Source organism: Macaca mulatta, chromosome 6 (assembly GCF_049350105.2).
Source record: "Macaca mulatta isolate MMU2019108-1 chromosome 6, T2T-MMU8v2.0, whole genome shotgun sequence".
Lineage (NCBI taxonomy): Eukaryota > Metazoa > Chordata > Mammalia > Primates > Cercopithecidae > Macaca > Macaca mulatta.
This window is the reverse complement of record NC_133411.1, coordinates 42,986,273-43,274,630: the sequence shown is the minus strand read 5'-3', so window position 1 is coordinate 43,274,630 and position 288,358 is coordinate 42,986,273. Positions and strand designations below refer to the sequence as shown.

The 288,358-nt window shown below is 37.3% G+C and overlaps 2 protein-coding genes and 2 pseudogenes across 4 annotated transcripts; 2 read left to right on the top strand and 2 right to left on the bottom strand.

Annotated features, from left to right (window-relative positions):
- The first annotated feature begins 93,721 nt into the window (after positions 1-93,721).
- On the top strand, positions 93,722-213,122 carry LOC100428054 (bifunctional methylenetetrahydrofolate dehydrogenase/cyclohydrolase, mitochondrial-like; annotated as a pseudogene).
- A 26,973-nt stretch (positions 213,123-240,095) lies between these two features.
- Positions 240,096-241,241, top strand: LOC144341397 (small ribosomal subunit protein uS2 pseudogene; annotated as a pseudogene).
- An 8,744-nt stretch (positions 241,242-249,985) lies between these two features.
- On the bottom strand, positions 249,986-265,923 carry FBXO4 (F-box protein 4). Of its 2 annotated transcripts, XM_001088308.5 has the most exons (7): positions 265,705-265,923; positions 263,964-264,199; positions 261,587-261,807; positions 257,490-257,565; positions 257,202-257,377; positions 251,934-252,109; positions 249,986-250,364 (listed from the first exon to the last, which is right to left on the bottom strand). In XM_001088308.5, the coding sequence occupies exons 1-7, from the start codon at positions 265,891-265,893 to the stop codon at positions 250,275-250,277; spliced, it is 1,164 nt and encodes a 387-aa protein (XP_001088308.2). In that variant the 5' UTR covers positions 265,894-265,923; the 3' UTR covers positions 249,986-250,274. The 2 variants fall into 2 exon arrangements, with proteins under 2 accessions (XP_001088308.2, XP_014995442.2); XM_015139956.3 differs by lacking the exon at positions 251,934-252,109.
- A 3,697-nt stretch (positions 265,924-269,620) lies between these two features.
- Positions 269,621-287,244, bottom strand: RIMOC1 (RAB7A interacting MON1-CCZ1 complex subunit 1). Of its 2 annotated transcripts, NM_001193823.2 has the most exons (7): positions 287,121-287,233; positions 283,694-283,800; positions 281,647-281,793; positions 280,354-280,485; positions 279,471-279,494; positions 279,033-279,123; positions 273,931-274,226 (listed from the first exon to the last, which is right to left on the bottom strand). In NM_001193823.2, the coding sequence occupies exons 1-7, from the start codon at positions 287,218-287,220 to the stop codon at positions 273,943-273,945; spliced, it is 885 nt and encodes a 294-aa protein (NP_001180752.2). In that variant the 5' UTR covers positions 287,221-287,233; the 3' UTR covers positions 273,931-273,942. The 2 variants fall into 2 exon arrangements, with proteins under 2 accessions (XP_028704934.1, NP_001180752.2); XM_028849101.2 differs by lacking the exon at positions 279,471-279,494 and having other exon boundaries at positions 269,621-274,226; positions 279,033-279,147; positions 287,121-287,244.
- Positions 287,245-288,358: the final 1,114 nt, after the last annotated feature.

Genomic DNA, 288,358 nt, shown 5'->3' with positions numbered 1-288,358 from the left:
AACTGTGGAGAAAGTTCTAAAATGTTCAGAATTTGAAAAATAAAATTCTTTCAGAATGTTTCATGAACCTCTATGATATCTTCTTAAATTCAAGTTGCATCGATAGGGACTCTCAGATAAGTCCTATAGAAAGCAAAGTGGAATTAAACTCCACAAATTTCTGACTTAAATATGTCGTGAGCCTGTTCCCCTAAAGCATATTACATTCATTACAAAAAAGTGCCCGACGCCTCCTGGTTTTGATTAATATGTTGTAATGGGTACTGGACTAGCCCTTCTACACTATACACATGTAAAACTAGACAACAGGCTATACACGACTTAAGTCTTTGAAAGAATGGAAACTACCAAAGGGAATCTCACATTTGTCCCATCTCCCTGCCTAGGTCTATCTATACTGAAACCCAGCAAGCTGGAATCAGCGAAACAAAATGGTCTTGCTAACTTGAGGAAGCTAGTGATCCAGAAGTGCTGAGAACATTGAAGTCCTGGCCCAGGTAGACTAGAAAGACAGGTTCAACCCCTTAGTTATATGTGGGGAAAAGAAAGAGAGGTCAGACTGTTACTGTGTCTATATAGAAAGAAGTAGACATAAGAGACTCTGTTTTGTTCTGTATTTGAGAGGCTGTTAATCTGTGACCCTACCCCCAACCTTGTCCTTGTAAGAGACATGTGCTGCGGTGACTCAAGGTTTAATGGATTTTGGGCTGTGCAGGATGTGTCTCTGTTAAACAAGTGCCTGAAGGCAGCTTGCTGGTTAAAAGTCATCACCATTCTCTTAATTTCAACTACCCAGGGACACGTACACGGCCAAAGGTCACAGGGACCTCTGCCTAGGAAAGCTAGGTATTGTCCAAGGTTTCTGCCCATGTGATAGGCTGAAACAATGCTGCTAAAAGGTTTATGGAGATGTTTGCATATGCATCTCAAGGCACAGCACTTTCCTTTAAACTTATTCATGTCACAGAGGTTTTTGTTCATATGTCTTACTGCCGATTTCCTCCCTACAATGATCCTATTGTCCTGCCACTCCCTTATCTTTAAGATGGTAAAGATAATTATCAATAAATACTAAGGGAACTCAGAGACCGGTGCCCGTGTGGGTCCTCTGTAAGCTGAGCGCCGGTCCCCTGGGCCCACTTTTTCTTTCTCTATACTTTGTCTCTGTGTCTCATTTCTTTTCTCAAGTCTCTCATTCCACCTAACGAGAAACACCCACAGGTGTGGAGGGGCAGGCCACCCCTTCATCTGGTGCCCAATGTGGAAGGTTTTCTCTAAAGTGAAGGTACGCCAGAGCGTGGTCATTGAGGACAAGTCGACGAGAGACTCCCGAGTACGTCTACAGTCAGCCTTGCGGTAAGCTTGTGCGCTCGGAAGAACCTAGGGTAACAATGGGGCAAACTAAAAGTAAATATGCCTCTTATCGCAGCTTTATTAAAATTCTCTTAAAAAGAGGGGGAGTTAAAGTCTCTACCAAAAATCTAATTACGCTATTTCAAACAATAGAACAGTTTTGTCCATGGTTTCCAGAACAGGGAACTTTAGATCTAAAAGACTGGGAAAAAATTGGCAAAGAATTAAAACAAGCAAGCAGGGAAGGTAAAATCATTCCACTTACAGTATGGAATGATTGGGTCATTATTAAAGTAGCATCAGAACCATTTCAAACAGAAGAAGATAGCATTCCAGTTTCTGATGTCCCTAAAAGCTGTGCAGTAGATTGTGAAAAAGAGGCAGGGATAGAAGCCCAGAAAGGAAAGGAAAGTTCACACTGTAAATGTGTAGCAGAGCCGGTAATGGCTCAGTCAACGCAAAATGTTGACGATAATCAATTACAGGAGGTAGTATATCCTGAAACGTTAAAATTAGAAGAAAAAGGTCCAGAATTATCAGAGCCATCAGAATCTAAACCACGATGGCCAACTCCTCTTCCAGCAGCTCAGATGCCTGTAACTTTACAACCTCAAATGCAGGTTAAACAAGTACAAACTCCAAAAGAAGATCAAATAGAAAAAGAGAGAGTCTCTGTCATGGCAATGCCAATCCAAATACAGTGTCCACAATATCAGCCGGTAGAAAATAAGACCCAGCCGCCAGTAGCCTATCAATACTGGCCGCCAGCCGAACTGCAGTATCGGCAGCCCCCAGAAAATCCGTATGGACAGCCAGGAACATTTCCAGTGCCACAGGGCAGGGTGCCATATCCTCAGCCGCCCACCATGAGACTTAATCCTACAGCACCGCCTAGTACACAGGGTAGTGCGTTACATAAAATTATTGATGAGGCAAGAAAACAAGGAGATATTGAGGCGTGGCAATTCCCAGTAATATTAGAAGCAAGACCACCTGGAGAAGGGGCCCAAGAGGGAGAGCCTCCTGTAGCTGAAGCCAGATATAAGTCTTTTTCTATAAAAATGCTAAAAGAAATGAAAGAGGGAGTAAAACAGTATAGACCCAACTCTCCTTACATGAGAATATTATTAGATTCCATTGCTCATGGACATAGACTCATTCCTTATGATTGGGAAATTCTGGCAAAATCATCACTCTCACCCTCTCAATTTTTACAATTTAAGACTTGGTGGATTGATGGGCCACAAGTACAGGTCCAAAGAAATAGGACTGCCAATCCTCCTATTAACATAGATGCAGATCAACTATTAGGAATAGGTCAAAATTGGAGCACTGTTGACCAACAAGTAATAATGCCAAATGAGGCCATTGAGCAAATCAGGGCTATCTGCCTTAGGGCCTGGGAGAAAATCCAAGACCCAGGAACCACCTGCCCCTCCTTTAATACAATAAGACAAGGCTCTAAAGAGCCCTACCCTGATTTTGTAGCAAGACTTCAAGATGCTGCTCAAAAGTCAGTTACCGATGAAAATGCCCGTAAGGTCATAGTGAAATTGATGGCATATGAAAATGCCAATCCTGATTGTCAATCAGCCATTAAGCCATTAAAAGGAAGGGTTCCCGCAGGATCAGATGTAATCTCAGAGTACGTTAAAGCCTGTGATGGAATTGGAGGAGCTATGCATAAAGCTATGCTTATGGCTCAAGCAATCACAGGAGTTGCTTTAGGAGGACAAGTTAGAACATTTGGGGGAAGATGTTATAATTGTGGTCAAATTGGTCATCTAAAAAAGAATTGTCTAGTCTCAAATAAACAAAATGTAACAACTCAAACTCCTACAACAACAGATAAAGAGCCACCTGGCCTATGTCCAAGATGTAAAAAGGGAAAACATTGGGGTAATCAATGTCGTTCTAAATTTGATAAAAATGGGCAACCACTGTCGGGAAACGAGAGGAGAGGCCAGCCTCAGGCCCCGCAACAAACTGGGGCATTCCAAATTCAGCCCTTTGTTCCTCAGGGTTTTCAGGAACAACAACCCCCACTGTCACAAGTGTCTCAGGGAATAAGCCAGTTATCACAACACAGCAGTTATCCCCCACCACAAGCGGCAGTGCAGCAGTAGATTTATGCACCATACAAGCAGTCTCTCTGCTTCCAGGGGAGCCTCCATGAAAAATCCCCACAGGGGTATATGGCCCATTGCCTGAGGGGACTGTAGGACTAATCTTAGGAAGATCAAGTTTAAATCTAAAAGGAGTTCAAATTCATACTGGTGTGGTTGATTCAGACTATAAAGGTGAAATTCAATTGGTTATTAGTTCCTCAATTCCTTGGAGTGCCAGTCCAGGAGACAGGATCGCTCAATTATTACTCCTACCTTATATTAAAGTTGGAAACAGGGAGATAAAAAGAACAGGAGGGTTCAGAAGCACTGATCTGGCAGGAAAGGCTGCGTATTGGTCAAGCCTGGTCTCTAAGAGCAGACCTGTGTATAAGGCCATTATTCAAGGAAAACAGTTTGAAGGGTTAGTAGACACTGGAGCAGATATCTCTGTCATTGCTTTAAATCAGTGGCCAAAAAATTGGCCTAAACAAAAGGCTGTTACAAGACTTGTCGGCGTAGGCACAGCTTCAGAAGTGTATGAAAGTACAATGATTTTACATTGTTTAGGACCAGATAATCAAGAAAGTACTGTTCAGCCAATGATTACTTCAATTCCTGTTAATCTATGGGGTTGAGATTTATTACAACAATGGGGTGCAGAAATCATTATGCCCGCTCCATTATACAGCCCCATGAGTCAAAAAATCATGACTAAGATGGGATATATACCAGGAAAAGGATTAGGAAAAAATAAAAATGGCATTAAAGTCCCAATTGAGACTGAGAAAAATCAAGAAAGAAAAGGAATAGGGTATCCTTTTTAGGGGCGGCCACTGTAGAGCCTCCTAAACCCATTCAATTAACTTGGAAAACAGAAAAACCGGTATGGGTAAATCAATGACCGCTACCGAAGCAAAAACTGGAGGCTTTACATTTATTAGCAAAGGAACAATTAGAAAAGGGACACATTGAGCCTTCATTCTCACCCTGGAATTCTGTATTTGTAATACTTTTATAATTTCTTATGTCTGTCTTTACTTTAATCTCTTAATCCCATCATCTTCTTTGTAAACTGAGGAGGATATATGTCACCTCAGGACCCTGTGATGATTGCCTTAACTGCACAAATTGTGGAACATGTGTGTTTGAACAATATGAAATCTGGGCATCTTGAAAAAAGAATAAGATAACAGCATGTTCAGGGAACAAGGGAGGCAACCTTGAACTGGCCGCTGGTGAGCCGGACGGAACAGAGCCATATTTCTTCTTTTTTCTTATGCAAATAGGAGAAATATCGCTGAATTCTTTTTCTCAGCAAGGAACATCCCTGAGAAAGAGAATGTGCTCTGAGGGTAGGCCTATAAACGACCCCCTTGGAGGTGTGCCGCCTTTTACGGTTGAAGCCGAATGAATGAAATAAGCCCCGGCCTCCTGTAGTGCTCCCAGGCTTATTAGGACGAGGAAATTCCCACCTAATAAATTTTGGTCAGACAGGTTGTCTGCTCTCAAAACCCTGTTTCCTGATAAAATGTTATCAATGACAATGCGTGCCCAAAATTTCATTTTAATTTTAACACCATCCTGTGATCTCATCCTGCCTCCACTTGCTTTGTGATATTCTATTACTTTGTGAAGTATGTAATCTCGGTGTCATGATGACAATGGTGGTTTTGTTGAAAAGAAAAGGGGGAAATGTGGGGAAAAGAAAGAGAGATCAGCCTGTTACTGTGTCTATATAGAAAGAAGTAGACATAAGAGACTCCATTTTGTTCTGTATTTGAGATGCTGTTAATGGCCACCCCTTCAGTTATATGTCAGGCATTCAACTGAAACACCAGTAAAACCATGGTGGAGTATTGTAAGGTTATTTCATGTCTGAACTGGAAAGTGTGAAGTGTAAAATGGCACAATATTCACTGTTAGTAGACTTGAATAAGTTAAGAAATATGTTATGAACCCTAGAGAGACCACTAAAAATAATAAAAATATGTATAGATAATAATTTAACAAAAAATAAAATAAAAAACTGATAAAAACAAAAGAAGACAGAAAAGGAACAAGAGAGAGACAGACATACAAATAGGACAAATTGAAAACAAGTAGCTAGATGGTGCATATAAACCAAATCATATCGGTAACTATAGAAAATATTAGTGGCCTAAGCCCTCCAATACAAAGGCAGAGGTTGTCAGACTGGGTGAAAAAGTAAAACCAAACTACATTCTGCCTAAAAGAGACACGCTCAAAATTTAAAGACAAGAATATATTGAAAACACAAGGAAGTTGGGCAATTATATTAATATCAGACAAACTAAACATCAGGACCAAAAGTTTTGAAAATGATAAAGGGTCATTTAATAATGTAAAATAAAATCATCAGGAAGATTCAACAATCTTAAATATGGATGTCCCAATCAACAAAGTTTTAAAATTTATGAATAAATAATTTACAGATCTTGAGAGAGAAATATAAAAATCTGTCATAATTGGGAATTTTAATAAGCCCCTCTCAATAATTGATAAAATGACTAGACCAAAGACATCATTATGGATACAGGAGATCTGAATAACACTATGAGACAATTTCACTTAATTGATGTTTATAGAACATATACCTAACAGCTCCAGAATACATCATCTTTTAAAGTACACATAGAATGTTAACCAAGAAAGACAATATCTTAGATCAAAAACATATCTCAATAAATTTTAAAAGATTGATATTCTCTGACCACATCATAATTAAATAAGAAATAAAGTCTAATTAAATATCTTTAAATCCCCAAATATTTTCAAATAAAATGACATACATCTATGGGTCAAAGAAAAAGTCATAAGGAATTATGATTTCTAACTGAATGATTATGAAAATACAGTATGTCAAAATTTGTAAGATGCAGCTAAAGCTCCAGTACAATCTGGAGTCCATCAAGAGAAATCAGAAGCCACACCTATCTCTGCCTATAAGCTCGTTGACACTGATGACCTGCCGAGGAAGTTGACAGGCTTCTTCATGAAGCTGCACAGGCATGTGACTCAAGAGTCAGAGAAACTACCTAATCAAGAAAATAAGAGAAGATCCAAATATAGGAAATTAGAAATGAAAAGAGCAACATGACAACTGATATCACAGAAATAAAAAAGATCAGCAGATACCTTTATGAACAATTATATGACAACATAAATACCTGGAAACATACAACCTGCCAAGATTGAATCAGGAAGTAATAGAAAACCTGAATAGATCTATCACAAACAGTAAGAATGAATTGGCAATTAAAAGTCTCCAACAAAGAAAAACCCAGGAGCAGATGGATTCACTAGTAAATTCTACCAAACTTATGAAAAACGAATACTAGTCGTCCCCAAATTATTCCAAAAAGTTAAAGAGGAGGAAATTCTCCTTATTTTATGAGGTCAGCATTACCCTGTTTCCAAAATCAGACAACGATGCAAGAGAAAAAAAAACCTATGGGCTAATATCCCTAATGAACATAAATGCAAAAATTTCTCAACAAAATAGTAGTGAACCAAATCCAACAGCACATCAGAAGAATAATACACCACAATGTAGTAGGGTTTATCCCAGGAATGCAAGGATAATTCAACATGTACAAATCCAAAATGTCTCAACAAGTAGGCATATAAGGAACATACTTCAACATAATAAAGGCCATATATGATAAGCCCACAGCCAGCATTTTACTGAATGGGGAAAAGATGAAAGCCATTTCCCTAAGAATTGGAACAAGACAAGGATCCCTGATTCACCACTCCTGTTCAACCTAGTACTGGAAGTCCTAGCCAGAGAAATCAGGCAAGAAAAATAAAAGGCATCCAAATTGCAAAAGAAGCCAAACTGTCCCTCTTTGCTATTGATATGATGTCGTATCTAGAAAAAACAAAAGACTCCACCAAAAAACTCTATGTCTAATACATAAATGTAGTAAACTCTTATATCTAATAAATAAATTTAGTAAAGTTGCAAGGTAAAAAATCAACATACAAAAATGAGTGGTGTTTCAATGTGCAAATGATGAAGTAGCTGGGAAGGAAGTCAAGAGGGCAATCTTATCCATAATTAATTTATAATAGATAAATAAAATAAAATAGGTAGGAATAAATTTAACAAAGGAAGTGAAAGACCTATACAAGGAAAACTGCAAAACACTGAAGAAAGAAATGGACTAGTACACAAACAAGTGAAAAGACAACTTATGCTCATTAATCAGAAAAATTAGAATCATTAAAATGATTATATTACTCAAAGCAATGTACATATTCAGTGCAATTGCTATCAAAATACCAATGTTACATTTTTTACAGAAATTAAAAAAAAATCCTAAAATGTGTATGAAACCAAAAGAGCTCAACTATCTAAAGCAGAAAGAATAAAGGTGGAGGCATCACACTACCTGACTTCAAGATATATTACAAGGCTATAGTAACTGGATATCTATATGCAGAAGAAAGAAACTAGACCCCTACCTTTCACCAAGTATAAAAGCAACCAAAGATAGATAAAGACTTAAACAAAAAACTCAAAACCATTAAACTACTGGAAGAAAACATAGAGAAACACTTTAGTACATTGGTCTAGGCAAAAATATTATGATTAAGTCCTCAAAAACACAGGCCATGAAAACAAATGTAGACAAATTGGACTATATTAAACTAAAAAGCTTCTTCACAATGGAAACAGTTAATGGAATGGAGAGACAACCTGTTGTTGAATGGGAGAAAATACTTGCAAAGTATTCATCTGACAAGGGACTAATAAAAAGAATATACAAAAAACTCAACAGTAAACAAACAAACAAACAAACAAAAAAACTCTATTAAAAAGTGGGCAAAGAACATGAATAGACATTTCTCAAAAGAAGAGATACAAATGGCTCACAGGTATATGTAAAAATGATCAACATCACTAGTCATCATGAGAATGCAAATCAAAACCACAAAAAGATATTATCTTATTCCAGTTAGAATAACTATCATCAAAAAGATTTTTAAAAACATACTGGTGATGATGTGATGAAAAGGGAACTCATACACTTTGGTGGGAATGTAAATTAGTACATCCAGAATACAACAATACAGATTTTTCTTAACATACTAAAAATAGAACTATCATATGATCCAGCAATCCCTCTATTGGCTACTTATCCAAAGGAAAATAGTACATCGAAGGGATACCTGCATACTCATGATTTCTGCAGCACTATTGACAAAAGCAAAAATGTGGAATCAAGCAAAATATTCATCAATAGATGAATGGATAAAGGAAATCGGGCATATATACACAATAGAATACTATGTTATCATTAAAAAGAATAATATGAGTAATGAAATCATGCCATAGAAAAGAATGAAATTATGTCCAGCAACTGAGAGGAGTGTCACTAGGAGACAGAATGTTAAGAGACATTGGTTCATGGGTACAAACAGAGTTGAATAGAAGAAATAAGTTCTAATGTTTGAACTTTAGATAGCAGAGTAAGGTGACTTTAATTAACAACAATGTGTTGTATATTTCAAAATAGCTGGAAGAGAGGACTTGAAATATTCCCAATACATAGATACAATAAATATTCAAGGTGAAGGGTATTTCAAATACCCTGACTTGATCATTCTACATTTTATGCCTGTAATAAAATGTCACAGGTACCCCATAAATAAGTGTAATATTATGTACCAAGAAAAGAGTGTACCAGAATCACATGAAATCTATAAAATATTACTGAATTATTGAACATCTAGATAAACGAAATGATATATCTTGTTGATAGAATAGATCCCTTAATATGGTTAAGATATACATTTCCCCAAATTGATTTTTAGATTTCTATAATACCAATCAAAATTTAAGAGACTTTTGAAGTAGAAACTGACATGCTTATCCTAAAATGTGTGTGAAAATGCAAAAGACCTTAAATAGTCAAAACAATATTGAAAAAAAAAAGAAAAACTTTGAAGAATTTATCCAATCGGATTTCAATAATTAACTATAAAGCTTAAAAGAACAGTATGGTATTGGACTATATTAAACTAAAAAGCTTCTGTTCAGAGTAGAAATATAATTCAGGGGAATAGAATATAGTTTAGAAATAGACAAACCCACATATCATCGTTTTGTTTTTGACAAAGGCGCACACAATACAATAAATAGCACTAGAAAAACTGAATGTGCATATGGAAATAATAAATCTTTACTCTCAGCTGGGTGCAGTGTTTCACGCCTGTAATCCCAGCACTTTGGGAGACCAAGACGGTTGGATCATCTGAGTTCAAGAGTTTGACACCAGCCCGGCCAACATGGTGAAACCCCATTTCTACTTTAAAAAAAAAAATTATTTAGGCATCGTGGTGGGCTCCTATAATCCCAGCTACTTGGGAGGCTGAGGCTGGAGAATTGCGTGAACCTGGGAGGTGGAGATGGTAGTGAGCCGAGTTCGTGCCATTGAACTCCAGCCTGGGCAACAAGAGTGAAACTCCATCTCAAAAAAAAAAATAAAATAAAAATAAATAAATCTTTACTCTTTTCTCATGCCACACATAAAAGTAATTTGATAGATATCATATATCTTAAAATGAAAGCTAGAATTATGAAAATTCTGAAAAAAATTCCAGAGAAAAGATTTCTAACCTTTGAGTAGAAAAACAGTCTTAGGACACACAAAAAATGAACCTTTTTTAAAAAAGCATTGATAAATTGGACTTACTTAAAATTAAAACCTTATCCTCCTCCAGACACCGTAAAAAAAAAAAATGAAGAATGAAAAGGTAAATCTTCAACTGAGGAAAAACATTTAAGAAACTCTCAACTCAATAATTAGACAAAAAACAATCTCAAAATGTGCAAAAGCATGAATAGATGTTTCACAAATTAAGATACTTGGATTGGTAATAAGCTCATAAAAACATGCTCAGCATCATTAATAATCTGGGCCAGGTGCAGTGGCTCAGTCCTGTAATCCCAGCCCTTTGGGAGGTCGAGGCGAGTGGATCACGAGGTCAGGAGATCGAGGCCATCCTGGCTAACATGGTGAAACCCCGTTTCTACTAAAAATACAAAAAATTTAGCTGGGCATGGTGGCACACACTTGTAGTCCCAGCTACCTGGGAGGGTGAGGCAGGAAAATCACTTAAACCTGGGAGACAGAGGTTGCAGTGAGCCGAGATCAAGCCACTGCACTCCAGCCTGGCAACAGAGCAGGACTCTGTCTCAAATAATAATAATAATTATCATCTGAGAATTGAAAATTAAAGCCATAATGAGATACCATTTCATGCCCATTAGGATACATAAAATTTAAAAGACTGAAAATATCAAATGTTTGTGAGGATGTGGAGTATTTAGAAATCAAAAAAATGAAAATACATCCTTACAAAACAACTTGTATATAAATGTTCTTAGCAGCTTTATTCATAATAGCTAAAATTTGGAAACCACTCAAATGTTCATCAGTAGGAGAATGGAAAACAAGACATGCCATGTCCATTCAAGAGAATGTTATTCAGCAATTAAAAGGAGCAAACTAGTGGTACATGCACAACATGGGTGACTCTCAAAAATTTTATTCTGTGTGAAAAAATATATATAAGAGTACACTCCCTGTTTTCCACCTATATTATATTCAAGAATGCAAAATCAATCTCTACTGATAAAAGTACTATCAGTGGTTACCAAAGTGGGGGCAAGAAGGGTGAATTTATTACAGAGAAGCATAAGGGAATTATCTGTAGTGATAGACATGCTCTGGACAGACAGATAGATGATAGATAGATCTAGTTATATATATTAGAGACAAAGTCTTGCTCTGTCACCCAGGCTGGAGCACAGTGGTGCTATCATAGCTCACTGCAGCCTCAAACTCTTGGGCTTAAGGAATCCTCCCTCCTCAGCCTCCTGAGTATTTGGAATTACAGGTGCACAGAACCACACCTAGGTAATTTTCTTAAAAAGTGTCTGTAGAGATGGGGTCTAACTACGTTGCCCAGACTGGTCTTGAACTCCTGGCCTCAAGCTATACCTCCCATCTCAGCCTCCCAAAGTTCTGGGATTACAGGCATAAGTCACCATGCCCAGCCCTGAGTCTATATATTTTTAAACATTCATTGAACTGCACACATAAAATGTGCATTGTTGTATAAATTGTACTTTGTTAATGTTATCTTAAAATGTGACTTTGGGCCATTATTCATGCAAAATCTCCAGGCATTGTTCATTTACTTATTTATTCCCATAATTATTTAGCATTTGTTATAAACAAGACAGATATAGGCCCTTTCCAAAGATTTCAGTCCAGCAAAGAAAATAGTTGAAGTTCTCTGATCACAAATAAAAGTGACGAGTATTTAATAAGGAAATTCAGAGTGCTTTGGTAATATACTTCAGGAGCACCTAACTCAGTCTAGAATCAGAAAATGATGCCCACGTGAGGTGAAGTTTTAGCTGAGACTGAAAGGCTGATTAAGATGTAGCTTAAGACAAACAAGGGCAAGTCAAATCCTGGATGTGAGAGAGTGCGTGGTGTGATAAAGGAATATGAAGAGCACAGTACGTGTGTGCAGATAGTGGCCATATAGGACCACAGATGTGGATATAGGAGAGAATCATTAGAGATGCTGAGGCATTTTAGAGTTCATTCACTGAATGATTGGAAGTATTAAAAGATTTTAAAAGAGAAATGTGATCATACTTTGTTTTAGAGACATCATTCTGGCTGCATTGTGAACAGATAGTGTGGAGGAGGAATGTGAATAACTAAACAAGAATGAGAGTAGAAAGAAACTGCTCTTAAGACTATTGCAGTATTCAGGTAAGCCATGATGGTGGCTTCCATAAGGGATATAGCAAAGAACGATGAAGAGCAGGGAATGAATCAGAGATTCTAAGCAAGTCAATTAATTGAGATTATACATCAGGGAGAGAAGGAAGTGATGGTGCCCAGGTTCTGGCTTAAACCAACTGGGCAAATGATAGTGCTGTTTCTCCAGCTAGGAACCTGGGAGGTGGAAAAGGTCATATGGCAAAAATGATGAGTTTGGTTTGGAGATTATAGAGTTTGAAGTGTCATGTTTCTTTTTATTTTCCTTACTGTTATTTCAGGACCAAGGAATTAATGGTAAGTTCTATCTATTTCATTTAACTGACTGCAAGCTATTCAAGAAATATGCTCATTATTAAATGATTTATCAGATTATACCCCCAAATTAATTGACAAAAGTCAATTAATTTTCTAATTAGCCCACATATTCCCACTGGGAAGACCTAATTTTCTTTCTTCCCGTTTTACTGTTAAGACTGAGTCTATAAAGCAAAGCACTGACTTCCCCATTGATTGCAATGGTCTTCACACAAATGCAAGAGCAGATGGCTTGTAAAAGTAAAATATAAAATTGTCAAGTTCATTCCATGCTCCCAAGGAGCCCTCTCAGACTGGGAGAATGTGGCCAGGCGTGGCGGAAACTAACAGTCTAGACAACTGTTTTTAGAACATGGAAAAAATAATTAGAGGATGAAAGACAATCTCATTCTCACACATCACCAGTTCCTTAGGAAGGCCAGCAAAGAGCAACACTCAGCAGAAAGACAGTCTGCACTGCTCAGGAAAACTTCTCTTTCAATAACTATTTACGGCTAGGGCAGAACAATGAGTCTGTGGCCTTACTATACTCACTGGGAAAACTATTGGGGCCTAGACCATGCCTTTCATTGTTGCAGTTCTTCAATCAATTGATTGGGCGCTTTAGTTTCCTTTTTACTTCAAAATCCCAGAGTAACTCCATGGTATCAGAGTTGGAAACCCTACCAGCAAAAGGGCCTTCTAACCCACCATGCACATTGTCAGATTCACTTGGTACAGACACCAAGTCTTGCAAAATTGGAAGATATGTGATGTTGTGCCCCCAGTTTCCCTTGTTCCCGTTTTCCTAGGTACCTAGGGCTCTTATGCTGTCTCTTCCATAATAGAAGGAGAATTTGGTCAAACAGAAATGTTTCATTCACTCAATTTGTTTTCAGGCCCAGTTTATTCTAAAAGAGAAGTTTGGAGAAAAAAATATTTATCTAAAATGAATTAGCCACTAATACACTATGAAGAAATTTCTATAGGAATAGAAAAGTGAGAAATATTAAAAAGCAAATGGACCTTCTCTTCACCTTTATGAAGGTTCTAAGTGGGATTTGGTACTGGGACTCTTAGAGTTTATGACCAACAGCTCATACAAGTGAATCAAGGGGGATAAGGTATCAACTTTATCACTAGTCAAGTCTGTTTGGGTAGCCTTGCAGAGTCTCTAACTGTGTCTCTAGACTTTTGCTACCCTGCCCACCCTGAATCGTGAATGTAGAACCTGGAAATTGGCAACTTGAGGCATTTACTGCAAGGCAGAAGTAGGCCATGTGAAAAGACAAGTAAAACATTATTTTTACAAATAAAATTTTACAAGAGGCTTCAGATGTTGGAAGAATTGACTTATCAAATAAAAAATAAGATATTTAAGTTATAAAACCACCAGTTTCCTAAGGTTATAATAATCTGTCAAGGTGAAGAAAATGGCATATAATCATATAATTACCAAATCTGAAAAGTTGTTACATATCAGTACTGCAAATGACAGGGATAGAGTTATTTGTGTTCGACAATCAGCACCTTGAAACTAGGAATCAAGGTTTCATCTATGGGGGACCTGTGCCAGACAGAATGACTCATTTTGATTGTTCTTTCCAGGTGCAATGTGCTTTGTTACTGACTGCAGACTATAATGTTTATTCAAAATGGAGGCAGAGCAAGATTTCAGTTTCTTTTCTCAGCAACAAGGAAGTACTCTGTCTGAAATCAAGCAGCTTCCGGGAAGACCCAGAGTGATGGAAACTGGAATTTCAAAGCAAAAACCCTACATCCTGAATGCCCAGCACAGTCAATGAGATTTTTCTGTCTCATCTATCAGCTAACTTGGTCCTCTTCCCCTGGGAACAAAACTGAAAAGGGTTAAGAGGTAATCTGGAAACAATCTGCCCAGCACTTGCCTAAGAGGGCAGCTGTGTACCCAGACCTTCTTTCCTCTATGACATTGTACTAGAAAGAGAGAGTTCCATACTCTTTAATCCGAATAGCTGGTACTCACTTAAAAAAGAATGCAGCCTTATTCCCCTCTGCCCCTCTAGCTATTTCCAGAAAGTTGTTCATGGGATTAATTGGTAAGTAAAGAATTCAGACACTGTTTCTGATTAAGGGATCCTATAAATGATTTATAACCTTTGGGAACATCAAAGACAGCACTCATGAGCCAGGCAGGCTAAGGGGTGTTCAGGAGTAAAATGTACCTCCCCATCTCACAAATCCATTGTTTTGATGAAAGGATAAGAGGCAGTTGGCCTGGGAAGGTGAAAAGGCAGGAAAAGAGTGGGAAGTCAGTTCCTAGGATAATGACCTCATCTGCAGACATTGTCTCTTTTCATGTATTTACAGCTTTTCTTTGTTATCTTTCTACATCTGTATATTCTATTATGTATGACCTACTAGCAATTTACAGCTGCTTTAAATGCATACATTTTAGGTTGTGTGTGGTGACTCATGTCTGTAATCCCAGCACTTTGGGAGGCTGAGGTGGGTGGATCATTTGAGGTCAGGAGTTCAAGATCAGCCTGGCCAACATGGCAAAACCCCATCTCTACTAAAACTACAAAAATTGGCTGGTCTTGGTGGTGCACAGCTGTAATCCCAGCTACTTGGGGGACTGAGGCAGGAAAATGGCTTGAACCCGGGAGGCAGTTGTTGCAGTGAGGTGAGATCACACCACTGTACTCCGGTCTGGGCAACAGAGAGAGACTCTGTCTCAAACAAACAAACAAATAAATGCATACATTTTATCAGAAATTCTCTGACATATTGATGTGTCTTCCATGGGCATCTAATTTCAACATCTTCTTCTGAAAAGCAACAGGCACTCTATTATGTTGCTGGTGAGAGTGCTAAATAGTATAGCCTCTAAAGAGATGAATGTGACAGTAACTATTAGAACCATATATACAATCACCCTTTGACCCAGCAACCTCACTTCTAGGAATTCATCTTGAAAACATATCTCTCTATATATGGGCAAAATGGAAACTATTCAATGTTACATTGTTAGTAATAGCAAATTACTGTCTGTATTTGTATCTTTCAAATAAATGTCTATTTATGTGAAAGAAATAGAATAAGCTGTGGTATATCCACAAAATGAATTTTTATGAAGTTGTAAAAAAGAATGAGGGACATGTCCATGAACTGTCATGGAGTGATTTCCATAATGTATTTATAACTGAAAAAAAAAAAATCAAAGTGCAAAAGGGTATATATACTATGCTACCTTTGTGTAAGAAAGAAGGAGGAATGAGAATAGATATCACAAATTTGCTTACTCTTGCAAAAACGAAAAACAAATACAAAAGTAGAAAGGGCAGATAGAAACTAATGAAATGGTTAACCATTGAGTAGAAATGGGAATGGGCAAAAAGATAAAATTTTTCAAATATCATTTGTAATTTGAGCTATGCAAATGCTCTATACATAGAAACAATAAAACTGAATTATTAAAAATAAAACTAAGGATCGAAAAGCAAACTCTAAAATTGAATATGAAGATAAACAAATGAATCTAACTTCATATTAAATTGATAATATAGCTATGGAAGGAGAGGAATTAATTCACATACTTTTGAAACCGTTTGTTTTATCTTAGTAGAGTCCATTATAACAGAAGAAAGACCGGTAAAGAAATATTAAGCTTTACATAACAGTTTATTTCAGGCTGTAATATTATTTTAATGCTGAAACTATTTGATTTATAATATGTGAAATAAGTGTATTACTAAGAGGAACCAAGGTTTTCACTGTGAGAGGTATTGAAATATAAATATAACATTTGGATAGCTAAAGAAAAAACCATGTAATATTAAATTTGAGTTAAAAATATCAGTATGAGTTCATTTTAATGCCCTTTGTTGTCGTGCATTAAGCACACAACTTCTGTAAATTAATCTTGCCGGAAATGTTTAACCTGAACCTAAACATGAGAAACCAGTTAGACACATCCAACATGTTGGATATTATACAAGACAATTGGTCTGTTCTCTTCTAAAAAAAGTCTATATCATAAAAAGCAAAACTAAAAACCAAGGATACTACTATAAATTAAAGGAAATTAAAGAAAAATATACAAAAATTTACTCAAATGCATTGTAGGATTAAATATAAAACTTAAAATTATAAGACTTTTATAAAAATACAGGAGAAATTATTTATAATCTTGGGCTAGGATTTCTTAGATATGACACTGAAAGAATAACCTTTAAAAGAAAATGTTTATAAATTCTATTTTATTGAAATTAAAAATTTCTACTACTCAAAAGACAGTATCAAGAAAATGAAAATGAAAACATGAGCCACAGAAGGGAGGAAATATTTGCAAAACACATATTTGATAAGACTTGTGTCTATAATAAGTAAAGAAGTCAATAATAAGAAAACATTTTTGTTTTTTGGAAGAGGTCTCTCACTTTGTGGCCCAGGCTGGAGTGCACTGGCATGATCATGGCTCACTGCTGTCTTGACCTCCTGGGCTCAAGCAGTCCTCCCACTTCAGCCTCCCAAGTGGTTAGGACTACACCACCATGCCTGGCTAATTTTGTTGTTGTTGTTGCTTTTGTAGAGAGGGAGTTTTACCATATTTCCCAGGCTAGTCTTAAACTCCTGGACTCAAGCGATCCGCCTGCCTCATCCTCCCAAAATGCTGGGATTACAGGCATGAGCAAACACACCTGGCCAACGATTTATTTAAGTGAGGAAAAAATAGAACATTCCTATTGCCAAATATTTGGAAATCGCAGACATATGAAGTGGAAAACAGAATTCACTCTTAATAAGAATTAATTACTTTTAAATAAAAATGTTAAGGGCAAGTCTTCCAGATTTTTAATGAAGACATATATTATTTGTATTTTAGTTTATATTATCTTACAATTTGCTTTCTATGTATTCACCAGTAATATACAATATTGAACATTTTTCTATATCCTTTGATATCTGCAGACATGATTTTCAGTAGCTGGAAATGGAGGCGCCACAGTTTTTTTTATCTAATTTTATACATTAGGACATGTGTACAGTGTTCAATTTTATACTGTTATAAGTCACACTATGATGAACATTATTGTACATAACTAACCATATTTCAGTTCATTTCTTTAGGTTATTATATATCCACAGATATGGCATTCAATTCTATAAAAACTTATGTATATTTCAATTTATTTTATTTTCGTACTTGGGAAGCTCCTATCTTAACTCACTAAATTCAATAAATTTTGTATTTCTACAACAGAAAGCCAACAAAGGAAGTTGTTAGTACATATTTCCAGGGATGAAGTTGTCTGGATGCAGTTAATGCCTCCATAGAACTGACAGTGCTAAGTTTACGAAATGGAAAGAGTTCTGGAAAAGCAAGAAAAAAAGAGTCCTGTTTGAAAACCCATGTCTACTATAGGCACAGAAGGGAATGGAAGCACCTGAGCATTTTATTTTCCATCTCTGCAGCACCTCAAAACATCTACATTTTGTTATTTTTTTTTCTCAGAAATGTCTTAATGAGAGGCCTGCAGTGCACTCAGGTTTCCCAATGACAGGTTGGGGATGCCAACCTTCTCTTTCATTGGAAGCTCATAGTATCCAAGTTTCTCAAAAGCCTAAGCCATCTTATTTGTTCTTTGGAACTTTGTGGCCTACCACAGTGCAATTCTCATTTGGTGTTTAATAAAATATTTGTTAGTTCTTTTATATTTGAGAAGGTTCTGTTCTTTTCACCTCAAGAAATCACTTAGAATATAAATAGCAATGTACAATAATTAGATTTCATTGAATGTAATTGATTGGAATATTCATGAAACAGTGCCTCCAGTATGTTTTACTTCACTTAAACTTTGATGACAATTGAGCAGTTGCCTTTCCTTACCTACCTGCCACCCCACCACTCCTCAGCACCCCACAGGCTACTGTTTCTGTGCCATCACTGTTGTTTGTCTGGAAGCCTTTTCTCTCATTTCTTCTCAAGCAATATGAAAGCAATCTTTATTTATAGTAAGAAATGAAAGATGAGAATTTGACAAGCTAGAGTTGGGAAAGTTTGCTGAGGTCAATGCAATTGAAGCAATGTACATTTGCTCTTGGAAATGAAAAATTTTAATTTGATGTTGAAATATGTTCATAGAATTCTTTGGCCACATGTCTGATTTGATCGAGGTAGAGTAAATGGGTTTGTATTGTATTCTAACTAGTATCTTGATATATCAGTGAAGCAAATTATGAGCCTGCCCCTCAGGCAGGATACAAAATTTCCTTTGTATCTTTCTATACTATTCTCATCCACTGGCACAAGCATAACTCTTAAAAACTGTAGAGAATTGCTTATCAATGAAGCAAATTATGAGCCTGCCTCTCAGGCAAGATACAAAATTTCTTTTGTATCTTTCTATATGTTTATCATTCACTGGCACAAGAATAACTCTCAAAAACTGTAGAGAATTTCTCACCCATGGCTACTGCCAAACTATCGAAAAATCTTCTGCACTGTTTCAAAATATCCCAGCAACTTGCTGTCTGGAAACAATTAGAGGTTGGTGAGGAGGAGTATCTGCAGCCCTTCTTTTCAACACTCTCTCCTCTCATCTCTTTTGAGTTAGGGGCAGTACAGTTCACAAACACACGGAGGAAAAGAAGGTCCTTTGCAGACAAACAATATGCCCAAGGCCCACTTTGTGAGAGTTTGGGGTGAAAAAGAAACTTCTCTGTCTACCCAACATAATCTTCAACCTTTTACATAGAAAAATATATAAAATGAGCACTGGGGACAATTATAATTGGGAAACATAAAAATGGTTCCCAGGATGGCAAACCTGAACAGAAGAGCAGAAAGAGCAAGGTCTGGGATGAGAAACACCAGCCTTGCTTTTCATGCCTGAGTTTCCATCTGGTGAAGGAAAATGGATTGATTGCATCAACTATTTTTAAAAATTTTTAATTTTTGTAGGTACATAGTAGGTGGGAATTCACTATATGTTTATATCGGTGAGCTACCTCTTTTTTTCTGTGTCACTGCCTTGTTTCTCAAGTTGATCATTTCTCAAATTATGATCATGCATCACCTGCATTAGTATCCCCTGAAGATCCTAAAATAATTGCCGTGATCTAGGTGGAGACCAGGGATCTACACAGTTAATAATTATCCACAGATAATTTTGTTTTTCTAATGTGTAAGGTCTAATGTAAGAGTGTCTGTGGTAGCAAAAAACAAAAACAAAAACAAAAAAAAACCTGAGGGGAGGTGTATTAGTCCATTCTCACACTGCTGTAATGAACTACCTGACACTGGGCAATTTATGAAGAAAATAGGTTTAATTCATCAAAAACAATAGCAACAAAAGCAAAAATTGACAAATGAGATCCAATTAAACTAAAGAGCTTCTGCACAGCAAAAGAAACTGTCATCAGAGTGAATGGACAACCTTCCAAATGGGAGGAAATTTTTGCAATCTATCCATCTGACAAAGGCCTAATATTCAAAATCTACAAGGAACTTAAATGGATTTACAAGAAAAAAACAAACAACCTCATCAAAAAGTGGGCAAAGGATATAAACAGATACTTCGCAAAAGAAGACATTTATGTGGCCAACAAACTTATGATAAAAAGCTCAACATCACTGATCATTAGAGAAATGCAAATCAAAACCACAATATGATACCGTCTCATGCCAGTCAGGTGATTATTAAACAGTCATGAATCAACAGATGCTGGCGAGGCTGTGGAGAAATAGAAACACTTTTACACTGTTGGTGGGAATGTAAATTAGTTCAACCATTCTGTAAGACAGTGTGGCGAGTCCTCAAAGACCTAAAGACTAATACCATTCTACCCAGCAATCTTATTACTGGGTATAAACCCAAAGGAATATAAATCATTCTATTATAAAGATACATGCATGTGTATATTCACTGCAGCTCCATTAACAATAGCAAAGACATGGAATCAACTCAAATGCCTATCAGTGATAGACTGGATAAAGAAAATGTGGTACATATACACCATGGAATACCATGCAGCCAAAAAAAAAAAAAAAAGAAATGAGATCATGTCCTTTGCAGGGACATGGATGAAGCTGGAAGCCATTATTCTCAGCAGACTAGTATAGGAACAGAAAACCAAACACTGCATGTTCTCACTTATAAATGGGAGCTGAGCAATGAGAACACATGGTCACAGGGAGGGGAACAACACACACTGGGGGGTGTCAGGGACGCAGAGGGAGGGAGAGCATCAAAATAAATAGCTAATCCTTGTGGGGCTTAATACCTAGGTGATAGGTTGATAGGTGCAGGAAACCACCATGGCACACATTTATCTATGTAACAAACCTGCACATCCTGCACATGCATCCCAGAACTTAAAATAAAATTTAAAAATGTTTTTAAAGAAAAATGGATTTAATTGACTCACAGTTGCACAGGCATAATGAAAAGCATAACTGGGAGTCCTCAGAAAACTTACAATCATGGTGGAAGATGAAGGGGAAGTAAGCATATCTTACTGTGGCAGATCAGAAGAGAGAAAATGAAGTGGAATTGCCACACACTTTCAAACAACCAGATCTCATGAGAACTCACTCATTATTATGAGAAGAGCAAGGGGGGAGTCCACCCCCACGATTCAATCACCTCCAACCAGGCCCCTCCTCCAACATGTGGGGATTACAATTCAAGATGAGATTTGTGTGGGGACACACAGCCAAACCATATCATCCCCCAACCCCGGACCCTCTCAATTCTCATGTCCTTTTTCACATTTCAAAACTAATCATGCCTCCACAGTAGTCTCCCAAAGTCTTAACTCATTCCAGCATTAACTCAAAAGTTCAAGTTCAAAGTTTCATCTGAGACAAGGCAAGTTCCTTCCACCTATGAGCCTGTAAAATGAAAACCAAGTTAGTTATTTCAAAGATACAATGTGGGTAGAGGCATTGGGTAAATGTTCCTATTCAGAAAGGGAGAAATTTCCCAAAACAAAGGGAATAGAGGCCCCCTATACATCTCAAACCCAGCAGAGCAGTCATTAAATCTTAAAGCTCAAAAACAATCTCCTTTGACTCCATGTCTCACATACATACTGATGAAAGGGGTGGTCTCCTAAGGCCTTGGGCAGCTCTGCCCCTGTAGCTCGGCTCATTACAACCCCACCATCTGCCTTCACAGGCTGGTGTTGAGTGCTTGCAGCTTTTCTAGGTGAAAGTTGCAAGCTTACAGTAGATCTACCATTCTGGGGCTGGAGAACCAGGCCCTCTTCTCACTACTCAACTAGGCAGTACACCACTGGGCATCTGTGTGGGGACTCCGAACCCACATTTCCCCTCTGAACTGCCTTAGCAGATGTTCACCATGAGGGCTCTGCCTCTGCAGCAGACTTCTGCCTGAACATCCAGGCATTTCCATACATCCTTTGAAGTCCAGGCGAAGACTCTCAAACTCTTGCCATCTACATAGTCACAGGTCCAGAACCACATGAAAGCTGCCAAGGTTTGGGACTTGTACTTTCTGAAGCCATGGCCTGAGATGTATCATGACCCCTTTTAGCCATGGCTGGAAGTGGAGCAACTGGGACACAGGGCACCATGTCCTGGGGCTGCACAGAGTAGCAGAGCCCTGGGCCTGAACCATGAAACCATTTTTCCCTCCTAGACCTCTGGGTCTGTGATAGGAGGGGCTGTAGTGAAGGTCTCTGATATGACCTGGAGACATTTTCCCCATTGTCTTGCCTATTAACATTCAACTCCTCTTTACTTATGGACATTTCTGCAGCTGGCTTGAATTTCTCCCAATAAAATGGCTTGTTCTTTTCCATCACATGGCCAGGCTGCAAATTTTCCAAACTTTTATGTTGCACTTCCCTCTTAAACATAAGTTCCAATTTCAGACCATCTCCTTGTGAACTCATAAAACTGTATGATGTTAGGAGCAGTCAGGTCACATCTTGAATGCTTTGTTGCTTAGCAATTTCTTCCACCAGATACCCTAAATAATTTATCTCAAGTTCAAAGTTCCACAGATCCTTACAGTAGGGGCACAATGACAGCAACCTCTTTACTAAAGCATAGCAAGAGTGATGTTTGCTTCAGTTCCTAATAAGTTCCTCATCTCTGTCTGAGACCACCTCAGCCTGGACTTCGCTTTCCATATCACTATCAGCATTTTGTTCACAACCATTCAACAAGTCTCTAGGAAATTCCAAACTTTCCCTCATCTCCCTGTCTTCTTCTGAGCACTCCAAACTGTTCCAACTTCTGCCCATTACACAGTTCCAAAGTTGCTTCCACATTTTCAGGTATCTTTATAGCAGTACTCCAGTCTACTGGTACCAATTTCCTGTATTAGTTCATTCTCACACTGCTATAAAGAACTACCTGAGACTGGGTAATTTATGAAGCAAATAAATTTAATTGACTCACAGTTCCACACTTAAGAAACATGACTAGGAGACCTCAGAAAACTTACTATCATGGTAGAAGGTGACAGGAAAACAAGCACATCTTACCATGGTAGAGCAGGAGACAGAGAGTGAAGTGGAAGTGTCACACACTTTCAAACAACCAGATCTCTTGAGAACTCACTCACTATCATGAGAACAGCAAGGGGAAGTCAACCCCCATGATTCATTCAGCTCCCACAAGACCCATTCCCCGACATGTGGGATTACAATTTGAGATGGGATTTGATGGGGGACCCAAAGTCAAACCACATGAGAAGGCATACATTCTAAATTTGGATGAACTTTTGGGTGGCCTATGATGTGCCTGAAGTTTCTGGAAAATCTTTGTTTGTATGTGTGCCTACATTCATTTTTCCAGTAACCTAGTTTAAATCTTTAATCAGATCCCTGAATGAATTCTTTTTCTCTTTTTTTTGAGACAGAGTCTCACTGTGTTGCCCAGGCTGCAGTGCAGTGGCACAGTCTCGGCTCACTACAACCTCCAACTCCTGTGATCAAGTGATTCTCCTGCCTCAGCCTCCCAAGTAGCTAGGACTACAGGCACCCTCCACCATGCCCAGCTAATTTTTTTGTATTTTTAGTAAAGACGGGGTTTCACTGTGTTGGGCAGGCTGGTCTTGAACTCCTGACCTCGTGATCCACCTGCTTTGGCCTCCCAAATTGCTGGGATTACAAGATTAAGCCACCATGCCAGGCCCCTAAATGAATTATTGACTCCCCATAGAATGTTAAGAATCATTTGTTCTTGGAATGCTCAAGTTGATATCAGGAATAGAGGCAGTTTTCCTAAAATAAAATGTCTTGAAAAACTTCCTCACCTACTCTTATTCCATCTCTTCTGCCCTGTAGCAATCCCCCAACCTCCAGATTGGACATCAAAAATGTCGAGACTCACGAAAATCTGAATTACTAAATCTATTTAGATTGTAAGGAATCCAAATGATTCAGTGTGTATATTAACAGCTTTCCTTTTTGAGGTAAATGATTGCCTCAAACCAGAAAACAAAAAGTTAATTTTATCCTCTGCTCACATTACAAAACCAAAATCTGTGTTGAGGCAATCATTCCGCTTTTGCAAAAACCAAAGTGGTTTCTGAGAAATCTCTTGCCACTTTGAAGAGAGAACGATTATAGCACTCATGATTAGAGAAATGAGATTAATTGGCCCAGAGTGTGATGTGATGAAGTGTGTTCTTTAATGAAGATGGCTGTGCAGAGTGGATGCACACAAACGTATATCCAGAATGGTTCAGAGGACATGGGTTGTACTTCTCAAAAAAAGTGTGCTTAGAAAACTCTATAACTAGAGTATCTTGGGGAATCTGTTAAAAATGCCAATTCCCTATACCCATCCAGTCCTTAAAAATCAGAATTGCTGGTGATGGGGTCAGAGATTCAGCAAGTTAGAACAAACACCCAGAAAACTAACTTCTGTGAAACATTCTGGAGTTTGCCAGTTTTGAAAACAACATTTCTTCTGAGTCATCATTATATAATGATAAGGGTTATGGAGTAGAGAAGGCAATGCTATTGTGCCCAGAACCTAGCTTATTATAGATAACTAACAACAGAAGACCTAGTCTTACCCACGGGGAATTTATAGTCCTATCCAGATGTTTATTTCAGAAGGTTGAGAATTGAAAAATGACTCTATAATCATAAAAATTCCATTTTGGACACAATTAGGAAACATTTTACACCTTTACAAGTAGTGAATATTTTTAAACTTTATTATCCTGCATTTGAGACATCACAATTAATTTTTCATTCTTGCAACCAAAGAGCCCAACCTAGGTGTGAATGAATAAATCTCAAAATTATATGGCAGTTTAAATTCCACTTCTAAGGCTTTCTGATTGATGAGGGATATTCAGAAGTGAGTCAGTTCATCCCCTGGTCTGTAGACAGGCTTTGGGAGTGGTGGAAACTCAATGAATTATGGTTTACTGTTCTCAGAATGATGTGTCTGTGAGACCAGGGAATACATTCCAAGTTGGTCAGTCTTAAGGGAAAAAAAAATTTCTGTTTTTCATTCTTTTCCTTTTATTAGTCTCTGATATTGTCAGTGCCCAGAGCTCAGGTTCAGATAATTCTCAGATGGTCAATGTTTTCACACCAAAGCATTTTTAAGAAAGTTGAGAATATATCCATACCCATAAATAACATAATTCACTTGTCATCAGATGATTAGTGAGATTGTTTGCTATGACTTCTTGTCTATTTTCACTCCCTCCAAATGACTATGCAAAGCAGAGACCTGTTTCCTGGAAATAAACTTGTTGTTTAACATTTCCTTCATTTAAAAAAAATAAATAAAAAGAGTCAAAGCAAGGCAGTATATTCACCGGAACATGTAAGCAGATCCAATAGCTATAAACTGGTTTCAAAGAGTCACGTGCACCTACCTGCAGCCACAAACTTCTGTGGCAACAGTTTCAGAGCAGTATGCGCTGAAAGACCTTTTACTAATCTCTCCATCAAGTTAATGGGCTCATTTATTCTTCTCCCCAAAAGACTTGAGGTATTAGAGTATAATGCATGTGCTAACTCATGTCTGATAATATAGGCAGCAACCCTTAACTTGTCATTACTGTGGTAGGCAGAATAGTAGTCCCCAAAAGACGCTCATCTCCTAATCTCAAGAACCTGTGAATATGTTATTTTACATAGCAAAGAGTAAAGACAGCAGGTAGAATTAAGACTGCTAATTGGCTGACATAAAGAAAGGATTATTCTGAATTAATCAAGCAAGACCAATGTGATCAGAAAGGAACTTAAAAGAGGAAGAAGGAGGTCAAAGAGTCAGTGTCAGTAATGCCAGATGAAAAGAACTCGGCTTTCCATTGCTATGAGCCATGCAATACCACCAGCCTCTGGAGGCTGGAAAAGGCAAGGAAACAAATTCATCTGTAGTGCCTCCAGAATGCAACACCCTGGCAATACCTTGATTTTAACCAGTGTGACCCATTCAGACTTCTGATCTACAGAACTTTAAAATAACAAATTTAAATTGGTGTTAACCAATTATGTGGTAATGTGTTGTTACAGCAGCAATAGGCAACTAATATGTTCATCTAGATATTTACATCTTGCCATTTCTCTTTCAGAAAAAAATAATAATGTAATTAAAAAATTAACCTGAGTTTTTCTCAAATGGAGAGGATCTTTCAGATTTTTTTCCTTGTTTCTTTCTAATTGCTCCTAATATCTAAAGATTGCTTTACATAACCTTCTTGGAGTAGATAGACAATGATAATAATGATGAAATAAAAAGAAAGAAATCTGGAGCCCTTAAAGAGATTCAGCTTGTTGGGAGGGAGTAATGCTCAAATCTGAGCTTGTAACATTGAGTGCTCTGGATATCTGAGAGGAAAGCAGGGTATAGAATCAAAAAGATGCTCAATCAGGAGAAAGTTCAGCTTCCAGCATTGGCTATGAAGAGAACCTGTTTTGACTGTGTTCACGGCATTCAAAACCTCTCAGCAATAGTTGAATTTTGACGAAGTATAAGTCTCCTGAGACTTTATATAAAGGAAGATAGCATTTATAAATTTAACTTCTATAACTTCTATAACTGTTGCTTATTTCTATGTGAAGAACTAGCTGAGATTCTATTCTCTCCCTTGCCTGCCAGCTTCACTGTTTGTGTTCAGAGGTGGTGCTGGTTTAATAACTCTCTTTTTCCTACCACTTTCTCCTGCTGGCTGTGAGAGTTACCATACTCTCCACCTTGAAACTGTCAATTCCTGTTTCTTTGAAAATGAAGGTTCTTTTAATTTCATTCATTCCACAAAAATATAACATTTTAAATTAATTAAGTGCTTTTTTGCCTTTCTCAACTTTGAAAAATTGTCAAAGCAATCTTCTGTAAGACATAAAATCTTAGGACAGGTCCTGAAACAATTTAACCTAGATAAAAGAGTTAATGTTGGCCAGGCATGTGGTCAAGCCTGTAATCTCAGCACTTTGGAAGGCCGAGGTGGCCAATTGCCTGAGGCTCGGAGCTCAAGATCAGCCTGGCCAACATGGTGAAACCCCATCTCTACTAAAAACACAAAAAAAGAAAAATAGCCAGTCGTGGTGGTGGGCACCTATAATCGCAGCTACTCGGGAGGCTGAGGCAGGAGAATCACTTGAACCCAGGAGGCGGAGGTTGCGGTGAGCCAAAATTGCACCACTGCATTCCAGCCTGGGAGGCAGAGCAAGACTCCGTCTCAAATGAGAACAAACAGAGCTAATGTTTATGGAATAACTAATAATATGTGTCATGTTCTCTATTAGGTACTTAAATATTATCCCATATGATATCTATAATAATTCTGTAAGTTATACATGTATACAATGTTTATTTTTCACATGAAGAAACTTTGGCTCAGATGAGTCATATAATTTTCCCAGTATCACCTGAACAGTAAGTGGCATAGCCGGAATTGAAAAACAAGTCTGTCTGATTGTCTTGTGTTCTCTTTCCTCAGCAGTATATTGTTTTAGTGCTAAGTAAGTGATAAATATGATAATGAAGTTGATACCTCCATTGTAGGGGCTGGTGCAACATATATTTTTTAAATATAATTTTTAAATAGACTATTTTTTACAGCCATTTTAGGCTTCCAGAAAAATTAGTGTAAAATACAGAGTTCCCATATGCCACTCTTCTGCCTCCCCCATCTTCCCACAGTTTTTTCTATTATCAGCATCTTGCATTAGTGTGGTACATTTTTTATAATTGATGAGCCAATGTGAATATTTTAATGTTAACTAATGTCCATAGTATCATGGTTCACTCTGTCTTATGTAGTTCTTCGGGTTCTGGCAAATGAGTAATGTTCTACAAATCATTACAATATCATACACAATAGTTTAACTGCCCTAAGTGCCCTTTGTTCAATCTATTCATCCCTCCTTCCTTACCCCGAGGCCCTTAGCTAGAACCAATCATTCACTGCCTCTATTGTTTTGCGCTTTCCATAAGGTAATATTGTTGGAATAATGTTGTATGTAGCTTGCTCAGACTGGCTTTTTTCACTTAGCAATATGCAGTTAAAGTTCCTATGCGTCTTTTCATGGCTTCATATATCATTTCCTTTTCTCTGAATAGTACTCCATTGTCTGAATGCACTACAGATTGTTTATCCATTCACTTATTGAAGGATATCTTGGTTGCACCTAATTTTTGGTATTGATGAATAAAGCTGCTATCAACATTTGTGTGCAGGTTTTTGTGTAGGTATGTTTTTTTTGAGCATGATTGCTGGATTATATTGTAAGCCTGAATTGAGCCTTTCAGAAACTGCCAAATTGTTTCTCAAGCAATTATACCATGTTGCCTTCCAACTAGCAATACATAAGTGTTCCTGTGCTTCACATTCCTCATCAGTATTTGATGTTATCAATGTTTGGAATTTTAGCCATTCTAATTGATATTTAGTGGTATCTCATTGTTAATGTAATTTGCAATTCCCTAATGACTTACAAAGTTGAGCATATTTTCATATTCTTCTTTGCTATCTGTATATCTTCTTTGATAAGTTGTCTATTCAGATCTTTTATCCATTTTGTAATTAGATTATTTGCTTTATTATTGAGTTTTAAGAATCCCTGGCATATTTTGGATAATAGTCTTTTATCAAATATCTTTTGAAGATATTTTCTTCCAACCTATTGTTTGTCTTTTCGTTTTCATAACAGTATCCTCTGCAGGGCAGAAGTCTTTAATTTTAATAAAATCCTAATTGTCAATTTTTTTATGGATTGGCTTTTGATATTAAATCTAAAAAGTTATCACCAAACCTAAGCCACCTAGATTTTCTCCTATGTTATCTTCTAGAAGTTTTATAGTTTTTACAATGTTCTTTGCAGCAGGGAATGAGAATACCTTTTTATACTGAGCAGATGTTATTTGTTTACAAGGTGATTATTATTCTTATATAACATTTCATGTATTGCAGAAGGCAATTGTTTCTATTTAGTGTTGGTCTCTTGGGTACCTTTAGGGATTTCTTTCCTCTTTCTCTTTCTATATCCAGAAAGAATGACCATGATTGTTTTTGATTTAAAACAATTAATTTGTCATCAAGTAGGTTGAGTTACAGGTCAAACCAAAACTAGAGAATCAAGAATTGTGATGTGTCATTTGTACTCCCTTTTCTCCAACACTGAGATACTATCTTCTCATATTCATTAAAGGCAGACCCAATGAATGTTATTCTCATTTTGGATACATACTTCCACACCACCCAACCATTCAGACAAACTCCCTTAGGATCTTTTTTTTTTTTTTTTTTTTTTCCAGATAGAGTCTCACTCTGTCCCCCAGGCTGGAGTGCAGTGGCACGATCTCGGCTCACTACAAGCTCCGCCTCCTGGGTTCACACCATTCTTCTGCCTCAGCCTCCCGAGTAGCTGGCACTACAGGTGCCCGCCACCACACCCGGCTAATTTTTTGTACTTTTTAGTAGAGATGGGGTTTCACCGTGTTAGCCAGGATTGTCTTGATCTCCTGACTTCGTGATCTGCCCTCCTCGGACTCCTGAAGTGCTGAGATTACAGGCGTGAGCCACTGCGCCTGGCTCTTGGGTCTTTTTTTGAGATTGGTGCTGTTATCAAAGCGTTGTGACCCATGTGTCAACTAGTATTTGAATTTGGTAGAAATTCAAATTCGGTGAAAGTTGTAACTTCTCTTAGTAGAGAAGGAATCTTAGGCTCTGAGGAAAACAGGAGGAGATCATAAATATGGGGATGGGATGAAGGAGACCAATAAGTGTATACCTCAATTGATTAGTTTCTAAACCCTTGCATGATTAACTAATAATGGCTTTTCTTCAAATTAACACAATAGTAAATTTACCCTAATCTACAATTCAAATAGCTAAAAATAAAAAGAACTCTCCATCTTTTATGTATTGATAATTTACAACACGCATGACAGCACTGATAGTGAAGAGGAAGAGGTATTTCCTACAGGCATGAATATAATCTAACATAGGAAAAGAAGAAATAAAGTAAACAATTCCCTTGAAGAACACTGTGTTGTTGATATGAAAAGAACACAAGTTAAAAAGAAAATTTGGAATATATCATCTGAGAACTTATTGCATAGAATAGTTTACATTGCCATAACCACAAGAGTATAATTAGGAAGTATATCTGCTGTTTGCTTTACGAACTCTTTACTCAGCTTTGACCAATTGTACAAGTCAGTGCAGCTAATACTAAATACAACTGAAAAAGAGTGTGAAACAATTTGAATAGAAGAGCCAGGAAAATGTAGACAATTCGAAGAGTAAGGAAAATTACTGACAATTGCATAAAAATAGGAACAAACGTAAGTAAATGAAGCATCACTCAAGGGAGGAACCATGCAGACACCCAACACTCCTGTGCAGCTGGTCTGGTCTCTTTACGAAATACGAGACAAGAAAATAACTTGGGAGCTATTCTTGACTTCAAATGGGGACTACAACCCTGGCAATTTGTGGGTATGCTCGGTGTTGATTACTACTGGCTGGGAAATGTCAAATAAGGTAGAGCCTGCCTGAAAGTTCCAGATACTAACATTGGTTTTCACATGTTTCCATATGGTTACATATGTTTCCATATCAGAAGTTTACATATAGTTACCTATGTTTTCTTATGTGTCCTCTGTATAAAATGCATGCATACATAATTCAATTTTATGTTAATCTTTGTGTAATTCATAATTTTAAGTTCTATGCTCAGCTACTGAATTATTTTCTCTTAAGAGGTACATGGCTATTTTTTCCCAGTTTTTATTTTCATTTTTTATTTAAAATATGAATCTAGTTTATAGATAGACTCCATTTGAGCTGAGTGCATATTATTGGCAGATCCTGTAATACACATAGAAGATGAAGTAAAATATAGGACTTCTGGACCCTTACAGTGTTTTGGGAAACAGTATTGCAATGTAATGGATTCAGAGCTGAAGCTTTGGTCATGTTCCTTTTTCTCACAAGGAATATTTTCTTTTCCCACCTCCCTAAAGTCTAAAAAACAAAAAAAAAGAGACCTATGGTTGGAATAAATAAAAAGGTGAGCACATTTTACTATGAAGGTTATCAAGTGGAAATACACATAATTATTGCCTAGGTTCTATGACCCAAACAAAATGTTTATATTGTGAAACTTTCAGAATTCTGCAGCACAACACTTAAGCTCCTGCATTATAAACACATTCAGGAAATTGTTTCAACAAGTAGCATAGTTATTCTCTAACAGGTGCATATTCTCTTTACCTTTTTTCTTCCCTGCTTCCTAAAAAGAACAGTGGTTTTGGTTAACTTTTTCTGGTTTTGTTACGGGAAGGGGCAGGGAAGTGCTGGGTAGGGAAGGGCAGTGTCCTTGGCAGGGGCCCCACCTTTGGGTCTGTGCCCATGAACCTAAGTGAGAACAGGTACTCCTGTTTTTCACACCCCAAAAGTTGCCTTTTGGCCTGCCATGCCCCCCATCCTGTGCCCATAAGAACCCTGAGACCCTAGTGGGCACACACACACACAAGTGACTGGATGTAGAGAGGAGAACACCAGCAGAAGAACACACTGACAGATGCCGGTAGGCCATCAGTGCTGGAACGATGACGATGCTGAGAGAAATTCGACCAGGGTGTTCAGAGAAGAGTCTGGCCTTCCGGACTCTTCCATACTGCTATACTGTCTTCCATACTGCTATACTAATTTACATTTTTTACCAACAGTGTATAAGAATTCCCCTTTCTCTGCATCTTCATCAGCAGCTGTTATTTTTTTGTCCTTTTGATGACAGTCACTCCACCTATGGTAAGATAATATCTTATTGTGGTTTTAATTTGCAGTTTCCTGATGATTGGGGATTTTGAGCATTTTTCATATACTTGTGAGCCATTTGTGTCTTCTTTTGAGGAATGTATATTTGTGTCCTTTGTCCAATTTTTAATGATTAAAAAATTTTGCTTTTTTACTGTCGAGTTGTTTGAGTTCTGTGTATATTCTTGGTATTCTTCCTGTGTTGAATAAATAGCTTGTAAATATTTTCTCCCATTCAACAACTTATCTCTTCGCTGTGTTGGTTGTTTCCTGTGCTGTACAGATGCTTGGTTTAATACAGTCACATTTGTCTATTTTTGGTTTTATTGCCTATGTTTTTGAATTCTTAGCCATAAAATATTTGCATAGAACAATGTCCTGAAGTGTTTCCCTATGTTTTAATCTAGCACTATTATAGTTTGGGGGCTTACATTTAAGACTTTAATCCATCTTGAGTTGATTTTTGTATATAGTGAGAGATAAGAGTCTAGGTTCACTCATCTGCATATGGATATCCAGTTTTACCAGCATAATTTATTGAAGATGTTGTTCTTTCCTAAATATATGGTCTTGGTGACTTTATCTAATGTCAGTTGGCTGTAAATATGTGGATTTATTTCTGGGTTCTCTGTTCTGTTCCATTGGTCTATGTGTCTGTTTTTATGCCAATTCCATGCTTCTTGGTTATAACAGCCTTGTAATATATTTTGAAGTCAGGTTGTGTAATGCCTCCAGTTTTGTTCTTTTTGCTTTGCTTATTCGAGCTCTTTTTGATTCCATACAAATTTTAGGAGTGCTTTTTTTTTTTTTTATCATTTCTGTGAAGGATGACATCAGTATTTTGATAGAGATTACATTAAATCTGTAGGTTGCTTTGAGTTGCACGGTCATTTTAATCATTGTAATTCTGCTCCATGAGCACAGAATGTTATTCCACTTGTTTGTGTCCTCTTCAATTTCTTTCTTTAGTGTTTCACAGTTTTCTTGTATAGCTCTCTTACGCCCTGGTTAAAATTCTTCCTAGTTATCTTGGGTTGTTTTTTTGTTTTTGTTTTTGTTTTGTTTTGTTTTTAGCTATTGTAAATGAAACTGCTTTCTTGATTTTCTTTTCAGCTAGTTCATTTTTGTTGTATAGAAACACTACTCACTGTTGTATGTTGATCTTGAATCCAGCAACTTTACTAAATTTACTTATCAACTATTAGAGGCTTTTGGTGGACTCTTGTATTCTCTAAATATAAGATCTTATCATCTGCAAAGAGAGATAACTTGACATGCTTTTTTCCAATTTAGATTCCTTTTACCTCGTTCTCTTACCTAATTACTCAGGTTAGAACTTCCAGTATACCATGTTGAATAGACATGTTAAAAGTGGAATCCTTGTCTTGTTCTAGTTCTTAGAGAAAAGACTTTCAGTTTTCTTCATTCAGTATAATGTTAACTCTGTGTTGGCCATATTTGGCCTTTACTATGCTGAGGTACATTTTTTTCTATGCCTAGTTAGGTGAGAGTTTTTACCATGAAGGAATGTTGAATTTTATCAAATGCTTTGTCTGTGTCTATTCAGATAATCATATGGTTTTATCCTTCATTCTGTTGATGTGATGTATCATGTTTATTGGTTTTCACATTTTGAGTCATCCTTGCATCCCTAAGATATATACCACTTGGTCAGAGGGTATCTTTTTGAAATGCTGTTGGATTCAGTTTACTAGTATTTTATTGAGAATTTTGAGTCCATGATCATCAGGAATATTGATCCTAGTTTTCTTTGTTGTTGTTGCATTTTTTGTCAGTTTTTGGTATCAGGGTAATGTTGGGCTCATAGAGGAAGTTAGGGAGAATTCCTTACTCTTCATTTTTTTGGGGAATAGTCTGATGAGACTTTTCTTATATGTGACTAAATGTTATCCTCATTCTATTTCAGAATTCTCTGTCTTTGACTTTTGATAGTTTGACTATGATATGCCATGAAGGTCTTTTTGGGTTGTATCTATTTGGGGATCTCTGAGCTTCCTGTATTTAGATGTATAAATCTCACTTAACTTGGGAAGACTTCAGCTATTATTTTGTTAAATAAGTTTTCTATGTTGTTGGTCTTCTCTTAATTTACTAGAACATCTAAAATTCAAATATTTGATTGCTTTCTGGTGTCTTATATGTCATGTAGAATTTGTTCTTTTTTTTTCTTTTTTCTTTGTCTGCCTGGCTTGTTTCCAAAGACTTCTCTTCAAGTTATGAAATTCTTTCTTTTGCTTGATCTAGTCTACTGTAGAAGCCCTCAAATATGTTTTTACTTTACATATTGAATTTCTCAGTTCCAGGATTTATGTTTGGTTCTTTTTCATTATATGTGTCATTTTGGTGAATTTCTCATTCATATCCTGAATTATTTGTCTATTTTCTTCGTATTGCTTATCTTTGCTGTCTTATGTCTTACTGAACTTCACTATCATTATTTCAAAATTTTTCCAGCATTTTATAACTTTATTTTCCAATTGGAATCTGTTGTTGAAGAATTATTGTGATTCTATGGAGCTCTCCTTGCTTTGTGCTTCTGTTGCCCTTACATTGGTATCTGTACATCTGGTGTAACAGTTGCCTCTTCCAATTTTTGGACTGATTTTTGTAGGGGAAGAGTTTTTCCTGAAGATGTGTCTGTGGCAATGGTTGAGGAGGATACTTTCACTTTGATTCTGGGTACGTGCAATAGTGTAGGCTCCATATGATTTCTTCAGCTGTAAACAACATCAGTGGTGCCTGATTTCCTCAGTGGCTTGATTATAGATGTTAGTGGAGGCTGAGATGAGGCTTTGGCATAGACAGGGATGCCTCATCAGCCAGTCCTGGGCCCTGATGGTGACAGTGGTAGGCAGGCTAAGTGTGCCTGTCCTTGGACCCCCAAGCAGCATATGTGGACACCCATGATAGCAGGTCCAGGTGGGCTGATTCATCGTCCCCTAGATGGCTTGCTCAGGTGCCAATAGTGGCAGTGGTTGACCAGATGAGTGAGCAGCTCCTCAGAGCCCAGGGCAGTGCGTGTGGTAGAGGCAATGGGAATAGTGGTGACGGGACAATCTTTGGGCTCCCAGGTAGCGCTGGTTAATGTTAACAGTGGCTAAAATGGGTTAGGTGAGCCAGTCTTTAGGCACCCAGGTGGCATGTGCAGGGAGTTCCAGTAGTGCTGTTGGAGGCAGGCTGGATTGCCATATCTTCAGGTCTTTCAGAGGAGTGCATAAATGCTAGAGACAGTAGACTAAGCAGAGTGATCCCCAGTTTCACAAGCAGTGCTCTCAGGCCTGGGGAGTGGAAGACTTCCCAGTGATCCACACAAATGCGGCTGTAGTATGTGGGGCAGGGTGATCCCTGGTGATATTTGAGAAGAGCCGGTGCTATGGCTTGGATATTTGCCCCCCAAAAGTGCCTGTTAAAATTTGATCCCAATGTTGGAGGTGGGGCCTACTGGGAGGTGTTCAGATCATAGGGTTGAACTCCTCATGAAGGGCTTGGTACCATTCTTGAGGGAGTGAGTAAATTTAGTTCCTGCAAGAACTGGTTGTTGAAAGGAGCCTGATGTTTCCTCCTCTCTTTTCTCTGTCCCTCTTCTTTTGCCTGCTCCCCTGGAAGGAGTCTGAAGCCCTTACCAGATACAGATGTCAGCACCATGCTTCTTGTTAAGCCTGCAGAACCATGAGCTTGGTTTCTTTAGAAATTCCCCAGTCTCAGGTATTCCTTTAGAGTACAGCTTATCCTCAGGGCCTGTGCTAACACAGGGAAAAAGTGGCCATACTGCTGGTGGAAGTAGGGTTGCTGTCAACAGACCCAGGCAGGCAGGAAGTTCTCAAGCTCAGGGGATTAAGTGTTTCAGCCCGCAGTGGCAGCATCAGTAGCAGCAGCCGCAGTGTGCAGGGAGAGCCTGAACTCAGGATGCATGCTAGAGCACTGAGGCCATGCTGCTGGTGGAGGTGAGTTTGCTATAAGCAGTTCAGGCAGGCAGCTCTCAGGCTCAGGAGAGTGCATGCTTTTCTCCCTGTGGCAGCAGTGACCACAGTGCATTTTCAGCTTTTTGAAGAACCTTCATATTGTTTCCATAATGACTTTATCAGTTTACATTCCTACCAATAGAACACAAGGATTCCAATTTTTCCACGTCCTTGCCAATACTTGTTATCTTTTGTTTTTAGATAATTGCCAGCCTAATATGTGTGCAGTGATATCTTATTGTGGTTGTGATTTACTTTTCTCTGATGATTAGTGATGTTGAACATCTTTTCATACACCTGACATCTCCTTCAAAGAAATGTCTATTTACTTGTTTTGACCATGTAAAAATCAGATTATTTACATTTTGCTATTGAGATATAGTAGTTCCTTATATATTTTGGATATTGACTCCTAACTCCTAATACAATATAATACAATATGTAATAGCTTTATTTATTTTTTTTTATGGAGTCTTGCACTGTCACCTGGGCTAGAGTACAGTGGTGCAATCTTGGCTCACCACAACCCCTGCTTCCTGGGTTCAAGTGATTGATTCTCCCGCCTCATCCTCCTGAGCAGCTGGGATTACAGGTGCCTGCCACCATGCCCAGCTACTTTTTTGTATTTGTAGTAGAGACGGGGTTTCTCCATGTTGGTCAAACTGGTCTCGAACTTCTGACCTTGTGATTCACACCCCTCGGTCTCCCAAAGGGCTGGGAATATTTTCTCTCATTCTGTAGATTACCTTTTCACCTATAGACTATTTCCTTTGTAATGCAGAGGCTTTATAATTTCATGTAGCCCTGCTTGTCTATTTTTGCAATGGTTTTCTGCACTTTTGGTGTCATATCCAAGAAATCATTGCCAAGGTCAATGTCATAAAACTTTACGCCTATGTTTTCTTTCAAGAGTTTTACAATTTCAGGTTTTATGTTTACATCTTTAATCCATTTAGAGATTGGCTGTACAATGTTGTACCTAAACTTAATTAACAAAAGATTTGAAAGACTTACTAAATATGTGGATGTGTATATATTTTTATTTATAATATCTAATTTTTATTTTGATTATAGCTTGAAATGCTTTAGATGTATTATATTACATAACATATTATTAAGAAAAATAATTGAGCATTTACCATATTCTTCCAGTAGTTCTGCTGCACTTTTTCATTGAAATTATTCTTTGCCTTAGAGAAATGGCAAATGGGACATTAAGAATTTGGATTTGGGCAGTTCCAAGATGGCTGAATAGGAACAGCTCCAGTCTACAGCTCCCAGCGTGAGTGACGCAGAAGACGGGTGATTTCTACATTTCCAACTGAGGTATCGGGTTCATCTCACTGGGGTTTGTTGGACAGTGGGTGCAGGACAGTGGGTGCAGCCCACAGAGCATGAGCCGAAGCAGGGTGAGGCATCACCTCATGCAGGAAGTGCGAGGGGTCAGGGAATTCCCTTACTAGCCAAGGGAAGTTGTGACAGATGGCACCTGGAAAATCAGATCGCTCCCACCCTAATATTGTGCTTTCCCAATGGTCTTAGCAAACGGCACACCAGGAGATTATATCCTGTGTCTGGCTTGGAGGGTCCTACACCCATGGAGCCTCGCTCATTGTTAGCACAGAAGGCTGAGATTAAACTGCAAGGTGGCAGCAAGGCTGTGGGAGGGGCACCCGCTATTCCTGAGGCTAGAGTAGGTAAACAAAGCCGCTGGGAAACTCAAACTGGGTGGAGCCCACCACAGCTCAAGGAGGCCTGCCTGCCTCTGTAGATGCCACTTCTGTGGGCATGACATAGCTGAATAAAAGGCAGCAGAAACCTCTGCAGACTTAAATGTCCCTGTCTGACAGCTTTGAAGAGAGTAGTGATTCTCCCAGCAGGCAGTTTGAGATCTGAGGATGGATAGACTGCCTCCTCAAGTGGGTCCCTGACCCCCGAGTAGCTTAACTGGTAGACACCACCCAGTAGGGACAGACTGACACCCCACATGGCTGGGTACCCCTCTGAGATGAAGCTTCCAGAGGAACGATCAGGCAGCAAGACTTGCTGTTCAGCAATATTTGCTGTTCTGCAGCCTCTGCTGCTGATATCCAGACAAACAGGGTCTGGGGTGGACCTCCAACAAATTCCAACAGACCTGCAGCTGAGAGTCCTGACTGTTAGAAGGAAAACTAACAAACACAAAGAACATCCACACCAAAACCCTATCTGTACATCACCATCATCAAAGACCAAAGGTAGCTAAAACCACAAACATGGGGAAAAAGCAGAGCAGAAAACCTGAGAATTCTAAAAATCAGAGCGCTTCTCCTCCAAAAGAACATAGCTCCTGACCAGCAATGGAAAAAAACTGGACAGACAATGACAAGTTGAGAGAAGAAGACTTCAGATGATCAAACTTCTCTGAGCTAAAGGAGGAAGTTTGAATCCATTGCAAAGAAGATAAAAACCTTGAAAAAAGATTGGACAAATAGCTAACTAGAATAACCAGTGTAGAGAAGTCCTTAAATGACCTGATGGAGCTGAAAACCATAACATGAGAACTACGCGATACATGTGCAGGCTTCAGTAGCCGATTCAATAAACTGGAAGAAAGAGTATCAGTGATTGAAGATCAGATGAATGAAATGAAATGAGAAGAGAAGTTTAGAGAAAAAAGAGTAAAAAGAAACGAACAAAGCCTCCAAAAAATATACGACTATGTGAGAAGACCAAATCTACATCTGATTGGTGTACCTGAAAGTGATTGGGAGTATGGAACAAAGTGGGAAAACACTCTTCAGAATATTATCCAGGAGTACTTCCCCAACTTAGCAAGGAAGGCCAACATTCAAATTCAGGAAATACAGAGAACACCACAAAGTACTCCTCAAGAAGAGCAACTCCAATACACATAATTTCAGATTCACCAAAGATGAAATGAAGGAAAAAATGTTAAGGGCAGCCAGAGAGAAAGGTCGGGTTACCCTCAAAGAGAAGCCCATCAGACTAACAGTGGATCTCTTGGCAGAAATTCTACAAGCCAGAAGAGAGTGGGGGCCAATATTCAACATTGTTAAAGAAAATAATTTTCAACCTAGAATTTCATATCCAGCCAAAGTAAGCTTCATAAGTGAAGGAGAAATAAAATCCTTTACAGACAAGCAAATGCTGAGAGGTTTTGTCACCACCAGGCCTGCCCTCCAGGAGATCCTGAGGGAAGCACTAAACATAGAAAGGAACAACCAGTACCAGCCACCACAAAAACATGACAAACTGTAAAGACCATCAATGCTAGGAAGAAAGTGCATCAACTAATGAGCAAAATGACCAGCTAACATCATAATGACAGGATCAAATTCACACATAACAATATTAACCTTAAATATAAATGGGCTAAAAGCTCCAATTAAAAGACACAGACTGGCAAATTGGATAAAGAGTCAAGACCCATCAGTTTGCTGTATTCAGGAGACCCATCTAACATGCAGAGACACACATAGACCCAAAATAAAGGGATGGAGGAAGATCTACCAAGCAAATGGAAAACACAAAAAAAGGCAGGGGTTGCAATCCTAGTCTCTGATAAAACAGACTTTAAACCATCAAAGATCAAAAGAGACAAAGAAGGCCATTATTACATAATGCTAAAGGGATCAATTCCACAAGAAGAGCTAACTATCCTAAATATATATGCGCCCAATATAGGAGCACCCAGATTCATAAAGCAGATCCTTAGAGACGTACAAAGAGACTTAGACTCCCACACAATAATAATAGGAGACCTTAACACCCCACTGTCAACATTAGACCGATCAACGAGACAGAAAGTTATCAAGGATATCCGGGAATTGAACTCAACTCTGCACCAAGCAGACCTAATAGACATCTACAGAACTCTCCACCAAAAATCAACAGAATATACATTCTTCTCAGCACCACATCACACTTATTCCAAAATTGACCACATAGTTGGAAGTAAAACACTCCTCAGCATATGTAAAAGAATTGACTACTGGGTAAATCATGAAATGAAGGCAGAAATAAAGATGTTCTTTGAAACCAATGAGAACAAAGACACAACATGCCAGAATCTCTGGGACACATTTAAAGCAGTGTGTAGAGGAAAATTTATAGCACTCAATGCCCACAAGAGAAAGCAGGAAACATCTAAAATTGACACCCTAACATCACAATTAAAAGAACTAGAGAAGCAAGAGCAAACACATTCAAAAGCTAGCAGAAGGCAAGAAATAACTAAGATCAGAGCAGAACTGAAGGAGATAGAGACACAAAACATCCTTCAAAACATCAATGAATACAAGAGCTGTTTTTTTTTTTTAAAGATCAACAAAATTAATAGACTGCTAGCAAGACTAACACACAAGAAAAGAGAGAAGAATCAAATAGATGCAATAAAAACCTGATAAAAGTGATATCATCAATGATCCCACAGAAATACAGACTACCATCAGAGAATACTATAAACAGCTCTACACAAATAAACTAGAAAATCTGGAAGAAATGGATACATTCCCAGACACATACACCCTCCCAAGACTAAACCAGGAAGAGGTTGAATCCCTGAATACACCAATAACAGGCTCTGAAACTGAGGCAATAATTAATAGCCTACCAACCAAAAAAGTCCAGGACCAGACGGATCCACAGCCAAATTCTACCAGAGGTAAAAGGAGGAGTTGGTACCATTCCTTCTGAAACTAATCCAATCAATAGAAAAAGAGGGAATCCTCCCTAACTCGTTTTATGAGGCAGCATCATCCTGATACCAAAGACTGGCAAAGACACAACAGAAAAAAGAGAATTATAGACCAATATCTGTGATGAACATTGATGCAAAAATCCTCAATAAAATACTGATAAACCAAATCCAGCAGCACATGAAAAAGCTTATACACCATTATCAAGAGGGCTTCATTCCTGGGATGCAAGGCTAGTTCAACATACACAAATCAATAAACGTAATCCAGCATATAAACAGAACCAAAGACAAAAACCACATGATTATCTCAATAGATGCAGAAAAGGCCTTTGACAAAATTCAACAGCCTTCATGCTAAAAACTCTCAATAAATTCGGTATTGATGTGATGTATCTCAAAATAATAAGAGCTATTTACGACAAATCCGCAGCCAATATCATACTGAATGGGCAATAACTGGGAGCATTCCCTTTGAAAACTGGCACAAGACAAGGATGCCCTCTCTCACCACTCCTATTCAACATAGTGTTGGAACTTCTGGCCAGGGCAATCAGGCAGGAGAAAGAAATAAAGGGTATCCAATTAGGAAATGAGGAAGTCAAATTGTCCCTGTTTGCAGATGACATGATAGTATATTTAGAAAACCCCATCATCTCAGCCCAAAATCTCCTTAAGCTGATAGGCAACTTCAGCAAAGTCTCAGGATACAAAATCAATCTGCAAAAATCACAAGCATTCTTATACACCAATAACAGACAAACAGAGAGCCAAATCATGAGTGAACTCCCATTCACAATTGCTTCAAAGAGAATAAAATACCTAGGAATCCAACTTACAAGAGATGTGAAGGACCTCTTCAAGGAGAACTACAAACCACTGCTCAACAAAATAAAAGAGGACACAAACAAATGGAAGAACATTCCATGCTCATGGATAGGAAGAGTCATTATCATGAAAACGGCCATACTGCCCAAGGTAATTTATAGATTCAAGGCCATCCCCATCAAGCTACCAATGACTTTCTCCACAGAATTGGAAAAAACTACTTTAAAGTTCATATGGAACCAAAAAAGAATCCACATTGCCAAGACAATCCTAAGCAAAAAGAACAAAGCTGGAGGCATCACGCTACCTGACTTCCAACTATACTACAAGGCTACAGTAACCAAAACAGCATGGTACTGGTACCAAAACAGAGATATAGACAAATAAAACAGAACAGAGCCCTCAGAAATAATACCACACATCTATAACCATCTGATCTTTGACAAACTTGACAAAAAGAAGAAATGGGAAAAGGATTCCCTATTTACTAAATGGTGCTGGGAAAACTGGCTAGGCATATGTAGAAAACTGAAAGTGGATCCCTTCCTTACACCTTATACAAAAATTAATTCAACATGAATTAAGGACTTAAATGTTAGACCTAAAACCATAAAAACCCTAGAAGAAAACCTAAGCAATGCCATTCAGGACATAGGCATAGGCAAGGACTTCATGTCTAAAAACACCAAAAGCAATGACAACAAAAGTCAAAATTGACAAATGGGAGCTAATTAAACTAAAGAGCTTCTGCACAGCAAAAGAAACTACCATCAGAGTGAACAGGAAACCTACAGAATGGGAGAAAATTTTTGCAATCTACTCATCTGACACAGGGCTAATCTCCAGAATCTACAAGGAATTCAAACAAATTTACAAGAAAAATAAAAAATCAAAAAGTGGGCAAAGCATGTGAACAGATAGTTCTCAAAAGAAGACATTTATGCAGCCAACAGACACATGAAAAAATGCTCATTATCACTAGCCATCAGAGAAATGCAAATGAAAACCACAATGAGGTACCATCTCACACCAGTTAGAATGGTGATCATTAAAAAGTCAGGAAACAGCAGGTGCTGGAGAGGGTGTGGGGAAATAGGAATACTTTTACACTGTTGGTGGGACTGTAAACTAGTTCAACCATTGTGGAAGACAGTGTGGCAATTCCTCAAAGATCTAGAACTAGAAATACCATTTGACCCATCCATCCCATTTCTAGGTATATACCCAAAGGATTATAAATTATGTTGCTATAAAGACACATGCACACGTATGTTTATTGTGGCACTATTCACAATAGCAAAGACTTGGAACCAACCCAAATGTCCATTAATGATAGACTGGATTAAGAAAATGTGGCACATATACACCATGGAATACTATGCAGCTATAAAAAGGGATGAGTTCATGTCCTTTGTAGGGACATGTATGAAGCTGGAAACCATCATTCTCAGCAAACTATCACAAGGACAAAAAAACCAAACACCACATGTTCTCACTCATAGGTGGGAATTGAACAATGAGATCACTTGGACTCGGGAAGGGGAACATCACACACCGGGGCCTGTCGTGGGGTCGGGGGATCGGGGAGGGATAGCGTCAGGAGATATACCTAATGTAAATGATGAGTTAATGGGTGCAGCACACCAACATGGCACATGTATACATATGTAACAAACCTGCACATTGTGCACATGTACCCTAGAACTTCAAGTATAAATAAAATAAAGAATTTGAGCTTAATATGTTTGCATTATATTTTTGTTTATTTGTGTTGAAGAGTATGATGCTAGTTCAGGAACCGTTTTCAGTCTCAGAAGAAGCGTTGCTAACATCACAATGTTTCTCTTTTATAGTAGTGGAATTCTTAAATACCAAATGCTTTCTACTTCCCTTTAATAACCTATTGGTTTTATTTTGTTTTTATCTCAAAGAAAGGTGTTTATTTCATAAGGAGAATCCTCTCTAAAAAGCTAAGAAATAAATTCAAACTTCCTAAATTGTGACAAAATAAGAAGACACCCAGAAATCAATTGCTTATCAAATTCATTAAATTAGCACTTTTTAAACAAATGTAGATGGCTTAGATAAACCTTACTAACCAGGAACTGTGTGTTCAGAAGACCACCACATTAACCTAACAGAAATACATGAACATATTCTCAAACATTATTCGAAGGTAAAAGACAGCAATAGAAAATTCCATTTTGGCTTGGATTCAAGTTTGTTGATATGCCAGAAGTACCTTATCACTAACTAGCTTTAGCTATTAAGCTTTCTTACAATGTGAATTCAAAAGGGTTTTAAAAAGATATAATGAAGCAATAGGGTAAAACCTTCCATGAAAGTAAGAAAATGAAATCATTTAGGATTTATCTGACCCTAAAACTTAGCTGTGCTTGCAAATACTACCAGGTATCCTTTCTAGACTGGTGAACAGTACGAGATAATCTGAATTTCAGAAGGATATCACAGACTTTTCTAAACATTCACACACTAAATAAAAACTATATGGAAGATCTATTATGTTATAAAAGCTAATTTAAAGTCTTGAGAGGCAACATTCAAACATGCTCCCTCTCTTCCCACCACACACACGCACACACACGTGCACACACACACGCACACACACACACAGATTTTCTTTCCTTTTCCTCACATCTGACAAGTAAACTTGTCCACCAGGCTAAGCACTCTTCCCCTCTTGATCAGTATCATTTCCAGTCTGAATCAAGCCTTCACCTGTTCTCCCCGAATGTGGTATTATCAAATATTTGGCTAAATGTGCTTCTGACCAAATTGATTCATGTTCTCACAGCAATATTTTCACCTAGTGTCCTTTCTTTCCATCATCTCCCATTTGGTTTTTAAAATCTAAGTGTCACTTAATTATATGAAACTACTATGATATTATTATAAAGTCAATCAGCATGTGGTATTTGCTGTTTCAAAGCATTATTGGTTACAGAGACACATTATTAGGAAAACTGGGCAGAAGGCAGATGGAGAATGAACACTTTTAGCAAGTGAACATAGGCTGAAAATGTAAGTGCAAATAATCCTGATGTTTAGTCCATAAAACAGTGCTATTATCCATTTTCTATTTTGGAGCTCTGGGCTAAGATCACTCAATGATGCTTACGACATAGTCTTTAAATTTAGTTAAAGTTTGCAGTTTTTTTTTAGAACAGAGGCTGTGAGGTGTACCTACGTATTTTGAGCACATATCAGTGGCCTCCATGTACTGTATATATTCTAAGACACCATTGTTTAAAAATGTACTCAGATACCACTAAGAAAGAAAAAACATACTACCAATTAAATGATTTCATCCTAGTATAAGAACTGTGTGAAACTCAGATTTTTTATTGACTGCTCATATCAAATGAAGTAAGTTGGCTAAATGATTTCTAAAACATCTTAACATGCAGATGACATAAACTGGAAGGTGCCTCTTTATTTCAGAACTGCTAAAATCTGGAAAAGATGTATGCTTTAGACTCTGCAGAAAATGAGAGATGGTGTTTAACATCTCTCATATTTACTGCTGCTCCTAACAATGATGATGATCATATTCAAAATCATGACCAAAACAATCATCCCAGTTACATTTTCCATCAGGTGTGTGGCTATTCAACTAATGTCCATCTATATAAATCGACTGTAAGCTCCATGAGAACGGTACCTATATCTGCTTTTCATATCATTTTCCTCAGCTTGTAGCTGAGTTAGAGTTCTGTAAATGTTAATTGCCTATTGATGGAAGTGATAAGGGAATGATAGTGGTGATGAGGAGGAAGAAGTGACAGCCACATATGTAAGAGCAGCCTGGGTAATTTTTAAATGAAACTTTAACAGGTAGATCTTTTCCTTCAGTCAATTTGTGACATGTGTTCTCTAGAATGCCAAGGTTATATCCAATAAAGCCACTGATAAACTGTAATGGTAAAAAAAAAAAAAAAAAAAAAAAAAAAAAAAAAAAGTGAGTAAATTTAATTGAGATGGAAAAATTCAAAAACCAGATAAAGTATTAAATACTGTAAAGCTCTAGGTTAAATTCATATCAATGACTTATCAAGGTAAATATTCTTTAAAATTTGCCTTCACTGGGGATGAGAGCATAAATGAAAAGTAAATAGAAACACAATTTTTACATGTGATAGCATCTAAAAAAGATTTGAGAGTTTGAATCATATCCATGAATATAACTGTATAAGTGTATCAGATTTTGCTTTAAAATAACAATGGTAATTTATTTTATATGAAACAACACTTTCATGGTGTGTTAAAAGTGGTTTATCACTCCTTTTGGAAAACACCAATCAATGGGATCTGATTCAGCATCTATTAAAAGGTATGCTCCATGAGATTAGAGATTTGGTCTCGTTGGTGGTCATATCCCCAGCACTTACAACTATATTTAACAAATAGTAAGTGGTTTATATATATCTGTTAAGTAAGTTAATTAGTAAGTTTTAGTAATGCTTAAACTCCTTTTGCCATCCACATAGTGGTTAAAAAATTGTAATGGAGGAATCCTGGTACCTATGATCTGGTGTAAGGAAGGTTTAGGAAGCCTGAATTTGAATCTTGGTTCTTCCATTAGTTTCATTCTCAGGCTAATCACACGACATCCTTGGGCCTCAGTTTCCTCATGTGCAAAGTAGAGGTGGTTCCAGGGTAATCTTTCTTAATCTAATTAATAGATAAACCATGTGTTAGATATTATAGGCTGAGTTATAAAGCAATAATAAGTTTATTTTCAAATTTTAGAACATTAATGCAAGATTCTGTTTCTCATTTATGTTTCATATTCATCAGGGATTTCTATGGATCTGAGCTCCATATAGTCACTTAAGGACCTAGGATGGTGAAGGTTCCATCATCTCGTAGATAAACCTGTAACCTGTACATTCCTAATTATTGCAGCAGAAATAGAAAGATTGGAAATATGTGCATTTCATAGGCTACAAGTAGTCACATAGCTCAGCCTAACTGAAGGGAGAAAAAAAAAAAAAAAGGATAAGTGGTGGAATCTGTTGCTGTCCTAAATTTCGCTATTGGGCTGGTGAGCTCATCCCTTGGCTGCTGTAAGAGCTCATAGCTTCCCCCCTTTTTTTCAGAATTACCTCCAGCTAAATGGAAACGATTTGCCTGGCAGGTTTTCCCATTGTCCAGGGACAACACACAATGACTGACTGACATTGGTATACAGAAGTCAGGCCCTTTGATTCAAAGTGAGACCAACTCTATGGTGAAAGTCATGCTCAAGTTCCCCGTGGAATCAAGCTGAAGGTAGACTCCAGCTGAGACTGGATCCATGATTAGCTTTCCCTACCTACCCTTGTCAGCTTTTCTCGTTCTAGATTTTCCTGGGGGTACTCCATCAGTAAATCACCTGAATACAAATCTTTACCTCAGGCTCTGCTTCTAGGAAACTCAGTCTGGAGAACCCAACCTAAAACAGTGTGTACCATAATTGGTCCTAGGAAGCTTACTCTAAGGATGGGCTTCTGGGGGTGTATTAGTCTGTTCTCAAGCTGCAAATAAAGACATACCTGAGACTGGGTAATTTATACGGGAAAGAGGTTAAATGGACTCACAGCTCCACATGGCTGGGGAGGCCTCACAATAATGGCAGAATGCAAGGAGGAGCAAGTCACATCTTACATGGATGACAGTAGGCAAAGAGCTTGTGCAGGGAAACTCCCCCTCATGAAACCATCAGATCTCTTGAGACTAATCTACTATCAAAAGAACAGCACAGGAAAGACATGTGAAAATTGTAAGAGCTATAATTCAATATGAGATTTGGGTGGGGACACAGCCAAACCATATCAGGGGATAAGATCATTGACAGCTGTATAGTAATTAACACCCCAGCCTCAATGGCAGGTGGAGAATTGCCAGACCCTGGCATCTGCAGTGATCTAATCACTAAGGCTTTCACCTGTGGTGAATTGGAGTGGCATGCAGGTACAATAGCATTCACCTCTAGGTATATCTGGCTTTTGAGATATACTGAGGAAATAGTAGCTATAAAGACTTTTGGAAACATTTCAATGCTGCTAAGTGCCACTGATAGACTAAAGAGAGGAAATGGCCAGCTCAGATCTATTAATTAATTATTTATATAAAATAAAATGTGAGAATTGGATGCCTCTTTGGCAGCATTTAAAGATAATTCCATCTCTTTTAGCCAAGGGAAGACAGAGCTAAACACTAGGCACAATACTTCCCATAAGAGTGTCAGAATATCAAAGATGGCTTAATTCTCAGGCTGTGCAAGTCTCCTGTGCAGCATTCTGGGCTCTGATAAGGAAGAAATCGAAACCTGAGGTAGAAACACCTGGATAGATGCACCAAAATCTTGAACCTTCTGATTTTTTGCAACCTCTAGGCTCGTAGAATGTGTGCACTAATTTTTGCTAGAAAATACAAGCCTTCATCTTGTTTGAAGACATTCCAGAGACTTTACTTGAGGTATGTGCCTAATAAGACAATGCTTGCCCATCTCAACATCTGCTCCCACCTTCCCGAGTGACCACAAGACCCATAAGTAGGATGAAATTTCCCCATTACATGACAAGGCAGAGATTTAAAGGTACTTAAGATCATTTACTTGAATAGTTGTAGTAGGAAAGGGAAATACTAAGATCTTTAGAAATCTGTTGAATACAGCATTTACTTTGACATTGATACCAGAAGGCCCAAGGAACTACTATGGCCCCCACTGTAGTAAGAACATATGTTACTCTGTGATATGGGTTGGCTCTGTACCCAAATTTCATGTTGAATTGTAATTCCCAATGCTGGGGAAGGGACCTGGTGGGAGGTGATTGGATGATGGAGGTGGATTTCCTCTTTGCAGTTCTCATGATAGTGAGTGAGTTCTCATGAGATAGGGTTGTTTAAAAGTGTGTAGCACTTCCCTCTTGGTTCTGTCTCTCCTGCTCCGCCATGGTAAGACGTACTTGTTTCCCCTTTGCCTTCTGCTGTGATTGTAATTTTTCTGAGGCCTTCCAGCCATGCTTCCCATATAGCCTGTGGAACTGCAACATCAATTCAACTTATTTTCTTTATAAATTACCCAGTCTCAGGTAATTCTCTGATAATCAATAAAGCCCTTGTTCAGGTCTCTTTCATATTTCTACCTAGGTGTTATTTTTCTGGTTTCTGAACATATAATCAGAATAAATATCCTTAACCATTGGCAGAATTCCCTTATTGGTGCCATAACCTATAGAGTAATAGCATTTATTGTGGCTGACATAGTTTGGATGTGTGTCCCTACCTAAATCTCATGTTGAAATGTAATTCCCAATATTGGAGGGGGGCCTGATGGGAGGTGATTGGATAATGGGGGCATCTTTCTCATGAAAGGTTTAGCACTATCTCATTGGTGTTGTCCTCGTGATGGTGAGAGAGGTCTCATGAGATCTGGTTGTTTAAAAGTGAAGCAAAAAGGGTGGTTGGGAGGGATAAAAGCAGATCATGGATCCAGTCTCAGCTGTTCTACCTTCCCCTTCACTTTTAGCACCTCCTCTCACTTTTTCTCCTGCTCTGGCCATGTGACATGCCTCCTCACTCTTTACCTTCCAACAAAATTGTAAGTTTCCGGAGGCCTCCCTAGAAGCTGAGCAGATGCCAGCATCATGCTTCCTGTACATCCTGCAGAACCTTGAGCCAATTAGAACTCATTTCTTTATAAATTACTCAGTCTCAGATATTTCTTTAAAACAATGCAAAAGTGAACTAATACAGTGGGAAAAGCCAACATGCGGGGATGATGATTCCCATCATTTCCATCACTTACTTCACCAGTGTAGTTCCTGCAAAAATTCTATAGATCAATACATAACAAAGGACTACTGGAGTTTAACCAACTGTAGCCAAAACTGCAGTTGCTACGCCAGTTGTGATATATTTACCAGACCACATTAACACAAATTCTTATTATGTAGTATATGCCCGCTGATCTGAGAAAGGATTCTTTTCCATACATACCAGAATAAAAGAAAAAAAAATCCTTAACAGATTTTATTTAGACCTGTGTATTTAGATCTGTAGTACAGAAAAGAAGCTTGAGGTTGGTTCAAAGGTGGGTTGTCTTGGGATGTGGGTAGAAGCTGAAAATGAACTGCTATTATGCCACATTCATCCAGGGATGGCACTGAAGACAGCGATGAGTGAAAATCTTCCACTGAAAGGAACTTAAGCAGTGCATTTTATTTTTATTTTTATTTTTTATTATACTTTATGATCTAGGGTACATGTGCACAATGTGCAGGTTTGTTACATATGTATACATGTGCCATGTTGGTGTGTTGCACCCATTAACTCATCATTTACATTAGATATATCTCCTAATACTATCCCTCCTCCATCTCCCTACCCCACAACAGGCCCCGGTGGGTGATGTTCCCCTTCCTGTGTCCAAGTGATCTCATTGTTCATTTCCCACCTATGAGTGAGAACATGCAGTGTTTGGTTTTCTGTTCTTGCAATAGTTTGCTGAGAATGATGGTTTCCAGCTGCATCCATGTCCCTACAAAGGACACGAACTCATCCTTTTTATGGCTGCATAGTATTCCATGGTGTATATGTGGCACGTTTTCTTTATATATTCTATCATTGATGAGCATTTACGTTGGTTCTGAGTCTTTGCTATTGTGAACAGTGCTGCAATAAACATACATGTGCATGTGTCTTTATAGTAGAATGATTTATAATCCTTTGGGTATATACTCAGTAATGGGATTGCTGGGTCACGTGCTGTTTCTAGTTCTAGATCCTTGAGAAATTGCCACACTGTCTTCCACAATGGTTGAACTAGTTTATAGTCCCATCAACAGTGTAAAAGTATTCCTATTTCTCCACATCCTCTCCAGCACCTGTTGTTTCCTGACTTTTTAATGATCACCATTCTAACTGGTGTGAGATGGTATCTCATTGTGGTTTTGATTTGCATTTCTCTGATGGCTAGTGATGATGAGCACTTTTTCGTGTGTCTGTTGGCTGCATAAATGTCTTCTTTTGAGAAGTTTCTGTTCATATCGTTTGCTCACTTTTTGATGGGGTTGTTTGTTTTTTTTCTTGTAAATTTGTTTGAGTTCTTTGTAGTTTCTGGATATTAGCCCTGTGTCAGATGAGTAGATTGCAAAAATTTTCTCCCATTCTGTAGGTTGCCTGTTCACTCTGATGGTAGTTTCTTTTGCTCTGCAGAAGCTTTTTAGTTTAATTAGATCCCATTTGTCAATTTTGGCTTTTGTTGCCATTGCTTTTGGTGTTTTTAGACATGAAGTCCTTGCCCATGTCTATGCACATTCAAAAGCTAGCAGAAGGCAGGAAACAACTAAGATCAGAGCAGAAGTGAAGGAGATAGAGACACAAAAAACCCTTCAAAAAGTCAATGAATCCAGGAGCTGGTTTTTTGAAAAGATCAACAAAATTGATAGACCACTTGTAAGATTAATACACAAGAAAAGAGAGAAGAATTGAATAGATGCAATAAAAAATGATAAAGGGAACATCAGCACTGACCCCACAGAAATACAAACTACCATCAGAGAATACTATAAACACCTCTATGCAAATAAATTAGAAAATCTAGAAGAAATGGATACATTCCTGGACACATACACTCTCCCAACACTAAACCAGGAAGAAGTTGAATTCCTGAGTAGACCAATAGCAGGCTCCGAAATTGAGGCAATAATTAATAGCCTACCAACCAAAAAAAGTCCAGGACCAGACAGATTCACAGCTGAATTCTACCAGAGGTAAAAGGAGGGGCTGGTACCATTCCTTCTGAAACTATTCCAATCAATAGAAAAAGAAGGAATCCTCCCTAACCCATTTTATGAGTGCATCTTGTCATTTACTTTGAGAAGACAAAGAATTTTTACCCGTAGTTTACAGTAAGGGTAAAAATTGACTCATGAACATTATAAATAGCTTATATGGTTAGTTAGAGACTTGAAAGGAAAAAGATTAGATTAGGGACAAGGACGTCTGGGAAAGGGGCATTGGGATGGAACTGTGAGAGTGAATACAATACATAATGATCTTTGTGTCACAAGTCATTGCTCACAAGATGGCATTCATCATGGAAGAGAAACTAAATTATAAAGTTGACAAAACGACTTGGCCAGTAGATGGCAGCCAGCATCTGTTCTTGCCAACTCTGTGCTTGTGCAATGGGCCCTAGAACAGAGAAGCAATTCTAGTTGAGATAAGAGCCATGTAAGGACCCAAATAGCATGGGTTCCCTCTCATGACAGCTGACCAACTGCTGCCACCATTGAATGTTCAATATGCTAGCAACAGATAGCAGCGGTGGGAACACAATGTCATTCTTCAAAGAGACCCATCAGTCATCAGTCATTTGGTGGCAAGTTGATTACCCAGAACCCCTTCTGCATTGCAAGGAGCAATACTTCATCCAGACTGTCAATCAACTGCCAGTCCCTGACCACACTGCCCAAATATCACCACTCCAAGGGCTCAGAGTTTCTGATCTATGATTTCACACATAGTATTGCCATAAACATAAAATTTATGGCAAAAGATGTTCAGTGGCAGCATATAGCCATGGAATCTATTTATTGATCCCACCATATGTTAAATCACTCAGAAGCTTATGCTTTGATAGGGTAGTGGAAAGTCTTTAGTGCTTAATTGAAGCTCCATCTCAAAGAAGTCACTTTGCAAGGATGCAGTATATGCCTTATCCTTCAGGTTGAAGTATTTACACTAAACCAACAGACACTAAATAGTACTATGTCTACAGAAAGTAGAATGCAAGAAAACTAAAGGGTGAAAGTAGGAGTGGGTCCACCCATCATTCCTCCCAGACATCCAATCAGGAAATTTTTGTTTCCTTGCTCCTGCTTTCAGGCTCTGCTTGTCCTGGTTTTCTAAGAGTGGATTCTTCTATCAGGAGACACAGGGAAAATCCCAATAAAGCTCTGGCTGATTCCTGATTACTTTGGGCTGCTCAAAACAGTAGGCCATTAGACAAAAAATAGTTTCTCAACTGGCAGGGGTAATTGACCCTGCTCAGTAGGAAGAGGTAGAGCTACTGCCGTCTAATACAAGCAAGGTAATTCGCTGGACTATTCTTTATATTTCCATGACCAATTTTACTATAATGAGCAACTCTAGTACCCATAAAAGTGGTAAAGGCATGATAACCAGAGCCTCAGATGCCACAGGGGAAGCCAATTAGTCCAACAGCGGTGCTAGCCAAGGGAGAGGGCAGTCGAGAATGGGAGGTAGAGGAGATAGATGATGACTATCTGAGAACCAGTCAATTGCAGCAGCAAGAGATGTCGTTTACCTAAATAATCTCCTTGTAAGTTTTCCCACTTACCTTTCAGAAAATTTACCTTTCAGAAACCTGAGAAATCTGTGCCTAGATGGAGTTAACTTAATTTGAGATGCAGGTGGATCTGGGAATTGCAAAGTGGATGCTACAAGAGTCCTTATTGTTGCTCTGCCCAGATTCACCATACTAAACGGGAACACCTATCCCCAGCTCCCATGCCTTAGCAGCTGTAAGAGGCTCACAGTCGTTTCCCTTCTTTTAATTGGAACCTCTATAATCACCCCAGCCTGCAACCACTGCTAACATTGGAAAAACTATGGTGGAATTCGTGTTTCGTAGCTTGCGGTGCACCAGATTGGTTCCAGCTGGTCTCTAGCTGAGAACACATTCTTGCTTACCTCCTCCCCCTGCTCCATCATTCTCTTTTCACTTCCCCTCTCCTGAAATCACTGCCTCAATAGATCATTTGCACAAGAATCCAGTTTTATGTCTCTGTTTGTAGGAAAGCCCGTCCACAACAGGGAGCAAATGAATCGCTGGTAGACAAGTCTTTCTCAGACACAGATGCCTTTAAAAGGAAAACATTTCTTCCAAACTCTTGTTGTCCAAAATCTCTTGTATTTTAATATTAATGAAAGATGCTCAATTTAAAGGTGTTTGTAGATTCCTTATGTGATTAACTCTAATAAAACTATAAAAGCAAAGCAAACTTATCAACTAAATTAACCAATGCCAAAATAAAATTTAAATTTACAACATTAATGTGATACATTTGTTTTATTTTTGGAGCTAGATGACTGATGTTGAATTCAAAAACCAAAAGATATAGCCCAAGGCTTGTTTCTGTATTTAGTCTGTTAATGTATTTTATCTTCAACTCTAAAAATTCAGAGCATATTGTTGGTATTTTTAAAGTATATTATATACAAAATGTCATTAATAACTTCAAGGCTTTTTTTTGGCTAGTATAGGACTATCAGCTCTCATTCTTAACTAAAACTCAGCAAGCAAACAATTCTCTAATGGCAGTAATAGTAAGTTTTCACTTGATAATATTTTAAATATTTTTCTGTTACTTGGTAGTAAGCATTGTAGATTTACTGAAATATGTATTAAATGGTATCTAGCTAATATTTTACTGAACTGAGAACAGAAGTATTTTTCATCAGAAGTATCTTTCATCTCCATACCTAACTGCTAATTAATTGTTGCAAGTTAATAACGTGCAAAGCCAAATTGATGCAAGGTACCTGTTTGCATTGGAAATATGGGTTTTGTGTGGTATATCTGTTTTGTGTGCCTCATAAAGATTCAGTGCTCCTACTAATTTTATCAGTTTAATCTTCTATGACACATTGATTAATGGCATGCTCTGTGATATCATTTAAGATTTCTTGGCTGAGCATACTATCAGAAACAGAAAAGCAAATATGACCACTGAAACTAGGGATCTTTATAGAAGGCCCTTGCATAGTCCCCAATATGCTTATATTACATTAGATATGGTCAACAAAATGAAAATAGTTTAAAATTTCTTTTAGAAAATTCATATACCCTATGATGTCATACTAAACACACTACCCTCAGTTTATATACTATATTTGGGAGGAATTGCACTAAAAGAATTCTGAAATTAATTCTATTGTAAACTTATATACATTTTGTCAGTTTCAGATATTGCCATAATTGTGGTGGTTTATCTCAAAAAATTTTAAAAATGGCTTAACAATTAATGTTTTCCCACTGGAATACACTGCCTTTTCTTAATCAGTGAATTGAAACAATGACTGGTTTTCTCTCATAGTTCATCCCCTACTTTAGGAGGCTTATTCTTCATTGGACTTTAAGGTTTTCTTTTATTTTTTAAGTAGTAAAATTTTATGAATGAAACCTACTCATGATTAAAAGTGATAAAATAACAATTCTTTATTTAAGAAAATTGTCCCTTTTGAGCTAAACATCAATGGCACCAATTCATGTTAACTAACAATAAAAAAAAGAATAAATCCTCTCCATTTCAAGTGCCTCTTTGAATGGATGACTTGGATATAAATAAAGTGACTGTTCTAACTTGATGTTTGTGAAGGATGAATCTTAATCAAATGCCTTTAAAAAAACAACAATTAATTGGCTCAAAGGATAGGATAGCTGCCAACTAACAGGCAATTTCTGTATCACTGTGTTAATTGCCTTCTCTGAAACATGAAAGTGAATTCAGATAAAGAGAACATTGTGGAAATGAATTATGTTGATGTTTTTACATATTCTCATAGTAAAATTGTACACATCTGCAAGCCACTGGATTTGCACTCTCTTTAAAAGCTTTCGTTCATCAAATTATCTAAGCCTCAAACCTATGTGTTTTAGGCATTAGCTGTATCTAACCTCTCATTTGTGATTTCAAGGGCACAAGTATTATTGAAATTATATCAGCTTGCTTTAATCACAGGGAAGGATCACTGTGTAAATGAATGCCATAACATGTAAAATACCTAGGATAATGTTAGTTATATAACAGGCTACCTACTTAAAAACAAAAATTCTAATTTATCTGTTAAAATAATTCATTCTAGGAGAGTTAGGAGCCAGTGTTGCCAACCACCGGCTCTACAACTGGAATAGAAGGCTCCTTATTATTTCCCATGGGCAAGTATGTGATTAACCTATTCTCCCTTTGTCTCCAAAGTCAATGACTTAAGCCCTCACCAATTCTTGGGCATTCCACATGTAAAACAAGGAAAGTATAATTACCATGCTGGGCTTTTATGAGGATAAAATAACCCTAACAAGTATATGGAAGAATTTTATAAGAAATAAAATTTTATTATCATTATTCCTTAATATTGTTTTGCTTTGGGATAGAAGTTATGTGATTATCTTTAAGAAGAAATGGCTTTATGCACATGTCCTATTGATAATTCATTAGAACATGGAGGATTTTCTGATTGAAGGGAATTATGATATCTGCTTCAGGAATTGTGGAACTATAACAAGAATGTCACTCTCTGAGACTATTTTAAGTATCATCCATTCCAAAGGCAGGGGTTATATAATGATTTCTCAGTGTTCCTTAGAACTTACAATTTGGTAATCTAGAAAATTTTTTCATTTTTTAAAACCACTGTGTTTATCTACTTTCAATATATTGAACATGCAATTCACCAAGAGCCTGCTTTCCATGTATACATATGCCAATATGTACTTTATCATTAATGAGTAAGGACAGTTTGATGATTGCCATCATGGATAAAGAGATATTTTCCCTATAAAATACAAGTGCAATGTTAGCAAATTACAACATTGATTTATTTTCAGTCAATTATATCATGTATTTTCATCATGTTTACATTATTTGTTTACATTTCTGATGTTCTCAGGAAATCAAGGTTTCTGAGATCTCAATACATACTTAATATGTATCCTCACTTGCAAAATAAAGAAGGCACTGAAATTTTCTTCTAGCATTTATGCTATATTAATTTTAAACTTAATGGGGACCATGTATTATTTTTTTCTAAGTCAAATAAATACTATTTATATTCTTCAACATCTTTCCACCAGGTTTCGTTTTTCCACCAGGCTCCATTAGAGGACATTCCGTTACATACTAAGAGATGTTCTCTTCTAACAAAAATTTAAGAAAGTCGGAAAAAGAAAAGCAAGAAGATTTGCTCAGCTATGTGTTTTGTAGTTAGACAAAATGTATGTTTTGAGTTACTAAGAGCAGTAGATATGATGGTGGCACAGATAATCTATTTTGTCTCTGTTTTTTTCACATCTTTGATCTCTCTGAATATTTAGAACATCTTTTCAAGATGTGAAAGAGACATTTTTTTTTTTTTTAACAAGGACTGTGCCCCAGGGGCCACATCTTCAAGCTATATCTACCTGAAGAGTATGGCACTCTTCTCACTCTTCTCACTGCACTAAGCCTCTCAGCTCTAAAATCTATCACATACTCGAGAAGCTAGAAATATAAATTTTTGTATTCCTGTCTTGTCCATAAGTTTCAGGTATCTATTTTTCTTTGAAATGGTTTCATGTCAATGACTGAAGAAAATACATTTCAAGCTAATCCATTCAACCTCTAGGCTTATAAATCTCTATTCCATATTTCAAAGTTATGTGTCCTATTAATATATGAAATTTGGAGAGTTCTCTATTTCTTATTAGTGAAATTATTCTTAAGAAGGTAGATAGGCCATTATTGATTCAACAAATATTTATTGAATATCTGGTCTGTGCAGGACCTTTTACTAGGTGCTGGGCATCCAGAGATTGGAGAACCTTCTGGAGTTTATAAAAGGTCACAGTGAAGGACAAAGGTAAGCACATAGACATTACAATACATTGTCATAAATGTTGTGATAGAGATGAGTATAAGGGAGTTGCGAAGCACACAAAAGACACTTGAACAAAGAGGTAAAGAATCTTATAAACAGGTGTCTTATAATCTGGATTCTTAGAGATGAGTAGCTGTTATGAAACAAGGCAGACAGAGTTGCAGGCACAAAAGCACTGAAAGGGAGAACAAGAGCTTACAAAATTACAGACAGCACCATGCTTCTTGAACTTCATGCTCTAAATTTCAAATTGGAAGAAATGACATGGTAGCAAATGGAGCATTCTTTAATCAGAGCAAAGAAAGGTTCACCTGAAAACAGTACTACAGCTTAAAAATAATGAAAGGTTCACTTGAAAACAGTACTACAGCTTAAAAAAACAGACTGTGTCACTTCTCTAGATTTTTTTTTTAATCCACCAAGTTTGGATAAGATTTGGGGCTTTAAAAAGTAGAAGTAAAAATTGAATCCTGTTGTCAGAAATAGTTATAGTTCACAAACTTAATCAAGCTTTTATTTTTTAAACAAAAAGGTTTATTTGGCTCATGGTTCTACAGGCTACGTACAAAGCACCCCATATCAGGTTTCTGCCTAGGCACACAGACTTTCTGATACATCCTCTGAAATCTAGATGGAAGCTACCACATTTCCACCATTCTTGCATTTTGCAAGCCTACAGACTTAACACTACATGGACATCACCAAGACTTACTACTTGATCTCTCCAGTGTGGTGGCCTAAGCAATAGTTGGGGCCTTTTGAGCTGTGGCTGGAGCTGGAGCAGCTAGGATGCAAGGAGCAGCATCCCAAGGTGGTACACAGCATTCTGAAGTGGTACAGGGCAGTGACACCCTGGGCCTGTCCCCTGAAACCATTCTGTCTTCCTAGGCATCTATACCTGTGATGGGAGGGGCTGTCTCAAAGATTTTTGAAAAGATTTCAGGGCTTTTTTATCCCATTGTCTTGACTATTAGCACCAAGCTCTATTTTAGCCATGCCAATCTCTAGCAAAAGGTCTCAGCTGCATCCTTGCATTTTTCTCCTGAAATAGTCTTTCATTCTCTACCAGTCTGTGCATTTTCTAAATTTTTACACTGTGCTCCCCTTTTAAGTAAAAATTCCACCTTTAGGTCATTTTTATTTTTTTGCTGCAGTATCTAATTGTAAGCTGTTAAAAGTAGCCAAGCCACTTCTTGAAGACTTTGCTGCTTGGAAATTTCTTCCACCAGGTACTATAAGTCATTACTCTTAAGTTTGGTCTTTCAAAAAGCCCTAGGGCATGGACACAAGAACTTAGCAAAGCTAAGTTCTTTGCTACAGCATAACAAGGGTGACCTTTGCTCCAAGTCCCAGTGAGTTCATTTCTATTTTGCAGGGGTCTGTCCTGCAGACCCTGACCCCACGATGGATGAATAAAGTATGCTGACACACAGATATTCTGCTTTGCCAGTCCAGTTGAGTGTCTGGGCCTCTTACAGAGTCCATGTAGAGTGCTGTAAACAGTTGTGACACGGGCCCCAACCAGCCAGCAAGACTCGCATTTATTCAGTAAAGATTAATTGACAAAGGCTTGAGTCAACACCACTAGAGGGTAATTGACATTATGGACTTCCCGGAGTAGAAAGCAATTAAGTACCCGCTGTAGAACAAAGCTTAGTCTTAAGACCACATGAGTAAACAAATTTGTCAGATTAAATTCCCCACATTCCTTTGTTTCTACTCTGTTTAACTAAAGGTAAGGGGATTAGGCTGCCTTCAGCCAGATTTATTACAGAAGTTATACAAACTCTCAGGCCTTCCAAGAGGGTTTGTGGCTTGATATCAAATAAAAAGCCCTTTGGTAAACAACCATCTATGTGCTCACTTTCTTATTGGATGATTCATTCATTAAACAAGTACTTAAACAGCTACTCATCTCTAAGAAGCCAGATTACAAAACACCCTGTTTAGAAGATTCTTCACCACTCTGTTCAAGTGTCTTTTGTTTGCTTCGCCACTCCCTTATACTCATCTCTATCACAACATTTATGACAATGTATTGTAAGGTCTATGTGCTTACCTGTGTCCTTCACTGTGGGAAAATTTTTTCCCACCAGCCTGACTGAACCCCCACACTATCTGAGACCTCAGTATGACCATTATGGTCTATATTTCTACCAGCATTTTAGTCGCAACCACTTAACTAATCTCTAAGAAGTTCCAAAGTTTCCCCATCATTTTGTCTTCTTCTGAGCCCTCCAAACTCTTCCTGTTACCTAATCCCATAGTGCTTTAACATTCTTTCTTTTACCAAATTATTTTAAATTTGAATATAAATTTATTGGTAAGTGGTTTGCATGGTAATTCTTTCACATGATTTTCAGCTTGGCTCCTTAATGCTAATTAGCATATTTATTTCTAAATTATAAATAAAGCTATTCCTAAGAGTTTGGCTTTAATCCTAACCCTTGCTTTAACCCTAACGTTTGTCAAATAGATAAGGATCTGTTTATTTAAGAGATATCAAATAAAAATCCCTTTGGTAAACAACCATCTATGTGCTCACTTTCTTATTGGATGATTCATTTATTAAACAAGTACTTAATGAATAGCAACATGTGTCAGACCCTTTTATAAATCTTAAGGATACTGCTATGAATGAGTCAAAGTCCCAGTACTTTTCACCATTCTGACTAGCATATGGCTACCAAAAAATTGCCATGTTAGTAAATAAATTAATTAAACAAATTTCTGTATTTATGCATAATTTATATTAGATTTAAGAAATTAATGAATTAATATGTAAATAATTTAAATTCAGCAAGTGATAGAAAATGGAGTATATGAGAGAGGAGGCTGGTTACTTGAGCTAGAGTTATTTACCAAGGCCTCACTGAGGAGGTGAATTTTAATCTATAACTTAAAGAATAAGAGAGAACTACATGAGAAACTGGGAGAAAAAATAGTAAACTAGGTTTCCTGAAAAAACTCCAACAAAAAATACCTAGGAATGCTGAATAAAATGTCAGAAGATTTCTTTTTATTTATATAACTGAGTTTTTAAAAATTAAGGAACTCTTCAGAGATTACAAAGAGAAAGTTGTTCTATACCTGAATCTATGCCTCAAGGACATTATCTGATAAGAGTAAAAGCAGGTGCCCGAGTCAGCAGTGGCAACCCACTTGGGTCCCCTTCCACACTGTGGAAGCTTTGTTCTTTTGCTCTTTACAATAAATCTTGCTACTGCTCACTCTTTGGGTCCACACCGCCTTCATGAGCTGTAACACTCACCACGAAGGTCTGCAGCTTCACTCCTGAAGCCAGCGAGACCACGAACCCACCAGAAGGAAGAAACTCCGAACACATCTGAACATCAGAAGGCACAAACTCTGGACACACCATTTTTAAGAACTGTAACACTCACCATGAGGGTTCGCGGCTTCATTCTTGAAGTCAGTGAGACCAAGAACCCACCAATTCCAGACACATTTTGGCGACCCAGATGAGACTATCACCTATCACCAAGTGGTAAGTACCATCGGACCCATTTCGCTTGCTATTCTGTCCTATTTTTCCTTAGAATTCAGGGACTAAATACCGGGGAACCTGTTGGCTGGTTAAAAGTGACTAGCAGCCAGACTAAAGACACAGGTGTCAGATTTTCTGGGAAAGGGCTATCTAACAACCCCCATCTCTTCGGAGTTGGGAGCATTGGTTTGCCTGGAATGAGCTTCCACTTTTCCTGTACTTCTGGGCAGAGCCAAGGGTCAACAGAGAGGACAGCCATTCAGCTCTGGCGTCCCAACAAGTTGGTTGACCCTGCGGCCATAAGCGGAACTCTCAAAGGCATTTCGCCCAAGCAAGACTGGCCTATCTATCCTATCTATCCTGACCCTTGCCCCCTGAGTCCTAATGCCTGCCAGACAAACTTCCTCTCGCCTCTCTTCTCCGAGGCTAGTCCCGCTTCTAAAATTCTCTCTCTGTCTCTGGTGCTTTTCTAGTTTATCCTATAAGAGTGATTTCTAGTATGTACTCCAGGACTCTATTCCCCTCTTTAGGCACCCAGGATCATCAATCAGAAAGATATAATTTTTGCCCAAAGCCCCTTCATAGGGGGGACTATCTGGAATTTTAGGATCCCTCCTCAGACAAGCAGACCCAACAAAAGCTATTTCTGAAGCTAGGATATGGGAAGCCTCAGAAATTGTATCCTTCCTATTCATGTAAGTGTGGACAAAAGATGCCACTCTTCCAACTCTGGAGATCCCTTCCCTCCCTCAGGGTATGGCCCTCGACTCCATTTTTGGGGCATAACATCTTTATAGGACCGGGGTAAAGTCCAAGTGCTAATAGGAGAATGCTTAGGACTCTAACAGGTTTTTGAGAATGCATTGGTAAGGGCCTCTAAATCCGATTTTTCTCGGTCCTTCTTGTGATCTAGGAGGACTGGCAAGGGTGCAGGTTTTCAAGAATGCATCAGTAAGGGCCACTAAATCTGACCTTCCTTGGTCTTCTTTGTGGTCTGGGAGGAAAACTAGTGTTTCTGCTGCTGCCTTGGCAAGTGCAATTATTCCTATCAGCAGGGTCCAGGGACCATTGCGGGTTCTTGGGCAGGGGTTGTTTCTGCTGCTGCGTTGGTGAGTGCAACTATTCTGATCAGCAGGGTCCTGGGACTGTTGTGGGTTCTTGGGCAGGGGTAGAAACAAACAAACCAAAATCGTGGATGGTTTTGTCTTTCAGATGGGAAACACACAGGCATCAACAGGCTCACCCTTGAAATGCATCCTAAGCCATTGGGACCAGTTTGACCTGCAAACCCTGAAAAAGAGGCAGCTCTTTTTTTTCTGCACTACAGCCTGGCCCCAATATTCTCTCTCTGATGGGGAAAAATGGCCACCTGAGGGAAGTATAAATTAAAATACTATCCTGCAGCTTGACCTTTTCTGTAAGAGGGAAGGCAAATGGAGTGAAATACCTTATGTCCAAGCTTTATTTTCATTGAAGGAGAATACACAACTATGCAAAGCTCGCTATTTACATCCCACAGGAGGACCTCTCAGTTTACCCTCATATCCTAGTCTCCCTATAGCTCCCCTTCCTATTAATGATAATCTTCCTCTAATCTCCCCTGCCCAGAAGGAAATAAGCAAAGAAATCTCCAAAGAACCACACACACACACACACACACACACACACACACACACACACACACACACAAACCCAGGCTATTTGTTATGTCCCCTTCAAGCTGTAGGGGGAGGAATTTGGCTCAACCCAGGTACATGTCCCCTTCTCCCTCTCTGATTTAAAGCAGATCAAGGCAGACCTTCAGAAGTTTTCAGATGATCCTGATAGGTACTTAGAAGTCCTACAGGGTCTAGGGCAAACTTTCAACCTTGCTTGGAGAGATGTCATGCTACTGTTAGATCAAACCCTGGCCTTTAATGAAAAGAATGCAGCTTTAGCTGCAGCCCAAGGGTTTGGAGATACTTGGAATCTTCCTCAAGAAAATGATAGAATGACAGCCAAAGAAAGGGACAAATTCCCTACCGGTCAGCAAGCTCTCCCCAGTATGGATCCCCACTGGGACCTTGACTCAGATCATGGGGACTGGAGTCGTAAACAACTGTTGACCTGTGCTCTAGAAGGACTAAGGAGAATTAGGAAAAAGTCCATGAATTATTCAATGATGTCCACCATAACTCAGGGAAAGGAAGAAAATCCTTCTGCCTTCCTTGAGTGGCTACAGGAGGTCTTAAGAAAATATACTCCCCTGTCACCTGAATCACTCGAGGGTCAATTTATCCTAAAAGATAAGTTTATTACCCAATCAGTCACAGATATCAGGAGAAAGCTCCAAAAGCAAGCCCTGGACCCTGAAAAAAATTTGGAAACATTATTAAACCTGGCAACCTCAGTGTTCTATAATAGGGACCAAGAAGAACAGGCCCAAAAGGAAAAGCGAGATCAGAGAAAGGCTGCAGCCTTAGTCATGGCCCTCAGACAAACAAACCTTGGTGGTTCAGATAGGACAGAAAATGGAGCAGGCCAATCACCTGGTAGGACTTGTTATCAGTGTGGTTTGCAAGGATTCTTTAAAAAATTGTCCAATGAGAAACAAACGGCCCCCTCGTCCATGTCCACTATGCTGAGGCAATCACTGGAAGGTGCACTGCCCCAGAGGATGAAGGTTCTCTGGGTCAGAAGCCCCCAACCAGATGATCCAACAACAGGACTGAGGGTGCCTGGGGCAAGCACCAGCTCATGACATCACCTTCACTGAGCCCCGGGTGTGTTTAACCATTGAGAGACAGGAAATTGACTTCCTCCTGGACACTGGCACAGCCTTCTCAGTATTAATCTTCTGTCCTGGATGACTGTCCTCAAGGTCTGTTACCATCCAAGGAATCCTGGAACAGCTTGTAACCAGGTATTTCTCCCACCTCCTCAGTTGTAATTGGAAGAGTCTTCTCTTTTCACATGCCTTTCTTGTTATGCCTGAGAGTCCTACACTCTTATTAGGGAGATATATTGGCTAAGGCTGGAGCTATTATCTACATGAATATGGGGAACAAGTTACACATTTGTTGTCCCCTACTTGAGGAGGGAATCAACCCTGAAGTCTGGGCATTGGAAGGACAATTTGGAAGGGCAAATAATGCCCACTCAGTCCAAATCAGGCTAAAAGATCCCACCACTTTTCCTTATCAAAGGCAATATCCCTTAAGAGCTGAAGCTCATAAAGGATTACAGGATATTGTTAAACATTTAAAAGCTCAAGAGTTAGTAAGGAAAAGCAGCAGTCCCTGCAACACCCCAATTCTAGGCATACAAAAACCGAATGATGAGTGGAGACTAGTGAAAGATCTTAGTCTTATCAATGAGGCAGTAAATTTCTCTATATCCAGTTACCCAACCCCTATACCCTGCTCTCTCAAATACCAGAGGAAGCAGAATGTTTCATGGTTCTGGACCCCAAGGATGCCTTCTTCTGTATTCCCCTGCACTCTGACTCCCAGCTTCTCTTTGCCTTTGAGGATCCCACAGACTGCACGTCCCAAATTACGTGGATGGTCTTGCCCCGAGGGGTTTAGGGATAGCCCCCACCTGTTTGGTCAGGCACTGACCTAAGATCTAGGCCACTTCTCAAGTCCAGGCACTCTGGTCCTTCAGTATGTGGATGATTTACTTTTGGCTACAAGTTCAGAAGCCTCGTGCCAGGAGGCTACTCTAGATCTCTTGAAATTTCTAGCTAATCAAGGGTACAAGATGTCTGGGTCAAAGGTCCAGTTTGCCTATAGCAGGTCAAATATCTAGGCCTAATCTTGGCCAGAGGGACCAGGGCCCTCAGCAGGGAACAAATACAGCCTATACTGACTTATCTCACCCTAAGATATTAAAACAGTTGCGGGGATTCCTAGGAATCACCGGCTTTTGCCAACTGTGGATCCCCGCATACAGTGAGATAGCCAGGCCCCTCTACACTCTAATCAAGGAAACCCAGAGGGAAAATACTCATCTAGTAGAATGGGAACCAGAGGCAGAAACAGCCTTGAAAACCTTAAAGCAGGCCCTAGTACAAGCTCCAGCTTTAAGCCTTCCCACGGGACAAAACTTCTCTTTATACATCACAGAGAGAGCAGGGATAGCTCTTGGAGTCCTTACTCAGACTTGTGGGACAACCCTACAACCAATGGCATACTTAAGTAAGGAAACCGATGTAGTAGCAAAAGTCTGGCCTCACTGTTTAAGGGTAGTTGCAGCAGTGGCCATCTTAGTGTCAGAGGCTATCAAGATAATACAAGGAAAGGATCTCACTGTCTGGACTACTCACAATGTAAATGGCATACTAGGTGTCAAAGGAAGTTTATGGCTATCAGACAACCCCCTACTTAGATACCATGTGCTACTCCTTGAGGAACTGGTGCTTCAAATATGCGTGTGCATGGCCCTTAACCCTGCCACTTTTCTCCCAGAGGGTGGGGAGCCAATCGAGCATGATTGTCAACAAATTATAGTCCAGACTTATGCCACCTGAGATGATCTCTTAGAAGTCCCCTTAGCTAATCCTGACCTTAACCTATATACTGGTGGAAGTTCACTTGTGGAGAATGGGATATAAAGGGCAGGTTATGCCATAGTTAGTGATGTAATCGTACTTGAAAGTAAGCCTCTTCCCCCAGGGACCAGTGCCCAGTTAGCAGAACTAGTGGCACTTACCTGAGCCTTAGAACATGGAAAGTGAAAAAGAATAAATGTGTATACAGATAGCAAGTATGCTTATCTAATCCTACATGTCCATGCTGCAATATGGAAAGAAAGGGAGTTCCTAACTTCTGGGGAAACCCCCATTAAATACCACAAGGAAATCAGGGAGTTATTGCACTCAGTGCAAAAACTCAAGGAGGTGACAGTCTTACACGCCAAAGCCATCAAAAAGGGGAAGGAGGAGGGAGAACAGCAACATAACCAGCTAGCAGAGGCAGCAGAAAGGAAAGAGAGAAAGAGACAGGAATTCAGAGAGAGAGGAAGAAACAGAGACAAAGAGGAGTCAGAGAGAGAGAGAGAGAGAAAAATAAGTCAAAGAGAAAGAAAGAGAGATGGAAGCAGTAAAGAAAAAACAGTGTACCCTATTCCTTTAAAAGCCAGGGTAAATTTCTGTTTACCCAGCCAATGTATATATTCTTCTTATGTGGAATGTTGATCTATATCTGCCTCCCCACTAACTGGACAGGCACCTGTACCTTAGTCTTTCTAAGTCCCAACATTAACATTGCCACAGGAAATCAGATCCTATCGGTACCCCTCAGAGCTCAAGTCCATCAGCGCAGAGCCATACAACTAATACCCCTACAGTTAGGAATGGCTACTGCTACAGGAAACAGAACAGCCAGTTTATCTACTTCATTATCCTACTACCACACACTCTCAAAGCATTTCTCTGACTGTTTGCAAGAAATAACAGAATCTATCCTTACTCTACAATCCCAAATAGACTCTTTAGCAGCAGTGACTCTCCAAAACCACTGAGACCTAGACCTCCTCACTACTGAGAAAAGAGGACTCTGCACCTTCTTAGGGGAAGAGTGTTGTTTTTACACTAACTTTTCAGGGATAGTACAAGATGCCCCCCCAGTGTTTACAGGAAAAGGCTTCTGAAATCAGACAATGCTTTTCAAACTCTTATACCAACCTCTGGAGTTGGGCAAAATGGCTTCTCCCCTTTCTAGGTCCAGTGGCAGCCATATTGCTGTTGCTTACCTTTGGGCCCTGTATTTTTAAACTTCTTGTCAAATTTGTTTCCTCTAGAATCGAGGCCATCAAGCTACATATGGTCTTACAAATGGAACCCCAAATGAGTTCAACTAATGACTTCTACTGAGGACCCCTGGAATGACCCACTGGCACTTTTACTGGCCTAGAGAACTCCCCTCTGGAGGACACTACAACTGCAGGACCCCTTCATTGGTCTATCCAGCAAGAAGTAGCTAGAGTGGTCATCAGCCAAATTCCCAACAGCACTTGGGGTGTACTGTTTAGAAGGGGGATTGAAAGGTGACAGTGTGCTGGCAGCCCTTACAGCCCTCGCTCACTCTCGGTGCCTCTGCGGCCTCAGTGCCCACTCTGGCCATGCTTGAGGAGCTCTTCAGCCCACTGCTGCACTGTGGGAGCCCGTCTCTGGGCTGGCCGAGGCCAGAGCTGGCTCCCTCTGCTTGCGGGTGGGAACCTGGGCTGCGCAGTGCTAGCGGGTCAGCAAGAGTTCTGTGTGGGCATGGGCTCAGCAGGCCCCCGCACCAGGAGCAGCCGGCCTGCACTGCAGGTCATGGGCAGTGAGGGGCTTAGCACCTGGGCCAGCAGCTGTGGAGGGTGTGCTGGGTCCCCCAGCAATGCCGGTCTGCCGGCACTCCACTTGAATTCTTGCAGGGCCTCAGCTGCTCCCCTGCGGGGCAGGGCTCGGGACCTGTCGCCCACCATGCCCAAGCCTCCCCCCTGCCATGGGTTCCTGCATGGCCTGAGCCTCCCCCACGAGTGCTGCCCCCTGTTCCTGCTCTGTGGTGCTTGGTCTCATCTAGCTAAGGGATTGTAAATACACCAATCAGCACTCTGTCTAGCTCAAGGTTTGTAAACACACCAAACAGCACACTGTGTCTAGCTCAAGGTTTGTAAATGCACTAATCAGTGCTCTGTATCTAGCTAATCTAGTGGGGACCTGGATAACTTTTCTGTCTAGCACTCTGTGTCTAGCTTAAGGTTTGTAAATGGGCCAATCAGTACTCTGTATCTAACTAATCTAGTGGGGACTTGGAGAACTTTTCTGTCTAGCACTCTGTGTCTAGCTAAGGGATTGTAAACACACCAATCACCACTCTGTGTCTAGCTCAGGGATTGTAAACACACCAATCAGCACTGTGTCAAAATGGACCAATCAGCTCTCTGTAAAATGGACCAATCAGTAGGATGTGGGTGGGGCCAGATAAGGGAATAAAAGCAGGCTGCCTAAGCCAGCCAGCAGCAACCCGCTGGGGTCCCCTTCCACACTGTGAAAGCTTTGTTCTTTCACTGTTTACAATAAATTTTGCTGCTGCTCAGTCTTTGGGTCCACGCTGCCTTCATGAGCTGTGACACGCACCATGAAGGTCTGCAGCTTCACTCCTGAAGCCAGCAAGACCACAAACCCACCGGGAGGGATGAACAAGTCCGGATGGAAGGAACAAACAACTCCAGACATGCCGCCTTTAAGAGCTGTAACACTCACCGCGAAGCTCTGCAGCTTCACTCCTGAAGCCAGCAAGACCACCAACCCACCAGAAGGAATAAACTCTGAACACATCTGAACTTTAGAAGGAACAAACTCTGGACATACCACCTTTAAGAACTGTAACACTCACCGCGAGGGTCTGTGGCTTCGTTCTTGAAGTCAGTGAGACCAAGAACCCAACAATTCCAGACACAAGAGGAACCTAGAGACTTGGTTTTATTGGCTCGAGGAAAAAATTCCCATAAAGGTTGTACAGTTGGAACTGAGTTCTCGACATAAAGCTGGACATTTCGAAAGATCATACCTCAGTGAAAGATTAAAGAAAAATAAAGCTTCCTGCTTAGAGAGGGAGATAAAAATGTAACTTGTCTTTTTTGGCCCTTGTTTGGGCAGAGGAAAATATTTGTAATCATATATAAAATACTGCACCTAGGTTACCAAGATGATGGAAGGTAACCTGCTTATATATCCCCATAAGAAAAAAAATTCTGTATACATCCACAGGCAAAAGTCTCTTTGTGGGAGCCTCAGGATTCAGATAGAAGTTTGTGAAATCCTAATGGAGTACAAGTCCTTGAAAGGTAATTTTGAGAATGCAGACCAATACTTGGGTCACTAATCCTCCGAACTTGCTCCAAGGCCCAAGCTTAGAAACAGCCTAGTTCTCTAAGGGGCTTGTCTAGAAGTCTGCTTGCCTTGAACCTACAACCAAAACCATCTGCCACAGGATCCAGAAAAAAATCACACACACTAGTGCCTTGGCAGAAAGGCTTCTCTGTCCGCTGGTAGCAGTCACAGGAAAAAACTTGAAAGTTGCCTTGTGACTCAGCTCCAGTGTACCCTCAGCTGAGGTCCCTGCTCATAACTGCTTGCACAAGGATCCAGAGGGAGTCTCACCTATATCTTGCAGCCCAGGAATCTGAGTCACCCTGATAGGATCACCAATCTCCATCCCAGAGCAGATTCCAAGAAGGACCAGTCCCAGCTCTGGCCTCTCCTGTTGCAATCAAGAATCTACCTACCCAGCTTTTGCAGGAACCTGCTGGTGGTACCTAACAATCTGGGCCAATAAAACAGGCCCATCAATCTCACTTCCACAGCATATTCTGAGGGGTCTCAGTCTCAACCCCAGCCCATCTCATTGCAGTCAGGAATCTATCCCACCCATGCAGATACCTGCTGGGAGGTATGCCAGTATGAGCCACTGAGGCAGTCTTCTGGACTCAGGTATTTGTCCAGTGTGTGCTCACAGCCTTGGATCTTTCCCAGGTTCATTTGACTGCAAAGCCATGTCAACCTCAGATTTCTCATAAGACACATGGCAAGCATGGACTTAGAGGGTCCTTCAGTGCTGAGATGGCTGCAGTGTTCATAGGTTCAGAGAACTCAACAGTCAGTCTGCTCAGGATAGCTAGAAAGATGTCTGAAGAAGGATAGTCACAAACAAAGATAGAAGACTTTGTTTCTATCTATGTGAAGAAACATAGATAGAAAACCTCTATCTATGTGAAGACTAAAATAAATATTTAATCCTTCAATCCATAGACATTGTCACATGTCCATAAGCATCAAGAACATTCAGGGAAATATGACCTCAAATGGACCAATAAAGTAAGAGAGACTGAACCTAAAGTAATAGAGATGTGTGATCCCTGAAAGGAAGAATTCTAAACAGCTGTTTTAAGAAAGTTCAATAAAATTCAAGAAAATACAAATAACCAATTCAGAAATTTAGGAGAGAGATTGAAATAATTTCAAAACATCAAACAGAAATCCCTGAACTGAAAAAGACAATTAATAAAATAGAAAATGAAACCGAGACAGAATCAGCAGCAAAATTTATCAGACAGAAAAAAGAATCAGTGAGCTCAAAGACAGATTATTTGAAAATGCAGTCAGAAGAGAGAACAGAAAAATAACACAAAGGAGTAAACAAAGCTTACAAGATATATGAGACCACATTAAAAGAGCAAACATTTGGGTTATTGGAGTGAAATACAGAACTGAGAAAGACAATGTAGTAGAAAGTTTATTTAAAAAAAAAAAAAAAAAAAAAAAAAAAAAAAAAAAAAAACAGAAAACTTTTAAACCGTACAGAAAGATGTAAGCATCCACATTCAGGAAGGTCAAAGGTTACAATCAGATGGAACCCAAACAAAAATTTCCCAAGATATTTTATAATCAAACTCTCAAATATCAAAGACAAGGAGATAATCCTGAAAGTAGAAAAAGAAGCAAATAATATATAAAGGAAGGCTGATACACCTAGCAGCAGACATCTTAGCAGAAATATTATGGCCTGAAGGCAGTGGGAAAATATATTGAGTGCTAAAGTAAAAAATTACCAATAAAGAATACTATACTTAGAAAATGAAAGATAAATTAAAACTCCCAGACAAACAGAACCTGAGGGAATTTATCGGTACCAGACCTGTTCTACAAGAAATGCTAAGGGCAGTTTTTTGAATTAAAAGGAAAGGACACTAAAATAGGGTGACACTAATACTGTAATTGTGATGTGTAAACCACTTGTATCTTTCCTAAGAAAACTAAAAGGCAAAATGATTAAGAATAAAAATAACTCCAACAATTTATTAACAGATAGGAAATATAAAAAAATCAGATTGTAAGACCCAATGGTATGTTGTCTTCAAGATACTCATCTCACATGCAATGATTCCTACAGGTTAAAGGTAAAGGGCTGGAAAAAGGTCTATGAAGCAAATGGAAAACAAAAAAGAGCAGGAGTTGCTATTCTCATTTCAGACAAAAGAAAACTTAAACCAACAATGATCTAAAAGCACAAAGAATGGCATTATTTGATAATGACATTACTTGATAAAGGGTCCAATTCAACAAGAAGAATTAAGTGTCCTAAATATTTTATGCACCTAACACTGGATACCCACACAATGATAGTGGGAGACTTCAACATCCCACTGATGGTACTAGACAGATCATCTAATGAAGATATTTGGGACCTAAACTTGACATCTGACCAAATGGACCTAACATATATCTACAGAACATTCCATCCAAAAACAATAGAATATGCATTTTTCTCATCTCCACATGGCATGTACTCTAAAAGTGACCATATATGTGGTCATAAAGCAATTCTCAGAAAATACAAGAAAAACTTAAAATTACACCAACCACATTCTCAAACCACAGTATAATAAAAATAAAAATCAATGCCAAGAAGCTCTCTCAAAACCATAACATGACATGAAAATTAACTTATTCCTGAATGACTCTTCGCTAAACAATGAAATTAAGGCAGAAATCAAGAAATTATTTGAAACTAATGAAAACAAATATGGAATATACCAGAATCCCTGAGACACAGAGAAGTGTTCAAAGGGAAATTTATAGTTCTAAATGGTCACATCAAGAAGTGAGAAACATCTCAAATTAACAACCAAACCTCACACCTAGACAGATATGAAGAATAAGAGCAAACCATCTTCAATGCTAGAAGAAAAAAATAAATAACAAAAATCAAAGCTGAACTGACTGAAATGAAGATGAGAAAAGAATCTACAAAAGATCAACCAAACTGAAAAGTGGTTCTTCAAAAGAATAAATCAGATTGGTAGATTACTAGCTAGACTAACAAAGAAAAAAAGAAGATAAAAATAAACACAATCAGAAATGACAAGGGGACCATTACCATTAACCCCACAGAAATACAAAAAACACTCAGATGAACGTAGACTATTGGGAACACTTCTAAGCACATAAACTAGAAAACCCAGAAGAAACAGACAAATTCCACAACCAAGTGGCTTTATTCTTGGGAAGCAAAGTTGGTTCAATGTACATAAATCAATAAATGTGATTCATCACATAAACAAAACTAAAAACGAAAGCTACATGATCATCTCAATAGATGCAGAAAGTCCTTTGATAAAACTCAACATCCCTTCATGTCAAAAACCTTCAAAAAACTAGATATTGAAGGAACATTACTCAAAATAATAAGAGCCATATATGACAAACCCACAGCCAACATCAGACTGAATGGGCAAAAGCTGGAAGCATTCGCTTTGAGAAATGAAACAAGAGATGGATACCCACTCCCATTACTTCTATTCAACATAGTACTGGAAGTCCTAGCCAGAACAATCTGGCAAGAAAAAGAACTTAAAAGGCATCCAAAGAGAAACCAAGGAAGTCAAATTACCTGTGTTCTCAGATGAGGTGATTCTATACTTAGAAAATCCCATAGTCTCTGCCCAAAGGCTCCTAGACTGATAAGCACTTTGGCACAGTTTTAGGCTACAAAATTATTGTACAAAAATTATTAACGTTTCCATACTAATAATTTTCAGGCTGACAGTCAAATCAAGAACACAATCTCATTAAAATAGCAACAAAAAAAATGAAAATCTAAGAATACAATAAACCAAGGAGGCGAAAGATCTTACAAAGCACTGCTGAGAATTTCTCACAGAGACCACACAAATGAAAAAATCTTCCATGCTTATGAATAGGAAGAATCAATAATGTTAAAATGGCCATACTGCCTGAAGCAATTTACAGATTCAACGTGATTCCTATTGTATTAATCCATCCTCATGTTGGTATAAAGAACTGCCCAAGAGTGGGTAATTTCTATAAGAAAGAGGTTTAATTGACTCTCAGTTCCACAGGACTGGGAGGCCTCAGGAAACTTACAATCATGGCAGAAGGGGTAGCAAACACATCCTTATTTACATGGTGGGAGGAAGGAGAAGAATGAGAGCCAAGCAAAAGAGAAAACCCTTTATAGAACCATCAGATTACATGAGAACTTACTATCACGAGAACAGCATGGGGGAAACCACCCCCATGATTCAATTATCTCCAGTGACACATGGATGTTATGGGAACTACAATTCAAGATGGGATTTGGGTGGGGGGGATGTATCCAAAGCATATAATTCCACTCCTGAACCATCCCAAACCTCATGTCTTTACATTTCAAAACACAATCATGCCTTTCCAACAGTTCCCCAAAGTCTTAACTCATTGCAGAATTAACCCAAAGTCCAAAGTCTCACTGAAACAAGGCAAGTCCCTTCAGCCTATGAGCCTGTAAAATCAAAAGCAAGTTAGTTACTTCCTAGATACAGTGAAGGTACAGGCATTTGATAAATATACACATTCCAAATGGGCAAAATTGGCCAAAATGAAGGGGCTCTAGGCCCCATGCAAGTCCGAAGTCTAATGAGGCAGTGATTAAATCTTAAAACTCAAAATAATCTCCTTTGATTCCATGTCTCATATCCAGGTCACACTGAAGCAAGAGGTGGGCTCCATGGCCTTGAGTAGCTCTGTTCTTGTGGCCTTGCAGGGTACAGCCCCCATCCTGGCTGCTTTCATGGACAGGCATTGAGTAGATGCAGCTTTTTTAGTGCATAGTAAAAGCTATAGGTGGATCTATCATTCTTCGGTCTGAAAGACAGTGGACCTCTTCTCACAGCTCTACTAGGCAGTGCCCCAGTAGGGACACTGTGTGGGGCCTCTGACCCCACATTTCCTTTCTGCACTGCCCTGGCAGATGTTCTCCATGAGAGCTCTGCCCCTGCAGCACACTTCTGCCCAGATACCTAGACATTTTCACATATCCTCTTAAACTAGGTAGAAGTTTCCCAACCTCAATTATTGACTTCTGTGCACCCACAGACCCAACACAACATGTATGCTGCTAAGGCTTTGGGCTTGTACCCTATGAAGCAATGGCCTGAGCTGTAATTTTGCCCCTTTTAGTCACAGCTGAAGCTGAAGCAGCTGGGACACAGGGCACCATGTCCTGGGGCTGCATAGAACAGGCGTGCCCTGGGCCCAGACCATGAAACCATATTTTCCTTCCTAGGCCTCCAAGCCTTTGATGGGAGTGGCTGGCATGAAAGTCTCTGACGTGCCCAGGTGACATTTTCCTCATTGTCTTGGTAATTAACAGTTGACTCCTTTTTACTTATACAAATTTCTGCAGCCAGCTTGAATTTCTCCCCAGAAAGATGGGTTTTTCTTTTCTATTTCATAATCAGGCTGCAAATTTTCCAAACTTATGCTCTGCTTCCCCTTGAACACTTTGCTGCTTACAAATTTCTTCTGCCAGATACCCTAAATCATCTCTCTCATATTCAAAGATCCACAGAACTCTAGAGCAGGGGCAAAATGCCACCTGTCTGTATGCATAGCAAGAGTGACCTCTACTCTATTTCCTAAGAAGTTGCTCATCTCCCTCTGAGACCACCTCAGCCTGGACTTCGTTGTCCGTATCACTATCGGCATTTTGGTCAAAGCCATTCAACAAGTCTCTAGTATGTTCTAAACTTTCCCACATCTTCCTGTCTCCTGAGCCCTCCAAGTCTCTAGGAAATTCCAAACCTTCCCATATTTTCCTGTCTTCTGAGACCTCCATATTGTTCCAACCTCTGCCTGTTACCCAGTTCCAAAATCGCTTTCACAGCAGTGCCCTACTCTATGCAGTACTAATTTACTGGGTTAGTCCATTCTCACACTGTTAAAAAGAGCTGCCTGAGACTGGGTAATTTATAGAGGAAACAGGTTTAACTGACTCACAGTTCTACAGAGCTGGGGAGACCTCAGGAAACTTATAATCGTGGTGGAAGGGGAAGTAAACATATCCTTCTTTACACAGCAGCAGGAAGAATGAGTCAAGTGAAGTGAGAAGCCCATTATAAAACCATAAGGCCTTGTGAGAACTTACTCACTATCATGAGAATAGCACTGGGGAAACTGCTCCCACAATTAAGTTACCTCCCACCAGGTCCCTCCCACCACATGTGGGGATTATGTGAACTACAGTTCTAGATGAGATTTGGGTGGGGACAGAGCCAAACCATATTACCTATCAAACAACCAACATTTTTTTGACCAAATTGGAAAAACTATTCTAAAATCATTTGGAACCAAAAAAAAGTCTGAATAGCCAAATCAATTCTAAGAAGAAGGAACAAAGATGGAGGTATCACATTACCCACTACTACAAGGCTACAGTAACTACAACAGTATGGAACTGGTGAAAAAACAGACACATAGACCAGTGGTAAAGGTTAGAACTCAGAACTAAAGCCACACACCTACAACCATATGATCTTTGATAATGCTGACAAAAAGATTAAAGGACTCTCTATTTAAAAAAATACTGGGATTACTGGCTAGTCATATGCAGAAGATTGAAACTTGACCCCTTCCTTTCACTATGTGAAAAAAAAAAAAAAAAAACCTCAAGATGAATTAAACACTTAAATGTAAAGTCTAAAACTATAAAAACCTGAGAAGAATGTTGGGTTGATCAGACACAACACCGGGCCACGGGGCCTACGAAGTCTGGCAGAGTTCAACAGACTGAGAAAAGACAAGAGTAAAAGTGGGACCAAGGGGCCAACACTAGTATGGAATCTCTAAAGGCCCCAAACTCTGGAAGCCCACACTGTTTATTGGTGATCAAACAAAGAAGCAGGTGGTGAGGATGTGGGGGTTGAAAGAAAGTGGTGTATCAAGTGCATGACCTACAGCTGTGACAGTTCAGCATTTTCTTTGGCGTATACGGAGCATGTTTTGTTACTTGAGATAATGGGAAACATGTTCATCTAGTTTAAGATACAGTCATTTTATGAGCCTGGGAGTGCTAGAAGCAAGAAGCCAGCAAGTCTAGACACATTCCAAACGAAGGGTTTTATGTCCTAAACCCTGGATTCCATCCAAGCCATGAGGGATTTTATGCCCTGGGCTTAGACTCTGGTGTGGCAGGGCAGCCTTCCACCCTTTGGCACAAAGCTTGTTGTTCCAAAGGCCACGAGGGGTTTTAGACCCTGGACCCCGGACATGTTCCAAGACTGTTTTACATTATGTCAGACATGCAAGCCCTGCCTCAGCTTTTTTCCCAATACTTAGCTTTTCCCTGACAGAAGAAACCTAGGAAATATTATTCTGGACATTGGCCCCGGCAAAAACTTCGTGATGAAGACTCCCAAAGCAATTGCAATAAAAACAAAAACTGATAGGTGGTACCTAATTAAACTTAAGAGCTTCTGCAGAGCAAATGAAACTATCAACATAGTAAACAGACAACCAACAAAATGTGAGAAAAAATTTCCAAACTATGCATCCAACAAGGGTCTAATATTGAGTACAAATAAGGAACTTAAACAAACCAACAAGCCCAAAACAAACAACCCCTTTGAAAAGCTGAGCAAAGGACATGTACAGACAGTTCATTAAAAAAATACATGTGTCCAAGAAACATATGAAAAAAATGTTCAATATCACAAATCATTTAGGTAAATGCTTCAAAACCACAATGAGATAGCATCTTACACTGGTCAGAGTGACTATTAGTAAAAAGTACAAAAATAACAGATGTTGGCAAGGTTACAGAAAATAGGGAACATTTATGGACTGCTGTTGAGAATATAAATTAGTTCAGCCACTGTGGAAAGAAATTTGGAGATTTCTTAAAGAACTTAAAAACAGAACTATATTTTTACCCAGGAGTCCCATTACTAAGTATGGACCTAAAGGAATATAAATCATTCTACCATAAAGACACATGCATATGTTCATTGCAGCACTAGTCACAAAAGCAAAGTCATGGTATCAACCCAGATGCCCATCAATGGTATATTGGATAAAGAAACTGTTGGACATATACACCGTGGAATACTAGACAGCCACAACAAATAATGAGATAATGTTTTTTGCAGCAACATGGATAGAGCTGGAGGCCATTATTCTAAGTGAATTCACACAGGAACAGAAAACCAAATACTTCATGTTCTCACTTACAGCTGCGAGCTAAACATTGAGTATACATAGACAGGAAGAACGGAACAATGGACACTGGGGCCTACTTGAAGGCGGAGGGTGGAAGGAAGGTAAGGACTGAAAAATCTCCCTATCGGCTATTATTCTGATTACCTAGGTGACAACATTATATGTATTCCAAATCCCCACAAAATGAAGTTTACCCAACAATCCTGTACATGTACCTCTTGAACCTAAAATAAAACTTAGAAAGAAAAAAATCAAACCGTGATATTACAAATTCAAAATGTAGGTGGAGAAGGGAGTTAATTTGTACAGGTTATTTTTGGTTATTTTATTCTTTTTTTCACAGTCAAAGTTAAGTTTGTATCTGTTTTAAATAACTTGTTTTAACTATAGGATATATTTTTGTAAGCCTCATGATAACCACAATACAAAAACCTATAATAGATATGCTAAAAATGGAAAACAATGAATCAAAACACACTAACAAAGAAAATCACTTAACCAGAAAGGGAGACAGCAAGAAATGGAAAAAATGAAAGAGAACAGTTACAAAAACAACTAAAAAAGAAGGTAACAAATGGCAATAGGAAGTTTTTACCTATCAATAATAACATGTATGTAAATAGGCTAAGTTCTTCAATTTAAAAAGATGCAGTGGATGAATGGATTAAGAAGACCAAATTAAATGCTCCCTACAAGAAACTCACTTTGCCTATGAAGCTATAGAGGGACTGAAACTGAATAGACGGAAAAAGATATTTCATGAAAATAGAAACCAAAAAACGAGTGAGGGTCACTTACTTGTATCAGATAAAATACATGTAAAGTCAAAAATTTTAGCAAGAGATAAGGAAGGCCATTATATAATGACAAAGGGGTCCATTCATCAAGAAGATATTATAATATATGCATTCAACACCAAATCACCAAAATATATAAGGCAAATATTAATAGATAAAAGGAGAAAGACGGCAAGATAATAATAATAATAGAGGATATCAATACCTCACTTTCAGAAAATCAGCAAACACTGGAGTTAAAGTTAAACTAGCCTAGACCAAATGGACCTAACAAACTACTACAGAATATTTCATCCAACCGCTGCAGAATATAAATTTGCTCATCAACACATAGACTGTTTTTCAGAATAGACCATATGTTAGCCACAAAACAAATCTCAAAAAATTTTTTAGAAGCTGGAATTATATCAAGTATCTTTAGTGACTATGATGGAAAAAAAAAACTAGAAATCAATAACGAGACAAATTTCGGAAACTACAAATACATGGAAATTGAACAATATGCTTCTGAATAACCAATGAGTCAATGAAGAAATTAAGAAGAAATTTTCAAAATTTCTTGAAACAAATTAAAATGAAAATACAACATACAAGAACCTATAGAATATAGCAAAAACAGTAAAAAGAAGGAAGTTGACTGGGCACAGTGGCTCACACCTGTAATCCCAGCATTTTGGGAGACCAAAGTAGGTGGATCACTTGAGGCCACAAGTTCGAGATCAGCTTGGCCAACATGGTGAAATTCTGTTTCTACTAAAAATACAAAAAACCAAAAAAAAAATTAGCTGGTTTGGGTGACACAAGTCTATAATCATAGCTACCCTGGAGGCTAAGGCATGAGAATTGCTTGAGCCCAGGAGATGGAGGTTGCAGTGAGCTGAGATCTAGCCACTGCACTGCAGTCTGGGCAACAGAGTGAGACTGTCTCAAAAAAAAAAAAAAAAAAAAAAAAAAAGGAAAGTTTATAGCAATAAATACCTACTTTAAAAACAGAAAGACTTCAGATAAACCACCAAACAATATATCTCAAGGAACTAGAGAAGCAAGAACAAACCAAACCCAAATTAGTAGAAGAAAATAAGAAATGAAGATCAGAGCAGAATAAATAAACTTGAGACTTAAAAAAGTACCAAGATCAATAAAACAAAAAGTTGATTCTTTAAAAATGTAAAAAATATCAGCAAACCGTTGGCTAAATTAACTAAGAAAAAATAGAGAAAACTCAAATAAGTAGAATAAAAGATGAAAAAAATACAACTCATGCTACAGAAATACAAAGAATCATTAGAGACTACTATGAGCAATTATACAACAAAGTGGAATAACCACAAAAAGCAAATACATTCCAGGATGCATACAACCTACTCGAGATTGAACCATGAAGAAATAGAAAACCTGAACAAACCAATAAGTAATGAGAGTAATGAGATCAAAGCAGTAAAAAAAAATGTCTCCCATCAAAGAAAAGACCAGGACCTGATAAATGAGCTCCTGAAGTCTGCCAAATGTTTAAAAAACCACTAACGCCAATCCTCTTCAACTAGTTCAAAAATTGAAAATGAAGGAATTTTCCCTAACTTATTCTATGTGGCCAGTATCACCCTGAGGCCAAAACTAGACAAGTACACAACAAAAAAAGAAAACTACAACCTAATATCCCTGATGAACAGAGGTGCAAAAACTTACAAAGAAATACTAACAAATCAAATTTAACAACACATTAAATAGATGATTCACCATGATCAAGTGAGATTCATCCCGGGGATGGAAGGATGGTTCAATATATGTAAATCAATAAATGTGACACATCAAATCAACAGAATCAAAAACAAAAACAAAAGGATTATTTCAATAGATGCTGAAAAAGCATTTGAGAAAATTTAACATCCCGTCATGATAAAAAACTTTCAACAAACTGGGGATAGAAGGGATATATTTCAACATGATAAAGGCCATGTATGACAAACCCACAGTTAATACACTAAATGAGGAAAAATTAAAAGCCTTTCTGCTAAGATTGGAAGAAAACACAGATATCCACTTTTACCACTTTTTTTTCAACATAGTACTGAAATTTCTAGGCAGAGGAATTAGACAAAAGAGAAATAAAAGGCACCCAAATGGAAAAGAAAGATGACAAATTATAATTGCTTGCAGATGACATGGTCCTATATTTAGAAAAACTGAAAGACTTCACAAAACAAAACAAAACAAAACAAAACAAAAAACTCTTAGAACTGATAAACCAATTTACTTAAGTGGCAAGATACAAAATAAACTTGCAAAACTTAGCACCCTTTATACACATTAACAGCAATCACTGAAAAAGGAATCAGGAAGGCAATTTTGTTTACCATAGCTACTCCCCCCAAAATACCTAGAAGTAAATTTAACCAAAGAGAAAAGAGCTCTACAAGGAAAACTATAATACACTGATGTAAGAAATTTAAGGGAACACAAAAAATGAAAAAATATCTCCTGCTCAAGGATCAGAAAAAATATTATTGTTAAAATGTCTATACTACTCAAAGCAATCTAAAAATTCAATGCAACTCCTATCAAAATGTCAATAATTTCACAGAAACAGAAAAACAATTCTAACTTTCATATGGAACCACAAAAGAGCCCAAAGAATCAAAACAATCCTGAGCATAAAGAACAAAGTGGAGGCAGCACACCACCTGATTTTAAAACACACTACAAAGCTATAGTAACCAAAAGAGCATAGTATTGGCATAAAAACAGACACATAGACCAATGAGACCAGTGAACCCATTCATTAATGGGTTTTCTATGATGTTTCATATCTACAGCCAACTGATCTTCAACAAAGGCACTAAGAACACACGTTGTATAAAGGACAGTCTCTTCAATAAATGGTGCTGGGAAAAAATGGATATCCGTATACAGAAGAATGAAACTAGATTCTCATCATTTGATGTATATAAAAATCAATTTTAGATATAACACTTTAATATAAGACCTGAAACTGTGAAACTAATACTTTAAAAAGCATTGGAGAAATGCTACAGGACATTGGTCTAGGCAAAGGGTTTTAGGTAGGACCTTAAATGCATAAGCAGCAAAAGCAAAAATAAATAAATGTGATTATATCCAAATAAAAATCTCCTGCACAGCAAGGAAACAAACTAAGAAATGAAGATACAGACTACATAATTGTAGAAGATAGTTAAATTTCTCCATCTGACAAGGGATTAATAACCAGAATATATAACTCAAACAACTCAACAGCAAAAATAAAAATAATCTGATTTAAAATTAGGTGAAATATTTGAATAGACATTTCTCTAAAGAAGACATATAAATGGCCAATAGGCATATGGGAAAAAATGCTCAACACCACTAATCATCAGTGAAGGGAAAATCAAAACCACAATCAGACATCATCCTACCTTCGTTGGAATGGCTATTATCAAAAATACAAAAAATAATAAATGCTGGTAAGGATGCAGAGAATGGGGAATTCTTATACATTGTTGATGGGAACATAAACTAGTACAGCCATTAAGAAAAATAGTTACTGAGGTTCATCAAAAAACCACAGATATGATTCAACAATCCCACTGCTGGATATATAGCCAAAAGAAATGAAATCAGTATATGGAAGAGGTATCTGCACACCCACGTTTATTGCAGCACTGTTCACAATACCAAAATATTGAATCAACCTAAGTTTCCATCAACAGATGAATAAAGAAAATGTGGTACATATACAACAATGGAATATTATTTGTAGCCATATCTAATATAAGGACCTTTCAGATATTAACAAATCAAAGAGAAGATGTGTATTTTAAGTTTTCAAAAATTTTATCAACACCAATAGAAAGAAAGGGGAAGAAAAAATCTTGGTAATATATTGAAATAACACCAAAGTTGACCATTGCTGACTGCCTCAAACTGTGCTCCATTCCTCTGCATATAAAATGGACAGGATTATTATTGGATAGAAATCTGGTATTTATTCATTTACTTTTAAAACATTTTTCAAATGTTTAGTATATGTCAGGAACTCTGCTAGGCACTTAGGCTCTAATGAAACTATTTGTGCAATACATAACCCATCCATGGAAGTGATATATTTCATTTACTTGTATGTTTTTGCCTTGGGTCATCCTTAAAAGAAGTAAAGACTTTTAGTATGGATACAAAGCTCCGGATGGCAGAAAAGAAAGCAAACACATAAAACAAAAACCCACAGAAAGAGTTGTTAGGTGCTATGGTCTGAATGCTTGTATATCCCCCAAAATTTATATATTGACATCCTAACCCCTAGGTGATGTTATTAGGAGCTCAGACTTTTTGAGAGGTGATTAAATGATGTGGGTAGACTTGTATGATTGAGACTGGGGGTCTTATAAAGACAGACTGCAGAGAGCTAACTAGTCTCTTTCTTGAGGACACAGCAAGAAGTCACCATGTATGAACCAGGAAACAGGCCTTCACTAGACAACAAATCTGTTATCATCTTGATCTTGGACTTCCCAGCCTCTAGAACTGTGAGATATAAATTTATCTTGTTTATAAGCCATCCAGTTTATGGTATTCTGTTATAGCAGCCAGAATGAATTAAGACATTAGCTTATTGGGACAGGAGGTGCAGTGATGTGGGAGTGGTGGCAAGAACTTCAGATTGTTCAAAACTTGAGGCAGTCTAGGTCAAGCTGGGAGTTACAAGCTAATCAAGTGTTTTGAGAGACTCTACGGGAGTTTTGTTAGGTCTGAAGCTCTAATTAATGATTGTGGGTTGCTGACCTAAAACAGGCAGTCCTTAAAGTGTAAAGGTAAGACTATAGCGTTGCACAGATTCAATTAGACAGTAGACTTGCCTGACATAGAGAAACAGGATTTGATGTTGAAAAAGCTTAAAGTAGTGCTTCAATATACTGATTCTGGAGAAAATGGGCAATACTTTTTGGGTAGATAGAATGTGTTAGCTCAGGGGTTGGTCAATGGTACAAGGGGAAGGCATGCCCTAGTTTCCAATTCCAGGTAACAAAAAAACTTAATTGCAGCAAATTCTACTAGGTTCATTTAGATGACAGCAGTTGCAATCTAAAGACCTGAGCATATTCTAAGGTAGTGATTAGACTAGCAGACTGTAGTTTCAATGTTTATTGTGAGAATGAACCTCCCACAGCAGTTAGAGGATTTTATAAGCTAGTCCAATTGTATTGCAATTAATTCTCAGTCCTTTGGTAACTTCCTGTACCAGGCATCATGGTAAACACTGACTGAGGATTTATTTGTATGTGCACAAGCTGAAATATTCGCCTTTGCTATATTATTTTGAATAATATGGCATTAAGAGAATGAAGTTGGTATCAGTCAGATTCCATATTTGAGTCCCACACCTTCTGGGTAGCCATGGGCATGTTATTTAATGAACTAATCTTTAGTTTCCTTATGTGTCAAATGAGGATAATAATGTCTGGTTCGTAAGGCTGTAGCAGAAGTCAAACATGACAATGGAGTACATAATGCCTTTGCAAGTGCTCAGTAATTTTTAGCTGCTATTATTATCCTTTAATATTTTGCAGATGAGAACACACAAATTGTTGAGGACTCCACTGCATGAGAAACTTGTTTCACATTAATTTATAGCTGATGGTAACTGAAGTTTCCTCCTGATACATTTCTAAAAAATACTATTACAGCAGAACTTGAGTATCTCATGTTCAGGAACCCATCGGCACATCCCTAATTGGTAAAGTTGTCATCTCAGTTAGAGATTATAAATGCAAAAATAAAGGAAATACAAATACATGTTGTACAGAATAGTTAATGTACTAAGATGCCTCCTAAAAACTCAGAAGAAAGGCACAAACATCAGTAGTGCAAAGCTTCAAGGTATAGAGACACTGAAGAAAGTCAGAAAGAAGCACAGAGAGGTCCAAATGGAAGATATGTCAGGTCACTTAGACGCATTGTATGTACATCTTTGTCATTTAACAATGATTCAATAGTGGGGGACAAGGATTCCTGTGAGGGTGTGCCATTGGGGTGAAATTAGACTGAAAAATAAATAGCAGGGTGGTAATAAACAGGGCTACAAATAAAAAGCCTATTATTGAATGTGGTTAGCAATGAGTGGTTACCACGAGCTCACAGATGGAGGGGAATCTCAGTAAGAACTGACAATTCTTATGGGAGAATTCCAAAGTCTAAATTGGAACGAAATAGAACTTGACATAGTTCTGGTCAAAATAAGATAAATTTCTATGGATGTCAGAGATGAAGGCTTTTTCTGAAGGTCTCCAGTCTTCAGGGAGAGTCTCTCCAAGAAGAAGAATGTCACACCTAAGACAATGCTACTTAAGAACTTTTCTGAGGACGGAAATGACATTGATACTTTATATAGTAAATATATTAGATCAGTTTAACTTCAGAGGAAAACAGTAAATGAGGACCTCAGGGGGTAAGATGCTAACCAGTTCTAGATTTAGATTGATGAAAAATGTTTCTCTCTTACTCCTTATTACAAATTTAAAAGATTGGTCCCAAAAAATTACCCTTTGAAGGCTGAAGTTGATCTGTATGGAAATTGTAAATCAACAGAAATTCATAACAAAAACCTAGGACAAATGCATATCATTTTGTCTATCAGAAATACAATATTTCAACATGGTATATGCATACCAGTATTAATAAAAGTAAAATATTTTACTATTAACCATATTCTTATCTATCTATCTATCTATCTTTTTATCTATCTATCTATCTATTTTACTTCAAATGGAAACAGATTCATATAAGTTTATATTATTCTAATAATGCAGAAAAACAATTAGAATTGGAAATAATCCCAGTGAAGTTGATCCTATCATATCAAGAAAACCTTTCTCAAAAAAAATCACTCAACAAATGCAATTTTGGGCTTTTGGGAGTTCCCAGAAGAAGGAACAGAATTAAACTGACACGGAAAAAGGATCAAGTAAATACAGACCATGTAGATATTTCTAAATTTTCCTTCTTGGTAAAACTTTCACAAGCTCCATTAGTCAACCAAAAGAATTAAAGGAATTAGCCCATCTGCTGTTCAAACATAGCCCATCAAAAGAATCGCCTTAAAACTACACTTCAGATACACTGAAAGAAAAGGTTTCTGAAACTTGCATTATGTCCCAATTTATTTGCTTTAAATAAAACAAAATGGTCCTTATTCTATAAATAGAAAACTGTTCCACATTGTTATCTTGGTTTGCTCAAATAAGTCTAATCCATTATAACTTATTAGCAGCGTATGAGACTGGGGAAGAGGCGAAGGATCTGAAAATTTTTATACTGTTGCTGCTGCTATTGAAGTCACAAACAGAATTTGTTTTGCATCCTTTCATACGTTTGATAATAATCATAATGGATGTGCAAATATCCTGGAATCCTCCAGAATAATAAACGTGTATCAAACAGATGATGACCCCTGAAAGAGACAAAACGCACAGGACAATTAAATAAATAAATTTATTTAGGCTGTTGCAATAGTAAGAATGTACCATAACGAGAAACATCTAAAAAGGTGGTGTGGTGGCAGGGATTTCATGAAGGCAGATAAACAAGGAAGTCATCAGTTAGTTAATGAGGGTCATGAAGAAGGATGGAGATGAGTCCGATCTCAGTCAACTGAGACAGAATGAAGATAGGTTATATGTCAGTCGTTAAAAAGGGATGGAGATGGGTCCTATCTGAGTCACTGAAGAAGGGTGTACATTGGTCTTATACATGAGAAAGAAAAGTTATTGGTCCTATCTGAGTAAAGAAGAAGGATGAAAACGGTTCCTCTGTGAGTCATGATTAAGGTTGGAAATTTGTCCTATTGTTGGAGTTACTGAGGAAGAATGAAGATGGGTCCTCTCCAAGGTATTGAGGAAGGACAAAGGTGGGTCTCAGGCTGGGTGAGGTGGCTTATGCCTATAATCCCAGCACTTTGGGAGGTCAAAGCAGGAGGATTTCTTGAGCCTAGGAGTTTGAGACCAGCCTGAGTAACATAGCAAGTCCTCATCTCCAATAAAAATAAAAATAATAGCCAGGTGTGGTGGCACATACCTATAGTCCCAGCTACTTGAGAGGCTGAGGTGGGAAGATTCCTTGAGTCCATATTGGTTCTATATAAACCCCTAAGGAAAAATAGGACCATGTCCTCTCTGAGTCACTGAAGAAGAGTGGAGTAGTGTCTTATGTGTCACTGAGGAATGATGGAAATAGGTCCAATCTGAGTCACTGAGGAAAGAGAGAAGGGTCCCATCTGAGTCACTGAGGAAGAGTGAAATTGTTTCTATCTGAGTCATTGAGGAAGGATGGAAATGAATCTCATCTCAGTCATTCAGGTAGGGTGAAGGTGATTCCCTCCTCAGTCATTGAGGAAGAACAGATATGAGTCCTATCTGAATTACTGAGGAAAAGTCGAAATAGGTCTTATGTGAGTCATTGTGAGGAAAGGTAGAGATGCATCCTATCTGTTTTATTGAGAAGGAATGGAGACGAGTCCTACTGGAGTGACTGAAGAAGAATGGAGATAGGTTCCATCTGAGTCACTGAGGAAGGGTGAAAATTTGTGCCATGTGAGTCATTGAAAAATAATAAGGATGGGTTATATCTGAATCGCTAAGGAAAAATGAAGATGGATTCTATCTGAGTCATGAAAGAAATGTGAAGATAAGTTCTATCTGAGTCACTGAGAACGAGTGAAAATAGGTCCTATCTGAGTCTTCGAGAAAGGATGGAGTTGGCTTCTATCTGTGACACTGTAAAAGAATAGAGATGGGTCATATCTTAGTCACTGAGAAATGATGAAGATAGGTCTCAGCTGAACCACTGAGGAAGGATTGAGTCTGTTACTTCTGAATCATTGAAGAAGGATGGAGATAAGTTCTATCTTAGTCACTGAGGAACTGTGGAGATGGGCTCTCTCTATGTCCTTGAGAAAGGGTGAAGATGAGTCCTATCTGGGTCATGGGGGAAGGGTGGAAATGAATACTATCTCAGTCACTGAGGAACAATGGAAATGGGTCCTATTTGAATCACTGAGGAAACATGGAAATGGGTCCTAGCTTAAACGTTGAGGAAGGGTGGAAATGTATACTATCTGAGTTATTTTAAAAAGATGGAGTTGCATTCCATCTGTCACTGAGGAAGGATGGAAATAGGTCCCATCTGAGTGGTTGATAAAGGGTAGAGATGAGTTCTCTCTGAGCTCCTGCAGATGATGGAGATGGGTACCATCTGAGTCACTGACAAAGGATGGAAGTACACCCTATAAGTCCCTGAGAAAGTGTAGGGTTGTTTCATCTGAGTCACTGAGGAAAGGTACAGGTGACTCTTATCTTGGATTATGTAAGGGCAGTAATGTGGCTTTTTTAGGTTTGCCATTTCTTAGAATAGAATATAGTGGAAGCACAGGGTTCAGATAAAGTTCAACATGGTTACCCCCTTTTTATTCTTTAAAAAACCCAAAAATTCAATTGGTAGGTTTAGATTTCAGTAAAAGTGATTTTTATTTTACATACTGCCAAGTTAGTCTCACAATTTGAAATCAATTGAAAGAGTAAGCAGTACTACAAATATTACAAATAGTATATGTAGAAACATTGTGATTGCAATGCTTTTAAGTTTCTAGTTATAAACAATTGAAATAATAAGAAAAAAGCAAGATCTTTCCAAATATGTATTTAACGTCTGTAATTTTTTAAATAGATGCTTAAAACCAAAGTACTGAAGTAACAAAGCCAACATACATTTTTTTTTTTTTTTTTGTCAACTAGGACAAATAATCCTCAACCTGTTCCTTGAACAACAGTACCTTTCTTTCAGTAACTTTTTTTTTTTTTTTTTTTTTGAGACAAAGTCTTGCCCTTTCACCCAGGCTGGAGTGTAATGGTGCCATGTCAGCTCACTGCAACCTCCGCCTCCCTGATTCAAGTGATTCTCCTGCCTCAGCCTCCCTAGTAGCTGGAATTAGAGGTGCATGCCACGACACCCAGCTAATTTGTTTTTTTGTTGTTTTTTGTTTGTTTGTTTGTTTGTTTTGTATCTTTAGTAGAGACAGGGTTTCACCATGTTGGCCAGGCTGGTCTCAAACTCCTGGGATTACAGATGTGAGCTACCCTGCCTGGCCTTCAGTGACTTTTTATTATGGAAACTTTCGAACGTACACAAGGTCAACATGATAGCATAATTAAGAGTCATGTAGCACCATTCAACTTCAAGGATTGTCACTACTGTACTATTCATATTTCATCTATTTCCCTGGGGAATTTTGCTGAAGTATTTTAAAGCAAAACCTAAGTATCATATCATTTAAGCAATACTTTACATGGATATTTAACAAAGATTTATTTTTAAACAAAGCCACAATGCCATTATTACAACCTAGTAAAGTCAATAATAATTCTTTTTGTGTTATTTTTATTATTAATATTTTTTTTTAGAGATGGAGTTTCATTCTGTTGTCCAGGCTAGAGTGCAGTCATGTGATCTCGACTCACTACAACCTCCACTTCCCAAGTTCAAGCAATTCTCCTGCCTCAGCCTTCCGAGGAGCTGGGACTACAGGCACAGGCCACCATGCCCAGCTAATTTCTTTTGTATTTTTTAGTAGAGATGAGGTTTCACCATGTTGCCCAGGCTTGTCTCGATCTCCTGAGCTCAGGCAACTACCCTCCTTGGCCTCCCAAAATGCTACATGTATTATTTATAAAATAAATTATTTAAATTGCTATTTTAAATCATTTACATACAATTTTCTAAAAATCCTTCTGAAGCTGGAACTAGTTTTATTTGTATTTTACACATAAGGAAACTGGGACATAAAAAGTTGAACTTGCCAAAGTGAAATAGCTAATAACTACTCAATTTGGGAAGTGAACATATGTTGATCATTGCTAGGTCCGAACCTCTCAGTTGCTAGACTCTGCTTTGTGTCCACACAGTACCAGGTGTGCTCTGCATTATTCACAGAAGGCATTATCTGAATAGTTATTTAATAACTATTCCTATCAGGCATAAGATTTTGTCTTTTTATGTTCAAGGTGGGGCCTGCTTCATAGATAGAATAAAAACTCTTTCTTTAAATCTTCTTTCTATAAAATATGGCATGTAATTTTGGAGGAGAAAGCATTCCTGGTACATTTATTTTCAGGAAAAAAAAGATAAGAGTGGTTCTCAAGAAGTAGAAATGTTCTTCCACATTTAGAACCAGAAGACAGAATTTCAAGACCTCAGTAGCCTCCAACATCATAGCTTCCTTTTCCACAGAGCAGCTCATTTTGGAAATAATTTCAGTGCAACACAACAGGGAGCAACATTATGCGGAAAGGAAAACCCAGATGTTGTACACAGATTTATTCAGGTAGTGCTGGGGTGTAGAACCATATTCAGTAAACATCTGCTATCATAGGATATATGTAGGTTGCTTATGGGCTTAAAATCAGAAGATAAAGAGGATTTTATTTATTATGTTTATGGTTATGCTAGGAGATTTAGAATACATCAATTTTGTTTCAATGGCAATGTAAGGAGGGATGCTTGGAAGAGTGATTGGGATGTTAACTAAATAACTTGCAATTATTGTTGCATTGCCTCATTTTATTTTGTCCAACATTGGGATGTTAACTAAGTAACATGCAATTGTTGCTACGTTGTCTCATTTTGTTTTGCCCATATTATTGAAGGGATAATGTAGAATCCATATATGATGAGGTACCCATCAAAATTGGCTTTCACTTAATAATCTGGGCAAAAATGAAGATGGAATGCAGAGATGCCAATATGGAGGCAAGATGGTACGTATGAGCACTGGGTTGAAAATCAGTGGACTTGGATTCCAGCCCTGCTACCACATTCATGTGTGACCCTCAGCAGACAATAGAGGGGCTGAAACATTGGGTTTTAACCCTTTTTTAAATCAGAAATTGCTCAAATAAAATCCTATCCAATTTGTGAATATATTAAGTACATTTTTAATTGATTAAATTTCCTGAAGCACAGGTAAACCTTTAAAACCCTCACCTCACTTACTGGGCCTCTCTTTTTCTCACTATCCAAAGTGAAATTCCAAGAAACAGTTCTGAAATTCTATGTCTCCATACGTAGAGAAAAGTATGAAAATACATGAGACTAGATGATCTTCCTTTAATTTGATGTAATAGGGTCTAGGCAGAGAGAGATGCACAAAGCTAAACTTCAAGAGAATTGATGCCCACATTCACTTCTAGAGGGCTGACTTGAGGTAAAAGTGGGCTTTTGTCTTCCAAGATAGTCATCGGTCCTTTACCCTGTTTCAATTTTTGATGTGAAAATCACTAGATATTCATCATTTCCTTTTGACAATTTATCCTTTTCAAATGTAGGCTCTCTTAGGTATACTCTGAAGCGTTGTATCCAAAAATTACTTCCAACTTCCAGATACTATTAGGCTTTAAAGTGATATGCATCTTGATGAAGGTAAATCAATACTTCCGACTGTGATAAGAGCACATTAGAGAGTCTCTAGGACAGATCTTTAGGGCAATGAGAAGGTTGCACCAGAAGGCAGGAATAAGAAGGAAAGGGGAGAGAAAAGACAAATCACAAGTTCTTCATAGGTTGGCCAAGGTTTGGCCACACAAATCTTTTATCAACTTGACTTGTGTAAACCCTTAAAGAACATCACTTTGTTGCAGAGAAATTTTAAGATTCATAAGGCAAGAACATCAAACAAGCACCCTATGCTTTTTATGGGATTCACAAATTACATCTGAGTAAACATGGGAACAAATATTCCTTTTAATTTATCATTTGTTAACATCTCTTCCCTCAGCATCAGCACTTTATTTTCTGAATAAATTTTTATTCCTTTTCTGTGCTTGTATATCAATTTAGATAATACTGGCATGACTTTCCATGCTAGCAAGGTCATTACCAGTTCCTGGTTCTATTTGTTTTGCTTTTCTATTTTATCCATTTCCCACAGAAAGACTGTAACATCTAAATCATTCATTGGTTTTGGTAGCAAGCTAAACCTTTGCTTTTTATGTAATTTTTTTTAGTTGCTTAGATTTTGACCAACTTTATTCATTAAGATGAATAGAATGTGGTAGAAGAGTTTTGTGCTAATAGCTAATAAAGCTAAATTTTATTTGTGCAAAATGATGCAGGGTAGAGCTCAAAATTAAGATCATTATTAAATGTCCTAGATTTTAAAACACAGAACATTGGTAGTTAACTTGCCAGAAACAGAACAAATGGCTGGTCAACATCGCTCCGATTTTAGACATTTATGGGTTGGTACATCTTGTTTGTTGAACCGAGAGACCACTTAACACTAATGGCTATTTTCAAGGTTGAATTTGTTTTAAAACTTCAGTCATGGAAATGCTGGAAGTAAATTTTTATAGAATGGTGGGCTTTTAAAATGAACATGGTAAGAAAAGAGGTGCCCATTTGACCTAATACACAAGGAAACCATAATGTTGAGCCTACTCTGAAGATCACCCGGCTTACTGTGACTATGCAACAGGTTTAGAGAGCTTTTGCCATTATTTGACTAAACCTACATAAGCAATAGATTTCTGATATGGATAAGCTTCAATAGCCTTACCATATTGGAGTAACTTGCTTAACGATCAATTCAATAATAATTAGCATTCTGTTTATGACATTAAGATACTCAACTAACAGAATTATTTCTACCCACTGGGAGAGTGAAAATGGCAACATTTTCGAATAAGAAACAAATTTACTTAAGTCGAGGGCATTTGGTATAATATTTAAAATACAGCTAAGGTATTCTTATCTTCAAAACAAAAGTAAAATGCATAAGGAAGATTTAAAAGGAATTGAGGTCTTGAGATGAATTCTAATACTAAAATATTTGGCAGGCTATTTTGTAATTAGCGTTTGATTGTGTTATCAAGACATAATTCATATAACAAAATTTATCCATTTAAAATATACAATTCAATGTATTTTATATATACACAAGGTTGTGCAAACATCAACACGATGTAAATTTAGAACATTCCATCTCCCACACAAAATAAAAATCATACTTATCAGCAATCACTCCCCATTTTCCCCTTCCCTCAGCCCCTAGCAACCACTAATCCTCTTTCCATCTCTACAGATCTGCCTATTCTGGATAATTCACGTAAATTAAATCACATTATATGTGGTGTTTTGTGACTGGCTTTCATTTAGCATGTTTTCAAGGTCCATCTATGCTGAAGCATGAAACATTAATTCAATTCTCTTTATTGCTAAATAGTATTCCATCGTAAAGATCTAATCCATTTTGTTTACCCATTCATTAGTTGATGAAAACTTGCATTATTTTTACTTTTTGGCTATTGTGAATAATACCACTAAGAACAGCTGTAAAAGTTTGCAAATTTTTTTGTGTGTATATTTGTTTTCATTTCTCCTGGTTATATACCTACGTGTATAATGACTGGGTAATACGATGCCTCTATATTCTTAACATTTTGGGGAACTGGCAGTTTTCCAAAGTGACTGTGCCATTTTACATTCTCACTGCATTATAAGAGAATTCCAGTTTCTCCACATCCTTACCAACACATATTATTATGTATCTTTTTAATTACAGGCATACTAGTAGGTATGAAGTGTTACCGCAATGAATTTTTGTTTTCCATTTTCCTAATGACTAAGTATATTAAGTATCTTTTCATGTACTTATTAGCCATTTGTATATCTCCTTAGAATAAATGTCTATTCAAGTTCCTTGATCATTTTTCTGACTGAGCTGTTTGTCTTTTTGTTACTGAGTTTTAAGAGTTCTCTATATGTTCTGGATACAAGGCCCTTATCAGATACATGATGTGTAATATTTTCTCCCATTCTTTTTTTTTTTTTTATTTTCTTCAGAGTGTCTTTGATGCACAAAGATTTTTAATTTTGATGCAGTCCAGTTTATTTACTTTTCTTTTGTTGCTTGTGCTTTTCGTGTCATAACTAATACAATATCAAGACTTCCAATCCATGAACACAAGCTATATGGAATGTTCTTCCATTTGATTGTGTTATCTCTGATTCTTTGAGCAGTGGTTTGTAGTTCCCCTTGAAGAGGTCCTTCACTTCCCTTGTTAGCTGTATTTCTAGGTATTTTATTATTGTGGCAATTGTAAGTGGGAGTTCATTCATGCTTTGGCTCTCTGCCTCCCTGTTGTTGGAGTATAGGAATGCTAGCAATTTTTGCACACTGATTTTTTATCCTGAGACTTTGCTGAAGTTGCTTATCAGCTTAAGTAGCTTTTGGTTTGAGATGATGGAATTTTCTAGATATAAGATTATGTCATCTGAAACAAAGGGAGTTTGACTTCCTCTCTTCCTATTTGAAAACTATTTGCTTCTCTTGCCTGATTGCCCTGGCCAGAACTTCCAATACTGTGTTGAATAGGAGTGGTGAGAGAGGGTATCCTTCTCCTGTGCCAGTTTTCAAGGGCAAAGCTTATAGCTTTTCCCCATTCAGTATAATATTGGCTGTGAGTTTGTCATATATGACTCATTATTTGAGGTATGTTCTTTCAATACCTAGTTTATTGAGAGTTTTTAACATGAAGGACTGTTGAATTTTATCAAAGGCCTTTTCTGCATCTACTGAGATAATCATGTGATTTTTGTCTTTAGTTCTGATTATGTGATGAACCATATTTATTGATTTGTGTATTATGAAACAACCTTGCATCCTGGGGATGATACCTCCTTGATTGTGATGCATAAGCTGTTTGATGCGCTGCTGCGTTCAGGTGGCCAGTATTTTACTGAAGATTTTTGTATTGATGCTTATTAAGGATATTGGCCTGAAGTTTTCTTTTTTTGTTGTATCTCTGCCAGGTTTTAGTATAGAAAAAGGCCAGCATCATTCAATTTTCAATTTTTTGAGATCATTTCAGTAGAAATGATACCAGCTCTTCTTTGTAACTCTGGCAGAATTCAGCTGTGAATCCATCTGATCCTGGGCTTTTTTCTTTTCTTTTTTTTTTTTTTTTTTTTTTTTTTTTCTGTTGGTAGGCTATTTGTTGTTGCTTCAATTTTAGAACTCATTATCAGTCTATTCAACATTTCAACTTCTTCCTAGTTCAGTCTTGGGAGGCTGTACGTGCCCAGGAATTTGTATATTTCTTCTAGATTTTCTAGTTTATGTGATTTTCTAGTTTATGAGGAGGTGTTTATAGTATTCTCTGGTGGTTGGTTGTATTTCTGTGGGCCCATAGGCTGAACTGACTGGGAAACCTGAACAGCCACAATGGTGGCCTGCCCCACCCCAGGAACTTTTTCCCAGGGGGAAATTAGAGCTCTGTTCATGGAAAACTGGCCGGAGTGACTGAAGCCCTGGCTGGGAGGTCTTGTCCAGTGATGAGGACTGAATCAGGGTCTCACTTAAAGAAACAGTCTGGCCATGATCTGGAAAAACAGTTGTGCTGTGTTGGGGGAGACCCTTCCTCATCTGGGCCATTTGGACTCTTCAAAGCCAGCACGCTGGAAAGGCTGAGTGGACCAAACCACAGAGATGACGGCTACACCTCCCACTGGGAACTCCTACCAGCCTCAGGCAAATTCCACCCTGTTGCCATGGGCTGGCTAGAATTTCAAGCCAGTGAGTCTTATCTCGTGAGGTGACATGGAAGGAGGTACCACAGAATTATGTTGCTTGGCTTCCTGGATTCAGCCCCCTTCCTAGGGGTATGCACGGACCTCCTGCCTTGTCTGAGTTGCAGACACCATTGTTGGGGATCCCCGGGATGGAGTATGTAAAGCTCCTGGGTCTCTGTGTGTGCCTGGTCAGCTGCTCTGCTGAGACTCCACACAGCTCTGTGTGTCAGACCCAAGGCCCTGGTGGCACAGGATCATGAGGGGATCTCCTGATCTGTGGTTGCAAAGATGTGGGAGGAGCGTGGGTTCCCAGGTGGGGTCGCACAATCACTCACCATTTCCCTTGACTGGGGGTGGGGGGGTGCCTTGGCTCTGTGTTGCTCCCGGGTGTGCCATCGCCTCACCCTGCTTTTCTTCCTTCTTCATAGGTCGTGGGTCAACTTGTTTGGCTAATCAGTCCCAATGCAAGAACCTCGATATTTCAGTTGAAGGTACTGTCTTCACTTTCCCCTTTCGTTCCTCTCCATGAGTACCGTGGACTGCAGCTGCTTCTCTTCGGCCATCTTGACCCGCTTCCTAGTTCAATGTTTAACATTAAAGTGTTTTGGGTCTTTATTTAGAAGTTTGGTGATGATTTTTTTGACCAAAAATATGATGTAGGAACTTAAATCTTGTTTACATCAATTAGCCTATGGTAAAATTGATTTTGTTATATGTCATTTCATTTAAACTTACAGCTTTCAAGAACTTATCAGTTATGTTAATGAGGACTGACTGTCCTTTTCCAAATCTATTGAGATCATCATGAAGCCTTTTTCTTTTATTAATATGATGGATCACACTAATTAATTCTCAGGTTTTAAACCAGCTTTGAATTCTTGGGATAAATCTCACTTTGTTATTGTGTAAATCATTTTTATATGTTGCTAGATTCAATTTGCTTATGTTTTGTTGCAGATTTTTGCTTTTATGTTTATAAGAATATCAGTCCATAGTTTTCTTTGTTGAATTTTTGCATAAGGGTACTAATGGCCTTGTAGAATGAGTCGAACAGTGTTCTCTCTTCTTCTGCTTTTTTAATAGTTTGTGAGTAATTGATATTAACTTTTCTTTAAATGTCTGATAGAATTCACTATTAAATCTCTCCGGTCCTGGGTTTTATGTGTGTGTGTTGGGAAGAGAAAATTTGTTTACAATTACTAACTAAATATCACATTTTGTATTTCATATTTTATCTGATTTCTATTCCTTTTGAGTCAGTTTAGTAGTTTGTGTCTTTCTAGTAATGTCTCAATTTCATCTGGGTTATCAAATCTGCTAGCATATAGTTGTTAACAGTATTTTCCTATAACACATTTTATATCATAAATTTTTTTTTCTATATTTCTTGGTCTGTTATGCAAAAAGTTGATCAGTTTTGAAGTTTTCCGAAAACATCTTTAATTTCATTTTTTTCTATTGTTTTTCTATTTTATATTTTTACTTATGTCTGCTCTAATTTTTATAATCTTCTTTCTCTTTATCTGCATTGGGTTTGGTTTGCTCTTTTTTACCATTTCTTATGGTGAAAGATTGGCTTATTGATTTGAGATTTGCCCTCTTTTTTGACATAGACATTTCCAAATACAAATTTCTTTCTAAGCAGTGATTGTCTGTATCCCATAAGTTTTTATGTATTGTGTTTTTATTCTTCTGAAGGGACTTCCACTATGACTTTTTCTTGACCCATTAGTTGTTTAGGAATGTCTTGTTTAATTCGCACATATTTATAGATTTTCCAAATTTTATTCTGTTATTCTATTTTAATTGTTACTCTGCTCTGAGAACAAATTTTGTATAATTTTAATCCTTTTATATTTGTTGAGGGTTCTTTTACAGCCTCACATATGATCTTTCCTGGAGAATGTAACAAGAATGTCTATTTTACTGCTGTTGGATGAAGTATTCTGTAGATGTCTGTTAGGTCTAGATGGTTTATAGTGTTCATGTCTTCTGTTTGCTTGTTGATTTATGCCTAATTCTATTTTTAAGTAAAAGAAGACATTGAAGTCTTCAACTATTATTGTTGAATTGTATATGGATCATATTTTTCTATTTTTATATGTGTTTTAATTTTTTGTTTTAAACTGGGTATTTAGATAAAATTTAGCAACTTCCCCTCAGTAAAGAGGAAGGATACTGTTGTTGATGGTTTGATCATTTGTTTATTTGTTTAGTGACTTCGCTGAACTCTTGAACTCCTTCTGCAAAGTCTATTTTCTCTGTCATGTGGATTCTCTGTTGTCCCTATTCAGATATTTTCCCACTTGTTTTACCCTTTATCTTGGGCATCTAAGAGTTATTCCTAGGTTACAGGTTGTGTTTAAGCCTCATTACCTAATTATGTTTTTACTCTTTTAATGCTGGATGTGTGTGTTCCTTCGAGGCTACTATTGCAGTTGAGAGAGTTTATTTTGTTTGCCCAATGTCATCCAGGGACTATCAGTTTGGATGCCCCCACTCTCATTGCTCCAGAGAGGAAACAGTCTCAGACACGCAAACAGTCTTTCAGACTCCCAGGGGTACATGTGATTTTAATTTTAGGTCTGGCTTCTTAGGAGTTGTCCCTGCATTTGAGTATCTAATTGTTAGTCAATATTTTGTCAGAGGTTATGTTTAACCCCCTTTGCCAGTGAGGTTTTTCCCCTTTGTGGATGGATATACGTGTGGCTTTGGGAATGCTATCTTGGCTGCCCCACATCATGCTATAATTTCTCCCTAGTGTGTAAAGCCTGGGACATAGTACATAGCCGATCAAATCCCCAAGGTTAGCAGTTGTCATGGGCAATTATGTCCCCCACAAATTCATATTTGAGGTCCTAATCCCAAGTACCTCAAAATGTGACTATATTTGTAGATATGACCTTTAAAGAGGTAATTAAGGTTAAATGAGAGCATTAGGGTTGGCCTTAATACAATATGACTGGTGCCTTTATAAGAACAAGAGATTAGTAAGCAGACAACCCAGACAAAGGGATGATCATTTGAAGACACAGCAAAAAGTTATCTGAAACTCAACCCTAATAAGGAACTAATTCCACCAACACCTTGATCTTTGACTTTTAGCCTCTGGAACTGTGAGAAAATAAATTTTGTTTTTCAAGTTGCCCCGTCTGTGTATTCTGTAATGGCGGACTAATACAGTAGTGATAGTAGGAGGCTGTATCTTTCTCTGATTCTATTAAACTTCTGGCTGCTGAGCCATTTTGCTCTTATCATTGTGCTGTTAGCCACCTCTTAACTGCTCTTCACCAACCTCTCTATTGTTTTTGACAACATTTTTAGGTATTAAGTTCTCTGAGCTCTGTTCCTAATAAAGTCATTCTTCCCAGGCAGAGGTATGAAACTTCTTCATCTGTACTTATGCCTGCCTTTACCCCTGGGCAGAACTCCTATGTACCAGAGATGGGGGAAAGACCCACTATTCCCAAAGTGAGAGCTCTTCTCTCTAAGAAGGTATTGGGGGTGGTGTCCCTAGTCTTCTTGGATTGACTCTCCTGGCATGGAACCTGTACCCTATGAGTAAATTGGGATAATTTGGACCCCAGTATTTTTGGCCTGTCAAGCCTGGGGTAGAGCTTTCACCTTATAAATAGGGGCTGCATTGGAGGGAGGTGGGATCTTTTTCATCATGTCGACTTAAAATAGGCTTTCTGCAACACAGAGCTGCAGGGGTGAAAAACACTTGGAAGACTCCTCTTCCTAGGGTGAAACCATAATCCAAGACTAGGATCTGGGATAGAAGAGCCCCCATCTTCTTGGCCACAGCTGGAGTAACTCATCGAAGTAGAGCTAACAAAGAGCTGGGGGAAATTTATAAAGGAGGGGGTCACGGCTCAAGTTCCATAAAATCTTACTAGTCTTGCCAAAGGTTAATAAGTTTTCTTTCTTTCTTTATTTATTATTATTTTTTCTTATTATACTTTAAGTTCTAGGGTACATGTGCACAACGTGCAGGTTTATTACATATGTATACTTGTGCCATGTTGGTGTGCTGCACCCATCAACTCGTCAGCACCCATCAACTCGTCATTGACATCAGGTATAACTCCCAATGCCATCCCTCCCCCTGCCCCCCTCCCCATAATAGGCCCCAGTGTGTGATGTTCCCCTTCCCAAGTCCAAGTGATCTCATTGTTCAATTCCCACCTATGAGTGAGAACATGCGGTGTTTGGTTTTCTGTTCTTGCGATAGTTTGCTGAGAATGATGGTTTCCAGCTGCATCCATGTCCCTACAAAGGACACGAACTCATCCTTTTTTATGGCTGCATAGTATTCCATGGTGTATATGTGCCACATTTTCTTAATCCAGTCTGTCACTGATGGACATTTGGGTTGATTCCAAGACTTTGCTATTGTGAATGGTGCTGCAATAAACATATGTGTGCATGTGTCTTTATAGCATCATGATTTATAATCCTTTGGGTATATACCAAGTAATGGGATGGCTGGGTCATATGGTACTTCTAGTTCTAGGCCCTTGAGGAATCGCCATACTGTTTTCCACAATGGTTGAACTAGTTTACAATCCCACTAACAGTGTAAAAGTGTTCTTATTTCTCCAAATCCTCTCCAGCACCTGTTGTTTCCTGACTTTTTAAAGATTGCCATTCTAACTGGTGTGAGATGCTATCTCATTGTTGTTTTGATTTGCATTTCTCTGATGGCCAGTGATGATGAGCATTTTTTCATGTGTCTGTTGGCTGTATGAATGTCTTCTTTTGAGAAATGTCTGTTCATATCCTTTGCCCACTTTTTGATGGGATTGTTTGTTTTTTTCTTGTAAATTTGTTTGAGTTCTTTGTAGGTTCTGGATATTAGCCCTTTGTCAGATGAGTAGATTGCAAAAATGTTCTCCCATTCTGTAGGTTGCCTGTTCACTCTGATGGTAGTTTCTTGTGCTGTGCAGAAGCTCTTTAGTTTAATTAGATCCCATTTGTCAATTTTGGCTTTTGTTGCCATTGCTTTTGGTGTTTTAGACCTGAAGTCCTTGCCCATGCCTATGTCCTGAATGGTATTGCCTAGGTTTTCTTCTAGAGTTTTTATGGTTTTAGGTCTAACATTTAAGTCTCTAACCCATCTTGAATTAATTTTCATATAAGGAATGAGGAAAGGATCCAGTTTCAGCTTTCCACTTATGGCTAGCCAGTTTTCCCAGCACCATTTATTAAATAGGGAATCCTTTCCCCATTTCTTGTTTTTCTCAGATTTGTCAAAGATCAGATGGCTGTAGATGTGTGGTGTTATTTCTGAGGGCTCTGTTCTGTTCCATTGGTCTATATCTCTGTTTTGGTACCAGCACCATGCTGTTTTGATTACTGTAGCCTTGTAGTATAGTTTGAAGTCAGGTAGCGTGATGCCTCCAGCTTTGTTCTTTTGACTTAGGATTGTCTTGGCAATGTGGGCTCATTTTTGGTTCCATAAGAACTTTAAAATAGTTTTTTCCAGGTATGATCTTATGTTTGGGAAAACCTAGACTCCTCCAAAACTTCTTAAAATTGGTAAACAAATGCTGTAAAGTTGCAGAACATAAAATCAACATACAAAAATCAGTAGGATTTCTATATGCCAACAGTCAACAATCTGAAAAAGAAATCGAGAAAGCAATCCCATTTATAATAGCAACAAATAAAAAACCTAGGTGTAAACTTAACAAAAGAAGTGAAAGACCTTTATAATGAAAATTATTAAACATTGATGCAAGAAATTAAAGAGGACACAAAAAGTTGATAGATATTTTATATTCATGGATTGCAAAATCAATATTGTTAAATATCCATACTACCCAAAGAAATCTACAGATTCAGTGCAATTCTCATCAAAATACCAATGACATTCTTTATAGAAATAGAAAAAAAATCTCCTAAAGTTAATATGGACCCAGGAAACACCCAGAATAGCCAAAGCTATCCTAATCAAAAGGAACAAAACTGGAGGAAGTACATTACCAAACTTCGAATTATACTACAGAGCTATTATAACCCAAATAACAAAACGCGTGGTGCTGTCATAAAAGCAGACACATAGACCAATAAAACAGAATAGAGAACCAGAAATACATCCATACATCTACAGCAAACTCATTTTTGACAAAGGTGCAAGGAACATACATTGGGGAACGGACAGTCTCTTCACTAAATGATGCTGAGGAAAATGGATATCCATATGCAGATGATTGAAACTATATCCCTATCTCTCACCATATACAAAAATCAAATTTAAATGGATTAAATACTTAAATCTAAGACCAGAAACTATGAAACTTATAAAATAAAACATTGAGGAAACTCTCTAGGAAACATGCCTGGGCAAATATTTCTTCATTAATACCTCAAGAGCACAGGCAACCAAGGCAAAAATGGACAAATGGGATCACATCAAGTTAGAAAGCCTCTGCACAGCAAAAGAAGCAGTGAGCAAAGTGGAGAGACAACCCACAAAATGGGAGAAAATATTTGCAAACCATCTAATAAGGATATATAAGGAACTCAAAAACTCTATAGGAAAAAATCTAATAATCTAATTAAAAATGGACAAAAGATCTGAATAGGCATTTCTGAAAAAAAAAAGACATGCAAATGACAAACACGTATATTAAAAGATTCTCAACATCCTTGATCATCAGAAAAATGCAAGTCTAAACTATAATGAGATACCATCTCACACCTGTTAAAATAGCTGTTATCCACAAGACGGGTAATACCAAATGCTGGTAATGATGTGGAGAAAAGGCAACCATGTACACTGTTGGTGTGGATGTAAATTAGTACAGTCATAATGGAGAACAGTATAGAGGTTCCTTAAAAAAAACTAAAAATTTGAACTATTTTATGATCCAGCCATTCCACTGCCAGTTACACATCCCTAAGAAAGGAAGTCAGTATATTGAAGAGCTATCTGCACTCCCTTTTTTATTGTAGCACTATTCACAATAGCCAAAATTTGGAAGCAACGTTAAGTGTCCATTGACAGACAAATGGATAAAGAAAATGTACATATACTCAGTGGATTACTATTTCGCCATAAAAAAGAATGAGACTTAATCATTTGCAACAACATGAATGGAACTGGAGGACAATATGTTGAGTAAAATAAGCCAGGCACATAAAGATAAATTTTACATGTTCTTATTTATTTGTGTGAGCTAAAAATTATAGCAACTGATGTCATGGAGATAGAGAGTAGAATGATGGATACCAGAGTCCGGGAAGGGTAGTGAGTGGGGGATAGGGAAAAGTGAGATAGTTAATGGGTACAAAAATATAATTAAATAGAAGGAATAACATTTAATATTTGATAGTGCAACAGGGTGATTACAGTTAATAATAATTTCTTACATGTTAAAAAACTAAAGGAATATAATTGATATCCTTGCACCATAAAGAAATAAGTTTGTGAGGTGATGGATACCCCATTTATCCTGAGGTAATTATTATATATTATATGCCTGTGTCAAAATATCTCATATATCCTATAAGTATATACACCAACTATATACCCATAAACATTAAAAAAATTTAAATCTAATTATGCTACACTTTATACTCAGCATAAGGAATAAATTCTTTACTATGAGCTACTGGACCTTATTAATCAACTTTATTTCATGCCAGCCTCTCAAGACATATTCAATAATATATTCCTTAAGTAAGTGTTCAAGACTAATTTTCTAGTTCCAATGGGTTTTTCCCCTAAAATCAGTATAAATTGAATAAGACAAAAGGAAAAACAAGGTTCAATGGCACTTCTGGATCTTTCTAGATGAAGTGATTTTATGTCCCATTTTCCCGGGGTAGTATTTGTTTACATCCATTTTATCATGACTTAAAAGAGGATAGCTTGTTTCTAATGTACATTTTACGTTCTTATTCCAGCTTTGAAAATGGATTTTTTATGAATTAAAAGAAATATTAAAATATAGATTATAAATGTATTATGTGGTTCAAAAGTGGCTACAGAGAGAAACTACATAGGAAATACAGAGCATGACATTATGAAAAAGCAAAAGTGAGATAGAGATCTAAATTTTTTACCAAAAGATTCAGAATATATCAATTGTTTGTATCAAATAATGGGGGGGAAATGTAGCTAATGAGAATGAAAGCTAGGATATTAAGCCCTGCATCCTATCCGTTATGTTGCTACTGAAAATATAGCCACCCAAAAAATCATATGATGATAAGAAGACAAAAGATGTTCTACAGCATTTGACATCTAAAGTGCTTAGAAAGCTAAGAATATCAATTTAAATGCAACAGCTGCATCATGCCTACTAGCAGAATACTGGAGTCAGTCCTATTAATATCATTTATAAAAGAAGGAGCTTGCTCCCATCATTACCATTTAACATAGTATTATATGCCCAGAACACAAAAGAGTCAACTACAAAACTGTTAAAATTTATTTAAAAGTTTAATGAAGTGTCTACTATCAAGATAAAAGTTTAAAAATCGATCATTTCCTTCTATCCCAATAATAACTAGTTACAATAAATGACAGGCAGGATAATATTTCCTTTACAATAGTAACAAAAATACAAATAATATAGGAGTACATCTATCAAGACATATGTAGGACTTTATTAAAGAAAAGCTTTCTAATGGTTGTAAATTGTTTTACTAAGTGGCAGGTATACTTCCTCATAGGAAGACTAAATATTATAATATATCAGACCTTCTCTAAATAAATTTCTAGCCTTTCCACAGTCCTATCAAGGCCTATAGGCCTTTACAAAATGATTCTAAAGATATTTGGAATAAAAATTGCTAAAATAGCTAAGCATATTCAGGAAGAAGAGAAATATGTGAAGAGTTTCCCCAGTAAAAGCCAAAATATAAAATTGTAGTGTTCTATATCACTGTAGGATGACTATAGTTAATAATAAATTATATTGTTTCAAATAGCTAGAGGATAGCGAATGTCCCCAGCACACAAAAAATGATAAATATTTGAGATGATGGATACGCCAGTTACTCTGATTGATCACTATATATATATATATGTATTGCAACATCACTATATACCCTATGAATATGCACAATTATTATCTATCAATTTACAATTAAATTGTTTAAAAAATAAAATAATTAGAATGTTATAACTTGGCACAAGAATTAATAGTCAAATAAATGGACCAGAATATCCAATATCCAGCCCAGAAAACAGTCCAACAGTTATATGTATACACACACACACACACATGAGTATTCCCCTTCCAAGATCCCTAGTAGATGCCTGAAACCATAAATTATCCAAACCCTATATATATACTATGTTTTTTCTTAAACATAGATACTTAGGATAAAGTTTAACTTAAATAAATTACACACAGTAAGAGACTAACAACAACAAATAATAAAATAGGACGATATGGCAACATCATTACTCTTGCATGTTGGCAACATTAGTGAGTAAAATAAGGTTTATTTGAATACAAGCACTGTGATACCCTGACAACTGAGATGACTAAGTGACTAACCTGCAGGTGGTGTATACAGCATGGATACTGCTGGACAAATGAATGATTCAGGTTCTGAGTGCGATGGCACAATATTTTATCATGTTACTCAGACCAGCAAGCAGTTTGAAACTTACAAATTATTTATTTCTGGAATTTCCCATTTTATATTTTTGGACCACAGTTGACCACAGGTAACTGAAATTGTGGAAAATGAAACAGTAGATAAAGAATGACTACTATATGTGTTTGTGTACATATACCTATACACACAGAAGTTACTCTGGTTGGAAAGTGGAAAGTAGCAAAGTAACATATAGATTATTTATTATATACTGCTTAAAAATTGGCTACATGATGAAAAAATTATGCTAGATGTTTACTCCACATGGTAGATGAAAGTACATTCCAAATGGATTGAAGAGCTAAACAAAAATATCAAAATCATTAAAAAATAATTAGAAGAATGACCATTAAGCTAATTTTAAGATGATATTAGTAATAATTATTGTATCCACAACTATCATCTATTAAAGGATTACCATGTGCCAAAGTATTATGCAAAGCAATTTACAGATATTATAATACCAAATTACGTGTTGTAGGAGCAATTAACATCTCTATAGGAAGGCCATGTGGGAAGGCCACAGAAGCAACAAGATGTTAGTTGCAGTTTGAAACGAGAGCTGTATACCTCTAAATCAAGCCTCGTCACCACTTAAGGTTTGTTTGTTTGTTTTTAATAGGATTAATAGAATTATTAGATGCAAAATGCCTACAGCTCTGTCTGGTCCTGTATGAACATGAGCAATTATTCATTTAGCTATAGTAGCTAAGAATGCAGACTCTTGACCATGTGCTTGACAGCTTTATCACTTTGCTTTTTCTTGAAAATGCTGTACCTTAGTTTATACCTCTATAAATAGGTATAATAGTACTTCTATCATATAATTATTGGAGAATTGAAAAGCTAATATATAGAGAGAAAAGAGTGCTTAATCTGTGTCTGGCATGAAGTAAGTGCTCTGTCAATATGTGGTACTACTAACTGTTGGGCTTTACTATCTTCCCTTATCAAAAGAGTAGAAAAAGAAGGACCATAAATGGCCAAGAAAGAGGTAATGATGGATTTAAAAGACTATAACCCAATATCGGAATACTATTCTACCATTAAGAAGCATGGTTATAAAGATTACATGAAGACATAAGACAGTTCTCATGATAGAATGTTAAATGAAAAGCAGGATTCAAAAATCTCAGGGGAATATTTTCAATATTGTTATATGTACATTATTTGTATGGTTGTACATACAAACACATAGACATATATAGTGTATAGAAAACAGATAATTAAAGAAATATACTTCATGTAAGTGGAATCATGTAGCGTTTGTCTTTCTGAAACTGATTTAATTTACTTAGCATAATGTCTACCAGGTTCATCCTTGTGGTCACATATTGCAGGATTTCTTTCTTTTAAAGGCTGGATGACATTGCATTGTGTTTGTGTGTGTGAATATATATATATATATATATATATATATATAAAATATGTTTTTATATATATAGATATATATCACATTTTTAAAATCTATTTATTGGATGGACATTTTTGTTGTTTTCACATTTTGGCTATTGTAAAGGGTGTCTCAATAGACATGTAAGTGCTAATATCTCTTTCAGGTCATGATTTTAATTCTTTTGGATAAATACCCAGAAATGGAATTGGTGGATTATATGGTAGTCTTATTATTAGTTTTCTGATAAACTTCCATACTATTTCCCATAGTGATTGCACCATAACTGTTGCCCATGAACAGTGTGCAAGGGTTCTAGTTTTTCCACAACCGCAACACTGGTTATCTTTTGACTTTTTGATAATAGCCACCCTAATAGGTATGAGATAATACCTCATTGTGGTTTTCATTTGCATTTCCCTGCTGATTAGTGACATTGCACATCTTTTTATATGCCTATTGGCCATTTATGTTTTTTTGTTGGAGAAATGTCTGAGTCATCTGCCCTTTTTTAATCCCTTATTTTGAAGAGAGAGCCTGTAAGTTGCCTTTTCATTTTGTTGATTGTTTCCTTTGCTGTGCAGAAGCATTTTAGTATAGCACAATCCCATTTGTCTATTTTTGTTTTTGTTGCCTGTGCTTTTGGTGTCATATTCATGAAATCATTGCCAAAACCGTCAAGAAGCTTTTCCCATTTTCTTCTAAGAGTTTTACTTTCAAGTCATGACATTTAAGTCTTTAATCCATTTTGAGTTTATTTTTGTGTTGTGTGTATATACCATACAGTGTAAGAGCCCAATTTTATTATTTTGCATGTGTATATACAATTTTCCCAGCACCATTTGTTGAAAAGGCCATCTTTTCCCTGTTGTATATTCTTGGTACCCTTGTCAAAGACCAGTTGACTATATGTGGTGGATTTCATTCTGTTCCACTGGTCTATATGTGCCTCTTTATACCAGCACCATACTGTTTTAGTTACTGTAACTTTGCAAGATGTATTGAAATCAGGAAGTATGATGCCTTCAGCTTTTTTCTTTTTCAAGATTGTTTTGCCTAATTGGGGGTCTTGTGTGCTTTCATATGAATTTAAGATTTTTTTTAAAATTTTTTTTTTTTTTTGAGATGGAGCCTCACACTGTCACCCAGGCTGGAGTGCAATGGCATGGTCTCAGCTCACTGTAACCTCTGCCTCCCAGGGTCAAGTGATTCTCCTGCCTCAGCCTCCCGAGTAGCTGGGACTGCAGGTGCGTGCCACCACAGCCGGCTAATTTTTGTTTTTTTAGTAGAGGCAGGGTTTCAGTATGTTGGCCAGGCTGGTCTTGAACTCCTGACCTCATGATCCACCTGCCTTGACCTCCCACAGTACTAGGATTATAGGCGTGAGCCACTGCACCTGGCCTGAAATTGGTATTTTTATAGGGATTGCATAGAACCTTAGACCACTTCGGGTATTATGGAGATTTTAACAATAGTGTTTTACAATCCAGTAACACAGGATGTCATTTTGTTTGTGTCTTCTCTAATCTCTCTTACCAATGTTTTAAATAATATCCTTTGAAAATCTGTTATGCCTTCAAGCACCTTTATAAATAGTCTCCAAAATTTCAAAAGTGAAAGTATTTACTTCTCAGTTTGCCACACCAAGACATTTGTATAACTTAAGTAGAAATTTTCTTTGTTATGATCAATTTTTTGCCTGACATCAATATAAATAAAAAATTATATGAATGCAACTATTGAGAGACAAAGAAGTGGCTTTTAAATGTGACAAATAGAGATTAATTTATTAAAATACTAAGGGCTTTTTGACAAGGAATTTCAATATTATTTATATTTTACTATGGTTATAAGTGACTTTTCTAGCTCACTTAAATAGTTATTTCCAGGATCATTCATTTGAGAAGTATACATTTACAAAAGTCAAGGAACATTTCAAGTTGCCAAAATAAAATTGCTGATGCTGTTTAGCTTGATTCATGTCAAATCAGTAAATTATACCTTTGGTATTTTTTACTCCTCTGTTTTCAGTTTTACACCACCTCAGAAACAGATTCTCAAGCACTTTGCTCTCTCAATATACCTTCTGTGGCTCAGTGACTTTGTTTTGCTCCAAATTACACAAGGTTTATTTTTGCCACAACTACCGGTGCTCAAATTTATTTGTCTTGCATCTCCACATCTGGGATATCAACCAGAACATGTGGCAAAGCATGTCTGCATCATTATGGTATCAGTAAAGATGAGAGAATTAGCGGAAAGAATGTTGGATTTGGTTTCTGACAGCTGTGAAAGTGATCATGGGTTCTCCTATGGAAGCCTTCATTTTCTCATTATAAGATTAAAAACAACAAAATGTGTTCTTTCTTGCGGGGTTAGTTATGAGTATGCAATAATAAAGTATTCGTAAGTGCATTTTGTAAGGCTAAATATTTTTTACAAATATAAGATGTTATAACTTATTTATAATTTTTAAAGCTTTTATTTTAGGTTCAAGGTATATGTGCAGATTTATTATATAGGTACACGTGTCACAGGGGTTTGTTGTGCGGATTATTTCATCACTGCTGCTAAGCCTAGTACCTTATGGCTATTTTTCTGCTCCTCTCCTTCCTTCCACCCTCTACCCTCAAGTAGGTCACAGTGTCTGCTGTTCCCTTTCTTTGTGTTCGTGAGTTCTTATCATTTAGCTTCCACTTGTAAGTAAGAACATCCAATATTTGGTTTTCTATTCCTGTTTTAGTTTGCTAAGGATAAAGGCCTCCAACTCCACCTATGTTCCAACAAAACATGTCATCTCATTCTTTTTTATGGGCTCAACAGCGAGCTCTCAGGAGCTAACAACCCCAGCAGCAGGGAAAATTGAAATGGAACCGAGTTCCCTGATTCCCACTGCAGGATGTGCAACAGGGGTGTGGCTCGCCTGCTTGATCACCTCACAGCTCAAACCCCTGGGGGAAGCATGCAGACGGGCAGGTGCAGAGGCCAGGGCGAATGCTTTTGGGCTCCAGCCCCATTGCAGAGTCTAGGGATGGCTGTCTGCAACTCCCAAAGCTCAAGTGGGCATGTGTTACCAAGCTCTTTCAGTTTTGCCATCTGCAGATGGCTTGTGTATTAATCAGCTCAATAGATCCTCTGCCTTATCCCAAGGGCAGAGAGCCAGTGTGACAGCCTTCTGTATCCTGAGCTCTTGCCCAGTGTCCCAAAAGAATTGGAACACATGCAGGTTCGAAGGATGAGTACAAGGTTTTGTTGAATGATGGAGTAAGAGTTCTGCGAGATGCATGGGGAGCCAGAAGGGAGGATGGAGTGGGGAGGTGGTCCTTCCCTGGAGTTGGATCGCCCAGTGGATGGACTCTTCTCCATCCTCTTCTCCAACCCTGGCCAAACTCCCCTCAATGTCCCAACATCCCTCCTTTTCTCTGTTTCTCTGCCAAATCGTTCTGCCACCTCTGGTCTGCTGGTCTGCTGGTCTCAATATTCAACTGCTTGTATGTGTGCCTGATAAGGTTTCAGGTTTATATGGGCACTGGATGGGGGGCATGGCAGGCCAGAGTGGTCTTGGAAAATGCAACATTAGGCTGCAAAAAGAGAAGTGCCTGTTCTCACTTAGGTCCGTGGACACAGGCCCAAGGGTGGAGCCCTCTCCAGGGACTCAGCCCTTCTGCACCGAGCACATGGCTGGCCGGCTCCCACATCAAAATGAGTGCCTCAGTTTAGAAAGGAAGCATGATGGCACACTATAGCAACCTCTTGATTGCTCAACCAAGATTTCAAAGGCTTGTTAAATACTTCTAAATATAAATTATCTTATAAGTAGTGGATCTATAATCTGAACTTAATATATAAAGTGAGGTTGTCTGAACTGTTGTGAGGGTTAAGTAAAATAATGCATGTAAACTTCCTGACATATGTGAAGTGCTAATTAAGTTGCAAATATGATTATTTTGTTCACATATGCAATTTTCTAGGCATGATTTCAACAAAACAAAGCCAAACAGGTTTATACTATACTCTTCAGGTTATCTAACCACTTTTTTTCATTGCTTAGTAATGAAGAACAAAAAAAAGAAGCTACCAGTGTGACTAAATACCTAATTCATATGATTGGAATTTCAGACCTTAGAAGTTTTTCAGTAGTAGACGTTTTCCTAATTGTGAAAATGATAATAAACATTCCAAATTTGACCTTGCACTCATACTGAAATACGTTCCTAGGTATAAAGGCTACCCTACTCTTTTGCAGTATTAACTTATTTGGAAGGTATTTTCATAAAATAAAAATTTTGCTTATCATTGAATAAATTTAGACTTTAATCTTGCATTTTAAAACAATAAAATGCATCAGGATCATGTGTTGTTTTTATTTTAATTATTTTGAGTTAATGGGTAAAAAGCAGAGGCAACCTTCATGTGTTAATAAATATTTGACAAAGGTGAAAACAATGGTTTCAGAGTACTTCAAGGAGAGATGAGTAGAATTGAGCAAAGGGGAATTGAGTGATTAGAGGGCACATAGTACCATAAGCAAGCTCTACTCAAAAAGACTGACATTATGTTAATCAATCCATATACTCATTGAGAGCAGATATACTATACTGATTCTAGCTCTGCAGGTACCAACTTGAAGCATTCAGTAGCAGTAAGTGTAGTCATGAGAATATGAAGAATATTTTGTTGTAGGTTGTTAAATTATTTTGACATTATAATATGGAGTATGACATTGAATTGATTGGCTCATTGAAATAATGCCAGAGTAGTTTTAAAATGGTGTAGTGTTTAAAAGAAAAAAATATCAACAGTGTTAATGACAGTGACTCAGAGGATGGTCCAGAATAATCAAAATTTAAGGATTCAAGTTAACCACAAGTAAAATAGAAACTATCTAACCACATTTTTATAACACTAAACTAAATTTTAGCAATTAATTAAAACATCATTTGTCATGCCAAATTAATTTGAGTGTTATTAATTTTGGAGTTTCCATTGGTACCAATTTACCAAAGTACTTTGTTAAAGACTTTTAGTAAAACTAACTTTAAATTCAACCAGAATATAGAATACTATTATTTATGGCCGGGTATAGCAGCTCACGCCTATAATCTCAGCACTTTGGGAGGATGAGGCAGGCAGATCATGAGGTCAGGAGTTCGAGACCAGCCTGGCCAACATGGTGAAACCCCATCTCTAATAAAAATACAAAAAATTAGCCAGTCATGGTGGCGGATGCCTCTAATCCCAGCTACCTGGGAGGCTGAGGCAGGAGAATCACTGGAACCCAGGAGGCGGAGGTTGCAGTGAGCGAAGATCACGCCATTGCACTCCAGCCTGGGTGACAGTATGACTCTGTCTCAAAAAAAAAAAAAAAAAAAAAAATTCATGTATTATATTGTAAGGAACTCTCATTAGAACCCTCCAAATTTGTTAAAAATTTTTGAAAACTTTTTGTTAAAGTATGACATATGTTAAATTTGCTTCTATTTTAAAGCAATATATGAGCTATAACCATAATAGATATAAAACATTAATATATATTTTAGCATTATTACAATAAACATAATTTAAGTCAAAGCTAGGAGTTCTCATGGATATTTTCTTTTGAAAAATAGTCTGTTATCTTTATGTAGGAAAATTTTAGGAAACTTAAATGCGTTATATTACTAATATTAAAGCACATGTCAAAGTTGATGCTTGTTTTCCTTTAACAAAAAGTACAAAACTGCTGACAGCCTCAAGATTTAGCTTAAAATCCACCAACTCTGTGAAGCTTTTCCTGACATCCACACCACCACAGTTAACAATAATGAGTTCATCGCCTGCTGTGATTCCTACTCAAATTTTACTTCTCACCCTTAGAATCCATCAGCATACATTGTTATGCTTTGATAACAAAGTACCACCAAATCCTAGCAGCTTAAAACACAATGGTTTCTTTCTTTTCATATGAACGTCTGTCAGCCAGTAGTTTTGCTCTGTACCATCTATTTATTCAACCCTCAGGCTAATGCAGCAGCTCCTTTCTAGAACATGCTTCTCACCCTGGCAGAGAGCAAGAGAGCTCTGGATGGTCACCAGTCAACAACTAAATGCTCTAGCTCAAAAATGACAGGTGTAATTTCTGCCATCGGTGACCCCACCTAACCACAAGGCGGCAGACACAGACATGCTAACCTGTGCCCAGAAAGGGTTGAATTGAGCACAAACTCCCACGCTGCAAGTAAACTCCTCTGGGAGGTAGGCCTTAAAGGAATCACCAGAATCTTGTCAAGGGAATTATCACACTGATTAATTTTTTACTTAGTAAGAACATTTAACATGAGATATACTCTCTTAGCAAACATTTAAGTGTACATTATTGTTGACTACAGGTACAATGTTTCACAGTAAACCTCTCGAGCTTATTCATCTTGCATAGCTAAAATTTTATGCCTGTCCTTTGTTCATTGCAGCACCATTATTCACAATAATCAAGATGTGAAAACAACCTAAATGTCCTTTGACAGATGGATGAATGAAGAAAATGTGGTATATAAATGCAGTGAAATAATCTTCAGCCTTTAAAAAGAAAGAAATTCTATAATACACAGCAGCATGAATGAACTTTGAGGACATTATGCTGTGTAAAGTAAGCCAGTCATAGAGACAAATACAGCATGATTCCTCTTATATGAAGTATCTAAAATAGTCAAACTTGTAGAAGCAGAGAGTAGAATCGTGGTTGCCAGAGGGGGGAGGGAGGGGGGAGAGGTTGCCAAGGGGGGAGGGAGGAATAGGAGAGCTTTTTTTTTATTAGAGAGGAGAAAAAACCAAAAACCTTATTTTTAATCTCTCATATTAAATAGTCTGTATTTGCCTTAAAGAGATGAAATAGCTTCTGCATACAGCCAATATGTAAAGTGAAAGAAGACAGACACAGGATGACATACTGTATGATAACATTTATGAAGTTCAGCAAGACGTAAACTTCATGGATGGTCATAGAACACGGAGAGGTGGGCAGCTCAGGCTCAGGGCTGATTGGGAAGAACAACTTGTGAGGAGCTAAGACAGTTTTGTCTCTTGATCTTAGTGGTAGTTACATGGGTATATACATACATAAAACTTGATCAACCCCTTTAAGAATGTACCTTTAAACATGTTCTTCCTTAAAATAAAGGCTTTTACAGCTACTCAGGAGGCTGACACAGGAGAATAACTTGAACCTGGGAGGCAGAGGTTGCAGTGAGCCAAATTAGCACCACTGCACTCCAGCCTGGGTGACAGCAAGACTCTGTCTCAAAAAAAAAAAGGTTTTAAAAATTTCTCATGTGTAGAACTTGGGCTGAGGAGAAAAAAGAGATCCCTGTGAATCCATTTCTCGTCTAACACATTGTTAAGAAAAAAACCAAAAACACTGAATTGGTAGCTCAAAGAAGAAAACTCTTCAACAAGAATTAATATAAGAAAGTAAAAATTGGTGCACTTGGGATGTTTCCATAAATTCTATAAGCAAGCTTTTTCATAAGTGGTTTCAAATCCCTCTCATCTTCAATAGAAAGCTATATTCTGCTGATACATTTAGTCAACTGTAAAGATACTCTAATGTAGTTGAAATGAGATGCTTCCTGGAATAGGCTAATAGAAAAAGCCTGCTTGTCAGGAACGCTTCTCAATAGACATAAAGTTTTAAACAAAATTATTGATTCATGTGCAGGACTAAAATGCACATGTTGAGGGGACATACAGTTCTGTTTTTTTATTAATAACTGGGCAATATCCTCAATAATTCTTCCTTATTATGAAATGTTTATTCCATATACCACTATTTATTGAAGTCCTTGAAAATCTAACCTTTCATCCTGCGTGGTCTTTGTAATTACTCAAGAAAGTAAGAACCATATTTGGAGATTAAGTCCTTCTGGAGAAGTATCATTTACTATATAATAATTTTTATAAAGAAATGTGCATTATTTTAGAAATTAAATATATTGTGCATATAAAAAACAGCCTAGTCATTTTTATGTGCCAAATAAAACTAGCTGGTTTCTTCACATTATATAGTAGTTTACAAACAATGATCCATCTTAATGGTTCTCAAATGTGTTCACATGGTAGCAACATCATGGGACTCTTCAAAATATTATTATCTTTGTACAGCACTTTGAAATTTTGATATTTAATTCCTTAACACAAACCAGGAACTACTTTCTTAGAAAAAGAAACAAAAACAAAAAGCACTAAAATTATATTATATATATGTAATAGATAGTCATAATCATTAGTACGCACACCCTTTGAAAAGAAAAATGAATTATCAAGTCTAATATGTTGAATTGTTTTCAAGTTTTTCTATATTTACTCATTTGCTACTTTTAACTTTTAACTCTGTTGATTATCATATTATTTATCAAAGAATGAGAAAATTGATATCATTCAATTTTAGCCTCAGAACATTTTGTTTCAACTTATGGAATACCAGACTGCTCTTGCTTGGTTTCATGGTCAATAATAACAAGTGGAAATCTTTTTCAGGTATACCATAACCAGTGGGGTTTTCTTAAGATTTAATTTTATTTCAGTTTTATTACTGCAGTGAAGTTAAGGGAGTTTAGCATATGTTTACATATAAAGGCTCTACTAAGAAATATCATAGGAGAATGGTTTCCAGTATTTTTCGTACTCCTATACTAGCATAAAGAATTTTGGCAAACTGTGTACCTCTGCACATTTTTAACTTACCAACTAAGACGTTTTATCATAAGCTTAAACAATTGCAAACAGTATAATTTCTGGTATATTTAAACATTGACATGTAAATAAAACTGTTAAATCTTTCTTTTAAATATATCCAAAAAAGATATAAATATCATTGTCTGTTTTAATAAATACTTGAATTAGCTCTTTTATGAGTCAAAAATTTTACAATGCTCCCTTTTCTGCTTACACCTTGTATTTCTACTAACTTTGACAGTACAATTTTACCCAAATCCAATCTACTTTCATATTTGAAATTATTTTGTTAATCAATCTATCTTCTTTGGCACTAAAATCTATACACACACACACACACACACACATATATCTTTTTTAATTTTAGACTATAAAGCTGTATTAAAATATTTCTTCTAGATTCAATTACCATTTTAATTAGTAAAAAAATAATTATATAACAAAATTATAAATACTGATAATTTTAAACATAGAAAAGTAAAATTTTATTTAAAAACATAAGTCACCAGATGTGGCTGTTTTCTACAATTGGTTCACTATAGTTAAATATTAGCCATTTCTAGAATGAGCTAGAGTTGAACAGACATTTCATTTCTATTATTCACTTTTATAGACATAAGTGCTGAGAAATTATATAGATGGAAATGAAAGGAATTTTGGGTAGCAGTATCACTCAATTATTTGAACTGCTTTCAAGTTACATGGTGAAAGTCACATATTGATTGTATTAGTTAACTATCACACTGATCTATCAACAAAAATTATTTTTAACAATATCATTTAAAAACAAGAATTAGAAACCACTTGGGTTGCAAATGAAATAGTTACACACCATGACAGCAATATAGGTTTTCCAGTTCTGTAAAGTATGCTCAGATGGGCTTATCAAGACTATAAAATGACTCTTAATTGTACTTTTACTTTTTTACATAGAAGCAAATTATTTGAATTGACGCACTCAAAAAGAGTTGGGAAATAATTTTTAAATGCTAATTTCAATACACCTTAGCTAGTATAATTTTTGATCATACATTTTTATTTTGTCATGTGTTTTAAATATATTTTTGCCAAAACCTGGCATTATAGATTTAACTCTTTCAAATTATGGAAAATGTCTGTCATATAACCTAATTAGCAGTCACTGTACTACTTTCTTCTTTGACTGTTCAAAATTTCTATACTTTGGATTTTCTGTCAACCTGTGTCCTCTTTGGTGAACAAATATAGATATGGAGTATGGGAGAAAAACAAAAATTTGAGGCAATATTATTTGCAAGACATTGTGCTAACCTATTCCTTGTCTCTCAATTTATCGACCTTCTCCTAGCTCACTCTGTTGCAGTGTGATAGGTCTCTTCACTGTTCCTTACCAAGCAGACACCTTCTACCCTGTCAGGAAATAATCCCTCATTTCATAAAGACTTCCACTCAGTTATCACCTAATCAAATATAGCACCACACTGTTCACTGTCTTTTTTACTGTGCTTTGTTCGCATTATGTTCACCTGATGTATACTTATTTCCTTATAGCTTGATTCTACTGTCACCAGTGTTTAAGATCCATGAGAGCAAATATTTTGTTGTTTCCTATCATATCCCCAAGACCCAAACCAGTGCAGAGAATAGGATCTCAATAGATATTTGATACATAAGTAAATGAATGAATGAGAGTCTGACCTCAATTAACAGTCATATATTACAGGGAAAAAAAGAAGCAAACAAGCACAAGATTAGTCATAACCTATTTTGCCAAGTATGAGCATTTTAAAAATTGCTAACTAATAATAACTGATTTTCTAAATCAAAGAAGTCTTTAACACTAAAAACCATCAAGAATCTATTATATCAGAAACAAGTGCATATATTTAGCTGTTCTAGAAATTCAATGTATTTTTCATATTTTCTTTCATACTAGTAAATATTTCAGCAAGGAAATCACCACTCCAGATACACTGGCTGTCAATCCTTACCTGGGCCACACCACAGTGCTAACTTATTCTGCCTTATCCTTGAGAAACGATCTGAAAATCTGCCTCCGCTAAGACATCAGTAGCTGATAACTGGATAAACGCACTAAAATATACTTGAATGCTAAAGAAGAGGTTGGGTGATTGATTCAAGAAGAAACTGGAAAATGTCTAGTGACACTAGAATTTTTCACCTAAAAGAAAGAGGGAGTGTATTCTATTGGTGGGATTTGGGGCTTTAGAAACCAAATGATGAGAATAAAAGTATTTTTCAGAGCATCCTTCACATTACCTGCGTAAGTAGGTAAGCAGCCACAGGGAACCTAAAGGAAATTGTGACATTTCACCAAGCATAGTACCTGAGATTTGGGGCAAGTCTGAAGCGGAATTCTCTGATGACTGCGTCTTTCCCATCCTACCTCATTGAGGGGTCCCACTTACATGTAATTTCATAAGAGATATCATTTTATGCTTTGCCTCCTTGCTGTTTCTTTTGATTTTAGTCTTCTGCTATATGGTGCATATATTCATTGATATCTTTTACCTCTAGAAGTTTGGAAGGTACTTGTGTTGTTTTACTTGTAAGTCTTAAAATCAAGCCATTAGCCTCTAATTATCAATGTCAAGAATAAAACAACAAGTGTTTGCTTTTTCAGCCATGAGATAATTAGTATGTTTGTGCCTTCCTCAACACCAACACTTTTTTTGATGTTGTTTTGCTTTTTAATTGTGATCTGTTAGGTTCAATTATGTTTAAATTATAATCTGAGATCATTTTAAATGTATCATCACTTTCAAAAATTATGGTTTTTTAAACACACAACAGTTGTTCATACTGTCTTTGAATGATTTCAGTGCTTAACATCAGTGCTTTCCTATCATGATATTGATTATGAGTTTTTATTCTGAGGTACCTTTCATATAATTGACTATGCCTTCAAGTAATGCTTATTGTTAGGAACTCCAATAAAAATGGTTCTTATCTTGCCATACTCATCTTCACTAATAACTTGAACTCCTCCAAATTAGAAGGTATTAAAGGCCAGGACTACCTTGTCTCCTACAAAGGCTGCAATACTTCATTACCTTCTTAGAAGATAATGGCATCTTTGATGACTCCATTAATCTGGTGCCATCTGTGCTATATATACCAGAAATCCATTGATGTTGTATTCATAGTATGCCAATGCCACTACTCCCTATTATTCACTTACAATTTCGATCAGGTTTGGGGGAAAAAGCAGTTCTGAAAGAAAGACTTAATCACATCACTCCTTTGCTTCAGATAGCCCAGCTAATTCCTTATCTAGAGAATAGTATTCAAACTGTACAGAAGATCCTTCATTACCTGGTCTAGGCCACCTTGAATTTGCACCTGAGCAAGTGCCCACCTTGCCCTTGTCCTGGTCTTGTTCATATGTATAGATAAAAAGACAGCAAAATTTTTGTCCTAAATTGGTTTATTTAAGGCCCCAAATTTAAACCATCCCTTATTTTACTTATTTTTTTTTTTTTTGGTATTTTATTTAGCATTAAAAGTCTGAATGAAAATCAACTCAGAGCAAGCAAACACATCAATAGTGATCAAATATGGAAACATATAATGTAAATAAACATGGGACAATTATCTATGAGAGAGTTATCTTTGTATTTTGACAAATAGCAAGGGAAATATCATCCTAGGCAAAGCCATGTACAGTGCAAGCCAAAAAACACTTTGAAAAAAACATTCCCAGTGCTTTTGGCTATAAATATTAGCTTCTCAATGTTAATACACATGAAGAACTATTCAAATCAACCAAGGAGAGTCACTGGGAACTTCTCAGAAAGTTTTTAGTCATTCATGACTGTTTGACTGTATTGATCTCCAGGTCAAGTATTTTTTTTTTAGTAGTAATATCAAATAAAGAACATCTTTTTATAGTTTTTTTACATTCTCCTCTAGAAATTGCTTATTGCAAAGTTCTATGAGTTCCTTTAACATTTATACATAGAGTAACTGTTAAACCTAAGTTAAATTTCACAAGACATTACTGTGTTTTATGAGGTCAGCTTTCCTGATCTATGTTAAGCTTGCTTTCAAATTACACTCAACCAGCTAGGAACGTTAGGTCATGAGTTCTTCACAGCAAAGAATAAATATGCTTATTTTGACTAATTAACTGGGATCAAAGGATAGGCCTTCAGTATGTTGAAATATTTGCTATAAATATCTAAAACTATGTAAGGAATTGCACTCACCTCCTTTAGTTTTATAACCATAAAAAGCTGTTTATTGAAGAAATCTGTGGACTTCTTAAAGTTTGGGTAACAAATCAAGAAAAAGATTTTTTTTGGATAATGGTAAATCAAGGTAATTTTCATTTTCTAGTTTATTCTAGTCATATCTTTAATTAATCCAAGTTTTTTATACTTAGAGTAATAAAATAACTGGATTTGTACTTATGCACATCTCTTTTTTATTTAAAGTACATGTATTTATGAATTATTAGCCACTTTTTACCATTAGATGAAATCAAGTTACTACTAATTTTACATGCACATTTCTATCAGGCATAAGAAAAGTTGTTAACCTTCATTTCTAGTGAATCTAACACAGTCTTTGGATGACAGATGCCTTTTATCATCCCAGAGTCAGAGAATTTAAGAAAAATTAGGTGCCAGAGTCCGGTGCTGATCATCATTCCTAAAGACAGTCTTGAATGCCACAATCCTGAATGTTGAACTACAGAAAGATCAACATCTCTAAAGATCAAAATCCCTAAAGTCTAAAATCACTAAAATCTAAAATTTCTAAAGTCTAAAATTCCAAAAATCAAAATTCCAAAACATTAAAATCCCAAATATTGAAATCCTGAAAATCAGATTCTGGGTAAGGGATTAACGTGTTTTCGGTTGTAGGCAGGATGGTTCATATTAGTTGCATCATGTTAGGTGGGACTATTTCCTTGCTATTGTCTTTATTTGGAAATTAAGTATGATTTGAGGAGGTACATATGAGTGCCAAGCTGAGAAGGGGTGGGCTTGTAGGCTGATTAAGGAATACCTAGAAAGCTGATACAGCATTATTTTGGGTGTGTCTGTCAGGGTGTTTCTAGAGGAGATTAGTGTGTAAATTTGAGTTGAGGAGGTGGGGAAGATCTGCTGCCAAAGTACTGCTGTTACTAAAAGTGTTAGGAATTGGATTACTGCCTAAGGAAAAATTTTAATGGGCTTTTCAGATAAAAAGCTTTCATTACAGTTTTCCTAGCATTAAACTAAAAGATTTTTTTCTTTACTTTCTACATATGCTTAAAACATGTCTTCCCTTTGGTACATTTTTTTCCACTTTCCAACTTTTCTTTTAGGATCAAGGGGTACATATACAGGTTTGTTAATTGGGTAAATTGCGTGTCATGGGAGTTTAGTGTACAAATAATTTTGTCACCCAAGTAATCAGAATAATACTCAATAGGGAGGTTGCTAATCCTCATCCTCCTCCAACTCTCCACACTCAACCAAGGCCCCTGTGTCTATTGTTCCCTTTTTGTGTCCATACATACCCAATGATTAGCTCTCATGTATAAATGAGAACATGTGATATTTGGTTTTCTGTTCCTGCATTAATTCGCTTGGGATTATGACCTCCAGTTCCATCCGTATTGCTGCAAAGGCCATGATGTCATTTTTTAATAGCTACCTAGTATTCCATGATGTGTATGTACCACATGTCCCCCCCCCCCTTTTCTTTTTCTTCCTTGAGACAGGTCTTACTCTGGCACACAGGCTGGAGTACAGAAGCACAATCACAGTTCATGTCAACCTTAACCTCTTGGGCTCAAGCCACCCTCCTGCCTCAGCCTCTACAGGTACATGCCATTTTGCCCGGCTAATTTTTTTTTTCTCGAGACAGGGTTTCACCATGTTGCCCAGGCTGATCTCAAAATCTTGGGTTTAAGCAATATGTCTTGCCTTGGCCTCCCAAGATGCTAGGATTACAGGCATGAGTCACTATGCTCGGTCACCACATTTTCTTTCTCCCGTCCACCATTGATGAATATTTAGGTGGATTCCATGTCTTTGCTATTGTGAATAGTGCTGCAATGAACATACACATGCATGTGTGTTAAGGTAGAAAAATTTATATTCATTTTGGTATATAACCAGTAATAGACTTGCTGGGTCAAATGGTAGCTCTATTTTACGTTCTTTGAGAAATCCCTAAACTGTTTTCTACACTGGCTGAACTAATTTACTTTCCCACCAGCAGTGTATGAGCATTCTCTTTTCTCTGCCACCTCTCTAGCATCTATTATGTTTTGACTTTTTAATAATAGTCATTCTGACTGGTGTCTTATCATTTTGATTTGCATTTCCCTAATGATTAGTGATATTGAGCATTTTTTCACATTTTTTTTGCTGTGTGTATGTCTTCTTTTGAGAGTGTCTGTTTATGTCCTTTGCTCATTTTTGGTTGGGTTATTTGTTTTCTGCCTGTGGATCTGTTTGAGTTCTTTATAGGTTCTGAATATTAGACCTTTGTTGGATGTATAGTTTGAAATATTTTCTCCTATTCTGTAGGTTGCCTGGCCTCCCCAGTTGCTGGAGCTACAGCCACTGTTGCCAGAGATCCAAGGTCCCTGGGTCTCTGCATGTATCTGAGCTATGGGTCTGCCCAGACCCCACGCAGTTCTCTTGTCAGTCTGGAGGCCCTGGGTTGGGGGATGTCAGTGGGGATCTCCTGAGCCCAGGGTTGCTAAGGTCTGTGGCAGAAATGTGAGTCCACAGAGGCTCTCACTCACTCACTGTTTTCTGTGGTGGGGATCCTGCCCTGGCTCTGTGTCAATCCCATGTGGGTGGCTGTCCTGTCTAGCTGTTCTCTGTTCTCCATAGGTCATTTTCTTCCTCAGTTAATCCCAATGTGTCTACCTGGGTGATCCAGTGAATGAGATAGAGTTTATGCCCCACTCATTCTCTCCATAAGAGCAGCATGCACTAGCTGCTTCTAGTTAGCCATCTTGGCACCCCCTCACCTTTGGTACATGTTTTGAGACCAAGGTTATTATTATTATTTTTTGCCAGTGTTGCATAATTTCTATTTCCTCCTACAGGTGAGGAGATGACTTTTATTAGGTAGAGCAAACACTCTTTGAGACTTACCAACATTAACCAGTTTTGAAAATGGAGGGAGTAATTGTGCTCTTCTTCCGTCCTTCAGTAAACCTCCCCTCAATCTCCTTCACTTTGTTTTCAAATTCTGCCCAACCTTTCAATTTTTGAGCATCTCAGAACAGACTTGGTCCTCTTCTTTCGGTATCCTCACTGTCTCAGTGATTTCGTCCAGGCTTGAGCTTTGATCCTCCATCTCTCTGTTAATGCTCCCAAATACTTACCTCTAGTCCGGACCTTGCTCCCAAACTCCAGACTCATACATCCAACTTCTGACTTGCCATCTCCACTTGGATGCCCAATAGTTTGCCAACTCACCATGTCCAAACTAAACTCCTACCCTTCTCCCACAGAGCCTTTGCTCTGTCTCTTCCTTCTGCTGCAACACTCCCCCAGAAAGCTGATTGGCTAACTTCATCTCCTACAATCTTTGCTCAAATATTACCTTTTCAATGAATCCTGCCCTGACTGCTTTATTTATACTATAACCGGCTTCTCTCTCTAACCCTAGGCACCTAGACACCCTAATCCTCCTTACTGTTCCTGCTCTACCTTTTTTGCCCACAGCAATTATATAACCTACTCTTTGATTTCCCTATTTATTTTGTATTGCATCTCCCATCCCCACTCCCCAGGATATAAGTTTCTTAAGGGCACCATCTTTTTCTCTTTAGTCCATGGTATATCTCCAGGACCCAGTACACTGCCTGGCACATAGTAGTTACTCAATAATTTATTTATTGAATGAATGTGTGCCAATAAACAAACCCATTTCTAAACTCCCAGGACACGTAAACTTGTGTATACAATTATGAATGAATCTTTAGCATATGAAAAAATCTATCTTATTGCCCTCCACACTGCAGTATTTTCTTTTCCTCCATGTATTAACTCCTTCTCTCATTTAGTTACTTCTCCTCCCTTTCTTCTCTTCCCTTGTCAAGTGCCCAGTGGTCTTTTGCTGCATCTTGGCTTATACTCAGTGAACCGTTGAAAAGTGGCGTAACACAGAAGTGAAAGCCCTATTTGAATCTCTTTTCCTTGAATTAATATCTCTGGACCTTTGTTCTCATTATTATGTGTGCAGAAAATTCAGGAAATATTCTCTGAATTTAACTGAGATCAGCAAAACTATATACCCGATTTGCCCACACTTAACTATATTGTTGAATGAATATGTAAAGTAGCTTTAAAATGAGGGTGTGTGTGTATTACAACATACAGTGTTGTCAGCCAAACAGGTTCTAAGACTTACAGAAAATGACATCATTTGAACTTGACATTCTAGAATGCATGGCTTTTAAATGCTGGATTTTTTCAACTCAATCAGAATTTAACAGGCATAGATTCTGTGAGTTAGGGTACAGAATTGACCAATTTTTTCAGACAAGAACATCATCGTACAGCATGCTAGATCTAAGGTAGCTATTAAAATATTAAAACCACAATCCTGTTTATTTTTCTCTTCTAGTATGTGAATGAGAATTTCTATACTGCTGTCTCATATCCTCAGCCTGGACTAGGAACTCACAAGTTCAAATGTCATTCTAGATCCATGTTGAATTCAGGTGTGTTTTGCTGAAGATATTTCTGAGTGGCCAAAACATTCCTGCTCTTTCATAAAATCTAAAGAACTGATTACTCCAGTATTTATTGGCACTTTTACTAATAAGTATAATACTGAGAGGTTTTTTGTTTGTTTTTCTTTACCAAATATATCTTTTGTGAATATTTTCTTCCAGTCTGTGTCTTGCCATTTTATTGTCTTGACAGTGTTTTTATAAAGCAGAAATTTTAAATTTTAATGATGTTCAATTTATTATTTTTGTCATTGATTATGCCTCTGGTATTGGGTCTAAGAAGTCATCACCAAACCCAAGTTCATCTAGATTTTTTTCTTGTGTTATAGTCTAGGAGTTTTATAGTTGTTTGATTTACATTTAGGTTTTTGATCCATTTGGGGTGAATTTTTGTGAAGAGTGTGAGGTCATTGTCTAGTTTCATTTTTTTTTTTTTTTTTTTTTTTTTGCATGTTGATATCCAGTTGTTCCAGCACCATTTGTTAAAAAGTCTATTCTTTTCTCCATTGTATTGTGTGTGTGTTTTTTTTTTTTTTGTCAAAGATCATTTGACTATATTTCTGGACTCTATTCTGTTACATTTATGCATTTGTCTACTCTTTCACCAATACCACACTGTCTTAATTACAGTGGCTTTAGAGTGAATCTGGGTATCAGGTAGTGTCTGTCTATCTTGCTCTTCTCCTTTAATAATATGTTAGCTATTCTGGAATGTATGCCTCTCCATATAACCTTTATAATCAGTTTATTGATATTCACTAAATAATTTGGGGGATTTTAACTAGTATTGCATTAAATTTTTAGATCAAGTTGGCAAGAACTGACATTTTGACAATATTGAGTCTCATTATTCATGAGCATGGAGTATCTATTTACTTAGTTCTTTCTTTTATTAGCGTTTTATAGTTTTCCTCACATAGATCTTACACATATTTATTAGAATTATACCTAAGTATTTTATTTTTGGAATATGCTAATGAAATTGTATTGCGTTTAATTTCAAATTCCACCTGTTCATTGCTGGAACACAGAAAAGCAGCTGACCTTCTATGGTAGCCTTGCATCTTGCAACCTTGTTATAATCACTTACCAATTTCAACATTTTTTTTGTTGATTCTTTCCAATTGTCTAAATAGACAATTATGCCATCTGCACACAGTTTTATTTCTTCCATCTCAATCTATATACATTTTCTTGTCTTTCACAGCAGCTAGGACTTCTAATATAATATTGAAAAGCAGTAGGGAGAGGGAGTATCCTTGCCTTGTTCCTGATCTTAGTGGAAAACCCAAGTTTCTTATTATTAAGTATGGTGTTAGCTGTGGGATTATTTGGTAGACATTCTTTATAAAGTTGAGGAAGCTTCCCTCTATTTCTAATTTACTGAGAGTTTTATAATGCATGAATATTTGATTTTCTCAAAGGCTTTTTCTACATCTATTGCTTAATCATGTCATTTTTCTTCTTTAGTTTGTTGATATGATGGATTATATTAGTTGGTTTTCAAATGTTGAAACAGCTTTGGATACCTGGGATAAATCCCATTTAGTTTTGGTGCATATTTTTTATATATGGTTGAATTCTATTTGCTAATATTTTGTTGAAGATGTTCATGTCTATGTTCATAAGGATACTGGTCTGTAGTTTTCTTTTGTTGTAATGTCTTTATAAGGTTTTCGTATTTGGGCAGCTATGATCTCATAGAATGAGTTGGAAAATAGTCCTTCTACTTCTGTCTCTGAAAGAGATTACAGAGATTTGATATAATTTCTTCCTTAAACATTTGGTAAAATTCACTTGTGAACCCAGCTGTGGCTGATGCTTTTTATTTTAGAAGGTTATTAATAATTGATTCAATTTCTTTGAAAGATGTAAGTGTATCCCGATTATTTTTCTCACATGAGTTTTGGCATATTGTTCTCTTCAAGAAACTGGTCCATTCTATTTTATCTAGGTTATCAAATGTGTGAACACAGAGTTGTCTATGTTATTTTTTATTATCTACCTAATGTCCTCTGTTGTAAGGACGTTCATTTCTTTCTTTATTTCCTTTATTTTTATTAGCCTTGGTTTTGACTTTGTTAATTTTTCTCTATTATTTTCCCATTTTCCATTTCACGGGTTGCTGCTCTAATTCTCACTATTTTTTCTTCTGCTTTCTTTGAATTAATTTGCTGTTGTTTAAGTTTACGAAGGTGGAAGCTTAGATGACTGATTTAGAGTTTTCTTTTCTAATATATGCATTGTGTCTAAATATTCCTCTGAGCATTGCTTGCACTGCATCCTAAAAACTTTGATATATTGTGTTTTCATCTTTATTTAACTCAAAATATTTTAAAATTTCTAAGATTTCTTCTTTGATTGATGTGCTATGTAGAAGCGTGTTGTCTAATCTCCAGATGTTTGAGGATTTTCTAGCTATCTTTCTGTTACTGAATTTTAGTTTAATTCTATTGTGGCTTGAGACCAGACATTGTAAGATTTCTGCTCTTTTGAATATGTAAATGTGTGCTTTATGGCCCATAATGTGGTCTATCTTGGTGAATATGTCATGTGAGCTTCAGAAGAATGTGTATTCTGCTATTGTTGGATGAAGCAGTCTTAGATGTTAATTATATTCAGTTGGTTGATTTGTAGTTTTTAATTCAACTAAGTCCTGTCAGGTTTTTTGTTTGTTTGTTTTTTGTTTTTTATCTTTATCATTTTATTTTAATCTATCTTATCTTTTATTATTATTATTATTATACTTTAAGTTCTAGGGTACATGTGCATAATGTGCAGGTTTGTTACATATGGATACTTGTGCCACGTTGGCGTGCTGCACCCATCAACTCGTCCTGTTCGGTTTTCTGCTAGCTGGAGCTATCCATTTCTGATAGAGGGAGTGTTGAAGTGCAAATACGATAGTGGATATTTTCCCATGCAGTTCAGTTTTTGTCTCACATATTTTTATGCTATGTTAGGTAATACACATAAAGGATTGCTATACCTTCTTTAAGAATTGACCACCTTACTCTTCCTCATGGTGTTGTTCAGATATGCCACTTATGATATCTGGGAGAAACTAACCCTTAATTCATGTGCGAAAATTGCTAAAAGTGTAAGAAATTAATTCCACATTTCATATATAAAATTTCCTATTGACATTGGACAACAGTAAAGTTGTTGGTTGCCTAAAATTTAGTTTTTCATAAACAATTGGACTATATTTTTGAATAGTGATCTGAAAATAACTGCAAACATTTGTCATTACCGTCCTGGTCTCCCAATTCTCTCTTTCTCTTTGGCTTGTTTTTCCCTTTTTCATAAGTTTTTGTTACTTAGGTCATTCGTTGCTTGAAACAAAGAGAATATCTTGTTCTTCTGATTAGGAGATAGTAACTTAAAACTAAAAGTGGCCGGGTGCGGTGGCTCACGCCCGTAATCCCAGCACTTTGGGAGTCCGAGGCGCGGGAATCACAAGGTCAGGAAATCGAGACCATCCTGGCTAACTCGGTGAAACCCCGTCTCTACTAAAAATAAAAAAAAAATTAACTGGGCGTGTTGGTGGGTGCCTGTAGTCCCAGCTACTCAGGAGGCTGAGGCAAGAGAATGGCGTGAACCCGGGAGGCGGAGCTTGCAGTGAGCAGAGATCGCACCACTGCACTACAGCCTGGGCGACAGAGCGAGACTCCATCTCAAAAAAAAAAAAACAAAAAACAAAAAACTAAAAGTATGATAGTTATAGTAACTGGTTTCTATGAGCTTTGTGTGAGACATATACTGGGCCTTTTATGTATATTTCTCATATAAATATAACAATTCTCTGGTATAGATGCAATTTTTACCCATCTTCCTTGTTAGATGACCCAGTGCCTTGAGCATGGCTACACTGCCAGTAAGTGACAAGGGTGTATGTGAATACTGTCAGTCTAACTAAAAACCTGTACCCTTCACTATGATTATGTAGTGTGCTAAAATCATTTTATTAGAACTTGTTCATTGACTGCATCAATTATACTACTAACATCAATATTTAAAATTAATATGATAGTATAGTGGCTTGCAATATAAGAAACACATGTTATACACAAAACTGAAACAAAAGTTTCACAAACCCATGTCAACCTTACTCTCTTAGGGTATGCAATGCAGTCTGATAGTTTCAGTATTGTTCTAGTCTAGTCCAAGCTAGTGTTTTTTAAATATTATTCATTCACTAAATTGATTTTATAACCCACTGAGTTATAACCCATATTGGTAGAAACATTAAATAATACTTAACTTTTACCTTTCTTCTATAAGATATATCTAATGATTTATCAAATTAGATGCAAAAGCAAATTTTTAAATTTCTGATAATTTTATTTTTTAAAATAAATTCATAAAATTTTCAGACTGTGTCTAAGGAAGAGAAATTCAGAATTCAGTTCTTCAGAGGGTCTGGTAAGGTGATTAACTGTTTTCTTAAACAGCAAAGATTAGAGGAAAACTATATTTGTAATCATGATAAAGCTGAGCAGACAATAGTCTCTCCATACACATTATAATAAAAATAATTATGGAGCTTTAAAAAAGTTTTTCTTCTGTTGTTCATATTTTTTGTTTCCACATTTTATAAATCTAAATATTGCATTATGGTGCCTAACAAAAAATGTAATTTATTAATACTGCTTTATTATTCAAAGGGCTTGATATACAAAAAGAAAACCAAATCAATAAGGAACAAAATGGATATTAACATTTAAAAACAATATTTGATTTATCAACAAATATATTTTTAGCTATACAAAAGAAGTAATCAGTTTCTTTTACACATTTCTTTGAGGAAATCTAAGACTGGCCTCTCCACACAAGAGTTTTGAATTATAATTTTGTAACTGTCTTTGTCTTGCTAAATAAAATAAATCACTTAGGCATAATTTTCTTATCTAAAATATGCAGAAGAATCATTCCTCTCACAAATGAATATATTGCCATAATTATAGTTGGAATGATTTGAAGGCATGGTGTTTTTAAAAAATATATTTAAAAAATTCTAAATTGGAGAAACATCATTTTTTCCCCAAACTTCACTTAATATTGGGCACAAGATGGAATGAAAATTTTTAAAGATTAGTAAGATTAATTCTCACCCCAAATTAGGGTCAGTCTTTGCTTACTTGGGTAGACATGTATTCAGGGATTGTGTCAAAAGCCCTACTGTCTTGTAGGGTTCCTACTCCTAGCCACAAGCACAGGTCCAGGAATATGTAATTGTTCTACCCTCAGTGAAATCTGAGAGTAATTGCAAACAGAAAAAGGCAAAAATGGATTAAAGGCCTGCAGAGGAATCAATCAATTTAAAGGAAAATTAGAGATGAATCTTCACATCTGTGAAATGCTTTTGTATCATAAATTACTCACACTCTTTCCCAATGTCATGTAGGTACTTCTGAACATATGGAAGCCACATGCTCAAAGCATGGTTAAAAATTTCTTTTTCAAAAGTATGCTTTCAGGGAAAAACAAAAGCTTCTTAGTCCTGAAAACTTGATTTCTGAAAGGCCTGCACAGGGTCCTCTAATTTGCACATACCCTTTTCCACATTCAAGTAGTCAAGATAATTGTGAGACACGATAGATATTTAGCAAATCTCTCTGAGGCACAGCTCTGAGAAGGACACAGGAGGGCTTCTCATGAGTTTGCCTGTTTCCTCCTGGAAGTTCAGAGATTGCCAATAAAATTCAGTGATTTAAATCTAACAGTTTGTATTAACAGCCTTGAGTCTCTGTGCCAGCAGTGTCCCAGGCAGAGGAACCAGGTGAGAATACTCTACCAAACTGAACTGAGTCCGGCTAGGAACATGAATGTTTATTAGAAACAAACAAAAGTAGCTAAGGGAGTTCCAACCCATTCTATGTATGTGCAAAGAAATTTTATATCTTCTGTTCATTTTGGAAAAAGCATAAAAAATATTAAAACTGTAGAATGTATTTACTGTGATTTTTTTCTAATAAGCATTCTGTGCCATGGGTTGTAATTAATCTGTTTCTTATTTTCTGTTTCTTATTTTCTGTCCTTTGGGAAACGAGATTGCTTGTAAACCTCCATTGTTAAGGTATTGACTGACATAATTTTCTCTTTTGCTGAGAGGTAAGTTCCTCTTAAGATAAAAATTGAAGAAATAAAAAAAAAATTCTTTTGTGGGAAACTTGGAAATACAGAAGTCAGTTGAGTGACAGAGAAAACAAAGAAGTCAGAAGAACATTATTATTCATTTGTTGAACAAATACATATTAAGTATTTATTATGTTCCAGGTTCTCTTCTAAGCAGTGCGGACAGAGCAGTAAACAAATGAGACCAAAATAGTTGCACTCATGAAGCTTATACCACAGTGGGGAAAGACAATAAACACACACACACACATTATAGTATTTAAAATATAAAAGGTATATGGGTTATGAAGAAAAACAAAGTGGCAAAAAGGGACAGAGAGGGTAGATGGGGTACATCTTACAAAAGGGAGGTGTATTAGTCTTCTACTGCTAGGTAACAAATTGTCACAAACTTAGTGGCTTAAAACAACACCCACTGTCCAGCCTCAGTTTCAATGTGTGCTGTGCTCAGGATCTTACAAAGCTGCAATCAAGTACTCAGCCAGAGCTGGGTTCATCTGAGGCTCAGGTTCCTCTTCCAAGCTCATGTAGTTGTTAGCAGAATGCATTTCCTCCCAACTGTGGAACTCAGGGCAGGATGCTTCTACACAGCCAGAAGAAAAGATTCCCTGTAGTTTAGAGTCTCTGAGCTCTGGGAAAATCTAGGCACTCTTTTAAAGGACTCACCTGATTAGATTAGACCTACTAGTATAACCTCCATTTTTATTAACTTAAACTGATTTGGGCTCTTAATTATACCTGAAAAATTCTTTTCACCTTTGCCATATAAGGTAACGTTATCATGGAAGTACTATCCCATCTCTTTCGCCATATTTTTTCAATTCATTGCAAGTTACAGATGTGCCCACACTCAAAAGGAGGAGTTTCTACAAGGCTGTGATTCATTTGAGGCCAGCCTAGAGTACGCCTGTCACCAGAAGTTATCGGAGTCTTCAGCAAAATAAGGAGAGAGAGCAAATGGATATTTAAGGGAAGAACATAACTGACGAAGTAGAAACAAGTGCATAGTTCCACAGGTAGGAATATGCCTGGGAAGTTTAACATCAAGCAAAGAGTCCAGTGTGATTGGAGCAGCAATGCACAAGGATAGTGGGGAGGTGGCCCAGAATGGGAACAGGTTGCCAGATTTTACAGAGCTGTGAGGAACATTGTCAAGATATTCTACATATTATATTTTTAACATTTTCATGAAGTCTCACTCCTTCAGCAAATCTGAGGACAAATAACAAGAAATGAAAGATACTTATGTATTTTGTGACACCATCAAGTGTCACAAAAAAGGACAAGTTGTGATTATTCTCATGTTAGAGAATTTAAGCTCAGTTTTAACATAGCTGCATGTTGCTTTTCCGCAAAGAACAAGGTCACTTTACTGTACTGGGGCTCTCAACTTTGTCCTTACAGTTAGAATAAAATGGAACTCCCTCCTGAATAAAGCCATAGGAATAACATATAACTAAGGACAATCATTTTATTCAAGGAAAGAGGGAAAGCATTGGGACCTACATCTTATAGAAAATGAAAAGGAAGATGTATTGCTCAAGTAAACAGAAAGTAGAGGCAAAAATAAAACCAGTTCCAGAAGATATCGTGTTAAGTGAAATAATCTGGATACAGAAAAACAAATATTGCATGTTCTCACTTATAATGTGGGAGTCTTAAAAATGAATTCATAGAAGTAGAGAGTGCAGTGATGATTGCCAGAAGCTGGGAAGGGTAGCGGGGAGGAGAGCATAAAAAGGGGTTAGTTACTAAGACTGAGTACTTAGTAACACAACAGGATGACTGTAGTTAACAATAATTTATTGTATGCTTTCAAATAACTAAAAGTGTAGAATTGGAGTGTTCATAATACAAAGAAATGATAAATACTTGAGGTGATAGATACCACAATTACCCTGATTTGATCATTACACAGTGTATGCTTGTATGACAACATGACATGTACACCATAAATATATACAATTATCATGTACCCATAATAATTAACATAAAACTTTAAAAAATAAAATAGAAAATAAAACCAATTCCTGGAATGGTTTGTAGTGGAATATCATTCTCTGTTAAGTTCTCTGCTTCAACTCTCCTTTTCCCTTTTATGGAAACAATTGTTTAATGAAAACAAGATTAAGCAATGATTATAGTATAGATTGGCACTTGCAAATCAATCCATAACTGCTTTTCCACTTTAATATTTTTAATTAAAAGGTGTCATCTTGCTTTGTGGTGAACAGAATATGAGTTATCCCTCACCAGATAAGGCTCATGTCCCCAGTCCTACCCACCTATTTTCTCCACTGGGAGAGGGGAATCGATGGCATGCTCTACCTGAGAATGCAAGGCAGCAAAGTGCTCCTGGAAAGGTCACAACACTGTCTTTTAAATGGGCACGCCATCAAGGAGATACCATGCCTCATTTCCTTACTATTTGAATTCTGAAAGGGCTGCCCATGCTTCTGTCATAGGACCAACTGGTTTGTTTGCCTGCTTTGCAGTAACTTACCAACACACCAAGACAGCAAGGTTTACAGCAGAAGAGGAGTTTAATGATGGCAGGGTTCTGAGCAAAGAGATGGGAGGAAACCATCAAATAAATCTCCCCAAGGAGTTCTGGGCTGGTATTTTTAAGGGGATTGTGGATTTTTAAGGGGATGGAAAATTGAGGTCATTGATTGGTTGGGGTTAGGAGGATGAAAGCATGGGGTCGTGGAAACTACATGCTTTGTCGCATCAGCTTCCCCTGTGGCCCTTCAGACCAGTGGATGTCAGTAGTTTCACTGTTATGCAGAACATGAAAGAATATCTCAAAGGGAAAACTCAACATTTTAAAATGTTTGAGTTGTTATCTATAGAGCAGTGAAGAGGAATTATAATCTTCTCACAGAGTCTATGTGATTCTGAGGCAATAGGCAAACAACTATGAGGATGTGGGTCAGAGAACAAGTTGACCTAATGATTAATGCTGAATGTACTGCAAGCTTAATTTATTTTTGTTTTCCCCCTCCCTTCTTCCCTGATTCACTTTATAAAGTTTGTAGGGATGGTTTCAGTTCCTCTAATTTGGCAGTGCAATATGCTTAGGTTTTATGAAGCGCATTCCATTTTTAGGATTCTTTCTATCAGGGCTAGAAATAAGGGGGAGGGGGGAAGTGCTTAGCTAGAAACATACCTGCTCATAACCTTGCCTCTCTTCCTGCAAGTGAGTACTCAAATAATCCCCTCAAATAATGTTGCCAAGGTAACGCCTACAAAATAAAGAGCTTTGTTTTTGCGTACTTCTATTGACACAGATACTATGAGCTTAAATAAACTGATTAGTGAACTCCAATTGTAGTGAGGATAAATAATATCTCCAATTCATAGAAGCCATGCCAAAATAGATTCTTTAGGTTTTCCTTTTAAAAAAACAAATCCCTGAACCAAGTGCTGGAGAGCTCTCCCTTTTCTGCGAGGAAAGGGAAATTAGGGTGGAGCTTCCCAATACACCCAAGAAACAACTGATGACTGAGGAGTTTTATTAGCCTTTCTTTAGTACCCTCCCTTCCAAATATTCCCTAGACATCTCAGACCATCATATTAAGATGATAAAGTTCTTTACTCAAGGATTAGGTAGCTTTCAAAATGCCTATAGTATGTGAAGAAAAAAAAAAAGCTTGTAACACTGTCTACCTATGGTAGAAAGGAAGTCATTTACAAGTTTGTATCACATATTTTGCTCCTATCTCTGTCTCTTCTCTAACCTTTCCAATCTTTCCTTCTTGTTCTCCAGTCCTGCAACTCACCACTTATCCTCTGGAAACTCCAGCTTTCCCCATCAAAGGTGACTCTGTTCCCTCAGGCCCTTTGTGTATATTATAAACTTAAATTCCCCAAGATAGGGCTGGATGCAAACAATGCTACTCAAAACCTTTTGGTAAATGTTTGAATTTCACTCATGGTTGATTTTCTCTGTATTTTAGTTAAGAGGTAAGTACATTTATCTAAGACAAGAGCCAACAACCTTTTTATTTTAAAGGGCCATAGAGTAAACATTTTTGTCTTTGCAGGTCATGTGGTCTATGTGCTGTTTTCCAATCAAACTTTTTATCAAAACAGGTAGCAGGAGGGTACTAGTTTGCTGACACCTATCTAAGCCTTTCTTTTTTCTCAGTAACAAGACTAATCTCATATTCTAATATGCTACTTCTTCTGTAGACATAACTTTACTTTTGTCCATTTTCCCCACATACCCATCCACTAAACATGCAAAAAATAAAAAATGAAGAGAAGAATTTGATTATTTCACAGATTAGGCTCCCATCCCAAAACTTCCACTTAAATTTATGGTTTTTACTTCCAAAATTCTAATTTCTACCCCCGTGGTTCTCAAAGTAGTATCTGAAAAACACCAGGAGTATATGAGACTGTTTTAAGCAGCCTGCAATGTCAAAACTATTTTGATAATTATACTAGGATATTATTTGCCTTTTTGACTGTGTTGACCTTTGCACTGATGGCACAAAATTAATAGTGCATAGAACTGCTGTCACCTTACCACAAATCAAGGCAAGGTCAGTTTAAACTCAGTTTGTATTTTTTTAAAGGCAAGTTTCAGTTAAAAATGTCCTTAATGAGTCAATAAAAAATACCAATTATATTAAATCTTAACCATTCAGTACTTCTCTCTTTAATAGTCTGTATGACAAAATGGAAAGTGCACTTAAAGCACTTTCACTGCATACCAAAGTACAAAAATTGCCTCTGGGAAAAGCCCTTGCATGACGGTTTGGGCTGCAAGCTGAACAAGCCTCTTTTCTCATGGAACACCATTTTTATTTGTAGGAATGCTGGCAGACAAACCATGGTTCTTCAGACTTGAGTATCTGGTAGACATTTTCTCAAAAATGAAATAAGCCTGTCATTAAAAGGAAAACAACTGATAGTAATCCATTGCCAATGACAATGTATAACCTTTAAAGAGAAAATCAGAATTATAGAAAGTTTGTACCTGCAATTATGAGATTAACAGTTTCCCAATAGTTAAAAATGCTTCTGATAAGATTGGTTATAGTATTAACCAATGCTGGAAGCATTCCCTTTGAAAATTGGCACAAGACAAGGATGCCTTCTCTCACCACTCCTATTCAACATACTATTGGAAGTTCTGGCCAGGAATATCAGGCAAGAGAAAGAAATAAAGGGCATTCAAATAGGAAGAAAGAAAGTCAAATTGTCTCTGTTTGCAGACAACATGTTTCTAAATTTAGAAAATCCCATCATCTCAACCCCAAAACTCTTTAAGCTGATAAGCAACTCCAACAAAGTCTCCGGATACAAAATCAATGTGCAGAAATCACAAGCATTCCTATAAATCAAAAACAGACAGGCAGAGACCCGAATCATGAATGAACTCCCAGTCAAAATTGCCAAAAGAGAATAAAATACATAGTAATACAGCTAACAAGGGATGGGAAGGAGAAATAAGAGAGGACACAAACAAATGGAAAAACATTCCATCTTCAGAATCAATATCAAGAAAATGGCCATTCTGCCCAAAGTAATTTATAGATTCCATGTTATTCCCATTAAACTAGCACTGACATTCTTCACAGCATTAGAAAACAACTATTCTAAATTTCACATGGAAAAAAAAACAAAAAGAGCCCACATAGACAAGACGATCCTAAGCAAAAAGAACAAAGCTAAGAGGCATCACATTACCTGACTTCAAACTATACTACAAGGATATAGTAATGAAAACAGCATGGTGCTGGTACCAAAATAGACATATAGACCAACAGAACAGAACAGAAACCTCAGAAATAACACCACACTTCTGCAACCATCTGATTTTCGACAAACCTGACAAAAACAAGCAATGGGGAAAGGATTCCCTATTTAATAAATGGTACTGGGAAAACAATCTAGCCATAGGCAGAAAACAGAAATAGGACTCTTTCCTTATACCTTATACAAAAATGAACTAAGATGCATAAAAGACTTTAAGTAAAGTAAAATCCCAAACCATAAAAACCCTAGAAGAAAACCTGGGTAATACCACTTAGGACATAGGCATGGACAAAGACTTCATGATGAAAACATCAAAAGCAATTGCAACAAAAGCCAAAATTGACAAATGGGATCTAATTAAACTAAAGAGCTTTTGCACAGCAAAAGAAGCTATCATCAGAGTGAACAGGCAATGTACAGAATGGGAGAAAATTTTTGCAAACCACTCATCTGACAAAGGTCTAATATCCAAAATCTACAAGGAACTTAAACAAATTTACAGGTAAAAACAAACAAATCCATCACAAAGCAGGCGAAGGATATGAACAGACACTTCTCAAAAGAAGACATTTATGCAGCCAACAAACATGAAAAAAGCTCAACATCACTGATCATTAGAGAAATGCAAATCAAACCACAATGAGATACCATCTTACTCGAGTAGAATGACAATTATGAAAAAACCAAAAACAGGGGGGGCGGAGCAAGATGGCCAAATAGGAACAGCTCCAGTCTCCAACTCCCAGCACGAGCGACACAGAAGACCGGTGATTTCTGCATTTTCAACTGAGGTACTGGGTTCATCTCACTAGGGAGTGCCGGACGATTGGTGCTGGTCAGCTGCTGCAGCCCGACCAGCGAGAGCTGAAGCAGGGTGAGGCATCGCCTCACCTGGGAAGTGCAAGGGGAGAGGGAATCCCTTTTCCTAGCCAGGGGAACTGAGACACACAACACCTGGAAAATCTGGTAACTCACACCCCAATACTGCGCTTTAAGCAAACAGGCACACCAGGAGATTATATCCCACACCTGTCCGGGAAGGTCCCATGCTCACGGAGCCTCCCTCAATGCTAGCACAGCAGTCTGTGATCTCGCAGCAAGGCAGCAGCGAGGCTGGGGGAGGGGTGCCCGCAATTGCTGAGGCTTAAGTAGGTAAACAAAGCCACTGGGAAGCTCGAACTGGGTGGAGCTCACAGCAGCTCAAGGAAACCTGCCTGTCTCTGTAGACTCCACCTCTGGGGACGGGGCACAGCTAAACAACAACTAAAGCAGCAGAAACCTCTGCAGATGCAAACGACTCTCTCTGACAGCTTTGAAGAGAGCAGTGGACCTCCCAACATGGAGGTTGAGATCTGAGAAGGGACAGAATGCCTGCTCAAGTGGGTCCCTGACCCCTGAGTAGCCTAACTGGGAGACATCCCCCACTAGGGGCAATCTGACACCCCACACCTCACAGAGTGCAGTACACCCCTGAGAGGAAGCCTCCAAAGCAACAATCAGACAGGTACACTTGCTGTTCAGAAATATTCTATCTTCTGCAGCCTCTGCTGCTGACACCCAGGCAAACAGGGTCTGGAGTGGACCTCAAGCAATCTCCAACAGACCTACAGCTGAGGGTCCTGACTGTTAGAAGGAAAACTATCAAACAGGAAGGACACCTACACCAAAACCCCATCAGTACGTCACCATCATCATCAAAGACCACAGGCAGATAAAACCACAAAGATGGGGAAAAAGTAGGGCAGAAAGGCTGGAAATTCAAACAATAAGAGCGTATCTCCCCCGGCAAAGGAGCGCAGCTCATCGCCAGCAACGGATCAAAGCTTGACAGAGAATGACATTGACGAGATGAGAGAAGAAGGCTTCAGTCCATCAAACTTCTCAGAGCTAAAGGAGGAATTACGTACCCAGCGCAAAGAAACTAAAAATCTTGAAAAAAAAGTGGAAGAATTGATGGCTAGAGTAATTAATGCAGAGAAGGTCATTAACGAAATGAAAGAGATGAAAACCATGACATGAGAAATAGGTGACAAATGCACAAGCTTCAGTAACTGACTCGATCAACTGGAAGAAAGAGTATTAGCGATTGAGGATCAAATGAATGAAATGAAGTGAGAAGAGAAACCAAAAAAAAAAAAAGAAGAAAAAGAAATGAACAAAGCCTGCAAGAAGTATGGGATTATGTAAAATGACCAAATCTACATCTGATTGGGGTGCCTGAAAGTGAGGGGGGAAATGGAACCAAGTTGGAAAACACTCTTCAGGATATCATCCAGGAGAACTTCCCCAACCGAATAGGGCAGGCCAACATTCAAATCCAGGAAATACAGAGAATGCCACAAAGATACTCCTCGAGAAGAGCAACTCCAAGACACATAATTGCCAGATTCACCAAAGTTGAAAGGAAGGAAAAAATCTTAAGGGCAGCCAGAGAGAAAGGTCGGGTTACCCACAAAGGGAAGCCCATCAGACTAACAGCAGACCTCTCAGCAGAAATTCTACAAGCCAGAAGAGAGTGGGGACCAATATTCAACATTCTTAAAGAAAAGAATTTTAAACCCAGAATTTCATATCCAGTCAAACTAAGTTTCATAAGTGAAGGAGAAATAAAATCCTTTACAGATAAGCAAATGCTTAGAGATTTTGTCACCACTAGGCCTGCCTTACAAGAGACCCTGAAGGAAGCACTCAACTTGGAAAGGAACAACCGGTACCAGCCATTGCAAAAACATGCCAAAATGTAAAGACCATTTAGGCTAGGAAGAAACTGCATCAACTAATGAGCAAAATAACCAGTTAATATCATAATGACAGGATCAAGTTCACACATAACAATATTAACCTTAAATGTAAATGGACTAAATGCTCCAATTAAAAGACACAGACTGGCAAACTGGATAAAGAGTCAAGACCCATCAGTCTGCTGTATTCAGGAGACCCATGTCACATCCAGAGACATACATAGGCTCAAAATAAAGGGATAGAGGAAGATTTAACAAGCAAATGGAGAACAAAAAAAAGCAGGGGTTGCAATACTAGTCTCTGATAAAACAGACTTTAAACCATCAAAGATCAAAAGAGACAAAGAAAGCCATTACATAATGGTAAAGGGATCAATTCAACAGGAAAAGCTAACTATCCTAAATATATATGCACCCAATACAGGAGCACCCAGATTCATAAAGCAAGTCCTTAGAGACTTACAAAGAGACTTAGACTCTCATACAATAATAATGGGAGACTTCAACACCCCACTGTCAACATTAGACAGATCAACAAGACAGAAAGTTAACAAGGATATCCAGGAATTGAACTCATCTCTGCAGCAAGCAGACCTAATAGACATCTACAGAACTCTCCACCCCAAATCAACAGAATATACATTCTTCTCGGCACCACATCACACTTATTCCAAAATTGACCACATAATTGGAAGTAAAGCACTCCTCAGCAAATGTACAAGAACAGAAATTATAACAAACTGTCTCTCAGACCACAGTGCAATCAAACTAGAACTCAGGACTAAGAAACTCAATCAAAACCGCTCAACTACAGGGAAACTGAACAACCTGCTCCTGAATGACTACTGGGTACATAACGAAATGAAGGCAGAAATAAAGAAGTTCTTTGAAACCAATGAGAACAAAGATACAACATACCAGAATCTCTGGGACACATTTAAAGCAGTGTGTAGAGGGAAATTTATAGCACTAAATGCTCACAAGAGAAAGCAGGAAAGATCTAAAATTGACACTCTAACATCGCAATTAAAAGAACTAGAGAAGCAAGAGCAAACACATTCAAAAGCTAGCAGAAGGCAAGAAATAACTAAGATCAGAGCAGAACTGAAGGAGATAGAGACACAAAAAACCCTCCAAAAAATCAATGAATCCAGGAGTTGGTTTTTTGAAAAGATCAACAAAATTGACAGACTGCTTGCAAGACTAATAAAGAAGAAAAGAGAGAAGAATCAAATAGATGCAATAAAAAATGATAAAGGGGATATCACCACCGACCCCACAGAAATACAAACTACCATCAGAGAATACTATAAACACCTCTATGCAAATAAACTAGAAAATCTAGAAGAAATGGATAATTTCCTGGACACTTACACTCCCCCAAGACTAAACCAGGAAGAAGTTGAATCCCTGAATAGACCAATAGCAGGCTCTGAAATTGAGGCAATAATTAATAGCCTACCAATGAAAAAAAGTCCAGGACCAGATGGATTCACAGCTGAATTCTACCAGAGGTACAAGGAGGAGCTGGTACCATTCCTTCTGAAACTATTCCAATCAATAGAAAAAGAGGGAATCCTCCCTAACTCATTTTATGAGGCCAACATCATCCTGATACCAAAGCCTGGCAGAGACACACACAAAAAAAGAGAATTTTAGACCAATATCCCTGATGAACATCGATGCAAAAATCCTCAATAAAATACTGGCAAACCGGATTCAGCAGCACATCAAAAAGCTTATCCACCATGATCAAGTGGGCTTCATCCCTGGGATGCAAGGCTGGTTCAACATTTGCAAATCATTTGCAAATCAGTAAACATAATCCAGCATATAAACAGAACCAAAGACAAGAACCACATGATTATCTCAATAGATGCAGAAAAGGCTTTTGACAAAATTCAACAGCCCTTCATGCTAAAAACACTCAATAAATTCGGTATTGATGGAATGTACCTCAAAATAATAAGAGCTATTTATGACAAACCCACAGCCAATATCATACTGAATGGGCAAAAACTGGAAAAATTCCTTTTGAAAACTGGCACAAGACAGGGATGCCCTCTCTCACCACTCCTATTCAACATAGTGTTGGAAGTTCTGGCTAGGGCAATCAGGCAAGAGAAAGAAATCAAGGGTATTCAGTCAGGAAAAGAAGTCAAATTGTCCCTGTTTGCAGATGACATGATTGTATATTTAGAAAACCCCATTGTCTCAGCCCAAAATCACCTTAAGCTGATAAGCAACTTCAGCAAAGTCTCAGGACACAAAATTAATGTGCAAAAATCACAAGCATTCTTATACACCAGTAACAGACAAACAAAGAGCCAAATCAGGAATGAACTTCCATTCACAATTGCTTCAAAGAGAATGAAATACCTAGGAATCCAACTTACAAGGGATGTAAAGGACCTCTTCAAGGAGAACTACTAACCACTGCTCAGTGAAATCAAAGAGGACACAAACAAATGGAAGAACATACCATGCTCATGGATAGGAAGAATCAATATCGTGAAAATGGCCATACTTCCCAAGGTTATTTATAGATTCAATGTCATCCCCATCAAGCTACCAATGAGTTTCTTCACAGAATTGGAAAAAACTGCTTTAAAGTTCATATGGAACCAAAAAAGAGCCCACATCTCCAAGACAATCCTAAGTCAAAAGGACAAAGCTGGAGGCATCACGCTACCTGACTTCAAACTATACTACAAGGCTACAGTAACCAAAACAGCATGGTACTGGTACCAAAACAGAGATATAGACCAATGGAACAGAACAGAGTCCTCAGAAATAATTCCACACATCTACAGCCATCTGATCTTTGACAAACCTGAGAGAAACAAGAAATGGGGAGAGGATTCCCTATTTAATAAATGGTGCTGGGAAAATTGGCTAGCCATAAGTAGAAAGCTGAAACTGGATCCTTTCCTTCCTCCTTATATGAAAATTAATTCAAGATGGATTAGAGACTTAAATGTTAGACCTAATACCATAAAAACCCTAGAGGAAAACCTAGGTAGTACCATTCAGGACATAGGCATGGCCAAAGACTTCATGTCTAAAACACCAAAAGCAACAGCAGGAAAAGCCAAAATTGACAAATGGGATCTCATTAAACTAAAGAGCTTCTGCACAGCAAAAGAAACTACCATCAGAGTGAACAGGCAACCTACAGAATGGGAAAAAATTTTTGCAATCTACTCATCTGACAAAGGGCTAATATCCAGAACCTACAAAGAACTCAAACAAATTTACAAGATAAAAACAAACAATCCCATCAAAAAGTGGGCAAAGGATATGAACAGACATTTCTCAAAAGAAGACATTCATACAGCCAACAGACACATGAAAAAATGCTCAGCATCACTGGCCATCAGAGAAATGCAAATCAAAACCACAATGAGATACCATCTCACACCAGTTAGAATGGCCATCATTAAAAAGTCAGAAAACAACAGGTGCTGGAGAGGATGTGGAGAAATAGGAACACTTTTACACTGTTGGTGGGATTGTAAACTAGTTCAACCATTATGGAAAACAGTATGGCGATTCCTCAAGGATCTAGAACTAGATGTACCATATGACCCAGCCATCCCATTACTGGGTATATACCCAAGGGATTATAAATCATGCTGCTATAAAGACACATGCACACGTATGTTTATTGCGGCACTATTCACAATAGCGAAGACTTGGAATCAACCCAAATGTCCATCAGTGACACACTGATTAAGAAAATGTGGCACATATACACCATGGAATACTATGCAGCCATAATAAATGATGAGTTTGTGTCCTTTGTAGGGACATGGATGCAGCTGGAAATCATCATTCTTAGCAAACTATCACAAGAAGAGAAAACCAAACATCGCATGTTCTCACTCATAGGTGGGAACTGAACAATGAGATCACTTGGACTCGGGAAGGGGAACATCACACACCAGGGCCTATCATGGGGAGGGGGGAGGCAGGAGGGATTGCATTGGGAGTTATACCTGATGTAAATGACGAGTTGATGGGTGCTGACGAGTTGATGGGTGCAGCACACCAACATGGCACAAGTATACATATGTAACAAACCTGCACGTTATGCACATGTACCCTAGAACTTAAAGTATAATTTAAAAACAAAAACAATAGATGCTGGCGAGGCTGTGGAGAAATAGGAACACTTTTACACTATTGGTGGGAATGAATGTAAGTTAGTTCAACCATTGTTGAATACAGTGTGGTGATTCCTCAAGAATCTAGAACCAGAAATACCATTTTACTCAGCAATCCCATTACTGGGTATATACCCAAAGGAATATAAATCATTCTACTATAAATACACATGCATATGTATGTTTATTGCAGCAGTATTTACAATAGCAAAGACATGACCAACCCAAATGCCCATCAATGATAGGATAAGGAAAATGTCACACATATACACCACTGAATGCTATGCAGGCATAAAAAGAATGAGATAATGTCCTTTGCAGGCACATGGATGAAGCTGGAAGCCATCATCCTCAGCAAACTAAAATAGGAACAGAAAACCAAACACTGCTATTTTCACTCATAAGTGAGGACATATGAACACAGGAAGGAGAACAACACACGCCAGGGCCAGCTGAGGGGTGGGAGGCGAGAGGAGGGAGAGCATTAGGACAAATAGCTAATGCACACGGGGCTTAAAATCTAGATGACAGGTTGATAGGTGCAGAAAACCACCATGACACACGTATACCTGTGTAACGAACTACACGTTCTGCATTTGTATCCCAGAGCTTAAAGTAAAATTTTTTAAAAAACCTCACCACCGAGGGCTACAGTGTCCTGTGTGTCTAAGTGGACCTGAAAAGCAGCCTAGGACACAAGGACTGCAACTCTTAGACGACTCCTAGTGTTGAGCTGGGACAAGAAACAGTGGACTGGGGTGGGAGGTAGATGCAACCTGCTAAGATGCCAGCTGTGGAAGCTAAGGGAGTGCTGGCATCACCCCTCCCCCAACCCCAGGCTGCACAGCTCACAACTTCAAAACAGACCTCTTCCTTCCACTTAAGGAGAGGAGTGGGAACAGTGGGGAGGTACTTGTTTTGCATTTTGGAGACCAGCTCAGCCACAGCATGATATGGTATCAGTCAGAGTCATCAAGCCCCTATTCCAGGCATTTCTAGACACAAGCTGGGCCAGAAGGGAACTGGCTGCCTTGAAGGGAAGGACTTAGGTCTGACAGCGTTCATCATTTGCTAATTGAAGAGCCCTTGGACCCTGAATAACTGGCAGTGATACCCAGGCACTATGTTGATGGCTTTGGATGAGCCTCTGAGACCTGCTGGCTTCAGGTGAGACTCAGCACAGTACCAGCTATAGTGGCTATGGTGTAAAACTCCTGTTGCTTGAAACAGAGGGAAAAGCAAAAGGGGACTTTATCTTGCACCTTAGGTACTAACACAGCCACAGGGTGGTAGAGCACCAAGTGAGCCCTTGGGATTCTTGATTCCAGAAACTGAATGTTGGATGGCATTTCTAGACCTGCCCTGGGTCAGAGGGGAGCCCACTGTCCTGAAGGGTAAGTCTCAGGTCAGGCAGCATTCACCATAAGCTAACTTAAGAGACCTTAGCCTTAAGGGAATGTTGGCAGTAGTCTGGCAGTAGTTCCCATTGTCTATGATAGTGGGGGCTAAGAGGTAAGGCTTCTCTGCCTTGGGAAATGGGAGGGAACAGTGGGAAGGACTGTGCCTTGTGAATTGAGTGCCAGCTCAGTTGCAGCGCAATAGAACACCAGGTAGATTTCTAAGGTTTTTATTCTAGTGCCTGACCCCCAGATGGCACCTCTGGACCCACCCAAGACCTGGGGGAACTCCCTAGACTGCAGGGGAGGACATAGGCCTTCCTAGCTTTGTGATCTGCTTATTATAAAGCCCCAGGGCCTTGACAAACATAGGCAGTAGCTAGAGGGCAGTCACTGAAGAACTAGGGTGAGACAGTGCTGTGCTGGCTTCAGGTCTGACCCAGCACAGACACAGTGGTAGTGGGCACAGGGGTGATTGTGTCACTCCACCCCCAGCTTTTTTTTTTTTTTTTTTTTTTAATTTATTTATTATTATTATACTTTAAGTTGTAGGGTACATGTGCATAACGTGCAGGTTTGTTACATATGTATACTTGTGCCATGTTGCTGTGCTGCACCCATCAACTCGTCATTTACATCAGGTATAACTCCCAATGCAATCCCTCTCCCCTCCCCCCTCCCCATGATAGGCCCCGGTGTGTGATGTTCCCCTTCCTGAGTCCGAGTGATCTCATTGTTCAGTTCCCACCTATGAGTGAGAACATGCGGTGTTTGGTTTTCTGTTCTTGTGATAGTTTGCTAAGAATGATGGATTCCAGCTGCATCCAAGTCCCTACAAAGGACTCAAACTCATCCTTTTTTATGTCTGCATAGTATTCCATGGTGTATATGTGCCACATTTTCTTAATCCAATCTGTCACTGATGGACATTTGGGTTGATTCCAAGTCTTTGCTATTGTGAATAGTGCTGCAATAAACATACGTGTGCATGTGTCTTTATAGCAGCATAATTTATAATCCTTTGGGTATATACCCAGTAATGGGATGGCTGGGTCATATGGTACATCTAGTTCTAGATCCTTGAGGAATCGCCATACTGTTTTCCATAATGGTTGAACTAGTTTACAATCCCACCAACAGTGTAAAAGTGTTCCTATTTCTCCACATCCTCTCCAGCACCTGTTGTTTCCTGACTTTTTAATGATTGCCATTCTAACTGGTGTGAGATGGTATCTCATTGTGGTTTTGATTTGCATTTCTCTGATGGCCAGTGATGATGAGCATTTTTTCATGTGTCTGTTGGCTGTATGAATGTCTTCTTTTGAGAAATGTCTGTTCATATCCTTTGCCCACTTTTTGATGGGGTTGTTTGTTTTTTTCTTGTAAATTTGTTTGAGTTCTTTGTAGGTTCTGGATATTAGCCCTTTGTCAGATGAGTAGATTGCAAAAATTTTCTCCCATTCTGTAGGTTGCCTGTTCACTCTGATGGTAGTTTCTTTTGCTGTGCAGAAGCTCTTTAATTTAATGAGATCCCATTTGTCAATTTTGGCTTTTGCTGCCGTTGCTTTTGGTGTTTTAGACATGAAGTCTTTGCCCATGCCTATGTCCTGAATGGTACTACCTAGGTTTTCCTCTAGGATTTTTATGGTATTAGGTCTAACATTTAAGTCTCTAATCCATCTTGAATTAATTTTCGTATAAGGAGTAAGGAAAGGATCCAGTTTCAGCTTTCTACTTATGGCTAGCCAATTTTCCCAGCACCATTTATTAAATAGGGAATCCTTTCCCCATTTCTTGTTTCTCTCAGGTTTGTCAAAGATCAAATGGCTGTAGATGTGTGGTATTATTTCTGAGGACTCTGTTCTGTTCCAATGGTCTATATCTCTGTTTTGGTACCAGTACCATGCTGTTTTGGTTACTGTAGCCTTGTAGTATAGTTTGAAGTCAGGTAGCGTGATGCCTCCAGCTTTGTTCTTTTGACTTAGGATTGTCTTGGAGATGCGGGCTCTTTTTTGGTTCCATATGAACTTTAAAGCAGTTTTTTCCAATTCTGTGAAGAAACTCATTGGTAGCTTGGTGGGGATGGCATTGAATCTATAAATTACCTTGGGCAGTATGGCCATTTTCACGATATTGATTCTTCCTATCCATGAGCATGGTATGTTCTTCCATTTGTTTGTGTCCTCTTTGATTTCACTGAGCAGTGGTTTGTAGTTCTCCTTGAAGAGGTCCTTTACATCCCTTGTAAGTTGGATTCCTAGGTATTTTATTCTCTTTGAAGCAATTGTGAATGGAAGTTCATTCCTGATTTGGCTCTCTGTTTGTCTGTTACTGGTGTATAAGAATGCTTGTGATTTTTGCACATTAATTTTGTATCCTGAGACTTTGCTGAAGTTGCTTATCAGCTTAAGGAGATTTTGGGCTGAGACAATGGGGTTTTCTAAATATACAATCATGTCATCTGCAAACAGGGACAATTTGACTTCTTCTTTTCCTAACTGAATACCCTTGATTTCTTTCTCTTGCCTCATTGCCCTAGCCAGAACTTCCAACACTATGTTGAATAGGAGTGGTGAGAGAGGGCATCCCTGTCTTGTGCCAGTTTTCAAAGGGAATTTTTCCAGTTTTTGCCCATTCAGTATGATATTGGCTGTGGGTTTGTCATAAATAGCTCTTATTATTTTGAGGTACGTTCCATCAATACCGAATTTATTGAGCATTTTTAGCATGAAGGGCTGTTGAATTTTGTCAAAAGCCTTTTCTGCATCAATTGAGATAATCATGTGGTTCTTGTCTTTGGTTCTGTTTATATGCTGGATTATGTTTATTGATTTGTGAATGTTGAACCAGCCTTGCATCCCAGGGATGAAGCCCACTTGATCATGGTGGATAAGCTTTTTGATGTGTTGCTGAATCCGGTTTGCCAGTATTTTATTGAGGATTTTTGCATCGATGTTCATCAGGGATATTAGTCTAAAATTCTCTTTTTTTGTTGTGTCTCTGCCAGGCTTTGGTATCAGGATGATGTTGGCCTCATAAAATGAGTTAGGGAGGATTCCCTCTTTTTCTATTGATTGGAATAGTTTCAGAAGGAATGGTACCAACTCCTCTTTGTACCTCTGGTAGAATTCAGCTGTGAATCCATCTGGTCCTGAACTTTTTTTGGTTGGTAGGCTATTAATTGTTGCCTCAATTTCAGAGCCTGCTATTGGTCTATTCAGGGATTCAACTTCTTCCTGGTTTAGTCTTGGAAGAGTGTAAGTGTCCAGGAAATTATCCATTTCTTCTAGATTTTCCAGTTTATTTGCGTAGAGGTGTTTATAGTATTCTCTGATGGTAGTTTGTATTTCTGTGGGGTCGGTGGTGATATCCCCTTGATCATTTTTAATTGCGTCGATTTGATTCTTCTCTCTTTTCTTCTTTATTAGTCTGGCTAGTGGTCTGTCAATTTTGTTGATCTTTTCAAAAAACCAACTCCTGGATTCATTGATTTTTTGGAGGGTTTTTTGTGTTTCTATCTCCTTCAGTTCTGCTCTGATCTTAGTTATTTCTTGCCTTCTGCTAGCTTTCGAATGTGTTTGCTCTTGCTTCTCTAGTTCTTTTAATTGCGATGTTAGAGTGTCAATTTTACATCTTTCCTGCTTTCTCTTGTGGGCATTTAGTGCTATAAATTTCCCTCTACACACTGCTTTAAATGTGTCCCAGAGATTCTGGTATGTTGTATCTTTGTTCTCATTGGTTTCAAAGAACATCTTTATTTCTGCCTTCATTTCGTTATGTACCCAGTAGTCATTCAGGAGCAGGTTGTACAGTTTCCATGTAGTTGAGCGGTTTTGATTGAGTTTCTTAGTCCTGAGTTCTAGTTTGATTGCACTGTGGTCTGAGAGACAGTTTGTTATAATTTCTGTTCTTGTACATTTGCTGAGGAGTGCTTTACTTCCAATTACGTGGTCAATTTTGGAGTAAGTATGATGTGGTGCTGAGAAGAATGTATATTCTGTTGATTTGGGGTGGAGAGTTCTATAGATGTCTATTAGGTCTGCTTGCTGCAGAGATGAGTTCAATTCCTGGATATCCTTGTTAACTTTCTGTCTCGTTGATCTGTCTAATGTTGACAGTGGAGTGTTGAAGTCTCCCATTATTATTGTATGGGAGTCTAAGTCTCTTTGTAAGTCTCTAAGGACTTGCTTTATGAATCTGGGTGCTCCTGTATTGGGTGCATATATATTTAGGATAGTTAGCTCTTCCTGTTGAATTGATCCCTTTACCATTATGTAATGGCCTTCTTTGTCTCTTTTGATCTTTGATGGTTTAAAGTCTGTTTTATCAGAGACTAGTATTGCAACCCCTGCTTTTTTTTGTTCTCCATTTGCTTGGTAAATCTTCCTCCATCCCTTTATTTTGAGCCTATGTATGTCTCTGCGTGTGAGATGGGTCTCCTGAATACAGCAGACTGATGGGTCTTGACTCTTTATCCAGTTTGCCAGTCTGTGTCTTTTAATTGGAGCATTTAGTCCATTTACATTTAAGGTTAATATTGTTATGTGTGAACTTGATCCTGCCATTATATTAACTGGTTATTTTGCTCATTAGTTGATGCAGTTTCTTCCTAGCCTCAATGGTCTTTACATTTTGGCATGTTTTTGCAATGGCTGGTACCAGTTGTTCCTTTCCATGTTTAGTGCTTCCTTCAGGATCTCTTGTAAGGCAGGCCTAGTGGTGACAAAATCTCTAAGCATTTGCTTATCTGTAAAGGATTTTATTTCTCCTTCACTTATGAAACTTAGTTTGGCTGGATATGAAATTCTGGGTTTAAAATTCTTTTCTTTAAGAATGTTGAATATTGGCCCCCACTCTCTTCTGGCTTGTAGAGTTTCTGCTGAGAGATCTGCTGTTAGTCTGATGGGCTTCCCTTTGTGGGTAACCCAACCTTTCTCTCTGGCTGCCCTTAAGATTTTTTCCTTCATTTCAACTTTGGTGAATCTGGCAATTATGTGTCTTGGAGTTGCTCTTCTCGAGGAGTATCTTTGTGGTGTTCTCTGTATTTCCTGGATTTGAATGTTGGCCTGTCCTACTAGGTTGGGGAAGTTCTCCTGGATGATATCCTGAAGAGTGTTTTCCAACTTGGTTCCATTTTCCCCCTCACTTTCAGGCACCCCAATCAGACGTAGATTTGGTCTTTTTACATAATCCCATACTTCTTGCAGGCTTTGTTCGTTTCTTTTTCTTCTTTTTTCTTTTGGTTTCTCTTCTCGCTTCATTTCATTCATTTGATCCTCAATCGCTGATACTCTTTCTTCCAGTTGATCGAGTCGGTTACTGAAGCTTGTGCATTTGTCACGTATTTCTCGTGTCATGGTTTTCATCTCTTTCATTTCGTTTAGGACCTTCTCTGCATTAATTACTCTAGCCATCAATTCTTCCACTTTTTTTTCAAGATTTTTAGTTTCTTTGCGCTGGGTACGTAATTCCTCCTTTAGCTCTGAGAAATTTGATGGACTGAAGCCTTCTTCTCTCATCTCGTCAAAGTCATTCTCCGTCCAGCTTTGATCCGTTGCTGGCGATGAGCTGCGCTCCTTTGCCGGGGGAGATGCGCTCTTATTTTTTGAATTTCCAGCTTTTCTGCCCTGCTTTTTCCCCATCTTTGTGGTTTTATCTGCCTCTGGTCTTTGATGATGGTGATGTACTGATGGGGTTTTGGTGTAGGTGTCCTTCCTGTTTGATAGTTTTCTTTCTAACAGTCAGGACCCTCAGCTGTAGGTCTGTTGGAGATTGCTTGAGGTCCACTCCAGACCCTGTTTGCCTGGGTATCAGCAGCAGAGGCTGCAGAAGATAGAATATTTCTGAACAGCGAGTGTACCTGTCTGATTCTTGCTTTGGAAGCTTCCTTTCAGGGGTGTACTCCTCCCTGTGAGGTGTGGGGTGTCAGACTGCCCCTAGTGGGGGATGTCTCCCAGTTAGGCTACTCAGGGGTCAGGGATCCGCTTGAGCAGGGAGTCTGTCCCTTCTCAGATCTCAACCTCCGTGTTGGGAGATCCACTGCTCTCTTCAAAGCTGTCAGACAGAGTCGTTTGCGTCTGTTCAGAGGTGTCTGTGTGTCTTAGTTTACTGTGCCCTGTCCCCAGAGGTGGAGTCTACAGAGACAGGCAGGTTTCCTTGAGCTGCTGTGAGCTCCACCCAGTTCGAGCTTCCCAGCAGCTTTGTTTACCTACTTAAGCCTCAGCAATGGCGGGCGCCCCTCCCCCAGCCTCGCTGCTGCCTTGCCGGTAGATCACAGACTGCTGCGCTAGCAACGAGGGAGGCTCCGTGGGTGTGGGACCCTCCCGGCCAGGTGTGGGATATGATCTCCTGGTGTGCCTGTTTCCTAAAGCGCAGTATTGGGGTGGGAGTTACCCGATTTTCCAGGTGTTGTGTGTCTCAGTTCCCCTGGCTAGGAAAAGGGACTCCCTTCCCCCTTGCGCTTCCCAGGTGAGGCAATGCCTCACCCTGCTTCAGCTCTCGCTGGTCGGGCTGCAGCAGCTGACCAGCTCCGATCGTCCGGCACTCCCCAGTGAGATGAACCCAGTACCTCAGTTGAAAATGCAGAAATCACCGGTCTTCTGTGTCGCTGGCGCTGGGAGTTGGAGACTGGAGCTGCTCCTATTCGGCCATCTTGCTCCGCCCCCGCCCCCAGCTTTTTACATGGCACACACACACACACACACACAGAGAGAGAGAGAGAGAGAGAGAGAGAGAGAGACTCCAGTTGTTTGGGAGAAAGTAAGGGAAGAGAACAAGAGTCTCTGCCTAATAATCCAGAGAATTCTCCTGAATCTTTTCCAAGGTGGTTCCTCTATAAGTCTGCAAGAACCACAGTGTTACTGAGCTTAAGATGCTTCCTAACGCAGATACAGGTTAAATTACAGCACTCAAGTCTTATTGAATATCTAAAATGCCTTCCCAATGAGGACATGTACAAATAAGCCCAGACCATGAAGACTACAATAAATACCTACCTCTTCAATGCCCAGACACTGAAGAACATCTACTAGCATCAAGACCATCCAGGTAAACATGACCTCACCAAAGAACTAAATAAGGCATTCACGACAAATCCTGGAAAAACACAGATATGTGACTTTTCAGAGAATTAGAAATATCTACATTGAGGAAACTCAAACAAAATTCAAGATAACACAGAGAAGGAATTCAGAATTCTATCGGATAAATTTAACACAGAGATTAAAATAACTTAAAAGAATCAAGCAGAAATTCTGAAACTGAAAAAAATGCAATTGGCATACTGAAGAATGTATCAGAGTCATTTAATAGCAGAATGAATCAAGCAGAAGAAAGAATTAGTGAGCTTGGAGACAGGATATTTGAAATACATGGTGAGAGGAGACAAAAGAAAAAATAAACACAATAAAGCACAGCTACAGAATCTAGAAAATAGCCTCAAGATGGCAAATCTGAATTATTGGCCTCAAATAGGGGGTAGGGAAAGAGATAGGAGTGGGAAATTTATTTAAAGGGATAATAACAGAGAGTTTCCCAAACCTACAGAAAGATATCAACATCCAAGTACAAGAAGGTTATAAAATATCAAGCAGATTTAACTCAAAGAATACTGCCTCAAAGAATTTAATAATAGAATTTCTAAAGATCAAGGATAAAGGAAGGATCCTAAAGTAGCAAGAGAAAAGAAACAGATAATATACAATGGGGCTGCAATACGTCTGGCAGCAGATTTTTCAGTGAAAACATTGCAGGCCAGGAGAGAGTGGCATGACATATATAAAGTGCTGAATGAGAAAATAGCATATACAGTAAAATATTCTTCAAATGTAAAGGAGAAATAAAGACTTTCTGAGGCAAACATAAGCTGAGGGATTTCATCAATACTAGACCTGTCCTACAGGAAATACCAAAGGGAGTACTTCAAAAAGAAAGAAAAGGAACATAATGAGCAAAAAGAAATATCTGAAGATATAAAACTCACTGGTAATAGTAAGCATGCAGAAAAACACAAACTATTATAACACTAACTGTGATGTGCAAACTACTCATCCTCTGTATAAAGACTAAACAATGAACCAAATAAATAAATGACTACAACAACTTTTCAAGACATAGACAGTACAGTACGAAGAGATAAAAATAAAAATTAAAAAAGTTAAAAAACAAGAGACAAAGTTAAGGCACAGAGTTTTTTTTAAGTTTTCTTTTTTGTTTGTTCGTGCAAACTATGTTAAGTTGTTATCAGGTTAAAATAATGGATTATAAGATAGTATTTTCAAGCTTCATGGTAACCTCAAACCAAAAAAGGTACAATGGATACACAAAAAAATTAAAAGCAAGAATATAAGTCATATCACCAGAGAAAATCATGGTCACAAAAGGAAGACAAGAAGGAAAGAAAGAAGGAAATGATTACCACGAAACAACCAGAAAACACATAACAAAATGTCAGGAGGAAGTCCTTACTTCTCAATAGTAACATTGACTGTAAATGGACTAAACTCTCCAATAAGAGGTCATAGAGCAGCTGAATGGATGAAAAAACAAGACCGATTGATCTGTTGTCTATAAGAAACACACTTCACCTATAAAGACACACAAAAACTGAAAATAAAGGGATGGAAAAAGATATTCCATGCCAATGGAAACCAAAAAAGGGCAGAAGTTGCTATACTTCTTTCAGACAAAACAGATTTCAAGACAAAAACCATAGGAGGAAACAAAGAAGGTCAATACATACTGATAAAGAGGTCAGTTCAGCAAAAGAATATAACAATTTTAAATATGTATGTATCCACACTTGAGCCCCAAGATGTATAAAGCAAATATTATTAGAGCTACTCCAATACAGTAATAGCTGGAAACTTCAACACCCCGTTTCAGCATCGGACAGATCTTCCAGACAGAAAATCAACAAAGAAATATTAGACTCAATGTACACTATATACCAAATGGATCTAATAAGTATTTACAGAATATTTCACCCAGTGACTGTAGAATACACATTCTTTTCTTTAGCACATGGATCCTTCTTAGTGGTAGATCATATGTTAGTTCACAAAGAGAGTCTTAAAACATTGAATATATTGAAATAATGCCAAGCATCTTCTCTGGTCACAATGGAATGTAACCAAATGTCAAACAGCAAGAAGAATTTTGGAAACTATACAAACACATGGAAATTGAAGAATAGGCTCCTGAATGACCAGTGGGTCAATGAAGAAATTAAAAAATGATTTGAAACAAATGATAATGGAAACACAACATACTAAAACCTATGGGATACAGCAAAAGCAGTACTATGGGGGAAGTTTGTCACTTATCAGTGCCTATATCAAAAAACAGGGAAAGCTTCAAATAAACAACCTAATGAGGTGTGTTAAAGAACTAGAAAAGCAAGAGCAAATCAAACACAAAATTGGTAGAAGAAAAGAAATAATAAAGAGCAGAGCATAAATAAATGAAGTTGAAATAAAAAAATACAAAAGATCAATGAAACAAAAAGTTGTTTTTTAAAAAGGTTAAACAAAATTGGCAAACCCTTAGCCAGACTAAGAAGAAAAAAGAGAAGATCCAAATAAAATCAGAAACAAAATAAGAGATATTACAACTGATACTGCAGAAATTCAAAGGATCAACAGAGACTACTATGAGCAACTGTATGCCGATTAATTGGGAAATCTAGAAGAAATGGACAAATTCCTAGATACATACAAACTACCAAGATTGAACTAGGAAGAAATCCAAAACCTGGACAGAGCAATAACAAGTAATGAGATCAAAGCTATAATAAAAAGTCTCCCAGTAAAGAAAAGCCCAGGACCTAATGGTTTCACTGTTGAATTCTACCAAACATTTTAAGAATAACTAATACCGATCCTACTCAATCTATTCCGAAAAACATAGGAGGAGGGAGTGCTTTCAAACTCATTCTATGACGCCAGCATTACCCTGATACCAAAACCAGTCAAAGACACATCAGACAAAGAAAACTACAGGCCAATATCTCTGATAAATATTGTTGCAAAAGTCCTCAACAAAATGTTAGCAAGCTGAATTGAAAAATACATTAGAAAGATTATTCATCATGACCAAGTGGAATTAATCCCTGAGATTTAAGAATGGTTCAACATATGCAAGTCAATCACTATGATAAATCATATCAGCAGAATGAAGGATAAAAACCATATGATTATTTCAAGTGATGGTGAAAAAGCATTTGATACAATTCAACATCCTTTTATAAAAACTGGGTATAGAAGGAATGTATCTCATCATATTGAAGCCATATATGACAAACCCTCAGCTAGTATCATGCTAAATGGGGAAAAATGGAAATCCTTTCATCTAAGATCCAGAGCACAAGAATGCTCATTGTCACCACTGTTATTCAACATAGTACAGGAAGTCCTAGCTAGAGGAGTCAGAAAAGAGAAAGAAATAAAGGGCATCCAAGTTGGCAATGCAGGAGTCAAATCGTCCTTCCTTGCAGACGATATAATCTTCTACTTGTAAAACCTAAATACTGCACACACAAACCTAGAACTGGTGAATAAATTCAGTAAAGTTGCAGAACACAAAATCAGCATACAAAAATCAGTAGCATTTCTATATGCCAACAGTGAACAATCTGAAAATGAAATAAAAAAGTAATGCCATTTACAATAGCCACAAGTGAAGTAAAACGCCTAGGAATTAACCAGAGAAGTGAAATATCTCTATAATGCAAACTATAAAACATTGATAAAAGAAATTGAAGAGGACATCAAAAAATGGAAAAATATTCCATGATTATGGATTAATGAATCAATAATCTTAAAATGCCCATAAAACCCAAAACAATCTACAGAATCAATGCAATTCCTATCAAAACACCAGTGACATTCTTCTCAGAAAGAGACAAACAATACTAAGATTTATATGGAATCACAAAAGACCCAGAATAGCCAAAGCTATCATAAGCAAAAAACAAAACTGAAGGAATCACATTACCTGACTTCAAATTATACTACAGAGGTATAGTAGTTAAAACAGTATGGTACTGGGATAAAAACAAACACAGAGGCCAATGGAACAGAAAAGAGAAGCTAGAAACAAACCCGCACACCTACAGTGAACTCACTTTCAACACAGGTGCCAAGAACAAGTACTGGGAAAAAGACAGTCTCTTCAATAAATGATGCACAGAAAACTGGATGTCCATATTCAGAAGAATGGAACTAGATTCCTCTCTCTCTCCATTCACAAAAATCAAATCAAAATGAATTAAATACTTAAATCTAAGACCTCACACTATGAAACTACTACAAGAAAATGCTGGGGAAAATCTCCAGGACATTGGTCTGGGAAAAATTTTCTTGATTAATAGCCCATGAGCACAGGCAACCAAAGCAAAAATGAATAAATGGGATCACATCAAGTTAAAAAGCTTCTGCACAGCAAAGAAAACAATCAACAAACTGAAGAGACAACTCACACAATGGGAAAAATATTTGCAAATTACGCATCTGACAAGGGATTAATAACCAGAATATATAATGAACTCAAACAACTCTACAGGAAAGAAATCGAAAATCCAATCAAAATGGGCAAAAGATCTAATGCAAATCAAAACTACAATGCGATATCATCTCACCCAAGTTAAAATGGCTTATATCCAAAAGACAGGCAGTAACAAATGTTGGTAATGATGTGAAGAAAAGGGAACCCTATGCACTATTGGCAGGAATGTAAATTAGCACAACCACTATGGAGAACAGTTTGGAGCCTCCTTAAAAAAAAAAAAAAAATAGAGCTACCATATGATCCAGCAATCCCATTGTTGAGTATATACCCAAAAGAAAGAAAATCAATATATTGAAGAGATATCTGCACTCCCATATTTGTTGCAGCACTGTTCACAATAGCTAAGATTTGGAAACAATGTAAGTGTCCACCAGTAGATGAATAGATAAAGAAAATGTGGTACATATACACAATGGAGTACTATTCAGCCATAAAAAAATAATGAGATCCTGCCATTTGCAACCATATGGATGGAACTGGAGGTCATTATGTTAAGTGAAATAAGCCAGGAACAGAAAGACATAACTTATTCTCACTCACTTATGGGATCTAAAAATCAAAACAATTGAACTCATGGACATAGAGAGTAGAAGGATGGTTACCAGAGGCTAGGAACAGGAGTGAGTGGGTGATGGAGAGGCAGCGATTGTTGGTAGGTCCAAAAAATTTATAAAGAATGAATAAAATCTACTATTAGATAGCACAACAGGGTGACTATAGTCAATAACTTAATTGTACATTGGAAAATAACTAAAAGAATGTAACTGGATTGTTTGTAACACAAAGGGTAAATGCTTGAGGGGATGGATACCTCATTTTCCATGATGTGATTATTATACGTTGCATGCCTGTATCAAAACATCTCATGTACCCCGTAAACATATACCTGTATTAGGTACCCACAAAAATTAAAAATACGAAAATACAAATTTTTTTTTAAAAGAGTATGGCATTGTTTTCAGTTCATTCTATTACACAGACAACAAATATTTTTCAAGTTCTTATAATGTGTTTATCATTATGACTACCTTTTAGAAAGATATAGGCAGTATAGTACATATTCTTTGTCTTCAATGAGCTTATAAATTAATTGGTGACACACACACATAAATTAAATAACAATAATTCAAGAAGTAGCTTGAGGCAGTATTAGATTAAATGTTCATGTAACAGTACAGAAAATAAATGCAATGAGCTCAGAAGACTATTAGTGAAGGTTGATGAAGAAAGAATTTTAACTGAGACATAAAGGATAAAGAGAATTTAGATAAATAGTTTTACAATAAATGTAAGGGACCAGTAAGGTTGCAACCTAAGCCAAAGCTCCGAGCAAAGAGTGCATGTATATATACAGCCAACAACCAGCAAACCTGATAAAAGGGGAAGGTTTGAGTGTGGAGGACAGCAGTGTTGGCCACAATTTTCTTTGTTGTAAGATGCAGATAGTCGGCTCAAATGGGAACTGATACATTCTTGTAACTTAAAACCCCAGGGCTGGAACTCCCTTCAAATGAGGGCTCATATTATTATTTCAGGGTTTGCTATTATTCTCCCATTTCTCTGCTTTGCTCTTGTTTGTGGTGTGACTTCAATTTGCAAATTGGTTGTTTGCACATGCTGGGGAAAATGGCCATAGACATTTCCACTTTCATATCCACTTAGCTTAGACACTGGATGGGAAAAAAATAACTTTCTCACAGCAACTGTATAATAATTTAGGAAAGAATGACTGGCTTAGTACAGACCATGTGCCCAAATAGAATACCTATTGTAGCTAGAGAGAAATAAAGCTACTAGGATTGTCTCAGAGTTCATCATTTGCCCAAACCCTGTGATGGTTGTGAGGAATCATCAGGTTCACAGGCATTGAAGGAGGTGCGTTCCCCAAAGGTAACAGAGATGCTAAACAGGAAAAAATTAACAGATTACACAATAACAACAGATCTCAACCCTCTTGGTAGGTTTCTCCAAGCAATATGTTTGAGATGTATATCTTCATACTATGTGCTATCTATGAATGATGAATCTCAATTCTATTATAACAATTTTTTAAATAATGTCTGAAATTTACAAAACATTCCCCAGGTTGCCCATGCATTTGGTCCTAGAAGGTTGGTGCACTTCTCTTCTCACCACAGTCCCAAATCATTATCGTAGTCAGACAATGGAGTGCATCAAATGTTAAAAAAGAACATTGTTCTTTATTATGTTTATATGTGATATTGGCACTGTTACATAGACATCATTGTAAAATTGACATTTGTATTTCATTTTTTAAATCTTGTATTTGTTTGAATTATCTGTTCGCAAAATAATCTGAGCCTTTCTTTCTTGCTTAAGTTCTCATGGAGAAAACTAAAACAAGAGTATCCAGATAATCTGAAGTCTCTTTTCTCCCTCATCTCCACACTCTCATACCCCTCACACTTCAGCTGTCATATATCTACAAGCCTAAACAGTCTGGAGAGTGTTAAAAGACCATGTGATTTTATTTCCCCACTACACCCACTATACACTTCTACTGTGTGAGTAAACAAAAATATCCAACCTCACTTTGGAATACTGAAGCATGTAACTAATTATGTATATAAGATATGCTGTCTGTCAGGGACACCTTTAGAAGGTACTCATAAAGAATTATTAAAATCAGAACTTCATGGGGAGCCTGAAAAAGAATTGTGATAAAATAGCATCAGAATAACAGTAGTAAATAATTAAGAAAAACAGGACATCAGAGTAAGCTCAATGTAACTATTGTTGCAAATTGAATATTTTCTGGTTATTTAATACAAGCAGAATGATGTATAACAACTTTAGCTTTACTTTCATATAAATAAAGCTGAAAATTCACCATAGTTTTGTAGCCACTTACTGGGTACTTACAATTCATTTAGGGTATTTACTTTGCTCAATAATAAAATTGGCTTATTCAGTGTATATGAATTGGCATGTTCCTTAGGGGCTGTTCTCTTTTTCTCCAATGTCTGCATCTATTTGCTTAGAAATTCCAGTGGATTTGTGGGGAAGCCACTTTAAGAAGGTAAAGGAAGGACATGTCGGAAGAGTGAATGGACACAGTCTGCTGCACACAGTGGACCCAGAGTCCCACACAACTAATTTAAGCCCTTCTTACGAATGAGATCATCTGAAGGCTAAACCAAGTGTTCTCATTCAGAATGACGTACCCAAAGTGTTTCCAAAGTTAATCCAGACCATGAAAGAAACCAAATCTGAGTTTTTGTTAGCTTTTCTTAAAACTTAATATAGTTTGTCCTTGCTCCCACCATCAACAGGAGTAATTAGATCAATGTAAGAAAAGTGTGAAGTAAATATACTAAAGCATACATTTTTTTTTCTTGCTATTTGACTCATGCTTTTATTCTTTCTCTGTTGCTGTTCTTCAGCATTCTGTCTCTTTAAAAATATGTGCATGAAATGAAAATACACACTTTAAAAAATTACATAATACCAAATGAGAAGCGACAGTCTCCTACCCAATCTCACAAACTCCAGTTCCTTTATATGGGGAGAAATAACTTTTAACTAATTCTACTGTTAATCTTCTGGTAATCACTACCGAATTCTAAGTGATATGTTTAACCTATAGATTGGAAAAAAATGGCTGTTATGCTGATGACTCTAAATTTTTTAACTGTAACCATGACTTCTTGACTGAACACCAGTCTCATAGAGGCAGCTGCCAGCTTGTATGTTCAATGAACGTTGCAAACTTAACACCTCTAAAACAGAATTGTAGATTCCACTCCATTATCTGTCCCAAATTTAGTTCACCACAAGTCTCTCCAATTTCAATGACACCATAATCTAAAAGGGTACTCAAATCAAGACCTAGGAGTCATCTCTGATTCTTCCATTTCCTTCTCCCTCTCTAGTCAATTAATCGCCAAGTCATAGGAATGCTGTCTAACCAAAATATATCTTGAATCTTTCCCATTGTATCCATGTCCATTCCACTTAATCCAAGCCACCACTGGTTCCTAACCAAACAACTGGAACAGTTAACTGGTTTCCTTCCCTCATCTCTTACCCCATTTTAATCTATTTTCAATATAGCAGCCAGAGAAGTCTTTAAAATGCTATCAGATCCTAAAACTTTTCTGTTTAAAACTCTTACACTACACTTAGAATAAAAATCATAATGCCTAGTTGTGACCTACAGGACCCTGCGTAATCCGATTCTTGCCTTTCTCTCTAACCTCACTTCATGTCATGCTTCTATTTGCACCTTGTACTCCAGTTGCATTAGGCTCCATTCCTGTCCTTGAGCATTCCAGGAAGGATCTTCCTGGAATGCTAATTTCCTAGTTTTTACCTGGATTCCTTCTCATCTTTAAGGTCTTAGTTTAAATATCACTTCCTGAAGGAACAACCTGTGGCTAACCCATTCTAACCTCCTTTCCCTTTCCTTTCTCAAGTGGGTATTGGAAAGATAAAGGCTTCATTTCTCAGTCTCCTTATACTTAGTGGAGGCCATACTACTGGTTCTGGCCCATAAGACATAAGATGAAGTTGGCCATGGTTTCTTCTATTTCATTCTTCCTCCCTGGAATGCAAAAGGAAAGCTGGATGTAGAGCAATTCCTGATAAGCAGGGCAGAATAGAGCGAAAGGAGCCTGGATCCTAATAACACCATATTGACTGTGAACTGAAAAATCAAACTTTTTTTTTTTTTTAATACTTTAAGTTCTAGGGTACATGTGCATAACGTGCAGGTTTGTTACATATGTATACTTGTGCCATGTTGGTGTGCTGCACCCATCAACTTGTCAGCACCCATCAACTCGTCATTTACATCAGGTATAACTCCCAATGCAATCCCTCCCCCCCCACCCTGTGATAGGCCCCGGTGTGTGATGTTCCCCTTCCCGAGTCCAAGTGATCTCATTGTTCAGTTCCCACCTATGAGTGAGAACATGCGGTGTTTGGTTTTCTGTTCTTGCGATAGTTTGCTGAGAATGATGGCTTCCAGCTGCATCCATGTCCCTACAAAGGACACAAACTCATCCTTTTTTATGGCTGCATAGTATTCCATGGTGTATATGTGCCACATTTTCTTAATCCAGTCTGTCACTGATGGACATTTGGGTTGATTCCAAGTCTTTGCTATTGTGAATAGTGCCTCAATAAACATGTGTGTGCATGTGTCTTTATAGCATCATGATTTATAATCCTTTGGGTATATACCCAGTAATGGGATGGCTGGGTCATATGGTACATCTAGTTCTAGATCCTTGAGGAATCGCCATACTGTTTTCCATAATGGTTGAACTAGTTTACAATCCCACCAACAGTGTAAAAGTGTTCCTATTTCTCCACATCTTCTCCAGCACCTGTTGTTTCCTGACTTTTTAAAGATTGCCATTCTAACTGGTGTGAGATGCTATCTCATTGTTGTTTTGATTTGCATTTCTCTGATGGCCAGTGATGATGAGCATTTTTTCATGTGTCTGTTGGCTGTATGAATGTCCTCTTTTGAGAAATGTCTGTTCATATCCTTTGCCCACTTTTTGATGGGGTTGTTTGTTTTTTTCTTGTAAATTTGTTTGAGTTCTTTGTAGGTTCTGGATATTAGCCTTTTGTCTGATGAGTAGATTGCAAAAATGTTCTCCCGTTCTGTAGGTTGCCTGTTTACTCTGATGGTAGTTTCTTTTGCTGTGCAGAAGCTCTTTAGTTTAATTAGATCCCATTTGTCAATTTTGGCTTTTGTTGCCATTGCTTTTGGTGTTTTAGACATGAAGTCCTTGCCCATGCCTATGTCCTGAATGGTATTACCTAGTTTTTCTTCTAGGGTTTTTATGGTTCTAGGTCTAACATTTAAGTCTCTAATACATCTTGAATTAATTTTCGTATAAGGAGTAAGGAAAGGATCCAGTTTCAGCTTTCTACTAATGGCTAGCCAATTTTCCCAGCACTATTTATTAAATAGGGAATCCTTTCTCCATTTCTTGTTTTTCTCAGGTTTATCAAATATCAGATGGCTGTAGATGTGTGCTATTATTTCTGAGGGCTCTGTTCTGTTCCATTGGTCTATATCTCTGTTTTGGTACCAGTACCATGCTGTTTTGGTTACTGTAGCCTTGTAGTATAGTTTGAAGTCAGGTAGCATGATGCCTCCAGCTTTGTTCTTTTGACTTAGGATTGTCTTGGAGATGCGGGCCCTTTTTTGGTTCCATATGAACTTTAAAGCAGTTTTTTCCAATTCTGTGAAGGAACTCATTGGTAGCTTGATGGGGATGGCATTGAATCTATAAATTACCTTGGGCAGTATGGCCATTTTCATGTTATTGAGTCTTCCTATCCATGAGCATGGTATGTTCTTCCATTTGTTTGTGTCCTCTTTTATTTCACTGAGCAGTGGTTTGTAGTTCTCCTTGAAGAGGTCCTTTACATCCCTTGTCAGTTGGATTCCTAGGTATTTCATTCTCTTTGAAGCAATTGTGAATGGAAGTTCATTCATGATTTGGCTCTCTGTTTGTCTGTTACTGGTGTATAAGAATGCTTGTGATTTTTGCATATTAATTTTGTATCCTGAGACTTTGCTGAAGTTGCTTATCAGCTTAAGGAGATTTTGGGCTGAGACAATGGGGTTTCCTAAATATACAATCATGTCATCTGCAAACAGGGACAATTTGACTTCTTCTTTTCCTGACTGAATACCCTTGATTTCTTTCTCTTGCCTGATTGCCCTAGCCAGAACTTCCAACACTATGTTGAATAGGAGTGGTGAGAGAGGGCGTCCCTGTCTTGTGCCAGTTTTCGAAGGGAATTTTTCCAGTTTTTGCCCATTCAGTATGATATTGGCTGTGGGTTTGTCATAAATAGCTCTTATTATTTTGAGGTACGTTCCACCAATACCGAATTTATTGAGTGTTTTTAGCATGAAGGGCTGTTGAATTTTGTCAAAAGCCTTTTCTGCATCTATTGAGATAATCATGTGGTTTTTGTCTTTGGTTCTGTTTATATGCTGGATTACATTTATTGATTTGCATATGTTGAACCAGCCTTGCATCCCAGGGATGAAGCCCACTTGATCATGGTGGATAAGCTTTTTGATGTGCTGCTGAATCTGGTTTGCCAGTATTTTATTGAGGATTTTTGCATCGATGTTCATCAGGGATATTGGTCTAAAATTCTCTTTTTTTGTTGTGTCTCTGCCAGGCTTTGGTATCAGGATGATGTTGGCCTCATAAAATGAGTTAGGGAGGATTCCCTCTTTTTCTATTGATTGGAATAGTTTCAGAAGGAATGGTACCAGCTCCTCCTTGTACCTCTGGTAGAATTCAGCTGTGAATCCATCTGGTCCTGGACTTTTTTTCATTGGTAGGCTATTAATTATTGCCTCAATTTCAGAGCCTGCTATTGGTCTATTCAGGGATTCAACTTCTTCCTGGTTTAGTCTTGGGGGAGTGTAAGTGTCCAGGAAATTATCCATTTCTTCTAGATTTTCTAGTTTATTTGCATAGAGGTGTTTATAGTATTCTCTGATGGTAGTGTGTATTTCTGTGGGGTCGGTGGTGATATCCCCTTTATCATTTTTAATTGCGTCGATTTGATTCTTCTCTCTTTTCTTCTTTATTAGTCTTGCAAGCGGTCTGTCAATTTTGTTGATCTTTTCAAAAAACCAACTTCTGGATTCATTGATTTTTTGGAGGGTTTTTTGTGTCTCTATCTCCTTCAGTTCTGCTCTGATCTTAGTTATTTCTTGCCGTCTGCTAGCTTTTGAATGTGTTTACTCTCGCTTCTCTAGTTCTTTTAATTGTGATGTTAGAGTGTCAATTTTAGATCTTTCCTGCTTTCTCTTGTGGGCATTTAGTGCTATAAATTTCCCTCTACACACTGCTTTAAATGTGTCCCAGAGATTCTGGTATGTTGTATCTTTGTTCTCATTGGTTTCAAAGAACATCTTTATTTCTGCCTTCATTTCGTTATGTACCCAGTAGTCATTCAGGAGCAGGTTATTCAGTTTCCATGTAGTTGAGCAGTTTTGATTGAGTTTCTTAGTCCTGAGTTCTAGTTTGATTGCATTGTGGTCTGAGAGACAGTTTGTTATAATTTCTGTTCTTGTATATTTGCTGAGGAGTGCTTTACTTCCAATTATGTGGTCAATTTTGGAATAAGTGCGATGTGGTTCTGAGAAGAATGTATATTCTGTTGATTTGGGGTGGAGAGTTCTATAGATGTCTATTAGGTCTGCTTGCTGCAGAGATGAGTTCAATTCCTGGGTATCATTGTTCACTTTCTGTCTCGTAGATCTGTCTAATGTTGACAGTGGAGTGTTGAAGTCTCCCATTATTATTGTATGAGAGTCTAAGTCTCTTTGTACGTCTCTAAGGACTTGCTTTATGAATCTGGGTGCTCCTGTATTGGGTGCATATATATTTAGGATAGTTAGCTCTTCCTGTTGAATTGATCCCTTTACCATTATGTAATGGTTTTCTTTGTCTCTTTTGATCTTTGATGGTTTAAAGTCTGTTTTATCAGAGACTAGTATTGCAACCCCTGCTTTCTTTTGTTCTCCATTTGCTTGTTAAATCTTCCTCCATCCCTTTATTTTGAGCCTATGTATGTCTCTGCATGTGAGATGGGTCTCCTGAATACAGCAGACTGATGGGTCTTGACTCTTTATCCAGTTTGCCAGTCTGTGTCTTTTAATTGGAGCATTTAGTCCATTTACATTTAAGGTTAATATTGTTATGTGTGAACTTGATCCTGCCATTATGATATTAACTGGTTATTTTGCTCGTTAGTTGATGCAGTTTCTTCCTACCCTCTGTGGTCTTTACATTTTGGCATGTTTTTGCAATGGCTGATACCGGTTGTTCCTTTCCATGTTTAGTGCTTCCTTCAGGGTCTCTTGTAAGGCAGGCCTAGTGGTGACAAAATCTCTAAGCGTTTGCTTATCTGTAAAGGATTTTATTTCTCCTTCACTTATGAAACTTCGTTTGGCTGGATATGAAATTCTGGGTTTAAAATTCTTTTCTTTAAGAATGTTGAATATTGGCCCCCACTCTCTTCTGGCTTGGAGAGTTTCTGCCGAGAGATCTGCTGTTAGTCTGATGGGCTTCCCTTTGTGGGTAACCCAACCTTTCTCTCTGGCTGCCCTTAAGATTTTTTCCTTCCTTTCAACTTTGGTGAATCTGGCAATTATGTGTCTTGGAGTTGCTCTTCTCGAGGAGTATCTTTGTGGTGTTCTCTGTATTTCCTGGATTTGAATGTTGGCCTGCCCTACTAGGTTGGGGAAGTTCTCCTGGATGATATCCTGAAGAGTGTTTTCCAACTTGGTTTCATTTTCCCCCTCACTTTCAGGCACCCCAATCAGACGTAGATTTGGTCTTTTTACGTAATCTCATACTTCTTGCAGGCTTTGTTCATTTTTTTTTCTTCTTTTTTCTTTTGATTTCTCTTCTCGCTTCATTTCATTCATTTGATCCTCAATCGCTGATATTCTTTCTTCCAGTTGATCGAGTCCGTTCCTGAAGCTTGTGCATTTGTCACGTATTTATCGTGTCATGGTTTTCATCTCTTTCATTTCGTTTATGACCTTCTCTGCATTAATTACTCTAGCTATCAATTCTTCCCCTTTTTTTCCCAAGATTTTTAGTTTCTTTGCACTGGGTACGTAATTCCTCCTTTAGCTCTGAGAAGTTTGATGGACTGAAGCCTTCTTCTCTCATCTCGTCAAAGTCATTCTCCGTCCAGCTTTGATCCGTTGCTGGCAATGAGCTGCGCTCCTTTACTGGGGGAGATGCGCTCTTATTTTTTGAATTTCCAGCCTTTCTGCCCTGCTTTTTCCCCATCTTTTTGGTTTTATCTGCCTCTGGTCTTTGATGATGGTGATGTACTGATGGGGTTTTGGTGTAGGTGTCCTTCCTGTTTGATAGTTTTCCTTCTAACAGTCAGGACCCTCAGCTGTAGGTCTGTTGGAGATTGCTTGAGGTCCACTCCAGACCCTGTTTGCCTGGGTATCAGCAGCATAGGCTGCAGAAGATAGAATATTTCTGAACAGCTAGTGTACCTGTCTGATTCTTGCTTTGGAGGCTTCCTCTCAGGGGTGTACTCCACCCTGTGAGGTGTGGGGTGTCAGACTGCCCCTAGTGGGGGATGTCTCCCAGTTAGGCTACTCAGGGGTCAGGGACCCACTTGAGCAGGCAGTCTGTCTCTTCTCAGATCTCAACCTCCGTGTTGGGAGATCCACTGCTCTCTTCAAAGCTGTCAGACAGAGTCGTTTGTGTCTGCAGAGGTTTCTGCTGCTTTTGTTGTTGTTTACTGTGCCCTGTCCCCAGAGGTGGAGTCTACAGATACAGGCAGGTTTCCTTGAGCTGCTGTGAGCTCCACTCAGTTTGAGCTTCCCAGTGGCCTTGTTTACCTGATTAACCCTCAGCAATGGCGGGCGCCCCTCCCCCAGCCTCTCTGCTGCCTTGCAGTTAGATCGCAGACTGCTGTGCTAGCAATGAGGGAGGTTCCGTGGGCATGGGACCCTCTCGGCAGGTGTGGGATATACTCTCCTGTTGTGCCCGTTTGCTTAAAGCACAGTATTGGGGTGGGAGGTACCCGATTTTCCAGGTGTTGTGTGTCTCAGTTCCCCTGGCTAGGAAAAGGGATTCCCTTCCCCCTTGCGTTTCCCAGGTGAGGCGATGCCTTGCCCTGCTTCAGCTCTAGCTGGTCGGGCTGCAGCAGCTGAGCAGCACCAATTGTCCGGCACTCCCTAGTGAGATGAACCCAGTACCTCAGTTGAAAATGCAGAAATCACCGGTCTTCTGTGTAGCTGGCGCTGGGAGTTGGAGACTGGAGCTGTTCCTCTTTGGCCATCTTGCTCCTAGAGATCAAATTTCAACTTGAGTTTTAACAGGGACAAATTGCATCCAAATCATAGCAAATATGCAGATGAAGACATTATTCTAGCCCACCAAGAAAAATGTATTCATAGCCATCAGGATAGAACACAGGGACACAGGAAGGGGAACATCACACACTGGGGCCTGTCACTGGGTGGGGGGTTTAGGGGAGGGATAGCATTAGGAGAAGAAATACCTAATGTAGATAATGGGTTGATGGGTGCAGCAAACCACCATGGCATGTGTATACCTATGTAACAAACCTGCAGGTTCTGCACATGTATCCCAGAACTTAAAGTATAATTTAAAATAAAAGAAAAAAAAAGAGCAGAAAATAACAAATCTTGGGCCAGGATATGGGAAAATTAAAACTCGTGCATTGCTAGTAGAAATGTATAATGATGTACCCCCTATGAAAATCAGTATGGTAATTCCTCAAAATATTAAACAGAATTATCATATGATGCAGCAATTTTACTTCAGGGCATATACCTAAGATAATTGAAAAGGACTCAAACAAATATTTCATAACCCCTTTGCTCATAGCACCATTATTCACAATAACCAAACGGTAGAAGCACCACAAGTGTCCATCAATGGAAAAATGGATAAACAAATGTGATATATACCTAAAGTGAAATATTATTCAGTCTCAGAAAAGAAGAAAATTCTGACATACTACAGCGTAGATGAACCTTGAGGACATTGTGCTAAGTGAAACAAAAGAGACAGAAAAGAACAGAAACTGTATGATTCTACTTACCTACGGTACCTAGAGTAATCAAATTTATAGAGACATGAAGTACAACCGTGGTTATCAGACAAAGAAAGGAAGGGAAATTGGGAGTTGTCATTTAATATGTATAGAGTTTCAGTTTGGGAAGATTTAAAAGTTGTGGAGATACATACATGGTGGTAATAATTGCATAACAATATGTATGTTCTTAGTGCCACTAAACTGCAAACTTAAAAATGGTTGAAATGATAAATTGATGCTATTTAATTTAAAAATTTAAAATTTAAACTAAAAGGAACATTTAGTCTGCTATGGGAGAAAGACTTATGAACAAGCAATTATGTAACAGTCCAGTGACTGATGAGACAGAGATGTACAGCATCATTGCTCTGCCCCACAGTCACAGACTGCCTGTGCTAAACGTGTTCCACAAGTAGTCATTTTACTTAAAGTCAGAAAATTCAAAAATCGTTTTGAAATAAGCTCCACTCAGCCCATTGTGATTCAGTCACTTGTACCCCTAGCCCTAGCAGTTCAAATTCAGATAACAAAAGTAGAAACATTTTCCAAAGCCACAGTCTAAAAGAGGGATGGAAAATATTTAGAAGATTGAAGTCCCCTCTGCGCGCGTGCGCGCGCGCGCGCGCGCACGCACGCACACACACACACACACACACACACACACACACTCCAATTCCCAGAGTAGGTAAAGCTTTCACGGGGTAGGGGATGAAGAGAAAGGAAACCAAAGGAACACAAGAGTTAAAGTCTAGACATTAAAGAATTGGCCTGGCTTTGTCAGACATGGATTATTAAACAGACTAGGGAGAAACAGGGAGCAAATGAGAGCAAAGTCAGCAGCCAGATCAGGTGTTAGTGCTTGGAAATATTGCAGTCTTCATTAAATGATAACTGCACAGCACCTGCCCTGAAGCACTGCCTCTGTTGCCCTTCCCATTGACAGTAGGTAGGAGATTACCTATTGAAAGTCTAGCAGGAATGATGCCTATATGCTTTCAAAACTTGCTTAACCTCCATCCTATCTACCATACATAGAACAATCTCCCTTTCAATGGTCCATAATACTTGTATCTCTCTAGAAAAGAGAAAATGGCAGACCTCTGGGCAATAGATGGTGATCTGGGAAGGAAAGAAAACCCTTGCCTGGCCTAAGACACAATAGGTGGAACCAGTCCATGCTCTCCCATCAATCTGGGACAGTGTTGGGACAGAGATTAGCTTGCTTTTACAGTCAATAAAACATAATTAGAGATCTAAAGCGTCAAATACTAAATGTTCAAGTATCACACATTAAAAATTCAACAAAAATGTTATGGAGTTTAGAAAAACATGATAATTTTAATGATTAAATAAGGAAATCCATGTTAAGGCACTTCTGGACAGGAGAATTAAGATATTCCCCTCCCACATACACACACAAAGGTAATATAACCAGGATCATGGGTGTGATTCCTATGACTCTTAGTTAGACATGTCTGTAAGCACAAAGTCTTAGGGCACAGAGGAGCTGGGGTCACAGTCAGGACCATAGTCAGTTGGAAGAAATCAGTACAGAAATCTGGACAGGGATCCACGGTGCATATCAAAACAAATCCCCTGAAACATTTTCAACCATCCTGCCCAAATTTAGCCTTAGAAGCTCTGGCCACAGACTTTCCTTTTCTGGAATCAGGAGGAAAAACAGAAAGAAATCAGGCTGGTATGTCTAGCTCCCTAAAACTCCAAACAAGAGTCACAGTCATGCAGCCTTGGTACCTCAATACTTTGCTCCTCAATGAAACAGGTTAGCTTAATGTAAGATAATGGAACACCCTTCACCTCTTGATTTTGTTGCATCATTAACTGAAATTATCCCTGGGCAAATATGTGTCCAATGTATTTCCCATTATTGGCATGTTACCCAGTAGACTCTACTTTCTCTGGATTCCAACTCTCTTAGCAATAACTTAATGGTAACATCACAATGTCTCACTGATTTTTAATGAGAGTCATCTTCATGTGATTCTTCCTGAGTCCATTATTAATTGTTTTTCTTTTCTTGTGGCTGTTCTTTCCCTTCTCTGTACCTACTCCAAATTATTAACTGTCTCATGATCCCAAATGAAAACAAATGACTAGAAAAAAAGTTTTGCTTGAGTAGATCTTTTCCTATATGAATACTAACTAGGGAGCAGCTCCTACTACCACCCAATTCTAAAAATATTTGGGATTAGTCTACTATATGTTGGCGCCACTCCACCAGTAGGATACTCTTACTGTTCAAGTACAAAAAGACATAATATTTTATAGTTTTGAAATAATGTTTGAATATATTTAAAAAACTATTGATGCCCAATGAGTTGGATCACCTAACAATCAAACATTTATTAGCTCTAGGTGAAAATGAATTTTGCATTAGAACTATTAACATTGTCCACCTATGAAAGCTATAGAGATTAAGCAAGGGACTGGGTACTCAGATTAATCAAGGAGTGTTTGCAATAGAAAAGTTTTCTCCCTCAAGAGTAACACTTATCTATGGATAATATGTAGTTACTAGTTATTAAATACTGTGTCTGAGAAATAGAAAGAAATAATATGGATTTCTGCCCCTGAATAGTTTGCAAATTTACAAGTCTTAGAAGATGGCTAATACTTTTTAATTTATTTTTAATACAAATTATTTGCAGATCTTTACAGCTCAAAAGAGGCTAAGAATCTAAAGTCAATTCATAGGCAGTAAAAATGTGATAAAAATGAAAATATCCTAAATCATTTATAAAAAGTACAATATACATTGTTTCATATTATTTGCTTTTTAGAGACAGGGCCTCACACTGTGTCCAAATGTCCTTTTTTTATAAAGACATCAATAACATCAGATTAGGGCCCACCCTAATGACCTCACTTTAACTTGATTACTTCTGTAAATATCTACAAGTAAATTTCCAATAAGATCACATCCTTAGGTAGTTGTGAGGCTTAGGACTTCAACATAAGAATTTGGGTGAAGGGAGGCAGTTCAACACATAGTAAGTATTGGATCCCCCCAAAATATATATAATATTGAAATATTGAAATATATAATGTTTATGTATATATGTCATGTTTATATGTGTCATGTATACACACACACATATGTTTTATATATATATATCAGCATGAACCTTAGGAATGTAGACAAAGCTCCATTTTGCAAATGTTTTATCTTAAAGCCTTGGCTATATTCCGCAAAGCATTTCTTTGTGTATCTTCAACAGAACCAAAGTGAAGGAGAATCACAATTAATTACTCTGAAACTGATGGTTTGCCTAAAATTTCTCTATTACTACCCAATTTGCCCCCAGCAATACCTTCCATAACTAGTATCAAACAAAGGCTATTAAGACCCTTCTTCCTTTCTTCCTTCTCAACTTTCTTCAAACTTCATATTTACACATTACTTGATGGGTAACAGTTTAGACAGAACTTGACTTTTTAAATGTAATTTTGCTGTACTTTAAAAAGAAATTTACTTATTGCTATATACTATTTCCCACTCCATGTTGCCAAGGTGTTTAGATTATTTATATATTATTTTATATGAAGTAACTGCTAATTGGTTTAACTGTTTGTAACCTAATATAGTTCTTGCTTATACATAGGTACTTTGATATGTTGTAGTAACATTTCAGAAATTAATTGGGGGTCCTTGGCATGATATAAAACATATTACAGTTTTTCTCCTTTAAGATAATAGAAAATAAATTTTGGTTAGCATTTCCATGAAGAACTTCTGGTTTTTAAAAATTGTTTACTGACGTTAAGAGGAAATGTCAATATTTCTTGACTAGTGAGATGATAGAAATGTAGTAATTGAACTGTAATTTCATGAAACTGATTTTATGAGAACTCAGGTGGTGCTTTAAGCTTAGGCTAAGCTAAGCTTTTGTATTTGTGTACCTCAAAAATATGTCAACATATGTCAGTATATTTTTGATGTGCATAAATACAAAAGTGCCAAACATTTGGTAACACTAGTTACATGATAGCACTCAATATGGAAAGAGGGGAAGAGAGGCAGTGTTTCATCAGTAAATGTTAGGTCACAGGGGACCTTAGGATCCAGGCTAAGGGGTTGAAAATTTACTGATAGGCAATAGAGGGTCACTGTTTTTTTTAAATGGGAAATCTAAAAAGTTTGCTTGGGTGATAGAAGAGGAGGTCAAAAACAAATAGATCTTGATCATTGTGGCTTCTTTGATATAGAAATGAGTTTAAAAGACTTGGTTAAAAATTCTCAGTTGCCCCCTACTGGTAAGGAAGAGGTGATACAGCACAGACGGCTGATTTGATAATTCCTGTGCAGCCGGAATGAAGCATGGAGGAAACCCTCAGAATGAAATAATGCCAAAAATACCTTCAAGCTAAGTTATCCCAACAGATAAGAGCATTATTCTCTGAAAAGTAGCCAATATGCAATAAAAGTTCAATTGTAGGACTGAGAATGAGAAGAGAGATTTCTTCAGTGATTAGAGAATATCAGCTGAGCTGGGAACTTGTGGAGAAAGGGAAAATAGAAATCTTCATTTTAAACACCTTCAAAAATCTGAAAATGGTTTGTAAATGTATTTATAGTCTTTCACTTCAATTGGCTTTCAAAATAAGCCAAGTTGGAAGCACTGCATTAGAGTGCAGTTCAAAATCCCTCCTAAGAACTGTGTACGTATAGCCATCACGAAGTATACTTATGAGGCAAATAAAGTTTATAATTTGAACTTTGAACAAGGGAGAACAAGATAAAACTCTGTTTCAATTTTTTAGAAAGCGCTTCACTGTTGTATTACATCAGAGGATGAGTCCTCTGCAGCAACCTTCATGTTCTCTGGCTGTATCTTCTCTCCTCTACTTCACCTTCCTCTTCCAAGATATTTTATTTAGAATAAAATATTACATGGAACAGGAATGGCTGAAAGTTCGGAGATGATGAGGTGAGAGAGAAGCATTATATTATCCATCCCCCTGCAGCAAGTTTTCATCAATTGTTTCAGGCAATTTGCTAACCAGTGTTGAAAATAACCAGCTATGTGTTCATTTAGATCTGTCAGTCAATGCCTCTGTCCCTCAGTTTCCACATCTATAAGATGAAGAGGATGAAAAACGTGGTTTTTAATGTCCATTCCAACTGTAAATTCCAAAGCACCACTACGAATTGTAGAGCCAAATGTAAGTTGACCCTACCTCACCACCACCCATTCTACAGAACAGGAATTTGAAGCTTAGAAACTTCGTGTATATGTGTGAGTGTGTGTGTGTGTGCGCGTGTGTGTGTGTGTGTGTGTTTCCTTACAGCAGAAGTTGAACTGGAATCAAGACTGTGTGCTTTATGTTTAGTCCTACTCAATTCTTATTCCTTTTTATCTGAAATAGAAAAGACAGCCTATATGTCAGAGAGGCAAGAGCTTTGAATCTACACAAGTGACCAATTTTTCAAAACCAAATAATTTTTTTCCAGTCCTAATGATTTTTAAACTTATATGTATTATTCTATGGTTTTATGTATTTAAGCATTTCTGCTACTTTTGTTCATTAATCAATTTAGTATTACATACATTATTTTAGGATTCTAGATCTCTTAAATAGACTTAAAATTCCTTTTACCTCTCAAATATACCCACCTTTATACTTCTACTCTTCACCTTAACAAAATTATCCACTTTCTCTCACATATATTATTTTGATCTTTTGTTTCTTAATTTAAAATCAACAAATGTAATGCTTGTGAAAGTTAAATTTGCCAAAGATATCACAATATAATCGTTAAGTTAAAAAAAGTTTTAATAGGTAAGACTGTTTCCAAATGCAGAAGTATGTGTGTGGGACATTGCAGGAAGGAAACGGGTGATAGAATAACATAGAACAAATGATTTTACAAGGAAGTGTCTATAGAAATACAGAAACCTTGTGATAGTTTGCTCAGAATAATGGATTCCAGCTTCATCCATGTCCCTACAAAGCACATGAACTCATCCTTTTTTATGGCTGCATAGTATTCCATGGCGTATATGTGCCACATTTTCTTAATCCACTCTATCATTGATGGACGTTTTGGTTGGTTCCAAGTCTTTCCTACTGTGAACAGTGCTGCAATAAACATATGTGTGCATGTGTCTTTATAGCAGCATGATTTATAATCCTTTGGGTATATACCCAGCAATGGGATTACTGGGTCAAAAGGTATTTCTAGTTCTAGATCCTTGAGGAATTGCCACACTGTCTTCCACAATGGTTGGACTAGCAAGGACAAAAAACCAAACACCGCATGTTCTCACTCATAGGTGGGCATTGAACAATGAGAACACTTGGACACAGGGTGGGGAACATCACGCATCGGGGCCTGTCGTGGGGTGGGGTGGGGGGGGAGGGATAGCATTAGGAGAAATACCTAACATAAATGACGAGTTAATGGGTGCAGCACACCAACATGGCACATGTTATACATATATAACAAATCTGCAGGTTGTGCACATGTACCCTAGAACTTAAAGTATAATTTAAAAAATAATAATAAAAATAAATTTAAAAATTAAAAAAAAGAAATACAGAAAGCAAAATTACAGGCATCTGTGGTAATAAGCTAGCTAGATGGTACAATGTTCAGCTATCATTTTTACCAAGCCAACATTCAATTCCTCTTCTGAAAACAGTACCACATTTTCATCGGAATAACTCTTCCCTCCTTCGTTCTTAGTCTATGGAGTTAAAAAAGTCCATGGTAACTCTTATGTGTCAGGTCTGGCCAATTACAGCACTGCATCCTTCACCACACAAGGGGTGATCCCAAGATGAGCATGTAACTCAAGACAAAGTGAAGTGTTAAATCTCTATTTTTGCCTCAATTCCACAACTTATCTATTATTGTTTGAGTTGCTTAAAGTTACTTAGTTCATTTTTCTCCTTTGAAAAGACTTTACGATCTGTATCATCTGTTTAGTTAAATCATTCTGAGGATAAAATGCATAAACACACAACTTATGAAAATGTTTCTAAGCAGGATACGTTACGAAAACATATCCAATTATAGTATGTATAACTGGAATCACAAAATACATGCCCAACATATATTATGCCATTATAGAAATACAGTCTAAATGTGCTTCATAAGTCAAAATGCAAAATATGAACAAAAGGTGATGGTGATAATATCTCAGCAAGTTTGCTTCTAAGCACCAGGACATGAGTATACTGAAACTGAAGAAAAATTTTTATTATCTGAGCCTATTCATTTATTTAGTTTTTCAAGGATTTATTGAACACCACTATGTGTCAAGCACTCATTTGGGTACACATGAAGGCAACATTGAAGACATAGATAATATAGATAGATATAGATGATATAGATAGATATAGATATAGACAGATGGTATAGTAGATGATATAGATACAGAGTAGCGAAAAGGAAAAAATGTTATTTAACACAGACACATCTCTTTTATCACATATGCAAAAGTAAGCAGGATCTAAAAGGTTATAGCTACTTCTACCTTCCATAGAAAATTATATTAGGGAAAGAAATCCTTGAATAAACATCTTAATTGGGCAATCATAAAAGGAAATGTCTTAATTTCAAAGTTCCTATTGATGGTTTTTACTGGTATATGATTGAGTCTTCAAGAGAGATCTCTTTGTTGATCAAAATACTTTAAACAACTCGAAGATATAACAAGGTGAGGTTAAGATCATCACAGTAAGAGCCACTCTGAAATGGTGCTCATTGTGTGGCAGGCACTTGTTTAAGCCCTGCACTACTATAACTTTTTTTTGTGTACACAATGACCCTCTGGGAAAGAGGTATTATGATCATTCTTACTACATTGAGTAACCATAGGCATCGTCATTCCATAGCATTCTTGTTTTTAACCAGTACTTTGGGTGGCCTGTTTACAGATGACATGATCATTTATGTAGACAATCCTAAAGACTCAACAAAAAAAGAACCTATTATGATGAATAAATAAATTCAGTAAAATTGCAGGACACAAAATTAACATACATGTTTAGTCATGTTTCTAAACACAGACAACAAACTATTATTTAAAAAAAATTAAGGTGGCTGGGCACAGTGGCTCACGCCTGTAATCAGCACTTTGGGAGGGTGACGCGGGCAGATCGCCCGAGGTCAGGAGTTCGAGAGCAGTCTGGCCAACATGGTGAAACTTTACCTCTACTAAAAACACACACACAAAAATTAGCCAGCCATGGTGGCACTGTAGTCCCAACTACTAAGGAGGCTAAGCAGGAGAATCACTTGAACCCGGGGGGCGGAGTTTGCAGTCAGCTGATCTCATACACTCCAACCTAGGTGGCAGAGTGAGACTCCGTTTCAAAAATATATACATAAAAAATTTATAAAACAAAAAATAAAAAAGTAAGGTACAATCCCATTCACAATAGCAACAAAAACAATAACATACTTAGGAATAAACTTAACCAAAGAAGTAAAAGACTTGTACTTTGAAAATTACAAAACACTGTGATAGAAATAAGACAGACATAAGTGAAAGACATTGGCCAGGAATGGTGGCTCACACCTGTAATCCTAGCACTTTGGGAGGCCGAAGGGGGTGGATCACTTGAGGTCAAGAGTTCAAGACCAGCCTGGCCAACATGGTGAAACCCCGTCTCTACTAAAAATACAACAAAATGAACCGGGCATGGTGGCCCATGCCTGTAGCCCCAGCTACTCAGGAAGGTGAGAGAGGAGGATCATTTGAACCTGGGAAGTGGAGCTTGCAGTGAGCTGAGATGGTACCACTGCACTTCACCCTGGGTGACAGAGCAAGACTCCGTCTCAATGAATGAATGAATGAATGAATGAATGAATGAAGGAAGGAAAGACATAATGGTTTCATGGATTTGAAGAATTTATATTGTTAAAATTTTCGTACTATCCAAATTGATCTAGAGAGCCAATGCAATTCCTACCAAAATTCCAATGACATTGTTTACAGAAACACAAAAACAATCCTAAAACTGATATGGAAGCACAAAAGAGTCTTAATAGCCAAAAAAATTTCTAATAAGAAGAGCAAAGCTGAAAGCATCACACTTTCTGATTTCTAAATGTATTGCAAAGCTATGGTAACCAAAACAATATGCAATGGCATAAAATCAGACATAAATCACTGAAACAGAATGGAGACCCCAGAAATAAGAGCATACATTTACAGTCAATTGATTTTTGACAAAGATGCCAAGAATACACAATGGGGGAAAGATGGTCTCTTCAATAAATGGTTATGGGAAAACTCAATATCCACATGCAGAAGAATGAAACTGAATCCTTATGACACTATGTACAAAAATTAACTTGAAATAGAGTAAGTACTTAAAACAACTAGAAGAAAACATAGGGGAAAACCTTTTGTCATTTTTTTGTCATTGGTCTTGGCAATGATTTTTTGGATATGACACAAAAACACAGGCAACAAAAGCAAACAGGAAAATTAGATTGCATCAAACTAAAAATCTTATGCAGAGCAAGGAAAACAATCAGTAAAATGAAAGGCAACCTATGGAATTAGAGAAAATATTTGCAAACCATATATTCAATAAGGAATATTCAAAATATCTAAAATATTTCAATATCTCAAAAACAAGTAACACAATGAAAACTGAACTCAGGAACTGAAAAGATATTTTTCTTTTTTAACATTTCAACTTTTAAGTTAGATACAAGGGGTACATGTACAGGTTTGTTAAATGGATAATTTATGTGATGCGGAGGTTTGGGGTATAGATCCCGTCAGGCAGATAGTAAGCATAGTGCTCAGTAGGTCATTTTTCCACCCATGTCCCCCACCACCCTCATCCCTCTAGTTGTCCACAGTGTTCCCTTATTTATGTCAATATGTACTCAACATTTAGCTCCCACTTATAAATGAGAACATGTGATATTTAGTTTCCTGTTCTTGCATTAATTGACTTAGAATATGGCCTCTAGCTGCACCCATGTTGCTGCAAGGACATGATTTCACTCTTTCTTATGGCTACCGTTTGTTGGCTGCCTGTATGTCTTCTTTTAAGTAGTGTTTGCTCATATCCTTTGCCAATTTTGAATAGGGTTATTTGCTTTTTGCTTGCTGATTTTTTTAAGTTCCTTATAGATTCTGGGTATTAGACCTTTTTTGGATGCATAGTTTGTTAATATTTTCTCCCAGTATGTAGGCTCCCTGTTTATTGATGGTTTCTCTAGCTGTGCTGAAGCTCTTTAGTTTAATTAGTTCCCACTTGTCATTTTTTGGTTTTGTTGTGAATGTTTCTGGGAACTTAGCAAAAAATTATTTGCCAAGGCCGATGTCAAGAAGAGTATTTCCTAGGTCTTCTTCTAGGACTTTTATAGTTTGAGGTTTTACATTTAAATATGTAATCCATCTTGAGTTAATTTTTATATGGTGAAAAGTAAGGATCCAGTTTCATTCTTCTGCATAGGGCTAGACAGTTATCCCAGCACCATTTATTGAATAAGGAGTCCTTTCACCATTGCTTGTTTTTGTCAGCCTTGTGAAAGGTCAGACGGTTTTAGGTGTGTGGCTTTCTTTCTGAGTTTTGAGAACTGAATAGACATTTTTCTAAAGAAGACATACAAATGGCCAACTATTATATGAAGAAGTGTTCAATATCACTAATCATCATGGAAATACACATCAAAACCACATTGAGATATCACCTCATACCTGTTAGAATGGCAATTATCACAAAAGATAACAAGTATAAGGATGTGAAGAAAATAGAACACTTGTACATGTTAGTGGAAATGTAAATTGGTACAGCCATTACGGAAAACAGAATGTAAGTTCCTCAAAAAGTTAAAATTACACTACCATAAGTTCCAACAATGCCATTTCTATTTATATCCAAATGAAATGAAATCAGTATCTTAAAGAGATATCTGTGCCTTATCCCTTCTCCATGTTCATTTTAGCATAATTAACAATAGCCAAGATGTAGAATCAACATAGGTGCCCATCAACAAATAAATGGATAAAGCAAGTGTAGACTATTATTATTTAGTGAAATGTTATTCAGCCTTAAAAAAGAAATAAATTCTGCCATTTGTGATAACATGTATGAACCTAGAGCATTTTGCTAGGTGAAATAAGTCAGAAACAGAAAGATAAATGCTGCATGATATCACTTATATAGAGAATCTAAAATAGTCAAATTCTTAAAAGCAGAGAGTATAATGATGGCTGCTAGGGCCTGGGGAGATGAGGAAAATGGGGAAATGTTGGGTACTGTGATGGTTAATAGTGAGTGTCAACTTGATTGGCTTGAAGGATGCAAAGTATTGATCCTGGGTGTGTCTGTGAGGGTGTTACCAAAGGAGATTAACATTTGAGTCAGTGGGATGGGGAAGGCAGACCCACTCTTAATCTGTGTAGGCAGCATCTAATCATCTTCCAGTGAATATAAAGCAGGTAGAAAAATGTGAAAAGATGAGACTGGCTGAGCCTCCCAGCCTACATCTTTCTCCATGTTGGATGCTTCCTGCCCTCTAACATCAGACTCTGAGTTCTTCAGTTTTGGAACTTGGACTGCCTCCCCTTGCTCCTCAGCTTATAGACAGCATGTTGTTGGACCTTGTGATCATGTGGCTTAATGTTTAATAAACTACTATATATATATATATATACACACACACACACACATATATACATATATATGTTATATATCATTATCTCACCCATTAATTCTGTCCCTCTAGAGTACCCTAACGAATAAATACATCTTTTGGTACCAGGAGTGGTTCTAGAGGAACAGAATATTAAGGATGAAGTTCTTTCACTGGTTTTGGGGTTTCTGGAGTTGGCTGCTTAATATTATTAGACCCAAAAACGCTAATGTCTCTGCTTCTGATAGTATGGAGAACACTGAGAGTCCTTGGGATTAACTGTTTACAGAGTTGTGCAAAATAAATGCATTTGACACTCCTGATTCATCACCTGTGAGAGGCAATGAGTTTAGCAACTTTATATATAATACCTTTGACCATATATGGTCCATATGTGGTCTATATGTGAACTAAGAAACATAATGAAGCTGGATAGCTGCTCCTAAGTTCAGTGGAGAAAGTGAGGAAAGAACTAACTCCCGGCTTCAGAAGCAGATACTGAGCCTCAAATCTGCTATGATTGCCCTGAGTGAGAGTCTTACCTCCTGTAGAGAGAGAGAGAGCTGAAATAGTGAGAGTCTTACCTCCTATATACAGAGAGAGAGCTGAAAAGCTCTTATCATGTGAGTGACTGACCTGCAAAGAAAGATGTATGCACAGTTTCGCCAGGTGTCTACTGTTAAAGTGAGGGCATTGATTGGAAAAGAATGGGACCCTGCCACTTGGAATGGGAATGCCTGAGAGGACCCTCCTGAAGCTGGGGACACTGAGTTTGTAAACTCTGATGAACGTATTTTGGCAGAAAAAACAGCTTCCCCATCTCCAGTAGTGACAATGTCCCCTCCCGACCCATGCTGCCATCAGCCTTTCCACATTTGTCTGAGGAGATAAACCCTGCACTGCCTGAGGCAAGAGTGATGGCCTCCCCTGAGGAAGTTGCCAGGCAAGATAATATTGATTCTCCTCAGGAGCCACCCCAAACACCCGTGTTTGCTTCTAGACTTATAACTAGGCTAAAGTCCCAGCAGGCTGCTAGAGGTGAGGTTGAGAGTGTGACCCATGAGGAGGTGTGCTACACTCGAAAGGAACTGCTTGAGTTTTTTAATTTATATAAGCAAAAATCCAGAGAACAGACATGAGAATGGATATTAAGGGTATGGGATAATTGTGGAAGGAACATATTGTTGGATCAGGCTGAATTTACTGATTTGGGCCTACTAAGTAGGGACCTTGCATGCATTTAATGTTTCAGCTCATGAAGTTACAAAAGGTTCTAATAATTTATTTGCTGGGTTAACTGAAAAATGGATTAAAATATGACCCACTGAGCTAGCTGGAAAATCCTGATCTCCCTTGGTTTAATGTAGAGGAAGGGATCCTAAGACTTAGGGAGATTGGATGATGGAGTGGATTAATGACTTTAGACCTACTCCTCCCAGCTGGGAGGGTTCAGGAGATATACCCTTAACCAATGCCTTTTGAAATAGATTTTTGAGGGCAGCACCTGTATCTTTGAAGGCCCCTGTAATTGCTCTTCTCTGTATATCAGATCTAATGGTGGGAACCACAGTCACTCAACTACAAAATTTAAATACAATGAGAATAATTGGATCACGAGATGTCAGGGACCAAGTGGCAGCACTCAATCATCAAAGAAAAGGTAGACATAGCTACCATAATGGACACCAGAGGCAAAGTGACAATCAGAATAGTCTGACTCATGTAGTGCTTTGGCATTGGCTAATTAATTACAATGTTCCTAGAAGTGAAATTGATAGGGAGCCTGCTGCATCCCTACTTAAGTTGTATAAGCAGAAAATTTCTAGGTCAAGTGAATGAAAGACTAAATTAAATTATAAAAACAGAGAATCATGGCCCCTCAATTAATTTCTAGACTTGAGCCAGTTTGTACACCTAGAACCCCTTGAATGAAGGGGAAGTTGGGTCCCCTTGAGGAAGGACCCCACTACACTACCAACAATTTATGTTGTTAATCTTTCTCTCATTCTTCCTCAAAGAGACTTCCCAGCATTTTACCAGGGTAATTGTGCACCAAGTGACCATGGTGACAGGGACAGAGGTTGCACATGGGCTCAGCAACAAGGATTTCCACTCACCAAGGCTGACCTGGCTATGGCCACTGCTGAGTGCCTGATTTGCCAGCAGCAGAGACCAACACTGAGTCCTTGATATTGCACCATTTCTCGGGGTGATCAGCCAGCTACCTAGTGGCAGCTTGATTATATTAGACCTCTTCCATCATAGAAAGGGCAGAGGTTTATCCTCTTTGGAAGAGACACTTACTCCAGGGATGGGTTTGCCTATCCTGCACGCAATGCTTCTGCCAAGACTACCACCCATGGACTCACGGAATGCCTTATTCACTGTCACAGTATCCATACAGCATTGCCTCTGACCAAGACACTCACTTTACGGCTAAAGAAGTATGGCAGTGGGCTCATGCTCATGGAATTCACTGGTCTTACCATGTTTCTCATTATCCTGGAGCAGCTAGACTGATAGAATGGTGAAATGCCCTTTTAAAGTTACAATTACAGTGCCAACTAGTTGACAGTACTTTGCAGGGCCTGGGAAAAGTTCTCCAGGAGGCCGTGTATGCTCTGAATCAGCGCCCAGTATATGGTACTGTTTCTTCCTTGGCCAGGATTCATTGGCCCAGGAATCAAGGGGTGGAAATGGAAGTGGCACCACTCACCATCACCCATAGTGATGGTGCAAAATTTTTGCTTCCCGTTACCACATTACATTCTGACGGCCTAGAGTGTTAGTTCCAGAGGGAGGGACGCTGCCACCAGGAGACACAACAATGATTCTTAACTGGAAGTTAAGATTGCCACCTGGACATTTTGGGCTCCTCCTACCTTTAAGTCAACAGGATAAGAAGGGAGTTACAGTGCTGACTGGGGTGATTGACCTGGACTATCAAGATGAAATCAGTCTACTACTCCACAACACAAGGCGTTACAGTGTCTCTTAGTATTACCATGCCCTGTGATGAAGGTCAAAGGGAAACTACAACAGCCCAATCCAGGTAGGGCTACAAATGGCCCAGACCCTTCAGGAATGAAGGTTTGGGTCACTCCACCAGGAAAAGAACCATGACCTGCTGAGGTGCTTGCTAAAGGCAAAGGGAATACAGAATGGGTAGTAGAAGAAGGTAGTCATCAATACCAGCTACGACCACATAACCAACTGCAGAAACAAGGACTGTAATTGTCATGAGTATTTCCTCCTTCTTTTGTTAAAAACACGTTTGTGCGTGTATACACTTGTACTAAGGAAACATCTTCATTTTATTATTTTTTCTTTATCATGTGACATAAGACTTTTTGAGTTCGTATCAGCATTTAATCAGCATTTAGTATTGTTAACTTTATGTAATAGCATTTGGTCTGGGGATTGGTGCATTTCCAGTTGTACGAAGGATAGTTGTATTATGTTAGGCATAATTACGACCTTATTATTGTCCTTACTTGAAGATTATGTATGATCTCAGGAGACGTGTATGGGTTCAAGTTGACTAGGAGTGGACTTGTGATGGTTAATTCTGAGCATCAACTTGATTGGATTGAAGGATACAAAGTACTGATCCTGGGTATGTCTGTGAGGTTGTTGCCAAAGGAGATTAACATTCGAGTCAATGGGCTGGGGAAGTCAGACCCACCCTTAATATGTGTGGGCACCATCTTATCAGCTGCCAGCAAATATAAAACAGCCAGAGAAATGTAAAAAGACTAGACCGGCTTAGCCTCCTAGCCTACACCTTTCTCCCATGCTAGATGCTTCTTGTCCTTGAACATCAGACTCCAAGTTCTTCAGTTTTGGAACTTGAACTGGCTCTCCTTGCTCCTCAGCTTGCACATGGCCTGTTGTGGGAACTTGTGATCATGTGAATTAATACTTAATAAATGCCCCTTTATATACATATACATATATATAACAAGATATATATGTATACATGTGTGTACTTATACATATACATATATACATATATGTATATATGTTATATAACATACAACATACATACATAATGATATATATACATTATTTTATATATAACATTATATATACACATATATAACAAGATATATATGTATATGTATCTATTAGTATATATATTTATTAGTTCTGTCCCTCTTGAGAACCCTGACTAATATGGTACAAAGGTTCAGTTACATGGGATGAATAAGTCCTGAATATCTGATGTAAGCAAGGTAACTGTAATTAACACTGAATTATATAATTGAAATTTGCTAAGAAAGTTGATCATAAGTTTTCTTACCACAAAAAAATGTAACTATGTGAGATGATGCATATGCTTAATAACGTGATTTCAGTAATCATTCCATAAAGTTTTTGTGTATCAAAACACTATCTTCTACACTTTAAGTACATGTAACTCTTATTGTCAAATATATATCAATAATCTGGGAAAAATTTTAAGTACTTCATGCAGAAATATAAAAAGGGAAAAAAAGTTGCAACACAGCTGTATAAGAAAATATTATCAAGCTTCACGAAGAAAGGTTTTGTATATTTTGTTCATTGCCTTACGCTTGTCACCTGATAAGTAGTAGATGCTCAACAAATACTTGTTAAATTAATTTATGAAGGATAGAAGGTACTGTAGTCACTAAAACTAATACTACTAAGTAACATGTCTATTAAAAAGGGATTACAATACGTTTTTACATTTAAAAGCAAATTAAAAAGTAGTGTTTATAATGTGATCACAATTTTCTCCTCTCAATTTTATCATTCTCCACTTAAAAGAGCATGACTTACAGTTGAAAAATGCATTTATTTCTTAAAAATCAGCATACAAAACATTTAGAAGCTGATAGAATACTATAACTAGAAGTCTTGAAATCTGGCAGTAGAAAGAATAAGGCAGCATACTTGCTGAAAAGATTTTAACTCAATTTTTAAATTCTAGAAATCACTTATTTGATGAAGACTCTTCAAGATTCCTAATCAATTGCAAGCATATTTTTAAAAAGGAAAAATTCCAGAACACTTTTACATAACAATTCAAATCTGAAAATATCTCCCCAATGAAATAACCTGCCATTGTAATTTCTTTAGGTAAACTTTTTGATTGACTGTCTTATCAATAAAATAACTTTCTAAAGACCATTGCTGTCCCCAAACAGTCTACCAACGTTTGCCTTCAAAAATAGAACTCAGAAACGTTAGCTCTGGGATTATAAGTTTGGATAAGGGACCCCACTCTACTTCTTCTGTGCTTCTCCATTTTTCTTTGTAGCAATGGAAGGTAAGGGTAAAAAAACTGTTTGGGTTCATGAAGATTCCCAACAGAAAAAATTTATTTTTAAGATTCCTAATAAGCCACACCAGACCCTTGATTTTAGCCCCAAAGTCCTCTGATCCACTAAATGTTTATAAACCATCATTGCTCATGTACTTCAAATAAACAAAGACTTTATACTTAATTTCATAAGTAAGGTTTGGATTGACTGCTTACACTATTATTAGTTTTAATAAACCAACTAGTAATGTGTACTACATTCCAGTAGTATAAAAAGAGCTAGAGAAAATCTAAATAAACCAGTGTGTTATTTATTATATAAGAGTACAGATGTTTCTTCCTAAGAGGAAATAGAAGATGAAGGAATATATATATATATATATATATATATATATATATATATATATATTTTGAGACTGAGTTTCGCTCCTGTTGCCCAGGCTGGAGTGCAATGGCGCGATCTCGGCTCACCACAACGTCCGCCTCCCGGGTTCAAGCAATTCTCCTGCTTCAGCCTCCCGAGTAGCTGAGATTACAGGCATGCGCCACCACGCACGGCTAATTTTGTATTTTTAGTAGAGATGGGGTTTCTCCATGTTGGTCAGTCTGGTCTCGAACTCCCGACCTCAGGTGACCTGCCCTCCTCGGCCTCCCAAAGTGCTGGGATTACAGGTGTGAGCCACCACGCCTGGTCGGAAGGTATATAAATACTTAAGGCACAAAAAGTTGAGGAAGATCAAGCAGTATATATTCTTAAATGCCTCTACAGATTAGGAGATAAAATCACCTTCTGTGAGTTAAAAGGCAGAGCTGGAGTTAAGGATTTTAGGAGGGAGCAAAAAATTTTACAATAGTGGAAATATACCAGAGTCCAACATAAATGTATACCAGAATTATTGAGTAGCACTGAAGACCCATTTGAGTTTGATAGCAGGACTCTGAAGAGACAAATCAGCATGGCTTGGTTATTTCTCAACCAATGTTTAGGAGCCTAGAAAGGAAATCAAGGAATGTATTTGGGGTAAGTTAATCAGGCTTACGCTTTCACAAAAAGACCTCACAAGATTAAGCAGGGAAAAGACCAGTAATTTCTGAGGAGGAGATCATCAGCCTAGTTTTAGGTTAGGAGTAGATTCAAGGTTTAACAGAACACAGCCAGGAAATTGGGAGAACATAATTGGATAATTAACTGCCACTTTGGTAGGAATAAGAAAGTTGGTGGACAGTAAATAGGTTGTGGTTGATATTACAAAGGTTATGGTTTAAAATTCTGAAGAAGAGTTTTAGTGATGCTCAGCCCCAGGGTATCATCATGGAAGGCTTATTTTGATTAAATGGTCAGCAGGTGGGGATATCCCCTCTGGTGGGGATATGGATATAACAGTGAGATAGAGAAAGTGACGTTAACGTGAATGTTGACTCACCCTGGATAGTGATGAGACAGAAACTGATATTCTAAGCAACCTATCATATTTAATTAATCTAGACTTTGGCTTTTGTCCTTAAGATGTGGCAGAATAACGTTCATGACAATGAGGATGAGAAAGGGCAATATAAATGTAGACTACGAAAGGGAAGGAGTTTTACTCAGCAGTGGGAGCAGAAAATGCATATTCTTTGGTAGTGAAGAGCAGGAACTTCTTCCATAAAAGTTCAAAGTTGCCTGGCCTAATATTAAAATTAATAAGTCCAAAGCCAAGAAAATAAATAGTAGCTGTTAAGACATTTTTTTTTTTTATTTTTGCTTTACTTTTCCTCTCTGCTTCTCTTTCCATGGTCTAATAAAAATGCTATTAAAGTAATATTATTACCCAACTTAGATAAAAAATAGAAAACTATCTACAATGCTGTCCAAAATGATAATAACTAAAATTTGCAATTATAAGAGTTTTAGGGAATTGGTATTATTCCTGGAGCATTAGTCAGACATTGAGGGAGTTCCCTGGTTAACTCCTATATTTTAGATCTTAGCTCAAACATTTTTTTCTCAGAGAAGTCTTTTCTGAAATTCCCACCACCAATATTTTTTCATAGCAGTCATCACTGTTGTTCTATTACATTGTTTGAACTTCGATGAATGTGTCCCCCCATCCACCACATGAATACACAATAGACTGTAAATTCCGTAAAGCGATGACTGTGAATCCTTTATTCTGTATAGGCTCAATATCTGATAGATTGCCCACCACAACGAACTGTTTTTTGAGTGAATTACTGAATTGCATGTGTCTAAATTTCCTTAGGATTCTAAACCAGGCAGTATTCCAAAGTTTTAACATTCAGTTTTAGTGCATGGGTTACATAGGATCTCAAACATGCAATCATTGAATGAGTCAAAAGATCAAATGAGATTCATTGAAATCAGAAACTATCTGTGTGAGGTGTAAAATTATTTAGTAATATATTAAAATTATGAATGTAGCTTTATGATGATGGTATTACTGCACAAATTAAGGGAAGGACTCAAGATGCACCCCAGGTCTAAATCCTACTTCACAGATTACTATCAGAACCTACTAGGTCCCTCTAAAATCTATGTGCATCCACCAGGCATATATTCGGTCCCTGCCCTATTTCCCCTCCCCTAGTTTTGGCGAAACTGTTGCAAAATCTTAAACTGCTAAATAGACCCAGAAGTCAGGTAGCCAATAGATATGCTTCCTAATTATAAGCATTTAATTAGTAATCTTTGGTCTGAATCTAAGGTGGAATGTTTGAACTAGGATGAATGAGGAGCAGATGATAGGGCTGGCAGCGGGGAGCTGTTTTGGGATGATACTTCTTGAATTAGCAAATCATTACATGGTAGACATCTTTGACCTGAGCAATTCAACAAATATAATAAAGAAATAACAGTAAGCATATAGAGCACCTGACTACTGCTGATCTTTTAATTGGGTGCACACACTCATCTTCAAACTGTTCAATTGGATCTGCAATAATATTTCAAGACAAATATATTTTAATGTATACAAATGGAGTTTTAAAATAAATGACACTAATAACTTTGCAACTTAATGCTTTTTCTCATCTTTCTCTATAGTAACTTGCTAAGATCGTAAAGGAATATAGTTATTATTTTTATCATAAAATAATTTAGATTGCTAAGTTCTATGCTAAGTTCTGAATTAACAGTCATTTTGGCTTTAAAATGCCACTGTAAACTTAATTACATTAATTATACATATATGTTTACTTACATAGAAATTAGTCACCCCTTGACTGCTGATATTTGAATCTACTTTTTCATAATCATTTCTTATTAAGTATATCAATGATAATATCTAATTAATTTACAAGCTACCCTGCTAAGGCAAACTGAAAATTCTTTAGGGTAAAAGGGATATATCAGGTTCACTGGTATTGTGTTCACTATTAACATCATTGTGGCCTTTTTTTCCTTAAACATTGAACTTATTCAACTGTGATCAGAAATTATGCCCCAAATGATTTCAATTATTTGAAATTTGTTCAACTTACATTATGATCTAAATTTTGCTAAGAATTTATGTGCCTTAGAAGGAAAGTGAATTCTATTATTTGTGGTTAAGTGCTTTCCACAGCTTTGTTAAGTTAGCTTGATAATTTTGTTTTCAGATCTTCTATATCTTTTATGGTCTTTTGGATAAATATATTTTAAAATCAAAATCATTTCTGAGTTTTGGTGAAGCAATATAAGAAGCTTGAAAGCCATCACTCTGTCCTGAACACAGGTAAAAGCTGAATAAACCAAAATGTCAACAACTCTTACTAGATCCTAAGAGAAGTGAGATCATAGGGCAAACTGCTACACCCCAACTGGAAAGACTGACGGGAGAATAGAGAGAATCACAGAGCTCATCAAATCAGAAACTCATGAGCAGCAACCTCCATGAAAACCAGTGCCAGGGTAGGAAAACCTAAACTGTAGTTGATGAGTAATTGCTGGAGTCTCAATGCAGACAAGTATGAGAATTTAAAACATCCAGGGGACCCAGTCATCAAGGCCGCAACACTTTTGTGAGTTCTACCTCCTCGAGCTCTACCGTGTTCTCACAGTGAATATCATAGAAAAACATCCTCATACTTTGAGTAGTGGAAAGGAAAAATGAATCATTTTTAAGTATACCCTTCAAAAAAGATGAAGAGCATTCCCTTCTTCCTAACAAGATCTGCCCTCAGTAGAAATTATTTAACCAGAGCCTAACCTGCTGCTATTTCCCACAATCTAACTGACCCGGGGAAAGGAAAATACCCAGCTCCAGCCCACTTTAGCTATCCCATGCCACACAAGGTGGTTGGGTAATGAGAAGGACATGTGAAGTTCACAATCCAGAGATACTGGCTCACCAAAAGACTAAGACCTAAACATAGGTCTATACAACGTTTTTCTCTCCCCCTACATTTTACCACCACATTACTAAAAGCCGAGTGTAACAGTTCATTTTACCTATTACATCCTTTCTGACTGTCAAGTAAAAATTACAAGACATACTAGAAGCAAAAAACACAAGCTGAAGAGTCAGAGCAAGCATCAAAGCCAAAATCAGTATGGCAGGGCCATTGGCATTATCCGATCAGGAATTTAAAACCACTATGATTAATATGGTGAAGTTCTAATGGATAAAGTGGACGGCATACAAGAACAGACAAGTAATCTATGGGGAGAGATGGAAATCCTAAGAAAGAACCAAAATGAAATGCTAGAGATTTAAAAAACTGTAGTAGAAATGAAGAATGCCTTTGATGAGCTTATTATCAGGTTGGTAAAAAAGTAATTTTTATTTTTGCCATTACTTTCAATTGCAGGAAGGTGGTAAAAAGCACACAAGCAAATATTTCATTAATTAATTTGAAACTTGAATATTCTTAGCATATACCATACTTTTCAATACACTCATGCTGCAAAAAGGCATGATAATGAGATGCCACGCAGGCTTGTATAAATGTTGGGAAGGTGTAAGATCATTTCTCTACAGTAATATTCCTCACAAGGAGCTTATTACAATTATACTTCTCTATGGTTTTTCATTTCTAAGGTATTTCAGTGCCTAAACTGAACTTAGAAATTTGAGAACACCCCAACTGAAGATGGGTATATGCAGGCATGCAGGAACAGAGATTTGATCAAATCCTTTGAAAAATTATTTAACTTCCCAGGTTAGGGGAGGTCAGTTCAACACTGGTGGGTAAAGAAATCTGTGAAGGGCCAGAAACTGAGAAGTCAAGTTTGGAAGAGAGATGGTTGCATTATATTGCAATGAAATTAATATTTATTATTTCCATTTAACTTAAGATAAAGCTTTCTAAATGAACATGATGTTATAATCTCTAAGAAAACCAGGTCTAATTGCCTCTCATTAAGATTGCAATCTTAAAGGTCTGATTTTTCTAAAAACACTGTTTATTCTTAGATTATAGCATGTTCATAAACAAACTCCTGTGCGTTATTTGTTTCATCTTTTTATTGTTAGGCAGAATGTAGCATTTACTTGCATGAATCTGAACTCAGGCATTAAAGTTAAATGGATTTAAACTAGAGGACATTTTGTTCTCTATAAACAGCTGGATGACTGTAACATTTCCACATTAAGGCAACAACAATGAAAATAAAAACAAATCACAACAATTTATATAAATTCTAGAATTCTGTTGCTTTATCCACCTAAAACCTATCTTACTTTTTGCATGAGAAAAGGAACAACAGAAGTTTTTTAAGGATTCACAAACCTTATCCTTGTATTTAGAACATGTTTGCATTTTTGGGGTGTTATGCCTTCTGAGAGGTAATAATATCATAATTTGGGGTCTTTTGCTATCTTGCCTCAAGTTAGCACTTGAGTGAAAGAGCAAAGTTCAAAAGTTCACATAAACATACCAAACGATTTGGAGAAAGGGAACACTCTTTTGAAGCGCCCTCTGTGTTTAGTACATAAATACAAACGGTAGCATCACATTTTGTTCTTTGTCCTTAAGCTCATTGAAATTCAATTATGTTTCAGAATGGAAGAAAGTGAATAGTAGGCTAGATGTGTCCTTAAACCAAATAAATTCCCTGAAAATAACTCAATTCTTCCTTGTTTTTATATCTTTTCTCCACCTGCTCCACCTGTGCCTCCAAGTGAAAGCAATTTTACAGTCAATAGTTGTTGTGGGGTTTGGATTTGTTTTTTTTTTTTACCTCTCTCTTAGTCAAAAAGATGGTAAATCTTTCTTTGAGTGGGGCCAAACAATGGGGCCTAGAAGGAAGGAAAACAGATAGTAGGACCAGAAAAACAATTTTAAGTGAAATGAGGGCTCTTATGTCACAATGTAGGTGGAACCTGCCTTTAAATTCTCTTTGAACTACTTCAAGGATGGGGACTGCTCTCATCTAGCCTTATGCAATACTTTATAAACTTATTTTTTAAGTTACAGTTTCAATGATTATTACTACCATAAGTGAATTCTGAATTTGAAGTGTATTTTATGAGTCAAATGTCTAACCTAAGGGAAAAAAGACAAGAGTCGGAAATTTTAAATAGAAAATTTGAAATCAATGAGTGTAAGATGACTTATTCTCTCTATTTTTATTTTAACAGTTCAACTTTTCCTGCAGACTAAGGAACAGCTAATGGCTTATGTCATTAAATTCTCTTTTACAAAGTTAGCAAAAAGCTAACAGTTTTCTCTTTTGAGGTTAAGAATAATAATAAAATTAATAGCTATATTTTACTGAAAGCTTATGATGTTAAGCTCTTAAATTAGCTGGGTTAGTTTTCAGCCTATAAGGTAGATTCTAGTAATAACTATTTAGCCAAGGAAACCAAATCTCAAAGAAGTTAGGTAATTCTCCCAAGTTAGTAAGTGAAAAAGTCAAAATTATAATGCAGGCTGACTTCCTTAAAAGCACACTTCACCTCCTGCACAGCCTCTAACACTAAGCCTATATTCTTCCTTTCTACTACCTCACCAAACCTGAACATTTTCTTTTCATTCTTTAAGCTTTATTTTAAATAGGAACCATCCCTTAGTAATTATAAAACTTCCAGGAAGTAAATTGGAAACTACTTTCTGATATTGCTGCTTTTCTATTACTAACTTTGTTTACCTGTGCCTCCTAGTCTTATTTCTTTCAATGTTGCACCTGAACACAATATTCACCATTGGCAAATCCACAAATATTTACTCATATTGCCTAAAAACATTCATTTAGCAGATATAATGTTCTAGGCTCTGTTGAATAAGTTAATAAAGAGATGGTTTAGTATGAGAGTGTGAAGGGAATTATGCATTTGGCCACACCATCCCCTTGAAGGCAATGGTAAGCATTTAGAATATTTAGTAGTATAATGGTATACTCTGATTTGGTGATAGAAAAATCACAAGGCTGGATGTTTGGAGAAGAGCTTAGAAAAGAGTGTGTGAGACTGAATGCAAGGATATCTGTAAAGAGGATTTTGTTGTCCAATCTAGGCAAGAAATAATGAAGGTTGGATCTGTCATGATATGAGAAATTGAGAAGTAGGGTAGTTAGAAGTTCTCTATTGAAGAGAACCCAACTTAGGGAGAATCAGGTTCTAACTCTGTGCACTAACAGCAAAGTTGTGCACTAACAGCAAGAAGGAAAAATATCTAATACACTTGAGAATAAAAAGTCCCTCCATACAGCTCAGGGTGTCAACAGAGACAGAACCACATCAACCCTGGAGTTTTCATGCATAGAAGGAACGCTGGGCTGGGAAGATTGGCTCACACCTGTAATCCCAGCACTTTGGGAGGCCAAGGTGGGTGAATCACTTGAGGTCAGGATTTCAAGACCAGCCTGGCCAATATGGTAAAACCCCATCTCTGCCAAAAATGCAAAAATTCACAGGGCATGGTGGTTTATGCCTGTAATCCCTGCTACTCAGGAGGCTGAGGCAGGAGAATCAATTGAACCTGGGAGGTGAAAGCTGCAGTGAGCCAAGATTGCACCACTGCATTCCAGCCTGGACAACACAGTGAGACTCAGTCTCAAAAAAAAAAAAAAAAAAAAAGAAAAGAAAAGAAAAAGAAAGAAGGAAGGAGAGAAAGAAAGAAAGAAAGAGAAAGAAAGAAAGAAAGAAAGAAAGAAAGAAAGAAAGAAAGAGACAGAAAGAAAGAGAAAGAAAGAAAGAGAAAGAAAAGAAGAAAGAAAGGCAAGCTGGACAAAAAAGATGAAGTGATTGCAATCACCCGGAGTTAATTTATTTTTCAATGCAGAGATTTCACACGTAAGAAGATGAAAACTAAGATAAATAAGAGCCGTTTATTGTTCTCCTACCTGCATTTCAATCTGGCAACTTGGGTTTTACTTATTTTCATACACTCCTGGCCAAATGAGGAATGAGATCTGTTGCTCTGTAGAGCAGAGAAAACAAGGGAAGAAAAGTATGGAGCTAATTGTTTCTGACATAAAGGAAAATTTCCTGACACCCCTTCAGAAAGAAAGATGATACAAAGCCTGAGAGTATAAGTGAGATGTCAGAGAGTAAGCCCTTATATCCCTGTAATGTAACACATGACCAACTACCACAAATAACTACAACCCTAGCTGAGCTACCCCTCTCACACTTGCCATATTTTACATCACTTTTTGAGCTCTAGAGAGTTAATTTAAAGAAGTGGAGGTGAATTATTTAGGCTGCATAAAAGTAAATTTGAAAGATTTTACTTTGTGTTTAGCTAACATTATAAGATTGACTAAGTTCTCTTTTTTCATTTTCCAAGTAAAATGCTTATAAAAACACAAAAATATAAAATAATAGCAACATTAAAAACTAAAATTGACAGGAAGCTGATTGTTAGAAACTATTACAAATGCCATGGATAAACTTTGCTAATTAAAATGAATAGTAATCTCATATTATCCAATGTGGGTTACTATATTTATTTACTATTTGATTTACTTTTTTTAATTTACTAGACAATTTTATTCACTATCTCTGTCCTGATAGGCTGTATTATGAGAACAGCATATGAAATTATGTTAGCAATGATGATAGGCAGAGTTATGATAAACAGAAGAGAAATAAAATGTGGCCGAATAATGAGATTTACACCATGGGGAATCAAATGATAATATATAAGTATTGAGTCTGACAATTAAATAAAAACTAAAATATATATAATTTAAATATAACACTAGTAAAATTTTAAAATAGGGCATTTACTTCCACAAATACTGGAGAAACATATGACATATTTTTAAAAACTGAAAAGGAGAAGTATCAAATAATTATTAACAAAAGAATCAAAGAGAAATATAATGAGCAGACATAGCAATTTCAATGGCTTAAATTCAACATAAAATCAGTTTGCCTAAAAACAATTAAACAAAATAGCACAGATACATTAAAAGAAAAATGATGGGCCAAGACATTTAGAAAAAGACCAAGGAAAAAATTCAGGTAAATAATTAAGTTATATAAGGAAAATCATTTTATGTTGAAAAACATTTCAATTCATAATAAAATGATGACTATCACAAAACTTGTTGTACTGAATAATGCTCTCTTGTAATAGCAAATATGAAAATTAGAAAATGCTAAAGTCGACAGAAATGATAGTATTAGAAGTGCATAATAATCCCTCTTTCACATTTTAGCAAATTTGGTAGGCAAAAATTAGCATATAAAAGATATTAATTACACATTCATTTAATTTATATCATATAGACAATACACAGTATGTTATATAATATAGGTATCATTCCTTTAAAAGTAAAATACAAGATTATAAATCATTCTACTATAAAGACACATGCACATGTATGTTTATTGCAGCACTATTCACAATAGCAAAGACTTGTAACCAGCCCAAATGCCCATCAATGATAGACTGGAGAAAGAAAATGAGGCACATATACACCATGGAATACTATGCAGCCATAAAAAAGGATGAGTTCACGTCCTTTGCAGGGACATGGGTGAAGCTGGAAACCATCATTCTCAGCAAACTAACACAAGAACAGAAAACTAAACACCACATGTTCTCACTCATAAATGGGAGTTGAACAATGAGAACATGGACACAGGGAGGGGAACATCACACACCAGAGCTTGTTGGGGAGGTGGGGGACTAGGGAAAGGATAGCATTAGGAGAAATACCTAATGTAGATGACGGGTTGATTGGTGCAGCCAAACACCATGGCACGTGTATACCTATGTAACAAAACTGTGCATACTGCACATGTACTCCAGAACTTCAAGTATAATAATAATAAAATAACATAATTGCAAAATCAATAAATTTGACTACATCAATTATCACAAACAGAATTAGTAGGCAGATTAGACTATTTGGCATCAACAATACAGATCGATATGATTTTGTAAATAAATATTTATATAAATAAACATTTTCAATGTTAGCAACCCAATAGAAAAATGAGGAAAGGACTGACTACCAACAGAAGTGATACAGATATGTAATAAAAATATCAAGAAATTTTAAGCTCATTATTCATGAAATATATGCAAATTAAAACAGCAATGAAATTAGAAGATACTACCAAATAAATAAATTTTTAAATTATTAAACCAAGAGAGGATGTCATAGGCTGAGCAGTTTCATACACTGCTGGTAGTAAAGATTTCTGGTAAATAATTGAAAAACTATAGCCTTAACAATGTTCACATATTTTCTTTTTATTCAGTAGGGCATACATTATGGAAATAATATAAAGTATGCAAAAGATTTCTGCATATCAATGTTCACTGAAATATTAGCAATAAAAAGAAAAAAATCCAAACCGAAAAAATCCATAATCTTCTATTTTGGATCATTGGAGGGCTTTTTTCTTAATTTACCATTTAAAAAAATAATTTCAGAATGCATATACTGAACCCCTGCAGGTTTCAGGCAATACCTCATAATCAATTTTGTTAATATTTTGGTTGTGAAATATCTCACCTCTAACTGGGATAAATTAACTAATAAATAGCCTCAACTAAGTTCAGTTGAATCTTGCCACCAAATTAAATCAAACCAGCTCAGGTGCCCACCAAATGAGTTACAAAGATACTTTTCATAGCTATTCGGATTTTAAATTATACATACAGGATTGATGAATTGTAATGATATAGTATTAAGTTATGAAGTATCCATATGATAGACTATGACTCAGCAGATAAAAATTACAGAATTGAAATATTTTAGAGTACAGGGAAAGGCTCTTATATATATCCAGTGAGGATGTTAGTATTTGAAACTGTATAGAGAGTGTATTTCCAATTTTTAATAATATTTATGTATATAGAAAAGGTCTAAATGACATACTATGAAATGTTAGCAGTAGTTCTCTACAAGTATTAGGGTTACAGTTGATCAGTTTTATTTATTAATCTTGTCTATATTTTCAGATTTTTAATAATGAGCATATATTCTTTTTATCTCAGAAAAAAATACTTGGGTTAAAAGAAAAAAAAAATCATCTAAAGTGTAACCTAAAATGGTTCTCATATATTTAAGATGTTATTGGATAAATCTAAGTAAATGCTCTTTAATTCACAGAGAAAGGAATGCATACATTTGGCACAAAAAAAATCATAAAACATACTTTTTTGGCTATAAAGGTGATTAATAGCAATAATAGTTTACGAAGGAATATTTTGGAATCACAATCCCTAAGAAAATTTAAATAATTTACAACTGCTGCCTGTATGCTTCTATTTATCATAAGGATGTTTTTTATGTTCCAATTTCCTCCTTTAGAAGAATGTTGATAAATTGGTGATAGTGTGCTATATGGAGATTAGAGAAAAGGGAGTAAGAAATGAGAAATTAATTAACTTCAAGATTCTTTCTATTCTTTTTTATTCATTTCATCCTGGAATATGGAGAAATGATAACACAAGAAAGTATTAACCTATGTGTTTGCTCACTAAAATTCATTATTCCAAATGTTATCCTGAATATATACTGGAGACTTTCTATGAACCTTCCTTGTCTCTTAGTATTTTAGTTCTCAGTCAAAAGTCTTGACGAATAGATTCTGTAATTTTTTTATTTAACACATACCCCTCAAAGCTTTTTACTTTAACGTTACCATGAGTGGCTCAGTCTCTTCGTTCCCTAAAAAGACTGGAATTAAAATATTCTTAAGAATCTTAAGACTATCCTTGTATTAAGTTTCCACTAAGCCCCCAGGTTAGGACAGCCTGACCTCCTCCTGGCTGTTACAAACAAGTTTTAACTGCAAAATAGATTGATGCATCTCTTTGTTTTGTTTTGTCTTTAGATTGATTCATGTAGGCTTAACACAAATTGTTATAATTAAGCCTCTGGTGGTATTTTTGAAAGCAGAAAGAAAGTCTACGAAGGGCATAGGATCATTTTAAATGTACCTGAAGTCTTTAGCAATAAGAGAGGATACACTTTAGCAGAAAGGTGAAGCACGTTATTGTTGCAGACTTCCTGGATAATAGAAAGCCTCAGAATTTAAGGTTGTAGTTTCTAGGAATATAAATAGTAACCAAAAACCAAGGATACGTCCTAGCCATGCCAGGGGACCTGCTGAGCTTAACAGTGGTATGCTGGCACCAGTTTCCTCTGGCTCAGGAAAGCCACTGTGTTCATTTTTTCATACCTCCACATTGAGTGATGTCATGTTGCTAGTTTGAAACTGGCCATGTCTGGAGTGGTTAAACCACAGATAACATCAAACACTACAAATCAAGGTTTGTTTGTCTTTTCCTGAGAGGTGATTGTTAAACATTAGCTAACACACAGTTAATGAGGGGGTATAGTTTTGAGAATTTTAATAACATAATCAGTGGTAGATATGATTGTGCCTTATTTAAAAGTTAGTGCTGTATAATGAAAAAACAAACCGAGGTTTTGATTCCTCAATTAGAATATTTAATAGCTGTGCTATTTCAAGCAACATAATTAACACTGGGTAGAAATAAGTGATAAAGGCAGAGACATAAGAAATGTGGATAGATTGTCACCTTTTAATAATGAGAAGCAATAAGACCTCTGGGGTACTGAAGAACACAATCCTGCCTGAAGACTTTAATCCAACAACTTGAGAGAGTTCTATGACCTATGGTTGTCTGGACAGCAATACAATTAAGCAGATTCACACCAATTAACCAATCTTACCTTGAGAGTAGTGGGCTACAAACTAAGACATAAGGGCAAAATCCAGGCATTGCTTAAACATTTTGAAATAAAGTTTTATTACAACACATTAATGCTCATTTATGCATTGCCTATAAAAAGACTATACAGTCTACAAGGCTGAAAAAATTTACCATCTAGCGTTTTACAAAAAAAATAATAATAATAATAATAATTGCTGACACCTGCTTAAGAGGATTAATACCTTTATCCCAACAGAATTAAGGCTCTCATGGAACGTGTCAAAAGGGCTTTGCCCTCAACACCAAGTTCTGAGAATAGAAGCATGATGTATGTTGGAATGAAGATTAAAAGTAAACTCAGGAGTTTGGAATCGTGGTCAAAGCCCACAAATTTAAATCAAATAAAAATAAATGTAAAAGATTTGAGGTTAAGGATTTTTAATGAATAAAAATATATATTTATTTTATTTTGAAAGAAAAAAACTTGGGAAAGTTAGGTAACTACAGATTATACATGAGAAAAACCTGGCCACTAAATAAAGCCAACACAATCTAATACAATATCAGTTGAAGTTTAGTAAGTTAAAGTGTCGTTCAAAAATTATTTTCAGAATACTACTTAAGAAATGTATACAAACTTAAGTATTTAGAAAGAACCCTAAAAATCCCACTTACCAAAATGTTTAACGTGGTTCTATCTGGGTTTAGAGATTATAAATGCTTTTCTGTTTTCTTCTTTCTATATTTTCTTCATTTCACACTTTTTTAAACAATGCATTATTGAGTTTTTAGTACTTTTATAACTTTCTAAGTAATAGAGTTTGAATGCTTGTTCCCTCCAATTCTCATGTTGAAATATAATCTCCAATGTTGGAGGTGTGACCTGGTGCAAGATGTTTTTTTCATGGGGGTAGATCCCTCATAAATGGTTTTATGCCATCCCCTTTACAAAGTGGTGATGAGTGAGCTCTTGCTCTTATAGTTCAAAAGAGATATGGTTGTTTAAAAGAGCATGGCATCTCCCCATCTCTATCTTGCTTCCACTCTCACCATGTGACAGGCTGGCTTCCCATCATCTTAGGCCATGATAGTAAGCTTCCTGAAGCCCTCACCAGAAACCGAGCAGATGCTGGCATGATGTTTCTCATTCAGGCTGCAGAACTGTGTGCTAATTAAGCGTATTTTCTTTATAAATGACCCAGTTTTAAGTATTCCCTTATAGAGACACAAGAATGGACTAATATTGAAAATTAGTATCAGAAGTGGGGCATTGCTATAAAGATACCAGAAAATGTGGAAGCAGCTTTGGAGCTGAGCAATGGGCAAAGGTTGGAAGAGTTTGGAGGGCACTGAAGAAGAAAAGAAGATGAGGAAAAGTTTGGAATAGTTTAGAGACTGATTAAATCGTTGTAACCAAAATTCTGATAGAAATATGGACAGCGACCAGGCACAGTGGTTCATGCCTGTAACCCCAGCACTTTGGGAGGCTGAGGTAGGCAGATCACCTGAGGTCAGGAGTTTTTTGAGAAATATGGACAGTGAAGGCCAGGCTAAGGAGGTCTCGGATGGAAAAGATAAATTTATTAGGAACTCGAGCAAAGGTCACACTTGTCATGCATTAGCAAAGATCTTGGTTGCTTTGTGTCCAGGCTCTAAGGATCTGTGGCAGTTTGAACTTAAGAGTGATGACTTAGAGTAACTGGCAGAAGAAATTTTTAAGCAGCAAAATGTTCAAGAGTTAGCCTGGCTGCTTCTAACAGCCTGCAATCGGATATGGGAACAAATAAATGACTTAAAGTTGAATCTTATATTTAAAAGGGAAGCAGAGTGTAAAACGCTGGAATATTTGCAAGCTAGCCATGTGGCAGAGAAGAAAGAAGCATTTTCAGGAGAGGAATACAAGCAGGTTGTGGAGGAACCACTTGCTGAAGATATTAGTATGACTAAAAGGGAGCCAAGTGCTCATATCTAAGATCAATGGGAAAAAGACTTCAAAGGCATTGCAGAAGTCTTCAAGGCAGCCCCTCACATCACAGGTTTATAGACCTAGGAAGAAAGAATGGTTTGGGGGGCCAGATCCAGGTTCCCATTGTCCTGCTCAGTCTCAGAACACTACTCCCCACATCACAGCAGCTCTAGTTCCAGCCTTGGCTCAACAGGGCCCAGGTACAGCTTGAGCCACAGCTTTGAAGGTCACAAGTCACAGAATTTACTAGCTTCCATATAGTGTTAAGTGGCAGGCACACAGAATGCAGGCATGAAGGAGGTTTGACAGCTTTCTTATAGATTTCACAGGATGTATGAGAAAGTCTATGTGCCCAAACAGAACCCTGTTACAGGGCTGGACCCCTCACTGAGAATTTCTACTAGGCCATTGTGAGGAGGACATGTAGAGCTGAAACCCCAATAGAGACTTGGCCTACTGGAACTGTGGGAAGGCGGCCACTGCCCTTCAGACTCCAGAATGTTAGTCATGGGCAGCCTGCATCCTGAGCCTGGAAAACCTGCGGGTACACACCTCCAATTCATGACAGCATCCACAGGGGCTTCACCCTGCTAAGTCACAGAAGCAGAGCTGCCCAGGGCCTTGGGAACACACCCCTTGCATCAGTGTGCTCTGGATGCAGTACATGAGATCAAAGGAGATTATTTTGAAGCTTTAAGATTTAATGTCTGCCCTGCTGGGTTCCAGACTTGCATGGGGCCTATTACCCCTTTCTTTTTGGCCAATTTCTCCCTTTTGGAATGGAAATATTTACCCAATGCTTATAATGCCATTGTATCTTGGAAGAAAGTAACTTGTATTTGATTTTATAGGTTCATCAGTGGAAGGAACTTGGCCTTGAGCCTCAGATGAAACTTTAGATTTGAACTTTGGAACTTTTAAGTTAAGTCTAGAACAAATTAAGACTATGTGAGACTAACGCAAAGGCATGATTCTATTTTGAAATGTGAGCAGGACATGAGATTTAGTGGGTCAGGGGATGAATGATATAGTTTGGACATTTTTCCCCCAAATCTCAAGTTGAAAAGTAATCCCCATAGTTGGACATGGGGCCTGGTGGGAGATGTTTGGATCATAGAAACAAATCCTTCATGAATGGCTTAGCACCGTCCCCTTGGTGATGAGTGAGTTCTCATTCTGGTAGTTCATGTGATATCTGGTTATTTCAAAGTGCATGGAATCGCTCCCCTCTCTCTTTCTTGCTCCCACTCTCACCATGTGACATGCTGTATCTTCATCTCCTTCCACCATGATTGTAAGCTTCTTGCGGCCCTCGCTAGAAGCCAAGCAGATGCTGGCACCGTTCTTCTCATACAGCCTACAGAACCAGGAGCCATTTAAATCTCTTTTCTTTGTAAATTACCCAGCTTCAGGTATTCTTTTATAACAATGCAAAAACAACCTAACACACTAAGTTTAATTGTAGTGTCCAGATCAAAAAAGTTTATAAAATGTGAATGTAGATAACACTACTAAACTATACACTTAAAAATAGTTAAGATGTTAAAATTTATATTATGAATATTTTGCCACAATTTTTTAAAAGCTAATAATAAGAAAAGTAATATAGTATAGTGAGGTACCAGCTTATTACTTACTATGAATGGTTCCCGTACGATTTTTAGCCCTTCTGAGCCTTATTTTCTCCTCTGTAAAATAAGATTAGCAATAGAACTATATACCATATATATTCTAATATAGTTAACCAGTCCCCCTTTAATACACATAATATTCTTTCTATTGCGCAAACTTACTTTAGATCTCTTGCTTCAGTATAACAAAGCAACAATGGAGTCTAATAAACTCTGGCTTCTACCGTAGATTAGAGAGAGCTCATTCTAACAACATATGCTGGGCAAATTGCAAATTCATGACTCTCAAATCAGTGAGCTGAACTCATACATCAATTAATTAGTCTGAATTCAATGGAAAGACAACTGCAGCAGGAAGAAATAAGATATAAGCACTTGCTTCCCTGGGGCAGATGAAGCCAGATGTGAATAAGAATAATTCAGCTAGAATCGTTAATTAATTAATAGAAGCTGAGTGTGGGCTAGTGAGAGACCATAGAGTCCTAGGGACTGCAGATGAAGGTAAAGTTCTCACCTTTTCTCCATAGACCCCACCAGCACTCATGAAAAAGACTGGCAAGAGTCCTAAGAAAGTAACTTTTATGGTGCTAGCCTGAAGATAGGAACTGCAGCTACTGCAGAATGGCACTGGGGCCATAGCAGAAACAAACTTCAAACTCAGCCTGCCTCCTAAATAGATTAACTCATCCCTGACACTAAAGGCCTAGCAGGAAAAAAAAAAAAAGATACACCCATTTCTAGAAATAAAAACCATTCTTTCCTACATAACATGACTAGTATTGAACAAAAAATGATGAGGAATACAAAAAGTAAGGAAAATAAAACACACACACACATACACACACTACCAAGAAAAAAATCAATCACCAGGAACCAGATTCAGATATGACACAGATGTCGAAACTAAATGACAAGAAATTTAAAATAAATATGATTAATATGTTTTAAAGTTCTAAGGGAGATGAACAACATGCAGGATCAGTCAGGTAATTTCAGCAGAAGGATGGAAACACAAGAATGAATCAAATGGAAATATTAGAAACATATAGCGCAATAACAGTGACAAAGCATGCCTTCAACCGAGTCATCAGTAGACTTAGAGGAATCTAGCAAAAGAATTAGTAAACTTAAAGATAGATTGACAGATATTACTCAGACTGAAACACAAAGATTTTTCTCTTTCCCATACTTGGGAAAAAACATCCAAAAAAAAAACAACAAAAAATAAAAAGAAGAAGAAGAAGAGAGCATACAGGAGCCGTGGAACAATATCAAACCATCTAACGTACATGTAATTGAAATTCTAGAAACAGAATTAGAGAAAAAGGCAACAGACATACTTGAAGGAAAAGGGTGAAGAATTCTCCAAAATTGATGACAGACACCAAACCACTATTTCAACAAGCTCAGAGAATACCAGGAAAGATAATTACACAAACATACATACCACCGACCAAGGATACCATCTTCAAACTGCTGAAAGCAGAAGACAAAGAAGAAATGTTGAAGACATCAAAAGAAAAAGGAGGATACATATATACAGAGAAAGTAAGATAACAATTAGAGGGATGATACAAGCCAGAAGACCCTAGTCTAGCACTGTAAGTGCTGAAAAAGAAAAATTCTCAACCCAGAATTCTATCCCTAGTAATAATATGTTTCAAATAGAAAAATAAAGACTTTCTCAAATAAACAAAAACTAGCAGAATTCATTGCCAGCAGGTTTATATACTACATAAATGTTAAAGAAAATATTTCAGGCAGAAATTGCTATATTTTAATTGGCCTAAAAGATAATCAGCTATTTAAAGCAAAAATATTAGCTTTAACCCATTATCAACCCATTATGTATGAATAGCATAAGTAAAAATAAAAAGAATTACAATAGCAACAAAAAATTGAATGTGTAAAAAGTAATGGGATTGCTAGGTCGAATGATAATCTTGTTTTAAGTTCTTTGAGAAACTGCCAAACTGCTTTCCACAATGGTTGAATTAATTTACATTCCCACCAACAGTCTATAAGGGTTCTCTTTTCTCTGAAATCTTACCAACATCTGTACTTTTTATTTATTTATTTATTTATTTATTTATTTATTTATTTATTGACAGCATCTCACTCTCTCACCCAGGCTGGAGTGCAGCTGCATGAACACAACTCACTGCAGCCTCAACCTCATGGGTTCAAGCAATCTTCCCCACTCAGCCTCCTGAATAGCTGGGACCACAGACATGCACCATGATATCTGGCTAGTTTTTTTTATTATTATTATTTTGTAGAAACAGGGTCTCACCATGTTGCCCAGACTGGTCTCAAACCCCTGGGCTCAAGCAATCCTCTCACCTCAGCCTTCGAAAGTACTGGGATTATAGGCATGAGCCTATTTTAATAATAGCCATTCTGATTATTGTGAGATAATATCTCATTGTGGTTTTGATTTGCATTTCTGTAATGATTAGTAAGGAGGAACGTTTTAAATATGCATGTTGGGTGCTTGTATGTTGTCTTTTGAGAAGTGTCTGTTCATGTCCTTTGCCCATTTTTCAATGAGGTTGTTTGGTTTTTGCTTATTGTTTTTTTTTTTTTTTTTTTTTTTTTTTTTTGAGACGGAGTCTCGCTCTGTCGCCCAGGCTGGAGTGCAGTGGCCGGATCTCAGCTCACTGCAAGCTCCGCCTCCCGGGTTTACGCCATTCTCCTTTCTCAGCCTCCCGAGTAGCTGGGACTACAGGCGCCTGCCACCTTGCCCGGCTAGTTTTTTGTATTTTTTAGTAGAGGCGGGGTTTCACCGTGTTAGCCAGGATGGTCTCGATCTCCTGACCTCGTTATCCACCCGTCTCGGCCTCCCAAAGTGCTGGGATTACAGGCTTGAGCCACCGCGCCCGGCCTGGTTTTTGCTTATTGTTTAAGTTCCTAATAAATAGTAGATATTAGATCGTTGTCAGATGTATAGTTCAAAAATATTTGCTCCCATTTTGTAGGTTGTCTGTTTACTTTGTTGATAGTTTCTTTTGCTGTGCAGTAACTCTTTAGTTTAATTAAGTCCCACTTGTCAATTTTTGGTTTTGTTGCAACTGCTTTTGGAGTCTTCATCATGAAATCTTTGCCAAGGCCTATGACCAGAATGAGATTTCCTAGGTTTTCTTCTTGGATTTTTATAGTTTTTGGTCTTACATTTAAGTCTTTCATGCATTTTGAGTTGATTTTTGTATATAGTGAAAGAAAGGGGTCCAGTTTCAATCTTCTATTTATGGCTAGCCAGGCATCCAGCACTATTTATGGAATAAGGAGTCCTTTTCCCATTGCTTGTTATTGTCAGTTTTGTTGAGGATCAGATGATTGTATGTGTATGACTTTATTTCTGGGTTTTCTAGCCTGTTCCATTGATTTTGTGTGTCTATTTTCTTACCAGTACCATGCTGTTTTGGTTACTGTAGTCTTGTAGCATAGTTTGAAGTTGGATAATGTGATGCCTCTGTCTTTCTTCTTTCTGCTTATGATTGCTTTAGCTATTCAGGCTTATTTTTGGGTTCCATATGAATTTTAGAATAGTTGTTTTTAATTCTGTGAAAAAATGTCATTGGTGGTTTGATAAGAATAGCATTGAACCTGTACATTGTTTTGGACAGTATGGTCATTTTAACAATATTGATTTTCCATTTGTTTGTATCATCTCTGATTTCTTTCAGCAGTGTTTGGTAATTTTCATTGTAGAGATCTTTCACCTCCCTTGTTAGCTATATTCCTAGGTACTTTATCTATTTTGTGGCTACTGTGAATGGCATTATGTTCTTGATTTGGCTCTCAGTTTGGACATTACTTCTGTATAGAAATGCTACTAATTTTTATACATTGATTTTTGTATCTTGAAACATTATCGATGTTATTTGTCAGTTCTAAGAACTTTTGGGCAGAGACTATGGGATGGGGTTTTTTAGGTATAGAATTATATCACCTGTAAAGGGAAATAGTTTTACCTCCTCTCTTACTATTTGGATGCCTTTCATTTCTTTCTCTTGCCTGATTGCTCTGGCTAGGACTTCCATACTATACTGAATAGAAGTGATGAGAGTGGGCATCCTTGTCTTGTTCACATTCTCAAGGGGAATGCTTCCACATTTTGCCTGTTTAGTATGATGTTAGCTGTGGGTTTGTCATAAATGGTTCTTATTACTTTGGGGTATAGAACTGAGAAATTATGATTCAGCCTTTGAAAAGAGAGTAGGAAAAAGATGTGCATGTTTTTGAAAATACATATTTATAAAATGAAATAAGTAGGAGTGTAAAAAACCTGTTCACAATTATTGACAGCCATCTGCACATAAATTCTTTGTAATTTATTATAATCAATCTATTTCTTCCTTTAATAAGCTAAAGATAATATAACAGAGAAGAAAATGATAGAACCAAAACCGTAAAATGCTAAAATAGAGAAAGAAATACTTTACCTATTTTAAGATTCATACTAAAATGCACATAATCAGGAAAGAAGATGAGGACACTAGATGATTTATGACCCTATGGAGTGGTCTCTATAATAACAATCAAGGCAATCATTATTTCCAGAAAGATTATCTAGCATATGAAATGCTAGTCATGCATAGAATTATTATTAGGCCAAAAATATCTTTGTTTTATATCTTAATTCTTAGCAGGAAATACACTCCATTAAAAAGTAATCAGTTAACAAAAAGTAATCAGTTAAATTGGGTGACTTTTTATTATATTGTTTGTACTTTTAAAAAGTACAGTTACAGAAGCAGCACATGTGCACTATAGGAAATTTTTGAATTTAATTAAATCAATTTAATTACCATCAGTGGGCACCAATGTGAATTACCTTAATGTTTACCTTTCCAGGTCTTTATACACACACACACACACCTCTTTCTAGTTTTACATCAATATAAATTTTATTGTACATACCATTCCTCAATCTGGTTTTGTTTTTTTGGTAACTTTCTCTTTCAGTACATTTCATCTCACCTACTGCTGAGACGATGTTCAAAATTCCCCCAGTTGACCCAAAAATATTACATGCAGTTCATTTGTCCATTCAAATATCAAATGTAAGATCCAATCTTGCATCTGGCTTTTATATTTGTTAAATTTCTTACAATTGATTACAATCTCTTTTTCATAATACTAACTTTTTAAAACCCCAAGCCAATTACATTCTGTAGAATATTCCTGAATTTGTCTAGTTGCTTTGCTATGGTATTATTGAACTTGTTAGCCTGTATCCTGTATCCCCTGTCTATAGTCTATATTCTGTATTGTTTATTATGTTAGAAGCTTAATACATTAATATTATTTTTTCCAATAACAATTCAAAGTGATGGTGTATACTTCATGTAGCATCATATCCAAAGTCACATAATATCGGGTTAACCATCATTGGTGGCACTATGAATGATAAATTCTTACACTAAGTTATTTTGTTTTTCCCTTTCACTATACAGATAAGCATTTTTCCTTGAGATTAAAAAGTAATCCATTAGGGTTTTTTTTTAACAATTAACCAATGACCAGTTTCTCATCAATCATTTACTTAATGATTTTAATACCAATTAATATTGTCCTCTTAATCTAATAATATCATTTGGGCCAGTAAAATTATATTTTCTATAATCTCTTGCATATTTTATAACTGGCTTTCTTCTGTAATACAGAATTTTTTCTCAATTATTAGGAAAATTGGTTAACAGGTGAAGATATAATAAATGGAATTCTCATACACATTTGATGGAAATATTTGTACCACTCCTTTGGAAAACAATCTGCCATTATCTAGCCAAGGTAAAGATATACAGAATCTATGACCCAGCATTTTCATTTTAGGTTTAGCATTTTTCAATTTCAGGATACCCCACTTAAAATCAGAAATCTACCTCTGTAAATTAGGCATCTACAAGTGCTAATAGAGAACCAATTTCTCAATATTTTAAATGAGAAAAATTATAATGTTTTATGTATCAACTCAAAACTTCAACCAGATGAGTAGAGAAGATGGCCAAATAGGAACAGCTCCAGCCTCCAGCTCCCAGCATGAGCAACACAGAAGATGAGTGATTTCTGCATTTTCAACTGAGATACCGGGTTCGCCTCACTGGGTCCTGTTGGACAGTTGGCGCTGGTCCCCAGGTGCAGCCTGACTAGTAAGAGCGGAAGCAGGGTGAGGGATCACCTCACCTGGGAAGTGCAAGGGGAAAGGGAATTCATTTTCCTAGCCAAAGGAAATTGAGACACACAACACCAGGAAAATCAGGTAACTCCCACCCTAATACAGCACTTTACCAAGGGTCTTAGCAAACGGCAAACCAGGAGATTATATCCCACACTTGGTCCAGAGGGTCCCACGCCCACGGAGCCTCCCTTATTGCTAGCACAGCAGTCTGAGATCTAATTGCAAGGCAGCAGCCAGGCTGGGGGAGGGGTGCCCGCCATTGCTGAGGTTTAGGTAGGTAGGTAAACAAAGCCCCTGGGAAGCTTGAATTGGGTGGAGCCCACCACAGCTCAAGGAGGCTGGCCTGCCTCTGTAGACTCCTCCTCTGGGGACAGGTCATAGCTAAACAAAAAGCAGCAGAAACCTCAGCAGAGGTAAATGCCCCCATCTGACAGCTTTGAAGAGAGCAGTGGATCTCCCAGCACGGAGGTTGAGATCTGAGAACAGACAGACTGCCTGCTCAAGTGGGTCCCCGACCCCTAAGTAGCCTAACCGGGAGACATCCCCACTAGGTGCAGACCGACATCTCACACCTCACACGGCAGAGTACACCCCTGAGACGAAGCTTCCAGAGCAAGAATCAGACAGCAACGCTCGCTGTTCAGCAATATTCTATCTTCTGCAGGCTCCACTGATGATACCACAGCAAACAGGGCCTGGAGTGGACATCAAGCAAACTCCAACAGACCTGCAGCTGAGGGTCCTGACTGTCAGAAGGAAAACTAACAAACAGAAAGGACACCCACACCAAAACCCCATCAGTACATCACCATCATCAAAGACCAAAGGCAGATAAAACCATAAAGATGGGGAAAAAGCAGTGCAGAAAGGCTGAAATTCAAAAAATCAGAGCGCATATCCCCCTCCAAAGGAATGCAGCTCATCGTCAGCAATGAAACAAAGCTGGATGGAGAATGACTTTGATGAGTCGAGAGAGGAAGTCTTCAGTCAATCAAACTTCTCAAAGCTAAAGGAGGAACTATGGAACCAGTGCAAAGAAACTAAAAACCTTGAAAAAAAAAATGGAAGAATGGATAACTAGAATAATCAATGCAGAGAAGACCTTCAAAGAACTGATAGAGATGACAACCATGACACAAGAACTATGTGACAAATGCACAAGCTTCAGTAACTGACTCGATGAACTGGAAGAAATGGTATCAGAGATTGAAGATGAAATGAATGAAATGAAGTGAGAAGAGAAGTGTAGAGAAAAAAGAGTAAAAAGAAATGAACAAAGATTCCAACAAATATGAGATTATGTGAAAAGAACAAATCTACATCAGATTGGTATGCCTGAAAGTTACAGGGAAAATGGAACCAAGTTGGAAAACACTCTTCAGGATATCATCCAGGAGAACTTCCCCAACCTAGTAAGGCAGGCCAACATTCAAATTCAGGAAATACAGAGAATGCCATAAAGATACCCCTTGAGAAGTGGAACTCCAAGACACATAATTGTCAGATTCACCAAAGTTGAAATGAAGGAAAAAATGTTAAGGGCAGCCAGAGAGAAAGGTTGGGTTACCCACAAAGGGAAGCCCATCACACTAACAGCAGATCTCTTGGCAGAAATTCTCCAAGCCAGGGCCAATAGTCAACATTCTTAAAGAAAGAATTTTCTACCCAGTGTTTCATATCCAGCCAAACTAAGTTTCATAAGTGAAAGAGAAATAAATCCTTTGCAGACAAGCAAATGCTTAGAGATTTTGTCACCACCAGGCCTGCCCTACAGGAGATAGTGAAGGAAGCACTAAACATGGAAAGGAACAACAGGTACCAACCATTGCAAAAACATGTCAAAATGTAAAGTCCATCGATGCTAGGAAGAAACTGCATGAACTAGTGAGCAAATTAACCAGCTAATATCATAATGACAGGATCAAGTTCACACATAACAATATTAACCTTAAATGAAAATGGACTAAATGGTCCAATTAAAAGACACAGACTGACACATTGGATAAAGACTCAAGACCCATCAGTTTGCTGTATTCAGGAGACTCATCTCACATGCAGAGACACACATAGGCTCAAAATAAAGGGATGCAGGAAGATCTACCAAGCAAATGGAAAACAAAAAAAGCAGGGGTTGCAATCCTAGTCTCTGATAAAACAGACTTTAAACCATCAAAGATCAAAAGAGACAAAGAAGGCCATTACATAATGGTAAAGGGATCAATTCATCAGGAAGAGCTAACTATCCTAAATATATATGCACCCAATACAGGAGCACCCAGATTCTTAAAGCAAGTCCTTAGAGACTTAGAAAGAGAATTAGACTCCCATACAATAATAATGGGAGACTTTAACACCTCACTGTCAACATTAGACCAATGAGACAGAAAGTCAACAAGGATATCCAGGAATTGAACTCAGCTCTGCACCAAGCAGAACTAATAGACATCTATAGAACTCTCCACCCCAAATCAACAGAATATACATTCTTCTCAGTACCACATCACACTTATTCCAAAATTGACCACATAGTTGGAAGTAAAGCACTCCTCAGCAAATGTACAAGAACAGAAATTATAACAAACTGTCTCTCAGACCACAGTGCAATCACACTAGAACTCAGGACTAAGAGACTCAATCAAAACTGCTCAACTACATGGAAACTGAACAACCTGCTCCTGAATGACTACTGGGTACATAACGAAATGAAGGCAGAAATAAAGATGTTCTTTGAAACCAATGAGAACAAAGATACAACATACCAGAATCTCTGGGACACATTTAAAGCAGTGTGTAGAGGGAAATTTATAGCACGAAATGCCCACAAGAGAAAGCAGGGAAGATCTAAAATTGACACTCTAACATCACAATTAAAAGAACTAGAGAAGTGAGAGCAAACACATTCGAAAGCTAGCAGAAGGCAAGAAATAACTAAGATCAGAGCAGAACTGAAGGAGATAGAGACACAAAAAACCCTCCAAAAATCAATGAATCCAGGAGCTGGTTTTTTGAAAAGATCAACAAAATTGATAGACTACTAGCAAGACAAATAAAGAAGAAAAGAGAGAAGAATCAAATAGATGCAATAAAACTTGATAAGGGGGATAACACCACCGACCCCACAGAAATACAAAGTGCCATCAGAGAATAATATAAACACTTCTACACAAATAAACTAGAAAATCTAGAAGAAATGGATAATTTCCTGGACACTTACACTCTCCCAAGACTAAAACAGGAAGAAGTTGAATCCCTGAATACACCAATAGCAGGCTCTGAAATTGAGGCAATGATTAATAGCTTACCAACCAAAAAAAGCCCAGGACCAGACGGATTCACAGCCGAATTCTACCAGAGGTACAAGGAGGAGTTGGTACCATTCCTTCTGAAACTATTTCAATCAATAGAAAAAGAGGGAATCCTCCCCAACTCATTTTATGAGGCCAACATCATCCTGATACTAAAGCCTGATAGAGATAAAACAAAAAAAGAGAATTTTAGACCAATATCCCTGATGAACATCGATGCAAAAATCCTCAGTAAAACACTGGCAAAACGAATCCAGCAGCACATCAAAAAGTTTATCCACCACGATCGAGTGGGCTTCATCCCTGGGATGCAAGGCTGGTTCAACATACGCAAATCAATAAACATAATCCAGCATATAAACAGAACCAAAGACAAAAACCACATGATTATCTCAATAGATGCAGAAAAAGGCCTTTGACAAAATTCAACAGCCCTTCATGCTAAAAACTCTCCATAAATTCGGTATTGATGGAATGTATCTCAAAATAATAAGAGCTATTTATGACAAACCCACAGCCAATATCATACTGAATGAGCAAAAACTGGAAGCATTCCCTTTGAAAACTGGCACAAGACAGGGATGCCCTCTCTCACCACTCCTATTCAACATAGTGTTGGAAGTTCTGGCTAGGGCAATCAGGCAAGAGAAAGAAATCAAGGGTATTCAGTTAGGAAAAGAAGAAGTCAAATTGTCCCTGTTTGCAGATGACATGATTGTATATTTAGAAAATCCCATTGTCTCAGCCCAAAATCTCCATAAGTGGATAAGCAACTTCAGCAAAGTCTCAGGATACAAAATCAATGTGCAAAAATCACAAGCATTCTTATACACCAGTAACAGACAAACAGAGAGCCAAATCATGATTGAACTCCCATTCACAATAGCTTTAAAGAGAATAAAATACCTAGGAATCCAACTTACAAGGGATGTAAAGGACCTCTTCAAGGAGAACTACAAACCACTGCTCAGTGAAATCAAAGAGGACACAAGCAAATGGAAGAACTACTGCCCAAGGTAATTTATAGATACAATGCCATCCCTATCAAGCTACCAATGACTTTCTTCACAGAATTGGAAAAAACTGCTTTAAAGTTCATATGGAACCAAAAAAGACCCCACATTGCCAAGACAATCCTAAGCCAAAAGAACAAAGCTGGAGGCATCACGCTACCTGACTTCAAACTATACTACAAGGCTACAGTAACCAAAACAGCATGGTACTGGTACCAAAACAGAGATATAGACCAATGGAACAGAACAGAGCCCTCAGGAATAATACCACACATCTACAGCCATCTGATCTTTGACAAACATGACAAAAACAAGAAATGAGGAAAGGATTCCCTATTTAATAAATGGTGCTGGGAAAATTGGCTAGCCATAAGTAGAAAGCTGAAACTGGATCCTTTCCAGGATCCTTATATGAAAATTAATTCAAGATGGATTAGAGACTTAAATGTTAGACCTAAAACCATAAAAACCCTAGAAGAAAACCTAGGTAGTACCATTCAGGACATAGGCATGGGCAAGGACTTCATGTCTAAAACACCAAAAGCAATGGCAACAAAAGCCAAAATTGACAAATGGGATCTAATTAAACTAAAGAGCTTCTGCACAGCAAAAGAAACTACCATCAGAGTGAACAGGCAACCTACAGAATGGGAGAAAATTTTTGCAATCTACTCATCTGACAAAGGGCTAATATCCAGAAACTACAAAAATCTCAATCAATATAAGAAAAAAACAAACAACCCCATCAAAAAGTGGGCAAAAGGTATGAACAGGCACTTCTCAAAAGAAGACATTCATACAGCCAACAGACACATGAAAAAATGCTCATCATCACTTGCCATCAGAGAAATGCAAATCAAAACCACAATGAGATATCATTGCACACCAGTTAGAATGGCAATCATTAAAAAATCAGGAAACAACAGGTGCTGGAGAAGATGTGGAGAAATAGGAACACTTTTACACTGTTAGTGGGACTGTAAACTAGTTCAACCTTTGTGGAAAACAGTGTGGCGATTCCTCAAGGATCTAGAACTAGATGTACCATATGACCCAGCCATCCCATTACTGTGGATATACCCAAAAGATTATAAATCATGCTGCTATCATCTGAGATGTTCTATCAGCACAAAATTGATTAAGACATAGGGATACTTCCAGGGTGGAGAGATAGAACTGTAATTAGGGAGAATGGCATGAATAGACTGGATATGTGTTTTGGAATGCTGCCAGTTTTACTTTTTGACTTAGATTACACAAGTGTTTGTTTTATAAGCACTCATTCAACTACAAATATATTTTCACAAACTCTTCTGGAAATGTATATGTTTCAGAGTAAGACAAGGAAAAAGTGAGTGGAAAAAGTAAGCTTAGGTATTAATAAAGGAGACAGGATTGCAGGATGTTGCTAAGGGGCACCAACCCTTGGCTGCTCTATCTGACCATATGTCAACAAATATATGACAACTGTAGAATATAAAAAGAAGGGTACCTAATGTAAGACAGGAACAAAACCATTTGCAAAGGAGCTTACACTTAGAAAAATGATACATTTGTTGGATTGGAACTTTATGGATTAAAAAAACCTTCAATATAAATAACAAGCTTTAAAAATATCTAGAAGATAAAAACTGAAAGTTTCCATGGGAACAGAATGGGCATTCATAAAATCATAAAATGTAAGAACACCGTGAACTGTGGCTTTGTGCAACAAATCCTGCAATTTTCAAAACATGAGGATGTCAATGAAATTCAAAAGAAATCATTTTCAACAATTAAAAAAAATTTTACATGGAGTGTAGTAACTTTTTAATAATTCACTATTATTACATATTCTTAAATTTCGATATGTAACAGAAAATAAAAATCGAATACTTGGGCACCAAGTCAAAATTTTTTTAAAACTTGTTTAATTATTTCATAACTAGTTGAAATTTAGTTTAAAATGGATGTTTTTCAGAACTTTGACTAGGCTGGGACGCAAAGGCAAAAAAGTTTAAAATCAGTGTCAGCCTAGCGCGGGCACCGGCGCAGGGCTCTGGCTGTGACTTTCCTCATGTCAGCGTTGGCCGCCCACTGATCCAGCCTGCTCAGAGCTGCCGCCTCTGTCCTCGCCTTTTTCACTTCGTGGCAGTTCCTTTGAACTTCCTCAGGGAAGAGCTCTTACTGGTTCCAATAACTCTCACTGCTCTTATGAGCTAAGCTTTTGCACCAACTGAACAGCTGGCCAACCTAAAAATTGTTGCCTTTGCCCTCATATACTCACTCTTGGTCTGTCAGCTTTGGATGAAGCAGTGGGGTTCTTAGGATGAACCCATTGCCAACTAAATGAAGCTTTTGTCAGGAAACTGGCCAGGTGGATGAAGCAGAAAGTGTGGCAGGAGGTGGAGGAGTAGCTGGCCTCTGGCAAAAAATGGCCATGCCTATGCTTGACTCTGGTCAGCAAAAATCCTGCAAGTCACTCCTATATCCTCAACAAAACCAGGGCAGCTTCAGATGTGGGAATCAACAGTGAGACAATTGTGAAACCAGCTTCAATTTCAGAGGAAGAATTGTTTAATTTAATCAATAAATTGAATAATGATGGTAATGTAGATGGCCTCCTTCTTCACCTGTCTCTTCCAGGGCACATTGATGAGAGAAAGATCTGCAATGCTGTTTTTCCAGATAAGCATGTTGATGGCTTTCATGTAATAAATGTAGGGCGAATATATCTGGACCAGTATTCCATGTACCAGCTACTCTGTGTGGTGTGTGGGAAATAATTAAGCAAACTGGCATTCCAACTCTAGGGAAGAATGTGGTTTGGCTGGAAGGTCAAAAAATCTTGGAATGCCCATTGCAATGTCACTGCACACAGATGGGGTGCATGAACGTCACGGAGGTGATCCCACTGTTGTAATATCTCATTGATATACCTCCAAAGAGCAGTTGAGGAAACATACAATTCTTGCAGATATTGTAATATCTGTTGCAGTCATTCCAAATCTGATCACAGCAAATATGACCACGGAAGGAGCAATAGTCATTGATGTGGGAATAGATACAGTTCAAGATCCTGTAACACTAAACCTAAGTTGGTTGAAAATGTGGATTTTAAAGGAGTTAGGCAAAAAGCCAGTTATATCACTCCAGTTTCTGGAGGTGTTGGCCCTATGACAGTGGCAATGCTAATGAAGAATACCATAATTGCTGCCAAAGAAAAGTGCTGAGGCTTGAAGAACGGAAAGTGCTGAAGTCTAAAGAGCTTGGAGTAGCCACTAACTAACTGTTGTGACTTCTGTATCACCAACAGCACTCCAAGTCAGCTCAGGAAGAAAAGCAAGCCAAGAGAAATGCGATATGTTTTTATTTATTCTACTGAAATGGTTTAAAATAATGCTTTGCATTTATTGAAAGCTTTCATGGGTGTATATGCATGTAGCTCTGCAGTACCTCACCAGGAAGCATTCCAGTATCATGCAGGGTCATGTGATCTAGCCAAGAGCAAGTCATTAACCATGTGACTAACATGGGAGACATTGTTATATTGAGAATGAATGCTTAACTTTGTCAAGCCACCTCTGTTAAAAATTTGCCTTTTCTAGGATTGCACTTCTCGAGTGCTATTCCCATAAGCGTTGATAATCATTTTAGGTAGCAAACCTTTTGAGTTCAACTCATCAAACCAAAGGAAAAATTAGGGAAAAGATGAAAAATTTAAAAATGGTAGTAACTAAGTAGAAAAAAAAAAAAAGAACTAATCTATATATGTATTGACTGGTAACCAGATCTATCTAAGTAGAACTGAATTGGCTAGGAAAAAAATAAAAACTGCATGTTAATCATTTTCCTAAGTTGTCTTTTTGAGGTTTAGTCAGTCATTGGGAAAATGTTAAGGATTGTTCCCTGCTTTTAGTCCTCATTTTATGTATGTTACCATTCAGTAAGATCTCCCCACTTTAGTTTTCTAGGATTTAAAGGCTTATTTTATAAATTATTCATGTGTATTGTCATACTTGGCTTTTGCTATGTAGTTTAACTTCATTGCTAAAGTTTTGTATTGTTAGGGAATATCTGTATAGCTTCTTTGGTGTATCTTAAAATCTGTTTTTGGAAAAAGAAAAAAAAAACTCGTTTTCATAATCATTTCAGCAGCTTGGATAAGTATGCAAGTTACTTTTCCACCAAAGAAGTTTTAGCAGCTGCCTGCTTTTCTGTGATGTATCCTGTTGACTTTTCCAAAATATTTTTAAGAGTTTGAGTTAATATTGAATTTAATCAGACTTTCTGATTAAAGGTTCTTTTTTCTTTTTTATTAAAACACATCTGTCTGCTGTGGTATGAAAAAAAGAGAAATCACTGTAAGTTGTTAATAAGGTGAAGATGCCTATGATATACTTTCAAGTAAACTAAAAAAAATCAACCTCTGTTTGCATTTACAAAGAAAGCAATAAAATGGCAAACCATATATTATCAATTGTCATTGGATTATTCAGAGTACAAGAAAGACTAAAATCTGAAATATTTTAAAGTAATTTTGACAACAAATGTTCAAGACTGTATACATGAGCAATGAAAATATATTTTAAAATTACGGCATTCTAGATATTTGCTTTTTATTTACTACTCATAATTAAACAGTCATCATCAGAAGAATTTCCTTATTCCAATGATGCTGCCATCACTTAAAATCAATTTTGAATTGCCTTCAAAAGGTATCTAGAAGAAGCATAAAAAATCATCCGGGCTGGTCTGGGTGCAATGGTGTTTACAACTAACCGATCACAACCAGTTACAGATTTATTTGTTCTTTTTCCACAACCACTGCTTCACTTGACTAGCCTTTAAAAAAATCATCCCAATTATTTCATTACAGTTGACCTGTGAACCATGTAGGTTTAAACTGCACAGGTCCACTTATACATGGACTTTCTTCCATCTCTGCTACCCCAAGACTTCAAGACCAACCCTTCCTCTTCCTGTTCCTCCTTAGCCTACTCAATATGAAGACAATGAAGATGAAGAATTTTATGATGATTCACTTCCACTTAATGGATAGTAAATATATTTTCCTTTTCTTGTGATTTTCTTAATAACATTTTATTTTCTCTAGTTTTTTAATTATAAAAATACAAAACAAAATACATATACAAAATACATGTTAATTGACTTTACATTATCAGTAAGACTTCTAGTCAAAGTAGGTTATTAGTAGCTAAGTTTTGGGAAAGATTTTTAACAATGTAGGGGATCAGCCCTAACCCTCTTGTTGTTCAAGAGTCAACTGTACAAAAAACATAATTAATCACCACCATTATTTATAAACTTTGTTTTGAATGTCACTCTAATTTTAGAGCAGATGTAATTTTGGAATTAGTGAAAGATTTCTTACCACCGGAGGTATTAAAAAAGAAAAGATGAATACCTCCAATACATTCTAAAAGAATAATTTCAAAAATATTTTTAATCAACATGTATAGCATATATATTATATGTAGTATGTGTATATATAGTACATATATATGTATACATATGTTGAAAGAGAAAAATTATCATTTATATGTAAACTATCAGGTATTACCTTCTGCTTAGAATGTAAAAAGTCACAAGAAAATGTCATTCCCATCCTAACAACAGTAACCAGCCAGACAATATGTAAAGTCACGGTTTGAAACAAATTTATCAGAGTGCTAAGAATGAGGGATTAAACCTAATGACTTAAAATCCAAAAAAGTTATACACCTCTCTTTGGAGTGAAGAAATCTAACAGTTTCTGTCATTTTTGGTGAATCAGTGGAAAAGGGAGAAAGCTGTCAGAAAAATGGGAAATGAGAAAATTGATGAATGTTTAAGGAATTTTTATTGACCAAGTGTGGGATGGCATGATGATTTGGAGTCCCCAGAACAGAGAGTATGCCACTTGCCAACACTTTTTCAGAGGCATTCACAGAGTACTCATGAGAAATATTGGACCGGGGTAGGAATGTTAAGAGAAACCTTCAAGTGTTTGAACTTCACACCCAGTACAAGGTAGCAGGCAGTTACCTTTGGTGGAAAAGGGTCAGGAATACTGGAAGAGACTTGCTGCACTGAGACACAGTGTGCAGGACCTCATGAAATCTAAGGGCAAGGCATAAGAATGAAGATAAACCCTCTGGGCTTTACACTGAGTAAGAGACTGTGATGACCTGTTGCTAAGAGAAGAGCAGGAAAGCTAAGATAAACTCTCCTATGAGATGCAAGTGTAGGGGGATTGCTGGAGTCTTCAGGCAACACAAAATCCTGAAAGAAATTCTCTAGGTACTCAGGGCCCCCACTGATGCAATGGTTGATTTTGGTGGAGACTAAGGCAGGATAGGTAATAAGTATCCCTCTGAGATGCAGACAAGCAGGGATTGAGAAAGACTAAAGGCAAAACAAAAAAATGGAAACAAATTCTTCAGATGCTGAGGTCCCAAATCTAGCTAAAACGAAGGCACAGATCCAGTTCCCAAATTATTTGCAGGCTGTGGTAAAATAAATCTAACTAAAGAAACTTTCATATGCATTTATCAAAACATCAATCAAAATGGCAGAGTAGGTGGTACCAGCCTTCATTCACCTACAAAGTAACAAATACAGGCCACTAGCCACAAACCAAAACATCCCAGAGAAGTTTGAAAGGCCCACTAAAGAGTCTGTGGCAACAGAGTGGAGCAAAAATATTGGGAATATGCACATAGAAAAGATTGCTGGTGAAATTAGCATACTTGAGATGTCAGGAGAGAGCAAGGAACAAATAAGAAAGACAAAGGTTGTTGCTATCAGCTGCATGGCAGGAACCATTGAGTTTCCTAACAGTCTGCTCCATAGGGGACACTGGCTACTTTTGCTAAAGAGGCAACAAACAGCTATTTTTGTCCAGGATCCCCAGAAAGGGAGATGTGTCTACACACTTCTCTACCACCCGAGAAGCTGAAACCTCCCCCAACCATACAAGTGCCCTGCCCATAAGTCATATTGAGCTAGTTAGCACTCTGGGACCCAGAGTCAAACTGTTTCTGCCCATAGTTTCATTCCAGGTACTGGCTTAGATACCATAGAGATCTTGTCTCTACCTTGACTTCAGAGCCACTTTAACGCTGCATAAGCCTGTGCTCCCTTGCTTAACTCTATGACTGCTGCACAAGCACCCGCACATCACATGCTGTTACTCACAGGGGAGCAGGGGTCCCTGAGCCTTAGATACCTGTGCCATTATCATTCTGGATTCCAGAACCATAGTCCCTCCAGGCATGCTCATGCTTCAGGCCTCAACTTCATGGCTACTCCATGAGCACCATGATCAGACACCAGTGCCACTGCCAACGTGAGTGGGACTGCAAAGTAGACCCAGTGTCAAGAGGGATCTCTTCAGCCACTACTTCCCCACTGAGAGAAAAAAAAGATTGGAAGTACCTTAGCAGCCATCACCATCAAACACTGCAATGACTTTCACTGCTGCTATGGATATCCACACTATTGGCTGCTGAAGATGCCTGTAACCTTCATCAATATTGACCTCAGCAGACAGGTGTGTTGAGGTGAATACACAGTTTTGATCTCATTGGCGACAAACCTCTGCACCCCACCCAGAAATGGCCTCAGATCCCCCTATAGGGAGAGATCTTTCCACAGAAAAAATAGCACATAAAGTCAGGAAGAGGGAAATACTCCACCAAATCTGCAGACATCAATAGAAGGCAAGAAGAACCAAAACAACCAAGGAGACATAACACCATCAAAAGAACACAATTTTTCAGTAATTGCCCCAATGAAGATATATGAACTCCAAATGTAGATATTCAAACTTGTCTAACAAATAATTCAAAACTATTATTTTAAGGAAATTCCATAAACTTCAAGAAAATACAGAGAAATAATACAATAAAACTTAAAAAAAAAGAAAGACCAAAATGAAAAATCTATCAGAGATTGAAATTGTAAAACAAAACGAACAGAAATTCTGAAGCTGAACATCACAATGAATGAAATGAAACATGCAATAGACAACATCAACACCAGAATAATTCATCATGATCAAACAATAAATGTGATATTACACATTAACAGAATAAAGGACAAAAACCATATGATCATCTCAATAAGTGCAGAAGAGGCACAAACAGAATTCAACATCCTGTCATCATAAAACTCCCAACAAATGAGATATATAGAAGAAATGTACCTCAACACAATAAAGACCATATATGAGATGCCCACAGCTAATATCATACTCAATGGTGAAAAATTGAAAGTTTTTCCTCTAAGATCAGAAATAAGGCAAGAATGTTCATTATTGACACTGCTGTTCCATATAGTACCAGAATTTATAGACCAAACAAGCTAGACAAAAGAAAAAAATAAAGGCATCCAAGTCAGAAAGAAAAAAGTTAAATTATTTCTGTTGATAGATTACATTATATATAGAAAACCCTAAAGACTCCACCAAAAATACTGTTAAAACTAATAAATTCAATAAAGTTGCAGAATAGAAAATCAACATACAGAAATCAGTAATGCTTCCATACATTAACAAAAAGTGGTAAATAAAAAAATCAAAAAAACAATTCCATTAATTATAGCCACCAAATAAATAAAATACTTAGGGATATATTCACCTAAGAAGGTGAAGGTGAAAGATCTGTACACAGAAAACTATAAAACATTAATGAAGAAAATTGAACAATGCACAAATAAATAAAAAGATATCCCATGTTCATGGATTGGAAGAATTAATGTTTTTTAAATGCCCATTCTACCCAAAGTGATCTACAGATTCAAAAAAACCCTATACAAATTCCAATGACATTTTTCATAGAAATAGAAAAAAAAAATCCTAAAATTTATATGAAACCACAAAAGACTGAATAGACAAAGCAATACTGAGCAAAAAGAACAAAGCAGGAGGCATCACACTACCTTATTTCAAAATCTACTACAGAAATATAGTAATTAAAACAGCATGGTACTGGCATAAAAACAGACACCTTGACCAATGAAGCAGAATAGAGAGCCAGGGAATAAATCCGCTTATTTATTGTCAATTTTTGGCAAAGATGTCAAGAACTCACAATGGGGAAGAGTTTCTTCAATAAAGAGTGAATTTTCACATGCAGAAAAATGAAAGTAGACCATCGTCTCAAAGCACATACAAAAATTGATCTAGGCCGGGCACGGTGGCTCAAGCCTGTAATCCCAGCACTTTGGGAGGCCAAGATGGACGGATCACAAGGTCAGGAGATCGAGATCATCCTGGATAAGATGGTGAAACCCTGTCTCTACTAAAAAATACAAAAAACTAGCCGGGTAAGGTGGCGGGCGTCTGTAGTCCCAGCTACTCGGGAGACTGAGGCAGGAGAATGGCATAAACCCGGGAGGTGGAGCTTGCAGTGAGCTGAGATCCGGCCACTGCACTCCAGCCTGGGCGACAGAGTGAGACTCCATCTCAAAAAAAAATAAAAATAAAAAAATTAAAAAATAAACAAAAATTGATCTAAAATGGATTAAAGACAAATGTAATACCAAAAACTATAACACTATTAGGGAAAAAAAGGAGGGAAAGCTCCCAGGCATCTATCTAGGCAAGGACTTTTTAAAATATGGCCCCAAAAGCACAGGCAACAAGAAGATAAATAGAATTCCACCAGTTTCACCAAGTGAAAAACTTTTGCAAAACAAACAAAGAAAGTCAACAGAGTAAAGAGACAACCTATGGGATGGGAGAAAATATCTGAACACCATAGATCTCATAAGGAGTTAATATCCAAAAGATATAAGAAACTCAAACAATTCAATAGTAAGAAAACAAATAACCTGACTTGAAACTGAGCAAAAAAAACTGAATTGACATTTCTCAAAAGAAGACATACAGATGGCTAATGGGTGTATAAAAAAATGCTCAACACCACTAATCAGAGAAATGCAAATAGAACCACAGTGAGGGTTCACCTCACACCTGTTAGAATGGCTACTATCAAAAAGAAAAAACATAATAATTGCAGGTGAGGATGGAGAGAAAAGATGTTGTTTTGTATGTTGTTGGTTGGAATGTAAATTAGCACAGTCATTATGAAAAATAGTATGGAGTTTCCTTAAAAATATAAAAATAGAACTACCGTATGATCCAGGAATCCTGCTACTGGATCTGTATCCAAAGGATATGAAATCAGTATGTCCAAGAGATATTTGCACTCCCTTATTTATTGCAGGATTATTTACAACAGCCAAGATGTGAAATCATCCTAAGTGTCCATCAACAGACAAATGAATTTTTAAAAATTCTATATGTATATACAATGGAATATTATTCCATTCTTTAAAAACAAGGAAATCTTATTATTTGTGATAACGTGGATGAACCTGGAGTACATTATATTAAGTGAAATAAGCCAAATACAGAAAGACAAATACTGCATGATCTCACTTACATGTGGAATCTAAAAAAGTCAAATTTATAAAAACAAAGAATAAAATGGTGGTTACCAGAAGATGATGGGATTGGGAGATGTTGGTCAAAGGACACAAAATTTCAGTTAGACAACAGGAATGAGTTCAAGAGCTCTATTGTACTCATGTTTACTACAATTAATAACAACTTATTTTATATAAAAATTGTTGGCTGGGCGCGGTGGCTCACACCTGTAATCCAAGCACTTTGGGAGGCCAAGGCGGGCGGATCTCGAGGTCGGGAGATCGAGACCATCCTGGCTACGGTGAAATCCCATCTCTACTAAAAGTACAAAAAATTAGCCGGGCGTGGTGGCAGGCACCTGTAGTCCCAGTACTCGGGAGGCTGAAGCAGGAGATTGGCGTGAACCCAAGAGGCAGAGTTTGCAGTGAGCCGAGATCACACCACACCACTGCACTCCAGCCTGGGTGACAGAGCGAGACTCCATCTCAAAAAAAAAGAAAAAAAAAATTGCTAACAGACTAAATTTAAGAATTCTTAACATAAAAAATAAGTATGTGAGATAATGTATACGTTAAATAGCTTGATTTAGCCATTCTACAATGCATATATATATTAAAACATCTCATTGTGCCCCATAAACATACATAATTTTACTCATCGATTAAAAAGTACATAAAATTTTAAGAAGAAACAAGCCCAGATCCAGCTAAATTATGGAGTAGATTAACTCATATCTCCATGCTAGTTGTCTGAAAAAGAAATGATGGGCCTTTTCTGAGTGTAAATATATTTGCTTTAGTGTATTGTTCTATTATATACAATATCAAATTTCAAATATAAAAATGAGGAGGGAAGAAAGAAGAAAATGTGACCCATTGTCAAGAGAGGAAAAAGTCAACAAATCTTAACCCAGGAAATTAGCCATTTCTTCTAGATTTTCTAGTTTATTTACGTAGAGGTCTTTATAGTATTCTCTGATGGTAGTTTGTATTTCTGTGGGGTCGGTGGTGATATCCCCTTTATCATTTTTTATTGCATCTATTTGATTCTTCTCTCTTTTCTTCTTTATTAGTCTTGCTAGCGGTCTGTCAATTTTGTTGATCTTTTCAAAAAACCAACTCCTGGATTCATTGATTTTTGGGAGGGTTTTTTGTGTCTCTATCTCCTTCAATTCTCTCTGATCTCAGTTATTTCTTGCCTTCTGCTAGCTTTCGAATGTGTTTGCTCTTGCTTCTCTAGTTCTTTTAATTGTGATGTTAGAGTGTCAATTTTAGATCTTTCCTGTTTTCTCTTGTGGGCATTTAGTGCTACAAATTTCCCTCTATACACTGCTTTAAATGTGTCCCAGAGATTCTGGTATGTTGTATCTTTGTTCTCATTGATTTCAAAGAACATCTTTATTTCTGCCTTCATTTCGTTATGTACCCAGTAGTCATTCAGGAGCAGGTTGTACAGTTTCCATGTAGTTGAGCGGTTTTGATTGAGTTTCTTAGTCCTGAGTTCTAGTTTGATTGCACTGTGGTCTGAGAGACAGTTTGTTATAATTTCTGTTCTTGTACATTTGCTGAGAAGTGCTTTACTTCCAATTATGTGGTCAGTTTTGGAATAAGTGTGATGTGGTGCTGAGAAGAATGTATATTCTGTTGATTTGGGGTGGAGAGTTCTATAGATTCCTGGACACTTACACTCTTCCAAGACTAAACCAGGAAGAAGTTGAATCCCTGAATAGACCAATAGCAGGCTCCGAAATTGAGGCAATAATTAATAGCCTACCAATGAAAAAAAGTCCAGGACCAGATGGATTCACAGCTGAATTCTACCAGAGGTACAAGGAGGAGCTGGTACCATTCCTTCTGAAACTATTGCAATCAATAGAAAAAGAGGGAATCCTCCCTAACTCATTTTATGAGGCCAACATTATCCTGATACCAAAGCCTGGCAGACACACAACAGAAAAAGAGAATTTTAAACCAATATCCCTGATGAACATCGATGCAAAAATCCTCAATAAAATACTGGCAAACCAGATTTAGCAGCACATCAAAAAGCTTATCCACCATGATCAAGTGGGCTTCATCCCTGGGATGCAAGGCTGGTTCAACATTTGCAAATCAATAAACATAATCCAGCATATAAACAGAACCAAAGACAAGAACCACATGATTATCTCAATAGATGCAGAAAAGGCCTTTTACAAAATTCAACAGCCCTTCATGTTAAAAACGCTCAATAAATTCGGTATTGATGGAACGTACCGCAAAAAAATAAGAGCTATTTATGACAAACCCACAGCCAATATCATACTGAATGGGCAAAAACTGGAAAAATTCCCTTCGAAAACTGGCACAAGACAGGGACGCCCTCTCTCACCACTCCTATTCAACATAGTGTTGGAAGTTCTGGCTAGGGCAATCAGGCAAGAGAAAGAAATCAAGGGTATTCAGTTAGGAAAAGAAGAAGTCAAATTGTCCCTCTTTGCAGATGACATGATTGTTTATTTAGAAACCCCATTGTCTCAGCCCAAAATCTCCTTAAGCTCATAAGCAACTTCAGCAAAGTCTCAGGATACAAAATCAATGTGCAAAAATCACAAGCATTCTTATACACCAGTAACAGACAAACAGAGAGCCAAATCATGAATGAACTCCCATTCACAATAGCTTCAAAGAGAATAAAATACCTAGGAATCCAACTTACAAGGGATGTAAAGGACTTCTTCAAAGAGAACTACAAACCACTGCTCAGTGAAATAAAAGAGGACACAAACAAATGGAAGAACATACCATACTCATGGATAGGAAGAATCAATATCGTGAAAATGGCCATACTGCCCAAGGTAATTTATAGATTCAATGCCATCCCCATCAAGCTACCAATGAGTTTCTTCACAGAATTGGAAAAAACTGCTTTAAAGTTCATATGGAACCAAAAAAGAGCCCGCATCTCCAAGACAATCCTAAGTCAAAAGAACAAAGCTGGAGGCATCACGCTACCTGACTTCAAATTATACTACAAGGCTACAGTAACCAAAACAGCATGGTACTGGTACCAAAACAGAGATATAGACCAATGGAACAGAACAGAGTCCTCAGAAATAATACCACACATCTACAGCCATCTGATCTTTGACAAACCTGAGAGAAACAAGAAATGGGGAGAGGATTCCCTATTTAATAAATGGTGCTGGGAAAATTGGCTAGCCATAAGTAGAAAGCTGAAACTGGATCCTTTCCTTAATCCTTATACGAAAATTAATTCAAGATGGATTAGAGACTTAAATGTTAGACCTAAAACCATAAAAACCCTAGAGGAAAACCTAGGTAGTACCATTCAGGACATAGGCATGGGCAAAGACTTCATGTCTAAAACACCAAAAGCAATGGCAGCAAAAGCCAAAATTGACAAATGGGATCTAATTAAACTAAAGAGCTTCTGCACAGCAAAAGAAACTACCATCAGAGTGAACAGGCAACCTACAGAATGGGAGAACATTTTTGCAATCTACTCATCTGACAAAGGGCTAATATCCAGAACCTACAAAGAACTCAAACAAATTTACAAGAAAAAAACAAACAACCCCATCAAAAAGTGGGCAAAGGATATGAACAGACATTTCTCAAAAGAAGACATTCATACAGCCAACAGACACATGAAAAAATGCTCATCATCACTGGCCATCAGAGAAATGCAAATCAAAACCACAATGAGATACCATCTCACACCAGTTAGAATGGCAATCATTAAAAAGTCAGGAAACAACAGGTGCTGGAGACAATGTGGAGAAATAGGAACACTTTTACACCGTTGGTGGGATTGTAAACTAGTTCAACCACTATGGAAAACAGTATGGCGATTCCTCAAGGATCTAGAACTAGATGTACCATATGACCCAGCCATCCCATTACTGGATATATACCCAAAGGATTATAAATCATGCTGCTATAAAGACACATGCACCCGTATGTTTATTGCGGCACTATTCACAATAGCAAAGACTTGGAATCAACCCAAATGTCCATCAGTGACAGATTGGATTAAGAAAATGTGGCACATATACACCATTTAATACTATGCAGCCATAAAAAAGGATGAGTTTGTGTCCTTTGTAGGGACATGGATGCAGCTGGAAACCATCATTCTTAGCAAACTATCACAAGAACAGAAAACCAAACACCACATGTTCTCACTCATAGGTGGGAACTGAACAATGAGATCACTTGGACTCGGGAAGGGGAACATCACACACCGGGGCCTATCATGGGGAGGGGGGACGGGGGAGGGATTGCATTGGGAGTTATACCTGATGTAAGTGATGAGTTGATGGGTGCTGACGAGTTGATGGGTGCAGCACACCAACATGGCACAAGTATACATATGTAACAAACCTGCACATTATGCACATGTACCCTAGAACTTAAAGTATAATAATAATAATAAATAAATTTTAAAAAATTTAAAAAAAAATTAAAAATTAAAAATTAAAAAAATCTTAACCCAAAGATGGCCCTCGTGTTAAAATTATCAAAGAGGGACTTTAAAATATGATAAATATATTAAAGGATCTAGTAGAAAAGGTGTACACATAGGGAATTTTATCATAGAATTGAAAACAATGAAAAAGAACCAGATGAAGATCCTAGAAATGAAAAATGAAATAATAAGTACAAAATTATGCTGATGGAATCATTATGGTAAATATTCAGCATACTAATAATCAGAGCAAGGATTATTATAATTCCTATTAATATAGTTAATAAATTATAATATAATTCTACTTATATAATTATAGAAATCATATTATGTAAGTATAATATATTGTTATAATATAATCATAATTAAATAATTATAATTATTCAGCATGCTAATAATCGGAGGAAGGAATCAATGAATTTGTAGAAAACACAAATAATTCAGACTAAAACACAAATAGAAAAAAACTATAAAGGAAAAGAGTAAAGACATCCAAACTGTTATAGATTATCAAGTAAGTTATCATATGTGTAGTTGGAGTCCCAGAACAAGAAAATAGAACAGACCAGAAAAAATATTGAAAGAAGTAATGGATGGCAATTTTCCAAAACTGATGAAAGACATCAACCACAGATCTTAGAAGTTAATGAAATCTAGTAATAGTAAAATACAAAGAAAACCATACCTCACTACGTCATGGTGAGAGCCCTACAATATAAAAATCATTAGAAAATATTGAAATGAAAGAAGAAAAGCCAGGCAGGGGGGCTTACACTTGTAATCCCAGCACTTTGGGAGGCTGAGGAAGGCAGATCACCTGAGGTCAGGAGTTTGAGACCAGCCTGGCCAATATGGTGAAACCCAGTCTCTACTAAAAATACAGAAAGTAGTCATTTGTGGTGGTGCACGCCTGTAATCCCAGCAATTTGGGAGGCTGAGACAGGAGAATCACTTGGACCAGAGAGGTAAGGTTGCAGTGGGCTGAGATCTTGCCACTGCAATCCAGCCTGGGTGGAGACTCTGTCTCAAAAAGAAAAGAAAAGAAAAGAAGAAGAAGAAGAAGAAGGAGAAGGAGGAGGAGGAGGAGGAGGAGGAGGGGGAGGGAAGAAGAAGAAGAAGAAGAAGAAGAAGAAGAAGAAGAAGAAGAAGAAGAAGAAGAAGAAGAAGAAGAAGAAGAAGAAGAAGAAGAAAGAAGAAAGAAGAAAGAAGAAAGAAGAAAGAAGAAAGAAGAAAGAAGAAAGAAGAAAGAAGAAAGAAGAAAGAAGGAAGAAGGAGAAGAAGAAGGAGGAGGAGGAGGAAGGAGGAGGAGGAGGAGGAGGGGGAGGGAGGAAGAAGAAGAAGAAGAAGAAGAAGAAGAAGAAGAAGAAGAAGAAGAAGAAGAAGAAGAAGAAGAAGAAGAAGAAGAAGAAGAAGAAAGAAGGAGGAGGAGGAGGAGGAGGAGGAAAGAAAGAAAGAAATATTCCATACAAGGAAAAACATTGACAGCTGACATATCAGAAAAAAAAATTGAAAGAAACAAAACAATGAAATATCATCTTTAATTTGCTGGGGGAAAACTGTTAGTCTGTAAATCTATATCCAGCCAAAAAAATCTGTTAAAATGAAGTCAAAATAAAGGCATTTTGGAAGCAGATGAAAACTGAAAGAATTTACTTCATCTCCAGCACACCTGCACTATAAGAAATATCAAACACTCACTAATGCTCTTTAATTTTTTTCAGTCATTTTCTCTCTGTGTTTCTTTGGATATAAAATATATTTGTTGCATCTTCAAGTTCAACAATCACTTCTTTCTACAGCCTCTAATCTGTCATTAATCACATCCAGTGTATTTTTCATTTCAAGCATTGTAATTTATATGTCCAGAAGCCCAATTTGGGCCATTTTGCTGTCTTCTATGTTTCTATTTAATGTGTCCAATCCTTACTCCAGCTTCTTGAACATAGGGTGTATAGTTATAGTCCTTGTCTAATAATTATAACTTCTGTATTACATCTGGATTGGTTTTTATTATTGATAGGTTTTCACCTGCTTATAGATTATAATCTTTCTTTGTATGACAGTGATTTTTAACTGAATGAATCACACTATGAATTTTATCTTGTTAAATCTTGTATATTTTTATAATCCTATAAATATTCTTAAACTTTGATCTGGGATAGTAAGTTAATTAGAAAAACTTTCATCCATTCTGGTCTTCCTTGTAGGTATCATTAGGAAGAACCAGAGCAGTATTGAGTCTAGAGTTGATTTTGCTACTACCGAGGCAAACCACTTCTGAGAACTTTCTATATGAATTATGAAATTTCCCATGCTGGTTGGCACCATGTGTAAGCCCCAGGTATTATTTCCTCTAATTATTTCTGGTGGTTCTTTCTTCATCCTTGGGTAGTTTTCTCCCACTTATGCATTGATCAGCAGTCAGCTGAAAACTCAAGGGAGACTCTGAAGATCTCCGGAACTGACTCACTCTCTATGCAGCACTCTCTTTTGCGATACTCTGTCTACTCTGCCCTATGAACTCTAACTCCTGTAGCCTCCTCAGACCCCTAGTTTTATCTTCTCAACTTTAGAGAGACTGCCAGGCTTTGTCTGGGTTTTATCTCCTTTTGCTACGACCTAGAAAATCTGGGGTAATCACAGGTCTCATCACATGTTTCACATCTCTTAAGGAATCACTATCTTTTATTACTTGATGTTTGAAGTCCTGAAAATCATTTCATAAATATTGTTCAGTTTTTTGTTTTTTATATGGAAGGTAAATCTGATCCCTCCAAATTTACCCTTCGTCTTCACTGGAAACAGAAATCTTTGTATCTTCCTTTTTAAAATATGCTAAATCTATGTAATCTATACATAATGATTGAAATCCTGATGTTTCCTTTTAGACCAGTTCCAATATCATTCCAGATTCTATATGATATCAAATTTAGAATATAATATAAATAAAAAGTATGAACTTTGTGAATAGGCAAAACTATAAGCAGAAGCTTAGAGATGTGTGAAAGAACATTGACTGTACAAATGTACTCATCCATTTACCTACTTTCTTTAGCCCTTTTTAAAATTCTTCTCTGACACTACTTTCCTTTAGGATCAGACATTCCTGCATTCCCTGTGATCACCTTTTACTCTGGAAAGGGAGTGACATAGAGCAACTAAAAACTCTTTTAGATGCCAAATATTTTGCAAATTTTTGAATTATAGTTTTTCTAAATACTGTAGCCTTACCTACTTTCTCTAGAATTCCTCTAGAAGTGAAGAAACAGAAACACACATTTTCTATCAGTTTCATATTAAGCTAGTGTCTGTGTTTTAGCTTTCAGCAGAAAATGTTAAGAATTTAATTAACAAGTGTAATTAATTTCTGACGTCTCCCTTTTTGATATCCCCCCTTCACTTCAGCCAAACGTGTATGTCACAATCAACAATTTGAAGAGATTTAAATAAAAAGTAATATCTTGTTTTCCTGAAAAGCACACTGAAAAAATAGGTAACAAAGGCAACACGAGTAATTTACAAATATTTCTGTTTGCGAATTTGAAGCCAGATCACTAGCTGGTGTTCAAATAGCTGTAAGTTATTTTACTATAAATTCAGAATGGAGGGATTGGCCAGCTGTAGATGATGCATTATGATTATATGATTCAGTGCTATAGTCAGGGGTGCTGCTTTGAGGAGACTGGTTATACAGCTCTGATGGCAAAGCAACTTAATTGAAAATTCATATTTCAAATTGCATAACAATGAAGTAGAAAAAGGAGAATTGCATAACATTCCTAATAGAATTTTTATTGTTTATATCACTTGCTATAAACAACAAATATTAATAGGAGCATCTCACAAAGCTTTTACTCTTTAAAATATTTCAAGTTTGCCATTTACTTTCAAAGTAAAAATAATAATATGTTTTAAATATTTCCTTAAATATTTTTTATTCAAATGAGAAGACTATGTGGTAAATTTAGGCATTTCTTCCTCTGTAGTATTCAAAAAAAAAATTGTAGGAACTGAAAAATATTTGACTTTTATATTGAAGAACCTGATGGAATGTTACAACTCTGAAATTCTATGCTTTATTTTCTTTTTAGCCATATTCTGTAATTAATCTCAACACTTTGAAGGGCCAACTGGTCTGTCAGTAAATGTTTCAGATTCGAATTTAATAACTTTGAATCCAGAATGCTAGTTTACTTATTCAGAGATTTCAAACTTTTCTTCACTTTGACACATGAAATGTAACATGTAAGACAAGGCATCTGCATTATCTAGGCTTGCCAGCTATGATTCCAATTGACAGACAAGTGAAATAAAGTGACTTCATCATGAAATTAAACTTAATCTTTCTCCAACTTATTTAAAATAAATCATCACAGTGGTAGGAAATAACTTGATGTATGGCAGTCTCTAAGTATTCATATGCAAAGCAGGCTGTCCCAGAGGTAATTAGAACAGAAGATAATTGCAGTTCATTAAATCAATTAAAAAATAAAATACTGCAAGAGCAAGAGGAAAGAAATGTGGTAGTTTAATATACCTAATCTGGAATTCAAGCAGGATAAGGGTGGCATGATACATGTTCTGTGTTACATAATGTTCATTTGTTCACTTTTTCTCTTACTCTTGCTTGAGTTCACTCTCTGACACATCAACCTCTCCTGCTTACAGTGTGGTTACAAGGACTAGGGTTGGAGGTGAGAAAGAGGACTAAGCAGATGGAAGGTACCTGGAGCCAACACATGCGGACTATATTCCATGAAGGAGCAAGTATTATGAGCCACTAGCTTGCTAATAACCTCCTGAGCAGCTTTAGCCAAAGACACATGGGGTCAGAATGAATGTCAACAACGAATAGCCTATTTAAGAACATCATAACTGTCTTGAATATTTTATGCCTCATGAATGTTGAGTGCTTACTTGCTTCTACCACTGGTTTTATCTATGCCTGTCTCACTAACTACATGCTTACTCTCTCTACATAGTTTTGTCTAAGAAAGATTATTATTAAATAATACAGAAAATATACATAAACATCATTTGCAAAATAACCATAATTATTAACACCTCACTGGTGCTTTTATTTTAAAAATGTTTCTTGACCACCTGTTATGTACCAGTAATTCCTTCAGGTGTTTGAGATACAGCAATGAGTAAAAAAACTAACATCCTTACCCTCTGGAAGCTTATATTTTGGTAGGAGCGACATAGTTAAGAAATACTTATTCAGTTTGTGTGTGCATAGGTATGGAAATGTGCATATCCATACACATATGAGTATGTGTGAATGGCCGTATATGTAAGTGTGTGTGTGTGTTGCACATACTTAAATATTTAATTAGCCTTGCCTTACTACTACAAAACCATAAGTCTGAGGTCTAGAAGTATTTGAATATTGAAGTGAATGATGTGTTAAATTGTATTTTCCTAACGTGCTGTGTTCCAGCAGCAATAGAATACATCAGTTTGAGCACTGGCTCTGCCACTACCTTTGTGTCTATGGACAAGTCACATGTTGTGTATACAGTTGCTCTGAAGATTTAATGAGATAATATAGGAAATGGGTAAACTAGAAAATTATGCACAAATATAAATGAGTTTCTATATTATTACCCCATTTGTGAAGGAAGTACTAGTGATACTTATATATTTTTGTCACTGAATGTTCCCATGGCTTCAAACTAGTAAATTAGTGGACTTTTAAACTTTTCACTTTATTGTCTGGGCTTAAGTTTCTATATCTTTGTGTACCAAAGCTACAGGTTGGTTTCTTTGCTCTTCAATAAAAATATGAGACCATATGGAAGTGAGGGTGGGGAAAGTCACATAAGGAAAATGCATCATTTAGCTTCATTAAGTCCCATTTTTGTTTTATACCAATAGCCACCACCAAAGTTAGAAGACACATTCTTATCAACCTTATATTCACTTTACCTTCTCAACTTCCACTGTCTTGCCCAATTTCCCCACATTCTCCTATCATCTTCCTACTTAAACCCCCTAAGCATATTGCGCCCAATGTTGAAGGTTTTTAGCCACCTTAGGGTTTGCTTCCTTCATTATATGAAAAGGCATAACCCTGTTATTGCCACATAAATGAGGACAAGAAAAGAAGTACTATTTTGCTCTATTAGCATTCATTTTGTGGCACTAGGCTTCAAATTAAGAGAGTTTAAGCTTTCATATTCATTCAAGCTATTCTACAATTATTTGCTATGTTTGATTAGAAACATTAAGCTACATAGCTGTTTTTCCAGTCAGAACAAATACTCGCTGTTAGTGGATAAGCCAACTGATGATTGTCCTTTGTTGAAAGCAAAATATAAAAATATGTTTTGGGGCGCCTGTAGTCCCAGCTACTCGGGAGGCTGAGGCAGGAGAATGGCGTGAACCCGGGAGGCGGAGCTTGCAGTGAGCTGAGATCCGGCCACTGCACTCCAGCCTGGGTGACAGAGCCAGACTCCGTCTCAAAAAAAAAAAAAAAAAAAAAAAAAAAAAAAAAAAAAATATGTTTTGTACCATCTTCAATTTTTCTTTTTTTTTTAATGTAAGTCATTATATTCAGACAAAGAAAAGTAATTGTTCTAAGAGTGAACTTTTGAATTGCTATTTTTAACTTATTTCAATGGCAATAATGTCCTTAGATTATGCTGGTAAATATATTACGGAAAACAACATACCTGATGAGTTAGCATCTTTGATAAAAACAGTAATGATGTGGAGAAAGATGTAACCCAAAGCTTCATCATATGAGTAATGGTTAAAGAATCTTTGGGAGGCCAAGACGGGCGGATCACGAGGTCAGAAGATCGAGACCATCCTGGCTAACACGGTGAAACCCCGTCTCTACTAAAAAGTACAAAAAACTAGCCTGGCGAGGTGGCGGGCACCTGTAGTCCCAGCTCCTCGGGAGGCTGAGACAGGAGAATGGCATAAACCCGGGAGGCGGAGCTTGCAGTGAGCCGAGATTGTGCCACTGCACTCCAGCCTGGGCCACAGAGAGACTCCGTCTCAAAAAAAAAAAAAAAAAAAAATCTATGGATAATTCTTCCAAAGAAAAGATTATATGGCTTGGAATCAGCTTTTGTTAGAACATAGAAGACAAATGTGATTTACTCTATGTTGTCTCAAAAGACACAACTAGTACTGATATGTGGAAATCATAAGGAAGGAACTTGCAACTCAAAAAAGGAAGATAATTTTGAATACATATTCACTAAATAGTAAAGTATCTTAATAAAGCATAAGCTACAGAAAGCACAATAAGAAATAGAAATATTGCTAGCAATTAGGTACTTAATACTTCACTCTAATTCAAAGATCAAGAAAACAAAAATACTAGTCTACACAGTTACAATCTATCAACTTATTACTAATGACTACTTTCTACCTTTTTTAGTAAATAGATTGATTTCTAATTTAATAATATATAAATCATTCTACTATAAAGACACATGCATGCTTATGTTTATTGAGGCACTATTCACAATAGCAAAGACTTGGAACCAACCCAAATGCTCATCAATGATAGAATGGATAAAGAAAATGTGCCACATATATACGATGAAATACTATGCAGCCATAAAAAAGGATGAGGTCATGTCCTTTGCAGGCACATGGATGATGCTGGAAACCATCATTCTCAGTAAATAACACAGGAACGGAAAACCAGACACCACATGTTCTCACTTATAAGTGGGAGTTGAACAATGAAACATAGGGACACAGGGAGGGGAACATCACACACCAGGGCCTGTAAGGGGGTAGGGGTAGGGGAGGGATAGCATTAGAAGAAATATATCTAACGTAGATGACGGGTTGATGGGTGCAGCAAAACACCATGGCACGTGTATATCTATGTAACAAACCTGCAAGTTCTCTACATGTATCCCAGAACTTAAAGTATAATACATATATATATAGTTTTCACACAAAAGGGAAAAGGGAAAAGCACACATGCCCCAGGATTGGCTACTGAGACTCAGAAATACATAGTTTAACTCTTCAAGGAGAGATCCAAATGTCTAGATAGGTGTTTGAAATCTTATTACCACCCACCCACACCCTAGACAACCAATGATCTACTTCCTATTCCTATAAACTTGCCTGTACTGGACATTTCCTATGTAAAACTAAATAGTATGTGGTCCTTTGTGACTGGCTTCTTAGCATAATATTTTCAAGAGTTTTCCATGTTGTAGCATATGTCAGTAGTCTTTTTTTTTTTTTGCCAAATAATATTCCAGTGAATAAATATACAATAGTTGTATTTATCCATTTATCAGATGATGGAATGTGGGTTGTTTCCTTTTTAGCTATTATGAATAATGCTGCTATGAACATTCATATACAAATTTTTATATGAATATATGTTTTCATTTCTCTTAGGTATTTAGCTAGGAGTGGAATTGCTGGGTCATATGGTAACCCTATGTTTAACCTTTTGAGGAACTGCTAAACTGTTCTTCAAAGTGACTGCATCAATTACACTTCCAGCAGCACATCTTTACTAACATGTGTTACTATCTTCTATTTATTATAGTCATTCCAGTGGGTGCAAAATGGTATCTCGTTGTGGTTTTGATTTGCTTTGTTTAATGACTAATGATGCTGAATCTTTCTACATGCTTATTGGCCATTTGTATATCTTCTTTGAAGAAATGCTTGTTCATATTATTTACCCATTTTTAATTGGATTATTTGTGTTTTATTTTTGATATATAATAGTTCTTGATATAGTTAGATACAATTATCTTATTACTGATATCATTTGCAAAAAAATTCTCCCATTCTGTGGATTGTCATGACATATTCTATTGGGTTTGAATTCCTCTAAAAAGATTTCCTTAACTTCATTCCATTAAAAACAAATCCTTAAATACATTCTGTAAAAAGGGAATTCCAGGGTAAAATAATTATGAGAAATGCCTCACACTAAATCTTCAATTCACATTCCATATCAGCATATTAAAAGTTCTAAGAAGTCTTGTGTAAGCTGTCTTAACTTTGTTTAACTCACTAAGAATTATTGTTTTGATTTAGTATTCAAGAAAGTCCCTATGCTTTAGAATATACTTTTGAAAATGCTACTGAAAGTCAAATCTGATAAAAAATATATATATATATAAGTTAAAATAACTGTTTTTCAGGTCATACATTCTGTCTTCTTGTATGTAGCAATAGTACCACCTTCTGGAAATCTAAAGATAGCACTATCATATTTTTCAGAATTTAAGAATAGTCTTCATTAATTATGGCATCATTTGACAAATGAGCTAGGCCTTTGTGTTTCTACATTCTCTTAAATCAAAACAAGACAAAAAAAATAAAAAACCCTGACCTTTTGCCATCGTTAATATATATTTTCTAGAAACAAATAGCATAGGAACAATGTAACTATTGGCAAATGTATTGGTATAAAAATTTTTAAAAATATTTTAGAGAGCAAAATCGTGGGACTGTGCTTATTAAATTAGTCAAATAGACAACTTATTTTCTCTCTCACTCTTGCATTGTCCTTAAATAAGATACAGAAAAGCAGTACGAAGAAGATAAGAGTTTAGAAGATGACCTACAATGTAGTTTTGTGTAAAACTGACAGAGCTACTCATGGCAAGCAGAAAACTTAAATAATATTCTGACAAATTTCTATTTTTAATTAAAATTTACTATATCTTTACGAAAAGTAAGATCCCTGATAGTCCGCCTGAATGACTTTATCAGATATACTGATAGATTTGTATATCCCTTCTTAAATAAATACATCGTGGTTTTCTATTTTTTTCCTGCAAAATAGTTATATTTCAGAAGCAAAATTAGAAAAAGCTATTCAACCTCATTTCTATAATGAAAATGTTTCATAGTGATGTGGATGCATTTTAATATATTTAATATATCTAATGTGATATGGGCAAGGCCCTCTCCAAAGACATCGCTCCCAAAGTCTATGAAAGGAGGTGGGGTGTGAGAAGGCATTTTCACCTTCACTGGTACCCACACCCCTCATTCCACAGTCCCTAGGGCTCTTCTTTTTTCCAGAGAGGAATCTCTCCTCTCTGGCCTTGCCTCCATCCTTCCATCCTACCAGGCCCTTCACCCTTGCAGAGGGCATTCATGTGATACTGTGTAGTTTGTGGGTTCCTCGCACTTTGAAGTGTAGTTCCACAAGATCTGGTTTTGATAAACCTCATCTGTGTAGCATTCTCCCTCGGGTGTCCCACCATGGCCTACATGCTGCTTGGTCTAGTCAGGCGGTTCCCACCACCGGTTCCCTGGCACTGCCACCTTCATATCTCTAGTAGATTTTCTTTTTCTTTTTTTCAACTTTGCTTTTGGGTTCAGGGGTACAGGCGCAGGATATGCAGGTTTGCTACATAGGTAAATGTGTGCTACGGTTGTTTACTGCACAGATCATCCCATCACCCAGGTATTAAGCCCAGCATCCATTAGCGATTCTTCCTGATGCTTTCCCTTCCCCCAACAGATGCCCAATGTGTGGTGTTCCCCCGACCCATGTCATGTGTTCTCATCAATCAGCTCCCACTTAAAAGTGAGAACAAGGCCGGGTGTGGTGGCTCATGCCTATAATCCCAGCACTTTGGGAGGCCAAGGTGGCATATCACGAGGTCAGGAGATGGAGTCCATCCTGGCCAACATGGTGAAACCCCATCTCTACTAAAATACAAAAAATAGCTGGGCATGGTGGTGCATGCCTGTAGTCCCAGCTACTCGGGAGGCTGAGGCAGGGAAATCACTTGAACCCAGTAGGCGGAGGTTGCAGTGAGCCAAGATTGTGCCACTGTGCTCTAGCCTGGCGACAGAGCAAGACTCCATCTCAAAATAAAACATAATAATAAGTGAGAACTTGTGGTGATTGGTTTTCTATTCCTGCCTTAGTTTGCTGAGGATAATGGCTTCCAACTACATCCATGTCCCTATGAAGGACATGATCTAATTCTTTTTTATGGCTACATAGTATTCCATGGTGTATATGTTCCACATTTTCTTTAGCCAGTCTATCATTAATGGGCATGTAGGTTGATTCCACGACTTTGCTATTGTAAATAGAGCTACACTAACAAACCCGTGCATGTATCTTTATAACAGCATGATTTATATTCCTTTGGATATATACCCAGTAATGGAATTGCTGGGTCAAATGCTATTTCTGCTTCTAGATCTTTGAGATAATCGCTACACTGTCTTCTGCAATGGTTGAACATTACACTCTCACCAACAGTGTTAAAGTGTTCCCTTTTCTCCACAGTATCTTTTGTTTTTTGACTTTTTAATAATAGCAATTCCAATTGGCATGAGATGGTATCTCATTGTGGTTTTGATTTGCATTTCTCTAATGATCAGTGATGTTGAGCTTTTTTTCATGTTTGTTGGTCACTTGTATGTCTTCTTTGAGAAGTGTCTGTTCATATCTTTTGCCTGCTTTTTAATGGAGCTGTTTGTTTTTTTTCTCATAAATTTATTTAAGTTCCTTGTAGATTTTGGATATCAGACCTTTGTCAGGTGGATAGATTGCAAAAATTTTCTCCCATTCTATAGGTTGTCTGTTCACTCTGATGATTGTTTCTTTGGCTGTTTAGAAACTCTTTAGTTTAATTAGATCCCATTTGATAATTTTCATTTTTGTTGCAATTGCTTCTGACATCTTCATTATGAAATCTTTGCCCATGCCTATGTCCTGAATGGTATTGCTTAGATTTTATTCTGGGGTTTTTATAGTTTTGGGTTTTATATTTAAGTCTTTAATCCATAGTGAGTTCATTTTGGTATATGGTGTAAGGAAGGGGTCCAGTTTCAATTTCCTGCATATGGCTGGCCAGTTTTTCCAGCACCATTTATTAATTAGGGAATCCTTTCCCCATGCTTGTTTTTGTCAGGTTTGTCAAAGATCAGATGGTTGTATACATTCAGTCATATTTCTGAGTTCTCTACTCTGTTCCATTGGTTTATGTGTCTGTTAATGTACCAATGCTGTTTTGGTTACTGTAGCTTTGTAGTATAGGTTGAAGTCATGCTGTTTAGGTTACTGTAGCCTTGTAGTATAGTTAGAAGTCAGGTAGTATGATACCTCCAGTTTTGTTCTTTTTACTTAGGATTGACTTAGCCTTTGGGCTCTTTTTTTGGTTCCATTTGAATTTTAAAAGTTTTTTCTAATTCTGTGAAGAATGTCAATGGTGGTTTAATGAGAATAGCATTGAATCTATAAATTACTTTGGCCAGTGTGGCCATTTTCATGATATTGATTCTTCCTATCCATGAACATAGAATGTTTCTCCACTTGTTTGTATCCTTTTTGATTTCTCTGAATAGTGGTTTGTAGTTCTCCTTGAAGAAGTCCTTCACTTCCCTTGTTAGGTGTATTCTTAGGTATTTTATTCTTTTTGTAGCAATTGTGAATGGGAGCTCATTCATGATTTGGTTCTCTGCTTGCCTGTTGTTGGTGTATAAGAATGCTAGCAATTTTTGCACATTGATTTTGTATCCTGAGACTTTGCTGAAGTTGCCTATCAGCTTAAGAAGCTTATGGGCTGAGATGATGGGGTTTTCTAGATATACAATCATGCCATCTGCAAACAAAGATAATTTGACTTCCTCCCTTCCTATTCGAATACCTTTTATTTCTGTATTGCCTGATTGCCCTAGCCAGGACATCCAATATTGTGTTGAACAGGAGTAGTGAGAGAGGGCATCCTTGTCTTGTGAGGTTTTTATGAGACTTAGAATAAAAACTCATTTTGATAATGATATTGCTCTGAAGATCAAAAACATCTTATTTATTAAACAGACTCTCTTAGAGTATTTCTTAAAATGCTTCATTAAATTAATTAATTAGTTTGGGGGTGGGTGGGTAGAGACAGAGTCTCACTATGTTGCCCAGGATGAACTTAAACTCCTGGCCTCAAGAGATCCTTCCACCTCAGCCTCCCAAGTAGTGAGGACCACAGGCAAATACCACTACACCTGGATAATTTTTATTTTTTTGTAGAGACGGAGTCTCATTATATTGCCTAGGCTTAGAGTACTTTTTTTTTAATACCAGCCACTATCCTAAGTACTTTAAAATATTTATTTATTTAAACCTGTTAAGAACCCTATAAGGTATAATTCCTGTTTATCTTCATTTTACAATTCAGGAAACTTAGGCACATGGAGAATAAGAAACTTGCCTAAGATCACCCAGTGATAAAGTTAAGATTTGAACTCCAACTACTTTGGCTTTAAGGTCTACCAGGGCCCTGAAACTCAAGCATAGAACAAAATCGAGATGTTTTCCTGCTTTTCATGTTTGTGCATTCTGTTTCTTACCAGAATTCCTGTGTGGGAGAATTTTTGGGCTAAATTTGTATAATTCTTACAATTATACAAATTTTCTATTTGTATACTCTACAAATAGAGTATAGTTTACAAACTTCTTATACAAATGTGTAGAAAACAATAAGTACCTGCTAGGATGTGAAGATTAAAATATAGGAAATTTAATTTGTTGAGGATGTAGCAAGAGTCAGATCTCAAATGTTGCATAAACTTGCTTATTCCAAAAGTCAAGAAGCTCCATCACAAAAATAAAAACAGCAAAATGTCATCATATTATATATTAAAATGAAATTATGATGATAATCATGGAGAATACGACACTACAGAATTTTTCACAATATATAATTATGATCAATAATTAAATAAGTTTAGTACAGCCACTGTGTACAGACATAATGCTAGGAAGTGTTTTAATAAATGAGCAAATCTGGGGGATTATAAGGTATTTAAGAAACAATGTAAAAGCCACCAAGGGTTTACTTTCAGATAGAATGTAGAAGGTCACAAAAGATTGTTCCTGCAACTAGAAAACACAGGATAAACTGAAGTTTACACTTTTCTTTAATCCATCAAAGGGTAATAGGTAAACCATAGGATAGACTAAAATTCATACTTTAAACCACCAAATAGCAGTAGATGCAAACAGATCTAAATAAAACTAAATTCTAAGTAGAAAAACACTTTTCTTGGTGATCAAAGTCCTATACTGTTTTCTTGGGACAAATTACCTGTTCTGGGTATTGATGGGTTGAATTGCACGTCTTCAGAATAAGCAGGGAGACTTTGCTAGAATGAAAAAATTGTACTACTGAAGCTTTTAATGATAATATGGCTGCTGCAGTGGATTACAAATGGAAGAACTTCAGTGAAAAAAAATTTAGCCCAACAATTCTCCCCCACAGGAATTCTGGTAAGAAACAGAAAGGACAAACCTGAAAAGCAGGAAAATATCTGTTTCATTCTATGCTTGGGTTTCAGGGCCCTGCTAGAATTGCATACGGTCTGAAAGTGACTGCATAAGCAACCAAATGCTTTTTGAACTATTAAGATCAAAGAGATCAACTCCTTGGTAGCAGCACAGCTTATTTGGGATGAGTATAAAAGGAAATTAGAGCTATAGTATGATTTGAACTAGAAATAAAGACATTGTCCAGCTCCAAGTGAGTTGGATGCGTGGTGGAATCTGAATAATCAGCCTCTCACAGCAACTGACAGAAAAGGAGAATATTATTAAAAAATATTTTCTAGTTCAGAATATACCATTCTTTTTTAAAAATTTCATATATATAATTTAAACAATTGGGCACATGTAAAGAAACAGAAAGAATACAGCCCCAAATGAATTGAAAAAATAATCAATGAAAGAATACACACAAATGACATAAAAAAAGAAAAAAATGATAGAATAGAGATGAAAGAATGACTAATGAGATGAAAAGCTTTAGCAGAAAAAGGGAAACTAAAAATAACAAAATGAAAATTTTAGAACTCAAAAATACACTTAAAATTGTTTAAAATTGACAGGTATAAAAGGAGACTAGACAAAGAAGAAAAGAATAGTAAACTCAAAGAGAGGCCAACAGAAAATATTTAAACTAAAACACAGATAAAATTCTACATATTTTATGATTTCATTTACAGTAAATGTCCACAATGAGTAAGTCTATAGAGACAGAAACTATATTAGTGGTTGCCTAGGGCTAGGAGAGAGTGGACAGGAAATGGGAAGATAGGGTATTTACAGCTAAAAGGCACAGAGTTCCTTTTTGAGGTGATGTAAACGTTCTCAAATTGACTGTGTTGATGGTTACACATATATAATAACTGAATGGTACTGACTACTGAATTATAAATATATTAATCACTGGGTCATATTATTGTTTAAAAGGTAATAAGGGTATTACAACTTCATGTCAATATATTATATAAATTGGTCAGTTTTTATAAATGGACACATTATTTGAAAGGCACAAACAACAAATGCTTACTCAAGAGGAAATAGATCAATATACCATGTGAATTGTCCTATCTTTATTAAATATACTAAATTTTCAGTTTAAAACCTTCCCACAGCTTTGCACTGTGGAGAGATCCACATGGACTTGTTCTAGATTTGTGGCATGACGTAAAGGGAACTTAAAGGGAAATTTTCACGATGTTCAGAGCCCTTGATGTCCTGAAAATGAAGGAGGACTGAAAATGTCCTCACATTTCTTGTAGTATGAACCCACTCAGGTGGCACCATCCTTGACTTCCAAATGGAACAGCACTTTTACAAAAGAAAAAAGTGATAGCATCTGCATCATAAATCTGAAGAGGACCTAGAGGCTTCTGCTGGCATCTCATGTCATTGCTGCGATTGAAAACCCTGCTGATGTCAGTGTCATATCCTCCAGAAATACTGGCCACCAGGCTGTGCTGAAGTTTACTGCTGCCATTGGAGCTACTCCTGTTGATGACCACTTCCTCCTGGAAACTTCATTAACCAGATCCAGGCAGCCTTACAGGAGTTGCATTTCTGGTGGTTACTGATTCCAGGGCTGACCACAAGCCTCTCATAGAGGCATGTTATGCTAACCTGTCTACCATTGCTCTAGGTCACACGGGTTTTCCTCCGTGCTATGTGGACATTTCCATCCCATGCAACAACAGCTCACTCGGTGGACCTGATGTGGTGGATGGTGGCCAAGAAGTTATGCACGTGCTTGGCGCCATCTCCTGTGAACACCCATGGGAGATTATGACTGATCTCTACTTCTACAAAATTCCTGAAAAGATTGTAAAGAAAGAGAACGTTGCTGCTGAAAAAGCTGTAACCAAGGAGGAATTTCAGCGTGAACAGACTTCTTAAGCACCTGAGTTTACTGCTACTTAGTGTGAGGTTGCAGACTGGCCTGAAGGTGTGCAGGTTGCATTTGTGCTTTGTGCCTATTCAGCAGCCACCTACTGAACACTGGAACACTCAGCCTGCCACTGAAGGGTGGTTTGCCCTCCTACTACTCAGGCCACTGAATGGGTAGGAAGAACTGCTAAATAGTGTTAAAGCCGTTCTTCCACAGGCATTTAAGCAAGATGGAAATAAGGTTGATGAAAAAAAAAATCATCAGTTTCTCTCTTTCTACAACATTTTTATCATTATACTCTAAGTTCTGGGGTACATGTGCAGAACGTGCAGGTTTCTTACATAGGTATACACTTGCCATGGTGGTTTGCTGTACCCATCAACCAGTCATCTACATTAGGTATTTCTCCTAATGCTATCCCTCCCTTAGCCCCCTACCCCGCAATAGGCGCCAGTGTGTGATGTTCCCCTCCCTGTGTCCATGTGTTCTCATTGCTCGACTCCCACTTATGAGTGAGAACATGTGGTGTTTGGTTTTCTGTTCTTGCATTAGTTTGCTGAGAATGATGGTTTCCAGCTGTATCCATTCCCCTGCAAAGAACATGAACTCATCCTTTTTTATGGCTGCAGAGTATTCCATGGTGTATATGTGGCACATTTTCTTTATCTATTCTATCATTGATGAGCATTTAGGTTGGTTCCAAGTCTTTGCTATTGTGAACAGTGCTGCAATAAACATACATGTGCATGTGTCTTTATAGTAGAATGATTTATAATCCTTTGGGTATATACTCAGAAATGGGATTGCTCGGTCACATGCCATTTCTAGTTCTAGATCCTTGAGAAATTGCCACACTGTCTTCCACAATGGTTAAACTAATTTACACTCCCACCAACAGTGTAAATGCATTCCTATTTCTCCACATTCTCTCTAGCATCTGTTGTTTCCTGACTTTGTAATGATCGCTGTTCTAGCTGGCGTGAGATGATATCTCATTGTGGTTTTGATTTGCATTTCTCTAATGACCAGTGATGATGAGCTTTTTTTCATATGTTTGTTGGCTGCATAAATATCTTCTTCTGAGAAGTGTCTGATCACATCCTTTGCCCACTTTTTGATGGGGTTATTTTTTTATCATAAATTTGTTAAAGTTCTTTGTAGATTCTGGATATTAGCCCTTTGTCAGATTAATAGATTGCAAAATTTTTCGCCCATTCTGTAGGTTGCCTGTTGACTCTGATGATAGTTTCTTTTCCTGTGCAGAAGCTCTTTAGTTTAATCAGATCCCATTTGTCTATTTTGGTGTTTGTTGCTATTGCTTTTGGTGTTTTCATCATGAAGTCTTTACCCATGCCTATGTCCTGAATGGTATTGCCTAGGTGTTCTTCTAGGGTTTTTATGGTTTTAGGTCTTACGTTTAAGTCTTTAATCCATCTTGACTTAATTTTTGTATAAGGTGTAAGGAAGGGGTCCAGTTTCAGCTTTCTGCATATGGCTTGCCAGTTTTCCCAACACCATTTATTAAATAGGGAATCCTTTTCCCATTGCTTGTTTTTGTCAGGTTTGTCAAAGATCATGGTTGTAGATATGTGGCATTATTTCTGAGGTCTCTGTTCTGTTCCATTGGTCTATATATCTGTTTTGATACCAGTACCATACTGTTTTTGTTACTGTAGACTTGTAGTATAGTTTGAAGTCAGGTAGTATGATGCTTCCAGCTTTGTTCTTTTTGCTTAGGATTGTCTTGGTTATGTGGGCTCTCACTTTTACCAGTGGAGAGAGGGCATCCATATGAAATTTAAAGTAGTTTTTTCCAAATCTGTGAAGAAAGTCAATGGTAGCTTGATTGGGATAGCATTGAATCTATACATTACTTTGGGCAGTATGGCCATTTTTGTGATATTGATTCCTCCTATCCATGAGCAAGGAATGTTTTTCCATTTGTTTGTGTCCTCTTTTATTTCCTTGAGCTGTGGTTTGTAGTTTTCCTTGAAGAAGTCCTTCACATCCCTTGTAAGTTGCATTCCTAGGTACTTTATTCTCTTTGTAGCAATTGTGAATGGGAGTTCACTCATAATTTGGCTCTCTGCCTATTATTAGTGTATAGAAATGCTTGTGATTTTTGCACATTGATTTTGTATCCTGAGACTTTGCTGAAGTTGCTTATCAGCTTAAGGAGATTTTGGGCTGAGACGCTGAGGTTTTCTAAATATGCAATCATGTCATCTGCAAATGGAGACAATTTGACTTCCTCTTTTCCTAATTGAATACCCTTTATTTCTTTCTCCTGCCTGATTGCCTTGGCCAGAATTTCCACTACTCTGTTGAATAGGAGTGGTGAGAGAGGGCATCCTTGTCTTGTGCCAGTTTTCAAAGGGAATGCTTCCAGTTTTTGCCCATTCAGTATGATATTGGCTGTGGGTTTGTCATAAATAGCTCTTATTATTTTGAGATATGTTCCATCAATACCTAGTTTATTGAGAGTTTTAGCATGAAGAGCTGTTGAATTTTGTCAAAGGCTTTTTCTGCCTCTATTGAGATAATCATGTGGTTTTTGTCATTGTTTCTGTTTATATGATGTATTACATTTATTGATTTGCTTATGTTGAACCAGCCTTGCATCCCCGGGATGAAGCCGACTTGATGGTGGTGGATAAGCTTTCTGGAGGCATTCAGAAACAGAGAGATTTTGTTACCAGCAGAACTGCACTAAAAGGAATATAAACGAAGCATTCTTCTTACTGAAGGGAAATTACATCAGAAAAAATATTGTATCTACTTAGAAAATACAAAATGCTAAAAATGGCAAAAATAAAGAGTATATATGAAAGACTGTGTCTTAATTTCTTTTAAAGATTATTGACTGATAAAAGCAAAACAATATATCATAGTGTTTATAATACATGAAGAATTAAACTGTATGACAACAGTATCACCAAAGGGAGGAGAGGGGAAATTCTACTGCTGTAACGTTCATTCATTATATGTAAAGTAGTATAATATTAATATAAGATAGACTGTGATAAACAAAGGAAATACATTATATTCCCTGGATGCTGCACTAAGATAGTAGCAACTAGCAGCTGGGCACGGTGGCTCACGCCTGTAATCTCAGCACTTTGGGAGGTCGATGCGGGTGGATCACGAGGTCAGGAGATCGAGACCATCCTGGCTAACACGGTGAAACCCCGTCTCTACTAAAAATACAAAAAAATAGCCAGACGTGGTGGCGGGTGCCTGTAGTCCCAGCTAATCCAGAGGCTGAGGCAGAAGAACGGCGTGAACCCAGGAGGTGGAGCTTGCGGTAGCCACTAGCCACATGTGGCTAATAATAAGGTCATTTAAAATTAAATAAAATTTAAAATTTAGTTCCTCAGTTGCACTAAGTACTTTTAAAATCTTAATAGCTAGAGACTAATCAGATCGGACATTGCAGCTATAGAACTTTTTATTGTTGTAGAGAGTTTTATTGAATAGCACCAACTTAATTGAGTAGCTCGCCTCTCTCTGCCCCATCACCATCTTGGGTGAGTCAACACTTATGTTAGGGTCCCTTGTGATATCTGATCCCTACTTCTTGAGCCTCAAGGAAAGTACAGATCATATCAGTGTCAGCTTCCCATGGTTACACTGTAGAAACTATCATCACTCAGAACTCTCATCCTCCCATACTTAAACTATAAGCTTTCTCACTTTGACCACAACCTACATACGACTACCTCTCTCATTTTATCTTATGGAAGTGGCAGCTTAGTTACTATCCGTGTTCTCCCAATTTCCTGCCTCCTCCCATTAATGCTTGAATGTACTTCTAGCCTATACCAGGCTGATGATATTTTCCCACTACTCCCCAGTCTTTCCCTCCTTGACAATCCTCTGGGCTCCTCTTGTGAAAGCTTAAGCCTGATTAACTTCCACAAAATGCACTCTTGGCTTCCACTTCTGGACTCCTGAACATTAGTTGAAAAATTTCTAAACCATGCTAACCTGCTCATCTTCCTGCTATTCAAATTCAAATGGTTCTTCATTCCTACACATCAATCTATTCATCTCCTTTGGATTCTGGTGTATTTCTCACAACAGCTGTTCTATGCCTCATTTTAATCCTTCCTCCTTCAGCCTAAACCCAGTCCTGCCTCCTCATCTTTGACAGGTAGGTGATTTTATCTCTTAATTGATGAAGGTAGTTAAGAACATACATCATGATCTTTTTTCATTTCTTTTGTACCTCAAATATTCCAGATACTTTCATCTGCCCTAGTATCATTTCCTCCTCTAAGGAGGAAATATCCCTTGTCTTATACGATAAGATTTCAATTTTTTAGGGCTCTTTATGTTCTGTTGGAATATATTATGTATCACCTATTTATTCAATACAATAATATGAGCTTAGGCAGTGAATCCAAAGTCTCCTGAAGAAATCAGAGTATAAATGGTCCTTTATTTGGAAACTTGTGAACAATGCTGCCTATAAACTTCTGATTCTGAGTACTTAGGGATTGAAATTATGGGTCTGTTGTGGCTATATTTGAAATCTTGAAGAAAGCCATATGCTGCTGTACCCTTGCCTTTCAATGTTCGAGAGTAAACGAAGAGAGCAGAGGAGACAGTGTGGGGTCTTCTATTGAACCCTGTGATCAAAACAAATATTTCTGAATTGTAATGCTATGGATAGAAATCCTTGGTGGGGATGTTTGGGGGAAGGCTTGACTTCTTGTTTTTGTGTTTTGGTAAAAGAAAGCTAGTCAAAAACTACGTGAAGTTGTTTGTCATAATGGTAGTTGAACCAAGGGGAGTATTTTTAGATATCACTTGGCATGTAAAAGTGTTTTAGCTTGCTTACTTATTTCTAATTGACTAGGGGTCTTGAAAAGTCATCAGATAGATCGTTTCTGCAGTGGAAAATTACTCAAGGCAAGTGCTTTTCAGAAAGCAGAGTGTCCTACTTTTTCTGTTGACATATTTGAAGGATTTCTGCTGATGCATATTATTCAAGCAGCTACAAAAGTTTTAATATGTTGATTCTCAACAGGAAAATGCCTTTTTCAACTGTGATTTATGCCCTTTTATCTGGAGAACACAATAACAGGTGAATAGACATGACAGTGGCCACATTATAAACACAATTCTATAATCTGCTTTTTAAGAGATTGTGAATATTTTATGTATTTATTTAAAAGCATTATTTTTAATGTCCACATTTAGCCATTTATTCATTATTCATTCTAAAAAATATTTACCAACCATCTACTATGTTCCAACCACTGTTCTTAATGATATATACTAAGCAAGGAACAAAATAGAATAGTCACTTTCATAAAGCTCATATGGTATTCCTTTACATAGTTGTAGTAAAAGTTTCTTAATCATATTGGTCTATTATACTTTTTTAAAACAATGTTGCTACTGTAAATTAGAAATTGTGCTTCATTGACTATATTTTTAGTTGTAGCTTTGTGCATGTTAATGACAGTTTCCTGAAGATGAGATCTTAGAAATAAAATTATTAGGCTAGAACATTTAATAGCTCTAAGGCCCTTGACACAATTTGTCAAGTCCTTCCTAGAAAGCTTAGATCTCCCCCAGACTCTCATCACTTCTGCTATCATTTTACATGTTTCAAATAGAAACTTTGCTAATTGAAGTTAAGACCCTTGCTTCTTTAGTTTCCTGTCAAGTGAAGTATCTACTTGGTTGTGGACTACATTTTAAGTTATCAGCTTATGTACCATTGCAAAATACTGCATGAGTACAATCTTAACCTTAGCTAAAAGAGCAAATTGCTGAAGAAGCAATTTGTGCTAATGGCTCCAAATTGCTGTTATTTGTTTCAGTTATCCTGAAACTGCACAAGACCTGGCATATAGTGGGCATGCACTAAAAATTGAACTTTATTATTTTCACATTTCCTATGACTGCTAAATATGGAATATTTGGTAAAAGGAAAAAACTTCTAACATTTATCTAGTCTCATTCTTTTATCTGATTTATTTAGGAATAATTTATGAGTAATGTTTGATATTGTAGTTCATCATGATGGTAAACAATCATAATTTCACAAACACTAGGTTTTCCTGTGTCTCTAAAAATAACAAATGGGCTGAGAAAGTTTCTCTTTTCTATAGTGCTATCAGGCTAGAAATATTAGGCCTTATCCTAGATGTAATAGTGAACCACTGAAAGTTTCTCAACAGAGGAACTACACGTATGTCATGATTTAGAAAAATTATTTTGACAATAATATGGAGAATTGTACTTTCTCTAGGTATAAGTAAAACAAATATTCTTTTAATATACGCTTATTTTAATTGCAGTTGTAGAACTGGATGCTTCAATATGTTAAATAAGAACTTCCATTTGATTTCTACAGAAGGACAGCCTGAGATCGTAACAAAAAACAACAGAAATTTATTTTCTTACAATTCTGGACTCTAGAAGTTTAAGATGAAAGTTATACCTGATGTAAATGACGAGTTGATGGGTGCTGACGAGTTGATGGGTGCAGCACACCAACATTCCACAAGTATACATATGTAACAAACCTGCACGTTATGCATATATACCCTAGAACTTAAAGTATTATAATAATAAATAAATAAATAAATAAATAAATAAATAAAAGGAAAGTGTCAACAGGTTTGATTTCTCCTGAGGCTTTTCTCCTTGGTTTGTAGATGGCCACCTTCTCACTATGTCCTCATGTGGTCTTTTGTCTGTCTGTAAACATCCTTTGTCTCTCTTCCTCTTCTATGGGATTAGGGCCACCTATATGACCTCATTTAACCTTAATTCTCTCTTTGAAGGCCTTATCTCCGAATACAGTCACATTTTGAGGTGTACTGGGAGTTAGGACTGCAACATATGAATTTGGGGAAACAAAATTCAATCCATCAACAGTTACTAATATGCACATGCAGTTCACACACTATATAGAGGCACAGTTTTCAAGTAATTTTCAATAGCGGTGATAGTTTGGATGATTAAACACTGACCCTTACTTTTTATATGACCATCTAAACGTACCTATAAAATAGTTGTTTTACGTCAGGATAATCATTTCAGAGAGTGACATTGAAAAACCCATAAAAATTCTTAGAATGTTAGTGCTAAAGTTGAGGCCTTCCCACAGAGAAGTACTTGTCCAGATGCTTACATCAGTTTTTGATAAAGCCAAACTTATGTTCAAGGTAGGTATTGTTATTCTCATTTTGTACATGAGAAAATTGAGATTCAGAATTTAAGGAACTTACTTGTGGCCATGTCAATAAAAATTGGCAGAGTGGAAATTTGTGTTAGGTCATTCTCAACTCCAGAGGTTGTATGTATAACAATTTTGCTTTGCTTCATCCCTGGATAATGCTAATATAGCACTGATGATGAACCATAGTAGAGTCCAGGAAATCAATTTTTTAATTAAACATCAAAATAGCTTGTAGGTCTTTTTAACTTGGATGAGAGGATTTTCGGACTTCATGTCTAATGTCTTCTTTGCTACGTATACCATGATATGGACTTGAATTATAATAGAATGCTTTTCTCTGGGTCTCAATTTCTTTACCTAAAAAATGAGGATAATACTAGTGGGCTTATAAGGTTTTTCTAAGATTTAAAGTTTATGTATACAAAGTATTATACACATTGTCTGACATAGCTGTCATAAAGGCTAGCATTTAGCCTTAGCTTCAATATTTGAAGATTTTGTAAATTTTACAGTATCCTCATAATTAGTAATTTTAAAAATCTCTTTTATTACCCATAATTATATGGAGAAAAACACCTAAAATGCAAATGGCTCATGTACTTGTCAAAGTCATCAAGGATCAAATAAAATAAATTATATCTCATGCTACAAAGAGTCAGAGTGGGAAGAACCCCAAGACATGCGACAAGTCCTATCCAAAGATAATTAGGACTAGGAAAAGACCATATAAAATGAGTTAATATAAGAGAGACAAATTTCATAGTGTATAGAGGAGGAAAAAAAGATTTGATTGGGACTCTGTGGAAAATTAAACTAAAAACTAGAAAAATGAATGTATCTTGCTTTAACAAAATTCTAGATTATAAATGCTGGAGTGTGCTATAAGAAGAAAAGAGCATAAGGTACTAGTTTAAATCTGGTGAATGACCTAGCATTTGATACTAAACTATTTCATTTTTCCATTCATCAGATATAATATCTTAATTATGGAACTGAAATGCCATTTTAAAAAAAGATAGCTCATGTAAGAGCATTGTTCTGCTTCCATGTGGTACTGAGTAAATCAAATCACTCTTCTATCATAACTTTGGATTATTAATTATTAGAAATATTAATAATGCCTCATCATAGTAAAACTACAAATATCTAAGTAAACATTCTGACAAATGTGAAACCATATGTTCACACAGGTCTTTCTCAAAGGTCTCCTAACCCAATAGTCCATTAGGCAAAATTCTGCCCCCTCAACAAAAAGGTCAAAACAGTAATAGCATTGACCTAAAAGAGAATAAATACAATTATATGTATAATATATGTTACAAACTTTCTGTCCAAAACAGAAATACATTTAAATATGGAACTTATATAAACTGTATATAGATATTTATGGCTTTTACTATAATCTTAAAATTCCTGAGTTCCAGTGAGATATTAGGGTGTTTCTTCTGCTGAGTATAAGCCATTTGTGGAAGGAAGTAATATGATGCATACAAGTCTCCGGGAAGTTTTCACTCTGAGTATGGAATAGAGTTTGGCTTTAGTATCTTATGGGCTTGTGAAGTTATCTGAAAATAGTAAGAACTGTCAGGAAAAGTTATTTTTCATGAAAGCAGTATTAAATATGATATAAGCTTGCTTTTTACTGTTTCAGAATAAAACAGGGATTATATGGCTATAATATTAAATGCAATTCCAGTATATTTTTAAGTCTTTAAGCTGTGTATTTATTAAGAATAGATAAAAATGTCTTTTCTGATAACTACTTATAAACCCTTGAAAAGACTGAATGGAAAGTTTAGCAAATTTGCTATTTCTCACTAAGGCAATCTTTGTACTCAAAAGAATAGAAACTCAGGGAATGAGAGGCACAAATGTGTTTTTTCTAGAATTTAATATTTTTTAAAAGACAGAAAATATAAAAATTACCAAAAAAAATGTTTAAAGGTTCATTTTGGGGCTAAATACTAGGATTGAAACTCTTTTCTTGCAATTGATTTATGGTAAAGAGTAAAAATAATATCAAAAACACAGCAGTTATAGCTGTCCAATTTAAAGCCCATCTGCAAAAAGGCAGGACAAGGTAGGTTAACTGAGCAAATATTCACATCATGACCTTAGTAATAAATTTCAAACGGTTTCAGTTCCCAAGATCTGAAAGGAGAATCATCTTGCACGCTTAGATTCTACTTCTTCAAGAATCCACTCAATGCCATTCAAAAAACCAGTTAGAGTTTCAGCCTCTGTGTCCTGGACCTATGAATACATAACAGAGAATGTTGTTAGTAAAAAACTAGGTCCAAAATCTTATGAGTAGGAGGAACATTTTTCTAGACACTAAAAAGAGAACAGAACTTTTAAAAATCCCAATAAACTTTGGATAAGTTGCTCAAGTTTTGTTTTGTAGAGCACTTAGATAAAAATATGATCATTTCTCTTCTAACTATTACCAATATAAAGCTTATTTGCCTTGAAATTCAGCTTTGGAAATGGAAAGAAATACCATTTCCATGTCTTGCTTCCATATATGAGGGGAAAAAACATTCTCCAAAGGATCCACTTTGAAAACTAAAACAGTTTTAGTGACCCAGCTCGTCATATATGTGACATCATGTTACAAAAATATGTCTTTAAGACTGCCACTCCTCCTAATAGTAAAGCTAAAATTGCCACCATTCAGAAGGGGAAACTTTATTAGTGGTTTTCAAACTTCATTCCAAAGAGTCTTTGGAGCTCCAGGGAAGAGATGGAAGGGGAACAAAGAAAATCCTCTTACTTTTTCCGCAAAAGCGTTTCCAACTTTAATTTTTCTTTATCTGTTTTACTCAGGGGTTATCATGTCAGGATTCGTTTGAAGAAAGAATGCCATAATTAAAATATATTTTAGGGCTGGGCACAGTGGCTCATGCCTGTAGTCCCAGCACTTTGGGAAGCCGAGGCGAGCAGATCACTTGAAGCCAGGAGTCCAAGACCAGCCTGGCCAACATGGTGAAACGTCATCTCTACTAAAAAACAAAAATTAACCGGGTGTGGTGGCACATGCCTGTAATCCCAGCTACTTGGGAGGCTGAGGCATAAGAATCACTTGAACCCAGGAGGCAGAGGTTGGAGTGAGCCAAAATTGCACCACTGTACTCCAGCCTGGGTCAGAGCAAGACCCTGTCTCAAAAAAATAAATAAAATATTTTTTAGAAAGCAATAAACTATAAGATGGAGAATATACCTTTGATGATCCATAAAGCATAATACATTGATGTTAAGAAACATAATAGTAGCATCTAAAAAAAAACAACCTGGCTCGGCACGATGGCTCACACCTGTAATCCCAGCACTTTGGAAAGCCGAGGCAGGCAGATGGCTTGAGCTTAGGAGTTTGAGATCAGCCTGGGCAACATGGAGAAACCCCATCTCTACAAAAAATACAAAAAATTATCTGGGTTGCCGGCACACATCTGTAGTCCCAGGTACCTGGGAGGCTGAGGTGGAGGGATCACCTGAGCCCGAGAGGTTGAGGCTGCAGTGAGCTGTGATCGTGCCACTGCACTCCAGCTTGAGCAACAAAGTGAGACCTTGTCTCAAAAAAACAAACAAAAAAAAAAAGAAAAAAAATCCCCAATTGTTATCTCACTGTTTCTGTGAGAGAAGAGGCAAGAAACAATTGATCAGCTAACATTTATTATCATCAATCAAATAGCTTCCATAGATTAACCTATTAAAATTGATTTTAGAATGCTATTTCATTAAAGAAGTTGAATTAAAAAAAAAATAAAATAGAAAATAGAGTGTGAAATAAAATTTTTGTCACTAGAGTATAAATGATCTTACCAGCCATGGGTGATTTAGAAGATTCAGATGCAGCTCATGAGCCAAATAAAAACAGGGCATTCTTTTTACATCCCCTTGAGAAATACAAGATAAAACCAACAATGGTCTTCCCGAAGACCCAAAGGCTGGATCTGTCATTGCCATAATATGAGAAAATTCATCTTGCCATTCATGTCCTAAGGAATGTAAGTCAAAACCCTTAATTTGCATTACTTTTAATAGTTTTGAAAATAATAAAATAAAAAACTAACAAAGCGAGGGAACAAAAATTTACCAGGATCCGAACGTAAACTGAGGGGAAAAAAACCACAGTACTCTTCAGAGGTCTCCATAGTCTAAAAGCAAAAATGCTTGATACAGGTATTTCCTTTCACAAATTCTGTAGATGTCACTACCCTTTCATTCAAAGGGCTTACTTTCAAAATTTAGGCATATAGTTGAGTTTAGCTTTTTTTATGAATACCAACAATCTCAACCTTCTATTGGAGTGTTTGGACCACTTGCATTTTGTGGTAAGCAGAATTTTAAGATAACCTCAATGTTCCAAACCCTTGCATAATCCCTTTCCCCTTTAGTGTCTGAAGAACCTACAAATAAGATGGGGCATCACTCCCATGATTAGGCTTTGAGACACAGCTGACTTTAAGAAAGACAGGTAATCCTCATTGAGCCTGACCTAATCGGGTGAGCCCTTAAAAGCGGCTCTTCTTGTTGAAAGATTCAATACAGGGGAGATTCTCCATTGCTGGATTAGAAGATGGAGGGAGTCACATGGAAAGGAATATAAGTGACCTCTAGAAGCTGATAGCAGCCCCCAGCTGACAGCTAGCAAGAAAACAGGAAGGTCAGTCCTACAACAATAAGGAACTGAATTCAGCTAATAACCTGAATGATCTCAGAAGCAAATTCTTTCCCAGAGCCTCCAGAAAAGGATGCAACAATATGATACACAAATTTCAGCCCAAGAGGCCCTGTCCAGAGAACTCAGTACTACCATGACCAGACTTCTGACTTAGAGAACTGTGAGCTAAAAATATAGTTATTTTAAATCATTAAATTTGAGGTAATTTGTTAATAGCAATTGAAAATTAATAAATATTTAATGTACTTAACAACAAGGTGCATTTAAATCATCTGTTCTTTATTCCCTCTTCTCTCTTTGCCTTCCTTCTTTTGGACTGAGTTTTTTAATGGTTCCATTTTATATCCACTACTGGCTTAGTTACAACTTCATTATACATTTTTTAGTAGTTGGTTCAAGTGTTTATAATACACATTTTTAATTTATAAGTCTACCTTTAAATATGTGATATCACATACAGAAGAAACTTACAAAATAATACACTTCAATGTTCTCTCTTCCATGATGTGTTCTATTATCACATATTTTTCTTTAAAATGTCATACATGTATAATACACTATTAGTTTTTTTTAATTAAAATTAGAAAAAAAAACTTTTTTGTATATATAGCTTCTTTGTTTCCATCCCAGGAGTCTTCATCTTTTTCGGTAGATGCAGATTTCCATCTGTTATATATTCTTCTGCCTAAAGAGCTCCTTTAAGATTTCTTATAGTGAAGATCTGTTAACAATCAATTTTCTCAGTGCTATGTTCAAATGTGTTTCTCAAAATTCATGTGTTGGACATTTAAACCCCAAGGCAACAGTATTGGGGGAAGGGGTGTCTTTGGGAGTTGTTTAGGTCATAAGGGCTTTACTCTCATGAGTAGATTAATATTGCCATTAAAATCGGCTTGCAGCCCTGTCTTTCCCTCTTCTGTCACGTGAAAATGCGATGTTGTCTCCAGCTTCCCTTTCTACCTTCTGCCAAATAAGAAATCAGCAAGAAAGGCACTCACCAGACACCAGATGCTGGTGCCTTAATCTTGGACTCCCTAGTGTCCAAAACTGTCAGAAATAAATTTCTGTTCTTTAAAAATTCATTTATTGATCTGTAATAAAATTAGACTAAGTAGTCTTGGGAGAATAGGAATTTAGGTGACGCCAGAGGGAAAAAAAAATCACAGTACCATTCAGATGTCTCCATAATCTAAAAACAGAAATGCACTGATATACAGGTCTGGGATATTCTGTTATAGTGGCACAAATGAACTAAGACATGGAACTTTTGTTTGTCTGAAAACATCTTAACATTACCTTTATTTTCAAAAAATATTTTTGCTAGATGTAGGATGTTTTTTTCCCCCTTGTAGTACTATAAAGATTTCTCTTTATTAGTTTCTATCCTGCAGCAATTCTGTCAGGAAATTTGTTGTCACTATCATCTTGGCCTTCTATATGTATGTTTTCATTTCCTCTGGCTGCCTTAAAGATGTTCTCTTTATCTTTGATTTTTATCAGTTTGACTATGATGTGCTTAGATGTATTTTTCTTTATATTTATGCTTGGTGCTCTCTGAGCATCTTCAATCTGTGGTTTGTTGTCTTTCCATAATTTGGAGATAATTCTGGCCATTATCTGTTCAAAAATTCCTTTTCCCCTTTTCTCTCTCCCTTCATGTTTTGGGACTCCAATTACAGATAAGTTAGATCAGGGGTCAGCCTACTACATTCTGTGGGTCAATTTTTCTAAATAAATTTTTATTGCAAAACAGTCTGTCCTTTCGTTTACGTGTTGTCTTTGCTGCTTTTGTACCGTAATAGTAGAGCTAAGTGATGGTTAAAAAACAAACAAACAAACAAAAAACCTGTATGGCTCATAAGCCTACAATATTTACTATTTGTCCCTTTAAGAAAGTTTCCTGACCCCTGAGTTAGATCACTGGACAGATTCCCCCAACTCTCACTCTGTTCCTTGCTCTTACTTTTTTTTTTCTCTTTGTGTTTTAATTTTGATAATTCTGAGTGACTTATCTTCACTTTCAATGATTCTTTCTTTTGCTAATATGCCCACTGAAAGAACTGTTCATCTGTTGTCATATTTTCATATCTAGCATTCTTGTTTAACTTTTTCAAAGCAGCTTCCTTTTCTCTGCTGAAAAATCTATCTGTTCACACATATTGTCCACCTTTTCCACTAGGTCTCTCGCAATCTCTCATTTTTTTGTGGGCAAGGGGCGGGGTCTCACTCTGTCACCCAGGCTGGAGTGCAGTGGTGTGATCTCAGCTCACGCAACCTCCGCCTCCCAGGCTCAAGTGATTCTCCCGCCTCAGCCTTCCAAGTAGTTGGGACTACAGGTACATGCCACCATGCCTGGCTAATTTTCTGTATTTTTGGTAGAGGTGAAATTTTGCCATGTTGCCCAGCCTGGTCTTGAACTTCTGGGCTCAAGCGATCTGCCCGCCTTGGCCTCCCAGAGCCACTGCACCTGACCTAGATCTCTTAATCACAGTTAGTTTAATGTCTCTTTCTGAGAATACCAACATCTAGACCATCTCTGGTCCAGTTCAACTGACTGCCTTATCTCATGACAATGTGTCATTTCATTTTGATTTTGTGTGTGCCTCATAATTTTTAGATTTAATGTTAGATGTTTTATGTAGAAGAGCAGTAGAGACTAAGGTAAACAGGATTTACTCCTAAAAATAGGCATCATACTTTGGTTAGGGTATTAATGCAGTAGACTGAATCAAACTAGTCTAGTTGAGCTGGATTTGGCTTTTATTGCTATAGCTAACTTTGTAACACACAGACTTTAAATTCTTCCAGCAGTATGCTGCTGCTATCTTGTTCTCAGTAAGAGCACTGGAGTGCCAGAGTTTCTTAGAGTTTCTACTTGTTCTCAGCTTTCAGCCTATCTTTGTAACTGCCATGGGGGTTATAGGGAAGAGGCAAGGAGAGCCTCTCCACACCCTTCCCCCATCCCTGCAGTAGTCTGCTATTGCTTCTTAATTGGTAGGGACATGGAGATTTCTCAGTTTTCTCATCCTAGCCTAAGGCCTTAGAGGCCCTGTGCCCCAGAGCCTCAGTGGTATGGGCTTTCTCGGTGTTCCAGCATAACTGCTGAATTCTGCCCTTCATTGGTAGAAAGGTCTCCACTGCAAATTTCCTGCCTCTCCTCCAGAGTCAGCAATCATTTAATTTGTATCAGTGCAAGATCCTTGGTACAAGTGGAAATCCTGCTCCTCCCCAAGACAGCTTTTGTTTCTATCTCTCTTGAGATAGCAGCAGTTAACTTTTGTCTGTGGAAAACAGCTTTGGCTTCATTGAGAAAAGGATATAGAAAGCAGGAGGATATACCTGTCTCCAAGCACCGGCTGGTCAACACATGCATGCCTGTACCACTAAGGAGGGTACTCATAGGTCTTCTGCCCTGCCACTAACCTTTTACATGAGCACCTAGTAGAGGCCAGTGGGAAAAAGTTGGTAAGTGAGTATAGTCTCTTTGTGTCTTGTAATTTTTTTAAATTTATTTTTTGTCTGCTTGTTTTATAGGAGCAGATTGGAAAACTAGATAAAATATGGGCTGTATCTGTTTTAGTTCCCAGTTGTAACTGCAACATGCCTGTAGGAACTAAAAAACTATTTGTTAAATGAACTCGTCTTTTATTTTGCTTCTAAGTTTTCTTTTTACAGATACCCCTGTAATAACAGAAAGTAATTGCAACTGCATTCATGCCTAATAGATGACAGGGAAAATAAATTCAATAGAAATTCAAACCAGTGTATTAGAGAACTATAATATATACACAGTATATTATATATTTATATTCTACCTTGTTCACAAAGGATTTGGGAAAGATATAATACTAGCTCATGGCCCAATGATATTTTGATTTCACACAAAAATAGCATTCTGAATGACAATTATTCAGAATATATGGACAGTGTTCTCAACTAATCTACTTCACACCCTGCCATCACATCTCTCTACTATTTGGATAAAACAAAGGTAAAATTTTTCATCGTTATTTGCATAGATTATTTGAATAAAGCCACAAGCAGACAAAATGTCAGTATCAAAAAACTGTAGAAGCATACAACAAAAAAATATTGTATAGCTGTAGTACCAAACTTTGGAATGCATCAGAATTCCCTGGGTGCTTGGAAAAAACAGATGCCCAAATCTGATTCACACAACCCATATCTAGAATAAAATTCCCCAGGGTAGGAATCAGCTTGTTAACATGTTTAACAAGCTCCTCAGGTGATCCTAATACACACCACTATTAATAGTAAGGGTCGGAAAATCACACTGATAAAATAAGCCATCATATTCTTAAGAAGCCACCGTAAAGACTAAAAAGGTAATTTCTATTTGCTTTGAAAAGAACAATGTGCTTAAAAATACATATATGAGTGCTTACTTTTATGAGCTTCAGCATTTGCAACATAGATGAACCCATCTACAACTTCACACACTTTTTGAATTTGTGGAATCACACTGTACCGGCTTCCTTGTTGATCATCACCTTCATTCTGTCGACTGAATATCTTGTTAACTGCACTTGTATGCTCTTCCCTTGCTCTATCTCTTTCCTTTCTAGAAAAAAAAATTGTAAAGACAGACTATAAAAAGACACTAAACAGGCTCCACTCACCTGAAATGTTCTAGTTCTGATGTTTCAGTTAAGCCACCAAGTATGTAGCCTTACCTGGTAGTTGAATATAAGATTAGAATGTTGAATTTATGTTGGTTGTTCAACTGAAAATTGACTCCTGATCCAATACCTAAGAAAGAAAATCACAGTTACCAAAACAAGTCGTTAACAAAAATAGCAAAAGATCACACTGAAAATTACCCAGTGAAAGCAAAAAGAGCAAAGAAAAAAATTATATAACAACTTATGCATAGATTTGAAATAAAATAAAATGTCTACATTGAAGAAAAGATACTGTATGTAACTTTCATTCACATGGCAATAAAAATACAGAGAAAGAAAAAACTGCTAGGCTTATAACAGTCCTTATATCATCATCACTATCGTCAACAACTTTATCATCTTATCAGTAGCAGCTGCATCATCGCAGCTACTGCTATTTATCCTCAAGACTAAGACTCATTTTCATTCTTTTATGTTTCTCATTAGTCTAATAATCCATGTATACATTCAACTAAGTGTCTTTCTCCCCCTCTGAAAAGCTGTTTTTAAATTGATGGGGAGCCAGGCACAGTGGCTCACATCTGTAATCCCAACAATTTGGGAGGCTGAGGTGTAAGAATCACTTGAGGCTAGGAGTTCAAGATCAACTTAGACAACATGGTGAGAACCTCATCTCTACAAAAAATACAAAACAATTAGCCAGGCATGGTGGCCCATGCCTGTTTCCCAGGTACTTGGTTGGCTGAGGTAGGAGGATCACTTGAGCCAGGGAGTTCAAGGCTGCAGTGAGCCATGATTATGCCACTGTACTCCAGCCTGGGCAACAGAGACCTTGTCTCAAATAATATAAATTAATGAGGAGTTGCCAACAGCATATTAGTAAATTGAGAAAATACTGAAGATACTGAAATTTAGAATTCGACAGAGTTGGATTATAATTCTGAATTTCTCACTTATAGCCATGTATTTGTATCCCTTAGTTTGACACCAAAAAGAAGTTGAACTAATATATTCTTCTCAAGTTTACTGGGAAGATTAAATGAGATCATATATGTAAAACTCCTAGTAGGTTAACTAGTAAATCACAAGTGCTACATATTAGTTTCTTACTGCTTTATATCTGAGTCATTAGTCACTGTTATTTGTCCTTTCTTAACCTCTTCCCTCCTTGGGCTGTGTTAACACTAAGTGGCTGGTTCCCCTTTTGCCTCCTCGAAAGACCCTTCTGGGCTTCCATGGCTCTACTTCATCCTGTTATATAAATGTTCTTTTAGATCTGTTCAGTTATCTGCATCCCCATGACCACATTTGAGTTCACACTGTCATCATCACTCACCCGGGCCTCTGCAATCACTTCTAACCCATCTCCTATATCTTCTGGCCTCCTATTATCCTTTCCTCTGACATCAGTTGGAAGAATTTTTTAATAATGGTATCTAATTAACTGTCTTCTCTACAAAGCCATTGCTCTTCAGATGAAGAAATAAAACCTTAATATCTGGCCCCTACTAACCTCATTAGAGACAACTCCAGCCTTTCATATTCTTAATTCCTGCATTATAACTAATGTATTTGTTTAAATAAGCTATGCCATACCATCTCATGTCATCATTCTAGGCAACACACGGTACAGGGCTCTTAAGTACTAGGACTGCAACCATCCCAGCTCACGTGATCCTAGTCCTCCAGCCACCAGGTCTGGTGCATGTTTCACAGAAACCACAGAATCAAAATCTACCATGTTTCTGACCTTTGTTTTCACCAGCTGTACTCCCAGAGATTATCCTCTCAACATGTCTAACTTCAGTCCAATATAGTCGCCATACTGTTCTGCCCTTCTTTGCCAATTATGTAACGCCATATTCTCTCATCTTGCTGAGTGTGAGTCATAGGCTGAAATTTTAAAACAATCACTTCAGCTGCTCTACAGAAAATGGAAGTGCCATTTTATTACTTCTCCATTTTATAACCATCAAACTTCCCCATTTCCTCAACCTCTTCTTGAGGTGTTCCTTCGACCTAATAGCCGTACTTGAAATTGGCCTACTCCTAGGTGAGGCTTCTCCTGCAGTGAACTCTGAAGTAGCAAAGATGCTTATTTTCTCACAACTGAAGGTAAAGAGGTGGGATTCATGTTACTCACCAACCCTCTGAAAAAAAATCCTACTTGAGAAACACATCATTCAGCTGTAGCACTCTTTCCTTCTTTGTTGTTATTATTTATGAATCTCCATTTAATAATCACTTCCCCCAAACATAAACTGAACATTTCAGCACCTGTCTCCAATCTTCCTCTCCATCCTCAATAACTTCCACATCCATGTGGACTCCATATGACTCCCAAATCTCGATTTCTAGCCCAGAACTTGCTCTTCAGAGCTGGATGCATATAGTAATCCATAAAGTCATTCACTCATTCACCAAATATACAGAGTGCCTGCTATGTGCCTGGCACCACAGATACAGCTAAAAATAAAGTGGACAAGATTCTTATCTTCATGGAGCTTCCATTCTAGCAGATTTGCTTATAGTAGGTATCTCTACTTGGCTCTTCCATAGTTATCAAAGTCAACATATTCCAAAGAATAGCTGTCATTCTCCCTATACAGATCTTACTGTTACCTGCTCTCTTCCAAATTTTTCTTACTTCTCCAGTGACTTTTTACCCTAGTGAATCCTCTATCATCCAACACAAAACTCAAGTCAGAAACCTGGAGCCGTCCTTACTACTGCTAATACATTCATTCTGTCAAATTTATATCCTTACTATTCATTCTCTTCTCTCATCTTCACTAACAGTGACTTAGAGTTCAGATCCTCTTCATATTTTAATCACAATATGACAGTGGCTTCTTAACGGGTCTCCATATCTTTAGACCCTTCTAATCAATTCTTCACTCAAGAGCCTGAGTAATCTTTCTAAAATGCAATCTTGATCATCTCAATCCTCTACTTAAAATCCTCCAACAGCTCCCAAATGCTTAAGCGTGGTACATACGTGTTTTTTCACATAGCTCCACTCTTTCTAGATACACAGTGATACTTCAAATGTGTCCTCCACATCCAGAGCTTTGTGCTTTTAGAAATGTAGTTCTCCGCCGGGCGTGGTGGCTCACGCCTGTAATCCCAGCACTTTGGGAGGCAGAGATGGGTGGATCACGAGGTCAGGTGATCGAGACCATCCTGGCTAACACGGTGAAACCCCGTCTCTACTAAAAATACAAAAACATTAGCAGGGCGTAGTGGCGGGTGCCTGTAGTCCCAGCTACTTGGGAGGCTGAGGCAGGAGAATGGCGTAAACCCAGGAGGCGGAGCTTGCAGTGAGCCGATATTGTGCCACTGCACTCCAGCCTGGGCGACTTAGCGATATTCTGTCTTAAAAAGAAAAAAAAAAAAAATGTAGTTCTCACTGCCTGGAACACCTTTACTGTTTTTTTGTGATGGCCTACAACTACTCACCCTAGTGACTCATATGAAACCTCATCTTCAATATGGAGCCTTCTTTCACCCTTATCTTTCTACCCAGGAACTAATTACATCATATTCTAATTATCTGTACACTTGTCTATGTCCTCACCTACACCTACACATGTCTTGAAGGCAGACAGAGACATTGTTCTAAATCTCTGCATCCCTATCATCTCACTAATAGGGGCTAGTTCTCAATAAATAAGTAAAGCAAAGGCTAAATTTTATTATCACTTATACTTATATTTATCCTGCCTTGCCAAATACTTATACATTGTTGTTGTTTTTTTTTTAATAGAAAGAAGGGAAGGTGATGATTTAACTCTTTTGAATTCCAATACATATCAAAATACTCTCCACACAGATGCTCAATATTTTCTGCTTTTTCAAATATGATAAATATGATATCCCACTGTACAAATGCAACATCTTGACAACAAATAATTTATTTTCACATAATCTTAAAGTCTGGATTTTACAAATTTGAGGAATTAAGAGGAAGCTTTCTTATAGTAAGTAAATTAATTCTGTCAGTCCAGTGGAACCTGGTGGGGCTCCCAACAACCAAAGTACTGTATTTCATTATAGCAAATAATTAATTTAAAAGCAATTTCTTTCTTTTTAACAAGAATGTCAAGCTCAAAGTGTTTGAATTAACTGTAGATTAACATGAAAATTACCATCAATCTGCCTCTGAGGCAAACCAGCTGTTGGGCAAAGTTCCTCTGAAGACATTAAGCTCAACACCAAAGAGGTATTCAATTCTTCCAAACCTGGTCCAAACATAGCAAATCGTGGTTCATTCTGAATGATCAGGGAGTGTAAAAAAGAAGTGACAGCTCCATACATAGGACGGCTGGATTTTGAAGCTCTTCTTGTATATGGACAGCACATTCTATAGCTGTATAAAATTGTCACAGTTAGAACATTAACATAGAAAACACTTAGCCAGTTATTCATTCAAAAATATATAATGTATTGAGTACTTGCTAGACACAAGGGGTACAATGATTATACAGTCCCAATCCTCCAGGAGGACAATGGTAGACAGACACCTTTATAATACGTATGTGGAGCACTCTGACAGGGAAAAGCACAAGGTGCCATGGGGGTGGGAGTGGCCCAGAAGCTAAGAAACTCTTCCCCCATGAAGTGGTTACTTACTTTCTAATCTTTAATTTAGATTCTCTCATGGAACATTTGAATGGTGAAATTTTACTACATAAAGGTTCTCAACCTGAGGAGGTTTGCCCCTGTCCCCTGGAACATTTGGCAATGTCTGAACAACATGTGTATCGTCACAACTGGGGAGGGGAGAAGGATTGAGCAGAAGCCAAGGATGCTGCTAAACATTAATCCTATAATGCATAGGGCAGGCCCCAGAACAAAGAATTATTTGACTCAAAACGTCAATAGTGCCAAGATTGAGAAACTCAGCACTAAAGATAACCTACACACAGATAGCTAGCATAATATCCCTAGAGGTAAAAAACCAACCAACCAACCAACCAAAAAAACTGCTAACACTACCAATATAACCAAATTTCAAATGTCTTGGGTACTTCTATTAATAGCCTCAAATATAACAGTTTAGTAAGAGGTAAATGAGGGAGGCTCAAATGATCCTTGCAGCAAACTTAGCAAACTAAGAATCATGTAAAAAAATTCCGTTTCTTGAAATAGCTATAAATCTCTAAAGTACCAATTATGCATTTTATCAAAAATTAAAAGTTACCCAAATCAAAATAAAACCTAAAATCCTTCAAATAAGTCAAGCTGGTTAACAAAATCAATAACCTAACAAAATCATTTTATTAGAAACCTTGTAACTCATGAAGGGGAAAAAACAAACAAAAAACAGTTTTGAAGCTGGATAGACCTGACCAAGCCTCACCACTTTTAGTTATATGAGCCATTTACAGTCTGAATTTCAGTTTCTTCATCTGTATTATTTGAGCAACAGAAATAACTCAGGGTTGTAAAACTTAGAAGTAATTTATATGACCATAAATGGTAGTTACTATTATTACTATTCTCTGGGCAAAATCTAATTCCCACAGCCTCACATACACTTGACGCAATGGTTAGCTACGGGGCATTGTACAGGTATTGCCTAGCAAGTGAGATACAGTGGCACTTGCTGAGATTATGTATAACAGATGACACACCTTTGAATCAAATAGTTTCACAACACTCTACATAATGGCATCTGTATTAGAATAGGGAAACGCTCTGAATAACTTAAAATTTGAAAAAAAAAATCCTGTATTTTGCTACTGAGTCAAGCACAACAAAACAATTTTTAAAGAATAAATATTTTTAAAATTTTAAAATAATGCATTAAGTTTGAGTTTCTCAGTAAAACAGGCTATATCCAGATCCAATGACATTATACATCTTTGAGGTAGCATAATGGGGTTCCAGTCTGAATAGTCCCTTACAAACTATATGACTTTAGGCAAATCACGTAACCTCCATGAACCTCAATTCCACATCTGTGATACAAAGATAACACCTTCTTGTTGCATGAGGATTAAATGAGTAAAATATACATAAAGCATCCCTCGTAGAATCCAGTACTCTGCAGTTGCTCAGTAACATTAATTATCTCACTTACATGATATTAAAAAATGTCAGTGCTTTTGGGTGTTAATGTAATCTTATTTCTCACAGCCTTTAGAATGGTTTTCTTCTTCCCTACTAAACAACAGGGATCTCTGATCATCTTTTTTCTGGATATAGAAAAGTATTTACTTATTTAACAAAATGACAATTGTTCTAAAGATCATGAAAATTTTAAGAAGTCTTTTACTACTTGTCATCTATACTACTTATAATTATTCAAATATTGGTTAGGCACCGCAGGGAAATAATAAAATATTAAAGCTGAAAGGGTACTATGAAGGAAGTCATTTAACTCCCAGTTTTGACAAGAGAACAATTAGACCGCAAATCCACACAACAAATCAGTAGCAGGGTAAGGACTAAATTGGATATTGACTAGTAATACAGTAAAATTTAATATCTTCTTTTTAATTCATAAAACTAGATACTTACACTGCCATGTAGTCAAAAAATGCACCATCAGTGACTTCAGATACAGGCTTTTTTAAGATTTCTAGATCTGGAAGAGACTTCCAGTCAACAGAAGACCAAGAAGGAAGATCCCTTAACAAAAAGTATCTCCACAGAATTGGATCTCTTACAGTTTCATTCCAATAATGATTTGTACTTCCCAACTGACACAGATCATGAGGTGAAAGAAAGGACAAAATATATAGCTGCACATCAATCTGAAACAGAAGAAAAAAGCAGGTAGGAAAAAGGAATGAAGAAAATAGTTTTTGGGTGATAAATCACACAATCAACAGATAAATAAAAGGTCAACTGACTAGTATTTTTAATAACTAAATCTACCATTAATAATTAAATCTATTATTTTCCTGCCATCAGCAAAGGATCATAACTGAACATTTTAGTTTTGTATTTGTTAAAACTAATTTCTGAAACATTGAAACATTCCTGAAAAACCAACCGTCTTGCTATCTTTCCAGTAAAATCAGCAGTTCCTTTAATTTTTCCTCAGAGATGTTTGGATATACCAGTTCGTTACATAAATTAGTTAAGGAAATACTTTGTTTTTCAAAAAAAACCTGTATCAACCTTTATCTCATTTTATCATCAGACCAAACCAAAAAGTGTACTTTTTTTTTTTTTTTTTTTTTTGAGACGGAGTCTCGTTCTGTCGCCCAGGCTGGAGTGCAGTGGCCAGATCCCAGCTCACTGCAAGCTCTGCCTCCCGGGTTTACGCCATTCTCCTGCCTCAGCCTCCCGAGTAGCTGGGACTACAGGCGCCTGCCACCAAGTCCGGCTAATTTTATATATTTTTAGTAGAGACGGGGTTTCACCGTGTTAGCCAGGATGGTCTTGAGCTCCTGACCTCGTGATCCGCCCACCTCAGTCTCCCAAAGTGCTGGGATTACAGGCGTGAGCCACCGCGCCCGGCCGTAAATTTGTCATTTTAGTTCCTGCACAGAATCCATTAAAATGTTATGAAAAACCTCTGCGAGGAGAAACTTGGAAGCATTCTAAACCTGCAGTTTTCATGTTGATATACACGTCGGAGGGAGGTGTCAATAGTCCAAATGAGACAAAAAATTGTAATGATTTTCAATAATTTTTGTTCTCATTTACCTATCTACCCTAAAGTTTAACAATAAATTATGTGTATCATTTTTCGTGGCCTTGATGTAACTTGAGGCACTTGTAACTTAAGTCATTTATTTTCAACTGAGGGGCAGCTTTGTTTCTTCAAATATACAATAACAGCCACAGGCACAATGTCCTCTTGAGAGGGTAAAAACCTTGGCCCTCCAGGTGTTTTGGTACTATGATCCGGAATTAAAGACGCTGGGAACACGGAGGCTGGAATGCTTTTCCCAAGCTAATCAGCAACTTGGGAACGGTCTCATTTCGCAACCGGACATTCAGGGTGTCCTAGTCACATGTGCCTGTTTTGGGGGGTGGAAAACCTGAGGACGATCGGGAGGGTCACCAGGGGCCCCGTGAAGTTGCTTCCCTGAGATGTTCAGGCCCCCTGCGGAGCACCAGGTTCAATGCCAAGACGCTTCTGGTCAACTGTAGCTTCTCGGTGACTACACTGCCAGGAATGGCTGCATGGAGGAAGCCAGACCCAGGCCCGGGCGCGGTAGTTCCTCAGGCCCCGCAGGGCTCCAGGGGAGGTCCCTCCGGCCCGGGCCGGCCCCACTGTCCTCCGCGGCCTGCGGCCGGCGCTCACCGGCAGCCGCGTCAGGGTGCTGGCCGCCTCATCCACCTCCTCCCGCGAGGCCGTACGCGCCACCCTCTCCTTGCTCACTGACTGCCAGAAAGTCTTCCAGCCGCTGAGTATGGCCGCCTCCAAGCGGCCCCAGTCGCTGAAGGGCGGCGGCGGCGAGCTAGTTCCGCTGCGCGGCTCGCTTCCCGCCATGGCTTGCCCGCAGCGCGGGTGACGCGTCGCAGAGCCACGCCAGCGCGTCAGCCTTCTGCGCAGCTCCGCGCCAGCCGCGGTCGCCCTCGGGCGTTCAGCCTCCCGCCTCTGCCGCGAGTCCGCCTCCAGGACAGGGTTAGGCCCAGGGGCAAGGGAGGTTATTGGGAGGAAGCCCAGTGTGCGTGGTTGTGAGCCGAGTACGAAGCTCCTGTCAACAGTTACTTCCTCAGTAACTTGTGGCCTCAACCTCAGCCACGCCAACCGCAGAGCCCCTGTACAACCTCCGACCCGCTGACTTCCTGACTTCATTCAAGATGTTCTCTCCGGGATCATTTCCACTAGGCCTGGTCCTAGGCGACTCCGCTTGTTCTATAGCCCTCTGCCACTATCTTGGACTTAATAACCACTTGCTTCCTTTTCAGCACTGCCATGCTACGTGTGGGGTGTTTTGTGTGTGTGTGTGGTTTCCTCAGTCAACAAGTTACCATTTATTTTTTTGAGTATCAGGAAAAACAGACTAGAGAGGCGGTCAGCAGGCCAATTATTAAGAACCTTTTGCCAAAATGAGAAGTCTGGACCCACTATGCAAACATATAAGCACATTTAAAATTTGCTTAACCTATGTAGCTCATAAAAGGGCGGCAAAAAAAGGCCAGAAGAGAACCCAGATGTGGTGGTGTTGAAATCCCGCTAGTGAGTTTTTTAATTCTCAAAACAGATGCCCATTCTACTTACTTTGGGCTTACTTTAAAAGTGCTTTAAGAGAACATATTACAAGTCAATCTGTTATATAGAACTGGGTATGTATACATTCAAAAAGTAAATCTCTGAGGATCTAAACAGAATCCAAAAAAGCCTGATAAGTGAGGTTCTGTGAGGCTCTGTAACATACAAGTTTAAGTTTCATTATATTATTTGCATGCCGTTGGTAGGGGCCAATAACCAATAAAATTGCAGCCTCATTTCTGGGAGGCAATCTGGACAAGGACCACAAATTAACCATATGGCATTTCTCATCACTTTCTAGGACATGATTTACTTTGAGAGCAAAAAACTAGAACTAGAGCAAGAAAAAAAATCAGTTTAAGTATGAAGTATTAAAATATCTGTTAAATGAATGAGAAAAATTTTTATTTTTATTATGGAAAATTTTGAACATTTATAAAAGAAGAGTGAATAATATGCTCCTGTGTGCCCATTATCCAAGATTCAATGACCAACCCCTGGTTAATCTTGCTCTATTGCTATATTCACCTAATACTACACCCCCAATTCTGGATTCTTTTGAAACAAATCCCAGACCTATCACCTGTAAATATCTCAGTATCTGTCCCTAAAAAAACACATTTTAAGAAACAGACCACTGTACCTAAGCAATTTTAATTCATTAAAATCACCAAATATCGAGTCAGTGTTTAACTTCCCCATCTGCTTTGAAAATAATTTTTCACATTTGATTTGTTTGAATCATAGCCCAACAAGGTCCACACATTACACATACTCTTAAAGCTTAAGTTTCATTGTACAACTCCCCCTCCTTTATTTTCCCTTGAAATTTGTTAAAGAAACCAGGTTGGTCTTTCTGGACCACTCTGGACTTTCTTTTTTCTATATTCTTCTTTTTTTTTTTTCTTGGTAGAGACGGAGTTTCACCATGTTTTCCAGGCTGGTCTTGACCTCCGAGGTTCAAGTGATCCTCCTGCTGTGGCCTTCCAGAGCGCTAGGATTACAGGTGTGATCTATTGTACCCGGCCTGGACACTCTTGATGGCATGTCAACAGTGTCTTTAACACATTCGTAAATGGTATTATATACTGAGACTGAAAGCTGTAAGTCATTGTTATTTTCTAATGTTCGGAGCGATCAATGGTTTCACTGGACTGATCCATTCAAATTTCTTGCAAGTTTTTCACCTCAAAGATACAGCATTTATCAATGAATATTATTTGCTTACAAGTTATAAAATGTTAGTATTCTAGTTTTATAATTTCTTTTGTTAGCTGAATTAAAGAAAAATTTTCCCTCATCAGTCATTTGATTGTCCTGCTCAAGCCAGAGTTAGCTATATTTCCAGAAAACCCTGGCTTATTTTGATGGGAATGGTATTTGAACATGGTTTCCAGGCCTACTGTCTTCTATATAGAGAAAACATAACTTCGTGTTATTTCCCATTCAAATTTAGGATTATAGATGTTTTTTACTCTTTGATTTTGTATGTGTGTCTCTTTTCTCATACACTAAAAATCCTCATTTCTAATTATATTAACATAGTTATGATTAACAATTACTGAAGAGTTTAAGATTTTTTCACATTTCTTTTTGCCCTTGGATATACCCCATTAAGAATGGACACACAAATTACTATGCTTTAAAGATAATTGAAACATACCTGTGTATTCAAGCCATCAACTTGATATGCAACACAGGTCATCTGTTTGATTTTGCTTTGGACTTGTAGGGCTTTCCTTAACTTTACTTAAACCTCCTTTTAGAATAACATATGTACCAAAGTCAAATGTTGAAAATTCAAGATATATTCAGAGAAATCTAGCTTCCATCCTGGTTCTTTCCATCTGGTTTCTCTCCTCCTGCCTCCACCATAAGCACCATAAGTAACCACTTTTTAAAGTTTTGGTTATCCTTCCATTGTTTCTTTTTTTTAACCACACACACACACACACACACACACACACACACACACACTCTCACACAGTTTTATATCCCCTTTCTTAAATATGATTATATATATGTGTGTGTATATATATATATACACACATATATATACCTTCTCCATTTTGTTTTTTACTTAATAAGACCACTCTGCAGTTACACAGAAATATACCTCATGGATTTTTACAGCTACATACTACTCAATCATGTGGCTATATTAGGATTTAGAATAATCTATTTTTAAGTATGGTATTTAAATTTAAATAACCAGTATTTCATTGAATGCCTCTGACCTGTGAGTTAAGAATTAGACCAAAAGGTATCAGAAGTCAAGGCAATCAGGCTGATTGAAAAATTCAGTTTTAAATAGGGTATGTATAACATATTTAGATGACTAGTACATCTCAATACAGTGGATTTTATATATATTTTGAGGGAGGGCTGAAAATGTTTTGAAAATTAATTGGATGTTTTCTTCCAGTCATATCCACAAAAAACATTTGAGATGCCTATCCAAGTCCTGATTTCTTTTCTGAAATCTGCTTCCCACCTAGAAAGGCTGGCATGACTTGAACCAAGGAAAAAGCAGTGCTTTCCTGGCCAACAAGTTTGTCATTCAATTGTCTGGCTAATGAGTCAGCATGCTAAATGAGGTATGCCTATATACAGAACTAGACATTAAGGGAAACAGTGTAGTAACAGCTAATTCTCTTGTGCTCTTATGTACTAGGCACTGAACTAAAGCACTCTCAACATTAACTTATTTATCTTCGATACCCTTGAGGTAGGTACTACTACTGCGTTAAAAATAAGGCGGCACAGGAAGATTAAATAACTTACAGAGAGAGTCACACAGCTAGTATTATAAATGGCAGGGCTACAATTAAACTCAGGCCTTCTGGCTCCAGAACTCAGAATCCTAACCACTATATTACCCCATCTTTAAAAGTTATTAGGACCAGAAGAAATAACATTCAGAAGTTAAAATAGTAAACTGAGATGATGAAAGTTTTAATTCTGATGCAACAGCCAAATATAAAAGAAAACAAGCAACAAGTAGGGGTGTATGGTTTTATTTTTTTAAAAATGTATATGCTCAAAAACTGTTTACTTGGAAATTTTCACTAGAATAAAAAACATGAAAGAACACCAGCATAAATACACAATGCATACTTTAATTGTGGTTATATTAAATGTATCTTAATGTAATACTGCTGTAACATGGTATCATCTCATTGTTAAAAAATTAAAAAAAAAAAAAAGAATATAGGGAAGTGAAACTAAAAAACTACAGAATCCTGGATTCTATGGCAGATGGAGTACCCTTATTTAAGCTAGAAAAGGAACCCTGTAAGATAGAAAGAGAAGAGACAAGCAATCTAAAACCAGCATGTTAACCCAACTGTGAGTTTTTAAAAATGCCGTTAAAATGAATCTAAGAATGCCTTTTAACACAGCTCACACTTTAATGAATACCAGAGAATTCACAGCAAGACTGTAAAGCTAGGAATGTAATGTTATTGTGGGGTTTTAGCCATGACCCTCACCTCACTCTACTATATGAAAAAGAAGAAAGAAAAGTCTTTAGTCATGATTTGCACCTTAATGAGCATCAATTATTCTCAGCAGCCCAAAACCCTATAAATGCAGCAGAGCACACAGGTCTTTAACTAAAGTCTGAAAGTCCAGTTAACATAAAAAAAAAATCATATTTGGAAACAGCCATACAAATTTAAGGACTGTGAAAAGTCCTTTAACAGAGTTTTGGTAACCACAGGAGAATTCAAACTGAAGAGAAACCCCAAGTGTAAAAAAACGCAAAAAGGCCTTCAGATATCACTCAACCATTAGCAAAATCCACAGTGGCGAGAAACCTTTTATGTGTAGCTGAAATGATAAAGTCTTAAGTAGTGACCCATTCCTTAATTCAGTATCAGAACTTCTATATGAATGTGCTGAATATGTAAGGTATATAACCAAAGGAGGGAAATTTGAAGATACGAATGCTGAAGCAGTAGACAATTCCCAACCACCCCTAAATATGATAGCATCCCACCCCTCTCCCTATCACACTAGCCCCTTACCCTCATTTTTCTTCTTGATGGTACTCATCACTTGACACTCTCTATACATTTATTTCTTAAAATGTTTTGTCTAACTTCCTCCACTAGAATACAAGCTCTGAAACAGCAGGGGGTTTTAAAAAGCTATATTCTCAGTGTCTAGGATAAAATCTGGCATATGGTAGGCATACAATAGTTGAGTGAATTTAGTGTAGTACTTTCTTTATGTGGGGTATTTGGTACCTTGCGGTTACTTCATTCTAAGTGAATGATTTAGCAGGCTTTAACATATATATAAAATGTGTTCATTATTTTATAATATGCCAGAGTAAAAAGCATTTTAACTGCTATGGTCTACAAATTATTCTCCAACTGTGTGGGGGATGGAAAGTTGTATAAAAAGCACCCAGTACTACCCTCATAATTGTACCAACCAGTTAGACAAAATGGTCTACAAGAGACATGAAGGTAAAATGGAAGTTTACAACTTCTTAAGAGAAAGTTCTCTTTCCTCAGGTTCAGAATCTAAATACTTTACTCCTCTCAGGATGACATATATCCCTATATGCCTTGTCAGCCACTGGTATAGAGGGCATGGCAGTTTGGAATCCAATAGCAACAACCCTTTTGTGCAAACTTTGGCATTTAGAATCATGCCTCATTAATTCAAAAGCATTACTAAGGGCCTACCATGCATTAAGCACTATGTATACAGGTAAATTTTTAAAATATGGAGCTTACCAACAATAAAGAAAATAATTACAAAGCAGTGTGATCAGTGTGATAACACTGGAGGGGAAGAGTAAAGGACAAGAACAAAGGAGCATCTAATTTGACTGAAAAGGGCTTTAAAAAGCCTATGAAAACAGAATCACTGAAGCTGAATCCTAAGAGGTAGGTGGGTATTCACTTGGTCACAAAGAAGGATGTAGAAGTAATGATGTGTGCAAGGCTACTGAGGTTGAAAACACAAAGCACATTTGGGGAAGCACTGGAAGTACTTGCAATTGATCAGGATGCTCTAAAAAGAGGGATAGTCTGTGGTTCTAAAAACCATATTAAAAATAATTTAAATCTTTATACTTAGAAAGCACAAAGGTATTTTCATAATAAAACTTGCTAAAATGTTAAGTTAAATAAAAATCTTAGCTGTGTAAGGATAAGCAAGGGGGCTGGGGCAGGAATTGAGATTCCCTTTGCCACAAAGGCTCTATATCAGAATTTGTATGTTTACCAAAAGCACCCTGGATTTTAACTGTTTGAGCAACACTGGACTAGAACATGATTACACAGGATGACTACAGAGACATGGCTGGGAAGGTAGCCATTCTGTGTTGCCCTGATCTGTGGAAAATCCCAAAAAGATAAAACTTAGAAAGCAGAAAGGATTTTATATAAAAGATGAGGACTTAATGTTTGGACACACTGAGTTTAAAATTACTGTGGGATGTCTAATGAAGACATTTGATAGGTAATTAGAAACAAGGTTTAGAGAGCAAGAGAGAAGACAGGATACAAGTTACATGTTTGAGACTCAGTCTGATATTACAGGTGGTAAAAGAAGCCATAGTTATGAATGACATTGTATAAAATATGTAAAGTAAAAAAAGAGAGAGAGAGAAAATCTAGTGAAGATCAATACCTAAAAGGTAGGCAGAAAGTGAGACAACACTTTGTGGGGAAATGAGGGAGACAGCAGAGATGAAACCAACGTGTAGCAGAGTAGCCTTTGATAGGAAGCAGGCAACCTCTTTTCCGCTAAAACAGGGGAATATGAGTGAAGTTGGAAAATACAAGTTGAACTCTTCATAGTCCCAATTTTCTGTTCAATAGGAGGAAGAGTCATATGCTAGGGGAGGGGCAGAGGGCCTAAGGAAAGTAATGAAGTTTGGCTCAGCCACAGCGGGAAATGGGAGAGAGGCCACCCTAGTAACAAACATAAGGTTTACATTGAGGGCTTTTCTAAGGCTGAAGCGAGATACTTGTAGTGATTTTACTTTGAAGGACTACCCTTCACAAAGAACTCAGCATCCCAGAAAAGGTAGATAATAAATAGGATTAATCTGAGGTTGGGTCTTGCTGAAGGATTAGACTAAAAGACCAGAGGAAGAAGAATAACTGGTGAGATCAGTTCATATAGTGTCCCATAAAGCTGAGGGTAGATAGGGAAGAAAGCCTGAAAGGGGCTGATAGTTTAGGAGGAAGGGGAACAGTCAAGAAATGGGGGTAAGAAGGAACTGAAGAATGTGGAACGAACATAAAGGAGAGAAAAGTCAATAAAATAAGGAAATGAAAAAACTGAAAAGAGGGCAGTTATCAGTTACTGAAATTTTACCAGAAAGAGAAATTCAAGATGGTGACATTCAAAGTGTGGCACGGGAGTAAGCTGCTGGAATGTGATAAAGTCACTGGGCAGAAGTCCAAGATATCAGCAAGGTATCAGAAAGATCATCCAAAGATGACAACAGGAGTTGAGGTAGACAGAAAGACCATGAGCAAGATATCAAGTTAGGCTCTCTGGCCTTTAACACTCACCCCTATTATTAAAAGTAGAAAACATTAAAATTTCAATACGGTATGAAAAGATGTGCTATAAAAGCATATGAACTAATGGTAGACTAACCTAACTTGATTTTTATCTTCATTACTCACTTGAAAAGCCATGCATTTTCTTTTAAACAAAATAGAAAAATAATTTTTAAATTTTTATAAAATGCCTAAAGGAAGTAGAAATTTTAAATACAATTAGTAATACATGGCAAAATAATTAAACACAATGATTCCTTTGTGAGATCTTTCATTATTTACCTTACTGAAAATGGAATCTGAATATTAGTCATAATCTTTCATTTTGCCTACATTTATATCCATACTATGTATTCAAAGCAGTGAGATAACTTGACTTTAATTTCTGATTCATGGCAAATTTCAAGGTAGGGAGATTATACAAAATAATCTAAAGATGATAAAAATGGTAAACTTGTGTTACATATACCACAATAAAAAAAATCTAAAGTAACAGAAAAAATCTTTGTAAAGCTAAATTGGGTTACTACTCATTATTAGTGACATAACATCTGTATTTTAAAGTGAGCTTGAAAAACACTTTAGAAATTAAAGAATCATCCCTTCATAGGTTTAAGAATATATAATGAAAAAGATGGTGATGGTGTTTAAAGAAGGATACCCAAGTTGGATATCTTTATGCAGTGTAATGTTCTCATATTCAGTATCAACATGTCTTCTTTTTTGGAACTCTCTTTTCCATTTCATGGGTTTTGTTGTTTTTCTATTTGAAAAGGACTAGATGAACTTTCTAGTTACAGCGATGATGAAAGAAGTTTAAAATTTGTTTTGCATTCGTTGTATTCCATTCTTGTTCTTTCAGGGGTCCTTCACACACAGATACATACTTTTTCAAGATCTTTTCTCCTACTTCTCGGAAATCCAAGGGTTCCTTGTGTGTAGTGCAGCCTGCTCCAGAAACACTAGTATCCACTTCATGATTTTCTGGTTGCTGATCAGCACAATACTTCGATCCCCAGTAACACATTTCTCCACTGTACATCATAGCCAGCAGATGAATGTCACTAAATATTCCTGGGAAAGTCATTTAGGTTGACAGATTAGAATTAAAAGCTTAAAAAGAAACCCTAGTTATTAACTAAACTTGAATTAAAGTTCCTTTTGTCATTAAGCATTTTCTATTCTCACTTTAACAGTAACACAAAAGCAAAATATGACTAATACAATCTTCATTTAATAAGCATGTTTATATCTATTTTGCTGATAAAGGAGGCCCATTACAAAAAGAAAAACAGAGTACCAGAGAATTTTTTTAGAGAATCATTTAGGTAAGTGATTTTGACCTTTTTGGGGTCCACTCTAGAACTTCTCCAAGAATCTAATTTAAGGAACAGAACTTCTCCCAGAATATACACCCCAAATTCTGCAGTCAATTTCAGAGTACTTATAAACTCCCTGAATTCCATCCATGGACACACCCTTTATTTTGGGGTATGCTCTAGGATGATTCATATAGCTAAAGTCAGGCATCCTAGACATCCTATATTTCTCTAAAAGTCTAAGAAATTATCATGCATAATCATGCCTGAGAGTCCATACAATTATTAAAGGTGTTATTTCCAAGATGCTTTGTATTACCAGAAAAAAAGAGAATATGCTGCAGAATTTTCATCAAAAGTTGAACTCTTTCTTCTTATGGGTAGTTTTTCCAGTAGGCAATTATATAATTAAACATTTATGGTGCATAAAGTGTATTAATTTGGCAGAAAGACAAATAAACCTAGAATGAAAAAGATCTGGGTATAAATTACTGGCTTTGTGTCTTTGGGCAAGTCACCAAAGCTCTTTGAATCTCAGGTTTTAAATCTGAAAAATAAGGAGTTTGCATCCCCTACTTAATTCATGGAATTTTCCTAAAGAACATATGAAATAAAAATGTAACTTCTTAAAAGCCATTAAAGAAAAAAATAAATGACGTATTCTAATGTGCTTCTGTGATTAGAAAAGATTACTTCAAATAAATGAGCATCATGTCTGTTGTTCACCTAATATGATACAACAAAAGTGACTATGATGGCACTGGATATGAAAAATTCAGCTTTCAGAACGGTGGTAGTTTCTGTGTTGAATCTATTGCAAGTTTTTTAAAGTATCAAAATTTGTTCCTGCAGTATTCACCTTCACTTCACCTCAATTTCTGCTTATAAATAGTAGCAAGAGAAACAACAGGCTCAGCAGAATAGCTGAATGAATGGTGATATGGTTTGGCTCTGTGTCCCCATCCAAATCTCATCTTGAATTGTACCCTCATAATTCCCATGTGTTGTGGGAGGGACCCAGAGGGAGATAACTGAATCACGGGGGTGGTTTCCCCCATACTGTTCTTGTGGTAGTGAATAAGTCTCAAGAGATCTAATAGTTTTATAAGGGGTTTCCGCTTTCATTTCTCTCTCCTTCTCTCTTGTCACCGCCATGTAAGAAGTGCCTTTTGCTTTCCACCATGATTATGAGGCCTCCCAGCAACGTGGAACCATGAGTCCATTAAACCTATTTTTTTCTTCCCAGTCTTGGGTATGTCTTTATCGGCGACGTGAAAATGGACTAATACAAATGGCTATACAATAAATAGTGGTTCTCAAACTTTTGCCTTCAGAACTTATTCCTTCTTTCTAACTGTATGTTTGTACCCATTAACCCAACCTCTCTTCATCACCTCCCTCCACTCATACAACCCTTTGTGATACCAGCTCTGATTTGTAGGGGAGGGAGGGTCCTCAGTTGTATTAAGGGTGTAAACAAAGGGTATAAAAGTTGGACAGTTTTTTTATTTACCCCCATGTGATTCCAGGTTTATTCTGACAAGGGAATTTTTATAACACGTTCATCTGATAAGGCCATGTCCAAAGATTAAAATTCTCTGGCCCCACTTCACAGAACAATGAGGCTCAGAGGTGAGACACAAGGGCTTACTGCATAAAATTTAATGATATACAGATAATGTCTAAACAATAATATGATTATCTTACCTTAGAAAAAGTAACAAAAACCATACACAGTTTTGAGTTTTATCTAAAATTAGGTAAATTATCACCAAGATCTAGCCATAGAAAATTTGATGTCTCATATAGAACTTTTCTCCCTAAATATTAAGAATTATTCAGAATTGTATTTTATATCGACTAACAAAAAATAATTTGAGCCTCTCCAAAAGGGACTTAGGAGTAATTCAGCCTATGAAAGTAGGTTTCCCGGCTTCTAATCTAATCATGTTCAGACAGATACATTTGGGCAAAGCAACCTTTTTTTCTTTTTTCTCAGACCAGGTCTCACTCTGTTACCCAGGCTAGAGTGCAGCTGTGCGATCAGGGCTCACTGCAGCCTCAAACTCCTGGGCTCAACTGATTCTCTCACCTCAGCCTGCCATGTAGCTGGAACTACAGTCACGCGCTACCAAGCCTGGATAATTTTTTTTTTTTTTTTTTAGTTTTTGTAGAGATGATGGATGATGTCTCACTATGTCTTGAACTCCTGGCTTTTCTCTAGTGATCATCCTGCCTTGGCCTCCTAAAGGAGGCAAACTTACATTTTTTTGTTTTGTTTTTGTTTTTGTTTTTTGAGACGGAGTCTCACTCTATCCCCCAGGCTGGAATGCAGTGGCGAGATCTCAGTTCACTGCAACCTCCATCTCCCGGGTTCAAGCGTAAACTTGTTTAGATGAGAACAAAAAGCCAGCACCATAAGAGGACTTAGGACAGTATGTAGCAAAACTGCTGTGGTGCCTATACTGTTTCTTTTTGTCTGGAAAATGCTACCCTATCTGACCCTTTTAATTCCCTTGTTGAAGAAGCAACTGAAACTAGGAGCTAGTAAATTCAAAGTATGACAAAGAGATGCCACCAATATTACCTGCTTCCTGAAGAAAAAATTCCAGGCTATGAGAGTGTCTTACTTTATAACTAGAAATGGGGGAATTAGGAAAGCAGGTGATTTGTACCACTCCCTTTGGTTCTAAATGAGCTTTAGTGCCTACCCCCACCTTTTTCTTTTAAAGTGTCCCACATTAAGAATTCAATTTAATCAGTCTATGTGTGAAAATAGAAATTTTTAACAAGGCATTTTCAATGCCTCTAATTGGTTCCTAGTTATCTGAAATAACTAATAACTAGTATATACTTGCCATAAATACATCAAATACCCCATGTTTGTCAAAATGTCATGCCCACTGAGGGAGCTTTTTGTATTCACAATAAGTTGTTTTAGAATGAAATATTTGTCTAAATGAGCAGAAAGTAATAATTTTTGGACATCATGTCACTTAAATCACCATTTTTTTTTCTATAAAATGCTTTCAAATAGAACAATCCTGGAGAGGCTAACAAAGAAACAGAAAGAATTAAAACATACTTAAAATACTAGAATATTTCCAAAGAGGTATTCTAATTATTCTTCATATCTCATTTTTTTCCCATCAAAACTTCAGATGAAGTAAAAAATTTTACACATGTGATCTAATGTTACTTGCAGCTATTTGACCTTGACCAATTCATCTGGGTTTACCTGGACCTCAGTTCTTCCATTTACAAGGAGATGGTAAAAGTAAATGGTTCTTCTCTTCCCACACACAAGTCTAAAACCCAGATGATGCTCTATATTCAGTTCCTTGAATTTTCAAGTACACAGATGCTTGTGGCAGAAATGTATAGTTGCCAACCAGTATTCATTCTCCCCAATACCCCTTTCTTAGTAAACAACCTTAATTTTATTTGGGATGGCAATGTATCAGGTTAAGGACTATACTTTCCAGGTTTCCTTACAGCTAAGTCAAGTCATATGATTAAATTCTGGCCAGTGAAATGGAGGTTGTAAGAAACTTCTGAGAAGGACGGTCTAACAGAACAGACTTGGCTGAAATTCCCTTTTGCTATGCCTGTAGCCTGAAACACAGGTGAGACTGAAGGAGCTCCAGGAACATCTCGGGATACTGAGAATAAAAGCAATGTCCTAAACAGAGATGCATGCTGCACAGTCTGGAAAGTATTATATTCTAAATAAAGTGCCTCCCCATAAAGAGAGAGTCTTGTTTTAAAGATGAATGGAGGAAAAAGGTAAGAACATGATGAGATGGAGCCACTGTACCAGCTCTGGATCTTTCCTGTGTGAAAGATCACTAAATATCTACCTTGTTTAAAAGTTACTTCCAGTTAGTTACAAGTAGCCAAATCTAGTTCTGATAAAATGCTGACTGAGGATTGACATGGTTTGGCTTTGTGTCCCCACCCAAATCTCATCTTGAATTATAATCCCCAGGTGTTGAGGGAGGAAGCTGGTGGGAGGGGACTGGATCATTCACGTGGTTTCTCTCATGCTGTTCTCATGATAGTGAGTGAATTCTCATGAGATCTGATGGTTTTATAAATAATAGTTTTTCTTGCACTCACACATGCTCTGTCTCTCCTGCCGCCATTTAAGACGTGCCTGCTTCCCCTTCCACCATGATTGTAAGTTTCCTGACACCTTCCCAGCCAAGTGGAACTGAAAGTCAATTAAACCTCTTTTGTTTTAAATTACCCAGTCTCAGGTAGTATCTTTATAACAGTGTGAAAACAAACTAATTACACAACTGTGTGAGGATGCAAAATGAGCAGAAGGAACACAATACATAACTTCCAAAATTACTTAACACAAGGGATTAGAAATATTTTTCTGTATCACATCAAAAGATTTTATCTTTGAATTTTGTATAAGCCCTTTTATGACTGATTACTTTTTTGTCTATAATCTACCTTGACATTTATTTAAATCAAAGTGAAATCTAATAAACTTCCTAAAATCTTAAGAAGCTTTAAATCACTTAGAAAATTTAATGAGAGATCACATTACCTGCACTCAGTAATTTAGCTGTGTCTAGGTCTTGGAAAGAAACTCCTTCATTTAACTGGATAGGACATCGATAATTTAGCATCTGTAGCAAGTAACTGATTCCATCAAGAAGGTACTAAATAAAAGTCAGAGCCAAAGAATTGAAAGTATTATCTGCAGAGATATATAAACTTCAAATATTAATATTTTCCATTCTTCACTCAAGAGAAAATTGGTTAATATATAGACATAGCTTACACCTATTCTATTTCAATGGTATAAAGACCCACTATCCCAAGACTCTGCTAATATAAATATACCCCTTGAAATGCTCTAGTAGTAAGAAAGAGTACTAAAAAAAAAAGAATGCATTAACCAGAAACACATTTCAGTAATATATTTGTTAAAGATGTTATCAGAGGAAGAAAAGAATAAAGATAATAAAGATGTGCTCAACAACAATGTATTAAAAGCACATATGTACTTATAATTTAGAAATATTATGATCAAACTTTTATATCTGCAAGTGTGGCCTCCCATTTCCAAGCCCACCTAAATTATGTGTACATTTAACCCAAGTTAGAATCCTTAGTGATACAATACCAAGACTCATATTTTGGATTTAATGATTCAGTCATAATGGTCAAGTGAATCAGAGGGCCACCATTTTCTAGAAGCAGGGTCATGTGAGTTCCTTAGAAGTGATCTGCTGGCCGGGCGCGGTGGCTCAAGCCTGTAATCCCAGCACTTTGGGAGGCCGAGACGGGCGGATCACGAGGTCGGGAGATTGAGACCATCCTGGCTAACACGGTGAAACCCCGTCTCTATTAAAAAAATACAAAAAACTAGCCAGGCGAGGTGGCGGGCGCCTGTAGTCCCAGCTACTCGGGAGGCTGAGGCAGGAGAATGGCGTGAACCCGGGAGGCGGAGCTTGCAGTGAGCTGAGATCCGGCCACTGCACTCCAGCCTGGGTGACAGAGCAAGACTCTGTCTCAAAAAAAAAAAAAAAAAAAAAGAAGTGATCTGCTGACAGGCTCACAAGTGTTTCTTTCAGGACAAAATTTGTTTAAAAGTTTAGAAAGTAATATAGTTTATCTTATATTTAAAATAATACAAATCCTTAAAAAAAAGAACTTCACAGATTACAAAGTGCTTTCACATGTTATCTGATTTAGTCTTCACAACAAGCCCAATTTATTTATGATTACACAGCTAGTAAATAAAAGATATAGAATACAAACCAAAGACCCTTTGATCCACTACTCTTAGTAGTACAACATAGACAGCTTTTTGAAACCTATAAATGTCAACAATGAAAAATGTGTAGGGAATGTCTTCTTACCTTTTTAAGCAAACTGGATTTTCTTAAGAGCCATTCTCTTCTTTTGGTAAGAGAATGACAATACATATACAGCAGGGCTCCTCGTCTCCAAGACAGACATTCCAGTAGCTCATCCCCAAGCAAATTGCAGTGCTGAAACACACACAAAAAGACATAGCTAAAAAGGGAAACTGGATGTCTGTAAAAGTTGAAGTTAAATTTCAAAAACTCAGCAATTGAAAACATTCTCACATCACAAAATGTGCCCTTTGTTTAGCTACTTAAACAGGGAAGCCTTAGTTTCAATCAATTATAAATATGCAAGCCTATTAATGCATGAAAATTAAAATAACTACTTCAATTTATAAGTAGTTTTACAAAATAATTTAAAACACATTTTTACTAGCAAATTATCCTAACAGGTTTGCAACATAAGTAGTCATCATTTCATTAAAAAGGTAACTTTTCACAAATACATTACTTGAAGTGAGATCATATCTATTTCTACTATCACTCGAATAAAATAATGAAAATTTACACCCAAAAATAATTCTAATAAATCAAAAATTTTAAAGCGGTTTGTCATTTAAATTTGGGGATAATGTTTCCACAGCCTCCCCTGATATATAAACAGAGAAAAAAAATATCTAGGTAGATAGACAGCAGGCAGTTAAAGATGAGAAATTATTTGCATGAAAGAGTATCCAGGACTAGAGATAAAAAATAATAGGATTATTCAAATAGAGATGACAGTACAAAGTCTGTGAACAGGTTGTCAAGTAAAGACAGAATAGAGACTATCAGTGATGAAGGAGACATCCTTGGCTAATACCTGTGCTTCTAGAATGGAAGGCAGGACAGTTGCTAGCAAGAGAAGACATTTCAGACATGAAGAAGTGGAAAAGGAGCAGGTAGGGTCTCAGAGGGAGGGGGTGATCAATGTTAAGAAGGGGAGTAAATGTTCGAGAGACTAAGGACTATAAGGACAACAGATGTGGTAATTAGATTAATAGTGACCTTCAAGAAAACAGCATCTGCAAAAGTAAACGGAGTGGATATGGGAATATCTATGTTAAAAAAAATGAGTAGGCACTGCTATTACAAATTCTATTATGCAAATATTCTGAAATACATTTAGTAAAATATGATACTTTTGTTGCAACATTGGTTTGAAGCGTTAAGCTCTTTTATCTCCCTCTTCCAATCTTAATTTAAGAAACAAAGATACAATCAAGAAGAAAAAAAATATAGACTCCAAAGAGCAGGACAGTACCAGCAATATTCCATCATAATTAACAGGAACGTAAAACTTACTTTTGGATGCATATTATTTTCCTTGACTAAAATTTCTGGTTCTGAAAGAAAACTGATCAGCTCTTTTACTTTCTGTGAAGAAGAGTCTTCAGGAAAATCTTCATCTACTAGCTTGTTCTCCTCAAAATATGTCATGTCCAAAATAGCCTTAAAAAAAAAAAAAAAAGAAAGGCATTTATCAATGATTTAAAATTAAAAAACAACAATTCTTACAGTTTCACCTTGCACATATAGGTGCTTTATTACACATTTAAATCTTCTAGCTCAATATGTAAATTTGAGAAGTAGGCAAAATGTCTAGATGTAAATATAATTTGAGAAAGATTTTAAAGAAAACTTCATAGGTATTTTACTAAAGTACTGAATTAATGATAATGTTTCTTTCCCTCAAAAAAAATAGAGCTTTAATTTACAGAATTTAATTATATAGAATTATGAAAAACGTAATTATTATATTCTGCTATTTATATAATCTCTGAAATTTTCCTAAATGCCTGCTGTATCAAGTTAAGGTCACTACTTCCAGTTTTGAACCTTCAAAGGATTTATTTGTTTTCCCAAATACAGAGCCAGTATTAGGGGCATATGTATCCTGCTACCCAATAGAGTAAACATACCATCAACATATGCAACTCAAACACTAAGCCCCCAGTATTCCTAAATATTAGAGATGCTGTTAAAGCATATAAAACTCCTCAATCCTTTTTCCTTTTTCAATCTATTGAACTAAGACTAAGGAAACTGGGTTCTAGTGTCAGTTCTACCACTAATCACTTAACTAACCAAAGACAAGTCAGTTTTATCTTTTTTGAGCTTCAGCTTCTTAATTGACTGAATGATAAATCGGACTAAAATACTTTTCAAAGTTCCTTGTTGGAGTATAAAATTAATTAACATATGTAAAGTACTAGAAATGTTACCTAGCACCCAGTTAGTGCTTTTACTTTCTGTGAACAGGAGCAATAAGTGTTATTGTGTGAAAGGCCTAAGCCAGTAAGGAGAGATCATTATATATGATTTCATCATCATATGAAAGGTGATCTGTTGATTCAGAACCATAAATAGGTTTTAAGAGGATTTGGAAAATTGAAATCTGTATGTCTAGGTCTTTTGCCTTATTCTAGTAACTAAGTTAAATGTTTGGAACACTCTCATTTGAAAAAAATGAGATGACATACAACATATGCAGACAAGCACAGAGTTTTCTGAAAGGAAAGAAAGCCAAGCAAAATACCTGCCAAACTTAAACAGTTCTCTGTGGTTTGTGAGTAGCTGTTAGGCTTACTCAGCCATGGTGTTTGAAGGCAGAAGCTATCTTTAGAAACTTCTTAACAGGAAGAACAGCACGAGGCATTTAAATGCTATAAATGGGCACTTGGCAAGCCTAAGTTTACTGTACTTTCTGTAACCACTTCAGTTTTATTATCCCTTAGCAATCCAAAAAGGGCATATGAAAACACTCTATCAACTACAAAGTGCTATATAAATGTTAGTTACTGTGATAAAATTACATTTCTTGATGTTAGCATGCCTCAGCAGCATTTCAGAAAACCAAGAAAAAAAGGCATTGTCCACATAGCAGCCTGATTTGGAAAGGAAAGTTAAAAAACAAGTGGGTGAACAGAAAAATCGCATAGATATGCATGACACTAGCAGGGAGAGTAATATTGAGAATCCTAGGGAAGGTAAATTTCAGGGGGAAAAAAAAAGTCAGGGCCCTTATATCCCCCCCTGCTCCCTCTGAAACTTTCAAGAGATTGGACATTGCACACACTAGTGTCCTGTTCAATTATCTCTAAAGGAAAACAATTCTATTATCTGTAAGATTTTTTTCCTGACTTTTCTAATTAACACATCTAATAAATCTTACTTCTTTTCATACTGCCTCAAAGTTTCAAGTTTTTGTGTTTTATTCATAGTTTTTCGAACAAAATTAAACACTTGAAATATGGAATAAACTGATTTCATTTTACCTAAAATTGGAGTCAATCATCTAAATAAACAACCTGCCCTCATAAAATGCCAGAGTCCACATCTCTTTCAGTACCTGTGTGTAAAGTTCTAGAAGATTTGATGGATTTGAACATTCTTTCTCTTCTCCACATAGGAGTTTCAATTTTTCTAATGCTGCAGAGGCCCGAATTAAAAAGTGATCTATAAGAAATAAAAACATGAGAATTACATCACATAGTTTCAGAATGTTATTTAAACAAAAAACAAATTATGTATGAAGATGAAATGATGAAATGACAAGATGAAATAATATTATGGCATATGGAGAAACAGCATTATAGTAATAATATCTATGCTGACCATGGCTCATAATATCTAAAATATGAAATATCTCATAATGCCTAATCCTAATTAAGTAAATTTATCATGAAAATTTATTCTAGAAAGCAAAATACTGAAAACTTTCTAGAGTCAATCTTGCCATTTCTCAAATGCAGTCTGTATTCTCATTATGCTTCTTTTATGATAATAATGCACTCAAAATAGTTAAATTTAAAACTTACTGGAATATACAAATAATATACATAAATCTACAGAAAGGGCTTCCACTGAAAACTTACAATTTCATAAATGTAGTTGCAAATGTCATGCAAAAAACCATGATTGACAAAATCGCATTCCTTATAAAATGCCAGCATTATGAGCAATTATAATTTTATAATTGTTTATATCTACTACGATTAAAATTATATAATACATCTATGTATTTAATTCCTTTAAAAACTTAGAAACAAATTACCTCATTTCCTCCAAACTTGGAAGAAAAGGAACTAAACACTTCTAATAAGTCTTCTAATCACAACTCACCCTCCCTCCACCTTCACCATCTCCTGATTTTTTTTCCCTTTCTCTAATGTCATAATCCCTTTGTTGCTTCTATGATTTCACCTTTTCTTATGTGTCCACTCCAAGGTACTATCCACCCTTCTGCAGCACTTCATGTAGTCACATTTAGATACACCCACTATCAAGACACTAAACTCCCTGAGTCTGCCTCTCTGTGCTTCCCTTCTGAAACATACTCTGATATTCTAAAATATATCTGTTTCTTCTTCACAGGCCAATGAACAGATAGTGTAGCACTTGGTGTAGGCCTACCTGATCTAGCCTCAGGAGTTACACGGACAGATAAGCTGTTCATTGTTGCAGCAAAAGCACCATCAGGTTATGTCTGTTGGCAATCATGTGACTGCTGCCTTAAGCCTTCTCAGGTAAAGCCTGAGATTGGATTTTGATTGCTGTAAGATCCACTTTCACTTGAGTTGAAATCTGCTTCTTAGCACTGTCTTCCCACCTCTCATTAGCCCAGAAGTGACATCCACAAAACATAGAAAAAGAGCCTACTATAAACTGAAATTATATGGAACATGACACTCCTTAGGTGCTTCTTTAGAGAATGTGTTAATATGTTTTTTAACTTGCAGCATTATTTTCAATGTAAAGATTTGCATCGAACTCATTAAACCATTGCTGAAAGAGTATGTCACATAAACTGATGACATAATTACTGTGGCAGGGGTGTGGTGGTGGCATAGCTCACATTTTGGAAAAGCCCATAAAATGTAGTTTTACTAGAACTATTTAGTCAAAGTAATGACTGGCAAAGCAAAAGATGAAACTGATTCTTATATAATCTCTGGAAAAACTCCCTCATGACATACTTCCATAGAGTAAACAGATTGTGCTTGTACAATGAGAAATAAATTAACAAAAATTGGCTAGAAATTAAAAAATGCATTATTAGATGAAATAATATCTGGCTGTATCTCATCTAATTTGACGAAGACAATGGAAATTATCAAACCCCTATACCCTAGTATAAATACATAGTCGTTACATTAAAGAACAAATTTTGAATGTATATTATTCTTGTTGCATGGAAAAATGTCAAATTCAATTCAAGTACATGAAATTTTGTTTTAATTACAGTTCATAAATCTTGTAATATTTTTAAGATTGAACTGATTTCCATGCTGAACTGATTTCCATGCTGACCATGGCTCATAATATGAACCACTAACATTGTCATTTTATTTTAGCAAATTTTCAGAAGTATAAAGCCTCTAAACAAGAATTCCATATATAGCACATGACTTTTATTTCCAGCTCTCATTCATTCCAGATTAAAGAACGCTTCCAAGGGAAATGAGAATGGCTTTTGGTTCAGTGATAAGTGAATAAAAAACACTCTTTGGTCTCTTTGGACTGGTTCAAGTGAATCTGGGAATTACAGGTAACTTAGATACACTTTCAACTTAATAGCTCCTACTACCCAAGAATTATTCATGTGAATCCACAAACCAAAATATAAGTCCGCTTCAGGATGGTCTGTAGTAGGTCTTTAAAGAACACACTCCTGGACGGGCACAGTGGCTCACACCCGTAATCCCAGCACTTTGGGAAGCCAAGGCGGGTGGAATGCTTGAGCCCAGGAGTTCAGGACCAACCTGGGCAACATGATGAACCCCGTTTCTACAAAATACACCAAAGTTAGCCAGGCGTGATGGTGTGCACCTGTTGTCCCACTACTAGAGGGGCTCCAGCCTGGGCGACAGAATGAGACTCTGTCTCTAAAACCAAAACAAAACAAAACACTCCTGAGAAAAGATAATCCGGCAAAAAATATTCACTGAAACTAAGGCATTTCATCATAGATCCTATTTAATAAGAAATTCACCAACTATTCAATCGCTTAAGAAAATGTTCCACCACTGTTTTCCTATGAGTCCAATGATATGAGTGAGTCCATAAGAATTTTAAAAACTATCTGTAGTAATAGCTCAAACTCGAAAAGGAATAATGTAGAACCTAAAGGCAGGTGAGACCTAATGAAGAGAATTGGACTTAAATTCAGAAGGTTGAGGTAATACCCTAGCCCAGTTTTTCCTAACAGCTTACACCTTTCCAAAACAATTATGCCAATACTTAACAGAGCCCTTGTGAGAACTGGCATGATGTATAGGCAGAATAGTCTACACACCAATGTAAAGCTCTTCTACAGAATGTTGTTTAGACTCCAAAACGTAAGATGCAAATTTACAACGCAGCAATGAAAAAGTGGAACTGTTATACCTGCCTTTTTATCTTTACAGGATGCAAACGACCATTACCAATTTGAGTGTTATCATTCACCTTAGCCATTTATTTAAACTTCTGTATTTTATTTAGATTCTGCCCTTTACCAAATTGCTACCGAGACAGTTTACATCAGCACGGATCTGGACAGATTTTCCATGAGTTCTGAAAAATGCGGTTTCCGAAGACAACGTCTTGGCAATGTGAGTTCTGGGGAGTGGGCAATCGATGGAGCAGCGAGGATCAGAAACAACAGACCTCTGTTGGCTACTTGCGGCCTAGGACCCAAGGGAACACAGGCCTCAGCCTCTAGCCCTCATAGCCATCGAGCGCCAGTACCTTAGCGCCGTCTGCCCCGCCCGCCTCCCTCTCCTCCGCTCCCTCACCATCTTCACCGGCAGCTTCGCTAAGTTGCTGTATGTGGGCCTGAGCCAGGTCCCCGAGCTCTTCCACTCGTCTCACCACACTACAGAATGCGGCCGCCATGGCCACAATCGGCGGGCGCGCCCCAGCCACGTGACCGTGTTGCCCGCAATCACCTGATCCTCCAGCACTGGCGGGGCGTAGGGCGGAACTCTCCTGGTTGGTGGGAGGAGACATCAGCTCCGGAAGAGGGCTGGCCCAGGCCGGCAAAGGTCGTTCCGGGTCATTTTTCCTGGACTTTCCTTCCCTCCCATAATCCTGAGCAGCAAGGAGACTAGGGGCGGGTGTGACGTTGAGGCACGCCTCTCTCTCGCCCCCTCCTGTAAGCCAATAGGGAGCCAGCCGTGCCCCTCGGCTGACCCAATGGAAAGTCGGCTCTCTCCTCCTGCCTCCTGGAAGACGGCTTGGTGACGTCTGGCTGGCAGGATGCGGATTGTCGTCCGCATTCCCGCTTCCCTATCCGGCGCGGGAACCACAGTCTGGAGGGCGGACGCGAGGGTCTGGAGAGAGGGCTTGTCACTTTTGGCCTTGTAGTAAGGAGGTTCTTAAAGTGATTATAATCTCCTGGTCCGAAACGGAAACCCCACCGGTCCCCTGTGTAACACATCCAAGTCTCCAAGAGTTTGTAGTACATCTGGATGGGGAGCTCCAAACACTACTGGAGTTGCCAGTCTACGTGGCTGAATATTGCTTTTCTAAATCTGATATTTAACAGTCGAATTTATCTCTGACCTCCCTTGGAGTTCACATTTAAAGTTCTTTAGACATCTTGCGTCCAGTGGTACTGAATTCTGCAGCCACAAAACTATTTTCACTGTCTTTCATCTCAAGCCCTTCCCTTAAGGCGCTAATTGTGCATAAGTTCATCCTCTCAACTGGGAGTTTCAAAGCATTCAGTGAGCAAGTCTAACTTCACTTTGCATTTCCGTGACTACTTTCTTGCCTCTGGTCAAACAAATCGTTAACTCTGTGTATTCATTTTTCAGTTTAACACACTGTATCTTGAAAAAATCTCCATCCTACCATTTCTTATGGAAGGTAGTTTTTTATATAATAGAAAAATACTAAAAATAGGGAAAAAAAAGTGTATTGTGATTTATAAGTGATTGACCACAATGACTTTCTAACTGATCTTTGTAATACCAGTTTCTTCTTCTGTCGATTCACCCTAAATATAGAGGACAGGAATCACGTGTTTTGT

Excerpts from the sequence above, each read along its gene's own strand:
- FBXO4 (XM_001088308.5), bottom strand. The coding sequence starts at position 265,893 with ATGGCGGGAAGCGAGCCGCGCAGCGGAACTAGCTCGCCGCCGCCGCCC. Across the intron at positions 264,200-265,704 it reads GCACCCTGACGCGGCTGCCG|ATTGATGTGCAGCTATATAT; the intron begins GTGAGCGCCGGC and ends CTTCTGTTTCAG. Across the intron at positions 257,378-257,489 it reads ATCTTATATTCAACTACCAG|AAAGGAAAGAGATAGAGCAA; the intron begins GTAAGGCTACAT and ends TTTTTTTTCTAG.
- RIMOC1 (XM_028849101.2), bottom strand. The coding sequence starts at position 287,220 with ATGGCGGCCGCATTCTGTAGTGTGGTGAGACGAGTGGAAGAGCTCGGG. Across the intron at positions 283,801-287,120 it reads CGAAGCTGCCGGTGAAGATG|ATCACTTTTTAATTCGGGCC; the intron begins GTGAGGGAGCGG and ends TATTTCTTATAG. Across the intron at positions 281,794-283,693 it reads TTCTAGAACTTTACACACAG|GCTATTTTGGACATGACATA; the intron begins GTACTGAAAGAG and ends TTTTTTTTTAAG.